Source organism: Labeo rohita, chromosome 2 (genome assembly GCF_022985175.1).
Source record: "Labeo rohita strain BAU-BD-2019 chromosome 2, IGBB_LRoh.1.0, whole genome shotgun sequence".
Classification (NCBI taxonomy): domain Eukaryota; kingdom Metazoa; phylum Chordata; class Actinopteri; order Cypriniformes; family Cyprinidae; genus Labeo; species Labeo rohita.
The window spans coordinates 12003799-12292156 of NC_066870.1; the positions used below are offsets into that span (position 1 = coordinate 12003799).

The 288358-nt window shown below is 37.2% G+C and overlaps 1 protein-coding gene across 14 annotated transcripts; it reads right to left on the bottom strand.

The window, feature by feature from the left end:
* Positions 1–6487: 6487 nt before the first annotated feature.
* Positions 6488–204177, bottom strand: ptprfb (protein tyrosine phosphatase receptor type Fb). Of its 14 annotated transcripts, none has more exons than XM_051133976.1 (37): positions 203865–204177; positions 128233–128402; positions 109234–109379; positions 107911–108052; positions 87634–87819; positions 85356–85373; positions 80682–80792; positions 77069–77080; positions 76285–76299; positions 75182–75193; positions 73074–73343; positions 70675–71256; positions 70238–70371; positions 68721–68865; positions 65663–65968; positions 62640–62833; positions 55731–55757; positions 49932–50049; positions 48394–48972; positions 46931–47028; positions 46156–46412; positions 43737–43815; positions 42367–42594; positions 36990–37150; positions 30227–30339; positions 26448–26545; positions 21041–21164; positions 20730–20905; positions 17327–17446; positions 17083–17237; positions 16401–16686; positions 14586–14764; positions 10669–10795; positions 10464–10589; positions 9939–10093; positions 8553–8688; positions 6488–8179 (listed from the first exon to the last, which is right to left on the bottom strand). In XM_051133976.1, the coding sequence occupies exons 2-37, from the start codon at positions 128327–128329 to the stop codon at positions 8111–8113; spliced, it is 5781 nt and encodes a 1926-aa protein (XP_050989933.1). In that variant the 5' UTR covers positions 128330–128402; positions 203865–204177; the 3' UTR covers positions 6488–8110. The 14 variants fall into 14 exon arrangements, with proteins under 14 accessions (XP_050989933.1, XP_050989924.1, XP_050989943.1 ...); XM_051133967.1 differs by lacking the exon at positions 203865–204177 and adding an exon at positions 144152–144556; XM_051133986.1 differs by lacking the exon at positions 203865–204177 and adding an exon at positions 144400–144549.
* Positions 204178–288358: the final 84181 nt, after the last annotated feature.

Consider the following 288358-nt stretch of genomic DNA (forward strand, 5'->3'; position numbering starts at 1 on the left):
TTACTTAACCCGTTTAATCCCAATTTTTTCCCAGACATGAAAATATCCAAATGATGTGTCATTAGTAACCCTTTGAAATAATCAATAATCATTTTTTGGTGTGTGAAAGTCTGTGAAAAATTGTGTTTTATGGTTGGTCGCTATTGTGACCGGTGGGATAATGTGTGTACTGAGTTAACATATTTCTGCAGTCATACAAATTGTTATATATCTTAACCCAGCTATTTTAAACTCTTTGATCACCTTCTAGGGTTACTATTATGCATTAAAAAAAACTAAATAAAACTTATACAACATTGATAGGAACACTGAGATAAAAAAAATAAAAATAAAAATACAGCCATCAACGTATTTCAAAATTGTTACTTTTTTGTAAAATATAACATCAAATTTTTATATTAGTGCTACCAGCATTACAATATCAATATTGTACATTTTTTGTAACATTTGATTTTTTAATTTAGTTTAATATTTTGTCAATGCAACATTCATATATTGATACTAGACACCTGAAAGATAATGTGTATCAAAAAAACTTTGCCATATCTTTATGTTAACATACTTTACTAGCCTTTAGTTTTGGAGCTTTGATGCAGCCATCATCTTCTCAAGGTACAAACAGTAAATAAACTGCTCTGGTCATGTTACAATTAGCACTAATCATGTGAAACTGCAGATGTTTAATTGAGACCCTCTTTTTCCCTTTTTGCAGGAAGTGCACTAAAACATTAGTCAGTAAGGTTTTTAGAGCTTTATAAAAGAAAAACTTATTTTACGGTTTTAAGTAGGAAACGCATCCTACTTACACAAAGGGGACATCATACACCTCAACCTGGCAACCTACAACCCAGTTGCGCTGTTTATATCTGCACAGGTAGGAGATGGGGGATGTAGAATCAAGCATCAGTAGTAGAAATGGGTGAAGACTCAGGTGGTGCTTTGGTGTAAAAACAAAATATTAATGTAAATTTAACAACAGCTGGACGGAAGAATTTAGGCTGAATTTTGGAGCCATATTGATGTTGCCCACGCCTTTTGCAAAGTCTGTTGCATTGATTTTTGTAGGAAAAAATTTGTTACTCAGCACACAGAGGTCTCACGGATTTGGTACCCAAATGTCAAAAGGTATCACTGCATGCACAGAAGTGGGATTTGAGGTACCTTGCCAGCTGTTATGTTGGCTCAGTTGAGTGAAGAGGCCATTTGTGTTTTATTCTGCCAAATGCACCCTAATTCAGGCTTGCAATGGTGGGGTTGATGTATGCATGTGTTTGTGGGCCCACGGTTTCATTCATGCTTCATGTCTGAACATTATTATTCAGAAGTATTTATTTTAATTGCCTTTTTTTTTGCACTTCTGATAACTTGTACATAGTCTGAGGTATGTCTTCCCTTACCAAAAAGTAGTATACATCAAGTTTATTTTATTAAGTATACTTAAGTAAAGTTCAAGTATTTTTTTAGTATACTTTATGTAGAAAGTATACAAATGTCAGTGTACTAGTAGTATACTTCTAAGGGTACTAATTTAATACTTCTTGGGACTAAATTGGCCCACTTTCTAGCATGTTAAAGTATACTTTCCTATTTTTAGTTTAAAAGAAGTATACTAATAGCACACTTGAATAAACTTCTTTTTCGTAAGGGTTTTAGTAACCACAGAGGAGGAGTGTCTAGTTTTGTTCCTGGAGGGCCACATTCCTGCAGCATTTAGCCATATAGAGCAGGGATCACCAGACCCGGTCCTGAAGGGCCGGTGTCCCTGCAGAGTTTAACTCCAACCCTAATCAAACACACCTGAACCAGCTAATCAAGGTCTTACTAGGTATATTTGAAACTTCCAGGCAGGTGTGTTGAGGAAAGCTGTAGGTAAACTCTGCAGGACACCGGCCCTCCAGGAACAAGTTTGGTGACCCCTGATATAGAGTTTCCTTTGCACTTTGCATTTTGAACTTATATTTAGTAGTGAGTGAATTCACATTATCCAAGTATTACAGATTACATTACAAAAAAGGGGTAAAATGTAGATCCGTTGACAGCATCAGTAGAATGCTGCACAAAGGAAGAAAAAACAAAAAAAAAGACAAAAAAGTTTGGATCTTAATAAATAATACCAGAGGGGAATAATAAGGTTAATTTTATTTTGTCGAGAGACACATTTCCCAAACTCGGTGGTATCTGGGATACCTCTAGTATTATTCTAGAGGTAAGCAAAATTGCAATTTTCTGTCATACTAACTTACCAGGGTATTATATCTGAACCTGGCTTTTCACAGTAACCCTTTCATCTGAGAAGAAAAAACCCGAAAAATGATAATTTCTGCAACAGGGGAGTCGTGACAAGGGAATTGGGGAGCCAAATGCAAGGCTTTATTTGCAAATGTGATCAAAACAAGGCAGGGTTGAACACCAGCAAACGGCCGCTTCCAGATGCTCCTAAACAAAACAACACCGTCCAGAAGGGTGGTGGAGCGGAGACAGAACAGGGGGAGGGAAGGAGGGCCAGGTCCATGAGCTGCAAAGCAGGGAGTCAGAGCGGAGCCAGCTGAGCAGGGAGGCAGGGTGGAGCTGAAGAGCACCAGGGCAAAGCAGAAGAGCACCAGGGCGGAGCAGGCAGAGCTGAAGAGCACCGGGACGAAGCCGAAGACCACCATGGTGGAGCAGACACGTCCGAAGATCCCCATGGTGGAGCAGACGATGACCAGGGTGGAGCTGATAGTGCAGGATCGGGTAGAAATGGAACAGAGAGCACAGAGAGGTTAACAATGACCTCTATGGCCATAAGGCAGGCAGAGAGTTCTCAGATGGCCTCCATAGCCGTGACTGGACAGTCAGAGAGTTAACAGACGGCCTCCTTGGCCATGACAGGACTGTCAGAGGAATCATAGACAGTCTGCTTGACCATAACAGGACAGGCAAAGAGTTCATAGGCAGCCTCCTTGGCTGGGCCAGGGCAGATGAAGAGCTCGAAGATGGCCTCCTTGGCCATGACAGGACAGGTAGAGAGTTCATAGACAATCTCCTTGACCATAACAGGACAGGTATAGAATTTAGAGGTGGACACCGCTGACTCAGGAGATTCTGCAGCAGAAGCCGCAACCTTGGGAGGAGCTGGAGTGTATGCCGCTGACTTGGGAAGTTCTGCAGCTGGAGCTGCCACCTCGGGAGAAACTGCAGCGAAAGCTAACAACTTTGGAGGTTCTGCAGCGGGAGCTACCATCTTGGGAGGAGCTAGAGTGGATTCATGGACTGGAGCGGAATCAATCCACCGCTCCAGAGTATCTTCCTAAGATGGCCACCATTCCAGATTCTCTTCCCAAAATTGCTAGTCCTGAGCCCCTTCACAAGACTGTCTCCACAGTGATAGACAGAGCTAGAGTGAAACGGCTGATACAAGGTAATGCTGAGTGGAATATCATGATTCTACAGCTGAAGAGACAGGAAAGAGTGACTACTGATGATGTCCTGGACTGCTTGTCTGTCAACAAATGGTAGTTTTGCTTTTATCTGTTGCTTTTGGATTCCATCAGTTTGAGCATATGGAGGCTTATGGAGAGAGTTATTGGTGGCATGCATCTTCCACAAGTAGTCGTTTAAGGTAAACATCATTGTGTTCGGATGAACTCTCAAAGAACATGAAGAACAACTGCTTAAAGTTCTCAGATGGATGAGAAAAGACAAGCTGGAAAGAAAGAAGTACTACAAAAAGACCAAACCATGCAGTGATTGATGGGACCAAACATGCACAGAGGCTTTGCCATAAAATCAGCTACAGCCTAACCAGATCTTTCCTTTGCTGACCCAACCAATCCTTATGTCCTCCATACAGCAATGATGAGTCTACTGAGAGCCAATGATGCTGCTTTCCGGTCAAGTCAAGGCAAGTCAAGTCATTGTTATTTATATAGCACTTATACAAAACAGATCAAAGCAGCTTTACAGTATCCCAAGCGGGTGATTAAACAGAAAAATAGTGTGCCGAAGGAAACAAAACTCCATCGTTCTCCTCTTAAGTTCCTAACTGATGACAAAGAATTGACAGAACAGCCATCAAGTGTTAGACAGTGTTCTAGGTTATTACATGCAGAGGTTTTTGGTCTGAAAATTAACACCTCTGTTTTATTTCCGGAATGTTTCCTATCTCCCAAGGGTAATATGTAAAGCATGAAAAGCAATGGTCCTACTACTGAGCCTTGAGGTATACTGCACTTGTCATTGGGATGACACCTTTTCATTCACTGCTATGAATTGATGGCGGTCAGATAAGTACGATTTTAACCATGCCAATGCATTTGGCTAATGCCAACACACTCTCTAATAAAACTGGCAAATTCCTATCTGATTGGCTGTAAAAAGTATGGACCCACCTCTTATACTGAAAGGAGGATTTTAATGGATTAGGGAGTAAGGGGATTAAGGAGAGTGATTTTGGAGGAGGACATTGTTGAAGGACAGATCCCCTCACAATGGAGGGTTCCTCTAGCACAGAGGGAAAGCAAAACACCCAGATAATGCTCTGAGCATTATAGTTTGCTCCAGTTCTGTTTTTTCTTGTGTACCCATTGCTATGTCAGGGGTTCGTGCAGTGAGCTTAAGAACACACAGCACAGCCATTAGACCCAGACACCAAGAACACACCTCCAATTCTTGAACTCGCCCTCTTAAACACACATACCATTCAACTGTTATACTACACCCATGTTTGTTTTACTTTATTTAGTTAATAAACAATATCTTCACATGGAAAGAAAGAAAGGTACAAATATGTACTTTTAAAGTACTAATATGTGCCACCCAGACAGCTGCTGCAACAATCTGTTTGCATAAACAATGAATTAAAAGTATTATTTCTGCTATGTTTTTTACCACCATGGGTGAGCTCCCCCAACTTTTAACCAAATAGTGGTGTAGCGACATCAAACACCATGCTTAGAATATCAAAAATTATTTACTCTTTGGAGTCACTTCTGGTAAGCAGAACGATCCAAATTCTCTTTTGAGATTCAGACTGAATAATTTAGAGAGTTTATTCAAGCACTGAACCATTTCGTGGGGTAAAACAAAAAATCTATTTGCTGAAATATCCACAACAAAACTGACAGAAGGTTATGCAGCTTTTCTTTTAATCAGATTTGTTCATTACTATAGCAACAGCAGTCCCTGTGCATTTTATTTCAAAATCATTAGTATTCCAATCATTAAGAACTTAAAACAAATAATGGACTGCAAAAACATGAATTTTATGTTTTTCTCCCCTTAATAGTTTTAAAAAATATCTAAAATAAAATATGTTTATTAGGGACTTTGCTGTTCTGTTTTTGTGTACGTGGAAAACTGTTTCTCAGCATCTCAGCGTGGATCAGAGAGAAATCCTAGACAGTACACAATTACCTGATAAAGCATTTTTAAATTTCTTTCAATACCAATTTCACAACAAATGCACAATACATATACATTATACACTGTCAGAAAAAAAGGTACAGTTGTCGCTGGGGCAGTACCCTAAAGTACAAAGTGAAAATGTACAAATATGTACTTTTAAAGTACTAATATGTACCTTTAATGTACCAATATGTACTTTCAAAGTACTAAAATGTACTATTCAGGGGTAGGTAAGGTACAAAGATGTACCTTTTCACTTTTGTACCTTAGGGTACTGCCCCAGCGACAGAACTGTACCTTTTTGTCTGAGAGTGTACGCTGTTATTTGCATTTTGGTGAAAGAACTATGCATAATAAATACTGTCTCTTCAGAGCTTCAGAGCAGCCACTTTTTCTTAGTAGTTTACATTGCAGCAAACTACTTTTTTAAAGGAGCAGCTTGTCTGTAGTTAAACTTGGAATGGTTAAGTTTTAAAGCAGCTTCCCCAACACTGCTCATTAACCCCATGTTTGTACACATTTACTTGCAGAATCAATTAATCAGTAAAGAAAATGTTAATAGAAAATTCCACTTCAGGGTGTATAAATTTATATGCTATAAACATATAGGCACATATATAACTTATAGGCACTATGCAGGGTTTAAAATGGTAACCCTTTAAAACGGTACTGTTCCAGTGACAACTTTCATACCTTTTTTCTGAGTGTATCAGTGAACATTACTGTATTTATAAATTAACATTAACTAAAATCAATGAATGCTGTAAAAATGCTATAGTTCACAATATCTTATGCTTTAACTAATGCTAATAAATAAAAAATGTAAACTTACTGTAAAGTGCTTCTAAATATCCATGCCTGGCTGTGAAGTCACATATTTAATTCACAGAGAATCTAGAGAATCTAGGTTTTCACAAAATGTTGTATGACAGAAATCCAAAGAACATGTTGTTCCCTGCTGGATAACTACAGCTAAAGCCATCAGATCTGAGATCTTAAGGGAGAGTTATTCAAGTGCTTTATGAAAGGGTTGGTTGGGTTGATTAAAGAAGTCACCGAGTATAGCACACCGAGTATAGTCCAGATAGCACACACAGAGACAATATTTTGTACAAAAACCAATTATTGAACTTTATTACATCGAGTTTTTTCCTGCAACATTTTTTTATTCCAGTTTTCTTATTAACAAATAGAAAACAGACTGTGTATACAACAGATCGAACCTCTACAGCACTAATCATTCACAAGGTAAAAATGAACTTGCCAACATATTCTGAACGTATGGCCAGGTCTCCCTTTAACATGCCGGTTGTAATTGAGCAGGCATGAAATGACGTCCTGTAGGAAGTGTTTTTAATTTGAATTGTGCTGCTCCACCCCACCAGAGGAGACCGCCAAATACCTGGGGTGCGTAGATAATACAGTAGATATAACTTTTGTACCATGAATAGATTCACACACAGCAGTCTCTCGTGTAATTTTCTCTATGTTGGTATATCAAGAAAAGTCCAGGATTACGTTTTGAGAGAATTATGGACAATAGAGCAGAAGCTGTTTATATACTGTATCTATAATAGTATTCATATTTATTCATAATTATAAATTTATGTATATATATATATTTCTGTATAAAAAGAAGAGTTGGATTAAACAGAGCTGACTCTCCCTTGGGGGAGTGGTTTATACTGTACAGGTGCCAATGGCGATTGGTCTCATTTCAATATCAGGTCTTCAAATGTCACAGAGAAGCAGGGTGCAAGGGGCACTGTTCGTTAGGGTTGCGTTCAGTTCCCGGAAACGTCCCTCACGGTGAATGCGCTCCAATCAGATGGTCGCAATTTATTCCTCACAAATCACTGAGTTCTGTACAGTGCCGATTTTACAAGTTAGTTGATTTGCTTTCCCCTACAAAAAGCTTTTCTTAATTTAGTACCACTAACCCAAACACATACGTCTCGCAGGTGGAGATTTTTCTTTTATCATTGAAAACATTAAAGGCTTCTCCAAAAATGAACCCGCTCATTTTAGCCCAATAAGACCAATTATACATAATGAAGAAAAGAAAAGAAAAAAATAACAGTAAAATCATGTTACAAAGTCAAACCATCAGCAGCTTAGAGAACAGCGGTTCTCTGGTATTAGTATCAGGAACATGTTAAAAATACATGTCCTTGTGCTAAAATAACCTATTATGAAGAAAATAAAAATAAAACTGTACCAATTAAGGAAAAGGTAGACCCACGGAAAAGGCCATTAAGACAAAAGATGTTAAACGATGATTAAAAAAAACACAAATATTCTAAATAAGAATAATAACAATATTGTCATACTGAATTTTTCAAATAATAACAAATGATAATCATGATTTTTGTTTAAAAAAAAAAAACAGCCAAACAGGAAGGAAAAAAAAAAAAAAAAAAAAAGAAACAAGAAGAATTAGTGCTACCAGTAGCCTTCGACTGTAGTGTGGGTTGGCGTACGCTAAAGAGAAGAATATAGTTTTTATTTTAGATGGTGCATCTTGAAAGAGAGTTGTCTATATTTCTTAAAGCAATCTCTTGGTGCCAGTCAATAACGGACTGCTGTGATTGGTTAACCAGCCACTGGATAGCCTGCCCTTCCCACCCCCCAGATCTCTGTACAGGATGGGGATGGGGAATGGTGGCTCAGAAGGAACACTTGGTGCACTCCTGAAGAGTTGTACCAGAGGGCTGTGGTCCAGGAGTGGTTACGTTGCATAGTGATCAAAGCTCCCCAGGTACTCCAAAGCGGCTCTGTAGCACAGCTGATACTGGTCCTGCAGGGGAAAAACCAGCGTGTGTCAGCGGGAGAAACAATCTCCTCCGTAACAGTGGTGACAAAGAGCTCATGCTCCATTTCAACTGCTGCTAAAGCTGCTGAAAATGACTTTTTGGGACAATAAACATGAAATGTCCCTGAAGACACCACTGAAATAAGTAAAAGGTAAGGTATCCTGAGAAATAACACTTTGTTGTCTCTGTGCCCCATCATTGAGTCTCAACATTGGCATTACAGGCAGTCAGGAAACTTGGAGGCTGTTGGATAAGTACTAATCATTAAACACTAATTCTAAGTCTTCTAAGTCTAAATCAGCAGCTTTAACCGCATATTGGAAGTGGTATTACAATTTTTGGGCAGAAGGACAGTACCTCTGTCTGCACCATGGCAGGTCTTTGCGTGCGCAGGGTCTTAACTGTCTGGAACAGATCCACCACACCCTCATATCTCATCCTCTCCAGGACAATACTGAGAGTGATGAAAACACCTGTTCTTCCCACTCCAGCACTGAAAAACAACAGCATATGTTAACTTAACACCTGTTACACATGGGTGAAGGATCTACTTGACGCTTAATACTGCAGTTTAACGTGATGCACTAAATCTGGGTATCTGGGGTTTGTGAAGCTGTGACAGAAATTAAATTAAATTAAATTAAATTAAATTAAACTGAATTAAATTAAATATTAAATTAAATTAAACAAAAAATTAATTTTACAGTTTTAAAATGTGTATGTTTAATCAGTTTGAAAAATAATAATAAATGTAAATTATTATTAACATCTATTCATTAATTCTTGACAATTTAAAACATTACAAAAAATTATAAAAATGTTTATGAAGTTGCTACAGATTATTAAAATAAAAAATGATACAATTGTAAAATGTGTACTTTTATTTTTAAATAAAAAAAAATATTAAAAATGATTAAATTAAAAGCAATTATAAATTAAAAAAATTTGAAATGTGCAAAAATAAAATAGTTTATTAGTGAATTTAAATAAATAAAATAATTACAATTTAAAACAAATGTAATTTAAAAAAGTGCAATAGTATATTGAATAATATAATGAACATTGCATGAACAATATTAAAAAGTGTACTTTTATTATTAAATAATAAAGACAAATTAAAAATTAATAAATAAAAAACAATTAGGGCTGTCAAAATAAATGTCTGTTTACATAAAATATGTGTGTGTACTGTGTATATTAATTATGTATATATAAATACACACATATTTATATGTATACATGTATTTATATTTACATATAATTTATATTATTTTATATCATTTATATTATTTATATTATTACATAAAAATATTTTCTATATAAATATAACATATTTTTCTATATACATGCATCTGTGTGTATTTATATATACATCATAAATATACACAGCACACACACACACATATTTTATGTAAAGACAAACTTTTATTTTGCATGCGATTAATCACGATTAATTGTTTGACAGTCCTAAAAAAAAAAAAAAAAAAATTCAAATAAATACAACTAATAACTATTTCAACTTAAAAATTATGTAATTAAAATAATAGTATATTGAATATTATAATGAACCCTGCTTAAACTATGTATACATCCACTTTTTATGTGTAAAATGTTTATTTGGTATGGTAATATGCAGTCATTTCATCATTATTACAAAATAAATAAACCTTAAGGAAGATCATCTGCTGATCAGCTGACAGTATATTATCCTTATTATCCCAGATCAATCACAGATCAGCGTACCTGCAGTGCACAGTGATTGGTCCATCCTGGCCAAACTGCTCCTTGGTTTTATGAACTTGGCCAATGAAGTCGATAAATCCCTCGCCAGTTTTTGGCACTCCCTGCTCTGGCCAATCAGTGAACTGGAACTGCCGAATGGTTCTAGATTGACCGTCCTGAAGGGAGTAAAGAATTAACGGTTTATTAGGCTGCTGGTTTCACTCTCACATACGTGCACAACAGCTGGACGCCTCCGCAGCAGGGAGCCTCTGTCCATATGCTCACTGTATGACCGTGTGTGTATGCGATTTAGCTACAAGCTTATTCATAACCTTGGTCCTATTTATAGTCGCCAGAAAGCTCTGAAGTCCAAAACGAGCCGCGGGATGTGAGAGCGCCGTGTTGGTGTGAAACATCTGCCGCCAGCAACAGATTGCTCACACACCCCAGCGGTGCCCTCAAGTACCATACTGAGTGACATTCATATGAAATAACAAACAAATAACACTCCTCTGGCAGATTCCTACAGGTGATAGATGCACATACCCTGGCATCTGTGACTTTAAACTCTCGCAGGATGTACTGGGGCATGTTGTATTCAGCCATGGGATCCACCACAAAGTACTGATAGCGGGCAGAGCGCTCAGCTGGCCAGTACTGATGACACTTCTCCTGCAGGATGTGGAAAAATATGAGTAAGTCTCTGATTAAAACATCAGGATGTGAGTTAAAGAGAGGAAGGTGCTCTTACCCGTCCCATCTCTCTGAGTTTGGTCAGCATCACTACAATAGTGGAATTGTGCTCCCATAACATCCTCCAGAAGTCCTCAGTGGTCTCCGCTAGAGGGCCCTGAGTGGCAATATAGGCCTTCTGCTGTCTGTGGACAGATAAAAATGTCTTTTGAGAAATTTATGTAAAACAAGCAAATTTTCCCAGAAGTGATCAGATGACAATGGCAGTGGCTAGAAAACAGCTGTGCCTTAAAGGAGAAGGTCACTTCCAGAACAAAAATTTACAGATAGTGTACTCACCCCGTTGTCATCCAAGATGTTCATGCCTTTCTTTCTTCAGTCATAAAGAAATTATGTTTTTTGAGGAAAAAATGTTGTCCATATAGTGGACTTCAATGGTGCCTGCAAGTTTGAACGTCCAAAACGCAGTTTAAATGCAGCTTCAAAGGCCTCTAAATGATCCCAGCTAAGTAATAAGGGTCTTATATAGCGAAACGATCGGCCAAGGTTTTTCTTTGTTTTTTTTTTTTTTTTTTTTTAAATGATTGATCGTTTCGCTAGATAAGATCCTTCTTCCTTGGCTGGGATCATTTAGAGGCCCTTGAAGCTGCATTTAAACCGCATTTTGGACGTTCAAACTCGCAGGCACCACTGAAGCCACTATATGGAGATAATTCCCTAAATATTTTCCTCAAAAAACATAATTTCTTTACAACTGAAGAAAGAAAGACATGAACATCTTGGATGACAATAGGGTGAGAGTACATTATCTGTAAATTTTTGTTCTGGAAGTAAACTCCTTTAACTATATCTGAAACTAGTCATCCAATGAAATAGTTGGATGGTAGTCAACTCGTTCTTTCTGTCTTAATTTTTTTTTCTAATTATTGTATTGTCCCAATTATTGTTTATTTAATATAATTTATTTGTTGAAATGATTTATTATTTAAATTTAGTAATATGCGTTTGCAATTTGTATTCATTTTTTAAACATTTCTATTTACTTTTTAACTGTGCTTTTTACATTTTTAATTTAGCTTTTATTTCTTCAGAAGTTTTAATCAGTTTAATACATAAACTTATTTCAGTTAGACAAACTTTCAAAAGTTAGACTTTTTCACTAAATATTTTTATTTCAGATTTTGTCTTTGTATTTGATCTATTTTCTTGTTGAATATCTGCCTACTAATGGCTGCTGAAATGTGTACATCAAATGAAAGCTGAATAAATAAGTTTTCCATAGATGTATGGTTTGTTAGGATAATACAATATTTGGCCGAGATAAATATAGTTAGTCCTTAGTGCGCTGCTTGGACACAAGTCGGGGTCTGATCATCCCCGGCTGGGTCGCCCAGGTGAGGGTGTCTGATGATCTAAGACCATCACTGAGGATGTGTCCAAGCTGCACCACTTAGGTGTTTCTTATAACAATTTAAAAAATTGCTTTGAAAGTTTTCCAAATGAAGTTCTTAGCAATGCATATTAGTAATCAAAAATTAATTTTTGATATATTTATGGTAGGAAATCTAAAAAAATATCTTCATGGAACATGATCTTTACTTAATATCCTAATATTTTGTGGCATTAAATAAAACGTGATAATTTTGACCCATAAAATGTATTGTTGGCTATTGCTACAAATGTACCCGTACTTATGACGTTATGGTTTTGTGGTCCAGGGTCACATATTACTAAGAAATTATAAGCATTTGTGGAAAAAAAGTCTCTATGACAGCTCTAAACTCAGAACAGTAAAATGTACTGTTTTAACCAATTTCTGATTGGTTAAAACAGTACCAAATCAATCTTTAACCAATCAGAAATGCTCTCTGCCTATCAATCATCTTCCACATTCACATTTGCCAATACGTCAATGTTGGAGGTCTAATTTAAAAGCTGGCAGAATCTGCCAAACAATCACTTGCATCATGTTTAAAACTGAGAAGTTGATTGTGAATTATATTCTATAATCTGCTGTTCTACCCATATACATACATAGAATTTGGGTGTTTTATTAACACAGCCACTGGGTGGCAGCAGCGTACTTTGCTACGGCAGCTTGGGCAATCAATGTGCACATGGCAAACACATCACTGTCTCATACAAACAGTGCCACGGGTTAGCAACTAATGAAGGTGCTGCAGGCGAGGCAATAACATGGAACTGGGAGATTAAAGTCTGCTCAGGGCCTTGTTCCGACAAATAAAGAGACGGCAGAGTAGAAGAGAGGAGAGATGGAGAGAGACGAGCCAGAATGAACAGCAAAGAAGAGCAAGAGACCCCTCCCTCCTTCGACCACTCATTCCAGAACATACACGTCGCTATGAAGAACACAAAGCAGACGTCAGGGACACACTGCCTTTGACAAAGCCAAATTACCTTTATATTAATCATGCAGTTCTTCCTTGGAGGTTATTTTCCACCAATCAAACAAAATTCAACACAAACACTAAAACGGTTATAAAGGCTGACACAAAAACAGCCCTAATGACGTATCCGCTCAGCTGGCGAAGCTCTTTGTAAACTAGTAAGAAGGTCAAGCGTGTTTTTGTGCTTATCGCATTAACATGCTGTTTAAAAGCGGCTTAATTGCTGTTTTTTGACAAGACAACAAGACTCAGAGCGGACAGACCCAGAGGCTCGGCTAAAGAGGGAGACGTGACCGTAGAAGCGCTTTTGAAGCTCATTTGGTTTTAGAAATAAGACTGGTGTCAATTACGCATTGGCACAGGTTGAGCTCCTCCGGAGTAGCTCTCATTAAGTTTTAATTCAAACGAGAGGGGCTGATGTATCAAGCCCCTAGACATTTCCTTCACAGACTCTGTGACATTTCGTGCCCACACTTCGTTTTATGGCAAACACGACTGGCCTTTTCTCTCTCGCTTTTCCTTCTCTGATTTTCTCAAGCGTTCACCCCATTGAGAGCGCCTCCTTTTGTAATTCAATAAACAGCTGTCAGACAGAATAAGGCAACGAAAAATGTGAAGGCTGAAAATGTGTAGACAAACTATGCTGTACTGCTCATTGTTTAGAGAGAATATTGCAGTTGAAGAAAAAAAAGAGAGTTATGGATCATCTCAATTACCACGTACGAGAACGAGTCTTGACGCCTGATGTAAACAGAACAGGAGGAACAAAAAGAAGTCAACAAATCTACTGATCAGAACCACCGGATTTATTTAGAGGCCTGAATTAACACTTGCCAAGTGCCATATGTGAGTAAAAATTGGTTTTGGTGGGTAAATAACACGTCAGTTGGCTGGTAACTATTAGGAACGTCAACATGTGACCTGAACAAATAGAATTACCCATTTTAACTCAATGAAGAAGATACAGTCAGAAGTACTCAAAGTGGCATAACTTTACAAACTCCATCTGCTGTCCTCATGCCACCCTGCAGCAAGACTGGCATGTTTATGCAGGTGAGCAAAAATTTGGACGTCTTTCATCTGGTGTTTTTCAGATTCAGGAGAAAGGTTTCCTAACTGTCCTAAGTTACTGTATCATCTTTCTCTCTGTCTCTCTCTCTCTATTAAAAAATAAATTATTTCAAAAATATATTATTAAAAATAATACAAAATACATTTCATGGTTGGTAAGAAATAGTGAATGTTCTCAATTCTGGGCCCTGGATCAATCTGTACCTGGAAACACAGAAGCCTGAAACCAACTCTATGTAAATAGATGCTTCTAGCTACACAAGCTCTGATTCATGATTTGTTGAAATGTGTCAGAGAGTGATTCATAATGCAACGCAACAACTTGTGCAGTCGGTTTTTTCTTTTTAGACCCACAGCTGACAGAATCCTGAATGGATCTTACAAATATGTTTATGTATAGCAGCTACTTGAATTAAAAAAGCATCTCATTTTAACCTTGAGAATTAAAGTGAACATGCTCTTTAATGTTTTGTAACGGTTTGGCACGAGCAGCTACCTGTATCCATCGATGCAGCTGGCATTGATGTAGTCAGACCCCTCCACTCCTCGGATTGGCTGCAGGCACACCCGTGTGGACTCGAAAGGCATGATATTGACCAGCCGGTTCTTGAACTTGTTGCAGGGCAGGTTGGCGCTGATAAATCGCGAGGTGTGGGCTTTGGAGTTGGCGAGTCTCTGTGGAAACAGTATTGGGTTCAGAAGGCTTGACTGTAAAACAAGCTGGCAGAAACATTATAGCGGAAGACACTCTGAAACAGAATATTTTTTAAACGTGGGGGAGCTGTGTCCTATAGAGCACAACGGCACTAAAAGCATGTCTGTTGTGATTGTAAATTGAAGGTGAGCTCTGCAGCAGTACAGAGGGGTGCGGGCGAAACAGCCTGACTGGGAAAGCGAGGGCGTGACTGGCAGCGGGGCAGAGAAAGCACAGATGGACATCAGCAGAGAGCGCGTAGAGACCATTGGCTCTACTACAAGCTCTGTCTGTACTGGGTACCCACTCCGGTCTTTGCGCCAGATGCTGTTTCTACTTCTAGAATCCGCTCTGAGTTGAGCATCCTAGTTATACCAGCAATCACTTATATCCCAACAGCACTATTAACAGATGGAACAGTAAAGCATTTTCAATAAAACATTTTACTGAGTCATTAGGTTTGTATTCTAATTCAAATATTCATGTGCATTACAGTTATATTACCGTTAACATAAAACGACAATAACAACAACAACAACAACAAAAATGTTGCACGAAATAAACATTAACTGAAATATCTAAAAAAAATTTTTTTATTTTAGCTAGCTACCAAGACAACATTTCTCATTTTAATTTACTGTAGCTTGATATACTATAATTAAAACTGAAATAAAAATAAATAAAACTATGTAGACACACACTACCAGTCAAAAGTTTTTGAACAGTAAGATATTTAATGTTTTTTAAAAAAGTATTTTCTGCTCACCAAACCTGCATTTATTTAATCCAAAGTACAGCAAAAACAGTAAAATTACTTTTAAAATGTAAAATAACTAAAAACTGTTTAAAATAACTATTTTCTATTTAAATATATTTAAGAATGTAATTTATTTCTGTAATTTCAAGCTGAATTTTTAGCATCATTACTCCGGTCACGTGATCCTTTAGAAATCATAAAAATATTCTGATTTGCTACTCAAATAATATTTATTGTTATTCTTATGTTGAAAACAGGTGAGTAGAATTTTTTCAGGTTTCTTTGATGAAAAGAAAGTTCAGAAGAACAGTATCTGCAGCATTCAATAAAGAATCCTGAAAAAAAATGTAATCAACTGCTATAAATATTAATAATTAAAATTGTTTCTTGAACAGAAAATCAGCGTATTAGAATGATTTCTAAAGGATCATGTGTCTTTGAGAACTGGGGTAATGATGCTGAAAATTTGAATAAATTACTTATTTTAAATATTAAAAATAATTTAAAATGTTACTGTTTTTACTGTACATTGGATCAAATAAATGCAGGCTTATATATATATATATATATATATATATATATATATATTTATTTTTTTTTTTTTTTTTTTTTTTTTTTTTTGCTAAATTACTGAAAACGACAAAAACATAATTTCATGTGATCAGAAATCATGTCTCAACTTGGCAGCCTCCATGAGGTGACCTACTCTATGCAAAATAAAACTTTATTAGGCTATTTATAGTCTTCGTCAAATTTACTATTCATTTTGCAATTTTTTTTTTTAAATAAGGAAAGTATGACTGAATGCACCTTTAATATGTCTGTTAATGAGCAAAATAGGTGCAGTGATGTGCAGTCACCTTAAACTCCAGCTCCATGGCTGTGACGGTCTCTCCCGGCGGTGGCTGGGTGAGCTTCTGGATGTGGGCGTAGAGGTTTCGGGCAGGGACCTCTGTGTTTCCACAGGTGGCGGCCTCCAGCAAGGCCTCGTGGATGAAGATGTACTGGTCCTCCGTCTGCACCATGTAGTTCCTTTGGGCTCTCATGCATGTGACGTGGCCATAAATGTCTACTGTCTTCTCATGTTTCATCCGCTCTAGCATGGCGTCAATAACTATGAAGCAGCCCGTGCGGCCCACTCCAGCACTGTGATAGAGAAACTGGTTACACTACGAACTAACTGGATAACACTGATAACACTTTTTAAATAAATTGATTAAATCATATACTGAATAATCAATCAAATTAATTGCATATAAAATACTTCCATAGAAATATTCTGGTCAATATTCATTTTAAATACATTTTAAATCAATAATTATTTAAATAAATATCATATAAATGTATCATTATAAATTAACTTGGTACCCTTAACTAAAACACGAAGATGCTAAATTACATTTGAAACCTAACCTTTTTTTTTTTTTTTTTACCAATTCCACAAGGCAAACCTACCACTGTTCACTTTACAAGAGAGTTTTATAAGATCTGAACAAAGTGAAAAGGTTAGCAGTAAATGAAAGACTGGAGACTGGCGCTAACCTGCAATGCACTACCATGGGTCCAGCATCAGGAGGGTTGCAGGCTTTGACCCTGCGCAAGAAGGCTAGGATGGGGGTGGGGTATTCAGGCACTCCGTGGTCTGGCCAGGCCATGAACTGGAACTGCCTGACCTCGCGTTTCTCGCTAGAGCCATTCTGTTTGACCAAAGTGGAAGATAGGAGGTTAAGTGGCTGAAAATGTGGAAACTTACTACATTGAGATTAAAAAGCAAGCAACTTTTTACCTTGTAAAGGGCAAAGGTGCGCACACTGTAGGTTGCCAACTCAACAGCATCAAGCATAGTCACTTGGATCATTCCGTAAGTCTCTGTGCCACGAACAGGCCAATACTGGTCACACTTGACCTGTTTAAGAGTAAAGAGTGAAACACAGTCAAATAGTGCAGGAATAAAGGCTTCAAATACCTTGAAATTACAGGCACCAGAGTTTTGTGATGTTTCAGTATTTTTGTATCAAGGTTTCCACAAAAATATTAAGCAGAACTGTTTTCAAAACGTCTAATAACCAATGTTTTAAAACACCAAAACAGCATATTCAAATGATTTCTGACTTTCATGTGATACTGAAGACTGGAGTAACGTCTGCTAATTCAGACTTTTTTCTCAAAATTGTGTGTCAGTATTTTGCAATTGTGACTTTTTTCTTAGAATTGCGAGTTTATAACACACAATTGCGAGTTAAGTCAGAAGATATAGAGATATAAACTCGCAATTCTGAGAACATAGTCTTTTTCCCCCCTCAAAACTAGACCTTTTTTTGCAAGATACAAACTCGCATTTGTGCAAAAATATTCTGAATTGTGAGTTATCTTGCAAGTCTCTCTTTTTCTTTCTTTCTTTCTTTCTTTCTTTCTTACAGGAACAGCCAGAGTCACTATAATTTCAATTAAGATACTGTTTAATACTTATTAATACCATTTTAATAATACTTAAATCATATAAAATAATTTCATTTATATGCACTAATACAATACCAGGTTGGACCGATTCACAGAACCAATTACAATAATGTAAATATAACTTAAATACATAAAAACGCATGAATAATATTGTTTATTTTTATTACCAGTGAAATTATTTTGAATACATTGTGAATATTCAATATATCAGCCAAGTGTACCGCTTTCTAATGGAAGTGTCCCTACTACCAGAGCTTGTATAAATACAGCTTTACACAAGCAAGCACCATTCACATTTAAATGGTGACTATTTACCTCATTTCATTGTTGCATTGAAATGAGTGAGTTATGGCAGAGTCGTGTGCCACTTGTACCCAACAATTCACAAAGGACAAAGCTTATTTTTGAATTGAGGGCAACTCCTATAAACAACAGAGTAGAATGCATCCAAATATTCTTTAAAATTAGACAAAAGCAGCAGAAATTGCCCTAAATGCCATGTTTTGTATAGCACTGATACATCTACTCCAGGCAAAGACCAGCTAAAAATGACGTAGAGTTCATTTCTTCTTCAAGGTAGGTCCTGTCAGCAGTGAAACTAGGCCAGTTGTTCTGTCTCTGCTGGAGGTTTTCATCACAGGGCTTGGGGACGCCCTTTACCTATGAAGTAATGCTTTATAGGTGCGCAGCCTTGCCAAAACCCACTCATTTACCACGCTAGCTCTGCCAGCACATGTCTCTTTCTCTATAAGCCTTTAGCTCCCATCTGACCTCCCATCCATCAACAAAAACCTGAGTGCACGCATTCTTCAGGGGGAGGAATTACAGGTTATCAACTGTCAGATATGACATTTGAGCTGAACAGAAGACTAGTCGGCGGACTTGCTCTCTCACCAACCCTGGGTGCCACTGGCCTGTTGCTGCACCTAGCACAACAGTGCACTAAAAGCCCACATAGTGATTGGACTCATAGAAACACAGGTCCCTTTAGTGCCAAGCACAGACGGATGTTTTATAGCACAAAGAGAGTTGTGAACCGTTGTACAGTGTCATCCAACAAAAAGGATGGCAATGGTATTTTGTCTTTTATTTTATTACTATATTTTGTGAGGTTGGAACTCATACTACTATTTTGGAGCGAACCTCAGACCAAAGAAAGCGTGCTCTTTTATATACTCTGTACTTACACTATCATTCAACTTTTTTTTTTTTTTTTTTTAAAGGGGAAAAAAAAAGGGCAAGGACTAATTTATTTTTATAAAAAGTGACAGAAACCTCATTTGTAAAATTAGGCCTTTACTATGTAAGAAAATGTTTTTAAATAAATGCTGTTCTCCTGAACTTTGTTCATCAAAGAATCATGAGTAATGGCTACTGAAAATTCAGCTCTGCCATCTCATAAAGGAATTACATTTTAAAGTACATTAAAACAGAAAGCAATTATTAGGGGCCAAGAACTGAAGGTGCGAAGGCACCTATTGTATCCGTTGGCGTTCTTCTTCTTCTTCTTTCGTTTTTTCCACTCGAGTCTTTGGCAGACCATAGAACCGCTTGTGGGAAAGTTGTGAAATTTGGCACACTGATAGAGAGTCAGTCCCATCATTAACCATAGCAAATTTCGAGTCTCTAAGTCAAACTCTCTAGCGCCACCACTTGTCCAAAGTTTCACTTATGTTTATGCTAAGAACTTTTGAACTGTAAGGTCTAGAAGGAAAATTCCTTGGCTCATGCAGAGTCAAATGAAGTCCAAAATTGAAAAAGTTATGGAATTCAAGTTGATCTGTCAAACCGCTGTCGAATAATGCGTGAACGAATTCTACGAAAAGCGCGCAAAAATGGATGTGAGGTTATATCTCCGCAACGGTTTGCCATATTGAGACCAAACTTGATGTGTTTTATAACAAGCATGACCTAAGGCTACCACGGCTACTACGCCGTGTTTCGGCACAGTGCCACCTAGTGGTCAGGTTTTTGCTTATAACTTCTGAATGGTTTGGCCAAAAATGCCACAAAACTGGTCTCTTTAGATTCGGTGCATCATGCCAAGTCAAACCATACCCAATTTTCCCATGTCAGCCATTTTGGGCGTCGGCCATTTAGAATTTTGTCAAAAATGCTATATATTACGAATCTTTATCTCTGCAAAGTTTTGACATATTGACACCAAACTTGTGTGTCATTGTCACCTCACACTGAACACACCACATTGATTTGATAACAGTGCCACCATTTTGGTCCAAAGGGATAACCCATTAAATCATATTACTAGTGTGTTTTTATGATTTTTTTTTTTTTAAACCATTTTAACTAGAATAATCTTAAAATGGCTTCAATTACTCATTGCTTCAGTTGCTCTGATGCTTGCTGCCTTGCTTGCCTAGTGCTTGGCCCTGTAATTGCTGCTTGCAGCTATATTTTTAAATTGTAATCATATTTTATAATATTACACTTTTAGTGTATTTTTAGACTTTGGGCATAAGACACTTTATTATAAAACATTACAAAAACCCCTACCAGCCCCTACCTTTTGAATGGTAGTGTATGTATGTCACTTCTGTATTTAGTAGTATCAAATATTAGAAATAAAAATAAATATTATATAAAAATAAAATAATACATTTATTGTAAACAGGTGAGCTAATTGAAAGTTAAATCACATAATTATTAGTTTTGAACCTTCCTGACAAGTTTAACATTGTGCCCTAACTTTTCAAAGCCCCGGTACTCACCCTGGACTTCTCTTCCAGTCTGGTCATCATGACGATGGTGCTGGCTCTCTGCTCCCAAACCATCCTCCAGAAGTCACTCAGAGTCTCAGGCAGAGGGCCCTGTGTGGCAATGTAGGCATTCTGCTTACGGTAGCCATCAATGTAGTTGGCATTGATGTAGTCGCTGCCTGGAACACCTATAGAAAAGGACAACAATTCACTGGTGGCCCAGTTACGCCAGTATTTGTGCTAATTGCATGCTTCCCCTAAACATACACACATCCGTCACCATAATGAAATGTTAAAGGTCAAAACATGTGTTTGACTTTTACCGTCCACGGGGGTGAGAACAACTCTCGAGTGGTCGTAAGCAATAACGTTGGCATAACGGTTCTTTGGCTTGTTGACCTCCAAGTTGGAGTTCTCCCATGTGAACTGCTGGCCTGGATCAATGGACTGCAGGGGAAAGATGAGAGGACAAAGAGAAGGAGGGGGAGAGAGAAAGAAATCTGTTCAGTCTTTTGAGGCACCTTGTTTGAAGCTTGATACCACAGAGTGCCGCAGGGGTAAATTTGAACTAGCATCACTTCAGCAAGAGAGGCTTTGTTTCTATAGCAACCCAACGTTTTGAATGGAGACCCGCAAGAACCAGAGCTGACTTTGCCACCAGGGGTTGTTAGAACTGATGGACTGGCAAAGCTCAAGAGTGGTAATTTGGATCCCTTTGTGGATATATTGCAGTTCTGTTCCCTTACTAGTGATCATATGCCCTGTAATAACAGCAAGTTCATCTGCTGTATTATCACAGGCAACCAACAGATGGCTTAGTGCTCACTGACACCATAATTCAAACATGATCACTGTAGGGGGCTCCGATAATAGTACCAATGACTCAGTATGCCCGTACCTGAGCTCACTGTGGCATATGGCTTTGATGCTAAAGATTATACTGAGAGGAGGGCACGTTTAGACACTCAGCCTGGACTAATGGATTACTTGTGTCCATGTGGACTTCATGCCTGTGCTTGATTTTGTGCCTGCTGACAGGAGCGAAGAGGGAAGAGCAATGGCTGAGGAATAGCAGACCCAACAGGGAGAGTGTGGATTTATGGAGACAGACAGGAAGCTCTAAAGAGAAAGGACAGATGAACACATCTGGATGAAAACCCTGAATATATCACTGGCTGCTCGCATGAGGTGATGCCCTGAATGGGTAACATGCGTTCCAGACAAGGCCTTTTTATTACAGATCAGTTGTCTGCAATATACAAATGTTTGAGAGGTCATGCCATACTACAGCCATTAAAATGTATTATTTGAGACATTATAAGGTGAGGAATGAATGGGATAAATCATTGTTGATTTAATAAACTATTGTTGGTAATGTTACAAACATTTAAAGGGAACCCAGGGTATTAAGACTTGTATGGCTTAATATAACATAAATTATGTCTTTTAATGAAAAAACGTAGTAGAAAACCCATGAAAGATTTACTTTTTTTTAAAATCCACATTGTTTTATGCATATTTTGGAGGCACCATTATTTTGATGATGTAAAATGGTTGCACTCTGTGAGCTACTGGTGCTATCTGTTGCTATTTCACTCAGAATACATAATTTGGAATATAAAATACTGATACAATGCCACGTGCAGCTTTTGGTTGTAATTTTCAAGGACAGCAAGAGAAGCAATGCAAATCTCCACTGCCTTCCTAGTGATAAGAAGAGGAGAAAACAATGGAAAGATGCTTGTGGATGAATAAAACTTTCTAAAGACCAGTGTCTTTATTCTCTCCACTTTAGCTCTGATGCCTTTAAGGCTTTTTGTACCACAGCTGCTGATAGAGCTTACAAACGGCAGAGACACAAAACGCTAGATGCCATCCTGGCAGGATGTAAGCATGCCGCAACAAAAAATAACCTTTATCAAGTAAATTGTGGTTAAAATTCAAATTGTATTTTCACACCAATGTCTATGGTGGTAACAAACAAATACATAAAATAAATAAAAGTACCTTTATCAAGTAATTTCTGGCTGGTTGTTTTGATTGCACAATCATTTACTGCATTTTTGGAGGTTTAGAATTGGAAATAAAACAAAGAATTTACTTTATTCACACTTTCTTCCTCTAGTGTGTTTTTATATCTCAAATTCACATAATACCAGCAATAAAAGCACTAAAAGCACACAAAAGGAAAGCAGAAATTGTTTCATATACAACTTATATATGAAAAGGTTAAGTTGATGTTCCTGTGGCTCCAATGAAGCATGGTGCTAGAAACACCAATAAGTCATGTGTTTAATACCCAGGGAGTACACATACTGACAAATATATGCCTGTACCTGAAAGTCACTGTGGATGAAAACATCAGTCAAATGAATAAAATGTAAATTTTCAGCAAGAAATGAAAGATGCACTCTGCATCTGCATTGAGCTGGATACTGGATCATTCTGACTTCAGAGGATTACACAAGGGGCTAGAGGTGGGGTAACACTCTCTCCCTTTCCTTCTCAAGTTACAGGTCTCCTCGGCTCAAATGACACCGGGTCGTATCTGAGCATTGATCGACGGCAATATGCAGCAGCTTGCTCGGCCAGTCAATAATGTCACGGGGTCTCTTGTTATTCAGCATTGATCTGCCTGTTCTGGACAAGGCTCTGCTTGACTCAGTGTCCATCAACCTCCACACCTTTCACCTGATTCGGGATAACGTCAGCCTCCTCGGATTCTATCAAACTTATGTGCTTGTTTTCGATGCCTTCTTAAGAGCCTCTGTAAACTGTCATAAAGCACTCTTCAAAACATAACTGGTTTTAAATGTCCACATATGAAGTAATGCTCAAAGGTAAACAGCAACTCAGAGGTCAATATAAATAAATTGCCATATTGAAGTATCTGACATGCTAAGGGTTTCTCTGCCAGTTTATCGGCAAGCTTCTTGGAGGAACATTTACTTTGCCGTAAGCTTTCGCAGGCAAGTACCAGGTAATGTGCGAATAAGACAGCTGGAATGCTGACTGGCAGTGCACGGCAAACAAGGGGAACAAATATGAGCTGTCACTACATGAGATGACAAGCTTGAGAGATGCGGATAATGATAGCGGTGGGAGGTGAGTGCCGGGTCCTATAAAAAGCTTCGGCTCTAGTGGGTTGACAAACATAAGCTTGTTACTGGTAAGAATCAGTGTCTTATGGGAGTATTAGCTATTGCTATTGCCACCAGTCAAGCTGAGGAGTGATCTACAGAGCACTTTAAAAGCCAAGGAGGAATTTTTTGGACAACCCTCTTCAAATTCTGGTTCATGTTTATGCAGTGCAAAAGCAACTGACTATTGGGTTAAATTAGTGTGCACATCTACAGGCTATAATTATAAAGCTGCCACCAGGGTGTCATAGCAGTGTGGTCACAGTTTTGTCAAACGCAAGTAGCAACTGATTACAAGGCAGAGGGAACAAGAAGTTGAGTATCTCTGGCAGATACGAGAAACACAGAGAGACAATGAAACTGAGCAACGGATGTATCGAGCAGAACACGGAGCCAATAAACGTGCTGGTTTCCCACTGACTTTCTCATGCTGGCAGAACTAGGCTACTCCCATTGGCCCAAGCGGAACCATCTGTCCCCTTGAGAGGGGGCCTTCCTTGACAGGAGGACATGACATCACGACATGCCAAGAGCAGGTTGTGAGCACCGCCTGGCTACAAAGGGCTTGTGTGGTGAAAACCACAAATACAATGGAGTGAGTAGAGATTTGTCACATATGGCTGGTGAAACAGCTCGACCTGTCCCTCAAAATGTCCTTAAACATCTGTAGAAAGGAATAGATAATAGGTGGTCTATAAAAAGAAAAAAAAAACCTTTTCGTCTTTTATATATATATATATATATATATATATATATTTTTTCCCACAGACAAGTGTAATTAAAGAAAAGTTACTGTAAATACAACTGTGACTGAAAAAAAAGGGCCGAAGTGAGACAAGAAGAGCAAAGAGATGTGTGATGCTGGCTAATCGGCAACTTCTTTGCTCGTAAACATCTCTAATGGGTCTCTTGCAATAGTTAAGACAAATCTGCTAATACATCCTCACCAAGTGTTTGTCAAAACCTCATTAGCAACTGGGTCGACACTAGGGGTGTGCGATATTGCCAAAAAATAATATCTTGATATTTTCTGGGATTTTATTGATAACAATAATTGGATGATATTTTGCTGTGTCTGTTATTGTGCTGGCATCTAAAGGACTACCATGGACAGCTGACTTCTACATTTTTTGATATTCTTCATATTCTGTGTGTTGGTCAGTTCACAGAAATGAATCTTTTCCAATAAGTTTAAATTGCTTTTTACCTTTTATGGGCATTTTAACCTTTTTTCCATTTTTTTTTCTAAAAGTGTGCATTATCTTTTGAGTCAAATTCTTACATTTAATCAGTGAATTGGAATAAGAAGACATTTGGGCTGTTACCAAGCAAATGAACTCTTTATCAACAAAACTGCATAAATATGAACAAATGCATAAATAATGTTTTGATATATTAAGCATAAAATGATGAATACTGATACTTGATATTATTTAAATAATAAAAAGATACTTTAAATGTGAAATTGAAACTACCAGTAGGTGACAGCAAGTCACTGTTAAGTGAGTCATTGTAATTGAACGAATCTTTTAAACAATTCATTCATTCAGGAATGAACAAAAACACTGCTGTGGCTGTGTTTGGAATTATTTTTGTTGGTGAAATAGAGCAAAAACAGGCAAAATTGTATCTAAAATGTAAGTCTATTGAACTGTTGTAAAAAAAACAAAACAAAACAAAAAAAAAACAATGAATTTGTGATCATTCTAAATGTATTTTAATAGACTGAATCGTGCAGTGAAAAAACACACTGTTAATGCGTACCGGCACTAGTTCACGTAATGTTCACTCTGTGGGTGTTTTGAATGTTTTTTGCAAAATACTTGATAATGTCAAATCGAACATTGAAACAACAATTACGATATTATCGCAGACAATATATATCGCACACCCCTAGTCAACACCATCTGATCTTTTAATGAAATGATTCCACACCTTTAAGGTGACGACTGACAGTCGTGTTAAATAACGCTCTTAGCAAAAGCTTTAACAGGCTTTCTCAACATCAGAAAAGGCGACATTTCTAGAGAGAGATCTTGGGAAAATTAACATCTGCCTATCTGGGAGAGATAAGCATGAACAGCTGTCAAAACACCAGATACGGGCACTCTAAGTGTTGATCGCAGGAGAATCTACTAGATAACACCAAAGTGAGAAAAGTATGTGAGAAAATGCTTTAAAAGACAGGCAAGACACAACAAATGAACAAAAGAAACAAAATAAAATTGCCAAATAAGACCAAAGAATGGAAACCCAGAAAAATCAATAGCTCAAGTTTAAAAAGTTCCTAAGAGCAAAACCGGCTGAAGAGTTTCTGCAGAGAATGAACTCTTTAAGGAAGTTCACTCTGGCAGTGACAAGCTTTGACACACACCGACAAAAAGAAAAACAAAAATTCAACAAGAGTTAGCGATTTCTGCCAACATGAGTGGAAGAGACTCATGAGAGACAGTGTATCACTGAAGCTAAACTTTTCAGGAAAGTGGTCACCCAGGAGCAGGATAAGCAACCCCTGTCCCAGAGAGTGTGTAACTATAAGATGCAAAATATTAGAGCTGCACCAGCCGAATAAGTTTAGCTATTGTCTTACCTCATACTCCTGAGAAAATCGGAGGGCATCGTTGGCCTTGAGTCGCTCAATATGGTCTGCCAGCTCGCAGACAGATATGGGAGGATGTTCCCTCATTCCTAAAAGAGAAAATAAGACAACAAGAAGTGGTGAGCAGAGCACATTGTATAGTGTCATACCTGATGCATTGTACCGTTACAGCAGGGAGCAAGACTGTCAGTTTTGAGATGAAGAGGGCACGACATCAAGAGGTTCTTCTTGCACCTTGATGTGACACGATCCCTCTGTGAGATTTGTGCTGACATATGTTGTGTCCGCTTATGTCTATCCCCCAAACAAGCTCTGGATTTCTTGTCTGGGGGGTCATCTTACTGCCAAAAACATTTCCCTGCCATTGTCAGCGCCTGTGAACATATCAAGGCTACATGCTCAGCTGGATCTGAGGAAATGTTCAGCCTGTGTGTTGTTTGATGAGAAAAGAAGGGGGGTTCGTAACAGAGAGGATCTGTCATTAGGATTCCAGTGGTTGAGGATGAATGAGCAGGACTGAGATGCTTAATGGGACATGGTTGGGTATGATTCCCCATTATGAGTTCATTATGCCCATAGTGAGCACAGTAATGTCTGGACGAGCCCCCTGCCAGCTGTTTCACGCAACCGTTACTGCGAGACAGTGGGCGGCAGGATCATGGGGCCACTCTCTTAATCAACCACACTGACGTGACGCCAAAAACTGGTAGACTGCTGACACATTTAATATTTCTTTGGTGGGATATGTGCTGCAACACATATGAGCTATATTTGCGACTTTCGCACATTTTATCTGAACAGGGCTAATGTCAATTTTAGAAGAAAAGTTTTACAGTAAATGTAAGAATACTGCGCATGTAACTGTAAAAGTTGAGAACTACTTTGAGAAATAGATGAATGAAGATATCCAGTCACCTTGTGTGACCTATCATACTCATTCGACAGTATTTTTTTTTCTTTTTTTACTTTGTAGCATAAATGTAGTACATATATTACGTATATTTCAGGAAATGCCGTCATAGTTTATACTATAAAAATGGCACTTGCCATTTATATATAATTACCACTGTTTCTAGCACACAAATGAGACGCATAGTATTCTGTATATTTAGAGGCTAATAGCGCAATAAGCTGCACCATGAGCACATTAAGTGAACACAGCACAGGCTACATCCATGTTAAACAGCAAGTTAATTAGGCAGTGAAGAGCTACAACCCAGCATGCAAAGCAGGGCAACAAGATTACAAGATGTCTGGAACTGAAATGAATGTCCAATGTCATTAAGGGACTGGAAATATGACCTTACTGCTACATTTAAGACAACGGCAGGAAATAAAGTTAGAATACGGGCATGTGTGTGCATGGTGTACATAACATACTCCCGCAGTTAATGCAGGTACAACACAAGCTATTCCTTGCTGAGATATGAGTGTTTCTTCAATTAGGGCACTAGAAAACAATTTTTTTTCCACATCAGCGTGTATATTTGTAACAGTGGGCATACATGCATTACAGGAGAATTATGTCATTTTTTATATCACACATCACGCTTATCCTACTGTTGATAGTATTAGCAAAATTGTTGGCTGTGAAGGAAATGATACTGCAACTAATGGACAGTCATAAATTATTAATTGCTGAAAGATTAAAATGGCTTATGTTTAATCAATTTTATTTAATTTTATAAGTGTAATAATTAATAATATTTTTATAATGGATTTTCATATTTTAAGTGTTAAAACAATCTTTACATAAGACATTTATAAGCCATTTTACAGAATTGGTGCAAACTGCTGTCCCACAAACAAAAAACACATTTAAAAAAGCATTTAAGTATTCAAATCTTAGATGTTTACTAAGATTCTTCTATTATCTATTGAAACCCACAATAATATTTAAAATATTAGTACGCTTAATATATTTAAAATCATCATTTATTGGGTAATTTCGATTGCGAGGTAGCTGTCCCAAACCATAACCCCTAAATTTCAATTTATGAAAATGATATTGAAATAATATTTTTGGACGATAATTTTTTTTTCCCCACTGTTGTTCTTAAAAGTATCTTTTTGATTCTTTTAAAAAGTTAATTTTATATTTTCTTTGTAAATTCATTTCATTACCGAAACAGTGTATGTTTTAGTCCATTAGCTGAGACAGATTTTAACTACACCCCTAAATTTAGGATCAGGAAGCATTCCTGTGTTCCTCCCTCTCATATACAAGGTGTGAGTAGATAGGTCTCATTATTTTGAGGTAAATGTGTTCAAAAGTCTGAAAAATCTGTGTGTAACTTTAAGGAACGTCACTACTGAACATCTTTTTTTCTGTAATAAAGCACACTTTTTTGGCCGTTATTCCATAACATTTAGTTTTTCATATGTGTACAGCTGTTCAGAACTGTGCTAGCTAACCATGTGCTAATTAGCATCTTTGAGCTATGTTTAAAAGTATATAAAATTGTCACTACCGAAAGAGTCAATTTTGTAGAACGGCCCTTAAAAAAAAAGTAGGCAAAATACGGGAAGGCATAATAAAAAACAAGAAAGTTTCCAAGACAGTTTTAATGTAACCTTCAAACAACCAAAAGAAGAAAAAAAGTTATAATAAAAAAACACCCCCAAGGCAAGTACCTGTAGCAGGAAAAAAACCCTATATTAATATACCCTCACATAATTTGTACTCATAAACAACACAAAAACAACTCAATCCAGTGTTTCAAAAATTAATCAAACGCTGAAATGTGAAGTGCGCTTGTCGCCACTCTGCTGCCATATGAAAACCGCTGGCTATGGCAGCGGGGATTCACGGTAAGAGAGCTGTATGGCTGTTTTGCCTGCGGTAATTATGTGCTCTTCAGGACTGAAAGGGTCTGTAATAACCTGGCTCGACTGCCACCTCTCAGCTATTAGAGGAGAGAGAGGCAGGCCTGACATTTTCTCTTAGCGTCACAGATCTGCCTCTCACTCACCTTGGGAATGGAAAGCAGGAAGGCTAATTAACAAAGAGGGGTTGAAAGAGTGCAAGAGGCCTTTGGGTGAATTGAGTCCATATAAGACACTCCAAGGAGATGAGACAGTAAATGGAGGAACTGGAAGGAACAGCTGAATTCAGAGCCACCAAAAGACAAATAGTAATGTGCAATATAAAGCAGAGTGCTTCATTACGCTTCCCCACAGCTACTGCTTATTTTGTATACTCACACTAACCAGTCATAAAACTTTCTTTTAAAAATGAAACAGCTATTTTACAAATATAATATATTTATTAAAAATGAAAATAAGTATTAAAATAACAGCCTTTCTGTAGAGCAGCTAATATCTGGTTTTCACATTCAGTGTTATGATTGAAAATGCCTCCTCTCCCATGTGCTCTGTTTTTACGGCTGCGGTGGGCAGGCAGTGATAGATCATTCTGATTACAAAGACGTGCTGTCACTTCAGTCACTGTGCGCCTGCAAGTGCTCACACACATCCTGTTTATGCTAAATGACACGTTCGGTGGCATATGCTGACGCATGTTTGTGTACTGAAAAAATAATATCAGGGGTACTGAACAAGACACAGATGATATATAGTACAATGGATGATGTGCATGCATTGTGTATGTAAGGATGAGGCTGAAATTGTGTTTGTGCATATGGTGATAAGCTCAAATATCAAACTCTGAGTCAGAGGAAGAGTGTACGTGTACATATGGTGCAGAACACATGGGGCTCTGGCAGGCTGGTAGTGTGTGTCTACAGTACATATGGTGTACGGTGTGGTACCTGGTGTCTGGTAGTTGAGTCTTCTCATTTCTACAGGATCAGACGAGTTGGCCAGAAGGCAATCCTTTACACCACCAGAGTGATCATCTTTCGGTAGGGGGGATGCCCTTTTCCTGTAAGAGCAAAATGGAGTCAGCGTGAGTGCTTCTGTTTGACACATTCAGACCATGTCAGACCCACCAACAGATTCGAAAGATGTGAAACAGACAACAAAAACTGACAACAAAGATAAATTAAATAGTTTTGAGGGATGGGACAGTGAAATGTGGACATCAGCATTTCAACAACAAATTAACATCTATTAAATACTCTTCTGACTACAATTTTGTGTCTTGTGTTGAACTCAATACAAGATTTGTGAAACAGAATTTGCTTAGACAAACCATTTAGTCCATTATATTATATTCATTCATTATATTCAAACTTTCTTTTTATATATATATTTTTGTTCAGCAAGGATGCATTAAATTGATAAAATAACAGTAATAACAGTAATTTCCATTAATAGAAAAGATTTCTTACTTTCTTTTGAACTTATATATATATATATATATATATATATAAAAAAAATAACATTTTTTTCTTAAATATATACATGCACGTTTGTGTACTTCTATATACACATAATAAATATACACAGTACTCACACATATATTATGTAAACACAAACTTTTATTTTGGATTATTTTACACTTTAAAAGTATTTCACAAATTACTGTTGTACTGTTTTATGATAACTTTTTTAATCTGATCAACCCCTAAATTAAATTATTATATTACCTAACATTAAATAGTATAATATAATATAATATAATATAATATAATATTTTTGGTTAGTTCTTCTGAAAAGGAAATGCATATTTATTATCTCTATACATGCATATAAAATTAGTTTTCAAAAACGTCTTGCAGAAGTCTGACTTTGTGTTTAAAGATGGTGATTTGAAAAGGGGAAATAAATAGGTACTTATATACAATGACTGACTGACAAAACCCTAGCCTTTATACCCTTTTATATATACAGTAAAATTTGCATTTCTTTCTGGCTACTTTGTATAGGTTTCTATGTAAGTACTGGTACTTCTGATTGGGCTGAGACTGGAATTCAGTGAGTTTGAAGTAAAAGTATTTGATGGACATATGTGTCAGGAGCATTCACTCAGTATCATTATCTCATTTTTGACCGAGATGGCTTTTAGCTGGTTTTGCATCTGAACTCTTCATATATCAGAACCATATTAGTTATCAACCAACCTTAGAGATTGTTTTTTTATTGTTTGTTATTGAGTTAAAAAACCTTTACAACAACCCTCTCTTTTAAATCAAGTTCATATAACATGACATATTGTCTCTACAGTATTCAACATTTGAAGGGGATTGAAAAAGTTGATCAAAGTTGTCCTAAGACAAGAACAGGTATTGTTTTGGTGAACTTTGATGAAAGGTTTTGATCCACTTCAAATGTTGACTAGTGTATACATGCATATATAAAAGTTATTTTTATCAGCATTCAAAAGTATACTAAAGTCTACAGAGGACCTCAAAGCTAATAGAGGGCGACAACAAGCCACAAAACTCCAAATTTGTTTTCATGGGGTGTTTAAGACAACAAATTAATCAGTCTAAAAGGCACGAGCTTCATTTCCTGTAAAGCTTCACTGCTATTAGAGAACATTAGGAATTCCCTTTGGGATGCGTTGGGGTCACACTGATCCGAAATAAAAGCCAAATAGCGTGTTTGTTCAGCGCTTCACTCGATTCTGTTAGCAAGCTCACTAAATATTCAGGGTGCAACGCTCCTTGTTTGTGGGGAAAACAAGGCGACTAGGTAATTAGCACATCAGCTGGATGGCACAACACCGGTAATTACGCCACTGTAGCACCTGCACTCCCGAGTGCGCTCTTCCAGCAGGTAAAGCTGTTGTGTGTGCGCACACACAGAGACGCAGAACATCTGTCAGTGGAAACCCATCCTCAGACGCACGGACACAAATCCCTAACCAAAATGGGAGAGCCAACTGCAAGGGAAATTTCACATCTCACTGCACTCAATTTGTAAGGTTCTGAGCACAGTTTTCTAGCTTTCATAAAGCCCGAAGAGCTCAAATGAGGCTGACACCAGCGAGGCGGGCCACACCGAAGGGTTTTCAGCATATGCCGTTTAACAGAGCTGGGCGTACTGCATCGCTAATCACTAGAGCGCTGGACACGTAGCCCCTCGCCTCTATTGTACGTACAGTAAGTCTCAGCACGCTTCAATTATTCAGTTTGGAGTTAATACATATACACCAGAGGCTAAAAGGATCCATTTGTACTGGGTTCAGAATAAAACGCAGAGATAAAAATAACAGAAAATGGGCATTTTGCTCTGTGGGAAAGAGCGTATGCACGTGAGAGAGATATTTAATACATTAGCCTGTAAGAAGGAAGGGAAAAAAAATGAAACAGAACAGTTCGGTGGAGGGAAATGTCAGCTTTGAAGACGAGAACATTTCTATTTCGGCAGCCGCCGGGCTGGCATTTCCTTTACAATGGGGCATTCAGGGCTCAGGTGAGACAGCAGAAAGGCTGACTACACACACTCAGTCTGAGTGACCTTCAGGAGGAGGTGAAGGATCAACACGAACAAAATCAACACAGCACGGCAAAAAAACCCAAACATCTCCAAAAATAAAACATCACGATCACAATAGCAAGCATGCACCACTGTAACGACGTAAACCCAAAGGACTGGAGCTTTTCAAGGACAGCAGGGTGTGAGGGTAAACTACTGTCAGTCTCTATTCAAAAAGGCAATTTCAGCCAACATCTTGTTTTGGATGAACCAAACAGCCAGTCATTCAAAACAACACGCTAATGAACAGTAACAGTGCGGCCACACCTGCACACCCTGCAGCCTGTGAAGAGTGAGATAGATGACACTTCTGAAATGAAAACTGTGACAGAAAGACACCTGGCCATGATCTGAAGGTACCTACCTCTCCTGTTTGCTGCATTTGTACGGAGCGGAGGAAGGAAGAGACACGTGATTAGTGGCTGTCAGACACCAAGAGACCCAAGTGAGTTATGCCGCTAACCTTGCGTTTCAAAAATGTCTCGCAGAAGTCTGACTTTGTGTTTGAAGAAAGTGATTTGAAAAGAGGAAATTAATAGGTACTTGTATAAAATGACTGACTGACAAAAGCCTTTGCTTCAGCTAACGAATATTAAATAGGTGATTTAACATATTTTCTGCCCACATTCAGGGACAAAAAAAATGTGTTGGAAACTCAGTTTAGTGTTGTCGCATTTAAAATAAGTTTTTGTTTACATAATATATGTGTGTGTACGGTGTATATTTATTATGCACACATAAACACACATACAGTATATATTTTGAAAATATTTATATTCATATAATTTATATTATATATTAAATATTTAATATATAAACAACATTTTTCTTAAATATATGCATGCATGTGTGTGTATTTATATATACATATTAAATATACACAGTTCTCAGACATAATGTAAACAAAAACTTTTATTTTGCATGCGATTAATCGCAATTAATCATTTGACAGCACTAATACGAACACATAATTATAGGTGTACTCAATATCTATCAGAACCATATTAGTTATCGACCAATCTTAGAGATTTTTTTTTGTTAATTTTTTCGTTATTTATTATTGAGTTAAAAAAAAAAAAAAAACCTTTACAACAAACCTCTCTTTTCAATCTTGTTCATATAACATGAAATATTATCCACTTCTTTAATTTATATACAAACACATAGGGATTACTGGTAGATATGATTTATTTAAGCCCTTATTTTTACATTTAGGTCACTTATGCCATCATCTAACACTCAACTTTTACATTTTTAAATGTGATGTTTAGCAAATCTCAAAATTAATATTTTCCATTCTGTACATTATAACGTTATGATGCCTAAATTTGCTTGTGGCATTTAAAATGACACATTTTAGTAGAGAATTCAGTATAGAATTTTAGTATCATCCGTTTAACATTTATCAGCAACAGCAAGAGATTATCTGCTGCAGCAGAAATATTAATATTACGCATCCCTACATATTTAAATATTAATTTAAGCAAAAAAAGAAGATTTTTTTGTAAAAAGCTAATACATCTTATTTGTGATCATATTTTGGAAAAAACATGAAACAAAAACTATTGGTTAGTTGTGTAGCATTACAGCATCCAGTTGTAGGAACGCCTTTTAGCAACAAACAATACAATACAGCTTCTTGAAACCTCCAGCGACATCATGACTGTCAGTGTGAATGGGAGAGTGAAAGTTAAGGCTGGCAGTGAAAGGCCAGTTATCAGTTCTGCAGGCGTACAATAGCAGAGCTACTTGCTGGACTATCTGGCTCACAGCGGTGGGCAGTGGAAGATGACAGCTTTTAGAATAGCATCAGCAGGGTGTGGCAGCACAGCCACATAACCGCTCGCCTGCCGAGACCGAAAGCTGACGCTGCCGTTTCGCTGCTGCATCTTCGTTCAGGAACAACCTCAATTTGAGTCACTGCAAAGCTAAAAGAGTCCTGTGCCATCAGGGGGGCTAAAATGGTGGATTTGTGTTGAATGCTGAGAAAATCAGAGAAAAACAAATGCAAGGTTTGCTCTGAGGTAAGGGATTTTACTAAGATGGGCTGGAGGGAGTATTAGTCAGTACTGTATCAGCGTTGTGAATGGGACCACCGGGTCATGCCGCGAGCTACATGTCTGTGCCTTATTCGGCTGAGTCAAAATGTCATTATGAATAATGTCCTCCTTTTGTTCTCTCCACAGAAAAGCTAGATAAAATTAGCCACATCTTGTTCCATGTACAAAGCAGCCCTGAATTCAGAGTCACGCTGACGATGATGTGTAGGGGTGCATTTCATCTGAACAGAGACCTTCAAAGAGGCTGATATGTACCTCCATAACTATTCAGAGAATTAAAAGAGGTGGCACACTTCACACCCAGATTAAAACTGAAAACTAGGGCCATTAATTAATATAATATAGAAATAATTACATGAAATGTTGATTAATTATTCTTACGAATTAGAACTGATTGAGAAACACCCCAAATAAAGATAATTCAAAAGACAATCAAACACAAACTGAAATATAGCTGAAAGTAGTGATTATTGGGGTTCGAGCACTTTAAGGCATTTAAGCACATAGAAAAAAATACATTTTTGGCAAATCCAGGTAATTTACTATAGATTAAGTTTTTTTGCTCATAACAGTTATAGCATCAGCTGTGTTCCATTTTCGTTAAAACATTGCATGCTTGTTCAGAATCCTGTTGCATGTGCTCAGCAGGTTTTGCTTTAGGTTTTATAGGATTTTGGGTAAATTTGGACAGGCCTCTTTTCCAAACGACCCCTTTTATAGCTTCCCAAAGGGTAAATTTCAACATTTTTGTTTGATAATTACTGACCTAGAGAGTCTAGAGAACTGTATTGCAGTGTTTTTTTTCCAGATTGAGCGAAAAACCTAGGACTAGTTCGTAAAAGTACTTGTTCTTTTTTTCTCAATCATTTAACAAACTATTTGATTGACAGCAGTGGTTCTAAAGTTGCTGAGAATGAGGGGTTCTATCATATGATACGAATATCGCATGTATGTGCAAAAAACGCGCAATGTACCATTATTTACGCTCTTGAAAAATCCGATATCGCCCCAGTGAATGATTTATTTTATATTTCTTGCAGACCTTTGTGGGCCGTGAGTTAAACAGGCCCACTGAGTTTCATTCCGTTTGGCCTCTGTTAACCTTGTCTAATAAGTGTTCAAACTTCATTGGCCAATGGCGGCCACGGTTTTTGAGATAAGCAAATGTAGACACTTGTGGCACTTTGGACCAAGACCGTGCACAGTGATTTTCATGTTGACAGGACAAATGTTTGCGTAAGTAAAGCCATTTTTATGTTTTTTTCCCCTCTTATAGCGCCACGAAGTGACCCGTGGTCTCAGATTGAGCTCTTACAAAAGTGTTCTGTGTTTGGCAAAGATATCTCATTCTGTTCAGGAGTTATAGGCATTTTACTAAAAGTGGCCCTGTCCTGTCTAATGCTTTGGCGTCCTTTTGTGATGGTGAGTCGAAAGAAAAAAGAGAATCTTTTTCACTGGTTTGCTTCTAATCGGGCAAAAAACCTAGGACTAGTTCGCAGAAGTAGGTTTTTCTAAAAATCCAAAATACCTCAAAATTTTGCCAGGCAGACACTGCGACTGACAGTTTAGGAGTTATGAGTGAATTTGTACTTTTGAACGCTGTAGCACCCCCGTCAGGCTGACTGGGGCAAAACTTGGTGATGTTGTTGGCAGTGTGAGTACTACCATACCTCCCAGTTTCAAGTCTCTACGACTTACGGGTTTGGTCTGCACAACCAGTTTTGTGTGGAAATTGCTGATCCTTGGCCATTCTAAAAATTACAATAAGGTTTCAGCGCTACATGCTTGAACCTCTAAATACCACATTATGAGGACGAATTACTATAAAGTCATATTCAGTGGACTTTCACGGGCGAAATCCAGTCATTGCAATAGGAATAAAACTTTTTAAATTCAATTAAATATAAAAATGTGCGCAGCATTAAGACCAGAAATGTAAAACTTGGATGAGACATCAGGAAAAAGGTGGATTGACAATGAATACATTACATCTTTCACACTGGCAGCTCTGTTGAATGGTAAAGCAACAGTGAACCTTTATCGATCACTGCTGCTGGCAGGAAGGAGTGATGGGAAAACTCTTGCTAACCTCTTGAAAAGCAGGATGGCGATGACTATGATGATGATGAGCACTACGGCAAGAACAGGGCCCATAACCCAAAGCATCTCAGGCTGGTCCACACTGGGCTGCATAACGCTTTTATCCTGCACGACGATGGGGTCCGAGTATGGGCTGGCCGAGAAGGTCCGCTATAGCAAGAGAGAGAGTTTGAGTTAGTCCAAAGAGTGTCTAACAAGTTACACAATAATTATGGCTGAAATTTTATTATACTTTTGATATTATATTATATTATATTATAAGGATATACAAATAACCCTTATTTCTATATCCACGATTTAAACAAAAATACTGTAAAAACAGTAATATTGTGAAATCTTATTACAATTACAATAACAGTTTCCTTTTTTAATTAAAAATGTTAACATTAAAAAATTACTGACCCAAATATTTAAACAATAGAATATATTATATTAATTATATTATGACATTTTCAGTTCTGAAAATCACAACTTTGAAATTCCCCCAATTTTCTCCTCTACGTTCAATTGATTAAACGAAAAAGAACATACTATTAAAATAAAAATTCAAAACTGCACAAAGCACATCCTCACATCTGTCTCCATGTCAGGCTAGGTTTCCTTTAACAAGGTTCCTCTTAACCCCTGCCACACACATATTCACCTTTGATTAGCATAAGTCACACCTCTGTGTACATGTGACCATGTAGAGGAAGATGCACACAAGAAAAAAGGATTTTTTTGTGAAAAGAACATAGCGGGAGAGGGTCTGTGCGCTCTCTCTTTCTCTCTCTGGCTTTGATAAATGGAAGCTGAGGAGAGGAATCATATCCTCTTCATTAGTGCTCAAACCATGGTGATAGTGAGCTGGCTGGAGGGAGGGAGGGAGTGACAGGAAGAAAAAAGAGCCAGTGTGAAGGGACATAAATGAGACATCTCCCCGCTGTGCCCTCTTCCATGCACGCACCATGGGACAGGTTCGAATTTTCCCTCACAAACTGCCTGCGCTAAAAAGAAACAAGGAAAAAGAACAGAAAGAAAGCAAGGTGAAGAAAGATGGGCCTGTCACTACCGCTCCCTTTGTCTGCGTTGGGAAAGGCCATCCACATGGACACTATTTCCCTGAGGGCCAAACCCCTTCGCCTCCCTTTCTTTCTCTATCTCTTTTCCTCCCGCTTCATCCCGTCACACAGAGCGGGGCGCCATAATCCGGATCACTTGCTCAGCTCAGCTTGACACGTCTAAGAGTGCACAGATATTAATTGAAGAGATAAGCAGGATATTAGCTGGAGGAGAGTCATGAAGTCGTGAAGACGTTGTGTTATCGCGACTACTCATATGACAATCTCACTGTTAACGTGGTGCTTTATTTGAGTGCGGGTGGTTATGCGTGTGCGATGTACTGGAAATATACATTTCACTCCATAATTATGGCTTTTCTTTAGCAACCCTGCTGAAAAAACCTGGTCAACAGCTTAAAGTCAAGCTAGTTGTTGGAACCTGTTTTTTTGCGGGTTAAAAGTTGGCTACCAGCTTTAGCTGACTTGATTTACCAAGTTTATTAGATTTGTCAACTATCACTCCAGTTGATCAACACATTTAAACCATGTAAAACCAGCCACCACCATTTGTATATAGTCATATGGAGCAGGATTCTGGACCAATGAGAGTTCTCTGTGGGTGTGGCTACACAGAAAAACAATGCAAAACAGAAACCAAGCAATCAACAAAATGCCCTATTACACGTTGATTGTCATGGTCGGTTAAGACAAAAATTTATATTATTATGGAATAAGAGATTTCAATGTGTCTTACTGCATCTAAATAAGTAATAAATGAATAACAGAAAACTTCTAACCAAACCACAAACATCCATTTTTCTCTTTTTTTGTCATATATTTCTGCTATGGCTTCCGTACTCTGTATTTCAAAACTCTGTACTGCAGTACTGTGAGTATTGTTGGTTTGCTTATGATAAATTGCTCGTGATTTTCCTCATTTGTGAGTCGCTTTGGATAAAAGCTTCTGTTGAATGATGAAATATAAATGTTAAATGTACAATTAGCCACATTACTGTATTACATTGATGAGAATGACATTTTTCACATCACAGTAATGAGAATTTGAACATAAATGCCAATTTTAATGGTTCTAAAAATAGGCTTCTTTTTGTGTAATAAAACATGAGCTAGACATTTCTTTGTGAGATTCACCCATCAAAGGGATTCAAAACTCTTGTTTTTATTCGCTGTACACCACGGTGCAATGCGTTTTCTACTGATGCTTTAGAGGGGAATAAAATTACAGCATTCTGTTTCCTCTGGCGTTTTAACACAATTTGAGTACGATGTGTTAAAGGCAGTTAACGTCACTAATGTGTTTCATATTTCCTACAGACAAGGAGGAAAAAAACTCACAAGAAAGCTGAATACTAACTAACGCGAAATCCATTGAGCGGATAAGGATAGGCGTGCGTCCTCAGGCAGAAGTGGAACGGTTAACGACATCATCTCAGCGCTGGGGTCTCAGTGCGGGCATTCTGCTAATGTAAACACTTTATCTGGCAGAAACAGCTCGGCCGCCACAGGCCCTCCTTCCTAACTTCACCAGCCAGCTGACGCTCTCTCTTTCTCTCTCTCTCTCTCTTTCTCCCTTCCTCTCAGTTCTGCTTTTTTCTTATGCTTCTTTCTTTAAAAGTTCAGTGTTCTCTAATGCTCCTTTTCCTCTGTACATCTCTCTTCTTTTTTAACCTGCCAACGTGTTGTCTCTTGCTCCTGTTTAACGTAACATCTTAAGCTTGCTTGTCCGCACTTGTTTAAACAGATTCTGTTTACACATTCGATCTATCATCCGATTTCACACTCCTCTGGGCTTGTGTATGTGCCACGAGTGATGCTTGCACAAAGCTAATATTAAGTGCTGAAGAAGAACAGAACATTTCTTTAGCTTCAGAATGAGGAACATATTAAAAGCTATTATCAACTCCTTATGCCTAATAAGTTCAGTTTGACATGCTAAAGGTTGATGGTTGGATATATATTGTTGTAATATTAAGCAAAGTAAAAGATATTCACTTTTTATGTATATATTTATTTTTAATAAATCGTATCCTAACATTCATTTAACATTCATTACAATTTTTTTAAGATCATTTATTATTATTATTTTTTTTTTAGATGAATAGCATTTGGTCACACTGTATTTTCCAGGTATTGTGATTAATTAGAAAAGCGTTACCTAGTCACAGTCTGTAGTTTCAGTCCCAAACCTATATACAGTTGAGGTCAAAAGTTTATATACACCTTGCACAATCTGCAAAATGTTAATTATTTTACCAAAATAAGAGGAATCATACAAAATCCGTGTTATTTTTTATTTAGCACTGACCTGCGTAAGATATTTCATATAAAAGACGTTTACATATAGTCCACAAGAGAAAATCACAGTTGCGTTTATAAAAATGACCACGTTCAAAAGTTTACATACACTTGATTCTTAATACTGTGTTGTTACCTGAATGATCCACAGCTGTTTTTTTTTTTTTCATCTAGTGATAGTTGTTTATGAGTCCCTTGTTTGTCCTGAACAGTTAAACTGCCCACTGTTCTTCAGAAAAATCCTTCATGTCTCACAAATTCTTTTTTTTTTTCAGTATTTTTGTGTATTTGAACCCTTTCCAACAATGACTGTATAATTTGGAGTCCCATTTTTTGACACTGAGGACAACTGAGGAGCTCATATCTAACTATTACAGAATGTTCAAATGCTCACCGATGCTCCAGAAAAAGAAAACTGATGCATTAAGAGCCAGGGGTGTAAACATTTGAACAGAATAAAGACTTTATTTTTATTTTTTTTTACTCATTTAGTACTGCCCTTCAGAAATTATACTTGTTACTTGTTTCCCAGAAGATGAAATAAGTCAAATTTACCCTGATCTTCAAATTTAAAAAGGTTTTCACCCCCCGCCTCTAAATGTATTGTGTTTCCTTCTGGAGCATCAGTGAGCATTTCTGTATTAGTTGCAAATGAGTCCCTCAGTTGTCCTCAGTGTGAAAAGATGGATCTCAAAAACATACAGTCATTGTTGGAAAGGGTTCAAATACACAAAAATGCTGAAAAACCAAAGAATTTGTGTGACCTGAAGGATTTTTCTTAAGAACAACAGAAAGTTTAACTGCTCAGGACAAACAAGGGACACATGAACAACTATCACTTCAACTGCTACAACTGACCTTAGTTGTAGTATATAATTATTTTAATGTATACATTTAATTTTTAAAGTTAAATTATGAGTATTATTATTAAATAGCATTTGGTCACATTTTATTTGATAAATTTTGTGCTTATCCAGTCCTATAGTTTTAATCCCAGTCCTACACTGTTTCTTCACTGCTTTTCAATGGACCTGTGCTTCTGTGCTGAGCTCCTGACTTCATATGCTCTAAAGGCCCCTGTGCTAGAGCTCAGCTCATATCCGAGCTGTTCATTCATTTCCTATGACAGCTCCGCAGCAGGAGAGCTACTGGAGAGCTAGATTCGAAGGGCACAGCTGCATTAGATGTGGGGCGTTGGCCATTCCTCTGAGATATTATTCTCTGGCCAAGGACAAACGGCTAGACTTGTTCTTTTGAACCTTACGCACTCATCTAATCATTCTCAAATCATCAGCATGCTTGTTTAATCTCCATTAGTTAAAGAGGATTCCAGGTACGGTCTCTGCAGATCAGAGTCGTCTTCTGGAAGTCTGAGGGAACGAGTGAGGCCGGAAAGGTTGACGGAGTTAAGGAAGGGGAAGCAGGGCCTTTGAAGTGCTGAGTGAGGAACTTGTCCTCCTCTTCTCATAAAACATGGCAGACAGATTAATGGCTAAGCTTTAGGGATACTTAAGAGTCAGCTTCAAGGGAATCAGGACAAGCCTCCGTGCTACCAAAGCCCTGCCACGCAAATCCATTCTCCTGCTCTTTCCACAGAGCTGAGATGGAGGAGCTCAGAGTGGCAAACAGTGCTGACGCTATCGTAAGAGGAAATTATGAATATTAATCCAACTGGTCCTCTGGAGGTCTGGGTTATAAATTTCATCGATGATGATTTTCAGGGCTGTGAGGGCGCCGAGTTCGAACCTTTGATTTGTTAGAGAAGCAGATGGAAAAACGGGGCTGAGGGAACTGGCGAGGCGTTTAAGCTAATGCTTGTTCGACAAACAAAGCTTATTGAGCTTTGCTGCTTATTAGGACAAAGCTTTGGTAAGACTCACAGCATAACTGCCTGTGTGCCTGCAACTCAAACTGAAATGTTCAGAGAAACTGAAAGGACGAAGATAAAAGACACCAAACATACAAATAAACATGTTCCACACAGTTCGACCAAATTACAAATCGTAGTACCTGCTTCTCATTGGCAGTAACGGGGTATTGGTCCTTGAGTTCGGCCATGACAAAGCACTGGTAGTGTTGGTTGTTAGGAAGGGGACGGTTGTAGAAGCCATTGTATGTCTTTTCGTCGCCCAGGGTGAAAGTGTCTGGAAGGGTGGGCAGCTTTGCGGCAATGTAAGGCCTAACAGTGTCTGCATGACGCCGTCTTCTGAGCAGAGCTCCCTCACTAGACTCTAGGAGCTGAGGTAGTGATCAGACAGAGATGAATTAGTGCAGGACAACACACTCAAAAAAATTATTTTTAATGCTTGTTCAAATTACTTGGTTAAAATGAGCAGTCCACTTACATGTGTAAAAATTAATTAAGCTTAATCATTTTGTGTTGGGACTACATGAATCATTTTTGTTGACACAACTAACTGAAAAGTGCATAAGGGTCGCATTAAAAGGGAAATATGTTGACAAAAATGGTTATTTTAAGTGTTTTTAATGAAAGAAAACTATGTTAGAGTTCTTATACATTTAATGGTAAGTTATTTTTGAGATTTAGAAGAGGTCTGGAGATTCTAAAAAGTTTTGAGGTTACCACTGTGCAGAAGAGTAGCGCTCATGCTTAGAGTGCTGGCAACTTCATTGACTTCCTGATTCATGCAATGAGCAATAACTGTACTAATGCCAGTTCTGAGATCAGTCTTCTTTGTTCAACTCTTATGGTATATTACAACTATGAATGAAATTATCGTTAACATGCCACCATGCGTTTTTGCTAATTATTTAAAAAATAGCTTGTCCAGTGAACTAAGTAAATACTTTTCCATGCAATTAGTTCAGATAGATTCAACTAAATCAAGTTCAATTAAACAAATAACATTTTGTTGAGCCAACTGCACATTACTTGTTTAATTGAACTTGTTTTAGTCCTGTTGTATGAACTTGAACTAATTGTATGGAAAAGTTTACTTTAATTTTATTAAGTTCATTGAACAAAGTATTTTTTTTGAGTGCAGACATGAACACTACATGTTGTGTGGAAAACTAATGCTAAATTTGTCAATACCTTTCATTTGAATCGCTTGGGAATATGAAAGTATTTAATGTATAGAAACTCTACAAATGATTATATGGTCTCTTATTAATAAATTTACAAGGATATAAGCCAGCAACAACAAAAACAAACTTTCAATCTTTTAATCAATGAATTTGAAATGAAATGAGGCTGGAATAATGGCTGCTACAAATTTAGCTTTGGCATCGCAGGAATAAATTTCTATTTTCAAAAGGTTTACAGGCCTAGACATCACATTTATAAAATTCCCTGGTATTCCCAGGTTTCCGATGACTCTGGTAATTATGGAAATGGGAAAAAAGCAGGAGTAACTCACCTCATCCAGCTCCATCTCATCAGGATTAACAGAATTACGAGATGAAAGAGACCCAGGCACAACCACAATGTAGTACCACCTATACAGAAAACAACAATATTAGCATACACATCTTTACTACTCTCATCTGCACTACAGCAACTTGAACAAGTCACTATTTATATCAGAAAAGGTTGCATATTTCAGCTGGTGGGAATTGAAAGCGGCGCATTCCAGGTGTGTGTGAGGGTGTAGAAAAACTGATGACTTGCTTTCTGGGTAATAGCTCCAGTTAATCATCTCAACACTACTGGTTTTAAATAATCAGCTCTATCTTCCAGAGCGTGAGTGAATGAAAAGAGAATGAGCTGTCAGGTGGTCCAGAGAAGCATAACTTTGGGAGAGTGGCATTCAGCTGCTCATAATAAGACTGGGGCCGAGGCTTTAATTTGGCCGGTGTCTGATACTAGAGGCATTTTCAAAATCAGCTCCAAGAAAAACTCTCTCTGTGCTTCAGAGCTCCGCCATTACTGGAGAATGAAGCGCTGTGTCTGACATGAAATCCCACATCAATCAGCGCTACTCCAAATGCCAATCTTCTCCAAGACTTTCTCATCCTCAACACTCTGGTAATCTTTTTACCAATCAAAAAAGGCACTCTGGAGCACAGTCCTGTTCTTCTCCTGGGATTGGCAACAAGTTTCTTTTTTTTTTTTTTTTTTTTTGGACCACAGTGCACCAGCTCTGATTTTGTCAACGGCCAAGACGTCAGAGAAGAAATCTCCCTGCTTGCGGTTCAGTCACAAATTAGTTTCATTTCTTTTTAGGGAACATAATTGGCTGAGGAAAAGCGTGACTCACAAACAACATGTTCCTCTCAAAGGACAAAAACAATCTCCACTTTTCTTCCATTACCTCCTCATTCATGAAAAATTAAGTGTTGAAAATTACATATAAACATAAGTGGCCTTTCTCATGCATAAATTATGATGACACATTTAAGTGGTACGATAACTGAAGGGCCTCCACCCATCACCAGGAGCTCCCGTGAAGAGCACTCAGCCGTAATTATGGGCTCTCTGTGGCAAGAACATCAGAAACAGGGCAGCTTGTCTGCTTTCTACGAGCAGGATGTGTTCATATCCTCCATCACGACAGGCTGCACTCTAAGTGGTCTCAAACCAAGACTTTCAGATATATCTTCCCCTCAGCTGAGATAGAAAACAGCCTGTCTGCCGGCACATTCTCCGCTATTGATTTCTATGCGTTCCATCACGACTCATCCTTCAGCGCACGGCTCGGAGGAGAATGAAGTGAAAATATGCCGATGTCACTTGAGCCTGACAAGGACCTTCTGGTAGTCTGAAAAACTCGGTGCTTTTCAGGAGAAGGTCAAATGTAAAGCTGAATACAGTAGGATGACGTTACTTTGGGTTTAAAAAGCAGCTAGAATCTGCAGCGTTGGCAGGATGGCTGTTTGCTGAGGTGGAGAGAATCAGTCTGAGCGTTCAGTTGGGGGGGAGAGAATAATTGCATGGTAATGGTGTGTGAGCTATGCTGCAGAACGGAAAGCATGCCGTCATTGACCCGAATGGGGCTGCAGGCATTACTTTGGGCAGCGTCACTGTATCCGTATGGATTTATGAGGTTTAAATTAAGGGGAAAGGAGTTGTGCACAACAGTAACTATATCAAATTTGCTTATTCTTTGACAAAAAAATAAACGTATGTGCGCATATTCAAATTCTGCTGAAAGCTATTTTTCAATTATGTTGTTTTATACAGATATTTATTTTAAATGAAATGTATTTTATCCATTTCTTCCTACATCAATGCATTATTTTACAATGTTAATTAAATATCTTTGCTACCCAGCTAAAAGGTTATTTCATTTTCCTTGCATGTTTATAGAAACTACACTAAAAATAAATACATTTATATCGTGACAACTGAAGACTTTAGCATGGTAATGGATATGAGAATGTTAATGTATTTGGTCTTGGCAGAATAGATCTGCTATGCTGGTGAATTGCTGCTGCTGTTGGTAATTGCTGTTGTTGTAGATTATACAGTGCTGTGAGTATTTAAGACATACTGCTGATGCACAAGTACCATATAAAATAGCTCATAGCAGATCTATGCAGGTGGAGCTGGGGAAGGTGGAGGGTTTCAGAGGAACTCTGAAATGCGCAGCAAAATGCTCAAGTGAAAGCTATCCAGACATTTAAATATAACGCAGCAAGATCCTTTGCTGCGTATGCAACACAAACCAATCAGTTTGTGCCAAGTATTTTAACGTTGTGAAAATCATCATTTTACTTTAATGAGCCATCAGCCTGCACCATCTAGAGGCTTATGACAGACATAACGTTTTATCATCTTATTTTCTCACCAACTAAAAGCATAACCCATTTCGTTTATCTGATTACTAGAGTACTAACCTGACAGGAGCTGTGGTGGGCACTTTGGGCAGGTTGATGGTGAGTTTACCATTGCTGGTCTGGTCTGCTGTGTACAGAACAGGCTTAGTTTTGAAAAGGTCGGGTGCGGTACGGATGGAGACCTGCTGCTGCAGGCCACCAGCGCTGTTCCCCCGGCTCATCAGCACGAAGGAGTAATTAGTATCCGGCTGCAGTCGTGTGATCAGCTTCCTCTTGAGGTTGCCCTGGACTTCCACACTCTGCTGGTTATAGAGGATCTACAGGAGAGAGAGGTTCAATTTCACTCAGTTGCATGGCTCACTAAATCTAATTTTTCATTCAGTTTCATTTAAACAAAGAACTTGATTGCATAAACAGACGCAGCTGCTTTTAGCGATGGAAACCGTGTGCTGTTTTCTGGGCTTGGCCCATCAGGACATTACTGTTATGGTTTTATACCAGTGGCTGGCATGCAGAGACGCCACACAGACTGTCTGTCAAGTTCACTGTAGGCCAAAGACCATTCTGACAGACTTTCCACAACGTTTTTGCATACTGACCAATAGTGTGACTTGCAATTTTGCTAAACCACATGTGAATTTACAGAATCAGCACTTAAAACCTAATAGGTAAGATTACATTTACATCTGTCGCAGTGTAATCATTCTGCATGGGAATTAGACAATTTTACAGTTAACTCCCAAGTGCAAGTCTATAAAACGGGTATAAAAATGGAAATAAATGCCTGTGAATAATAATACAAGGAAATTGTCTATGCACGTTAATGGGGTCTTACCTTAAAAGGCACTTGGGATTTATAATTTTCTGGCACCTCCCAGGTGAGAAGGACAGAGGTTTTCATCACAGCTTTGACACCAAAACTTGTGGCAAATGCTGTTGGACAGAGAACAGAAATTTCATAAACATATATAGAGAGCTCAGAGTTTGAATTATTAGGTAACATTTAAAACAAAACAGAGCTTCTGAAATTGTTTATATAGGGACTGTTTACTGATCCCTTGTTATGTGAAACTACTGAAACTTCAATAAAGTACTTATCTTGCACATACATCATTGTTTAATAAAGAATAAAAAATACAGCCCCTGTCTGAAAACTTCCTATAAAAGCTGTTCTGTACAATAGAAAATCAGCTTATTTGTGACCCTGGACCACAAAACCAGTCTTTAGTAGCACAGGTATATTTGTAGCAATAGCCAAAAATACACTGTATGGGTCAAAATGATCGATTTTTAATTTATACCGAAAAATCATTAGAATATTAAGTAAAGATCATGTTACATGAACATATTTTGTAAATTTCTGTTTCAAAAAATTGACCCTTACAAAAAAAAAAAAAAAAAAAAAAAAAAAAAAAAAAAGAAATAGTGATTCTAGCTAAACCTCTCTCTACAACAAGAAGCTTGAAACTATTCAGCTTAATGTTATTTTAGTACTATTTAGAATGTATTAATATTTTGAATTATCTCTTTGATATTTTCAGTTTTCTTTTTGATTTTATTATATTCTTTAGTTTCTTTTTTCAATATAACTTAAAAAATTGTTTTAACTTTAATAAAGTTTTAGTTTTAGTCATTTTAGTACTTCGACTTCCGCTTATTTCAGGTAGTTGCCACTTCTCTAATTTTAATCTAGTCCTTCCATCTTTATTTTATTTCAGTTATTGAAAACCATTTTTAAAAACTTTAGCTCTAGTTAATAATTCTAACAACAGTTACACAGTTCATTCTTTCATTTCAGTTCTTTTCAGAAGTTGAATGTTCACATAAAGTAAAAAACAAAAGCAGGATTTTTCCATTTGCCTTGAAAAACAGACCACCCAATGTGAAGATAATTGGATTTTTCATGGTGCACATTTATCACGGTGTTAGCACAGCAAAATGGCTATGTTATGTCAAGCGTGTGTTATTGCAGAAAAATAATAACATTTGTTGGTTATCTGATGATTTTTCTGTGACCAGAAATGGACAGTGAATTTCAGACAGAAAGGAACATGTTTTGGTGGACAAAATCTTTCTAGTAACATGAATAGGTGTGTAGTATGTGCACCTTCCTGCACCGTACACACTATATCATTAAATATAAAGTGTATAAGGTGCATTATAATTATGTTACGGTGCATTGTAATTATCTGAAGCTTGACAGAGCAATAAATTACACCTCCCACTACACAGAGGGATAAAAGGATTTCTCTATCTGTTTAAGTGATTTAACATAAGCCATGCAGTCTAAACACAAACCAGGTGATGTAGACATGGTCCTGCTCTGGATACTAGGACTTATGGGACCCCCTCCCTTGCTGGTGAAGGCTTGCACACGGATATCATAGGTGGTGTCTGGCCGAAGCCCCTGGATGGTCATCTGGGTGTCGGATGTGCGATTGGTGCCGTTCTGTATGTTGTTGATGTCGCGGTACATCACTAGATATTGCGTGATCCGGCCGTTGCGCTCTGACAGGGCCGGGGGGTCCCAGGCAAGGCGGGTGGTGGAGGTGGTCAGGCCCACGACGCGTAGGTTGAGGGGAAACCCACTTGGTACGTCCTCTGGGGTGCTGATCTCTTTTATATACTCCTCTCCGGCTCCCGCCCGGTTTCTAGCACTCAGGTGGAAGGTGTAGGTGGCACCCTTGTGCAGTTCTGTGGCGGTGTGGTGGTCGTCGGTGCGTGCAAACTCACGGACTTCATAGTTTTCTTCCTCCACACGCTTGTACCGCAGTCGGTAGCCAATCAGTTCACCCACCATGTCCTTAGGAGGCTGCCACTGGATGAGGGCTGTGTTGCCAATAGTGGTGCTGATGATCATGGTGGGTTTCCCAGGCACTGCAGGGGCAGAGTGAGAATAGGAATTGCATTGTTAAAAAGAGGGTTATTTGTGCATGCCACATGCTATCATTTGGTATATAAATAACCTGCCTGTTTGTATTTCCTCTTTTATTTGATTTGGGCAATTTTTTTTTTTTTAGCCAATATCCTCCTGAACATTTTAAATGTCTAAAACATCCTCTTATTTTGACATTAGTGACCATCTACATACTATGGAAGCCTGTTTCTGCCACAGAATAAAAAATAACTCAAGTTCACTGTGAAAATGACACTAAAAATGACACTAAAGACATAAAATGTTAAAAAAGATTAGCATTTCTGTTCTTTTGAACTAATCAAAGTATTTTATAATGACTATTAAGTAAATATTAAGCTTTCTGAAGGATCATGTAACACTGAAGACTGGAGTAATGGCTGCTAAAAAAATCTGCTTTGCATCACAGGAATAAATTACATTTTAAAATTTATTACAATACACTTTAAATCTGATCAACCACAAACTTTTAATAATATACTGTAAGTACAATGACTTGTAATGCGCTTTCATGCTAACCTTAAATCTATAATATTTATACTGTTTAATAATAATAAAAAAGTGAAGACCTTTCCATCTATTTTATCCTTTGAGTGAAGGAATGCCTTGGAAAAGCTGCTTTTAATTAAATGTCACCAGACATTCGAAAATGAATTGTCACTGAAAACCATTTAAGACACATTCAAGTCAAAGAAACTGAAAAAAATGTACTTTTGAGATATCTGTAAGCAAATCAACAATATAGCATTTTGTGCCAACAATTGAGAAAAGACGTACCAGAGGTGAAGCAGGTTATTAGATTTAAAATGCTTTTGGTTAGGAACAATGTGCATCAATGAATAAGGCCAGAAACATACATTGGAAATGAAACACGGTGAATTGAATGTGAAGTACTGTAAGTCAAGAGTGAGTGAGCTTCTACCTGCTCCGGTGGTGGTGACGACTTTGGCTTTGCTGCGTGCCCCATCACCCTTGGTTGTGTATGCTGCCACAGTAACGGAGTAAGAAGTCTCGGAGAGAAGTCCAGTGATCACAGCCTCCTGTTGAAAGGAAACAGCATGATCCCTGAGATGCCAAGAGAGCCTTATCTAGAGACGCCCTCATGCCATCCCCACTGGCAGACACTGATCATAAACCCTCCAATAAACCACACACACCCCAACCATTTATGCTTAACCATTTCCAACCTCCCTTTTAAAACCATCAGGCTTATTTTTCGTTTCATATTACACATACATAAGTACTCTGAAAGGCTTCAAAAAGCTTTTTTTCTATAGAAGCTCTTCCAAGCCACAAAGAGAAGAACCAAAGCAGCCCATGGGTGCCAATGTTCTTGCTTTACACCAGTGATGGCAAATCGTATTTCAACAAGTCAGCTGAAAAACTGTCAGTAAGTTTGTAATTTGATATATATAGTAAAGGTTCCCATAAAATGTTGGTCAAATTATTAGCAAACTAATGTATAATGTAATATTAACCAGTGTATAGCAGAACAATGACACATCTGGTGGACATCAACAGATGACCTGTGTGAGCATTTGAACAAACTCACAAACCAAAGGGGAAAAAAGAGCCAAACATAGCACACAAAGGCACATGTACAAACACATGCGAACACACAAACATATGTACACACAGTCTTGCCTAGGGTCAAAACACAATTTACGACTTCTCCCCCATAGTCTATAGTAATATTACATTTACTTTAACAATTCAGCATCCACACAGTGGGAATAAATGTGGCTGTCAGCAATCAAACACAGAAATGCAACAGAGCTAAATTAATTCAGTGATCAGAATTAACCTGCTAAAACGGTGCTTCGTTAATCTACTGTTACTTTCAACATGAGTTAGCTATAAGAATATAAAACTAATCTTATTAAAGAATCATCTTATGAGGAATAATGTCTATAAAACCTACAGTTACTCAGGTAATCTCTTCTTAGGTGTGGTAAAAAATCCTTACATACACGCAATGAAACCAAACTCGCACAAAAATGAAAGCATACAGGTTCAACCACACTTAAACACACACACATGGAAATAAACCAAGATCATAACATAGCACATGTTGTTCACCCACCACACACTTATAAAAAATACCAAGCTCCTATATTACACATGCCCACACATCCTCTGGTAAATTAAGTTCCTGAAAATGGCATTTTAAAAGCTTCTTGTTAGCCTTTTTAGCATGTCTTAACCGTGTTTCTTCTATAATTAAGGGTTTAATTATATTAATGCTTATACCAATATGTGCCCAGTGTTTCACAATTTTCTTTTAAAATGAAGATTGCTTGGTTTGGTTTGCTCTCCCGCTGAAGCCCTAAAGAGGGGGAACACAGGATAAAATGTAAATGATTGGATAAAATTTAAATGACCTTTTAAATTTGAGCGTTTATTCATTACTTTAATCACACAAAATTACTTTTTATAGACAAAGCAATTGCACTTTTGTCTCTCATTTTCTCCATCTTAAATAGGGCTCTTTTATCAGTTTTCAAGCAAAGGGAACAGCTTGCATTCCCAGAGTACAGAAGTTTAACCAAGTAGGAGGGGGTTAAAACAATTCTGTGAGTAGTACACTAGGGCATGTTCAGTTTTAGCAGCAATTTATTAAACATTAAGCATTGTGTGAGCAAACAGAGTTTTTAGTTAATTTTGCATTATCAGTGTTACCAAAAGGTGTCTGAACAAGATATATTGGTAACCATACTGTGTCTGTACTAGTCAATATTATTATTATTATTTATTATTATTGTTATTATTATTTTTTTAAGGACGTTTCTGCCATGGATTAAAAACAAAAAAGGTAACTGTGTCTTTTTCTCTCAACTTTTTTTTGTTTACATATTGCAATTTTGACTTTTTCCTCATCAGAATTAGCTCAAGACAAGCTTAAGAATCACAATTCTGAGAAAAAAGCCATAATCGTAAGATACAGTATGCATTTTTCATCACCCAAAAAAACTGTTAATGACTCAATATTCATATTTAAGCTAAATTTGATTCTCTGAAGCTTTTTTTGTTGGAACAAGGTGAGATTATTGATGTGGCATCTGCGGGGCTAATAGGTGTGTGTTTCCTCTATACACTGAGCACAGTCACACTTCATTAGTGAGCTAGCAGCTGACGCCAACCTTCAAAATGGCTGATTGCTAGAATAAATAACACAGAGGTGCACAGATGTCACTCGCTGACACCGGCGTGTCTCTCTGCTGTCAAGCCATAATCAATGCCATCAGTGAAAAGAGCAGCACAGTCCCATTACGTGTTGCGGGTACCTCTGAGTAGAGCCTGAGGTGAAAGAAATTAATAGAATTTCTCACCTTTGATTAAAAAAGAGGATCTAAAAATGACTTAAAGCCTGTCTATTTCTGTATCTTTAAGAGTTTAGAGAGGTTTCTTAACAATACAGATGTTGGGTGTTTATCTTAGATATGGGTGTGACAGTAAGAGAGTTGTTTATCCGGATGACAACATGGTGGAATCGAGTACTGTTCCTGTTACCTCACGTTTAATATTAAGCAGTGTCGCCCTTCCCTATTATATATGAAGTAACTTTTGTTCATTTTAAAAAGCCTAGAGAATAGAGATAGACTTTGTTACAGTTCAGTTTACTTTAATATAGTGATGTAACTACTGTCCCATTGTTTTATCTCTGTCTCACATGGTTGGTCATATTATTAGTATGTGAGGGATATTCAGTCCAAAACTGTGACAAAACTGTGCTACTGTAAATGATTGCAAAGTGCAGACCAATTATCCACTGAACAGGGCGGTGTGAATGTATAAGCGGGCACAAACCACTGCTCTGCACAGAACAGATTCTGAAGAGTACTAGGCAAGTCAACATTTTTCCTTTGCAACAGTGTAAAAAGAGTGTCGCAATGCATTTAAGTTCAAGCTAATGTTATCTGAGATAACAATAACTGCTGAAAATGAATTAATGTATTTGTTTGAGATACAATTAAGTATGCTATTTTATTTGTAGAATTTTCCCAACCATTATATTCTAACGGCTAAGGCTGACTGGATCAGCCATTAATCTGGGTGGATCAGTATCACCCTGGCCCTAATTTCCACCAAAATAACATAATTACTACCGTAATACCGCAATAAACAAATCTGGCACCTCCTTCAAACTGAAGAAAGTTCCCAGTCTACTTTGATGGTTGTACCTACAACACATCTGGAAAAAAGTGAATAACTGTTTTGTCACTATGATCCCAAGAAGCGGATGTGATAACTTGACATCTTACATGCAGATTATTCAATTAGAATCTGGCACCTCTTTCAAAGAGTGTAAAAAGAAAGTTACCAGTCTTTGATCGTTGTATCTAAACACATCTAGAAAAAAGTGAATGAGTGTTTTGCCACTGTGATCCCAAGATGTGAAAGTGATAACTTGACAGATTATTCAGTTAGCACTTTTAAAAAGTATCTCAAAGGATCAGCATTAGTCAATGTAATTATCTCGGGTACTTCTTTTGCATTTATTTTTATTTACTTTAATACTTTGTAATATTATTAATAATAACTTTCAGCATCATTACTCAAGTCTTCAGCCACATGAGGGCTGTTTAACCCCTAATTACATCCAAAATCGGTGAAAGTAAATTTGGAGGACAACCTCAATTTGTACACAAATTCACACACACCTAACTAGAGACCCCACTGACAGCTCAGGGTCACTAGGTCCGACGTGAGTCCCTGTTTTAACGTATGAATCTGAGATTCCACAAATCCACTTAACTGACAGGCTGCCAGACAGACCTGAATCATGGGAGAGGGAAAAGAGAGTGATTTGGCGGGAGCAAGCGATTGGCTCACGCTGAATGTTTTCCAGGCAGGTGGCAGCACGCAGTGGCAGCAGAGCAGGTGCGGTCGCTAACAGCAGGACTCCAGAGAGACGGCAGCCAGTCTGCTGGCACAGAGATGGGCGGACTGAGAAATGGGGTCAGGCTTCACTGGGAGGAAAACGACACTGGTAACTGAAGTGCGCCCATTTCTTTGGCTCTTTTTTAATGCTCCATATCTAGGCAGTAAGAGGATTTACTAGCGTAACGCAAGCCAGGCTCCGAACTGTAGTGGGCTGTCACGCAACTATAAGAACCTTTTGAGGAAACTCTGGAACAACGAGACACACACACACACACACATACAAAGGCATGCTCACAGACAACACACACCTACACACACAAAGAGCTGTGGTGTTGAAAGCCGACTGTTGTCTGCAGCTTTCTCTTTCCAGCCAGGCTTCACTGGTTTTCAACACTCACAGCACACATAACCCTGAACCCATCCCTCTGCTGAAAGCAGGTCACATCATTCAGTGCTTTACTTTCCCAACCCCTTCACTCATCACACAGGGGCCAAGCAGATTGTAAGTTGTTCATTAATATCCCCTTCTATGCTTCAATGTACTCCAAAAAAAAAAAAAAAAAAAGTTGTGGTGAGTACTGAAACGCAGTGATTATTAGTTTATTTTTGTGTAGCTGATGTGGTTTATTAATGAGCAAGCGTGGTTTATTCCATGCTCTCTGGAATACTTGATTCTGATTGGTCAGTCAAGGAATTTTAAGATCAAACATTATAGTGTACTGACTGATAAACTGCATAATTGGCCATTGTTTCTGACAACAGTTTTCCTCTCACATAACTGAAAGATTTAATCTTTATTTATTTATTTGGTAAGGAGTAGTGTATTAAGTGAGATAATGTACAGTTAGCTAAAAAATAATATATTTGACAACAACTGAATGGGTTTATTTTACAATAATGATATACATATATATTATTCTGCAAGGTGAATCAAATTGATCAAAAGTGACAGTAAAGACATTATTAAAAAATGCATTTTAAATTAAGGTTATTCTTTTAAATTATCTATTCATTACAGAATTGAAAAATATGTTAATGTGATTATAACCTTAAATCAATAATAAAGCTGATAAAGCTTTCATTCATACAACTACTTACTTCAGCCTATGCCATGTCTCTGGCTTTTCTATCTCTCTAGTTAAGTATTCTCATCTGTGTATCTTCAGTATTTCTCATTTTAGTGTGAGAGAGGTTTTATCATTCAGATAATGCTAAACTTGCTGGCTTTTCATGAAATTTTCAATAGTAGTGCTTTAGTAGTGAAGGTCTGTTCCATATTTGTTGTAAGTGCGCATGTGATTGTGTGTGCGTGTGAGTGAATAACGGGTACTTGCTATGCTAGAAGTCATTAGTGCAGTCATTACACTGTCAGTGAAATGTGCTCTCAGGGGCCAGACCTTTAGAGCATGCGGCATCATTACCATTAGTAAATACAGTGCATTAGTGGGTGACCTTCAGTATAATGCTGAAAATGCTGCAATTTATTCTGGTCTTTTCTGTGTGTATGTGTGTGTAAGAGTATGGAGTTGGGAATATGTTTGCAACAATGCTCAAAAGATGCTTAAAAAAAAAAAAATCAGCTTTCATGCTGATTGTGTATTTTTACCCCATTTCCCCTTTTTCAACAAGCTGCTTGGTCCAAATTCATATTAAGCACACAGAAGGGGTTTGAACAAACTGTTAATCCCTCTTTATAAGAATAAACAAAGGAGAACTGTTAGTTTTGAATGAAGAAAAGGCAAGCAACAGAAGAAAAAGCGATAGATGAACACACAAACTCAGAGCATCCCCGCAGGCCCAATGCCGCAAACCACCCGCTCACACTTGAGTTACTCACATATTCCGTGGACTCTTCAATTTTCCACTGATGGAAAACATATGACAGATGAGAGGTAGAAAATGAATCAGAGATGGCACTACTGGGGAGAAAAAAAAGCATCGCTACCTTTTTTTTCTCTCATCTACAGATGAACACATAGCGTTAACAGTGACATGCTACAGAGACAGAGGAGAAGGGTGGAGGAGGAGAGATGACAATATTTCAAATTCGACACAGTGCTGCATAATGTCAGGTAAAAGGAGCAGCGGTATACTGCTAACAAAGGCAAGGTGCTTCATTCCGTCGCTCTGTGGGAGAAAGAAATGACAACTATTGCACCACTTACACCTGGTGCAAGAACGGTTTAGTCTCAGCATGGTTGCAAACACTGCAATTCACAGATACTTACCTGGGCTGCATTCATAATAAACCTGATAAGTGAACTCCAAAAGTCGTACAGTTGTACAAATATTGTACAATCCAAAACATTTACCACATATGCACTGCCTGGTTACATGTGTATAATTGAAGACATGTAGTTACAATTTTATGTAAGGATGAACAAAATATTGGTGCCATTATCAGCTGGTTATTTAACTTATCAGTATATATATATATATATATATATATATATATATATTATATTATATTTAATGGTGCAGCTCATTTTTAGATTACCTTTGCAATTCAACTATTCATTAATTCATCTTTTACACTAATAACTCAATTTATTACTACCGTTAATCTTAAGAAATTCTCGAAACGAAAATCCATTTTTCATTGGATTATAATTATTAAATATACACAATATTATAATGCCTCAATTCACATTTAAAATTAGTGATTTGAATTTGCAATTGTTTGTTTTAATTTGCTGAGATTTAGGACTGAGATTTGATATCTTATCAATATGGACCAGATTTTTAATATTGTACATGAGTAATTTTACCACACTGACACAGTTACACACACACACACACACACACACACACACACACAAAAAAAGCCCCTGCTGGCAGATACTGGCATTGTGCTGTCAGTGTATTCTGACAGGACAACCGACATTTCTAAAAAGTTTTTAATCTAAATACAACATTTCTACATGAAAACTTTTTCCTTTAACTGTAAGCGAAACTCATTGGGATTGAAAGCCTATTTCTTGTTGCGAATCTCCTGGTGGTGTGGAGCATGAAATCCCATTACACCCATCGCATTGCTAGCTTGGTGACATCAAACTTTACCGACACAGAGCACCCACAACCGCTGCTTTTTCTTACCCATCCTCAACAAAAGGCGCTCACACATGTATCAAATCTTCCTTGGACCGAGAAGCCAGCATGGAGTCAACTCAACCGGAGTTGATATTCCTTTTCGGGAAGAAAGGGGAAATTGCTCTTTTCTAACTGAGAATCTGCAAAGTGCAGTGAAGCACATCACAATATCAGTGTGTGGACCCCCACACTGTAATTTCTATATTAGATCATTCTGCAAACATTCATCCATATCCTATAATTGCTTCTCATGATGGAGCTGATGTAGATCTGTGTGTATATTGCATAACAGCACCATTAGCAGACTAGATGGGGGCCAATATTTCTTACTGTTTCTCTAACACGCCACTTCCCACTCACAAACCTCATGCTGATCCTATAGGATAATGCCTGGCATGTGTGGCGCCTTGTTAGTCTGTCAGCTACTCAGAGGTGGGAGCCTCATGGACGTTTTTAAAAGCCCCTTACAGCACAAGAGAAACCAGCAGCTTTGCCCAGAGCATGCCTTCCTAAAAGTCCAGTAACAATAACTTGATCCAGGGCACGGCTGCCTGGAGGCCCAGCCACCCGTCATTACCTTTCACGGCGAGGAGCTGAAGTCATGCTGATAACTTGAGTGGAAAGCACAGAGGCTGAAACATTGATCAGATATAATGGGCCGGAGAGCGCTTCTAACCCTTCAGGTCTGCACTTAAGAGTTGTACTTCAATCATTTAGTCATCGCCGTTTCACTGCGTTTGCTTCCTCCTCAATGGACTCCCTCTAAACTGCTGCTTTTAACTCTCCTATTAATTGTGCACAGTGCTGCAGCGTGGACACCAACACGCACTTAGAACATACACAACGGCATCCAAAGCCAGCACTATTCCTTTAGGCCGGTCTACACTCAATCATTAACATAACCCACCACAGCACCGACATAAGAAACATACGCTTAAATAAACACAAACAACCTTTTTAAACTCAAGTTAATGAGACATTTTTTCCGCTTATCTGCGTTCTTAATGGGTTGTTGTTTTCCACATGGCACTTTAGCCTATGTTAAACATACAGGCTCTTTGCTTTCAGAAAATTATCTCCTCAAAATCATTCTCTTTGAATGCAAGATGAATAAATTAGCCTACTTTATTAAAAGGCTTCAGAGAGCAGAAAAACCAGGTCAGAACTGATAGGAATCTTCAGCCGGAGCCAAATGTGGCAATTTTCAGACAGGATATTAAAATAGTAATGGAAGTCTGTGTTTGTCAGATAGTGGCTGTTGGAGAACAAGAGATGAAAGGGAAAGATGGTGCTGATATTAATCAGGGGAAATAAAGGGCTCCCCCCTCTCTCATTCATCTGGCACTGGGGCCACCGAGGCCAGAGAGATTCCCTCAGAGTTGGTGCTGTATCTTACATTCACGTTTACCCAATAAACAGATGCCCTCAGGGTCTTAAAGAGACTCTGGTTGCATTAGCTGGAACTCATACCTACTACCAACTCACAACCCCAATTAAAACAACTGAACCAACTAATCGAGGTCTTTAGGTAAACTCGAAACTACAAGGCAAGTGTGTTAGAGTAAGGACTAGGACACTGGCCCTCAAGGAGCAGGTTTGGATACCCCTGACCTAATGGCAGGATAGTCGAAGTTTATGTATCCAATGTTTATGGGTTCGAACCTTCAATGTTTTGGCTACCAGCTCTGGTCCTTGACTACTAAAAACTGCACCACCCATAGCTCCGATCTCTCACTACGTCTGTCATTTGCTTGTTCCCTTTTCTATCGTACACCCACAACTAATGCAACAAGATCCTAACCAAACAGCACAGAAGAGTGACAGCTGTAATTGTAGGGGACTCTCATGCTGATTTATTGGAGATTCTTCATGGAAAGGTTGACAGGCTTCTCCAACGGCCACTTGCTCGGCTCTCGTGGCACACTGGAATGGATCAATTAACTCAATCTCTCGGTTAAATTTAGACCTAGAATGAGGGAGGTGTGTGGGTTCCCAGTCTGGCCTTTTTTGAAAAGAAAAATGCATTTATCCCACCCACAGACAAACAAGTGCTCGCTGGTTTTCTGGCTTTTCAGTTGAGGCCAGGGAGCTAGATGAGAGAGAGACTTCTCATGTTGCTCTAAGTGAGACAAATGATGGGTTCAAATTGTGACACCGATTCAATACAAACGTAAAATCAAAGTGAAATCAATATTACAAGTGTTCACTGTTTTTAATACATATTCCACATCCAACTGTGCATGGTATATCAGTGAACACTACCTTTTATGAGAATGTCATATCTTAGGCAGGCTATTAGTAAATGCTAATCAACAGCCAAACATTTTTAGGGTACTTTTGAAGATAATGCAGCCTTAATAAAAAAAAAAAAACTGCCTTTATAAAACTATATAGGCTGAATTCATCCATTGCATTGTTTTTTTTTTTTTGTTTTTTTTGACCTTGTAATTTTTAATTATAATATCATAACTTGATGTTCCGGTGAAACAACTTCTCTCCGGTGATGAATGCTGGATTTTAGCAATCATTTAGTCCGCTTAAACCCCTCCCTACAATCGACTGCAAGCTCGCATTTGGATTGCACTGCCTCTGTCCATTCAACAACCAATGGGCAGAACCAAGTTCTACATCTTTCTTTTCAAAAATTCTTTTATTTGGTTCCACATCACAATATGGGAGAACCATTTTATCCTGAGTTTAAAACCACGTTTTGAAACAAGACAATGAAACAAGACAAATGAGAGTTGCTGTTGTGTATGTAGCTAGTTAGTTTGTAACTCTTGTGTAATGTTAATTTGTAGTTTAGCTATTAGTGTTTAAATTGGTTCAGTAATGCATACTAAGAGCAATGAAAAACATTACACGTGCTTCTGCTCTCCTCAGAGATGTTTTAGGAGCCCATCCATGCAGAAGCCTATGCTCTTAGAGCCAGAGAGTCTCAGAAGGTGGTAGAGACACAGCACATATTAAAAATGAACAACTGGCAACCCCCAGAAGAACAAAAATGGATGTCTTGAGAAATTCGGGTCTTTTTGTCAAGACAAAAAGCACTACAAGCCATTTATCAAAGCAACTCTGCAACCACCCTGCCAAACCATTAGTGTTACACAATACACAATGGATTTTCATCACTTCTCCGACATGTTTTCTCCCTTCTTCACAAGCTCTCCCTGGCCAATTACATCCCAGAGAGCAAAGCAACAACACATTCTCTTTTTTTTCTAAGAGACAAAGAATGAAGAAAGATGTAGACATAAACGTAACCGGAGTCTTATGATACATCTTCAATGTCTGAGAGAAAATAGAGACACAAGGTGAAAATAAACAGGCTTGTATGGATCATTGTATCTGAGGAACCTGATATTTACAAATGCATCTCAGCAAGTCTTGCAAGTGTTTTCATGTTTTTTTTTTCTCCCTTATGACAATGACGGCAAATGAGTCACGTCCTGGGACAAACCATCACAGTTCGCGGTAAGTGACTCAACAACGCCTTAGATGTCATGGCGCATGAAGGGAATGTTGTTTGCCAAAGAGGGAGAGGCAGGCGCAGGTGCCCTTGGGTTGTGAGAGCAAAGAGGTCGACAGCAGTTCACCTGGCAGATACTGTAAACAAAACCTGTCTATTGTTTTTTATTTGTCACCGATGGAAACAAGATGAAAAAAAGTTGAAAAAAACTCACAACAAATGTGTCTTGTATGCTGTCAAAAACATTTAGAATTGCTGCCCTTGTGACATTAAACAAAGTTTACAGGTTATGACTTGTGGAGGTGTTGGACTAGAGGCTGAACAGACAAAACATCAGCTGCACCACAAATCAGAGTCGCAAAGAAAACTTCATGCTCTGAGCAAGGGATTTTAAAATGCCCCATGCATCATTATCGTATGTAATCAATGTGACCTGAACAACTCATGTCTGTCTATCAATCACAATAGCGATACTAATAACCAATATGGTATCAATATATGTATCCCTAATAAATTTGGCTGGAATCAATTAATGGCAGAAGAGAAAACTTGCTGGCTGGAGGAGGTTTGAGCACTGATGCATATGGTGACATATTTGCATTTTACATGCACTCCTTCGCTTGTGTATGTACTTATGCAAATGAGAAATAATCTTCTCAGTGCACCAGAAAACCCCTGTCACCTGCCCATTTACTAAAAACCATTAAAGCCCACAGTGGTCCATAAATGTCTCTTGTTACAGTCTTTTTTTTTTTTTTTTTAAGTCTAGCTCAGTGAGGGGAAATGCTTACACAGGTAAATGAGAAACTCTTGTTTGGGGGCAGGGAAAGTGCAGCAAAACACATGTCTTCGCAAGTTAATTCTCAGATAACAATTCAAGTGCAGAAACATTTAAATGCCCCCAGATTCTCTCTATTCCCGAAAAGTGTCTACTTTAAGATATTCATGGATATCTAAATCCCTTCTAAGGATTACTATCTTTCTTCCATCTCAGTGCACCCACGTTTCTTCAGGCAGTTTTAAATCTCCTTGTATTAGCGGACGATGAGCGAAACAGAAAAAATAAAAAATTAAATAATTAAAGAAATAAAAAATACAGAGTAACAAGGCAGTGCATATGTATAAATGTTAGGATTTAAAGAGAGCTAAATTCAGGCCACCAATAGTGTGCACCTATGAAATATTTAACAGCAATTTGCATAACACTGGAGACTCAGAAAAAGTTTTTGTGTAGAATTAGATGTGTAGACATGGATGCTGAAAATGCAAAAGACAGAAGTTTCTGTTCCAAACCCTGAATTGCCTACCAAGAGCATTTTTAGGCATTATAGACATACTAATTGACCCAAAAGCTGTTTAAAACAGACAATTATACTGCCAAAAACAAAGAAGTCGCTAAACTATTAATTCAGAAACAGCTTAAATAAAATATAATATTATATTAAAAAACTTAAAACCTAAACAAAACATTATAAATGTTGCCCTGGGAGCTAACTAAAATAAAATAAAATTAAGTTGAACAAAGTTGACACAACTAAAACTATAATAAATGTTAATTAAAGTTATCTACACATTTTATATATATATATAACCACAAAAACAAACTAATTTTTAAAATTAAAATGAAAACTGACAATATAACAAATCAAAGCTAATTCATAATATTAATAAATACAATATTAGAATGTAAATAATACTAAAACAACAACACCAAGAATGCACTGTACAAACAGTGTGGAGTCATGAAAAAGTTTTTTCTTTATACATTATTTTATATATCTTTTTGCAATTATTTATATGAATTAAGTATTGGTTTAAAAATACTGTTTCACCCAATATTTGTGTTATACCCAATATTGTATATTATAAGCATGCTTGCCTGCTTACTGCATTGGATCAATAGTTTAGCAACATGCTAACACCATAGTCCATTTTAATTAGCTGTGAGGTTTAGTTAAGTCTCTTGAGTGCTTTATATGAGGAGCACTATGTTTGTGGCACCCATGTAAAGCTTTTTAGTAAGTCAATTAAGAGGTCCGATTTCAGTTAGGATGCTGTCTTAAAAGGTAGTTGCCTACTTAAGACAGTGATGAAGGCACTAGGGTTTGGAACTCCAACTGAGCCATAACAATGGCATCCAGCTCAATGTACAGTCAAGTACTAAAATAAAGAATTAGTAGGTAGTACCTGTGCTTCTGGCAGAGCGACATCCATTATATATGGCTGGCTACGTGGCTCTCCGTTCTCCAGACGGGAATATATGACCTGGTATCCCCGGATCTGGCCGTGCTGCTTCCCAGAAAGAGGCGGCTTCCATGTCACACGAATAGCTGTTGAGTTCACAGCCTCTGCTTCGACCTTCCGAGGTGGGGCTCCGGGCACTAAAGTGGGACAATTAGATTTAAACTTCAGGATGGAAGCTTTCAGGGTAGCTTGAGAAAAAAACACTATAATACGTGGTAATGAGTTGTGGTTTGGCTAAGGAGAGGTATTTGTTTTAGAATATTTGTTGGTTAAAGAATATTTATCATGCTGGGAGGAAAGAAGATTATTCACAATAATTCAAGGAGGCAGTGCTAAAAATAAGAAGTGCTAAAAGACTAGGAGGTGATGAAGGACTTAAATTAATGTTCTGGAAGGATGTGCTTAAATGCTGATCAGCTGACATGCTACAGAATGAGTTTACTGAAGGTGACCGGATGGAGGAAACTCATGACACTATTTCTATGGAAGTAGATGAGACACTGGAACCAAGGTATGTTGGACAAACATGGCTGAAGGTGGTGAAGACAGGAGAGGAGAAGAATGAGAGGAATGGAGAATGAGAAAGAATGATTTGCGACAGAGAGAGATAAAGGGAAAGCGATAAATGAATACAGAAGCTAGTGGACCAAGATATACTGCTAGAAAAAAGTTTGGAATAATTATGTTTTTTTTTTTTTTTGTAGACATTTATTTGATGAAAAATATAGTAAAACAGTAATATTGTGAAAGCTGATTTGTTGCTCAAAAACCATTTCTTATTATAATCAATGTTGAAACATTTTTGTTGCTTCATATTTTTGTGGAAACCATGATATATTATCATTCAAAAACTTGGGGTAAGTATCACCTTAAATAAATAAATAAATTCAAATGCATTAAATTGATTAATATCGACACTAAAGACATTTATAAAATTACAAAAGATTTCTATTTCAAATAAATGCTGAAATTTCCATTTATCAAATAATCCAGAAAATAAGTATAACAGTATCTATAGAAATATTAAGTAGTTTTCTATATTGATAATATTAAGCCCTATTATTAATAAATGAGCACTAATAATAATTTAATTATAATATATTTAAAAAGTGTGTGTGTATATATATATATATATATATATATATATTTATTTATTTTTTCCATTCTAAAAAGCTGATCTTTTACTTATTTCTTATTATAATCAATCTTGAAACATTTTTGCTGCTTTATCTTAAATAAATAAATAAATTCAGCAAGGATGCATTAAACTGATCAATATAATAAAGACATTTATAAAACTACAAAAGATATCTATTTCAAATAAATGTTGAACTTGAGCACCAATAATAATTAGCTAATAATTGAGTTGCATATTCAAATGATTTCTGAAAGATCATGTAACACTGAAGACTGGAGTAATGGCTGCTGAAAATTCAGGGACACCAATAACAGAAATTACATTTTAAAATTTAGTAAAATAGAAAATAATTGTAATAATACTTCATTATATTAATGCAATATTAATGCAGCCTTGGTGAGCGTAAGAGGCTTCTTTCAAAAACATATAAAAAATGTAATTATTCCAAACTTTTGACTGGTAGTGTATCTGCACTTCTTAAGCACTATGGAAGGTGTGAAGGGCAAAATGTGGCCTGGGAGAAAGGAAGGTGTTTGTGTATGCGTGCAGGACAAGCCTCCCATGCTCCGGGGAGCAGAGCAAATCTTGTTATTTAGAGACAAAGCGCATGTTGTCTGGTAAAAGACCATGCAGTGAGCACATCCGGCCTTATACTGCTCTCCTACGCTTAATAAATTTCTCTCCTTAGCTTACACTTCTAGAAACCTTATCAAAGCACTCAGGGATTGCCTGGAGTCACATGTGTTACAGCCTGGCTATGAAACTTGGGCAAACACACACATAAAATTCGCTGTAGCACAACTGAGGAAGGACAGACACTGAGTAAGAGTGAGTAACTGCTTTGAGGGCTAATGTCTGTGACTACATGTCTAGGTGAGGGTTTTGAACTTTGTGAGGTTAAGGACCCCAAGAAATGATAATTTCCTTGCAGAGGAGTCTGAAATATTTTCATGTAGACTTATGTAGGTCATTTATACTATGTGAGAAAAATAGTAAGCCCCTGATATAATAGTATGCGCAATGTGTTATATGAGTTTGTATTTCTGATTAAAACTACATTTTGTAATATTCCTCTCAAATATCCTCTCAAATTTTCATCAGACGCCCTTGTAGCCCTTTGGGAGTCCCTAAACCCAAATTTGAAAACCCCTGGTCTAGGCAACATGGTTAATTGCTGGATTTTCTGGAAAGCTGTGTCTGTTGTTTGATTAAAGTACAGGACTGTCTTTCAATGATAAGATGAATTTGAGCTTTGAACCCATGATTAGTGGTCCACTGATTTTATGGAGCTTTTAGAGGATGTTTCTGTAATATTGCTCCCACCTTATTTATATAGCTGTTCCAAATATAATTAAAATTCAATGCTCCATCTACCAAGTTCAGTCACTGTTACTCTTAGGGAAAAGACACAGCTTTCAGGTCGAGATTCGATCAAGGACATGTTGGTTTCTTCAAATGCTTTATGAGCAAGTTCACATATATCAGTATGACCTTCTAGCCTTGAAATATTAAAAAAAAATATTTGACTTAATTACTGATCATACCAAACCATTTGATGAGAAAAGTTTGACAAACAAGGAAATGAAAGTCACAAACACTTCAGACTGTAGAATCTAAAGTAAATCTTTTAGAAACCAACTCAAAGAAGATAGTGTTCATTTCCATTTGTATCTTTTAATTCTGGTTGGAATCTATTCCAGTCATGAACAGGAACTGTTAGCCATGCTTAAAAGAAGTTATATAAAATTGTCAGAATAAAAGGAAAGAGAAAGATAGCAGCCAGCAGCACAACATTTTTAGCAGTCCACATAGGATACTTCAGACCTACCGTCCTCGTTGGTACGGACACGCACAGCTGTGCTCTCTGGGCCGGGGCCCACATCGGTGTGCGCTCTCACCCACACCTGATACTCCGTCCATTTCTCCAGCCCCTCCAGCACATAGCTGGTGGCATCCGCTCCAATGTCCGGTACCTCGTGGCGCTCAGTATCTTCGCCGTTCACCGCCTGGTAGCTGACTGTGTAGCGCACGATAGCGCCGTGCCGACTAGCGGCGGGCGGCGCCACCCAACTCACCTTGATGCTGGTGGAACTCAGACTGAGCAGGTGCACGTCTTGAGGGGGGGCAGAGGGGGCTGCAGGTGGGGGCAAGGCAATGGGGAGGGCATCAAGCAAAATTAAACAACTTAAAGCAAGCTTGCTTCTGGACTGAGAGGTTGGTGCAACAGTAAAGAACGTCATTCTTTATGTTGTATTGTTGTCTGATTTCAAATTAGAATTATAAACTGATTTCATGCCTTAGAAGCCATTTAAGTTATAAGGTTGAAGTCAAGCTTCTTCAAGCTTGGTTCACTAATTTTTTTTTTTTTTACTTTGCTGTGATTTTGAAAACTGAAAAAATCAGTACTGCACAGCACAACCATCTGCAAATGATGCTACGACACAGCCAGGGTGAGATACTAACTTTCCACCACATCAATTTTGACACTCAAAATTGAACTAATTAATTAATAATATTAATGGATAAGCTCTAAGGTTGATGTGGTGAGTTATTTTTTTTGAAAATACTGAAAAGAAATACACAAATATTAAAAGAAAAAAAAATGAATGAAAAAATGCACATAAGATAAAAAGGCACTTTAATGTTGTACACAGTACAGTACAGTACAGTACTCTATCACAACTCTGTTTAACTTTGGAGACAGTAAGAATTTTGTTAACATTTTAGTATAGGGAACAATCCTCACTATTAACTAGAAGCTTATTAGCATGCCTATTCATAACATAATGGCTATTTATTAGTGCTCATAAAGCACATATTCTGCATTACCATATTCAACATCCCTAATCCTACCCAATACCTAAACTTAACAACTACCTTACTAAGTACTAATAAGCAGAAAATTAGTAGTTTATTGAGACAAAAGTCACAGTTAATGGTTTGTTAAAAGCGAGAATTGGACCTTAAAATAAAGTGTGACCAGAATTATTAATTAAATATAATAATCAATTTATCTATTACAAAACATCCATTTTAAATAAATGTTGTTCTTTTAAAGAAGGAATTCTGTGAAAAAAAAAAAAAAAAAATACACAGGTTTCTTCAAAAATACTAAGCAGCACAATTTTTTTTTTTAAATTTTGGTAATAATCAGAAATGTTTCCTGAGCACCAAATCAGCATATTAGAATTATGTCGACACTGAAGACTGGAGTAAAGGCTGCTGAAAATTTACAGGAAAAAAAAGTACTTCTGTCTAATTGTATAAATTACAGATTGTACAATTTTAATATATTTTTAAATGTGTTTTATATTGTATTGTAATATTTCACTGTTCTTACTGTATTTTTGTTCAAATAGATGTAGCCTTGGTAAACATAAATTCACCAAAAACATTTTCAATAAATCATACTAACCCCAAACTTTTAAATAGTAGTATGTATAACAGCTAAGAGTGTGTTGTTATTACAACACAATCTAAGACCGATAAAATGACCTGCCATTGATAAAAAGTATTCTGATTTGGCTGGTGGTGTGTGTTAATTTCTCACCCTGGTCACAGCGATCAGTAAGTCACAGCCGTTTACTGCCTTTCTTTGTTTGGGTGTTGACAAGCAGGGGAAAGGCCATCGGTTTGTGTTTTAACAGGCGTTCACACATTCTCAGTCAGCCTATTGGCTGGGAGACAACATCCCCCCCATTTGTCAGAGATCCAAGTGTCAGTGAGTACGGCAGCTGACGCGTCCGAGAGCGTACTCGACCATCCTGCCTACGCTAAAGTGCGCTGCTAGCTTCTTTTGGCAGGCTTGGTGCCATTTCTGAGTGGCTGAGATAAGCGAAGCAACAGCAAGGCATATTTAATTAAGTATGCGACGGATGAAGATCAGGTGAGCTACCAAATTAAATGTTTCTGCACAACACAACACAGTCCAGAGGCATAAAAAAATTACGACAACAGCACAACAACAATTTACAATGATCAAAAAAAGCTAAAGGGCATTCGTTCATGCAGTTCTATATGATAAACATAAATGCATAACTAACAAAAAAATTACCAATAATTAACTGAGGAAGAAAGAAGAGATGGCTGAGAGGAATAAGAGGAACAACAAGAATGTGCACTGGGATATTTTAACATGCTCGCATTCCTTTGTTAACAACCAGAGCAGTTTGGTGACGTCGCACCGTTCTTGGCGCCCACGATGGGACTAAGCACGAGCGTCTCTCATCAGGCGGTCCTTAATCTGACAACTGTGGGAGAGCCACTACAAACGCCTGATGCTGCAGTAGGTGACAAAAATACTACAGCCTTAGCTGAACATGTCGACAGATTGTAAGGTTGTTTTTTTGGGGGGTCCTGACACAAAACTCAGAGATCAAAGGGTCTTTTTGAGTCCTGGAGGAGGTGATAGACAGGTCTCTAGGAGAACATGAGGCTCTGCGAGAGACTCAGGGGGAAAGGAAGTACTCTGATACTGTGATACGACTGTAAATTTTGTTATATATTCTGTGAACATTGTCTTTTGATACGTGGGTGCAAGTGAGGAAGGTTGGGTTATATGCAAGCAGAGCGTTAAATTTAGCACTAATGTAGTGCTTCAGCTCCTTTTCTTAAGTAGGCTTCACTCCTCTGGCTTTTAACATCGCAGCAATAACAAATCACATTGATAGCCTATAAACCAAAATAATGATGACAAAGGCACAAGCAGACACCGAACGTACCTTTCGCCCTTGTCAATGTATAAAGGTTTTCCCTGGCTTAGGGGTGTAAGAGAATTAATGGTGAAGATGGTAGACAATAGCTTGAGAAAGGAGAGGTCCTCAGGTTTGTCCACAGGGACAAGTTTAGGTTAGCTGACATGATGAAGAAAAAAAGAAGGCACTTACTGGACTGGGCAGTCTTGGCCTCAATGGGTTGAGTGAAGACCCCTAGCCCCATTTCAGAGCGGGCTGCCAAGGAGAATTTATACAGAGTGTCCGGCTTCAGACCTTCAACAGCATATGAGCCCGCAGGGTCAAAGGTGACATGGATCTGAAGAGGAAACATCAAAATCTCCATAACCAACTCTTTACTTGCCTTACAGACATGTTTATTTTCACCGTGTCTGTTTTATAAAAGCATGTTATTGAGCTTATTGTGAACAATTCATCCATGAATAAGCAATTTTTTTAACCTGTCATTTTTAATTAACTACTATTCTGGTGAAACAACAGGCTCTGGTGACGTATGTCAGACTTCTCGAATCATTTAGCCTGCTTAAACCTGACTGTTTCTTACAATCAGATCTGCCTCCATCCAATAAACAACCATTGGATAGAGCCCAACTCCGCTCTACATTTTTTTTTTTTTTTTTGTTTCAATCAGAATTGCGTCACAGTACAGATGAAAATATCTGTCATTCCTTGTTTCATCAAGACTTTAACCCAGTTGTTGTAGGGCTGTATTTTAAGTGGACAGTGGAAAATGTAGTTATCAAGTCTAAGGGTGTGTTCACACTTGTGTTTGGGTCGATTAAAACAAACTCTGGTGCGATTTCTCTGTTAGTGCGGTTCATTTGAGTAAGGGTGTATTAACATCAGGAACGTCCGCTAGTTCACTTGCTTTGGTTCAGACCAAATTGCTCGAGTGCAATTGCTGTATTCACACCCACCCAAAAGATCCGCACTAAGGGGAAAAATCATTTTCCATTTTCCACACACCAATCTACTGCAATGACAATAAATGCAAGAACTCTGCTCTGTTCTCCTTATATATTGTTAAACATGTCTACTGCACTGCACTTATGTGTGCACACTAGATTTGCTCATGGGAAGAGATACATTCTTAGTAAATAATAATTTTAGTCTGTTTTCACAAAATATTAATTTATATTTTTCAGCAATAAAGAACAGTATTAGTATTGCAGTATTATTTATCATAACACTTAACAGCTAATATTGTAGGCTGCTATTTTTTTCCCTGTAAGTATCAGCTAAATGAATAAATCTACATACATTATACTCATTATTCATTGTAAGATTATGGCGGGCGCAGAAGTTTTTCACTAAATATATGAGAAGTGTTGTATTAGCATACAGACACACTGATGGCTATCATGATGAGTATGCATAAGACATCTGATCTCAATCTGGATGAACTGCTATCAAGAAAACACATCCAAATAGCTCATTCGGCATCAGTTAGAAATGCTGTCAAACACTGAGCATTGATAAGTACATTCTGTTTTTGCACAGTCTAATTCTATCAACTGACTCCAGACTTTTTCCTCCAGTCATTTTGTGAAATGTCAATTTTGGCTATCTTCATTTGTATCCATGGCCCACAGCAACAGCTGCACACATTCAATATCTGGTCTGCTTGTAATTCTGAATGAATCAGGCAGAAACAAGTACTGGCATGATACCTTGTTCTCGGAGTCAGCCTCCCAATATAGCAGCTCATATTTGATGATGGGGTCCTGAACTGGCCAGAGCCAAGTTAGCTGAATCCGCGTATCCAGCTCTGCCTCAGCCTCAAAGTTGGAAGGCTGAGCAGGTACTTGAAGTTCAACAGATGAAGACAGGTTAGCAACAACAGATGCACAAGAATGGCTAAGCAGAGCTGGGTATTGATACACATTTCCTGATTCAATTTGATTCCAATTCAATTTCATTATAATTACGAATCATTAGAATTAACTGTTCACATTGTATGTTTTTCATTCACAAAAAAAATGATTTATATGAGTCAGATCAAGCAATATTTTATTGCATGTGGCTTCGTGATTAATCAGTAATTAATATATTTTACCCAGCCCTATGTAAAAGCATTGATATATTATTCATCAACACCAAATATTACCTCCTTGCTGTGTCTTGACCTGCAACACATCAGATGGGGGTCCATCCCCTACAGATGTAAAGCCCAGCACACGTAGGCTGTAGGTGATGTCGGGGGTCAGGCTCGAAATGGTGGTAAGACGACTGTCGTCCGTATTGTGTTTCTGCCAGGCGCTCAGAGGCGCGTCCAGGTCAGATGTGTAGTAGATGCGATAGCCTCTAATCTGACCATTAGGTTCCTCCGGCGGTTCCCACTGCACCAACATGGTGCTGGCACTCAGCATTCGTGCCTGGACATGCAGTGGTGGGGAGGACGGTGCCTGCTCACCCGTCCGCGTCTCAACTGGGTCGCTGGGTGGTCCACGGCCAATGTTGTTGACCGCCATGACGCGGAACTCATACTCGGAATAAGGGCTGAGACCACCGATGCTGTAACGTGTGGTGGCAACACCATCCACTTCCTGGAAGTTGGCGTCCGAGGTCTTGGCCCGGTACTGGATAATGTAGTAAGACACAGGTTCAGGGTTTCCAGAATCCCATGTCAGTGTAACACTGGTAGCTGTGGTTTCCGTCACAATTAGAGACGTAGGAGGCTTTGGGAGTGCTGAGGAGCAAACAATAAGAAAGGAAATTAAACACATGACAGCATATGTAGGCTAAGCTGCCTACACGGTACACTCCTAAAATAGAGAAAGACAGGCAATGTAAGACAGAAGGAGAAAGAAAAAAGGCTTGCATTTTGGTGATTCACAGAAAGGCAGACCGTGCCGCTTCGTCATTGTGTCTTTAAGATTTGTGGCTGGACTCCAGATAAATGTCAGTGACATTCTCCGAGTCCATATTGATTGGTGAAGTGCAAAGTGCAATCAATAGAGGCAGCCATGATGACGAGGAACGAAGTCTGGCAGGGCTCGGTGTTGTCTGGTGGGACCAGCCGCACTGATACAGCTCCAGACATCTGGTCTGGGTAAACACATGCTCAGAATAATCTAAAGCCTTTCATTTTCTCAGAGCCCACAGTAAAACGTGGGAAGTCCCTAAAGCTCAGTCAACAGAGCACAAGTGTCCATGTTTTTTCTTTGTGTGTATTTGCCAGACGTACCAAACAGCTGGTCAGAACCTTGGGATTGCAGTTAGAAAATAACTTTTTCTAGTCTCTGACAACCTGTTTATAGTCTTGGGTAAAATAAGAGTGCCTACAGAATCTTTAAGCCTACAGAACTGATCCGATTTATGTTCTTAATACACATACCTGGTCTAAAACCTAAAATGCACTTCTCTTGTATGCATTCCACTTCGGCTCGAGGTCAGTCCAATTGACTTAATTTTCATCATCAGCACAGTCTGCCAAGGTCCACCCTATTATTCTGAATTACCATATTTTAGATCCCTTAATCCTACCCTATACATAAACTCAACTACCTTACTAACTATTAAAGGGGTCCTATTATGCTTCTTTTTCACTTTTTGAATTTTAGTCAGTGTGTGGTGTGTATGTTTGGGCATAAAAAGGTCTACAAAGTTACAAATCTCAAAGTCCACTCCAAAGGGAGATATTTCATTTTCCTTTTCAAGAACTACAACGAACGGCTTCTTTGGGATACAACGCTTGTTTTCCAGGTGCTGTGATGTCACAATGCGGTCCATCAGAATATCATTAAAATAAATCCTGTCTACGGAAATTTGAATGGTTGGGGGTGGGTAGGGATGAGGTGGGGGTTTAGCCTAACTTTTTACTACGCGGTGCGGCAGGTATAAACACGACTAGAGTGGCCACGTTGGAGCCTTAACTCACCGTAGAAGTGTGCAGTGTGTGATAATATCATGCATCCACGATCTCGCAGGCTGTGGGGGTTCAATAAAGGCATCCTGTAGCGAGTCTAAGCGCTTTTGTAAGAAAAATATCCAAATTTAAAACGTTAGAATCTCTTTAATCTAATTTTAATCTAGCACAACACATTTCGTTTTTCGGAAGGTGGGCCTTTATCAAACCCGGAACTAATCGAGCTGTTTGTGCCAGGCTGGGGAGAATGGTATTGTAATAATGTAAATTATGTGAAAAATATGTTCTAGTACACCCCCAAAACAAAATCAAGACTTTGTAAAATAGCATAATAGGACCACTTTAATAAACAGCAAATAAAGTTTGAGAGAAAAGTTATTAATAGTTAATCAATAGTAATTAATAGTTAGTCACTAGTGAGAATTGGTCCCCAAACTAAAGTGTGGCCAAAAGATCAACTACTGTGGGTAGTACACATATGCTACATGTGTCGATTAACCTAAGTGTACTGTTATTGGTTTGCATACTCAATGCACTACATACAAGATGGTGCAGAACACAGAAATTTAAATGTACATGGGCTTATTTCATTTTTGTGCAGTTTACAAGCAGAGAGAGCACTCTTTTAGGAATCTTACCTTTGACAGAAACTTGCGCGGTTGCCTCAATCATACCAAGAGATGAGATAGCCACACAGGTGTAGTTAGTTGACTGACGGATGTTGGTAAGCTCCAGGACATTGCGTCCCACGGGCATCTCCTCATCCTTGGTGAGCTCCACCTCACCAGCCATCCATTTGACGTAGGGCATGGGGGCACCTACTGCCACACAGGTGAGATTGACACTGCCCCCTGGCATCACCTCGTGATTGGTAGGTGGGATGGAGAAGCGGGGCGGCACTCGCCGTACTACCAGAGAGAAGAACATTAAGTGTGAGTTACATAAACTGGTAATATTTTATAGTCTTATGTCAACTTTTGATACAAAAACAGTTTGGGAAAGACCATATACACTACAGGAAAATCTATTGTGGTCTCTAGTGTGAACACCAGGGCTATGTCACTAATATGAACAAACTAACATGAAGTTGAGCTGACAGGTCAAACAAATTTGCTTCAAGGGCCAAGCTGCCACTTTTTCCATCTGTTAAAGCCTGGAAGCTTAACAGCTGGAGGCAGGAAGTCAATACTGTGGCTCACACTTATGTGCAGAAGAGGGCAATAAACCAATACGTGCCGGGGAAAGGGTGAAGAAGGCATCGTAATGGTATTTCTTATAGAGTGAGACATTAAAATTCATGCCAAAGGGGAGCTTTATTGAATTGTGGATTTGAAGAAAAAAAAATCATCCTCGTTGAGGCACTGCAGGATGTGGAGTTTTCTCTGTCAGTTTATCGCCCGGTGGCACTGAGACCCCAGTCTGTTGTTGCTCAGTCCTGCCTGGATTCGGGAACCTGTCTGAGACCTTGTGGGAGATGCATTGTTCGCTGGGCCCTTCTCTTTGTGAGGCTCTGATATGCAGATAAACCTGACATTAAAAGAGGTTCCCATGGAGACGAAAAGGAGCCTGCTGACACTGTGCAGAGTTGGGGAGGAGAGAGAGAACTATCAATGCGGAGTCTGAACGGAATTCAAACCTGCCCTGACATAAACTGACTCGACTACATGAGGCCAAGCTCACGGTGTTCGAGGAACTAATCCACAAGGATCAGAGTGAGAGAAACATCAACGTTTTTAAAGGGTATTCTGTTATCAATGCAAATACTAGGATGCATTTCAGTCTCTATTGTGCAGTGCTCAGAATCGTAGCTGGTGGCCATCACTGGGGACGCTAATGCTGAGCTATTTACAAGAAGCGCAAGCTGGAGAGACTTTTCTCTCCTATTCTCCCAAAATAGGAGTATAAAACAGCAGCACATTAAACAGACTCTTCCAATTTGTGTTAATGACCCACTGCCTCATGTCTGTCTATGGAGAAATGGCATAGGCAATAATTGGTTTCTGCACAGGTCCTCTTGAAATTGGATTCTCGACTATGTTCTCTCATTTTATTTTCAGATAGACACCATGACCAAGCTTGTTATTCTCCTCATTATGTTTGCACTGTAAAGGCAAAACGATAGACTCTTGAGCATTTTTTCTTTGAATTAGGCAATGTGAAATTCAAAGTACTTCAAGACCGCTGTTGCAAAGAAATTACAGCAGCATTAGCATGTCTAAGAAATACAAATATTCACTTTATTGATTTCCAGGAAACTGTTACACTGGAAAACCATGACTATGGACATGAACAGACGGTGATGATGATTTGTAGTCCAAGAATGGAAATTCAGTGTGGGTAATACAACAGAACTAAAATAAACTGTGACGAAATTTCTATTATAAAGCTTCAGGTAACAGGAAAAGAGATTCTATTCACAAGCAAAACTATTCATGCACTGTGGGATAAAACCGAAAACGAGCATTTGAACCTGATAAAAAAGAGGTTTGAATTAAATTAAATTAAAACTAAATTAAATTAAATTATTTAAAAATATTAAAACTAGTTTGAATCGCTATCTCTTTGAATCGCAGCCCCTACATCATGGAACATCAGGCTCATGCAAATCACCTGACACAATACGTTCATTCAGAACACACAGGTGAGGGCGACAGCAGAGGGAGTGGGATTGATAACAAAGGTCTCTGATTAAAGAGGGATCCAGTTTGAGGTCTGCAAGAAGCAGTTAAGAGTGAAAAGAACCAACCTTCACGAGGGTCTAAGACATGAGGTGCGAGTTTGACCAAGTGATATGATGGAGATGAAATTGAAAGACAAATGGGAGACAAGAGAACATGAAAAAACATTTGTAAATAATTTCATGGCAGGTCGAAAAATGCAATGGGATGTCTATTAAAGATGGAGACACACAATCGAAGCATGACACTCCATTTGAAAAACAAAGCTTTGCATATATTCTGCTATATATAAATTGTTGTGTGTGTGTGTGTATATATATATATATATCTATATCATATGTGTGTGTGTGACCCTGGACCACAAAATCATCTGAAAGCTGAATAAATAAGCTTTCCATTGATGTATGGTTTGTTAAAATAGGACAATATTTGGCCAAGATACAACTATTTGAAAATCTCAAATCCAAGGGTGCAAAAGAAAATCTAAATATTGAGAAAATCGGCTGCAAAGTTCTCCAAATTAAGTTCTTAGCAATGCATATTACTAATGAAAAATGAAGTTTTGATATATTTATGGTAGGAAATTTACAAAATATCTTCATGGAACATGGATCTTTACTTGATATCCTAATGATTTCTGCCATAAAAGAAAAATCGATAATTTTGACCCATACAATGTATTCTTGGCTGTTGCTACAAATATACCCGTGCAACTTATGACTGGTTTTGTGGTCCGTGGTCACATATATATATACTTTATATTTATTATTGTATGTTTATACTTGAATATATACTTATTATAAGATAAATGTAAAGAAATGTATCACTGCATGTCCTTAGTGAATGCTGTTCTTTACCTAAAATCCAAAGAATTAGGCAGCATAAGCTTATTTTGTAACCGTAATAATAAGAAGAAATTTAAATTAAATTAAATTAAATTAAATTACATTCTAAATTAACTTATAAACAATTATTAACAAATATTCTAAATCAATGTGTGCAACATTCAAGGGGGATGTTTTACACAGATTAAAACTAGCTTGGACTAAGTAACACTGCTAACATTGCTATAGTAAGACTGATAGAAGTAAGATTGATAACAACGGTCTCTGATTAAAGAGGAATCCAGTTTGTGGTCTGCAAGAAGTGGCTAAGAGTGAAAACAACCAACCTCCTCGAGGAATTACTATATGAAGTGAGAGTTCGAGCAGGTTATATGATGGAGATGAAATTGAAAGACAGACAAATAAGAGACAAGAGAACATGATAAGACATTTGTGAAAAATTTCATGGCAGTTAAAAAAATGCAATGGAAACTCAAACAAAGACAGAGACGCACTCAAAACATAATAATCCATTTAAAAAAGATTTATGTGTATTCTAAAATACATCAAATAAACTGTAGGTTTACTATGTTAAGTTACATACATGCCTGTTATAAGATAAACGTACATTAAATTAATGCAATTTATTAATAAATGTCTGTAGGCAACACAATCACACTGATACAGGTTAATGGTACTAATTTAAAGGAGTCAGTTAGGTAGTAGGAGTCGCTTGCATACATGCATTGTAAGATTAAATAGAAACCTGTCACTTTAAAATAAAAAAAGGAGGTTTTAAATTAAATTAAATTAAATTAAATAATAATAAAACATTATTATAGATGATTGTTTGCAAATTTTAAGGTGTGTGTTTTTACACATATTAAAACTAGTTTGGATTAAGTAGCATTGCTATCCCTTTTAATCCAGCACCAGGTTTAATCTGTGAGAGCAGCCCCTATGTCATGGAGTATCAGGCTCATGCAAACCGCCTGACACAACACATTCAGCCTGAACAAACAGGTGAGGGGTGACATAGCAGAGGGAGTGGGATTAATAACAAAGGTCTCTGATTAAAGAGGGATCCAGTTTGAGGTCTGCAAGAAGCAGTTAAGAGTGAAAAGAACCAACCTCCTCGAGGGTCTAAGACATGAGGTGTGAGTTTGACCAAGTGATATGATGGAGACGAAATTTAAAGACAGAGACAGATGGGAGACAAGAGAACATGAAAACACATTTGTGAATAATTTCAAGGCGGTTAGAAAAATGCAATGGAAACACACTCTCAGAAACACACACAAATCATGACACTCCATTTAAAAAACATCAGATTTGTATATACTATACCATATATTTCATACATAATGCAGGTTTACAATGCTAAAGGTTCAAGTTCCATTGTCAAATTCGAGGATATTAATTTAAGGAAGTTAATTAGGTTATAGAAAGTGGTCGACCCTCTCGTTAATTTTTCTCTTAATAACACTTTTTTTGGAACAAATACTGTATGGGAGCCCGTTTATACCTTACAGTAAAAATATCAAACAATTCACTGAATAATTGTCGGAATGTTTAAATTAAAAAATTAAACATGAGTCCCTTTTGTGAGACTTAAAGTCAGAAATAAAGTTGTGATTAATCGCAATTAATCAAATCCAAAATAAAAGTTTTTGTTTACATGATATATGTGTGTATAGTGTGTATATTTATTATGTATATATAAACACACACATATACAATATATATATTTAAAATATTTATGTGTATTTACGTGTATATATTTATATTCATATAATTTATATTATATATAAATATTTTTAATATATAAACATATCATATTTTTGTTAAATATATCTGTGCATGTGTGTGTATTTATATATACACATAATAAATACACACAGTACACACACATATATTATGTAAACAAAAACTTTTATTTTGGATGCGATTAATCGCGATTAATTGTTTGACAGCACTATAGGAAATACTTAGATTTGAGCTAGTCACAATTAACTTTTATTTTTTGTTTTAACAGACTTTCACAAAAAGTCCAACAATCAGAACAGCATAGAATAACTGGCATTTTGTTAAAATTTTTTTAACATATGTTGGATGAGAAACATTACTGCTATATTATACAGACAACTCAGAATGATTGAACATTTTCTGACAGCCGTCTCGGTATGCATGTGAGCATACATAACCATATTTCCAGTAAGGCAGAGAAGGCCACTGAGATGACCTAAAAGTGCCCTGGGCCATATTCTGTCACACATTGACACATGAAAGTTGATGATGTCAGTTAAAAGCTTGTTAGCACTTTCAATGTAACTCTACAATACAACACTGAGTATTAGCGATATTAAAATTCATCTTCTTTAAATATTGAACAAAGTTAAACGGACCCCCATACACATTCACACAAGATATAACAAACAGACAGGCAGGTATAAAGTGTGCGCCCACTTCACTCTATTTGACTTCTTGTCAGTTTCAGGAGCAGAGGAAGGAGAGAAGACAGTGCTTGACAACTTTTCACTATGGAATAAGCGGCTGACAAATGAACATTCACATATACAGCCAGTATACATGACTGTGATTCTCCAGGTGATATAGTTCTCTGTCAGACAGACGGACAGAGTGGGAGAACGAGCGAGAGAGACAGTCATAGAGCATTTAGACAGCTCCCAGAAAAGTGCTGAGGCAAAGGAAAAAGGAAGTAGGTATTGAATACATAGATTCACTGACAGGCTGGCAGTCTTAGACACCCAACTCATCTAGCGTGAGCAGATAAATGAGCGGGGACGGGAGGCTGAGGGATGGTACCAGGACGCTGTGCTGAACGCCCTTGAAGAGAAAGCATGATTAGCTGTTTTACAGAGACACTTTGAAAAACAAGCACCCACACCCAGCTGGGATGGACAGATGGATAAAGGCGAACCATTATGCACCTGTCAACCCTGAGGAAGTTAGCTGTTGATATAGCTCCAAAAGTTCCTGTTTTTGTTATTGTTATTTTGGCTGTGCACATTGACTTTCTTTGTAGTGAAACGTGGGGTCATACAGACTGCAACTCCGTAGATTAATTTCATGAAACCTTGTGAACCTAGGTCATATTTTACCAAAAAATTGAAACGGAGAAAAAAAGTTACTATATTAGGATTTGAACTGTGATATAAATCTAAATAATGGGCTAGATTTATCATTTAAATTAAAAATGTTTATGAATCAGGCAGTATTTAATAAATAAAAACAATATGTAATTTAACCAGAAAATATTTTTAAATAAGGTAATATTTAATAAATATTTAATAAAAAAAAAAAAAAAAAAAAAAAAAAAGAATTTCTAAATCACATGGGAATTTAAATGGCTTTTAATTTAAAGGAGAAGTTCACAGCCATTGTCATCAAAGATGTTCATGCCTATCTTTCTTCAATCGTAAAGACATTATGTTTTTTGAGGAAAACATTTCAGAAATTATCTCCATATAGTGGACTTTAGTGGTGCCTGCGAGTTTGAACGTCTAAAATGCAGTTTAAATGATCCTAGCCAAGAAATAAGGGTCTTATCTAGTTAAACGATGATTCATTTAAAAAAAAAAAAAAAAAAAAAAAAAAAAAAAAGATATACTTTTTACCCCCCAAATACTCGTCAAAACTGTCCTACATCACTGTTTTACTTTTTTTTGTAAAGAGCGTTACTTTGTAAACACTGGGTTGGTACTTCTTGCAGCGATGTAGGATGATTTTAAAGTTGGAGGAGAAAATTAGATGGGAGTTGGGAAGAAAGAAAGGCATGAACATCTTGGATGACAATGGGGTGAGTACGTTATCTGTAAATTTTTATTCTGGAAGTGAACAAATCCTTTAAGCTGATTTAAATGAAGTACAAATGACATGACATGAGAATCTAATTAATGAGAATAATGTCATTGAGTAAATAAATAAATAAATAAATAAATAAACATCTGTATGAATTACCATAATGAGAGCTTTGGGGAAAATGTGTTTAATTTTAATAAAATAAATGCCAAAATGCAAAACATAATGTTCCTAAAAACAAGCTTCATTTTTAATTAAAATACCATTTAACTCTTTTATTAACTTGCAACGTTTTTAGACGCCACTCATAGCAACGTCTCGTGATTGAGTTGTACGATGACGTCTGCAGTTTAATCCCATTGTATGAAACATTTTTGGCCGTTTGTTTGACAGGAAGCATGAGAAGGCTTAGTCTTCACCTTGCGTGACAATTACTGGGTGGCACCGTAACGTCACTAGCTGGAGGCCATACTGGCAGCCTGCCATAAGCTCCCTGTTATTACCTGCATGGAAAGAGCTGAAGGGGTTGACACTCATAACAACAGCACTCCCAGAGTTCTGTTTCACAGACAATGCCTCAACACCATTATACCTTTAAATCCACGTATTAATACTGCAGGTGTCCCTGTGGCACTCACCTTTAGTTAACCCTTTTTGGCTTCTCACTCTCAAAACAAATAATGCGAGAAATAAGCATGTTTACCTTTGCTTCCGTTGCTATGAACTCAAAACAAAGCAGGGAACGTTTTGTTTCCGGCATGATTGGGACAACAACATTTGGTTTATCTTGGCTCCGAAATGTCAGACAAAGTTCAACATGCGTGGAAGTCAAAACAAAATTGCAACATGGTCAAAATAAAGGTGTGAAAGATTGTTAAGGAAGTTGTTTTGATAGGGGCGGCACCTGGAGCACATGTCTTACCTCGCACGTAGAGATTGGCGGGGGCTGAGTAGCGCGTCCCGGCGCTGTTCGTAGCCACACATTCGTACTTGCCCTGGTCTGATTCCTGGCTGTTTTCAATCTGCAGAGCTCCTGAAGAAGAAGAACAGAAAAGAAAACAAGGGTAAAAGTCACCTCTTTGATTTACGAACACGATTATGAATCCCCTGTCGCAACTTTCCCCACCAAAGCGCAAACTTTCACTGCAAACAATCAGTAAACACTCCCTGTTTAAATGTCAGACCTGTTCCACTGTGTATATAGTTTATTGGCTGAGAATGCTGCCTAAGACATATGCATAAAGCTGATTTTGCAGGTTGAGTGAGTCTATAGCTCAACATATTTGCCTTTCGCTGTCATTAGAAAAAGCTTTCGGGATATTAATGCCATTGAGTCAGAGCCAATTACGCTACAGCACATGACTTTATTACTGCTGTGGCATATTTATACATACCAAAAAGAATAAAATGTCAATACCGTACAAAACTATGCCTGTCTGGTAGCTAGAGATAAAAACTGTGTTTCATAAGGTCACATGAGAACAATGTTCAATTAGTCTTTTAACACATACACTGCCAGTCAAATGTTAATAATTAAGCTAATAATTAAGATGTTTTTTTAAAGAGGTTTTTATATACTCACTGAGGCTGGATTTATCTGATGAAAAGTACACTTATAAACAGTAATATTGAGAAAAATTGAAATTTAAAAGTACCCAATTTTTATTTCATATACACCGATGAGACATTATTATTATGACCACTTCCAGTCTAGAGCGATGAGGGCGCCTGGCAAGCGGATGGTGCCGCAGATGCAGTTCACAGAGCAGTATATATACCACCAAAAGACCAGTTTTTGGTCAGTATTGTGTTTGGTGTCAGAATAGGAAAAGCTGCCCATTTATTGAAGTCTGATAAAGGACACATTATGATGGCATGGCACCTCGAAACTTCGATCTCGAAAGTGGTTTATGTGCCACTGTTTTGAGTATGTATCAAAATTGGTGCATGGATGGCCAAACGATGAACCATTATCCAGCCGTGTTTTGTCTACAACCCAATGATGTAAGAGGGTAGTGAAGAATATTGTACATTGTTCACAGTGACTGCAAGGCCACAGTGCAACAAATCAACAGCAGCTACAACAGTGGTGACCAGGGCAATGTGTCACAGCACAGAGTTCATTGCAGCCTTCTGCATATGGGCCTACATAGCTGACCACCCAGCTGGGTGCCAATGCTAAGTGCATGGCATTGGCAACATGAAATGGGCCCAGGATCATCGAGATTGGACCGTGGATGATTGGAAGAAAGTGGTCTGGTCTGACGAATCAGGATTCCTGGTAAATCACGTCAATGTCCAAGCGCGGATACTCAGATTATCAACAGAGACTATGGCACCTGAACGCACTGTTGGGCAGACACAGGCCGGCGGTAGCAGTGTTATGCTGTGGGTGATGTTTTCTTGGGACTCTTTAGGCCCCATTATCGCAAAAGCAAAATCCCTGACAGCTGTCAAGTATTTGAATGCTGTTGCGGATCAAGTGCACCCATTCATGGCCATTGTGTTCCTTGCCAGTGATGGAAGCCATTACCAACAGGATAAAGCACCATATACCACGCTCCCAGAATCGTCAAGGAGTGGTTCGAGGAACATGATGGTGAATTTCTGTTAATGCCTTGGCCTCCAAATTCACCTGACATGAACCCAAATAAAAAGCAAGTTCACGCTACATCATCACCACTCCACAATGTATGGAAACTGTAGGATCTACTGTTGACATAATGGTAGGAGACTTATCGCCACCTCGTCAAATCAATGCCTCACCGTGTGGCTGCTGTTTTGTGGGCTAAAGGAAGTCCTACAGGTTTTTAAACAGGTGGTCATGATGTATGGCTCATCACATACAGTATATATATAAGCAGCAATAACCATTTTCGATATTATGATTATTAAAAATTGAGCACCAATAATACCTGATAATAATCAAGCACAAAATTAGCATATTAAAATTATTTCTAAAGGATCATGTGACACTAAAGACCCTACATTTTAAAATACATTAAAATAGAAAACAGTCATTTTAAATTGTAATAACATTTTACAAAATTACTGTTCTTATTGTATTGTTGATCAAATAAATGCAGCCTTGGTGAGTATATAAGACACTTTACTTATACTTTTACATTTACATGTAGACATTTAGCAGACACTTTTATCCAAAGCGACTTACAAAACTTTAAAAAATATATTAAAACATGTAATTATTTCATTTTTTTGACCGGTATTGTATTTATTTTTTTTAAGATATCACTTCAGTATGCAAAATCACTATAATCACTTCAGAGTCAAATCACTACTATGTGAAACAGCATTATATGCAGCAGATACTTTAGACCTACCCACTTTGACATAGGCAGTAACATCAAACGAAAAATCAATCCAGGTGTCCTAACTACAGATACAGCGTTTGATTTGACAAGACTGAGTCAGGCTCTTAATCTAGCAAAAACACACATATTTACCTCTGGCAGTGGTGTAACACCATAGCATAGGTTATCACCTGCAGTTTACCCCTGACTACTTCCCAGCATCCCAGTGCTGCAGGGAAGAAATAACATGCACCACTAACCTTGCCCAATCTCCAAGTTCAGGGAAAACTGATTGGTGGTGTTTCCTACCCTGACAAGCAGCAAATTACTAATCAATTCGGAGATTTCTCAGCGCTGATTGCCATCACCCCTCAGTCCTGACAACATCTGACTGATGGTGCCTTATTATAAAGTAAAGGGTCTACAATAAAGAAACATACAGTAATATAAAATTCCATCTAAACTAAATGAATAATGCGAAAATCACCACTTTTAAGTAAGCATTTAACATCTTTGACAGTTACAGACAAAAATGCATAATCCTTTTTAATCATCAGTGTATTTTTAAGTGTTTGATATGACATCATACATTCAGGAGTTAAAGAGTTCACCCCAAAATATAAATTTTGACATCATTTATTAACCCACAGGTCGTGTTAAACCTGTATGAGTTTCTTTCTTCTGCAAAACACAAAAGAAGAGATCTGTTTTTGTCCATAGAACAAATTTAGTTTTGGACCAGATATACTTTCAGTCTTCAGAATATCTTATTTTGTGTTCTGTTGATGAAAGAAACACATGAGGTTGAGTAAATGATGACAGTATTTTTATTTTTTGGTTAGCTATTCCTTTAACACTTCTAACCAAAGATGAAGTATGCCACCTCATGCATTTTCAAGAAAACACACAGGTACACACACTGTGGGACAAACTGTGTGTCTGGATGAGGACATAAAATTGTATGAAGATGATACATATTCCTGTGATACAGAGATATAAAACAATATGAGTTGGGGGAAATGAACTAAACAACAGGAATTTAACATCACACCCACGAACATTGAGAATTTAGCCAGTAAAATTCAGCAACCACTTGGGAACATAAGGCAGTGTCAGCTTTTTTCCCCCCTACCATGCCAGACGTACTTCCTGATTCATAAACCTGAGGTGAGTTGCCGTGCTACAACAGTCAGTGGTAACAAACAGACCTTTGTTATGTGCAATATACTTTTCCCTCTCTTTTTTTTACTTTTTTGACTTCGTTTTACAGTCAAACTCCAGGGGTTCTCAGACCACTGAAATTGCTAACCGTGCAACTGAAGTAGGGTAATGTCGGTTTTGTCAAGCACTTGCCTCTAGCAATCGTATTTCTGAAATCCAAGTTTCATTCAGAACTAAGAGTGACTGTGTGATTGATCGAACGCTCCATCTTAACAATCAGGGCTGTGCCCTCATTTCCCATACATACTCATTTTAGCATAAGTAGTATGCAAATTCAATCATTTCAATTTCATCACAGCCCAACTGGAATGTAAGAGACACTCTGGAGACTCTAAAGACGGCCTTCAGCCTGAAACCCAAACTCATTGCAAACTTCAATAAGCCTCGAGTCTCAGAAAATATCCACAACAAATGCATGTCACAATAACTAGCAAGAGTCAATTATTTTATTCCCCTCATCAAAGAGTTCATCTGGAAATAAAAATTCTGTAATTTTATTTTTTTTACTCACCCTCATATAATTCCAAATTTTTTCTTATGTGGTATATAAAATAATATATTCTGAAGAATATTTTGAACATACATTTTTACTGCTTGTAAAACAGCAACCAAGACATTCTTCAAAATATCTCATTTTGTGTTACACAGATTTGGAACAACAGAAGTTGTGTAAATGATCACAGAATTTGAAAGACACGCTCAAAAATAATGCATATCTTTTTTTATTAATATCCACACTACTGTTCAAAAGTTTGGAGTTGGTAAGATGTTTTACTAGGAAGTCTTTCTTTGATGAACAGAAAGTTCAGTTTAATTCATTCTAGCTGAATAAAAATAATAATTTATTTAAAAAAAATAATAATACAAAACTTACTAACCATAAACTTTTGAACAATAGTGTATTTCTGTTGTATTATTTCCCCCAGATATAGACGTCAGAACACAGACAGGTTGAATGCTGGGACAAAGGTTGTGTATGTACTGAACAAGCAGGAAATGACAGCGGTGGTGATGAGACGGGTAATGGAGGAGACGTTTCGTGAGACACATTTCAGCTGTCTTACCTCGTATCGGTGAACCCCCTAGGTGAAGTAAATTGAATGCAAACAAGATTGAAGAGAAGTGTTAGTAGACAAGAGAGATAGACAAAGAGAGATAAGGAAAACAAAAGGGAGGGAATCAAATGAAAGTAAGCTTAATTAAACAGAAAGGAATCAAGTTGAGCCAGACTACTGCTCTCCGAGGATTAGTTGAATGTTGGCTGTCTGGTGCAACGGAATTAGCTTGGAAAAAAAAAAGATACGAGGGCAAACGATTTTGAGATAGTCCTGCCAAACCTGACGCTTTAAGGAACATTTGCAAAGCTTAGTGAAACAATGTGTATTCAGGTTATTTTTGTTCACAGCATTCTTCAGAAAAGTACAGACCACGGCAAGTTAGGCAACACGTTTGGTGTGAAAATAGCAGAAACAGCTAGCAGCATGTCTGTACATGTCAATATGAAATTCATTCTACCTGTTTACTATACATATTTCAGTGTAAAAACAGAACATCAAAGACTACAGAAATACAAAGACCGTTCACTCCTATATTTATAAATGGGAAAAACTGCAACAAGCAATATGGTGGAATAGTCTCGCCTTCTAAATGAAAGAGCCAATCGCTGATTGGTAAAGTCATTGCGTCACTGCAGCGGCCATTAGAAGTGCCGGCTCCCATAAAAACCCAAGGCTGGACCGGCCAATGCGCACGCACAGTCATAAGCACGTTGTGGCTGTGTATGCGCATTGGCTGGTGTAGCTTGAAAAATAAGGTTTTTAAATACTATGTCAGCATATGAAACAATATTCATGGGGCGGTTCATTTCAGATTTTGTTGCTGATTTGAAATATGTAATTTAATTCAGAGTTCAGCGACCGTTTTTTTAGATTTCAGGATTCCCCCATTAATTTAGATAGGATTTGGTCTTGGATTAGCTGCCCGGAGGCGTTGCAAATATGGCTGCTGAGTGAACAGACTTTCCTTGAAAGGGACTTTGAGAATATTCAACCAGAAAAAAACATTAGCATTAGCTTCTAGAAAAACTAAAATATTTCTAACTTCAATAGCAGCCTAAAACAATAATGTAAACAGCTTTTTGTCTATTGGTAAACACTGTATAACACCTAAGATGGTTCACTCGTTATGCTATGAAAAGCTATGAATGGAAAAAACTTCATGTGCAAGTAATGAAATTACGGCCTTTTAAATAAAAGAGCCACTCATCAGGAGGTAAAGTCATTGCATCATTTTTAGACGCACTGGCTAATCAACTGGTAGTGCAGACTATGTGAAATCAAGATGAATAGCTATGAATCATGTACCTAAGAAAGTAAACACAGCTCATTTCATACTCACTTAAACTATCGGTCAAATCATAAGGTAAGGTTATGTCGCCATTACCAGTGTCTATCAGAAAACGCTTATCTGTCAGAAGTAAAACAGTTAACATGTAATTCACCATTCTCTTAAAGACTAAAACAGGCAGATACACCAGATTACACTAGCTTTATTATCATAATTGAATGTTATGACTATCCTAAAAGGGCCATAAAGCTTTGCGCCTCATGCCGTCCAGAGATAAAAATCTTTCAGGAAGCAATGTTTTGATCTTTGGTGAAACAGTATATCTTGTTCATTTGACTTTATGTATACCTAAGAAGCTCTTCGAAATAAGCAAGATGAAGGGATGATTCAAGATTCAAAGAGGCAGTCCAAACTTTCAACTGTGTATTTATGAGCTGTGTACTTAGTTGCTGATGCTAGTAGAGAATGAGCTCTGCTGTGGACTTGCCCTCTAAATGAAGTGGATTTAGTGGAGAGGGATAAACTCTGAGTCAGTCAGGAGCCATTAATCCAGCCTGGGCAAAGTCCTGTTCATCCGTCTGATCCTAGGTCAGACCTGAACGGTCTATCCATTAGGAAGGTCTACAATGTAAATAGAGTGGCTGATCCTCTCTGTGGCATTCTCACATTCCCATAAGGGTGCCTACAATTACCCAGACCATTTACACGTGGCTTAAGACTCATTTTACGTTATGGCCACGTCAATACATTTCTCCTTCCATAGTAAGCAAAGACAAATTGGCAGAGCAAAGACCTGACATTGCACAAAAACAAATAACGTTCCAGTTTTTATTACGTGGGAATACTGCATAGGCATTTATTAAACTGTAGTAAAACAATCATGGATAATATAAGCGGTAAGTGCAAACAGAATTGTGTCTATATTTGTGACTATAAGTTTAATACATTAGTTGTTGCTCTTGTGACTGTAAGTCTAAGTAAGTGTGTCATTCTTACCTGAACGAAGTTGTTTGATTCGTCCATTGCCGTTGATGTCTACAGGCAGGAAGTCTTTGAACCAAGTAATCTCTGGGTCAGGGTTCCCACTGGCAGCACAGAGCATCGTGGTTGTTCTTGTTCGCTCCACCACTTTCAGTTGAGGGCCCATGTCTATAGTGGGGAAGCCATGAGGAATCTGGTTTTCTGCAGCAAGAAAAAGAAAAAAATAACAGGTCAAGCCAGGAGCCAAAATGGGAATTATTTACAAAATAAGGATAATGATCTTGAAGAACTCTAATTGCTATGAATCAAGCGTTTGAGATGCGAGCCAGATGTAATTGTCCTGCAAAAGCAAATCCAGGACAAGTCTAATTAGTGCACTGAATCAATTCACTTGCCAGAAAAAGACCTTCCTGTGCATTAATGAGATGAAAGCACGGAGAGGCTAAGCCACAGGACATTTGTGTACTGTTACTCAAACAAGTAACACCATATGGATGAATTAACTTTAAGGTAAAGCTTTAAAGTTTTAGGTATTAAACTTTCAGTTTGCTCTAAATCTTTATAGGCATTTGAGTAAAGACAGAGAAAAAACAATGAGAAAATAAAATGCAAAATCTTTCAATGAAAGAGTGAATAACACTAGTTTTAGCAAGGCAAATCCTTGGATTTTTACATTATCTAAGGTTGTAATGAATTGTTCTTCCTTTTTAAAAAAAGATAAATTCTTCCTTGTTAGTTCATCACTGTTATTTTTATTAAAAATGTTTAACTGACCTTGACTCTATTTATTATATTTTCTGTCAACATTTCTTATTACTACCAACTTCTGTTGTTGTTAAATGTGCTTTACAGACAAATGACTCAACCTTAATCTTTAATGGTTATTTTTAAGAAATATTTACTTACATTGTTATAATTCAAAATATTAATAATAGCAATGACTTCATCATCACAATACTTATATTCTCAATTGCCACTCGTCTTCTTTCTCCTCATTTGTATATTAAATCTTTTCCTTCTTACATCTTTAACCATCTTTACACTGCAGAAATGGTCATGTGTTGATACTCAAGTGCCACAGACAGAAACCTAAATATACGTCAACTGATGCAGAACATAATTTATGCAAAACCACAGCCTAAAACCGCTTACCTAAACTTTAACATGTTTCTTTTGCTGTCTTGCAAACACTGCTGTTTTTTTCTGGAAATGCAAATCTAGCTGGCAAATAATGTTTTGTCCTTCAGTGGTTTGGAAAACATTGTTTGCACTCTGATACAGACCGTGACGCCTTTTGCTATTTCTACACAAGGAGTAACAGAGCAGATATCTCCAAGTATCAAACATTTGCATAATTAACACAAATTATATGTAAAATATGAAAATGAACAATTATATCAGAAAGCAAGTGGGCAAGGCTGTAAACATATGGTTTTTAAACACATGAAAACATGAGCAATTCTACGGCTGTGGCACGTATTAAAAAATGATAGTTTTTCTTCTCAAATATTCACACATATGTCTGGATGAAAGCCCAGCATGCGTAATATTCACACTTGCAATAGCAACAACGTTACGGCAACATCGCACTCTCTTTGATGCCAAGGTAAGCCAAAGGGCAAGGCTGAATTATTCAGTTTGAGACAATCCTCTGCACATGACAAACATTCCACTGCTTCTAAAGTCTACAGGGCACTACAGACAACTGTGATTTATCTTGTCTTCTTATTCTGGTGCGTTAAACATTAAATCACTGGTGTATCGATCCTTAAAGCATTAAGCAATGCTTCTCATATAGCTGAATCGAAAAGCTCTCACAAAAGACTATGACTTCAAATGTGAGGCTAGTGTTCCAGGACAATCGAACGCATGTATAACACAATGGGCAAACCTCAAAAGGGTTATTTCATGAATCGCTAGCTCTCTTATGAAAACACTGAAAAAAGGAATAATTTAAGAGACGGAAAATGTTGCGCTGAATCCACGCTGGAGGGAACTTTGGAGTACAAGGTAACTTGGAATATGAGGCTGTTCAAGTTATGCCTCATTAAGAAGCAAAAGCAGCAAGATTTTTTGTTCAAGTGTGACCTTCAGAAACCACAGGGAGGGTGCGCTGTCATGTATCGAGGCGTACATATCTACCTCGGTGTGCTCAGGAGAGGTCAACTACCTGTAGGAGTGTGGGTTGTATCACTATGCCGATCCTTTTCTCTGTGCGACTTCTGAATAAACAATTGAATACATTTTCTTGAGAAAGAACATACAAATAATACCTACCAAGTGTCACATAGTCAGCATGCGAGAGAGGAAACAGAGATCACTAGAACTTCTGAGAGAAAACCAACTGTGCTGTTTCTCCTGACTGAAATGTGTAGATGTATTTTTTAGAATTGTATATCAGTTTGGCAAAAGAAAAAAAAAAGTAGAAAAATGCAAGCTCCTGGTGTTTCAGGTGACAAAGTGAGGAAAAAAGTTTTGTAAGTGTCTTGGAGTGCAAAGTAAGTGATATACTTGTACTCATTAATTTTCCATTTACGTTTTTTTTTTTTTTTTTTTTTTAAATATAAAAGTTTGGTTATACTTATACTGACACCTAGTGGTGTGGATGAAGGATCATGCAGTAGAAAACATTCTTGTTTATGGATGCCACTGCAGATGGTTACTGCACTCTAAAAAATGCTGGGTTATTTTTTTTAACACAAATGTTGGGTTTAATATGTTGGGTCATTTTATTGTGTTATTTTTAATATTTATTACCCAGGTGCTGGGTACTTTTTCTGTAACTATGCTGCTGGGTAGTTTTTAATGGGTTATTAAATATTGTTTTTGTTCTACCCAACCGCTGGGTTGAGCCTTGTCTCCAATAAAACAACACAGTTGCTGAGTTACAGTCAGAGCGTGGGCGTTTTGAGTCCTCTAGGAGAGAGCAGTTCTCAGTGCCACTGATTTGGTGCACTTCTTCAGTGAAATAAAGGTTTGTATACATTTTATTTCATTTATAAAGTCTTTACTCTGCTGTAAATGATATTATTTACACAACACAATATAGAAGGATGAGATGTCAGTCAGCTAAATGCATCAGCACCAGTCGTTCGTTGCACATGATGGAAACGCCTTTTGCCTTGCATAACATACATTCATTTTATTCGTTATAATACTGAATATAACTTATTTTGATGTTAAAATATGTTCTCTAATCTCAGTACTGCTTGTATATGGGCAGGTTATGGAGTCGAGTGAAACGCAAGGCAGCGGTCTAAAGTTCGTGGTTCCCCCAACAAACTAAAGCCTACCAGATTTCGGTGACACACTGGCACGAGAATTAACATTTCGGTGAAAAGTGATTACAGAGTACGGTTGAACACACTTAAATTAAGTGTGTTCAACCATTTTTTATTTCGAAAATGCGTATTAAACGAGTTTAAATCTAATATTGTAAACTATGCTGTATTCACCCAAATAAATTCAATTTGTTTTATATTTTTGTCTGTGAGTGTTCTTGTTTAATAATAAATGTTCATCTTTTGATTATTGCTGTTGCCTCTATAATTCTGTGTGTGACTTTTAATTTCCAGCCAATTTTAAGCCAGCAATATAATAATTTTTAAACAATAGTTCACTTAAGTAAAACAACCCAGCATGTTGGATAAGAACATTTAAACCAACCAGCTGCGTCAAAATAACTTATCATGTGTTCTGTCCAATATTTACCCAGCGCTACCCCCTAACTTGGGTTGCCAAATAACCCAAGTTAGGTTGTTTTTAACTCCGCATTTTTTATAGTGCGAGATCAAATGAGAAGTATTCTCAACATAGCATAACCTGCACCTTGTAAAATAAAACAGCTTTTAGGCTACTAATGTGTCTGGAGCCTTCACCATATGTACATTGAACCATTTTGTTTACCTGTTCATCACTACATTAAACAATAGCTGATTGCACCTTTTTTTAATATTTTTGCTTTTTAGTAATGGTTATAATGACATCCTTCCAGGTATAGTGAGCTATAATAAAAGAAATAAATGGTATATGAAGGTAAAAACAAATAAGAAAAGGATAGATTTCCACAAAGTTCCACAAAAGCACGCTGGGAATCAAATTGATGGTTAGGCTTTTGCATTTCCTAAATAAAAGCTCCATTCTCCATCTCTGAAAGCACTTTTATCACTTACACCTCTTTACTATGCATGAGGATTTAAAAAACAGAAGACTCTTAAGCTCAGAAATTTGTTTTTAATACATTTCTTGTGTGCTTATATTGAGTCGAGCAAGGACTCAATTACTAAGATGAATAGGTAAGAGGAAAAACGTCTACAAAATGTCCCGCTCTGTTCTGAGTCTCTGCCGCATCATACATGTGGGCGCTGCAGCAGATGGCGGTTTGAATTTAAAAAGCCTGCCAACGCTAGTTTCATTGTTTCCCCGAAGCAGTTATGACAAGGTGTTTGGCTCCGACGGGGTGATACATTTGGTGGGTAATTGGGATGCCATCCTGTAAAGAGCAGAGAGAAACTTGAGAACGGACGGAATGAGGAGGAAGTAGGAGGAGGAACGGCGAGAAAGCTTTGCTGAAATGTTTCAAGCAAGCAGTCAATAGAGAGAATGTGAACTTTAATGACAGTGATGTCATGTTCTGAGATTCTCTGCTTGTGTTGCAGAGTTTTATTTTACCTTTGTCTGAAAGGTTACGCAACCGACTGAGGTCATGGTATATGAGAAGCAGCAATCCTGACAATTACAGACAAAAGAGTACAGGCTCAAGTTTTTATGCAACGTCAACACCTTATTTGTATCATGTTACTTTAAAAATGCGGTTGAGCCTACTGGCATTTCAAGCAAAACAAAGATAGCAGCTTGACTGTGAGGGAAAGCTTCATGACTACCATAACATCGTCTACCCTTCATGCATCATGTGTACTTTTACACTGGGTGCGGCTCTAGTGTTCATTGTTGATGAAGTTTGGGTTTTATTCACCTTAGAATGCCATGTTTTGGTAATGTTAACGACCCTTTCAAATGACTCAGCTGCATTTACATTTAATGAACCTTAGTAGCACACAAATGCTCTGCAATAATAAAAACAATTATAATGTTACTAAAGATTTCTGCTTTAAATAAAGTGTTCTTTTGAACTTTCTATTCATCAAAAAATGCTGAAAAAATATATCAGTTTTCACAAAAGATCATGTGACACTGACGACTGAAGTAATGGTTGCTGAAAATTCAGCTTTGCCATCACATGAATAAATTACATTGTAAAATATATTAAAATAGAAACAGCTATTGTTTTTACAGAACCTTTTTGACTAAATAAATGCAGCCTTAGTAAGCATGAGATATTTTGAACGGTAGTGTAGTTGCATGACAAGTTTAAGGCATATGAGATTTCAATGAGTAGTGTTTTTGTTTATTATTATTACTATTATTATTATTATGCAGTTTATCAAAGCAATCACTAGGCTTTCTCTTTTCTAAGCTGAAATATAACTGTAATTTTCTATTTTCACTATTTATAATACATAAAAGTTAACAAAATCACTTTGGTTACACTAAATGCTTTACTTATTTATGTTTTTTTTTTTTTTTTTTTTTTTTTTTTTTTTTTAAGAGAAGAATACAGTATCATACTTACCGGTATTGATTGATATTAGATTTTTAATTACTCACACTCCCCTGTACACTCAGTTAACCATTAAAAATATAAATAATTTAACAAAAAAAATACTTTAAATGTCATATTAGTACATTTTGTAAAATTATACTGCACATTACAGTGTTGTGACGTTCACCTGTAAAATTAAGTTTTTAGTGTTTCTTTCTTCTTTTTTTTTTTTCTTTTTTTTTTTAATTTAGACAAAACTTCTACCAAACTTTGTTATTTATTAAATAACTTTTTTTTTTTTTTTTTTTTTTTGGCCATGACATAAAAATAATCATTAGCTTCTGCAAGCTAATGATCTAGGTCCTTTCCGACTTTTAAAGCTTGTGGTTAGGACCTCGTGACAACCTCCATAAATAGGTGCCACAGTAACAATAGTCTCCGTAAATGTACCCAATCACATTTTCTTCCTCAATGGAAAATCTACTGTTGCCATCCAGAGAGCGGGTTTTTAATGAGACCTTACTAGAGCGATAAGACCGTGCAGGCCCTTGCAGATGGCAATCTATTGCATTATCTCCTTGGCTGTGGAACCAGTCCAGAAGCAGCCCAGCTTTATCGATGCACGTGACCACAAAAGGGAACTAACAGGGTAGCATACCACAAACCCATCTGTAATCAGTTTTGCGGAAACAGAAGGAACATTGTTCTCCGTGATGCAGTAAATTACGAGCCGAGACTTATATTCAATGCTACGAGCAATCAGATAAAGGTGAAACAAAGAAGAAAAGATCGAGGCTTGAAAGTAGGCGATAACTATCTGATATTTACAGAAGTTGAGTGTTGAATGAAGCCAACGAATGAAACTAATGGCATACAATGGGGAAGAACTAACTCTGCATCATTACGAAAACAAAGCAACGTGGTTGCCAAGAGAATAACAATGGCGTTTCAGGTGGTCGGGAGCAATCAGGACAAAACGTCCTAAAGGCAGAGAAAGGGAGTGGTGAGGCCAGCTAATGTGAACAACGAGGCTGCCGTAAATGTGGTTGAGACATGCATAGGCTTCATGTCCTCAATGCTGGGTCAGAGCAAAGAGGGACATAACACGCATTACAGTGGATCCGACATGAGGAGTAGTGGGTGGGGGAGGGTCACCGTGGGAGGATAAAGAGGGAAATGGAGGACAGGAGGGGTACATGCCAACCTCCTGCCAGCTCCAATTACCAGGGAGAATAGAGCATGGCATGCAGGGTGATGGGTCTAATCAGAACCCCGCTGAAGAGACAAGTCTCTGTCCTCAGACCCCACTGTGAAACAGCCCGAATGCTCTCCACGTCCACGTCAGCCAGAGTTATTCTCACCCTGCAAAAACACGTCGCCGCAGAAGAGGATGCTCAAATAGTGATGAAGCACCATGGGGCACTCACACCGAGAACAAACTGTTCTTCAAAGATGGATCACGCATGCTTGGATCCAATCTCATGAGTCTGCTGTAATGTCCAAGCTACAAGCTCATTATGTTTAAAGAGATAGTTCACCCTAAAATAAAAACTTTTTTATTCACCCCATCTTCATTCATGATGTCGATCCAAACCTGTATGACTTACTTTCTTCTTAAGAACACAACAGAAGAAAAAAAAGCATCAAATGGATGCAAAAGCACCATAAACCATAATGTCCAAAAAAATTGTAGTCCATATGATCTAAGAGTGAATTGCTGCAACTTTTGAAATAATATGTAGACTTGGTTAAGCAACAGAGTGAAATTCTATGAGTTTAAATTAAGAACAAGATCAAGATCTAAAGAACAATGTTTACGAATTGAAAATTACTATTTATCTCATCATCACACAAGCCGTACAGATGAAGTTTGCTTGTTACACAAAGCTAATGTAGAGTTCATAAGACTCAAATTTACGAATATTTGGAAAGACACTGCAATTTTTTTAGTAAAATATTTCTTTAAAGGTTGTACAACACTTTAATTTATCTTTGAAACAAAGATATTTTTAAAAGAGAAGAACTTCCAGAACAAAAATTTACAGATAATTTACTAACCCTTTTGCCATCCTAGATGTCCATGTCTTTTCTTTCTTCAGTCGTAAAGAAAGTATGTTTCTTGAGGAAAACATTTTAGGAATGTTCTCCATATAGTGGACTTCTATGGTGTCTGCGAGTTTAAATGCATCTTCAAAGAGCTCAAAATGATCCCAGCTGAGGAGGAAGGGTCTAATCTGGTGATCTGTTATTTTCTAAAAAAAATGCACAATTTATATGCTTTTTAACCTCAAATGCTCTTCTTGTCTAGCTCTGCGATCTGCATGCGTAGTCTGTGTAATCCGGGTCAATACAGTTAGGTTATGCTGAAAAATTCCCCATCTCGTTTTCTCCTCCAACTTCAAAATAGAAAACAACTGATCGTTTCGCTAGATAAGACCTTTCTTCCTCAGTTGGGATTGTTTAGAAACCTCTGAAGCTGCATTTAAAATGCATTTTGGAAGTTTAAACTTACAGGTACCATAGAAGTCCACTATAAGGAGAGAAATCCTGATTTTTTTTTCCTCAAGAAACATAATTGCTGTACAACGGAAGAAAGAAAGACATAAACATCTTGGATGACAAGGGGGTGAGTAAATTATCTGTAAATTTCTGTTTTGGTAAGTGAACTTCTGCTTTAATGAAAGAGCACAGCCTGAAGATATATTTTGTCCCTTAAATGAAAGTCCATATAACCAAAACTTGCTTGATGCGTCGAAACGTTCATAAAAAGCCTTTGATACGGTTTCATCCAAGTCTTATATGATGAACAGATTTAAATTTTATCCTTCTATTCACATATAAACATTGATCTACTCACAAACATAGGGCACAGAAAAGCTCAATTGTACTTGTTTGAAAAGCAAGTATTGTTGAACTTTCATTTACCATGTTACACAAAGCTAAGGTAGACTTCAAAAGGTTGGAAATACTGTATAGCATATAATGACCACTATTACAGTTGTACTTTTTAGTACTTTTTCATCCATTTCAAAACATCAGCTTTCTTCAGAATTCCTCATTTTGCATTCCACAGAAGAAAAAATGTAATACAGGAAAGACATTTTAATTTTTTAAGTGAACTATATCTTTAAGCATGCGAAGGTCTCCAGTGTTACAGAAGAACAAAGCTCCACAAACACACTTGGACAGCACATCCTTTGCAGTCAATCTTTCTACTCCGGTAAGGCAACTTTTGAACTAATAGTTTGTTTAAAAACAATGTAGTATTTCTGTAAAAGTCTTGACAGTTCTTGAGAAACAAATGTCCTTGTAGCTTCCAGAGAGTGTGTATGAGAGTGATGGATGACAGCAATTAAGGGTGACATCTCTTTTGATGGAGGGAGCAGAAGGGTTTCTGTAATGATATATGACAACAGAACACCATCCATTTTACTACATATCTTAATTTCCAGAGATCATTTCAAGTCCAGGTTTGTCCTCCTTTGGAGAAAACTGCTTTTTACATAATTCAGCTTGCCAAAAATCTGCTTCATTGGTGCATCTCTGAATACTTAAATACAACAAATTAGACAGATGTGTTGCCCATTAAGAATTCAAGTAAAATGAAAATCAACCTAGAAATGGCTTACTTATTTACCTTCAAATTTCCCAATATAGCCTCAATACTTACAAATAACACAATTCTAGAGAATCAGAGCAATTACGAGTGAAAGAGCAGGCACAGCATCCGAACAAAACAGCATTCATTCATGCAAGATGACATCACTGCTAGGTGATATCAGTGACAGTCTGATATCAGACGGCAGAACGCTGCTTTGCCTGCAGGCTGATGTACAAGATAACTTTTACATGCTATTATATTTGCATTTTTGGAGACAAGACTGAGTGCTTTTAAAATGAAGCCAGACAGCTAAAGCATTTAGCCGTTTAGAAAGGAGGAAGAAGTTGCATTACATAATCATCACATGGATAAACTGAATAAGCACTCCCAGGGATGAACTTACATGGCAGAGGTTCTGCAAAATATGTGTAAATACACTGCCGTTCAAAAGTTTGAGATCAGTATGACTTGTAATGTTTTTTAAAGAAGTCATCAAGGCTGCATTTATTTGATCAAAAATACAGAAGAAAAAAGGTAATATTGCGAAATGTTATTACAATATAAAATAACGGTTTCTATTTTATTATACTTTCAAATATGATTTATTCCCACGATGCAAAGATGAATTTTCATCAGCCATTACTCCAGTCTTAAGTGTCACCTGATCTTTCAGAAATCATTCTTTGATTAATAAAAAGTTAAGAACAATTCAAAATATAAATCTTTTCTAACAATTTAAGTCTTTGCTACCACTTTTTATCAATTTAACACAACCTTGCTGAATAAAAGCATTAATTTCTTTAATTAATTAATTAACTTTTGAACAGTAGTGTGAATATTGTTAGAAAAGATTTTTATTTTAAATAAATGCTGTTTTTTAAAACTTCTTATTCTTCAAAGAATCCTGAAAAAAAAAAAAATATATATATATATATATCACAGGTTCCAAAAAATATTATTTTACATTGTAATATTTAAAAAACGTCTTTAAAAAAAAATTACACATTTTACTGATTCCAAACTTTTGAATGGCATTGTATACATATACACGTTCAATGTTAGGGGCCAGTAAAATGTATTAATTAAAATTAATGAATTAATTTCAAATAAAAATTTAAATTAATCAAGAATCCTGATAAAAACGACCATGACAAATCTTGATTTTCAAGGTAGAAAAGAAAATATTAAGAAGCACAACTGTTTTAAACACTGACAAAGAGAAACAATGTATCTTGAGCAGCACATCAACATATTACAAAGATTTTTGTAGGATTATGTGACACTGAAGACTGGAATAATGGCTACTGGCTATTCAGCTTTGCCATGACAGAAATAAATGACATTTTAAAAAGTATTCAAAAAAGAACAGAAAAAAAGGTGAAAAGAATAATTTTAAATTCTAATAATACTTCATAATATTAATCTTAATTAATCTTAATATCAATCAAATAAATGCAGCCTTGGGAAACTTACATTTCAAACTTACATTAGATTTTTAAGATCTATAACAAGATCAACTTAAATGATATATCTTATTTATGTATTTATTTATTTATTTTTTGCTTGTTTGTGTATAATTAAAGGTAATGAGTACACTGTACTTGCAAGAGCTCATCACACTGCATTATGGGTCTGGCTTACACTGATTACCTTATGATGACGTACTTATGATGCTATCTATGTAGGCAGGTGCTTGTTTCTGGAAGAGAGTTTCAGCGTACAGTGATTATGTAGTCCGAATGGGTTTCACTAAGGTCAGATCTCCTGGTTCACTTTAATTGTGAGCACTGCTAGGAATTCATAAAGACCAAACTGCAGGTAGAAAACAGACCCAGCATAATCAATAGTTGCCCAAAACATCCTCATCTTTAAATGGAATAATTGGCCGGGCAGATCTGCAACCTCACAGACACATGTAGTAAATAAAGCAGCGTGTGTAAAGGTGAACCGCACCCTAGGAGTGGTGGAGTCCCGTCTGCAGTATTTCAGCGGCATGCTGTTTATCTAAGTCGGTAGCGAGGAAAGAGGTGTAATGCATGCCATGACCTTTGAAATAATACACTTTTTCTTGCTGGCCAGAATATTCAGGCTGACTTCCCTCCAACAGTCACTTAATCAATGTTGGGCAGGTGTGACGTTGGTCTCTACCTCTCTCTCTTTCCTTTATCCGCACGGGTCTGTTTCTCTGGTTTTTCCGTCTCGGCCTGCTTCCTATGCGTCCTCCAGTTTCTTGTGTCTCAGTATGATCTACAGCTCTGCCACAGGCACATAGCTGTTATTTATGCTACACCACACTGGTTTGTACATAACAGCACATGTGTGACCCATTACCAGAACCGAAGGGTGATCTGCTCACTCCACTCAAGCGCAACGGCCCGAGTCACCTTGAGCCATGAAAGCTGTGTGGAAATCACAAGATCTGCTATCTTTTAGAGCGCCTTATTTAGATGTAGAGAGTGTGCTTGGTGTTATATAAGACAGCAGCAATATAAAAAAAAAAAAAAAAAAATATATATATATATATATATATATATATATATATATATATATATATATATATATATATATATATATATATAAAATAAAAAAATATTATTGATATCCTATGGGTCAGAATCAGCATGATTGGTCTAATATAAGCCATCAAATCAGATTAATTAGCCATCAGATTAATATAATTTATATATTATTTTTATATGACGATTAAATAAATATAACATCAAATAAAATACTCTAATAAAATAGTATAAATATATAATTAATATAATAAATAAAATATTAATAAAGGATTATTATAATTATAATAAAACAGTAAATTCAATGTCCCGTGCCATTTGTGTTTTTTCCCCCACATTAAATACACTACTGTTCACCAATTTAGAGTTTAAACTGAAGTAGACAAAGAAGTATTTTATGCTCAGCAAGACTGCATTTATTTGATTAAAGCTAGAGAAGTATTAATATGAAATATAATTAAAATTATTATTATTAGGGCAGTCAGGTTAAAGCGTTACCTTAATTAATTCGTTATGAAAAATACTGTGATTAAAATATTTTAACAGTTCAGTAAAGTTGATAATGTGTTTTATTTTTTAAACACAAAATTATGTTTTTGCTTAATATTACCTTGAATATTATATAGGTAATATTACAATATATAACCTATATTGAAGCAATAGCAGGATTGTTGCGGGTCTCCGAGCAACACATTGTTTTTTATTTTCTGACTGAATCCACGTTTTGAACGAATTGTGTGAACCAATGATTCAAAACCCCATTCATAAAGAGAGCCATTTACTTCATTACTGAATGAATCAGCCCTTTAAATGAATCGAATGAATGAATGACTCATAAAGACATTTTTACCAAAACCTGCTGGCAGATTTAGTTTCTTAAGTATCATTTCATTAAAAAAAACAAAAAAACAAAAACAAGTAAATGATAAAAATAATAATAATAAAAATAAACACATTAAAAAGATATCTCACCCCCCAAAAATTAAATTCTGTCATCATTTATTTTCCCTCATGTCATTTCAAACCTTTCTTTTGTGGAACATAATAGAAGATATTTTGAAGACTGTTGTTTACAAAGCTGTTTTGGTTACCAATGACTTTCATTGTATGAACAAAACATACTGAGATGTTCCATAGTTTACGTTTGCAGCCTAAATGTTTATGTGTAATAAATTCTATGTTCAATCAAATAAAATATTTCTTTCTAAAGCTACAATCTGTAATGTCTACTTCATACTTTCTCATCTAACACACAAAAGTAGCTTTAAATAAACTTTTGTGGGTATTTTCACAGTCAAATTTATTTTGCGATTAATTCGATTAGTTAATCGAAACATCAAGTAGTTACTTAGATTAAAAATCGACTGACAGCCCTAATTATAAGACATTTTACAATGATGTTTATTCCTGTGAAGGCACAGCTGATAATAATGAATATTACAATTAGTAATTAGTAAATAAACAATAAACATTAAAAACTATTTAACTGTTTAAAATGTCCTCTTTAAAATATATGTATTCAAATGCATAATCTACAGAAACACAAGCAGTGCTGACACATTCAGCTGAACTGTTGCTGTAGAGTTCACTTTAAAGTGAATGAGTATAGTGTAAGTTTACAGTAGCTTTAAATGAAGCCCCCTCGACTCAGTGTATTTGACAGCCTTTACTTATTCTTTCATTCTGTTAGACAGAACAACACAGATCGAACTCACAAACCTCTCTATTAACACATCTTCTCTTCAGGCTGTGCTAGAGCTCTGACACTGAGCTAATCAAACTAAACATAAAACAAAACTTAGAGCTACCACTCCTACCTCATTTTGCCAAACCAACAACCTAACGACCTGAAATGCCACAGAAAACCACAAAACTTGAATGTATTTCATTTACAGCCTTGGAACATCCTGTTCCTGTAGCATTTTTGTTTTGTTTTTCCACCCCAGTTGCATCTTAAAAGAGTTTTGAATACATTTTGCTTAAGTAAAAGATTCGATTTGAATATTTTGGTTAGTTTGCAAATACTCTTGTTTACCAGTAAAAGTAAATGTATTATTGACATTAAATATATTACAAAAAAAAAAAAAAAAAACCACCAACAACAAAACTTTATCTTCTTTTTTTAAATATACAACCATTCAAAAGTTGTCAGTAAGACCTTTTAGTATTTGTGAAATATTATTACAATTTAAAAGAACTGTTTTCTAGTCAGATACTTTTTAAAATATGATTTATTCCTGTGATTGCAAAGCTGAATTCATTCCAACATACTGATTTGTACAATACAGTGACTAGTTTTTTTATGGATTATATGCCAGGCATATATTTGTGGAAGGATGGCATTTAGTGAATTTACCTAATAAAATGACATTATTAGGCAGTGAATTGCTTTATTATCCACATTTCTGTAACCTAAATAATGTCCACTATACAGCACAGCCTCACCTGATCACAGCATTTCACATATTTTCCCCTTCACTGTTACCTCTCCTGTTCACCGGACTACATTATTCAATTTATTTAGCTCTTGAAAGTGAAAGCCTGTGACCATTTCACCCTAAAGCTACACTGACCAGGCTGTCGGACATACGACGACTCAAAGTGTGAACTGCTCCAATTACGCGGCCTAGTGAGCATGGCTGTCAGAGCCACAGGGCTGCTTATTCACAATTACCAGAGCAACATCAGTCAGAGAATAGCCTCTATAGCACTACAGACAATATCAGCTCTAAAGATTTAAAGCCTGTGTCACACATCTGAGGTCATTTCCTTTGAACTAAACAGCATTGGAAAGAGCTTACTATATGGACAAGGGTTGTAAATGCATCTGGTGTAGTGAATCGCTAGTGACTTCAATGAGATCTGGCAGCTACAAACACGTTCTATCAGGATTAATTACTGATGTTAGTCAAAATTAGGGAAAACAAGCCTTTAATTTGGATTGGGCACCAAGCCGCAGGTTAAAGCCGCAACGTGAACTAGTCTTTATAAAAAATACAGCAATTAAAGTTAAACCGCGGAGCCCTCGAAAATGCGGCAGGGATGCCGATACGGACTCCAGGTGAGTGATTCCACCCAGCCATATTGTACGAGTCCTTGGGAGAGGCCGCCCTCGACAGACGCAGTTTGTAACTGTCAAACGCTCATGATCTACAGCGCTGGGCTTCAAGCCAGCAGATGGTGGGAGAAATTAAACTCGTGACACGGACCGTTGACTGGAGCCGGGGAAGCAGTTGGAGACCACACCTGTAAAGCAGAGGGGGTCTGCGTGCGTTGCGTGAGAGTGCTTCCCTGGAATGTGCATAAGCAAATGATGCCCTTCCAGGAAAACTAAAAGTTTTCATTCAGGAAAATGACCTGAAATGTCAAGAAAAAATTCAAAAGCTTAATGAAACACACAGTCGATGACAAATGGTGTCAGTAACATGGTGGGCGATACTGATCCAGGTCTTTGCCTTTACTTGACTAGGTGGAAAAATATTTACAACTAATATTGTGAGAGATTAGGAACTGAATCTTCATTAGAACTGGCTTCCTAGAAAAATACAAATGATAAACATACTAGAAACAATTGATTTTCATGGAATCCTGAATGGTGAAAACATTGCAAAGAAAACACTGTGATAAAATCAGAGCCTCCTTAAACTTTTAAAAGTGTGATTTGTTTTTTTTCTTGTGAATACTCTGCAGCGAAGATTTTTTAACCTTTTTTCCCCCCACATATGACATGCTTCACAAACTGAACTGATAAAAAACACAAAAACACAAAACTAAAAATAAGGTTTGAATGTGAACAAGTAATAACCTGTTTTATTTCCCCAAGAATTGTAAAATATAATCTGATCTGATAAGAACTAACTGTTCTGGTGTCTGAAATTTGAGTCAAAACAGGTTGCTTCTAGTGAATGCAATTTGAATAGTTTTCCCATGATTTTTTTTCCCTTAAAATGACAAAATAACTGTTAATGTTCTGAATCACTAAATGATATCTGAATCAAAGCAATCATTAAATTCCTCACAAATCCCATCCCTACTTATTTTAAAAGTGTAGTTTGCTCCAAATTGTTAGTTCAATATTCATTTACTGAGAATATGAGTAATGCTTATCTATTACACCGTCAGGTTGGAGCCACTTTGATAGACAAGAGCTCCAGGAGTTACCTGTAGCGCTCTTGAAAAAGGTACTTAATGAAGAAACCCCATCCTCAACGCATAGAAATATTCCAGTGGTACATGAATTAAAAGCATTCCTGTGGGTTCAAAAGATGTTGGGTGACTTTTTCCATTCCTCACTATGTGACACATGAAAGCATGTATATCACAACCTGGTCCCATGACAAAAACTTACCTGGGGAACTTTTTTTCACGAGACACGAAGGTACATATCACTGCAGTTTACAACAGAAATGCCCACTGAGTGGCGTTAAAAAAGTGTTCCGTTTTTCTTTCCCAGAACAGATGAACGTACACATGATACGTTTTATGGTAAAGACTAGATGGTATACAGATGAACTATACAATAATTACTGTTTTGCATTATTGTAAGGGGTAGGCTTAGGGTTGGGGTAGGTGTACTTGTTAATGAAACACAATTAATAGAGGTAGAAATTTTCATTTATTTGACAAAAAAAAACAAAAAAAAGTACCATCTGCACTACACCTAAGCGAATGTAAAAAGGAATCACAAGCATGCTGTTTTAGCTTGTTTTTTGATCTCTCATCTTTCATCTCTTTCATCATGTGTTTTCACCTAAGTCAAATTCTGTGCCGCCTGAGCTTCCGAGCAAGCTTGTTACCTCAGGTGTTGTGTCCATTTGTGCTTCCCTGTCGTGTACACCTACCCCAACCCTAAACCTAGGCTTACTGTATTAAAAATACAGTGATGGTAGCGTAATAGGTAGCATTATTTGTCAGAACACCAATAAGCACGAAAAAGATTTGTTTTACGCCTCTAGAGTTTATTTCTTTTGGACACTGCAGTGGTATGTACTTATTGGTACGTATTTCGCAGCTCGCAAAAAAGTCCCCCCAGGTACGTTTTTGTATGTGAGACAAGACAAGACCATGAAATGTATAGGCCAAAAATGAGAGGAACGGTAGAAAATGTTCTGAGGTGAATGCACCCAGAATTATACCTTCTGATTGTGATTTAGCAGATGGAATGAAAATGATTATACCGAGCAATGCAAAAGGTACATGTAACAAACTGCTCTGCATTCAGTCTTCGCTGCAGTCCTTGAGTGTCAGTAATGTCAAATCTCTCCGCTACAGAGAAATGAGGAGCACAAATGGGGTGCAGCTAGACGAAGTCATTATGAATTCACACAGAGGCCCATGTTGGCATCCGCACAATGTGATTACAACAGAGGCATGGCAAATTTTTATTCAACAGGCAACAGCTGTGAGCAACTAACGCCCACAACCTTGGTGCAAGAGCAGCCTGGAAGTTGAAATAAAACCTGCTGGTATTCCTCACGATACGTAGACTGTGGCGACATGCGAACCCTGAAGCCGTGTTAGGATGCATTAGCGACCCTCTAAGGAAAAGGACTTGTTCACGCTTCTAGAGCAACCATACAAATCATAATCACAGCAGAAATGCTCTCATAATTGCCATCTGTTTAAATTGGGTTCAATTATGTTAAGTTCACATTAATTGTTCAGCAATATGATTCAAGTAGCTAATTAGAAAGGCAGACGCAGTGACTCATATTTTCCTGAGCTGTGTATGACCAGCTAAACTCAGGTGGGAGTGATTCCTGTGACTCAAACAAGTTCTAGCACATTAACGCAAGACTGTAAACCAGGTCATTCAATATTAAGAAGTTCAACTCTCTTAAGAACATAATGGCTTGTTGTTAGAGAGTTACGGTCTTTTTTTCTCCTTCCACCTTGCAAAAATGAACCAAACCAAACTGAAACAAAAAAACAAAAGCAGGAAAATTCAAAAAACTTAACACAACAAGATACAAAACAAACAAAACTCTTTAAGGTTGCCTTTAACTTTCTTGTACACGGCTCTCTGAAATACTATTCTAATTGGTCAATCACGTGATAACCGCTTTCCTGTGCTCACTTCTCTCATATCACTTTACATATTGTTCTCTCAGTTTAATGTTAAATGTCAATCTAATTGTGTTTATGTTGCCATAATGACTGGCTGACTGTATAATTTCAAATCCACCTTGGTACTGAATGATTATCATATTTGCAAACTTTCCAAGAAAACTGATATGAAAGGCACCAAATGGCCAAAGAAACATGTACCTATTGGATTTAAAGCAGTGTAAGCACCACAGTTCCGCCCTGGTTGAACAGTGATCAAAATGAATGTGTTATATTTCAGCCTAATATAACTTCTATGAGCTTAAGATGAGGTGATTGCATTTCTGGCAGAGATTCCCAAGACCCTCCAAATGTGCCGCAGAGGACATCCTTTAGTAAGTCATTAGAGAACATCATTATCATTCAACTTCTCCTTTGTGCTGGTCTTTCAGCATTGCTGTAGGACACAAATGATGCATTGCTTGCTATGAACAATGAGCTATAAATAGAGTTCATTCTGTCCTGCAGGATCCTGTGGGCGTCCAGCTTATCCACTTCACTGTGGAAAGCAGCTAAAAGAGCCAAACTGCCTGCCTTCAATATGGCACCTCTCTCTTCCTCTTCCTCTCTGAACTGGGCCAGAGGACTCAACATTCATCAGATGATTTCTTCATTCGATGCTTCTAATTTCAACTAAATGGCCTTCGTCTGCTCATACACGGAGGTGAAAAATAAGATTAAAGGGGATTGCATTGGGGGCACGTGTGTAATACCAAACACATGCTGCTAGGGTGGGTCGGCCGTTACAACAAGGAATCCTGTGGGATATTTTAAGATATTTTTTTTAATAGTGGCTGAATTTTCGACATTTCATCACATGCTCATGTTCCAGTCTCCTGCTTCTTTTTTATTTCTCAGCACATGAATGTATTGATGACTTACATGCAATCCAGGCGCAATGGAAATATGGGTCAGGGGGTTATTTTTGAAATGAAGGTTCACAACCTAATACACTATTATATACATGTTCACGACAGAAATCTGTCAAGACAATCAATGTAGATGTAAAATCAATGCACATCCGCTCTGACTGACAATAAATCTTTATAAATATTTTTATAAAGGCAAAATGTGCTGGCAGTGTGTACTGGCAAAGTGTAAATGTGCATTTTTTACAATCCACTAGCCATTCCTATGATAAAACACTTAAAAATTATTCTAAAAATAGATTTTTTAAATGAATTATTAACTGTTAGGTAGTGTTCAATGTAGGGCTGGGCAATATGGCCAAATAAATAATCAAAATATTGTTTTTATCAGTCGATAATGATAATTATCACAATAAATGTTACATTTTTTTTACTTTTACTTTAAAGTTTAAAGGCAGTTTTTGCTACAATGTGAAAGTTGTAAAAATGGTTCATTGTGACTTTAAACTATTTTTAAGGTCAGAACATGACAAACACTTTTTTTTTTTTAACTCTTTACACTTTTTCCAGTCATTTTTCCTTAACAAAATAAATATCTTAATAGAAAAAAAAAAAAAATCTTAGTTTTGCATGTTTTAATGAGTAATATTGTTTTAAATCAAGAAACAGGTTTGTGTTGCCTGATAATATTAATGATATAAAAATTGTTTGTCTCTTATAAATACACATTTGATAGTAACCTCATTTTTATATGTTTGAGGTCCTTTTTTTTTTTTTGAACCATCGCTCCTTCATAGTAGCATACATTTAGATCATGATAATAACAGTTAAAACCACAAATATAGCACCTTAATACCATGCTAAAAATGTAATATGGTTACTAGTTATTTGTATGAAAAACAGTAGTCTAAATAAATTTAGTATAAATGCATAAACGCTACAGTTCAATGACATTGGATACATTTAATAAATTCAACACAAATATACCCACATTTCTGACACAACACCACTGTGCAGTTAGTGCCACTATGGTAAATCTATGGTAAATTATGGTGATTTGTAGATTTAAAGCTTTCTGACCGTATCGTTGCAAACAGTGTTTCTCCTGTTAGTCAGCGCTGTTTCATCTGGCTTTAAAGTGAGTCATTTGTGTTCTTTACTGAATTTAAGTGCTTCAAACTGGATCTCACAGCGCTGTTTAGAGACCGAGACCGATCAACGAGTGAACAATCTGCTCTAGTAAGTTCGCGGCGCGCCACAGTTTGAACTTTGATCCGAGCGGATAAATGGTTTAAAATACAATAAATTTTAATAACTAGTGCTCTTTCCTTCCATCTTTGCCGCATATACATTATATGGAACATTTAACGAAATCTTGTTATCGTTTATCGAGGAAATTTATATTGCGTGATAGTTATTGTTATAGATTTATCGCCCAGCCCTAGTTCAATGTCAGCTAGGGTAATGTCACACTCCCACCTCACCTTCTCCTGTCATACTTCACTATACTGTTTAATTAAAGACAAAAGCTCATGCGAAAAAGCAGGAATTTATGAAACGCTTGTCAAAGGCCATCAAATGCCAAAAGGGGCATCTTACCTTCCAGCACAGTAAGTTTGGCACTGGTGTTGATTTCTCCCACGCTGTTGGTGGCTGTGCACTCGTAGATGGCCTCGTCCCTGTGAGTACGCAGCGGCTGTATGCGGAGAACTGAGCCCGAGCCATCATCAAATTCAATCACCTGAGAAATAAAGACACACTGTCAAATATTTTTCTCTCTTCTCATCTTAAATTTACGACAAACCTTCAGACGGATCGTATGTCTTCAAAGAGCGGTGGGTCTTTAATCACCTCCCTCTGAACTTCCAGCCAAGTACTGTCTTGAGTTATTCTCCTAGAACTGCCACGTCTATCCATGGCGGATATTGTGACAACTATTGACGGGATGGGCTTTATTTCCTCATGTGTAAACTTTTTTTTTTTTTTTTTTTAAATCTATTTTACAATTTACACAAATTTCAGCCGTGGTGTGAAGACCTCAAATTAGCAAGGTGTGTATGGGGCAAGAACAGGACACTTACAGAATACTTAAGAGATGATACATTTGGTGTATTAAGACTATGTTCTCCTCCCATCTGGCCTGCCTTATTTTGGTAAAGAGCAGGGTTAGGCAAGTTATTTGGTTTAACATTGTTTGTTTTGGTGTTACTGTATTTATTTCTGAAATAAATATATAAAATATATAACTAAAATACACATTTATTTCTCAATAAATACTGTACAACCTGAATGAGATCTAAATCACATAAACCAAATGTAAATATTATTATTATTACTATTTTTGCTCCAATATGGGTCAACAAATCAATAAATAACCCGACAATTAAACATTTAACAATATTTATTCATTTAGTTTTTGCTCTGAAATGGGCCTGATGCTTTTTTTGGACAGTGTCCACATACTACACATACATTTTGTTTGTTTGTAAGCAGGCAAATAAGCAAGCTATAATAAAATCAAATGCAAAATGTATGCAAAATAAAATACAAAGTTTTATCCACAAATAAATAAATAAATACTTTTTTTTTTTTTTTTTTTGGCTGAGTTATCTTTCTTAGAGCAGCCTTGTTCTCTGTTGAAAAATAATGGTGCTCCAAGCCATCCTGAGGTTATCACACCCTTGGTACATTCACTTCAAATCTCAGTTCAAACCATAACACAGACAGAACAGGAAAGCGGGCATAGAGAACAGAGGGTTGTAAGGTAGCTGACGTCAACACAAAAGAATATATGCGCATAAGAAGAAAAACAAGAGTGTTGCGCAAACGACTGTTGATGGGAAAGAAGAAAGGCATCATGATGATGTGGCATGGGAGAGACACTGACATGCTAAGGAGAGGCAGGGAAAGACAGTTAGTCACCTCAAACCGCTGGGAGCTAACTTTCTTTCCTTTCTTCATCCATGTGATCCGAGGCTTGGGCTCACCCGCTGCTTGGCACACAAAGGATGCCACTCCTCCCGAAATCCCCGTCTGGTCCTCTGGAGATTTGATGAAATTTGGCAAGCCTTGAAAAGGGAGGTAGAAAGAAAAAAAAAAAAAAGAGAAAGAAAGCAGTCATTAGTTACCGAACTGTGGCCGTGCAAAACCGTGTTAAACTAGTTACGATCGGGGGTCCTTCACACTGGAACTGAGTTAACACCCGCAGCTGAGCCTGAGAGAAAGTTTCCCCCTCAAGTCACCTAATATTTGTCAGAATGGCACATTCTCTGTATAACAGCTTCTTATGGGGAAATGAGACATTGTAAGATTAATACAAATTACTAGAGCTGTCAACTGATAAACATTGTCAAATATTTGACAAATTTTTTGTCAAAATTTTAGAAAACACCAAAAAACAGCTTTAAAAGTCAACAAGGCAGTCATAAACAGCAATCAAAATATCTAAACTCTGCATTATGTTCTGATGCACTCATCTAGTTCTGTCAATTTAACACATTTGGTGCAATTAATTATGAAACACGAAACAAGATGAACTTTAATTATTCACATTTTGTCATATTTTTTATAATTAAATCACACTGAAGCTCTATAAAATAAACATTGATTGCAAAAAATATAATTGTCAATATTTTTCCAACTAATCACACATGAAGTGTTACATTTACAGAAGAACAAATAGACAAAATAGACATTAAATACTTCAGTTGTTTTTTTTTTTTTATTTTTGTACATAAATCACATTATTGTGACAACCTAGACTGATGACCCTAGGAAATATATACACTTCCAGTCAATATATATATATATATATATATATATTTTTTTTTTTTAGTAAGGAAGTCTCTTCTGCTCACCAAGCCTGCATTTATTTGATCCAAAATACAGCAAAAACCATAAAATTTAGAAATATGTTTACTATTGAAAATAACGGTTCTATTCTATTTGAATATATTTTAAAATTCATTTTATTTATCCCTGTGATTTAAAAGCTGAATTATTTAGTATTATTGCTCCAGTCACATGATCCTTCAGAAATCATTCTAATATTCTGATTTGCTGCTCAAAAACCTTTATTATTATTATGTTGAAAACAGCTGAGTGGAATTCTTTTCAGGTTATCTGAAATAGAAATCTTTCGTAACACTATAAATGTCTTTACCATCACTTCTGATCAATTTAAAGCATCCTTTCTAAATAAAAGTATTAATTTCTATAATTCTTTCCCCCCCAAAATATATACATAATGTTACAAATGTTGCATAATGTTACAAAAGCATTTTATTTCAGATAAATGCTGATCTTTGGATTTTCCTATTCATCAAAGAATCCTTAAAAAAAAAAAAAAAAAATCAACTGTATTAAATATTGATAATAATAATAATAATAATAATAATAATAATAATAATAATAACAATGTTAAAATAAAAATGTTTCTTTAAACAACAAATCAGCATATTAAAATGATTTCTGAAGGATCATGTGACACTGAAAATGTAGCTTTGATCACAGGAATAAATTCTATTTTAAAATATATTCAAATAGAGAGAAGTTATTTTAAACAGCAAAAAATATTTCACAGTATTACTGCTTTTTCTGTATTTTGGATCAAATAAATGCAGGTTTGGTGAGCAGAAATGAATTCTATAAAAACATTAAAAATCTAACTGTTCAAAAACTTTTTACTGGTAGTGTAGATAATTTACTTTATTTATTTATTTATTTTATTTTATTTTATTTTATTTTATTTTTTTTTTTTTTTTATAAAGACATTACATAAATGTTACAGTCCTGAAAAACAGAAAAGAAACAGTTACTATGACAGCCAAAAGTGGCCCCAAGAATTTACAAACACTCGCACGTGGACATAAAAAGGAATCAAAGCATTTCATTCCGTATTCAAAAGCAGGTACGTTGACAATAGTCAATAGTTCTGGCTAAGGACTTGTGGATAAACAACATTCAGGGTTGTTTTTAAACAGGCCAGTTGGAGCACGCTGCAGTACATGTTTTTTTTTTTTTTTTTTGGGGAGAGCAGCTCACACACCCTGCATCTTTGTCATGCATTTACAATACAAACAACAATGGGACGTTTCATCACTGCTCAAGCTAGGTAGGGCGGTGCGAAGATAAATCCCCACACATATCGCCTGACTCATTTCAAACACGTAATGGCTTGTTTCGAAGGGCATCGATGCCAGATCAAGACCAGTTGGCAGAATTGCAGCTACTGCGCAACATTCCACGGAAATAGTGGGTGATGCGGGTGAAAGGTGAATCTCACGGTAAAATCAGATATAAACATCATGGCATACAGATATCATCAAAAAAACACAAGCAACTCTTTGTAGTTGCTCTCACAAGGGTGGGAAATAATCTTCAAGGACAAACAGGCCAGCATTTGACCTTACAAGACGTGTGCTGGTCTGCAAGGATAGATTTTAACATTCTGTGTTTAGAAAGTCCACCAAGCAGTATTTTGTGTATTCATTTATTTATTTTGATGGACCTGTTTCCTAAAATATAAAAGAAACTACATAATTCAATTAATATACTTGATGTGATAATATAATATAAACATTAAATACTATAATACAAAAAATACAGGCCAAAGCAAACATTATTAATTTCATTGGTACACTTTACAAAAAGGTTCATTAGTTAAAATAAGTTAACTAGGCTACATTAGTTACCATGAACTAAGAATTAACAATACTTTCTGCATGCATTATTAAAATCACAAGTTTGTTAACATTAGTTAATTCACTGTGAACTAACATGAACAAACAATGAACAACGGTATTTTTATTAACTAACATTAACAGAGATTAATAAATAGTGTAATAAATGAATTGTTCATTGTTCAGTCATGTTAGTTAATATTAACTGACAAAGGTCACCTTATTGTAAAGTGTTATACCATTTTATTTACTAACCGTATTTCTACCTCCTAATGCAATTACAGTTGAAGTCAAAAGTTTACTGAAGAATCTGAAAAAAAAAGTTAATTATTATTACCAAAATAAAAGAGATTATACAAAATGCATGTTTATTTTGTTTTAGTACTGACCCGAATAAGATATTTCACATAAAAGATTCATACAGTCAACAAGAGAAAATAGTAGTTGAATTTATAAAAATGACCCTGTTCAAAAGTTTATATACACTTGATTATTGATACGGTTTTTTTTTTTGTTTGTTTTTTGTTTAGTGACAGTTGTTCATGAGTCCCTTGTTTGTCCTGAACAGTTAAACTGCCCAATGTTCTTTAGAAAAATCCTTCAGGTTCCACAAAAAACTGTCGTTTTTCAGCATTTTAGTGTATTTGAACCCTTTCCAACAATAACTGTATGATTCTGAGATCCTTCTTTTCAAACTGAGGACAACTGAGGGACTCAAATGCAACTATTACTGAAGGTTCAAATGCTCACTGATGCTCCAGAAGGAAAAACGATGCATTAGGAGCCAAAAAACACCCGCTATGGATCCCTCAGGTAACAACACAGTATTAAGAATTTGAACAGAGTCATTTTTATAAATTCAACTATTATTTTCTCTTGTAAACGTCTTTTATGTGAAATCTTATTCAGGTCAGTACTAACTAAAAAATAACATGCATTTTGTATGATCCCTCTTGTTTTGGTAAAATAATTAACATTTTGCAGATTCTGCAAGGTGCATGTAAACTTTTGACAACTTTGACAACTGTATATATAAACCCAAGAAACATTTCAATCAAATTTCAAATAAAAAAGCTTTTCACAATAAATATAGTTTAAAAAGCAGGGAATAAACAAGCAACCGTGATAAGAAACTTTGTAAAAAGATACAATTACTAAAACAAGCTACTCTCAAAAATATATATACAATGTTAAAAATTATTATTAATTTATTTTTTGGAAAATATTAATTTAAAACATGCTTTCACATTTATTTTAGGGGAAAAAAAGTGTCAAAAAAAGTGTTCACCTAGTAAATCATTAAATATTAAATATTAAACATTAAATATTATACTAGACATATCACTTGTATTTACAATACCCTAATACGATTCACTAATGTCATCAGATCAGAAACCCAACCTTTCTGAAACTAGCAGAATATGGACTCCCAGACTCCCATCTGTCCTCCATACCTCCATTAAATATAAAATTCACAAACTGGACCCTGAAAACCACCTTTAACCTGATTTAAGTTTATCACCCCCATGATTTCTGATAATCTTGTTCATAAGGAGGAGGACACAAAATCCATTATCACAGTGAAACATCTCCAGTGAACCACGGGACATGTTGGAATAGATCACAGTGTCCTAGCGGGCGGTCCACGGTGGGAATCTAATCCTCTCTTAGTCAAGGGGGAGATAAATTACAGCAGTGTGAAGACTACACGCGGTAGTACATATGATTCTCTTGGAGGGAACAAGCCGAGGGAATACGGTGCCACCGCAACCGTGTCCTTCCTCCTTTATACTTGGGGATCAGAGGCATAGTGCTGAAGAAAACAAAATCAATACCTAGTTAACATAACATAGCGCCTACGGGTAGGGCGGTGAAGTACTGACTAGCAGACATAGGGTGTTTGTTAAATCATCAGGATGGTGTGCCGGTCGGCTCGGGCTGCCCTTGCTCTAGGACATAACCCCCACTAGAGCTTTATCTGAGAAGAAGACGCCCACAACTGTGAGACTGTTTGTGTGTATGCACCTGCGTGTGTATCCATTGTAAAATCTAAGCCAATGTGTACCACACCAGCACCCCTATGACCCACAGGAGTATTGGCTGGCCTGACATTTAAATGACATTTACGTGCCGGTTCCTCTAGAGACCCGTTTGATTGGCACCGCAGAGCAATGCATACCCTCATAAAAGCCTTTCTGGCCACTTTTATCTCCGTTATACCCACACAAGAGAGTAGAAAGGTAGTTCTGAGAGCTTACGGTTTCCTTGTAGCAGCCATAAGGGTTAGCTGCTGGGAGTTTAATGGGTAAAACCCCAACAAGATTCTCCAGTTACCTTGCTGGGAGTTTCCCAAAACATGGATACTTGAGAGTGTGTGTATGATTTAAAGCTTGAGATTAGCGTCAGTTTGACATTCAAGAGAGCTTTAAAATCTGTCATGACAATTCTATTAGATGTACTCAGCGTGTGGGGGGTTTTCCCCCCATTGTTTACGACCAAGGATCAGTGGGCATTAACCCATCTGGGCACATGTTTCGAATTAGTGCATTTAAACTTCTGAGAGTTTAGGGAGATGACATTTATGAATGAACCACAGAGGTCCTAGGAAAAGGCAGATAAAAAGAATGTAGACAGACAGATAAGTGGACTGAACAATACTTTCAATTAACATTTACACATAGCCTGAAACTATGAGGAAAATACATCTCCAACCAGTTAGACTGCTCAAGAAAGAACTACAAACAACATTAATTATTATTATATACTAATATGTGACCCTGGGCCTCAAAACCAGTGGGGTCAATTTTAAGGTCATTTTTTTTTTCCAAATTGAGATTTATACTTTATCTAAAAGCTGATAGATAAGCTTTCCACTGATGTATGAAAACTGAGGTTGCAAAATATTTTTAATATAATATAATTTAATATAATAATAATAATAATAATAATAATAATAATAATAATAATAATAACAACAACAACAACAACAACAACAACAACAACAACAACAACAACAACAACAACAACAATTATTATTATTATTACTCTAATACTCAATTTTTTTTTAAATAATGATCAAGTAATTGTTTTAAAAAAGCAAAAATAAAACTAGTAAAATGATTCTGCATATTGGCTTTCAGACAATTGCATAAAAATAACTTGCATCATTCATAAAAAGGCAGTACCATGTGTGAAAACACATCTATAAGTAGGTAAATTAATAGATGCTTTTAGTTTTGACTGTGTGTGTGTGTTTGTATATATATACACATATATGAAGAGTTCATTTGCAAAAACAGATAACTCTGTTTTTATTAATTTTCATAAATCATGTTTTTTATTGTGTATATAGTTTTATTGTGTTAGTTAGCTGTATTTTTTGAATTATTGTTATTTAATCAAAACAACCCAACTGCAGTTTGATTGAATGCAGAATTAAAAAAATAAAAAAAAATTATTTCAGTTTAGTTAAAGTCATTTTAGTAAATCAAGTTAAAGTACATGAAAATGTAAAATTTTGCCTTCACAACTAGACCAAATGAGTTTGATTTATTGTGGTGTTTATTATGCATTCTGGTTGAGATAGCAGTCAAGAGGACCTTCGCATTGGCCAGTGACTTTATCTTCTAGGTGCTCTTGAAACATTTGTAGAGCTCTCAAAGTCTCAAAGCCAACAGATTGGCGTAGTGCAGTTGTGCCCTCAACATGTTTGCGAATTGACAGTGGAGAGGTTCAGGGCTCAGGGTTACTTGATGCTCAAAGAGACTCTGTTGAGAGCACAGGTCATAGGAGGAGATGAGAGGGACCAGGCCCTGACCTCCCAGGTGGCTGCGCTGTCGTCCCAGTCCTTTTGTATTAACCCACTCAATAAATCCACAGGCACCAGAACAGGTGGCCTTGGACACCTGTTGACATTCATTTCCTACAGACTAGAGTCATGCTTTAGACAGTGGCATGTGGCCAGCGTAAGAGGAGACAGACATTTGGGACACAAATTCCTGTCACGGTGAAAGAACTTTACTTTTTACTTGCGAACACGTTTTATTTGCGTTTCGAAGTTACGGCCATTTACAAAATGGGTAATTTAAGGGCTTCCCTTGAGGAAACTTGTGTTGCAAAATGCATCAGAATTTTAAGGGAATGTTTTAAGCATTTATACGGCTTTTAGGAAAAAGGCTTCAGAGTAGAGACGACAAATGGACACCCAGCAATTAGCAGCATTCCCGCTTCGCAGAAACACCCGATCTGGATTGAGTACGAGGATCAATACGCAAAGCAGGGAGCCAACCATTCATTCTCATTAATAATAGATTAGCAAGTTATCATTTTCACTCGCGCACTGAGCGGAAATGTGTCCGATGCTATCAGCTGCGGTTGTTTTACTGAAACTTGTCCATTAACTGGGTTTTAGACCTTTTACAGGATTTTGCTTTCAATTAACTCTACATCAAGCCAGTCATTTTGCTCTATCGGTTCAATATTTCCAGTTTCCTTCATTAACATGCACAATTCCCTCACTAAAACCCCAGGCATTGGCATCTGCGGCAATGGCAACGGCAACGGGTATGCTTTCAGACAAAGTGACGAATTGCTGTGAAAGTCGTCTGAAATGAAACTTATCAACAATTTGCTTTTGCAGGACTTGAGCGAGGGAGAGAGAAACACAGAATTCAATGGGCCGAAGAACGGAGATAAACAAATGATCGGATAAGTGGGGAACTAAAAAAAAAAAAGAAGGAAAAACAATTCCCAGTGGGAATTTGTTCACTAAGTGATCACGGTGTTAGGCTGCTGTTGAGTGCGCCACTTTCTAACGTTATTAAATTATTTAGGAGAATGTGCGGAACACAAATTCTGAGCACAATTATGCATTTCCCTCTGTGAGGAGCATTAAAGTAATGGCTTTCCTCCTAAGACACTGCTGGAGAATTATCTTAAAGGGATAGTTCAGCTAGAAATGAAAATTCATTTCACTCATATTGCTCCAAACCTTCTTCTGTGGAAAACAAAAAGATGAAGGATATCTTGGATGCTCAAGTAAATTAAACTCAAGTAAATGAGAACTGAGGCTGTCGTGTTTCACAATGCCAAAAAAGCACCACAAAAGGTCCCTACAAAGCAGTCACATAGTTCAAGTCCTCTGAAGTTATACAACAGTTTTATGTGAGAGACAGAAACATTTAAGTCATTATTCACAGACAATCTTAACATTCATTCATGAGAATTCATTAAATAGGTAGCATTGCCGTAATTAATCATTCTTTTTGAATTAGATCTTTAAACGTATTTAGATGATTCAGTTGTGGATTTGTCCACAAATTAGACTGATACAATTCTCCTGTCAATAATATGCTCACATAAGTTAACAGCTAGTTGGAGGGGACCAATTTCAATGAATAACAAATCAACCCAGGCTCATTGGAAAAACTTGCATTTGGAAACATTTCTGCAAAATTGTATTACATTGTGTCTTGCACATTTCGCATCACGTTCAAAGATGTCTAGTAAATGGTGCTTAAAGCACAGGTGAATGGAAATCTGGCAACATTTTATTATGTTGGTTGTTGCATGTATCACGGCTGTTCGGTAAGAAATGTCAGCTGAGTTGTGTGAAAAGGTTAATGTTTTACTGCATTTTTGAAAACAACCTACCACCTACTCAAAACCTCATACAAAACCGAACTGACAAACATGAGAAAAATGCATTTGCTAACGCAACTGTGCCATTTTAGCACGTTTCTACAAGCTTTTGAGCTCTTTTATCATGACTCATGTGTCACAGGATTTGACCAAACAAATGTTGCATCACAACTGCCATGATATACCAGGTGAGCTACCGAACACAATCCTTATGTCAGAAAAACCAAACATAAGGAGCTGGTTATGTGTTGCAAACATCAAAATGTATTCGTTTACAATACGTGACCCTGGACCACAAAAGCAATCAGGGGTCAATTTTTTTGAAAAATTGAGATTTAAAGCTGAATAAATAAGCTTTCTATTGATGTTTGTTAGATAGGCAATATTTAGCCGAGATGCAAAAAAATAAAAAAATAATAATAAAAATATTGAGGGACCCATACAATGTATTGTTGACTAATGCTACAAATATACCCGTGCTACTTACCACTGGTTTTGTGGTCCAGGGTCACATATAAGTGAGTTTTTAAGTCATAGCATAGTATTGTGCAAAGAACCATGTGAAAATAAATCTTTATTAATCTATAATATTGCCCTGTAATCATACCTGGTGTGAAAACAAATAAAAGTTACGGTTGTTTTACTGTCACTAGTGTTTATTTCATCTGGAAACTGCAGTAAAGGGTATCTGTAGGTACATTTGCTACCTACATTTCTGTAGAGAGAGAGACATTTTGCCAATGAGCCTATGTTGTTTGTTTTGGTCTGTTAATCAAGTTATTGTATGACATTAAAAGACTGAAAATGGCACACAAGTCTTACAGACTACTTTTATGGTGCCTTTTTTGATGGTTGAATTCATTAAAATATAATAAAAAAGTGACCAGCACATAATTCATAATATCCACTTTGTGTTCCACAGAAGAAAGAAAAAAATGTCAAAACTGACAGAAATGAAGATTAAATAAAGTTCTTACACTGCATGGGAGTAGAGTACACATGTAGCCACTGAGGAAAAAAATAATTTACTAAAAGAATTAGCTCAATGTTTTCTCATGCGTTTTTGACAAGTTGATGAAAATGGTAATAGAGGTAAGCTGTATCATATGACCACGCGGTTTAGGGGAGGTTTAGCATTACTTCAGTCTTTAAACCGGTGCCCATCCTGAAGTCTTCAAAGCCTTGACTCATTATCTGTCTTTCCCACTGTCGACATGATATTGGATCAAAGACAGAGACGGGCAATCATGAGGGAATATCGTTACTACCTCATTACTCGGCCCTCATGATAGAACAATAGAGTTATTCTGCCTCGCGGAGAAAACCTTCCTGTTTAGACAGAGCCATCAATATTAAAACACACACCGGCGCTAGATGCAAGTACATTCCAGCTGGCTTCTCATAGGGCTATTGTTATGTGGAGCACAGAACATCGAAAGCATGTGCACAATAGCCTGGTCCCTCACTATTGGCGAAGGGACAAGAGAAACGCTTGGATGAGAACACAGATAAGTGAGCATAACGGTTGGTTTGCAGGTGGCACCAGGCTGAGAACTGTACTAAAGAGAAGGTACAGAAAGTTCTGGGTGGCTCTAAACGCTTAGGGCAGCCAGGCAATATGAAAGATTAAGGAGCCATGAAATATCACCAGATTGGAATTATTTTGAAAGGTTAACCCAAAGTGATCGCCCGAGACCGTTGTAGAGAGCCTCAGGAGTCTGCGCACCACAGGTATGGTGTTACCAAAGGCCGCAATTATGACACAAATATAAACGGTCATAAATCTGGCTAAATGACCTGCAAGTAATCCAAGTTAACCCGACGTTTTACTCAGAGGACTTATCTAGTGGATGACGACTTGTAGGAGAAATTTAGCATTTTAGCTTCAGCTACAGTGGAAGTGAGTAATAGGAATTCTGCCTGAGGTTTACTTTGATTTTTTTAACAAGCTTTAAAACTTTTTTGAGTCTTTTTTGAACTGTACAATCAATCAATCAATCAATCAATGTTTAATGCCAAAAATAAATGGCAAGTTTCATATATATTTAAATATTTAACAGTGTCATTATATTCATAATGTTTTAAGAATTTAATTAGATTACAACAAATGGGCATAAATGAGAATGCACACTTGCATAACCAATCTAAATCTAAATCTAAATCTAAATCTAAATTAAAAAAAAATCCACTAATACTGGCCAATAACCAATATATAATCCAAGCACCCATTGTTCTTTCCAAATAAAGAATATTTCATATTTCAGTACCACATGTTTAAGCAACACAGTCCTGCTGCTGTATATTAAATGAGTGTGCACATGTACTGATTTTGAAAGTCTTTTTCATCTTCATGCATAAACAGCTCCGGGAGAGCTCAGAGGAGGGAGGCAGTGCGCTGTTAAAGCTGTTAGTTAAAGGGCACCCGTCACCTTGGCACAGCCTGTGCCATTGACTGGCGGGTGGGCAGAGAAAAGCTTAAGTGCCCCCCGGGGGATGGACGCGAAACGCCGATGTAGGATTGGAGAGGAGATCAGTGGCTAGATGCTGGATCAATGGGGACCCCGTTATGGGTTACGTCATCCATCACAGTCAAAGCCCCTCTGACCCACACTAACCAAATTAATGCAGCTTCCCAAGATAAAGGCCCCCTTCAAGCCCACCCATTCACGGCTTACACATCTTTACCTATGCCCTTTTCTACAAGTCTGGAGCATTTAAACTTTCACACCATGTGTCAGGAGAAAATTTAATTACAGTCCCTTTGGAATCTAAACACAAATGAGCCTGGACTTGACCGGGACGTTCATTAAAATGAATTCACCACGGCAGATCCACAACTTCAACACACTCCATGAGACTAGCACACACATACACACACACACACAAAAACATGTTTTCCACAGAGCAACTTCTGGATGTTCTGCAAAAATATATGCAAACAATGACAGAAAAGTAATTTTTGGCTGAACTATCCCTCTATCTTTAAAAATAGTAATGTGTGCTTATAGTCAATCCAAAATATAGGCAGCAAAAGCATCTAACCTATAAACAGTCTGGCCAAGGTTACCCAAACAGGTAACCTAATATAAATGCTCTTCAAGTTTCGGGAAGCAGCGTCCCACAACGATGAGGGGAAAAAAATGCTTCACTCGAGGGAGATACAAAATATTCTACTCCCGGCACCATGAACTGAACATGTGGTGCATATTTCTGCAAGAATGTTACAACAGAGCTGTTTAGAAGAGCAACTCACGAAATTCAGAAGAGGATCAACATGAAATGCGGTTCATATTGCCACGCTGCCCAATCCTGGAGGCCTGTGCAAGCCAAGTGTGTGGGTCACATTGTACAAGAACAAAGAACATTAGTCATTGACAATTATGGGGTCAGTACAAAAGGGACAGAAAAAAAAAGTTATGATGGGAGTCAGTGGAGGATGAGGAGAAGCCAGCTTTAATGCAGATGAGAAGCAGGGGACGTGAATTCCCCACAACAAAATGTCATAAGCTCTCAGACGCAAGTCTGTACTAATGTGATTAGCTGCTCATGTCTGTGATTACATAAAAACGCTTTATGGATATTAACAAGCCGAAGTGCCCCCACAACCCTCATCTCAAATGCTGTACAGAGGCTCTTGGTGAAGATTCTTGACAATGCAGCAACTTCTTGAAAATGTGCACTGTGCATGTTTTCTCACTGCATGGTACAGATTTGTTCTGACATGGTGTGCACATAGAGATACAGAAAAAAATCTTGTTAAGTAGAACAACATACAGTAAGATCCAAAAGTCTAAGACCACTACAAAAAATAAGAAATACACTAATATTACAAGTCTGGTCAACAGATATTAAATTCTGCACTATTTTGTCAAAATAAATAAAAATAAAAAAAAAAATTACATATTAAAAACTAAAATCAATCATGCTATACCTGAATTTAGGCATAACAAAGTGAATATCATAATAAATATTACAATGCTGAGATCTGCTAAACATTACATTTAAAAGTGTTATTAAATTAGTGTTAAAGAAAATAAATTAATTTTAAATATTAACTTCCAGTGAGCCTAAGATGACTATAAAGTCTAAACGTTTTTTTAATGCACAAAACAATCCTTTCTTTTCTGCATTTCTCTTTTTTTTTTTTTTTTAATCTAGCTTTCTAATAGACCTAACTTTGTATATTACAAAATTGTTGGCTTTGTGAAAAATTGCTCTTGTTCCTCTATTCTCACCTATTATCCAATTTGCCTATTCTTCATTCTTTAAAATAAATAAATAAATAAATAAATTAATTAATTAATTAATAAAACTAAAATAAAATACAATTTTTTGAGGTTTAAATTAGATTTGAAATCTTCTGGACCACACTATATGTGACCCTGGACCACAAAACCAGTCATCTGGGTAAATTTTGAGATTTATACATCGTCTCTATAAATATGAAAGCTGAATAAATACGCTTTCAACTGATGTATGGTTTGTTAGGATAGGAAAATATTTAGTCGAGACACTATTTCAAAATCTACTGAAAATCTGTAATCTGAGGGTGCAAAAAAATCTAAATATTGAGAAAATTCTCTTTAAATTTGTTCGAATTAAGTTTTTATCAATGCATATTACTAATAAAAAAATTTACATCTTCATGGAACATGATCTTTACTTAATATCCTAATGATTTTTGGTATAAAAGAAAAATTGCAAATTTTGACCCATACAATGTATTGTTCGCTATTTCTACAAATATACCTGTGCGACTTACAACTGGTTTTGTGGTCCAGGGTCACATATGACATCGAAATGCACCGGTGATCATGTGATGCATGCTGGTACTGCAGGCTTTAATCTTGCCTTGACGATGAGGTCGTTCTCACAGCAGCGATATTATAAGGTGTAAGTGGCGTGGGAGGATGACATCCTCACACATATGATGATGGTACAAATGACTGCCCTTCAGTCAAGGACACTGGATGATCTTGTCATCAGATGACAGCGCTGTATCCTGGCCATGGCTGAGAGTTTGGGGACCTGCCTCCAGCCCTGCGATCGACCGCCATAATTAAGCTATTAATCTCACATCATTAACCTCCGCTGACCAGTCCTTTAATTCATTGCTGTGATATTGCCGTTCTGTCTTATGCAAACCTTTTGCTCTCTCCGTTTCTCCTTTTCGCCGTCTCTCCTCTGGTGTCTGTCATTGAAGGATCACAGCTGGGGACTAACAAAATTACCTTGCAAGTGCCACTCGATTGAGGATACGGTTACTTTTAATTAAAAAGAATCAATTTCTATTCCTGTCAATTTCACTCAGTGACCATATGGACACTTGAAAACACAATCCAATTTGCTGCCGACCACCCAGTCGGCCCTGCCCAGCCCGCCGGGAAAACAATAGCTTGCTTAATTGATTTATAGAGGTGGTTTTCTACATTGTGCTCCAAGATAAAATGTAAAGGGTCCTCATTTGCAAGCATTTCACAATACCTATGTGCTCCTCTAACAGTAGCCCATATGTGTGGGTTGTCATTTAAACACAGACAGGATTTTATTTTGTACCGAATATAAAGAATTAGCTCGACTAGGAGAAAAATTAAAGCTTTCCCTTTGACTTTCAGATGGGATTTTAAGGCACCTTGAGTTTTTGCTCAAAGAACTGAATTATCACAAACCTTCTTGCCATTAGAGAGCAGGGAGTGATAGGACGGAAAGAGGATCAATATATGGACAGATGGCTGCAAACTGCCTCTCGCAACATATAGAGACAAATAGCATCAGAAAAATTCCACTGCAAATGAAAAAAAAAAAAAAAAAAAAAAAAAGTTTGACAAGTTCAGCTAAATCAGATAAATGCAACAAGACCTTGAAGAAACCTTGTACTTGCACATTTTTAGCAGCATCCTTTAGAAATGCTGTATGAAGGCCTGTAGGTCCAGTAAGACATTAAACAACATTAAAGGTAGGCCTGTAGTTTTCAAAAGTGTGTGCGACTAAAAGTTGTGATGAACTGCTAACTTAACTACATTTTTCAATAGTATGACCGTAAGCTGTTTTAAACAAATTAGCTTTCATGCAACATGAATGCTATTTTTCTTAAAACAACATCAACAACAAAAAACCCACAACTTGGTTTGTAACACTGTAGTGCATGTACAAGTTTACAGTCAAGAGATTCAAGTTAATGCTCAAACATCTACTCTGTCTATGCTCTCATATGAAGCATTGGGAGGTCCAATTAATTTGTGTATGGTTCTGTTCAGGTGGTTCATTTAAATGAAGCAGTTCAGAAAAACGATACACAATTTGTTTCAGTTCAACCTCTGTAGCAATTTATGTCTTCTTTTTTGTTCTGTTATAAAAATAATGCTCCTTTTCAACACATAAATTGTGCTGTTTTCAGAGGTTGCAAGATAAACACTAATGTCATTTTATAATAATTTGACAATGTGAAGAAAAAAGTTTTCCTGTTTCCCAAACATGACCTTTCATAGCTGCTTTGAAACAACCTATATTGTATAAAGTGCTATATAAATACAGGTGATCTGTAGGAATATGTGCATAAAATACCATCTATGCCTTTACTGGGTAACACAATTGACAGGTAACTGAGCATATGGTATGTTTAGAAATATATTTTCATAAACAAAAGATAAGTTTCAGTTAAATTGTCTTGCTAAAAGTTGCATTTGTGTAACACTGTTGAGAATCAATTAATCCACCCTTAACACAGGTTTGCCAGTTTAACCAATATTAGGGAAAAGAGAGAGAACATAACTTCTAGTGTTTCATCCATGTGCTTCTAGAGGAAATATTATCATACTGTGCAAATTGTACGAGAATGGGACAAACCATTCCTTTTTGAGGGGGTGGTTTTCTAGTGGGTAACTTAGTTGACAATGGTTTTTCGAACACAAATAAATATACGATACTCTAATCTAACTGAAGGTAAAACTATGAAATTAATTTATATTTGAGGTCATTTTCTTGCTTAAACGCAGAATAGAATGAGCCACTTTACAAAATCGGACAGCTGAATACCAGGTTTGTATGTGATATGAACATCATGTTCACACATCTATATTCCCAATCACACTACTATATGTTGAAAAAGCCATATGGCTTTTTCAACATATAGTAGTTCAACATATAGTCCCAATCACACTACTATATGTTGAAAAAGCCATATGGCTTTTTCAACATATAGTAGTGTGATTGGGAAAAAATATAATTGTGTACTATAAAAAATGAAGCATCAGGGCTTTATATTGATGAAAATACATAAAAAATATACTACACAGACATGAGATGTACCCACAATTATAGAATGACCCACTAGCTGACTAGCTATCTAGCTATATAAAAATCTGTCACTCTGAATTTCAGCTTGTTTCTTACAATTAGAGGCAAAACTTAGCATCTCCAATTTATCATTTTAGACAGTTACTAATTAGTTTACTTCGTTCAGCTGAGAGAAAGCCCACTTCTTAAAGACCAAAATGACTTTGAAAAGCCTGTTATATAAACCCTAGACACCACGTCTGGAGGAAGCAGTTATGAAGAAGACCCCAATCAAGCAATCTGGGTGGCTTTAAATCACACAAATGAGACATAACCACCTAAACAAGACTTGAGGAACAGCCCTCGGTCTCCTCGCAGGAGCTCCTGTGCAATCTGAGTAATCTTGACTTCTTTGAGCATTCAGAATAAGAAAGTGCCTTAATTTTTCATCCGTCTGATTTAGGTAGGATCTGTTACCATGGTGATCAACGTTCGCAACGCCCCACCCTGTAGTTCTGGCTCCACTGCCCTATAATTCAGAGCGTTGCAAAGCCAGTTCTTTCATGTTTAGCAACTCAGCCCTCTCTGATTACAGACAACAACACAAAAAAGAGCATTCGTGGTAGTCAATATTTAACCTCCCCTCTATTTTTAAAGTTTTATTTGTTTGAACCATCTTTACAAAGTATTTATACCAAAGACACATCACTGTGAAGCACAATCACACTAGGATTTAGGTGTCTGAAACCTTAAGTATAGTCAAACCTAGAGCAAAGCTCTTGGAGACTCGTTCTCAAACCATCAACAGCACCTACAGCAGTTGGTCTACAGCAGCATGTGATGACACTAATGTGGGTGCTGTGTTAATGCACTAGACATGAACAACACTCAAGAAAAAACACAAAACTCATGACAGGAATAAGCAAAAAGGTTGTGACAACAGTGTGACAAGGACTGTCTTTATTCAGGTTAGGCGTGAAGTCAAAATAAAATGTGTTTGTAACCTGTTTTACTTCCATAATGTGATGTTTTTCATTGGGATGCACTGATATTAAAATCCAAACCAATAATTATTTTCATGTTATTAGCTACAACTAATAAATAGTCCATATAAAAATAAAAATCTACACTATTTTAGTCTAAATAAATTTAAGGATAAAACCCTAAAATCAAACATTTTACGTTTACTTTAAATACTTAAATCTTTACTGAATTCAGGCACCAAAACATTATAAGGTATAGTATGAAAAACAGATTTGCATCTTCCGATGATCCATTATCAATGTTTTTAAAGGTTAACTTCAGACGAATGTTAGATGATAGCAAAGGTAATTTAACATTACAAAAACAAATGAGCACAAACAATTAAAGCAGAAGTTCATTTCCAGAACAAAAATGTACAGGATTGTCAAATTGTGGCTTGTTGGATTGTCATCCAAGATGTTCATGTCTTTCTTTCTTCAGTCATAAAGAAAATATGTTTTTTGAGGCAAACATTTCAGGATTTTTCTCCATATAGTGGACTTCAATGGTGCCTGCGAGTTTGAACTTCCAAAATGCAGAATTGTAAATTTTAAACGCAGCTTCAAAGGGCTATAAACGCAGAAGGGTCTTATCTAGTGAAACGATCGGTTATTTTCTTAAAAAATAAAAAAATAAAAAAAATAAAATAAAAAAAAAGGATTTATATATTTTTTTCACCTCAAATGCTTGTCTAGCTCTGCGTGACCTCTTTGCATTCCGGGTCATACAGTTAGGATATGTCGAAAAACCAGCATCTCATTTTCTTCTCCAACTAAAACCGTCTTACATCGCTGCAGAAGTACCGACCCAGTGTTTACAAAGTGAACACGCAAGGAGGGTCAAAAACCCTTACAAAAAAAAAAAAAAAAAAAAAAAGTTAAAACAGAGATGTAAGATTATTTTGAAGTTGGAGGAAAAAATGAGATGGGAGTTTTGACATACCCTAACTGTCATGAACCAGAATGCACAGTTCACGCAGAGCTAGACAAGACAATCATTTGAGGTTAAAAAGTATATAAACTGTCAATTTTTTTTTTTTTTAGAAAAATAATCTGATCATTTCAATAGATAAGACCCTTGACTGGTATCGATTAGAGCCCTTTGAAGCTGCATTTAAACTGCATTTTGGAAGTTCAAACTTGCAAGCACCATAGACGTCCACTACATAGATAACATTCCTGAATTTCTTTACGACTGAAGAAAGAAAGTCATGAACATCTTGGATGACAAGGCGGTGAGTAAATTATCTGTAAATTTTTGTTATGGAAGTGAACTTCTCCTTTAAATATCCAATGTCAGCCAATACAATAAACATACTGAACAATAATGAGATATACTGTGCAACTGTATCCACCTTCTTTTTATTTCTTTTTAAAGATTTATTTTTGGACTTTTTACCTTTATTGTGATTGGACAGTACTGCTACTTGTCACAGCACTTACTGTACATATAACTTAATTTGCTGATTTAACTGCTTCTATTGTCCTCATTTGTAAGCCAGTTTGGAAAAAAAGTGTGCTAAATAATTAAATGTAAATGCAGATTTAATTGACAATTTTCCATCAAATGTTTCATTTGCAAAAGAAAGACTGATTTGATGGTGTTTCAGATTCGAAACACTTGAAATACTTAAGTGATACTTTACATTTTTTTGAAATGTAGTCAGAGTTTCTTTGCATCAGAGATCATTTGGAAAAAAGGAGAGGCAAGATTTTCAATCACAAAGGCTTTGCGACTTTGAAAGTGGCAAAAGGAGTCAAGAGAAGAAGCTTCAAGGTTACTCTTATGCTAGCGCCGCCTCTGAACAGCTGAAAGATTTAAAGGTTAAACGAAGCAAGTGAAAAAGAAAGACAGCGAGCGAGCCCATGCGAGAGAGAGAGGCCTAATGGAATTACAACAGCCTTGTGACAGCGGTGCAGACGGGTCACATGGCGAATTAAATGGCTCTCTGACCCATGCCAGAACTGAGCCTTGACCCCCGCTCGACCCGTGGCACCCACAACATTGCCATGTCACTCACGGTGCATCTCAGCGATCCACACGCTCATTCACAAGGACAATACAGCAGAGAACTGCTTTCTGATCAACGGCTACATTGAAATGCATCGCTCATCCAAAAGTAAGGGAAAGCTCAGGTGAACGGTTTGTTTGAATTTCAGGTTCATATCGTGCTACGCGAGTGAAGCATTAGTGTGTTCGCTCATGCCTGCAAACAATTCCACAATGCGATGCACTTCCAATTTCACAAAGCACAGGAAAAGGCACAGGAAAAATGACTAGTCAGCTGAAGTGCTGTACTTACTGTCTGCCTGAGAGGAGAATTGCACGCAGCTCAGCAGTAGCAGAAGAGGAAGCCCAACGGGCAGGAGGGGCACGGACGTGCAAATATTAGGCACCATGTTCCAGGTTGGCACTGCTCCCCCTTGGTCCCCGCTCTGCTCTCGCAGCTCTCACGCAATCATAGACTAAATCCTGAAGAAACAGAGAAAAATACATGTTAGCATTTGATTCAAGGAAGGACAACCAGGCATGTACACTATCGGGTGCGGGCGTGATAAATTGAGTGGTCTGTCTAGGGGCAACAGGGTTAATGAGGTAAGCAAATGCTCTTTTATCAAAGTAAACTAAACCCATAATCTGCTGCCGGATAGCTAAATATCAAAAGGACAGGAGAGGATTGGGAATTCCCAATAACCGGCCGGCACTAAAGGTGCCCATTAAGATTGTAAAGTAGCTCTGTACAGATGGCTCTGGATCTCCTGAAGTGTGGCGGTAATACAGTATAGCCACACATACACGCACACAGTTCCCTAAGGATGAATGCTGGTTTAAATCAGCGCTCACAACATCCGAAGACTATGAAACTGCCAGGATAAAGGGGAAGTTATGTCGAAACTGCAGCTTGTCGAGCTAAGCTGCTAATTAAACTTGTCACGCTAACTTTTCTCTAGGAGTTACTGACAAAAAGTCAGAAAATACACTGAAGGACAATGTGTTATGGGTAAAACCATATACAGCTAAAGGCTTTGAATGTAGTGTTACTTCACTCTTTTTGTAATGTCTTATTAAATGTTTAAGGCATTTTTTTTTTTTTTTTTTTTTTATCTTGTCATGCTTTAAAGAAGTATGCTTATTTTGATATGTTGACTAACATAATAAAGCACATCAAGTATGATTATAATTTGAACTTTAGTTTGTTTTCAATATTACATTTAAAATTAATATACACTGCCATTCACAATCTTGGGATCAGAAAGAAGTTTCATTTATTTAATCAAAAATACAGAAAAAAGTAATATTATGAAATATTATTGAAATTTAAAATAACAGTTTTTAATCAACCATTACTCCAGTCTTTAGTGTCACAAGACCCTTCATAAATCATTCTAATATGTTAATTTATTATCAATGTTAGAAACAATTGTGCTGCTAATTTTTTTTTTTCAGAATTCTTTAAAATTAAAATTGAAAAAGAACAGCATTTATTGAAAATAGAAATCCTTTCTACCAATATAAGCCTTTACCTCCACTATTTATCAATTTAACAAATCCTTGCTGAATAAAAGTATTAATTTCCTTCAAAAAAAGAAAGAAAGAAATCATTTACTGACCCCAAACTTTGAACGGTAGTGTATATTGTTACAAAAAGATTTTTATTGTAAGTAAATGCTGTTCTTTTTAATGTTTTATTCATCAAAGAATCCTGAAAAAGTATCACAGGTTAAAAATAAATAAATAAATAAATAAATAAATATTAAGCAGCACAACTGTGTTCAACAGTGATAATAAATCACCATATTAGAATGATTTCTGAAGGATCATTTGACTCTGAAGACTGGAGTAGTGACGCTGAAAATTTAGCTTTGCATCAAAGGAATAAATTCTATTTTAAAGTATATTAAACAAAAAAAAACACTATTTTAAATTGTAATAAAAACATTTAATCACATAAATGCAGCCTTGATGAGCAGAAAAGACTTTTATAAGGCAGTGAATTTTAAATGTACTAAACTGCACCTTCATCATTACAAATATGTAATTCCAAAATATTTCTCACATCACATACAGGTTTCAACAGGCATGACATTAAAATATTTTTTGTTTACCAAAAATGCTTGTCAGTACAATCAGCAGAACACTTTTAGCATACATCAAAGACAATAGAAGGAATTATCACATTATATATTGATATTCTTAGGTGGGTCAAAAAGCACTCTAATGTTCAGATAATTGGAGGTATTACAGGTTTAAACTATAATATATTTTAATTTAACAGCAATTAACATGTAATTAGCTCTCCGAAAACATTACGTCTACCACTCTGACATCAATGCTTTCACTTGTCTGATCTTATCCGTTTTAATTTCAACTGTGTGAGTGGCCAGTTATTCCAACAAGCAAGAATGTAAATGGGACAGAAACAAAGGCTCAAGTATCTCGCAAGGTGAGAAATACTCAATTCACCTGAGGAGGTGTTGACTAGCCAATTATTAACACGTTGATTTCGGATGCACGTTGGATGCGTGCTGATATGCTTGGCTGCCGTGTTTGTAAGATGGTGCCAAACGAAACAACGAACAAACAGATCCTAACAGGGAGGTGTTTAAAGAGTGTTTATTTTTTCAAGCAAAAGGCTTTTTGTTAATCTTTCTTGACAAGAGGGTTTGTGTTCTAAAATAACAAGAGACGACATACATGTTGAGTCATAGCTCAGTTATACCAAAACACCTGGAGGGGTTTCAGCACCGCAGCAATCATTCTAGTAATACGTCTTTACTACCTTTGGAGCCATATCAAAAAAGAGCAGTTGATTAGGTCACCAATAGAGAGGAAAAAGCGAGACGAGCATTACGCTTCGAGCATGACCTACATTTGGAAAACACTGGCAGGATTAGCCAACTGATCCACTTTTTTAATACATACCTCTAAGTCAAAAACCAATCATTTAAAACCTGCCTCCCAATCACAAAGCACTTGCACCATGCCTGACTTGTTTGTTCGTAACAGGGTTATGAAGAGTACGAGTAAATAAACCGATAACAGCACAATAGCAGAGAGAGCTTGCACACCAAGTGAGATTTACCCAAGGAGCAGCGCTATTGCGCAATAAACCTAAATCAAACAGCCATCAATCTCACGACGCTGTTGAAAAGTCACGGTTTCGTTTTAGAAAACTAGGCTACTAGAGTACATTACTCAAATTTACTGTGCTTTTAGCATGAATCCAGTGGATTATTAAGGATTAGGATCTGAATAAGGATCATCATTAAACAAATGCCACTTGCAGTTATTCATGTGCATCGTGTATCACGTGAGGTCACATGAATACTGACGTCTGTGTTTAAATGCTTATACTTACAGATAGCTTTAGCAAAAATGTGAATTGGACATAAGTAGCAGGAGCACAAGGACAAAAAAAAATGTACACAAGAGACAATTCATATTTCACCCCAAAATAAAATAAAATAAAATAAAATAAAATAAAATAAAATAAAATAACGCATTTTAGGATCTATAATAGTATTATTATTATTATTATTATTATTATTATTATTATAATTATTGCCATAAAAAGTAAATCACATTTTCCTTTTGAAGTTCTCATTTATATAATAGACAAATATTAATTAAAAAAAAAAATCCAATTCTCATTAATGTAACACGAAAATACTGAAAATCATGAAAATACATAAAATACATGGAAAATTTCCTGTAAAGACAAAAAGATTTATTTAATTAAAATTTTCATAATGTACACTTCCTAATTTAAGTTTTAAAATATTCTGTTTTTATTTATTTATTTATTATGGAATTACTGCCAAAAAAATTAAGCTCATTTTCCTTTTCAAGTTCTAATTTAAAAACATTAACAAAATCCAATTCTCATTAATGTAATGCAAAAATCATGAAACTACATAAAATACATGCTAATTATCCTATCCAGACCAAAAAAAAAAAAATAATTTAATTAAAAAGTACAAAACATGCACAATGTACACTTCTTAATTTAAAATTCTGTTTATTTATTTATTTATTTAGTTTTACAATTTATTCCTGTGGTGGCAAAGTAGTATTTTGTCATTCTAATATGCTGATTTGGTGCTCAAGAAACATTTATTGAGAATTAGTTGAATGTAGTTGCAAAGTTGCTTATAGTTAGTAGAATGTGATTATCAAAATAAAGTATAACCAAATCTTTTACTGACCTTTAACTTGTAGGTAATACAAACTCAGACATTACACTACAGATCAATCCGTGGCTAGCAATTTTGCACTATGACATGCTAATATGGCTTCGTAACTAAGCAAAGGTTCATTACTCCTGCCTCTGCTGACAATCTCATCAACGTGAACGTCCCAGGAATCTCGTCTTAGGTCCGCTGTGTTCCTATCATCGAGGATAAATAAACACTTCTCTCCTTGTCACTCTTTAGGCACATCTCCTTCCAACCGCTCCGACACCAGTGATTGCTTTTCCCTTAATGGCTCATCCAGAGATAAAGACAACAGGAGATCTATGGCAGAGCCTTGTGTAGACAACCTTATTGACGTCTTTAGTGAAGATAAAGCTGAGTCCTTACGACAAGACCTGTGTTGAAGAAAATTGCACGACACCATAAATGGCACGGGCCATGGCTCCTGGTTTAGCCTGGTTTAAAATTCTGACTACAGCACTGATGTGTAAGTTTAATCTTTCACACTTTGACAAGTTTATAAAACACATGACCCAAGAGAAAGTCCTAGATAACTTTGAGAGCAAACAGGAGACGGTAAATCTGATGAAATCAAATAAAAGTGAAAGGTAAGCAAATTACTTGGTGCTACGCTTCATGTGGGAGACGGTTTCGCTTGACATAGACATCTGCACTGCAAAGCAACAACAACATGCTCGAGTTCATCTTATAACAAGCTTTTGCGCTCACAAGCTTTCCGATAAGCGATTCTTTCAGAGTGGCAACATCAAGCAAATGTAAATCAGCAAAATAATGTAAAAAAAGTAATTCAAAACAAACTAGCATTTATGAAGAAAATGCTTGTGCCAAAACATGCCACCATAATACCAGGATGGTTGCCAGGGTACTATGCTGTTGCTATTGTGTTCTGGATGGATGCTCACTGGCCCAAGGGAAAGTAACTTATTTTCACATTTTTAGACAAAACAGTACAATTTTTATATCTTTACATTCAAAATAGTGATTCTTTCTAAGCAAGGCCAAGACCACTAGAATATTTCTAGATCCACTGGTGTATCATGCTTGACATTTAAACTCTTTCACTGCGTGTTTATATATCTCCATGAAAAGTTCTTTGTTTACATTAAAGTAATACATTAAGCCCTCAAGTACAGTGTGATGGAAAGTAATATGACTCATATAAAAAAACGCATATGCCTGGAGTATTGACACGCCAACAGTACACGTGAGACGCAAATAGAAGAGCCACCTTTAAGGTCTCTTTTGTGAGCGAATGACCAAACGCTCCCTCAAGTCCTTTCCTTCGTGAAGCGAACCTGCAATCACATTTGACACTTAGATAGATGGCATCAGATGTGGTGACAGCTCACTCATTTATTCAGTATAAACGCCAATAAAAAGGAGCAAAAGCTCTCTGAATAAGACATAACCAAGAGATTTACTGTCATATTTTGAAGATTACCAAAAGGCTTCTCATTCCTTCCTGCAGCCACAAATCAATCGCAAAGTAATTCAACAGAAATGAGATGTACTACACACACAGAGAAACACACACTGATGTGGAATTCGCTGTTGAGTTATTATTGATGTCACAGCATGAAGCAAAGGTGTAAATGTATTGTGCAAAGAGGTTTTGTGAACAAAAAATCATTTATCTAATGACAATGCCAAATATGACCCAAGATACACAACCTCACAGTGGGGCTTCAATAGATGTAACAGTGGATAAGTACTAAGACTGCTGTAAGCAAAAGCTACCTAAAATTGGGCTCTGAAGTTGGAAGTTAGCTGAATGTATCTAAAGGTTCTCGCCAGCACTTCAACCTTCAATTACTTCTTAAACTTAAAAGCAAACAAACACAAAAGTATACCAAGAGATAATGAGTCAACATTGCTTGATGTACAGCAGGTTATTTTTGCTGAACACTGCAAAGAACCTCAGCTGATTATAAACCTGAAGTTGAACACAAAACAAGCTCAATCAAAGCACTACATACACGACAAAGAAACACAATGCCTCTGAATCCCCCACAGCCTGCTAAGTTTACCCTCAACATCGGCACCGGCGCTCAATCCACACACAAACAAACAGAAGGCATGTCAACAGAGACCTGTGACACCTGAATCAATACCGGCAGAGACTAGATAAGCACATCTTGACAATGAAACACTTCATTAGAACCAAATATCTCTTAAATATGGAATCTGACATTTTTTAAGTAGTTTTCATTTGTGAAAGTGATTTCCAATCCTCAAAAAATCTGTCAAAAATATATTCCCATATTGTTTGGTCATCTGCAATACGTCTATAGGACATTTCCTATCAGATGTCAAATAGATGTCTATTAGATGTCTTAAAGATGTTTATAATTTAGAATGTATGTAAAACTGACGTCTGCCAGATGTTTCTACACAGCAGATGCTTTCGAGATCAAGTGATCTTTAACAGACACCTTGCAGACGTACGTGTGCTTGTCTGGGTTTTGACTCATAATTTTACCCTAAATCAACAGAAAGGAGAAATAAGCTTGTTTTTAAGATCTATTTTTTTTTTTAAATTGTGACTTTTTTTTTCCTTTGGCTATGTTTACACTAGTGTGTTTTCATTTTAAAATGGCATTTTAAAATTAAAACGATCCTCGTCTGCATTGGCATTTTCACTGTGTTTCAAAAACAATCTCCGTCTACACTATACAACTGAAAACACACATCACATGACCAATCACGCAGGTACAATCATAGATATGTATAGGTAGATGCCTTATTATTTAGATTGCGTCTATGTGCTTGAAGTGGTTGAATGGGGAATCTACCTATACATATCTATGGGTACAACAATGAACATGATGTTATTGTTTACACGGTCGTCAAGGATATGCAGAGCGGATGTAGGCAGTCACACCAACGTTTTCAAAAGTCTCAGTTTTGGTCCGTTTACACTGAAATGCAAACCACAGAGTTTTCAAACTAAAACGGGGTCTGCAGCGTTTTCAAAAGTCTCCGTTTTTGAGAGTCGAAAACACCGGAGTAGTGTAAACGATAGGCGTAACCTTTGCAAAAGTTATGCGTTTTAAAACTAAAATGCACTAGTGTAAACGTAGCCTTATTCTTTGTTTGATATTGTGAAGTAATGTGACTCACCCAACTGTCTGTCATTGGTCAAGCTGCATGGTCAGTGACTTCCAATGACTCCTGAGTCATTGTAGGAGTTTAAAAACTCCTTTAAGAAGAAATGTTGCCAGTAGAAAGATATTTCACTTGTGTAGAATCATCAACACCACATCCTCCATCACTGTTGAGGACACAGCATGAGAGCGAGAGCTGCAAAGTCGAACAGCTATCTGAAAACTTAGACCTAATCAATCTTCAGACAAGTGACTAAAGAGAGCAGCAGAGTCTGGCATAAAGCCTGATGTTAGCAACTACAAATGCAGGTGGCTTTCTTCAAGCCTCGAGTCCAGCCCTGAAACACAATCCTATGTAGAAACTCAGGTGGGGCAAGAATTTGGTTTACAATACTGGTTTTCTGGTCACGGTTTGTGACAAAATGCTCTTGATAATATGTGAACTTCCTCTGCTTGACTGGAAAGGAATGCAAGACCCATTGTTTTCTATAGGCGTAAGTCCTTCGCTGTGTTAAGACAAAGATGGGATTAACCGTAGGAGGCCTGTTAGCATACACTGCGCCGATTTTTAGTTGGGGGAACATTCTAAAGGATGAAAACAGGAGGATTGCCATGGGAAAACAGGTTAACCTGGGAGTCATTATCTCCTCTAATTACGCAGTAAATAAGGCAAATGAGATTTCACAGGTACAACTCATCCATTTACACAGTTGGATATGAAGATCAGACAGTGAAGAAACACCTTATCAGGTTTTAGGTTGCCTCAAGGACTCGCAAACAAGCAAACCTCATAATCAAACCACCATTCATTCCGCAAACCGCGCCAAACTTCTGCTTCCTGCTGTGCAGGTCCTACAGGTGTCGGTAAGCGTCGGACTCATCTCGCTGTGGGGTCCGTTGCCTCGCTCTGTTTCTGTCTCTCGGCTCAACAACAGACAGCTGTGGCAGATGGAGCCATATCCCCATCGGTCTCGTGAGGCACCGGATTTAAAATGTAAAAGAGCAAGCAGCAATTGGGAGGAGGAAGAGGCGATGTCACAGGGCAGCAGACATCAGGGACGGCTGCCATGAGAGCACAAGGCTAATTCAAGCACTAACAGACTTCCTGTCCAAGACAAACCAACAAACCGCAGACCGGCGAGGTGGCAAGTGGCTGCTTCTTGAACACGCCTGTAACCAGGGGACAGAATTTAAATGAGGCCCGGCTTCCAAGACGCTGGCAGATCAGACTCGATATGGGTTATTAGCTGCCTTTTTGAAGAGAAACCAACATGGAGGCAAGCTGGGCAGCTCCATTAGCATTCAGGGGTGAATCATACAAACCTGTAGCGCTGCTACCCACCAGTGAGAGCGACAGGTAAGGGAACATGTTCTGTTCTTATATTTCGCACGGATGAAGTCATTAGTTTCTTTCACTCCAACTTGGCAATGATTTTAACTAAAAGGGCAGTGCATAGAAGCTGAGAGGAAGAAGAGAGGGATTAGCCTGATAGTTGCTTTTCACTGAAACTCTCCACAGCATAAAGGGTTTCTCTGACAGCTTGTGACTCACTTTGACCGCGACAGGCAAATTACCCAGGGTTTCACTTGAAAGGAACGAGATCAAAAGAGCCACCATGGCCTCCGTCTCCAAAGCAGAGTCAATGTGCTTTTCTGCAAAATGGGTTTATACTGCCACACGGTTTCCCTCCCCATCAGTGCTATATAAGAATTGAAGGACCGCTTTGAGACAAAAGGCAAAACCTCTCACTTAAATTATAATAACAAGATACCAAAAGAACAATCTGCCAATTGAATTTGAGCTGCTGTACTCCAAACAAGTCAAAAGCGATTGAGGAACAAGAGTACAGGACAAGATCAATCACTAAAATGTGCACTTGGTTGACAAGACGAGCCACTGAACCACAAACACACCTGCTAACTTTGAGGTGCACATCATGTGCATTAGGGATGGCACACAAAGGCTGACTACTGATAACCCTAACCCTAGACCTTTTTTGAGCGCCCCGCCACTGTTCCTCAAGTTAAAAATAATTCTAAAAATGTCCCCTTGTCATCCAAGATGTTCATGTCTTTCTTTCTTCAGTCGATAAGAAATGATGTTTCTTGAGGAAAACATTTCAGGATTTATCTCCACATAGTGGACTTCAATGGTGCCCCCAAGTTTGAACTTCCAAAATGCAGTTTAAATGCAGCTTTAAATGGCTTTAAATGATCTCAGCCGAGGAAGAAGGGTCGAAACGATTGGTAATTTTTGAAACAAATTGATAATTTATTTATTTTTTAACCTCAAACGCTCGTCTTGTCTACTTCTGCGTGAACTTTTTCCGGTTCAAAACAGGGTATGTCGAAAAACTCTCATCTCATTTTCCCCTCCAACTTCAAAGTCATCCTACATTGCTCCAGAAGAACCGACCCAGTATTTACAAAGTAAACATGCAAAGAAGATCAAACGCCCTTCCCCCCAAAAAAACTAAAACAGCAATGTAGTAATGATTTTAAAGTTGAAGAAGAAAACGAGATGGGAGTTTAACATACCCTAACTGTATTGACCTGGATTATACATAGTACGTATTTGAGTTTAAAAAGTATATAAATTGTCAGTTTGTTTTGAAAATGACTGATCGTTTCGCTAGATAAGACCCTTATTCTTCAGCTGGGATCGTTTAGAGCCATTTGAAGCTGCATTTAAACTGCATTTTGGAAGTTCAAACTTGGGGGCACCATTACAGTCCACTATACGGAAATAATTCCTGAAATGTTTTCCTCAAAAAACAATTTCTTTACGACTGTAGAAAGAAAGACATGAACATCTTGGATGACAAGGGGGTGAGTGAATTATCTGTAAATTTTTCTCCTTTTTCTCCTTTAAGACCCTAAATTAAGCCCTGTTCCACAGCTTAAAAAAAAAAAGAGTTTAGTTCCAATCCAAATTAAACACACCTAAATCAGGTTCTTCAGGCATATGAGAAACGTCCAGGCAAGTGTGTTTGGGCAGGTTGGAGGAAACTTCAGCAGGACTTTGACCCTCCATGACCACTGGTCTAGCTGTTTTTGAAAATAAAAATGCACAAAAACTTCTGGTTGGGGTCACATAAACCCAAACAATCCACAGTGATTATACCAGACAGACAAATTCGAAAGATATATAGTTGTTCATTAGTACCTCAAAGACAGACTCTGCTTAATATTTCACCTTGAAAACCTCAGTGTTGTCGGTAAAGGGACGACCGTCTGTTTAGCTGACAGCCGACATCTGACAACATCCTCCCTATTTTCAGTTTGAGATGCTGTGAATCTTGAGGGTAAAGACTATTTCACATCTCAACCATTACCTGGCAAAAATAGAAATCCTTCCATCTGCTTGGCCGAGACATGTCGGCACTGTAATGTGTCGCATGAAATAGATTGTCCGGAACCTGACATAAAATCCATCTTGTTTAGGTCATCCATCTACTGCTTCGCTATCTATCTCCCGCCTCTTCCACACTGTCTAGACCTCCTTTTCCCACTCGGTCCTTTTCGATTTTCATCCTTCTGCACTACATGCACCCACCCCCTCACCCCCCCGCTGTGGCTGCAGGGTGGATGTACCTGCTGTAAAAACAGTTCTCAGACTATCAATTACCTTTTCAACAGACACGCAATGTTGGCCCCCGTCTCAAAACAGGTTCTGTAGCTCTGCCAGCAGAACAACATGCACAGACTCATGCTGAAGCAAACAGTTCATGAGAAACACCCACATGTACTTATGAACACCAGGCTGTATGCATCACTGCACTATGTACATATACCGTATGTTAAAAAAAAAAAAAAAAAAAAAAAGTCAAGGTATGACACTCCACATTGTATAAAATGAACGAAAACACAGATATGTGAGCTGAAGCAAATAAATGTGTCATCGGACACTCTTTGTTTGGGGCTGCCCAATGGACCTAACATGAGACAAAGAAAAAATCTCCTGTTCGATCATAAAATGTCTGAGATGTCTTTGTGTCACACTAAGCTGATTTTAGCTCTCAGAGACAGGGAGTTGTCCGCATCCCAGCTATGGTGTTCACATGGTTTAGTGTCTTGTAGCCCAAAATGTCAATGTTAATTAGAATCTGATTATCCAGTTTTGTTTGAGGAAGCCTCATGTCAGTAAGTGACAGAATCCCACCCATCAACATAAAGGACATCTTGTCTCATCGTTATCCAGTCCAAAATGGAATAATGAATTTAAATAAGGAACACAGAATTAAATGTAAATATGATACCCAAAAATATTTAACTATAAAATAAAAGCAGTACTAAGAAGTCTACTTCATTGGTAAACAGATCAATGGCACATCACTTGTTTTTGTCTGGATACATTTACTTAAAAAATACATTTAAAAAAACGCAGTTCATACAACAATATTCTTCTTCTTTGATCCTTCTCCTTTTTTAAATTTATCCTTTATCTTAGACACTCACATCTGTCACAAACAGAATTCAAGGAATACTGTAAAGACAACTAATGGTCAGCAAATGTCATCTTAAAGTTTAAGATTACCTCTAAAGTCCAGATAGACCTCCAAAGCACTTATTTAAGCATAAGATACCGCTTTCAGTGCTAAGTCTAGCTGAAGACTCTTGAGATTTAGATATTTGCTCTCTCTTTTAATATGATAGTTGCGTTCCTCACAATCCCCATCTAGTCTCTAACAGCTTGCCAGGAAAACTAGCTAAATCACGTTTATTTACTAACACAGGGGCATCTCCATCAGCAAGAAGATTTACATGGAAACAAACTAAGGATTAGCAATCCCATTAGTAAGCCGAGTCCGTCCACTGGTTTTTGAGTGCAGGATGTTTTAGCTAAGATAAGATTCATTGAGGGCACTGAGCTGAAAACACAACAATACTGTTCATGAATTGCATTGTGGGAGAATCCAGTTATTAATCCTCTCCAGTACATTCATCCAGTGCACGCCATCTGTCGGGTATGGCACCTTTGCACAAAATGCTCTCCCAAATTCTAAAACAATATTGCGTACCTAGAAGCGCAAAGTGTTTGTTAAGGTAAATGTTGCGAGGTTTTTGTTGTTGGATGTCGTTGCCTCAAAATATAATTCATACCCAGAGATATCGAAAACGGAAGATAAAGACATCATGCTAACGAAATGAATTTGTTTTCATTCCCATATCCAAAACAAGTCATCACATTCCAGGGATCTTGCTGTGCAAAGCATTGTGGGGAGGGGAGGAGGATGACTAAAGCAGAGAAAAGAGCCACTCATCATGAAAACTAATGCTGTTGATACCTAATGACATTGCGGTTGCACGGCGGGGTTGGGGGTGAATTCAATTGTCTAGCAAAGAAATGAAATGTTTTCTCGTTCACAAACAGAGCGTCATATACCCTAAAGGGAATATAAAGCAAATGAACAAACAGCTCTGACAGGTATTATCCTCTCACTATTATTAGTTGTGACTCCCGAGGTGTGTGCGCTTTGGCCGGTATTGTCTACACCTGAAATAATGGCGCTGGGTTTAAAAAAAGTTCGGAAAATTTTGTTCAGCATACCTCCTAAAGGCTTTGCCTTATACAAAGACAAGACTCTTTGCATCACTTTGTGACAGCTGTAATTTTTCAAAACAGAGATCAAATAAAATCTACCAAAAGTATAGCAAGAAGATTTCTATTAATAAAACCCCTGACAAAAGGCACAGGACAGGATATTTACATATGATCCCTTTCTGACGCACTTTTTTTTTTTTAACATTTGCGTCTGCCATGACGTAATTGCAAAGTACTACAATTTGAATTTTAACATGCAGAGTCTAGAGGTCCACTCAAACCACTCATTTAAAGTCTTTAGTCATGCAAAGATCTGGGAATATCACCCATGGACCACTCACTGTCCGTCTGCCAAATAGAGATTGTTTCAATCAGCACGTCCATAACAGGATGATTTAGGAGCAAAATGAGTTCCTGTGTACGCAGGGTAATGTCCTCTTTAATAAAGAGGATTTGTGTGGTTATTTCAGATCCATCTCTCATAATATTAAATGTGTCATAAAATTTAATTTGTACCCTTAATAGCGGATTTGACTTTTGCTGTTTGGATGAATATTAACAGGCGTAAAATGCGGATATTTGAGTGCTGAGCTTGGAGTTAGAGACGCATGTTTGAATGCTAATTACCGCAAGGCTCTCAAAGAGAAATTATTTGAACAATAGAGGCAATCACACCCTATTCAATGAAGTGCCGATGACAAAAAGAGAAGCTTTACTCAAACAAAAGACGCAATCTTTATACAAAACATTTTTTGAAAGATCGATACCAACTTGTATTGCTTTCCATTTAAGAGCGTGTGGCTAATCACCAAACTATGAGGTCAGTGTTACTACAGCTGTGATGTTTCTCAAATCCAAACATAGCCCTCAGATCACACATGCGCCATTCCAGCCCTGTCTGAGCACATCAGTCGAACAAAACTGCAACGTCTCACGGTGTCTGCCAGGGACACTAACCAATAATGTACGACAGGGCTCAATAGTAAGGACAGCCTGCTGGCCCGGGACCAGTGAGAAAGCGTGAGAGGCACTTGGCTCTATTGGATCACTATTTTACAAAAAAGGTTTGAAATAACAACAACAATAATAATACAATTTTGGACTGTGTGCTAAAAGTATTTATAAATATGGTTTTCAAGAATACATTATAGCTGTATCATTTCCAGCTGTTGGAAAATAAATTATTTACTGTTTATTTATGAAAAATACAACCAGTTTTTCTGGCGTAAAAGAGGGTGAAAATAAAATGTGCAATTTGTTGGGCCCAAGTGGAAATGTTGGCAGGTCAAGTAAGATCTGAACTACTGGCTCGACCAGGCTAACAGAAAATACATTGCCAAGCCCTGTTTGGGGACTCAGTGCCTCAGTTCCCCATATCCCAGAGATTCACTGAATGACTATGACGATACTGTCATATCACCCACTAGACTTTCTCCCAACAGACAAACCATGAAAGAAAATGTGGAAGGCTGAAAAAAAAGAAACTCTTAAATGAATATTAATGACATGGGACAGATAAATTTCAAGGAATTTCTTTAAAATTCTGCTAGATATTACACAGCACACATGTTTATATAAACCAGTTAAATGAGGAAGAAAATCTATTCCACTGTCATTTCAATGTCACTCAACTGGGAAAACCAGTTTATATTATTTGTTTTAGGTTACAGTCATAGTAAAGATAAATTCATTTAATTATACAAAATTACCATTCGAATAACGCTTAAATTACACTTATTCAACGACAGTTTGCTCATGAATACCTATGTCAAAGTAGCACTGCACCATTTTCAAAATAATCTGACATTCCAGTTGGACTAGCAAATTAATTAATTCTGATAAATAAATAAAATAATGATGTTTCTACACCCTGAACTTAAACTGCCACCTTCAACAACTGAAAAAATGTCACCACAAGAGCATTATTTGTCATGTTGTTTGTTGAGGCCTTTGCTCTTTGGTGTGATCCCACACTTTACTGAGAAGAGCAGCTGGCGACACGACTGTGACGGAGTTGTAAAAGAAGAATTTCAGGTCACCAGCCTGTATGTGGGAGGTCAAGAGTGACAGACGAGGGGGTTGGCCACTACCGATAAGACCAAAAACTCCTGTTGGGCTCCTGTTTGCTCATTTTTATGCAGAGGTGGGCAAGTAGATGCAAAGATTAGAGTGGTTTTGATTCATGAAACTTTTCCTTTAAAAAGCATTTATCAGGCTCTGTTCTCCACTCCCTGCCCCGTTTAAGAGTTGCAAGTCTGAGCCGGTGAATGATTAACAAGCGAGAGAGAGAGTAATGGTTCAAATTTTGCACAACTTTGAGAGAGCAACTCTCGGTTCTCTGAGGCACAGCCCCAGGAGGTCTCAGCTTTTCATGCTAAACAAAGCGAGACAGACGTGCTATCTTTACACTCTGTTCCCTTCCCAACTTTCCACCTTCAGAAAATGAAGAGAGAAAAAGCCACTGGAAGCACCTTTTTCCCAGATAAAGCAGCACCCAAAGTTGAGCAAGGAACCTATTGTGCAACCCTCACTTTGCTTGTATTGAGCTACTGCACGTAGGTGAAGAGCCAAACGCACATTGATTTCACAGGGATGTTTTTAAAATGGCCACGGGCTTCATAAAATATATCTCAAGCAGACACGAGCCAATTTTCATCCGTCTCCAATAACATCTGGAGTTATGAGGGAGACAGCCATTTCAACAACGTTACAACTTACAACAAAGCCTATAATTTTCTTCTGTCACCTTTAATCAATGGTGTAGTCCCCTGAGACTGGAAAAAAAAAAAAAAAAAAAAAAAAAAAAAAAAAAAAACTTGCCAGGCCAGAAACCATCCAGAAAGCTAAGACAGGATCAGGCAAGAAGATAAAGACAACGAAGACAACTGGAAAAACGGGTTGTTTGGCCTGAGACTTCATGTGGTCTCTCAGCAGGATGTCTCACGTTATATCAGTGGTAGCTAGGGGACACTCGATGGCTCTCTATTCAAAGTCTCCTGAAAAAAAGAAACCCAAAGAAGGGCTCTTACCAGACAGGGGCAATGTGCCAAAGAGGTAGCCAATAGAGCCAAAGTAAAAGTATTGTTTTGGTTTAACAAGTGACAATAAAAGGACAAAAGAGACAGAAAAAAAAGTGCTCTGGGAGGAGCAGAAGAAAACCTCAGCAATAGCGGAACAAAGTTAAGACAAAGTTAAGGGATTACTTACTCACTTTAGGCAAGTACAATTTAAAAAATGACCAGAGTTAGAAAAGAAAAGTGATCCATGGACTTTTCATTCAATATATTATAGTTTTTTTTGGTAACGGAAAAAGAGACAATATAACTTAAGATTACCGCAAGCGTTGATCTAACTTACCCATTACAAAACAAAATCAAGAAAATATCCAGAGGAAATGTGAGAAAAGTAATCCTTTACTTAAATCCTGAATGTTTTCTTCTTCCCTTGACTGTTATTTCCAAGAGCGATCGCCACAATATTCAAATCCTTACGCACGTATCATCCAGGTGGGGAGATCCTTGTTAACGGCTTCAAGTGGAACAGACGGCACAGAGCTTTTTCTCTTTTTTTTTCTTGATATTCAATCCAGTAAATGTATAACTCACATCAAACGAGTCCTGTCTTTATCCACAGTTCATAAATGTTAACTTGTTTCAGTAGTTTCCCCAGTGGAGTGGTAAACTCTTGTTGATTGTAGAGAGAGTTGATTGTAGCCCTTCCTGAGGGAAGCTTCTTCACACTGAGCCGTAAGTGGGCGTCAGTCTGGGAGGAGCCAGTGTGATGTCAGAACGGGGGCTCTCTGAGTGCTTTTCTGACAAATGGACTGGAAGGGTTGTTTTCACTTACCTGTGTGCAAAGGTTGTACGTGCCTTCCCGTGTGTTCACTGACTCATCAGGAACCTTGCCGGGACTTAAATGTTAATGATTAATCATGTTACAAGGGAATCATGATTTGATATGTCACGTGGTGAGAATTTGGATATAAAATGCTATCGCTGAACTCTAAATATAAACTGGAAGATAAAGAATACTGATACAATACGATAAAGACAAACTAAAAAAAAAAAAAAAAAAAAAAAAAAAAACACTATAAATAATAAATACATATATAAAGAAACATGACTACAAAAGTAATGCACTTAAAAACTGATTTAAATGCTAGGAAAGAAAGAAAGACAGAAAGAAAGAAAGACAAAGAAAGAAAGAAAGAAAGAAAGAAAAAAAAGACGGAAAGAAAGAAAGAAAGAAAGAAAGAAAGAAAGAAAGAAAGAAAGAAAGAAAGAAAAAAAAGAAAAACGAAAGTGGAACTAAAAATTTATATAATAAAAAAAAAACTGATAAAGAAGCAATAACGAAAGAAAGAGTGAAACAGCAAAAGAAAATGACAAACAGACAGGCAAACTAACAAACAAATAACTCAAAATAAAGGTTGCTTACACTTCATTCTTGTAAGTGTAAGGTTATAGTATCAACCATTTCCAGGACAGGAAACATTGCTAGACAGGCTAACCAGTGATTCCCACCCAGAATTCTCTTTAATGTCCTAATCCGACACAGCGATGCTTATAAGATTACAGTGAGCCTCAATGGAACATTTCTACCCCTGCTTGGGTAATGCAGCACTGAAATGCCATATACAAATGATGAAACACATGAGAAACATCTTATGCATTCTATTGAATTTACCAAATAATGTTTACAAATGACACAGAGGTTAGGCTACAAATAATCCTTATCCATCATTGTAGGGACTAGGTTATAATATCCTAACTCTATCACAGTCTATTTTTATCTGAGATATTTGTTTTCATTTCACGGATAATTATGCATTACATTCCATTTGTGCATGTAGACTAAACATCAACATGATTTAATCAATAACATAATCTCCGTTGATTCAAAATGTATCTACTGTAACATAGAGTTGCAGTCAAAAGTTTACATACACCTTGCAGAATCTGCAAAATGTTCATTATTTCACCAAACTAGGAGGAGTTATTGTTTGTTACTGACCTGAATAAGATATTTCACATAAAAACTGTTTACATATAGTCCACAAGAAAAAATAATAATTGAATTTATATAAAAAATGACCTTTTCAAAAGTTTACATATACTTGATTCTTAATACTGTGTTGTTACCTCAAAGATCCACAGCTTTTTTTTTTTTTTTTTTTAAGTGTCCCTTGTTTGTCCTGAACAATTAAACTGCCTCCTGTTCTTCAGAAAAATCTTTCAGATCCCACAAATTATTTGGTTTTTCAGCACTGTAGTGTATTTGAACTCTTTCCAGCAATGACTGTATGATTTTGAGATCCATCCTTTCACACTGTGGACAACTGATGGACTTGTATGCAACTATTACAAAAGGTATTAAATGCTCACTGATGCTTCAGAAGGAAATACAATGCATTAAGAGCTGGGGGTTAAAAACTTTTTGAATTTAATAATCAGGGTAAATGTAACTTATTTTTTTCTTCTGGGAAACATGTAAGTATCTTCTGTAGCTTCTAAAGGGCAGTACTAAAATTTTTTAAAAAATATGATATTTAGGCAAAATAAGAAGAATGTACACATCTTCATTCTATTCAAAAGTTTACACCCCCGGTTCATAATGCATTGTTTTTCCTTCTGGAGCATCAGTCAGTGTTTTAACCTATTGTAATAGTTGCTTATGAGTTTGCATATGAATTTGTGGGACCTGAAGGATTTTTCTGAAGAGCAGCAGTCAGTTTAACTGTTCAGGATAAGCAAGGGACTCATGAACAGCCATTACAAAAAAATAACAGTAATAAGAATCAAGTGTATGTAAACTTTTGAACGGGGTAATTTTTTTGTACAAATTCAACTATTATTTTCTCTTGTGGACTATATGTAAACATATTTTATGTTAAATATCTCTAAAAAAAAAAAAAAAAAAAAATTGTATGGTCCAACTCATTTTGGTAAAATAATAAACATTTTGCAGATTATGCAATGCGTATGTAAACTTTTGACCTCAACTGTGTTACACCTCTGACTAGCTTAAAGCGATAGTTCATCCTTTTGGATGATTTCTGTCATAATTTACTCACCCTCATGTCATTCCAAACCTGCATAACTGACTTTCTTCTGCGGAACACAAAAGAAGATACTTTGAAGAATGTTTTAGCTGCTTTTGGATCCCATTGACTTTCATTGTATGGTCAAAAAACATATTTGAAATATTTAAATACGTATTTGTTTAAATTTCCATAAATTATGTAAATCTGTATTCAGACTAATTGAAACATCCTAAAGAAGACATTAAACCAATTCACATTTCTCACTTCTGCCTCTTGTCACATGAACAATGTCTGTGGATGAGAAACCAGGCCAAGATATCGCTCTGAGAGTTTCAGGCTCCTCTGGAGGAGAGACGTTGTGAACATTAGAGACTGCTTTCTAGGGCATAATTACACTTATATCCACAATGGTCCCTGCGCTGCACCACCCCCAGAGAAAACCCAGGCACACTATAGCTGTGTGGCGTCTTCACTACAGCAAACCACCACAATGTCGGAGGGAAAGCGCTGTCTATTCATCCTCCATACGTGCTGTGGAAGCAGCTAGAGGGCGAATCGTGGGGTGACCGAAGAAAAAGGTTAAGAATGCCTCGCCACACCTGTTGCCCTTCCTGCTCCACTTTCTCCGGGGGCTTTTCAGCCATCACATGGCAAGATAAAAGAACGACTGAAATAGCCCGCGGGCTACAGCCTGGCCCTGTGAGCCGTTAATTTCGGCGGACGACCGTTTGAAACAGCTTTAGCTTTTACGATGAAGTCGTTAGCGCAGACGGAGAGCCCAGCACAGCTGTCAATTACTTAATACCCACTAGCGCCCTCCCTGTAATTTAAATCAATTTACTGACACCTTACCCACAATTCAAGCGTTTAGATGGGTTACTCTACCAACAGGGCAACACAATTCTGCTTTCTAAGAGAGCTCACATGAGACACAATAGAGCTGGGCAATGGATCACTGGAAAAGTTCCCAAAGCTTTGTATGTAACGTTAATAGTTCTGACCAAATGAAGTACTGAACAATAAAACAAACCACGGATTCATGGAGATTCATGAACTGCACTGAATAATAATCAGGGTTGCCAGGTTTTCACAACAAAACCTGCCCAACTGCCACTCAAAACTAGCCCAATCACGTTTCGAGGGGGTCCCCGTCTGAAAAACGTGTGCCGGGGGGGTTTAAATACACATTTTCTGGCGGGGTTGCCCTGGTAAAATTTGCATTCAAAAAAATTTGCATTCCACAGCAAAAAAACAAAAAACAAAAAAAAACACGGACTTGGCAACACTGATAATAATTATCTAAGCTTTCCTCCAAACCTTACATCACATGGGAGACGTGCTCGGTTAAAAAAATCTAATTTTAAGTCAGCATTACATGTTTACTTTGTGGAAACAGCAAGACCAGAATGCACCGTGACAAGCTCAGTGAATAAATATAAATTCAAAAATTGGAAATGTCTGATGGTAGAGAAACGGAAATAACAATTGGCTCATAAAATACTATCAATAAAAACAGTTCAGTATAATTAGAACTTGGTCATTTTACTTCATATCAGTATATACTATGCACTTTGTTCCTTTTAGAGCATCTTTCTCAGCAAAATGTTATCATCAAACTCTACAGAAATTAATATAGAGGTAAGCCTCACATGCAAAGTGCCGTTTGATGTCAATATATGTTCCATAAAATGAAAAGTATCAATAAAATACTTCATATCTGTATGTGCTGTATTCAATAGCCAATGCTGAAATCAATAGCCAGTCAAATCTGCCATGTAAAGCACTATTTGAGAGCCATGAAAAATATCAATAAAACACTTCAACATAATTTGACTATTTCACCTCATATATGTCTGTGTTATGCACTTTAATTAATTTTAGATCACCACACTCAAACCCTACTGGAAATCGGTAGCAAGATGAGTCTGACATGCAAAATGCTGTGTGATGTGGAGTTGCTGCCTATGTGGAGCATTTCAAATCAGTCACATATAAGGTTACATGATGTTTAGAATGAATTTTTAATGTATTGGATGAAGTGTGAGGCAGAACGCAGTAGATAGTGAGGCAGTTCACTAGCTTTGGAAACGGCTGTTGTGAAGCAGTGATGAAAAACAAAGATGAAAGAAAGAGTTATTTTAAATGTGCTCATCAAAGCCACATTTATACTGGATCATTATTCCTTAAATCACAGCATTAGCATCATCTGTTGTAGACTGATTGTATACCGTTATGTTGTACACTGTAAAGTATAACGTAACAATCCCTAACAAAATTTGCATGTGCGTGTCCTATTTGTGCATGCATAATTTGTGTGAATGATGAAATCAAAGGCAATTGCAAGTCATGTAATTTGCATTTACGTGTACAAGAATATGCGACGTCTGCCAAATTTAAAATGGAAAAGTGAGTTCAATTTGACATTACATTTTTAATGTCCCAACAGGTATGACCCTGCTGTACTGAAAGAAAAGCAAAGCTTCTGTTAGCCATTTCATTTCCTTATCACCACACTCCCACCCTGCCAAAACTCAAATGAAAATGCAAGCCTGTCAATTGGTTGTTGTAAGTGGGATTTTTTGGAGTGGGGGGGAAGTGAAAATCTAGAATAATGCACAATAAGTATTTTATAAATCATTCTGTTTACAGTGAATCAACACCTAAATAACAAATATTAGATAGATAGATAGATAGATAGATAGATAGATAAAAAATAGAGTAATGACATTAAAGGGTTAGTTCACACAAAAATGAAAATTCTGTCATTAATTACTCACCCTCATAGGGGCTTTCACACCACGTACTTTTAGGAACTCAGTTCTAAGAACTAGTCAGCATTTGTGATTCCTAGAGAACCAATTTCCCTCTCAGGCCATTTTTCTGGTTGCAGTTTGCACCGGCAGGCTCAACTCTGAAGCGGCTGACAGTGACATCTTTATGTGTGGCATTTACAAACGTCAACAACTGGTGAATGGAGGACGCTAAGGCTGGGCGATATGGCAAAAAAAAATTACATCTCGATTTTCTCAGAACGTTTGACTGATTCTCAATTTTTTACGATTTTTAACTAGCCAACCTGAAAATGTAACTACACCATGATTCAAGTAACTTTTTCTTTATTAACCCTCTTGTTATAGAAAATCCTATTCCAAATGTACCAAATGTATTGTGTACCAAAAGTTATCATGTAAATGTAGTTACAAGTTATCAAGATGATGTAAATGTGAAACAAATCAATGGTTAAATACATTTGCAGAAAAGATGCATGAACTACAACTACATATTGTACAAAATTGTCTTATACATATTATATGTTAAGAAATAATATGAGGAAAGTGGTTTAAAAAAAAAAAAAAAAAAATCTCAAGTCAAGGCAATTTAAATTCAAAATGACTTGGTATAACACCAGCAGAGTATTTTTAACTATAAATCTCCTATAAAAACAATGACAGCAACTTTTAGCCTGTCACCATGATGCAAGCATAAAATATCAGACATACAGTAGTTCTTCACAGGTTTTTTATTTGATTGCGCTGCTCTTTCATTGGGTTTTTTTCTATGTAAACATTTGACTGTTGCACTCGTCTTTTGCAGCGCCTAGTGATATGAGCGCGTCACGTGAACGGTTAATCATGTGCGCCGACATGCGGTTGGATCATTCTTTTCTCTTTACTGTTATCATTGGCATATTGTCAAAGTGTCTAATTCTAATGTCTGGTAATATTTCTATTCAAAATCGTGTTTCCTCAATTTCTAAAAAATAAAATCGTGGCAAAATTGTTAAGTTCGAATTAATCGATAAAATTTGAAAAATCTGAAAATCTGACTAAATCTCCTATAACTACTTGCAGTGTTACACATCATCGAGACTAAGAAAAGAACACAATGCTGCAGACAAGTAAATGCCATAATCGCTGTTTTCCATCGTTCGTGGAGTCAATATTTTTACATGGCTTTTTAAAAATGTTAGATAGCCATTGTTTTGTATGTGTTTGGCCAATCAGCATGCATTAAATCACTGGTAGTTCCTGTAGAACTGTTTAAGACTATTCTAAAGTAGTTAATTTAGGTTTAATTAAAATAAGTTAAATTAAAGGAGTTAATTTAGTTCCCCAAACAGAGTTCCTAGAACCAAAAACATTCCTAGTTCCTCCAGTGCAAACACACCATAAAGTGGAAACTTCCGCCAATAGTTCTAGGAACTATGAAAAGGTTCCTTTGGAGCAAAAGCCCCTCATGTCATTCCAAACCCGTAAGACCTTCGTTCATCTTTGGAACTCAAATGAAGATATTTTCGATGAAATCCAAGAGCTTTCTGACCCTGCATAGACAGCAACGCAACTACCACATTTAAGGCCCAGAAAGGTAAGACATTGTTAAAATAGTCCATGTGACATCAGTGGCTAAACCTTAATTTTATGAAACAAGAATACTTTTTTGTGCGCAAAGAAAAAAATAACGACTTTATTTAACTATTTACTCTCTTTCGCGTTCATGAGAGTACTACTCATTATGAGTTCTTGAGTATTGAGAAAATGACATTTCTGCAAAGCATTTTAAAGACGAATTTCCAGGAAAAAAATAAATAAATAAAAAACTACATTGTGATATATTGTATACAATTTTATATTGACATAAAATTAATCTTTTTTTTTCTCCCTATACCACCCCACCCTTTATTAACACTACATTTTTTCACAATGGTGAAGCTTCAGTAATCATTAGGAAACAAGTCTAACAGGTTGCAGGTGAGAATTACCTTCTTTTTTAAATTCTTCATCTTTCTCAATGCCTCAGGTGTGTCACTGTAAACAACAGTTGGGAAGCACCTGTGTAAGCACGTGCAGCTGTGAAATGGCTACATACGCACATACAGCGACTGAATCCACAGAGGTTCAGTCTGGTGAGGAGACTAAAACCACAGTAACAACACACCTCCTCCACTTTGTATGCAAAGCGCTCCATCAATATTGAACACCACCACACAGTCCTATTACATCTGAATGTAGATACAGGGTCTTAGGGAAGGAACGGCACTCACTCGCTGGGCGGTTAAAGATAATGGAGCTTCAAGCCGAGTGAAAGGGGCTGACGCACTCAGTGACAAGAGCTGAGAAAAAAAACAGCACACAGGAGATAAGACTCTGTGCTTGGTAAACTGACCTTGTGCGTGTTTGTGTGTGTCCGAGTAAAGTTCGAGAGACACACAGAGTTCACCAAGGCCACCGTCAGTACTTCCAATTCTGTGTACTTGCGATGCGGCATGATTGCGGCTTTGAGGCTGATGTTAAAAAAAGAGACAGACTCTGCGTCTGGATGTGCAGGCCAACAAAACCCATGCTGTATCTGCTCACATTCTGAAGTGCGCCATCTTTGCTCACGGCACCACTGTACTTTTTGAGCCAATTACCTGAGCCATAAATGTCATGTGCAAGGTAAACGATATTATGATTCTGTTTGGTTAATAATATCATCATTCTGATGGTTAATGACACCACAAGAATGAGTACAGTTCCTGAAATGTGGCATTAAAAGCATCAGGAAAAAATGTAAACAATTAAAATATATTAAAACTAGGACGGTCAAATGATTAATCGCGAATAAATCGCATACAAAAAAGTTTGAGTTTGCCCAATATATGTGTGTGCACTGTGTGCAATTATTATGAATATATAAATACAAACACATTCATGTAAATATTTCTTAAATATATACAAGTATATGTATTAACTGTCACTCCCATTTTGAACACAGGCATAAAAATGCACTATCCAGACTTACATTTGTATAATTCATTAATGAATTGTACATTTTGTAGTATGATTTTAATGTACATTTTCCATGGTAATGCAATGTCTGATTTTAAAATGCCTTTCAAAGGATGAATTTTGAGATTTTAAGTTTTGAACTGATATATAATTTCTTATGATTTCTAAAACGTGATGGGAAAAAGGCAACGAAGAAAGTCTTTTGTGACAAAGGTCAGAACTCATGTTATGATGTAGATTTTTTTAAGTTGCACTCTTGACATATATTAATCTATTACTTTTCCTACATAATTTGTAACACAAAAATATATTTATTTAGGAGTTTTAGACCTTTCCAACGATGTATAGTTTGTCATGATTAGATTAGGATTTATTTGTAATATGATGAAGTAAACTTAGGCGTCCCACAGAGGGGGCGGTGACAGTTAAAGGGTTAAGATAAAATTAGGACACTGGTCAAACATCTGCTGTATCATAATAAAATATTAGTAAGATATATGTTATTGTATAAGAAGTTTTTTTTATTTATTTATTTATTTTTATTTTATACAATATTATCATGTATGAAAATAAATATGAAAAAATTATATGAAAGTACGAAAACATTTTACATTTAATAGTATTTTTCAAAAATGTTTATGTTTTTAAAAGATTAACTTTAAGTGAGTGTTATATGACAGCAAAAGTAATGTAAATGTAAAAAAAAAAATAAATTAGGAAATAAACATGTCCGATTAATTTTAAAAACAAGATTTTATTATGATACCATAACTAAATGTAGGCAAGACTGTGGAGAATCTCATATTATTGTGAGTAATTTCATCGTTCTATATGATTTGTCTCTGCTCACATACAGCAAAATAATAAATGAATAAGAAGTCATTCTATGTTCATTTTATATTGGTAATTATCGTTTTCATGATATAAACATTATCATGTTGTAAACTGTTGCAAATCTACCAGCAATACATCTCATTAATGATCATTTTTTCAAATGTTACAGCTCACCAATCACATTAGGGCATCCTACGGCACTACTAGGCCTACTAGCGATACAACTCCAGTTTGTGCGATGTAATAGCAGCCCTAGAACGCTGTTCTCTGTTGCTATTAAAAATTATAAACAACACACATTCTTTATTACATTAATCCGTACATCTCGCGGGCCGCATTCTCTGAGGGGAGAGGCAGAGCGTGTCGCTGAATGTGGCAGACAAATCATTTTTATCTGGGACCCCGGCGGGTATTGACAAACCAGGGATGCATTTAGATAGCCCAATTAAAATGGGGAAATGAACCGACATCAGGCACTTTGAAAACGCTGCAGCCCTCTCGTCCTCTGACTCTTCAAAGGCCAGACTCACCACGAAGAGCAATGAGGGGGGAGAGAGAGGTGGTGCGGGGGGCTTCAAAGGGAAGAAATTCTCCTCCACGGGCGAGCAACTGGAGGCAGAGGCAAACCAAAGAGCAGAAACCCGAGGCGGCTGAGGCAAGGCAGAGCGCGGCTTTCAGACCGACTTCACAGCAGGGCTCTACACTAACATTTATTTATTTATTTATTTTCCAGAAAATCTCACAGCTCTGAGTTAAAATAAGTTCATTTAACTGTAACATTAATGTCATTACAGCATGCATATGCATAATCTAGCATTTAAAACTGAATATACAATTACTACAGAATTTAGAAACATAAGATCGACTTGATGTAGTGATACAGGGGTGGGCGATATAAACAACAGTAATTTCACACCACTGCAATGGTATGAATCAAAATATAGTTATTTCTGCCAGAGATTCAATATTTGATCATCTGTGATTCAAACACTAGAATGAAAAGTTAATATTTTCAAGGTGCCTTACAAAAATCTAAAACATCAAAAATATATTGGTAATACTTTATAACAATTTCCATTAGTCACTAACAAACATTATATATCAGTAGTAGCTCTTAAAAATATTAGCATGTTAATAACTTTTATAAGTATGACATGTCATGTTTTTAATTTATAATATAGTACAATTATAATATGAAAATAATACTGTTTTTGTGTTTATTTGGTCAAAAATACCTTCAAACAGTAATATTGTGAAGTATTACTGCAATTTAACTTAAAGATAAATTATTCCTGTGATTGCTAGTAGCCATTATGGGAGTGGTTAGTGCAGCATGGTTTTTCAGAAACTTTTTCAAGATTCTTTGAGAAATAGAAAGTTCAAAATAACAGCATTTATTTTAATTATAATGATGCTGAATAAAATAAAAAATAAAAAAAAATGTAAAAACACACACACACACATCTTATAGATCCCAGGCTTTTAAATGCAATTACCAATCATACAAAATATTTGTTCTGAAAAGTTTGTTATATATATGGATGTGGATGTGGATGAACAAATACCTTGATTTACACACAGGACATGTTGTTCATTCAAAAACATATACTGTAGACAACAGAATGGAACAAAACGTCTATGCTGAGATCTGCTAAAAAGCTGAAATTTTACACATTACACACATTTCTCCTTAGATTCCAGTGTAAGGGCAGGAGTGATGACAGAGGATGGAGATTTCTCTCAGAAAAACACACCTCTCAAGACTATTTGTCTTAATTTAAAGCTTTGATGCTTCAACAAAGCCTGTAATTGGACACATTTATGTAGCGCCATGTATTGGTGAGATGGATGCAATAGATATTGTTTTGAAATAATCAGGTATATTTTTGAAATGCGTGTAATCAGTAGTTAAATATTCTGGACATATTATTGTCAAGTTGTTTGAGAATATTTTTATGGACTGTGTGACTCATTAGACTCTGTTTATAAAACCATCTTCCATGTCCTGTTCTTCAGCCACCATTTAGATTAAAAGGGTAAATCATCTCCGAAATTAAAACTGTGCCATCATTTCTGACTAGAATTTTCATTTTTGGGTAAAATAGCCGTTTAATTGAATGAACAGCCAATTTAGACACTAAGTGCTTTTCTGCGAGAATCCCAGTCTAGAGGGTCAGTTGGTCTCAGATGTATCGGAACGGCTCCCACGAATAGGCTGTGCCAGGCCTAAAGAGAGGACACTTTGTTCTTACTGAGAGTCACTCCATTCCCTCTCTGCTCTGATTCTCCTCCACAATACAATACTGCAAACCCTATAGAGCAACAGGCACTCTAACAAAACACATGCAGACCAAGATCGTTACTTATTTAGCATAATAATATTTCTCAATTCATGACCCCTTTAACTTTCGTAGATGAGTGGGTCGTTTCGATCTTCAGTATAACTGCCCGAAGCTGTTGGTTAACTTGAAAAACATGGGGACTTCACTATCTACCCACCTTTCTTGCTATATGAACTACTCTTGCTCTAGAAGCCGAAGACTTTGTAAACAGTTTCAATACTTCTTGTACAGCAAGTTTCTCCTTCAAGTCCCCATGAAATCTAAATTGCAATGTTTGTTTTTTAGTATGAATATGTTAGCCTTGAGGTTAACTATAAGCTTGTATGCTCCAAAACAATGACAACATTTGCATTTAGAAGATATAAGCATTCAAAACTTACAGTCTCTAACTTCTGTCAGTATGGATCAACGATTTTGATGACATCACCCTGAACTCATCAAACTTTGGCCAATCAAATGCTCTCTAGAATCTGAAGCGTCCTGCCCCCTACAGTATAAATAGATACTGAAATTTTGTTCACAGAGTTAGTGTTTTCTATACAGCGAATGGCACTTACTGCACTATATAGGGGATAGGGAATGATTCAGACTGTGTAATGCTTTCCACTGGGGCAAAATAACTCTGGTTTTGTGCTGTTTCACACAAACCGCCGCAACGCGCACAGTCTGCTACGGTCCAGAAACATGACAGCATGGAGCGGATCATAAGCACGAATCGGCTCAAACCACAAAACGCATCAGATCCATTTGAATTCTACACAGAATGCTATATTTTATAGCGATATGGATGAGATTAGAAGAAGAAGCGGTGAGAAGACAGCACTGATCAGTAAAAGGAGTCTATTAGACTGAGGCTGTCAAAAGTTGTCAAATGCAGCTTTACTGAGCTCAATGACTCTGTCCCAAGCTGTGATATAAACAAAACGCTACATTTTAAAAAGGGGGCGGGACTGCTTGATACGTCCCTGTCTTCCTGTTTCAGTTAAAATTATGTCAACACATAGAATAACGCTGTGTGTTTCAAAGCACTTTAGTGGACCTTTAAAGCAAAGGCAATATGGCTGTCCAGGGATGTACTGGAAGCACCTAGTGTACTCCCTATCATTAATACCTGTTAACAAAAGCTCTGTTTCATTCTGCCTTAAACATGCTATTGTCAAGCCACTGCTTAAAAACACAAACCTTGACCTTACTGATCCCATCAATTACAGACCTATTTCAAAGTTAAATAGACCTATTTTCCTTACTTAATTTGCAATAATATTTTGGACCCTTTTTAATCTGGGTTTAGAGTAAAACATAGCACAGAGTCTGCTCTGGTGCTCTAGCACATTACTTTTTGCTGTTTGTAGATTCTGTTTGTTGTGCCATCCTTGTATTGCAGGACTTTTGGCTTTTGACACCATTGATAATCGCATTCTCCTAAATGGATGAAAACTTGACGTTGGCATATGTGGTCCTGCACTAAACTGATTTTTGTCTTTACTAATAGGAGTTTTGTGGTGGAAACTGGAGCATTCTCATCAGCTACAGTTCCCATCCCCTGTGGTGTGCCTCAAGGCTCCATCCTGGGGTACAATCCTTTTCTCCTTATGTATTCTCCTGCTGCTTCGTGACACTCTTGAGGTGTCCTATCATGTTTTTGCAGATGAAAACTAACTTTACCTCACTTTATAATCTGGTACAGACTCGTTGCCTCCTCTGTCAGCATGTTTAAGTGATATTAAAAGTTGGACAGATGAAAGCTTCCCTCAGCTAAATGAGAATAAGACTGAGGTTATGCTGTTTGGCCCTTTCCAAAACCCACCCTTGTTAGTTACTGTTGCTATGTCCAACAAACAATGCAGCTCTCACACTACACTGTCTAACACTAACACAGAGAAAAATACATTGCGGAGCAAAGAGGAAAATCACAACACGCAGACAGAGGAGAGCAGGTTACTTCTGGTATGAAGCAAGGTCTCAGCTTTAAAATGTCATTTTTTAAAGAAATTCAAATTGAATGTGTTGTGACAGATCAGTGTATTGCCTTATTAGATCAATGACATTGTCTTTTCTTCTTTACTTAAAGCACGGAAATAAACATTAATGAACATCACAACGTATTTTATTTCAACTGTGGAAAGAGGTTAATACACACAATGTTTCAAGTTTAAGTCCACTGAACCTAATCTACTGTCCTGTCTGATTTGTTTGTGATTGGTCAGATCACCTGTCAATCAAGCTGTTTGCAAAGGGTCAATTGTCAGACAGTTTTTGCTGTAACTTTGGCCCCTTTAAGCAAACATTAGTTCACCAGATTAAACCTGGGTGTCATTTTAGATCCAGAATTTATATCTGACAAATAAATTCATTGTGCAGTTTAGAAAGCTTGACTGATTATTATGTAACATTGTGAGATTGTGATGAACTAAGATGAGTGATGGCTTTTAATGATTATAAAGGGAGTACTCTTTGTGTGCTTTCTAGGCTATAATCCATTGAGGATTTTGTGAGGATTTTTGAGGAACTTTTACCCCCAGGCTTATTCTTAACTTTGTTGTATTTCTGTATTATTTCTTTTTATTTCATTGTATGCTTATGTTTTGTATTATGTCTGATGTGCAGCACTTCATTTCTGGCAAAATGTTATTTTTGTTTGCACAGATACTATTTGAACTGAACTGAGCTGGGTGATGACATCACTGAATCAATGATGAACTGACTTTAACTGGAACATTGAGTGTTTACCATCGTCCTCTTGAATTATTGACACATTATTTTCCTGTTCAATACTGTAAAGCTGCTTTGACACAATCTGTATTGCATAAAGCACTATTTAAATAACGGCGACTTGACTTTAGTCAATATTCATGTTGTTTTCAAGGTGCTATATAAAATAATCCTTGACATTAACTTTAGTATTTCTGAAAGTACAAACAGAAATTAAGACAAACTATCGTTGATCGAAAGTTTATAAATCTATTGTGAATTGGTTCGATCTTAAGAATTGGTCTCTATAAAATAAAAAAATAAATAATTAATTAATTAAAAAAATAAACGATTTAATGCAAAAAATTTTCTTTGGAGCAACAAGTATCAATCAATCATTTAAAAGACCAGGAATGTGTATTAAAAAGTAAATAGTCATGTTGATTTTTTTTGTTGACTTTAATAGCACATTTTCATCAATTAAAACACAAAAACCACAGAGGAGCTGGAGGAACGTGAAGCAGATCACCTCATTAGCACAGCTCTGGGCTTGTTCTGTCAGTATGAAGAAAATCAAAGATCAAAACTTCAAATGTAGCACTTTAAAGAGCTGCTCTGCTAAGTGCTGGTGCCATAAAGAAGGTGAAAGAACAATCTTACAGCCCGTTTCAAAAACCAAAACAGAAGACCTCACCGTCAAGAAGGTAATATTACACTGTGTTGCACAGTCAGGAGTGTCATCTTCTTTTAATCACACAATAAATGGATACGCTCACCCCTCAGGGAGACAACACACACAGTCAGTGGCCTGAAGAGAACAAGATAAGCATCAGAAATAGTTATCTATTGACGCAAATGAAGAATTTACTGATGACCAAGGGGTGAGGCGAGAAAAAAAAAAAGTGGTCTACACCTGAATCTAAGCTCTAAAGCTCTGCTTTTTGTACACTATATGATGGACATTTGTTTCTCATTTCAAAAAAATAATCTTTTACTTTGGGAAATTAGTTTACATATTGGTGTTTCCATTGGTTTCCAAAAAAAAATAAATAAAGTAAAAACAAAACTGACCAAACACATTTTAAAAATGAAAGCTTAATAATAGCCGTCATTGTGTACAACTGTTACTAAAATAGAATCGGAGTAAATAGACAAAAACAACACATAATGTTGTTGTGCAAAGGAAATCAACTTCAGTCATTTTCCCATCTCTGTTGCTCTTGCACGTACACGCTCAGACACACACAAATGAGAGAGCTGCCAAATGAGTGAGTAATCCATCATGGCTGCCATTTACCAGCCCTTCTTTTTAACAAAGCCTTGACGGATGGGAGGAGATAAGGGTCTGTGTGTGTTAGTGGAACTGTGAGCACAGTTCTTTCAGGCAGACACACACACCTGCACAAGTAGCAGTGGAAGCTGTGAAAGTCACGTTCACTCATCAGTCTTCTGATGCCCTGTGAACGGTGGGGGGGTGTGAACTCATGCATAACCTATTCATACCCCTCCTCCCCTTCAACATCCCCCCAAGGTCTCCCTCTCAAAGCAGTGCAAACACACAGACAGACAGGGTGTGTGAGTGTGTGTGTGTGTGTGTGTGTGTGTGTGAGTGAGGGCGTGTGCGAGACAGAGTATGTGAGCTGACCACTGCTCAACACAACTGAGCACTCAAAAACCAGTGCAAACCTGTAAAAAAAAAAAAAAAAAAAAAAAGGCAAGTCAGGTCACTCAGCGGCCATCTTGGTAACGTTCCTGGGAAGTCGTTTTCTAAGTATGTAATAGGTAAACAAGTACAGTTGTTATCTACAACTGCTTTAAAGTTTGAGGTCAGTAAGATTTAGTTTTTAGGAAAGAAAAAAAACTTCTACTGAGCAAATGGTCAGTATAGTAAATTAGGGCTGGGCGATATCAGTCGATAATTATCACAATAAATGTCAAATTTTTATTTCTTTTTAAGTTTATAGGCAAAAAAGTTGAGAAATGAATGAGAAACCAGACAGGTAATTGTGGCTTTAAACTATTCTTTATGGTCAGAACATGACAAACACTTCATGTTTTGTTTAATTCTTTGCACTTTTTCCAGTCATTTTTCCTTAACAAAATAAATATCTTAAAAAAATAAAATATTTCTTTTTCTGCATGTTTTAATGAGTAATATTGTTTCAAATCAAGAAACAGGTTTGTGTTGCCTGATAATATTAATAATAATATAACTTTTTTTTTTGTCTCTTAGAAATGCACATTTGATAGTAGCTTGAGTTAGGATGCAGATGTAGATTTATGTTCCTTATCAAAATCCGTAATATTTGTAAAAATTGTAGCAACCTAATTTTTATAAGGTGAAATGTAATTATTCTGACCGCTTGAGTCTTAAAACATTTCCACATTAATAACATAATAAAATTCGACACAAATACACCCACATTTCTGACATAATACCACAGTGCAGTTAGTGCTACTACAATAAATCTATGGTAAATGATGGCGATTTGTAGATTAAAAAGCCTTCTGACTGTATCGTTTGCGCACAGTGTTTGTGAGTGCTGTATCATCTGGTTTTAAACCAAGTCATTTGTGTTCTTCTCTAAATTCAAACGCTTCAAACTGGATCTCCCAGTGCTGTTTTGTGACCAAGACTCATCAGCGATTAAACGCACCTGCTCTAGTAAGTTCGCGCGGTTTGAACTTTGATCCGAGTGGACAAACGGTTCGAGTAGTAGTGCGTTTTAAATGAGTAGCACTCTTTTGTTCCACCTTTGCTGCATAAACATTATACTGAACATTTATCCAACTCTTGTTATTGTTTATCAAGGAAATTTATATTGCGTGATAATTAACGTTATCGATTTAATCACTCATCCCTACAGTAAATACATTTCTGTCACAAAAGATTTATATTTCAAATAAATGCTATTCTTTGAATTTTAAATTCATTAAAGATTCCAAAACAAAAATAGTTTAAAAAAAACTGACAATACTAAAATACTAACACTGATAATAATAATAAAAAAAACTGTTCTAGAACAGCAATAAGCATGTTAAAACAATTTCTGAAGGAACATGTGAAGTGAGTAATGGCTGCTAAAAATCAGCTAATCCAAGGAATAAAATGCATTTTTAAATATATTTAAATAGAAAACAGTTATGCTAAATGGTAATATTTTGCAATATTACTGTATTTTTGATCAAATAAATAACATTTTAAATAACCAGCAAAATTTAACAAAATTGCCATTATAATAGTCATATGTCAAGGGTCAGTTTTTTGAAATTGAGATTTATACATCATCAAATATATATATATATATATATATATATATATTTTTTTTTTTTTTTTTTTACGGTGGGAAATTTGCAAAATATCTTCATGGAACATGATCTTAATATCCTAATGATTTTTGGCATAAAATAAAAATTGATCATTTTGACCCAGACAATGTATTTTTGGCTATTGCTACAAACATACCCATGCTACTTATGACTGGTTTTGTGGTCCAGGGCACATATTTCTTTAGCTGGACCAACCTGAAATGAGCATGTGCATTCTAGACTAAACAAACAGGTGATGCCTCTATTAAAAAAGGCAATTGGCTCTTTTTATTAAAGGTTGGAACATTGCCTCCCTAAGACCAAATGCCACAAAATATAATCAAGGCATTTGAAGTGTTTTCATCAACTGTTTGATATTGAAATATGAGTGTTACGTCACTATTTTTCAGAGCCCTGTCAACCTTATGTATCCTGCACTACCATTTCTGTGTCTTTAGGGGGCGACGCAAAGATCCTGAACAGGTGCCTTCATGTATACCTTCTGCAAATATGAGTTTCAAGTTCAAACAGATTTACTTAAAAATTACAGCCAAGTTTGTTAGAGACAGAATGGATTCACATATTTGCCCAACATTTTAATGCCCCATCTGTAACTGATAAAGTGAGATGATGGAAAGAACAAACAAAAATAGCACAAAAACAGACTAGCACATAAAGCATGTCATTTGAAATGGAGGAAACAGAACAGGTCTGGCTGCTGGACATTATTCGCTCAGTCATGCCACAGGCTGCATGTTACAGCAACACCATCACTTCTGTAGAGTAGCTGCTATTAGAAATTCATGAATGACTCCCTCAGACTTATACAGCCCCTGGTGACAGAGGTAAAATACAAAACAGCACAATAAAGTTTTTTTTTTTTTTTTTTTTTTTTTTTTTTAATACTGCTACTTCAGTGTCATAATGTCATTACAGCAAACAGTGTGTTATAAATATGAAGTGAACTTTAGGTCACATTGCACATATACAGTATTTGCTGAGTGATTTGGTTACTATGGACACTGCAGTCTGTATAGAAATAGTGTTTCAATATTTATAAAAACAAAAAGTATTTTATGTGTGCACTATGATCCAATTTGAGCTCCTGATGTATTCAAGAAAAGTGAACAATGGAGTTAAAAGTGAAAGCATGTCATTTCTGCAGCACATTTTCAAACACTCCCAATATTATTGCCACTATTAAACTGGGAAAGGATAAGTCTTTTCATCATAGAAAAAAATAAGACTGTAACTTCATGTCACACTGTATTTTCATGTTTTTGGGCACAGAGAAAACCTGACCTTGGTTAAACATTTTAATGACTCCCTTGGCAATGAAGACCCTGTTAACAGAAATGAACATGGAATGGTGTTCTGTAGTTCAGAATTTAATAATTCAGGTTTAAGTAAGCATCAACCCAACTGTGAAAATGAACTCCCAAACCTTACAGACCACACAGATTCTAAAATTATTAGCATAATTAGTCATAGTTACATGTTCCTCCTACAAAACAGCAGTAGGATGAACCAACCTATTTTTTTTTTTCTACTTAATGACTTATCACTTATACAATATTAAGTCCACCAGTAAATACACTTATTTTTAAATTATATTTTATATTATTTTAAAAATATATTATAATGTAATATAATATATTTTTATTTAATTATTTTGGTCGGTCTCTAAAAATTAGCTTCATTAAAGGTATAGTTCATTCCAAAATGAAAATTCGGCCATCATTTACTCACACTCAAGTTGTTCTAAACCTGTTTTAGTTTGATCTTCTGCAGAACTAATATTATACAAAATTTTGATATTGTATGTTTTGTTTTTTTATTTGTTTGTTCTGATTGACTTTTTCATATTTGTATGTTATTTACCTTTTTAATCCATACAAGGGCAGTCACCGATCACCCAAACTGTTTGGTAAATGTTGACACAATTTCCATTTTTGAGTAAATTATCTTTTAATGTTAAATTCAATGTATTGCATGACCAACTTTCTACATAAAATCCAATCAGATAATAATGCTAATACTAATAATAATAATAATAATAATAATAATAATAATAATGTGTCAAAACACTTAAAAAATAGTTCTATTCATACAAATAAATAACTTATTAATAACACATTATATATTTATGTGTGTGTGTGTGTGTGTGTGTGTTTGTTGTTGTTGTTTTCCAGCACATAAACAAGCAACTGTGTTCAATTTGTGTATTTTATCCAAAATTGCAGACAGGCCTGAACATTTCCTAACATCAGACCATGGACTCACCTTAGCAACTATGTATTTTTTCTTCATCAGAGGAACACAAAGTGCTGGACAGCTTGAGACCATGTCCATTCTCTTCTAACATTGAGGGATTAGCGAAGCCAAATGCAGCTGCATTCTTGTGTCCACTTTCCCTCTCCCAATGTAGAAACATATACTAGCCAGCTTGTCCTGAGAGGGTATGGCAGATGGATGAAATAGCACACAGGACTGGCATGCCACTGAGACCCACTTTGTCCCAATGATATTTTTTCTTTTTTTCTTATTTCTTAACAAGGATTTCTAAGGTAGTCATCTGTGCTGATACTAATCACACTTATTTCAGAAAATAAAAACCCACTGTACCTTTCCTCCATCCCTGCTGTTGATCCATGTGGCTCTGCAATAGCTGATCCCATCAGACAGGCTGGGTGAAATGGGAGACGAACCGTAATGCAATTTACCCTGTGTCTCCCTACGCGCCTAGGCTGCTGCGCCACTCAGAAGGGCCTTCCCACTAGGAAAACGCTCAGATCAATTCACATCTTTGTAATGAGTTTTGCCATGCTGGTTATATTAGCTATAATATTAGAACAGTGGCCCCGTGAACAAATCCAGCATTTCAAAGCCCACAGTTTCCAGTTTTCCAACTGATCTACTATCACAAATGACCACAGAACTGGCCGCACCTAGACAACGACATTAATAAAGACCCCATGAATTCAAAATAGGATTTTTTGTGGCTTTTAGTCCATGTCTATTGAATTTGAGGTCATCTCTATGCTAACGCAAGGGTTTCCAAACTTTATATACTTTATAATAAATACTGTTCTTTTGAACTTTCCTTTTATAAAAGAATCCTGAAAAACTGTATCACGCTTTCCCCAAAAATATTAAGCAGCACAAATGTTTTCAACATTGATAATAAGTAATGTTTCTTAAGCACCAAATCAGCATATTAGTATGATTTCTGAAGGATCATTTGAGAGTAAGTTTGGGCGATTATTTCGAATGTAGTGTTGTGCCACTACTTTTTTATTTATTTATTTAAATTAAGGAATCATGGTTTTGAATAAAATATTAGCAAATGTTACAATTTGCTAATATTTGAAACAGCACACCTGATTAACCTCTCACACATGAATGAGAAAAAAATGAAACTGTAATGAGATTTTCAGAATGCTGTTTCATGTACAAGATGCTGCAAAAGATGCAAATGCGTCAAACACGTTCATCAAGCACATATTTACATGGAAAAGCAACATAATGGAAAACCAACGTTAAAGCAGCGTAGTGGAGTGCAAAAACCTGTTTAAAAAAAAAAATATATATATATATATATATATATATATCCAAACGAATATTTGTTATTTTGTTTACATGATGTTGACAGGCTGAAAGGTATTATTTTCTTTTAATAAAACATTTACCGTTAACAACAGCCTACTGTATAACAGCCTGCATCATAATACTACAGTTATACTTTATCATTTTGAGTTTGAATTCTCTTAAACCAGATGATTTAAGTTTTTAAGCAGAAGATCATCATGCAGTAGTTAAGTTAAATCTGACTTGTGAAATATTTAAAACAAGAAAAAAAAAATTGTAATCCTGAATCGGTCAAATGTTCTGAAAATAGATAAATAGATAAATAAATAAATACCTTAATTTATTAATTCCTTCATAAAAAAAAACAAAACAAAAAAAAAAAAAACACGATTTTCTGGCCATATTACTCATAGACTGTAAAAAAGATGGGCGACACGCCTTCACTCTCTTCCATTGAAAAAAAGTAAAGCTACCAGCTCCCCAATAGGACGCGCATAAATTGTGCTGATTTGGAATCAGAGTCTGCGCAGTATAGAACTCGGTACATGAGTCTGAGCAGTAGCAAGCAAAGTGGTGCCTTGTCCCGCCCACACTACCACAGAGTCGATCGCAAGCACACGCCCCTAATTAGCCTGACTTCTCCAAATTTTGTCTGCTTACTGACGTACTAGAGATCTGCCAGTCTCAGCTGTCAATCATGATGTCACGCTCCTGTTTCTATAGCATCACATAACTATCTAAAACCAAACATATTTAAAAATGAACACTTGAACTTACATCAGTGTCATAAAAACTACATAACATTACAAACAACATCTTTGGAACACAATTATTTGAAGTAAAATTTAATTCTTTAGTTTGCCTCACATCTCATTAGATTACATGGAAAGGGCGGGGCTTATGACCTATACTGGAACCAGCCACCTGGGGGCGATCAAAATGTTTTGGCTACACTTTTCAAGACTTGTGCGGCACACTTGATATCACCCAACCATACACTGAACTGACTGAAGACTGGTGTAATGGTGGCTGAAATTTCAATTTAATTAATCACATAGAAACTGAATAGAAATAGAAACTGTCATTTTAAATATATTTTACAATATTACTGTTACTGTACAGTTTATTTTGATGAGGGTAATACCATGGGAAGTCCCTGGGAAGTATGGCACAGACGTCCTCTGTGAATAAATACCATGATGTATGAACATTTATTTATTCAGTACTACGGCATTTACCATTTGATACATCCGAAAGCACTAATTTTAACATTGGCTAAAGAATGCTGCATCAGAATTATCTTCAGCTTACAGCATGTAGGCAACAAAGCCAAAAGTCTCCTATCAAAGTTGTACATGGTAATGTTGTAAACGGCAAATGTAACTTGGCACTTCCGTGTGGTACATGGTCATCGCCAACACTGATATTTAATTGGCGAAAGCTTGGAATTTATGTAACGCACCTGCGGTCTCTTGGCCAGCGGCCACAGCAGGATTCCCAACAGCTCAGCTTCTCACAAAACTGGGATTAAAAAACGGAGAGCTGGCGAGTTGGATACCGCGCACTTCCCATCTGGTCCTGAACTGGACAATAGAGACATTCATGTGGTAAAGGGATAAGTCTGGGAACCGGACCAGCGTAGACTGTAACACACCGCCTCACGATTGAGAGAACTGCTGACTCCCTCCATTTTGAGGACCCGGGGTTCTTTCACCTTGAGGCGGTAAGGGTCTAAGCAATTTACTTCCTTAACAGAGAGCTTCAGGGCAGCTCAGCAGGAACCTCAAAGCCCCATGAAGGAAAGTCATTGCCGTTATCCTGAATGATCATCTTACTGAAAAGTACGAGAATTGGACTGTGGGTCTGAACGAATCCTAAATGCGTCTGGCTGCTAAAATATATTACTTTAAAATCTTAATGATGGTGTGTGATGGGCTTCAAGTAGAGTCAGAAATACCATAATTAGAAATTATGTGCACATGAATGATCAAGCGAAGTCATATTGGCAGGTGGGAAATTAGATTTTCTTTTAATTTCCATTTCATTTAAACAAATGAATTAATTAATTGCCTGTTTATTTGTTTTGGTTTGACTACTTGTGCATTTTGCCCCTGACCTGAATGCGCGACAAGTTACGACGGTGTGACTTTAAGATTCTAAGCCTCCCAGGTGTATTCAAAGGCAACAACTCCTCTGGGAACAAAGTGGAGCAAGGTGTCACATGAGGCAGTTTTTCCAACCTCTTCAAGTCAAATCTGCCGAAACTCACTTTGAGATTTTACCTCACCGACCTCGGCTGTCTGTCATCCTAGACTAGGAAGCGGCATACAGTACTGTCACAAAGGGCAAGAGAGGGTAAGACAGCCAGCTCAGCTCACACCACTGAATCGGAGAGATGTTTGTGCACTCCAAACTATCCCCACTCCCTGCAGGATTGCTGAACTTTGGCCTTGTGTAGATCGCGACTAATGGAAAGTCAACTCCCTTCACAGATGGAAAGGTCCACTGAGAAGAAAAGAACAACGGAGGTCTCTGGGGCCAAACATACATACTTTGTTAGGCAAACTCTGGACCATGGCAAAACACTAAGGGTCGACATGCTGAAGGATCCAAAAAACTCAGGTTTTGGGCACAAAAAGCCACATTTTCCTCTGCTGCCTTCAAAGCTAGCATGCACTCGATATAGTGCATAACCATCCTGACAAGCTGTCATTGAGAAAGCACTTACCAACTAGTTTTGTTCTATTCGTTCTGCAAGTATACCTAAAGAGTGTGGCTGATGCTTGAGTGATGGCACAACATCGAGCCTCACAATTATGCGCAGGCTGTAACAGCCATACCTCAAGTATCTGACTGCAACAAGAGCCGTTAGTTACAGTGTCTGACCTCATACACACATTTAGACAGGCCTATATCTGGGAAAATTTTATAGCACAGAACACACAATTTTAGGTCTGTGCCTGTTTTTTTTTTTTATAGGCAGTCCGTCAACTGTATGGACGGAATTCAGTGACTGGTATAAACCAAATTAATCAAACATTCCTGCTTTTATTAAGCAGTAGTAAGATGTTAAATGGGTCAATGACAAATAATTATTGCCCACAATAAAGAAAAAAAAAAAAAAATTATAGAAATGTACTCATTGGGACAGTTTTACTAACAGCTTGCGCCAGTGCAAACCGTCTTTTGGCATTCAAATATTACTGTCAGGTTTTACTAAGACGTGCAGTGAAGAATTAGCGCTAAAAAAGCATGGACACAAGTATTTTTGTGCCTGATCTTACTGAATATGCATTTGTAGGAGTTTCTCTTTCAGACGTTCTCTTTCAGATGGGGACCCAAAAATGGTTCTTCTATGGCATCACTGCAAAAACACCCTTTTAGAACCTTTATTTTTAAAAGCGTAACGTTTGCGCTTGTCAAATTACTGATATTTGAACCATTACTTAACACCCAAAAAAAGTAATGTTTTAAACTATTTTGTGCTTGAAATGGCTGCCAATGTTGTTGGAGGCACCAGAGAGAACATAGAGCGCATGGTAGACTGTGTTGCCATGTCTGCAGGTTGAAGCAACCCCAATAACATCATATTTAGGTCCTGGAATGTGAATATACCAGCACAACCCTGACAACCCTGGTGATTTTTAACGGGGTACCCCCCTTGAAAACGCGATTGGGCTAGTTTAGGGCTAGTTTTGAGTAGCAATTGGGCGGGTTTTGTTGTAAAAACCTGGCAACCCTGGTGGTAGAAGGGAGAGGATTTTTTTCCATATTAGTTTATTTGGAATGCCAGAATAACACATTATCCGAACATATCATTTGCCAATCCATGTTATTTTTAATTTGCTTCAGGAAATAAAAGACAACCTGGAATCCTGAACTAGGAGTCACACAATACCAGGTCTATCAAAACTTCTTGCAACCCTTCATATTTTTATTTTTACTTTTCAACGTACTATGGCTTCTTTATTTGCGACTTCACTAATTTGGACTGTGCTTGGCTTATTGCGTTGGTCGATATGTAAATGAGATGTCGCACCTGTGTTCTTTAATTTGCGTGCTGTGAATATATCAGCCGCAGAAATTTCCACGCCATCAAGTGCTGTTTTGGAATTGTGCTCTGTAATTTTGTACTGTTTAGTAAAACTGGCCTTTTCATGGATTCATGAAAAACTTTTATGCTATTTTGAGAATAACAACTCCAAAAATGTTAAAAAGCTTTTTAATGTACACTAATACACTTTCTTGTTATTTTTAATGTTGAAAACGGTGCTGCTACTTTTTTTTTTTTTTTTGTGGAAACAATGATAGATTTTCTGAATTATTTAATAAACTTATTTGATTTGATTATTGTAACAGTTTCTGGACCTCACTGACTTCCACAGTAAATGGGGATCAGAGACATTCTTAAAAAATATATATTTGTATATGTTCAACAGAAGAAAAAGAGACCCATACAGGTTTGAAATAACTTTTCTTTTTTTTTACGTTTCTTTTTTAACTGAATTCTTTTAATGAGGCTTTTAACACCCTGGCATTTTCCCTTAATGCCCACCAAAAACATCATCATTAAAATCATCATCATTTTAATTAACAACATCAAAATGAATTTGAATTCAGAAATTAAGAACACTCACAGAAGAGTATTTAAGTCATTATATGTATGAATCGCATTTTTAATTAACTTCTGAACAAAATGAATAGATCCAGATAAAAGGATGAGTGCCATGCTATTGACCCAATTATCTAACGAAGAAAAAAAAAAAACAGTTAGAAGAGAAAGTATATATTTCCTGAAATTACTGAGGTATTAGCAAGGAATGTAACCTAATCTCCGACCAGACAAGTTTCCACAGCCATCTGCAGACAGACGGCACAGTTCAGAGCATCCAAAGTGTTCAGAAAAGGGAGCACCTGTGCACAGGACGAGTGACGACCTAGCTGGCACCGTCATTTGTTACGTTTGGACTCCCATTACATCATCAGCTTAGATAGCTGGGAAATCCATCTCCTGGTGTCAGATTCCCTTACCACAAGAAGGTCACAGTCGAAACAGGAAGTCCCCGGCTGGAGTGTGCCAGCGTTCCACTTCTGCAAAGAGCTGATCTGAGTTAGCAGGGACCTTGGGTCTCACCATACAAGTTACTTTTTCAAAGTGATGGAGATTGAGGCTTTCTCCTTGAGTTCTATCCATTTGCATTTAGCACTGTACATTAATTATACGGCCTGACGCAAACAGGATACGTTCAAGGATGGGGACTTATATCACCTTGTGACAAAGTGCTTACCATGAAAAATACAAATGAGAACTGACAATCCCTGTGATAGTTCATATATCCTCATGAATAAACTCCATCACAGCCCCAACACAGACAGAATATTTTATACAAACGCATAATTCATCAGCAGACCAGTTTTAATACAAATACAAAAGTTTGTGCTAAGCTAAATACCGCAGGTATCATAAATATCCCAGCAGGAGACATGTTCTAATGAATGAGAAATGAGCATTTCAGAGCTTTGTCAGAGTATCACAATTTCAGTCTGCTCGAAGTAAAATACAAAGCACACACTTGCGTATTCGTGTGTGCTTCTCTTGGGAAATTATTCATGCTAAGCTCAGGCTATGTTGTAGTTGTACATAAGATATAACAGACGCTACAGTGTACTTAGTTTCAGGAGAGAGATCTAAATGTCTTACAGTCAACAAAAACATAGCTTTTTTTTCCAATTTCTAAAATAGGAAACCATCAGTTCCTTCTGGCACATTCCTATGATTCTACACATAACTACTACAGTATACAGCTATGTCAGCTTTGACTAATAAACATGATTCAGGCATCGTCTAGTGGTGGGAATCAGCAGGTAACTGGTGATATCAGTATCTAGGTCAAGATACAATAACATGGGTCCTGGCGACCCACCACTCAGCATATTTTGCATGTCTCTCTTGTTTAACACCTGATTCAGGTCATCGGCTCATTAGAAGAGAGCTGCATGCATGGACTGTGTTCCGATTGACAGGGTCCCTACAGTGTTCATTGCTCCATACTCCCTGAGCACAGGAAATCCATGAAAGTTTACTTCAGAACATTCATTTACAGATTTGCACTACTCCATGTCTAAATATGTTTAAATAAACAATTTAAATTCACATCTCACACACTTTAATGCCCTTTTAATGGAACATAATATGCTCCCTTTGAACTGGAATCATGGCGGAATATATCTTGTGAAGTAAAACTCGCAGGGCATTTACAATCAAATAGAACAAACATTTGAAGTGATAAGAGATACATACAAAACATGTGGAGCAGTAGGTCGCGAGGACTAGGGATGGGTGATATGGGCTTAAAAATTTATCCCGATATTATTGCGATAACGATATCAATGATGATCATTCAGGGAATCTTCTTTCCTTAGAGAAAAGTATTATCTTTCCTACTTTTCCCCAAAATAGAGCATAACTTGGTACACACATAAAACGTAATGATTGTTTTATTCAATGGAAGCCAGAGGGCGCATTTGTGCAGAAACTCCACACATGCTTTCAAGCAGAAATAACAGTACTGACAACACTCCAGGAAATCTCTAATCCAGGTATCACTGTAGATGAATAGAACACAGATGGAGAAATTTTAACTGAGGAAACTTGAATAAACATACAATTACTACAATATATGGTTTGTCTGTGTTCTTCAAGCAATCTTGGGTATTTTTATAAGGATAAAGTATGTTTATATTCATAATGCAATGCTAATCGACATAATACTATAAAACAGTATGATTTCTGCCTCATTCTGTAATATGAAGCCACGTCTGATCACAAAAGGTTATTTCAAACACTCGACTATGTTATGAAGTTAATTTAGAGAAAAAGCATGTCAGTAAATGATATCTTTGTTGGACAACAGGTCTGTAAACGGGCTCATACACATGCAAAACTGTATCGCACAAATGCTACTGTGAACTTTATCGTTATTATCACGGGACGACTAATTCTTATCGTGGGGGAAATTTTTACCAGTATAATCGCAAACGATAAGATATCACCCATCCCTGGCAAGGATTGGAATTGAGAACTGCTGATTAAAGTCATTGGACTTTTTACTTGTTTTTACTTTACTTTACTTTACTTTACTTTACATGAAAATATGTTCTGCTTGTGTTTGACAATTTGGGCAAACAAGTCTGCCTACTAGGAGCCAAAACATCCAAGTACCGAATCCTGTTGTGTGCTGGAACATCAGAGAACATGCAGAGAACATCTCTATGCCTTCAGGTTTTTCTGATGTTCTTGCAATGTCATGCCTTCAACTTGGCTCAAAATACTTTTTTAATATTCCCATGGTTGCTCAGATCACAGAACAAGGCCAAACCCTTCTCGTTCCATATGCTAAAACAGTTAACATCTTTTAATTAAATCAAGCAACCACTTTGCTTGCTCTAAACTGGAGCTTAAGGAAACAATGATCTCTCCAGCTGTGAGATGGTGATGCCGGTTAATGCTGAGACAAACACATTTGATGGATTATATTATGGGATGTAAAGAGATACACACAACATTTCCTCCCGTTTATGAGGAGAGATCAAAGCAGAACCGGGGGCCGCGAGAGCATGAGGAACAATGTCAATTCAGCAGAGCTGAAACAGGCTGAGACCCCGACTAGAAGAACGCGCCCTAAGGACGTTCCTTTTATCTGCCAGTCAAACAGCATGGTCAAACGCGGTCACAAGAGTGCAGGCAATCTTTAGATATAACATATTACAGGTCTAGTTCTGAATGAAGGCATCTGCGTATTCCAGTTGACCTAGATAGCAATCCGCTCCGGTATTCCTGATGAAACAACAAAGCAGCAATAGTCTGACAAAGAACCACAAGGGATCTGAGTCACCTTTAGGAAAATGTGGGGGACTGAAGGTGTGAGTTAAGTATGTAATGCTTTGAAAGCTAAAAATTGACGATAAAGCTTTCAACGGAAAGAAATTTGCCTCAGATGGGATTCCAGACTAACATAGTTCCAAAAAGTCACCTGATTTGATGGCACCGTCACTCCCTTAATACAGTTAATTTCATATAATTGTACCAATAATATAACATTATACAGTATTCATGTATTTAGCATTTATATTACCGTTTAAAGCTCTGGGGTCAGTAAGATATTTTAATTTTTCTGAAAGACGTCTCTTATTTATTTGATCAAAATACAGAAGAACGGTAATGTTGTTGAATATTACAATTTAAAATAACTGTTTCGTATTTTAATATAAAATTTAAAGCAGCCATGACTCCAGTCTACAGTGTAACATAATCCTTCATCATTCATGCTGAATAAGCAACATTTCTTACTATTACTGTTAAAAACAACTGTGCTGTTTAATATTTTTGTTGAAACTATTATACATTTCCAGGGTTCTTTGATGAACACAGTTCAAAAAGAACAGCATTTATTTGAAATGTATTTATTTACTGTCACATTTTATCAATTTAATGCATCCTCTCTAAATAAAGGGGCTTTCGCAGCACATAGTTCTAGGAACTCAGTTCTAGGAACTAGCCTGGTGGTTCCTAAAGAACTAATTTCTCCCTCAGGCCGTTTTCCTGGTTGCATTTGCACCGGCAGCAGAAACTCTGAAGTGGCCGACAGCAACATCTTTATGCCCTGCATTTTCAAATGTCAACAACTGGTGAATGGAGAATGCTGTGATCAGAGATATTTTTGTTGTGTGACCCTACTCTGAAGTAGGAGCTAGTTTAGTTCCCCCAAATGGAGTTCCTAGATCTAAATACGTTCTTGGTTTCTGCAATGCGAACACGTTAAATAGCAGGTATTTCCGCCAATAGTCCTAGGAACCACAAAAAGGTTCTTCTGGTGTGACAGTCGTTTAAAAGTATATATATATATATATATATATTTTTTTTTTTTTTTTTTTTTTTTTTCATAAATAGAAATTGTACTGACCCCCAAATCTTTGAACAGTGGTGTGTATACACAGGCACACATCTACACATAACGAAGGCTAATGGGGTCCAAAACAACACTGGGCTTCACATAAAATGAAGAGATATGCAGATCTCACTTATTTTGATTGTTTGGCTTTTGTTTTTTTTATCACGTGCAAAATAAAAGAAAGGGATGATTTTGGTACCAGTACTAGTGGTGTAATTTACTCGACAACATCTGCAACCCTAATGGGAAGTAAAAATAGGCATGAAACGTAACCATTTAGTTGTGGTGTGGAGGCCTGTCAGATATTTCCGTTGTCATGGGATGGTGCTTGACATGAATACCTGCTGACTGACAGGCTGACAGTGCTGGTAGCAAGAGACTGGCAGACCTGCTGAGGAGGCCCTTTCACGCTAACACAGGGGCTATTGAGTCTCCACACATAGTGTGGCCCTCTAAACACAATCCCCTTGCCTTGAGTGAGTAATAACTTCAGTAAGCGCAGGGAAAAGTGTTGAGGCTGCGGTTAAATTGGTCGGTGGCAAGATCCTCAGGCCGCGGGGTGACGGCAGTGGTGAGGCCAAATAGTGGAACGGCTAAACACTTGATATGCTGTATAAACCGCTTAATGTGTCCACATCAAGATGGGAATGCGTGACGCTAAGCTGGAGAAAACTATAGCCTGATATGGAGTCGTATTTTGGACATGAGAGGACTTGTTACTGTTGCGCATCGAATCGATCAGCCTTGGCTAGATAATGTGAAGAGGTGCAACAATGCAGCATCTGCTGAATTCAGCAAGAGTTATTTCCTCAAACGGGATGTTGAGACACATGAGAGCCGCTTCTCACGCACCGCTGCACAGAGGAGGTGGAGTTTTCCATGTTTCTCACGGGTGAGCTGGAAACAGCCTGCCACCGTCCAAAAACGCAAAAAAGAGCCAATAGTGCCTGACTAGTGATAAAACATTTGCCTGCCTAGCCATGCAAAAAACAACCGCATACCATGGCATTCATAACTAGATTTTTACAGAAAATGTGAATGGCACTTGCCCATGCAAACCTCACTGGCACAATGCTGTGTTGTGGGTGGTTCCAGGTCATCATCGGGAGTGGGGGAGGACAACAAGAAACGTAAAACTCCCAGGACCTGTGATGACAGGGGGCCCATTTACAAGTTCAGGCTGCTGAGTGTAAGGGCCCCTGGGTGATTTTAGCTGGTTTCTAAGGTGGTTACTAGGGCTACACGGTTGCTTTCTGGTTCAAGAGATTCTATCATGTAAATCTCAAGTCCTTTAATGCAAATCTATGCATTTTTTTTTTTTAATGGCAAGTTAAAGGCATGGCAGTGAATAGGGCCAATCAAATACCTGCTGTTTCAATAGTATAACCACAAGATGCAAACAACAAGTTTGTTGACATGATTTTAGCGTGAAAAAAATAAATAAATTTAAAAAAATCACTAAATAATAAGGTATATTCAATTTGACAACTTCGTTGATATGATAATGTAGCACCTAAAACATCCTAAAAATGACAAGAACAACTGTACAGCTCAAAAAGTTCTATTAACACTAGTTGTTTTACACTGTTTTACAATGGAAGTTAACATTTTTCTAAACCACCTCGTGAGCAACCATCTTCAAAATATCTTTTTGTTTGTTTGTTTGTTTTGTTTGTTTGTCTTTTTTGAAACTACATGAGAATTACGAAACAGTGGCAGAATTTTCATTTTTGATTGAACTCTCCCTTTAATAGCACTTACACGTTCACTTTTAAAATGTCCAAAAACTGGCCCCATTCACTTTCATTGTCCTCACAGTTACCTTTTGCGTTACCACATTTGCTTTTTTTTTTTGTTTGTTTGTTTTTTTCTTTTATAAAGAAAATGGTCATGTAAAAAGATAAAATGCTAAGTGGTAATCAACATTATGGCACAAATGCAGTTTTGCATTGAACCAGGAATATTCCTTTAATTGTTCATCAGGTGAAAACATGGTAACTTGTTCAAACCCTACTGTAAATGAGAGCAACAGTAGTGATGATTACCTTAGTAACACAGGTAACCAAATCAAAAAGACACGTCTAACTGGGTAAAAAAAAAAAAAAAATTGGACACATGCAGCCTGTAAATCTTCCAAAATAGCAGTAATTTTTGTCAAAAACCACAAAGACGCAAGAACTAGATGGTTTGGCCTAAGTGTGCGCAGCAGTTTGGTTAACATTATGAACAGTGGCACTTGTCTCCACACTGGTAATCATGGTTGAGGCGAGCTCTTTTATAGACACTGCTGTCATTGCTTTAATGCCTCCTGTTCTCTTTTGAGACTTTCAATCCCTCAGTCTAGACGCTCAGCTGGTCCCACACCAAACCCTACACACCAATGACACAGACACTGGCTCTATTTTCAGCGTGAGGAATGAAGATGAATGGAGGCCCGGAGAACCACAACATCAGCCCAGACCCGTACAAACACTGATTCTGAGAAAAACATCCATATACCACTTTACTTTATGGCTCTATATTGTCGATAATGACAAGCCTGGATCTGGAACCTGCTATATACTAATAAACCCACTCGGAGGCGTTAAAAATAAACCAAAATAGACCTGAAAAGCTTTTTGTCAATGCACTCTATGGACGACAGCAGCTAGTATGTTGATGCTGGTCATAGAACAAGAACAATACCTTGCATTGCCTGAAGGATACTCTCAGCGAGAGAGGGCCCCTTACTCCTCTCAGGCTTTCTGAAGACCACATCACAATGAGCTGAGTCCAAGGCTTTTTGTTGAGCTTGAGGGGGGGAGGAGAGAAGTGCTAGACTCTTTCCTTTCTCCTTAGGGTGATGGGCTCCTTTAAAAAAATCGTTGTTTATGGCAGTTTTTCAGTCCTTTTTCTAACTATGTCCCAGGCTTCCCATCCACTGAAAACATTGCTTCACTCCTACTTCATGCAAGATGAGGTCAATCCACACTGCAGGAAGTAAACTTCTTTTAAACACAGGATGGAGGACTGAATTAAGAAGACCAAAATATGACGCCTAACATTATAACCATCTGTGGTCTCCCAGTGGTTTACATTATGGACAGTTTATCCTTATGTGAACATTACAGCGGTGACTCATTTTACACCAGTTCTTTCTTTTGAATTGGAATGTGTGCAACTGTGGGGGATTGAAGGATAAGTGGTGCATCCTTTAAAATGCACCAAATGTGAAAGCAAGGCTGCCAGAATTCTTTAAACTGAGATGGCCTTACTGGAATTGAGTGATTTGAAAGTTTTTGAACCCTCTAATAGAAAAATTGGACACCCCTTGCGTTTACAATAACATATCAACAAGGAGTGTGGACTCAAGGAGGACCAAAAAGGCATAGAATGCCATTTTAGGATAGGATTTAATATTTTTTTTCCTCAAAGGTTAGAATCTATGATTTAGGCATGCACAGGAGTATATAATCTGAGGAATTCTAAGTAACTTTTTTTTTGTTTTTTTTTTGTTTTGTTTTTTGTTTTCCAGGGACGGAAATTAACGGGGGCTTGTGGCAAAAATGCCACCAAAATGAACAAAAATGCTCCATATATTCAAGACGAAAGGGCAAAAAATGTCCCTGCAAAACTAAACAACGTATTATGGCTGTCACAATTAAAAGTTAATGTGAAAATGAATGAAAAGTGTCAATTTGCGGAATTACATTTAGATTCACACTGCATCGGACTGCTTTTACACGCTGTTTTGTACAGTGTTAAGCCTTATAACCAATCAGACGCGTTTCTGTTGAAATTAGGACCACTGAAACGCCTCGTGAATTCTCTCATAATGAACAACAAAGTGCAGATACAATGTAAATAAATATTAATTTCAGTGATTATAATGGGAGCTTTTGCCTAACTGTTGTTTTCTATATCGATATTAATAATCATTATTACCACATAAAAAGCAATAATCTACAATAATGATTTTTGTCAAAATATTGCAGCCCTGAGCTCCTGTTTGCTACATAATTTACATAGTCTATTATTGACAACAGTTTAAAATATTGATTAAAGCAATTGGGTAAATTTAAGTATTTGACATTAAAGACAACATATGGTCATTGTAAATATTGCTCTCACAAATGTAAAAAATGCCTCTGGAAATCAATTATAGAGGGCGAATATTGCCTTTTAATGAAAAAAATAATTCATAACCCTGGTGGTTTCTCTACACAAGATGGTGATTTGCTTTGCATTTTACCATTTTCAAAGCACAGATGCTCTTCAGAACAAAGGGAGATTTATTCCCGATGCTTGAACACTCAAAGTGGACTGAGGTTGGACAGAAATGGTAGGTCTTGTCTATCTGGCCAGTTCTGCTCTGGATATTCGCAGTCTGAAGCCAAACCACCTGTTCTACTGGCTGTCCTACTCTGTAGCCATTAGAAACATCAGATTCTCGGGCCAGAGTTTTCCTGGAGTAATGCTGCCCGTAGAGATGAGGCAAGAGACGCTTGAACAGTCTGGCAGAGCTCTGCTGCCCACATCAGCCCAATGTTGTCACAGTGTGACGGTAAAGCTTGCCCTCACTGTTGCTATTCAAATCTATGGTTTAGTGAGGCTTACTGGTTAAAAACCTGGGTGGGTAAACAAAAGGTTTTAGGTCCAAATCCCACATTTATTACCATGATACAACTGAGCAAGGCAACTTAGACTGAGCAAGGCAACCCAGACTGCCTCAGGGGGAATGTCTTCATAGAAGAAAGAGCCGGAAAGTTGCTCACAAATGTTAAAAAACAAATAAAATTAAACCTGTATAGTAAAAGACTCAAACACACCTTAACATTTGCCCTGAACATGACAAAGGAAAAAAGAAATCACCAATTTAAATCAGTTCAAACAGATCAAGCACAAGGCTCAATATTTCAAGGCCTTGCTGTGTTACGCACTAAACCGACACTGATACTTAACACTTAAAAAACACAAATAATCATCTCATCTATCATCATTAGGAGTATAAGACACCTGCAGAAAAGCGAACACATCAAAAGTGCTCTCGTTTATTCACTTCAAATCCATTCATCCAGGAAACAGCAGGTTTTAGATGTCAGGTTTTTAGATTCCCATGTCACTGAAATAACAGGCTCAACATGAAAGTACATAGTGTTCAAAAACGTAAAAAGTACACACTTTACAACAAAGTAAATACTTTTTAAAAGTGTAAACAGGGACAAGACATTTATTTTTCCATTTCCACTATGACAGCATTTCCAAGAAGTCTACAGACTGACATATTCATTATCAGCAAACACTTGTTGGTAATTAACATTCATGACAGAAGCTAAATTAAAACATAACAGATAATGAACAAGCACATGCTGATAATGACAGGAAAAGGATTTAGAGGAAGTTTAACAGTGTACTAAAACTAGAATTTCAACACGGTACATAGGATACAATTAGCACATTGTTTAAAAATAATGTGAAGTGTTAATTCCCCACATTCGTATTTGGTGCCATTACACAGAAGGCAATAATTTGATTTCTTCCTCGTTGTTGGGCTGCTGCCATAAATGCTTTTGTTGAACTTTCAAACTATTAGATCAACATTTACTCCAGCAAAGAGTTGATCATTTAAAGATGGACATACAAAGGCATACGGCCTTAGAACAACATGAGGATGAGTAAATGACTTAAATTTGTATTTTTTGCTTAATTATTCCTTTAAACTACCATGGCGTTTTATTGTCACGTTACAAAATAAAAAAATAAAAAAAATAAATAAAAATTACAAGATTAAAGTCATAATATTTTGAAAATAAAATCTAAATATTTCGAGAATAAAGTCAAAATATTTCGAGAATACAGTATGCTTGGAAATAATTAATTTCACATCTTTGATTTCATTCATTAGGCCTATTTGTAGTGTGCCAGCCACCCAATAATAGCAATAAGCTTTGTGCTAATGGTACTTTTAATATTAAACAAAGTCTCAGCTTTCAAAATCGGTCAGTTTTACAGAGAAATACAATGTCTTGCAATAATGTGTTTTTCACACTCTTAAATGTGGCAGGACACATCGCCGTATTCATATGAATCAATTGTCCTTTTGATTACAATGAGACTTTTTTTCTTAATTAAATTATGCTGTTTTCTTTGTGAAAATTCCACCACCTACTCCCCAAAAACATTTGTGGCATCCAATCTTTCATTCCTCACATGTAGCCTAGCTGAGACTTTGTTTAATATTAAAAGTACCAAAAGTACAAAGCTTATTGCTATTATTGGGTGGCTGGCACACTATAAATAGGCCTAATGAACGAAATCAAAGATGTGAAATATTATTTCCAAGCATACTGTATTCTCGAAATATTTTGACTTTATTCTAGTAATTTTGACTTTATTCTCAAAATATTTAGACTTTATTCTCAAAATATTATGACTTTAATCTATAATTATAACTTTTTATTTTTTTTATTTTGTAATGTCGCACTAAAACACCTTCGTAGTTTCAAGGAATAATTAAGCAAAAAATACAAATTTAAGTCATTTACTCATATAGGAAAGGAAAGGAAAGGAAAGGAAAGGACGTGACGTGTGGCCAAGTATGGTGACCCATACTCAGAATTTGTGCTCTGCATTTAACCCATCCAAGTGCACACACACAGTAGTGAGTAGTGAACAAACACGCACGCTCAATCTACACACACACACACACATATATATATATAAATATATCCGTGACTTCACGTGCTGAAATGAGGAATCACTTCCCCGCTTATATTTGAAAAAGCAACACATGCAGAGTATCTTCCCTTCAAAAGACATGCAATGGTAAGCCTTTCTAAATCTGTTGTCCAACAAAAGTTATATAAAAAAAGTTATACTTTTTTTTTTTCTAACAAAAGTTATAAAAAAAACATTAAAACCTTTTTTTAATTCACAACATCAGTCGAGTGTTTGAAAAAATACCTTCCTTATGTGATCTGATGTGGCTTCGTATCACAGCATGAGGCAAACAATATATTCTATACTCATATTCTTTGTATGTCAATTAGCAATGGCTTACAGATATACTTAATCATTATGAAAATACACAAGATGGCTTGAAGTACACAGATAAACCATATATTATTGCAGGCGAGTGTTTATTGTCCTTACATTTTATCATTCAAAACGTTTTACGTTATATTTTGTTTTTATTCAGTTACATCCCTTTATCCATGCCTTTATCTATATTAGAGATTTCCTGGCAGGAACAGAACGTAATCAGTGCTACTTCTTTGACACATATGTGGATTTTCTGTACGAGGGCGCCCTCTGGCGTCCAGTATGAATGAAACCCATCCTGTTTTGCGTAAAAATAAAAAAAATAATACTTATAATATATAAAATAATCCACGCAAGCTATTAGTTTAAAATAAGTCTAATTTAATGAAACAAATGTCTCATTACAATTGCCGATTAAACTGAGGCGAATACAGCGATCTGTCACGCCACATTAAAGAGCGTGATAAACACATTATTGTAATAGACATTGTTTGTATTTCACTATAAAATGACAGATTTTGAAAGCTGAGACTTTTGAATGTCTTCTGGAGCTCCCAATCCGAGCCATTTGCATGTGAAATAGGCTAGAATATACTGTCAAAATATTATAACTTTAATCTCGTAATTGCTATTATTTAATTTTCGGAATTTTATTCTCGCAACACTTCGACTTTATTCTCGCAACACTTTGACTTTATTCTCGTAATTTCGAATTTATTCTTGTAATACTAAAACACTACTGTATTAAACCTATATGTATTTTTATGCAAAAAGAAAAGGCTAGTTAATGATATATTTTCATACTAATATTATGTTAAAGTGCATAATTCTTATGTTTTGTGGCTATACTATTGAAACAATTAAATGTAACTTTTAGAAATTGGCCCCATTCACTTCCATTGTGGGATCTTATTTTATTTATTTATTATTATTAAAGGAATAAGTGGAAATATTATATTGTGTATGTGTGTGTGGTGGTGTGGTGTGGTATTTTCCACAAGTGCTGTTGCTTGAGCTCAATCTGCATTGAACATATTCCCTTAAACATGTTACTACTGTGGAATTGATCTGTGTCTTCAACCATCCTGTTTACTTCACCATTTCACTTGAAGTGTCCCTGCGTGCATTGCAAATTGTCTACGGCTTGGTTTAATTCACTACTGCTCTGAAAGTTGAGCCATGATGTTAGCGTAGTGTTCACTTAAGGTCTTTAAGAGGTAGTACTGATACAGATCATGTGATTTGGTCAATAAAGCAGAGAGCCATTTTAACTGCTGAAGCAAAAAGACAGTTAATCAAACTCTGGATTGTTCATTAACTGACAACTCAATGCAGAGTGCAACTTTGAATGAACAACTAAAAAATGGAAAGTTTGATTGATAATCATTTTGTGTGTGTAATTTTTCTGATTATTGCTCTGTGTACATGCCTATATCCTTTGCTTTCATCAAGTAGCTGTTTTCTTTCCAACACAAATGTTATTTGCATGGGCGGAGTGATGAGTTTTCCATAGATGGAGAATTCAATATTTCTTCTGTCCGATAAGCGTGGTGCCTTCAAGAGTTTCACTTCAGAAGACATTAATTAAAATTCCAATTAATTTTTCAATTATAATTATCTCACTTCTTATATTTACTAGAACATATTCTGATGTTGATTTGTTTAGTCTTTTTTTTTTTTCTCTAGGAAACCGGGGAACTCCTTTCATTCAAAGCACAAGGGCTTTATGCACAAGGTAAACAGGATAAGACTTATCGCCAAAGAAAGGCGAGACGCGTCAAATGTTTGCATGCAGGTCTGTTGCTGATGCAGTATCATCATCGCAAAAAAAAAAAAAAAAAAAAGAAAGCAATGAATCTAGCTCAACTTTATTGGAAACTAATTAGCTTAATAATAAAAAAAAAATGAAAAAAAAAGAAAACTAGACCTGACCTAACACTTGCCCTACACAGAGACAACTCCATATTTTTTTTAGATCCCTCTGGCTTCATTTAGTTGTTAAATTGCTTCTTTTGTTACTTGCTGAAAAGTAATTTCCACTACACACCACATGCAATTATTCAAAAGAAACCTAGTATCTGGCAAGAAAATACATTTAAATGTCTATAAAACAGGTCACGTTTGGAGTGCATGTGAGAAAGCATCTTTGACCCATCAAATAAAGGAAAATTTAGAGGTGGAAACAATGTCAATACTTATTCAAGGTATTCATTTTAACAAAACTGTTCATCAGATATTCAATTCAATTTGCTTAGCCACTGTATTTTTGTGTTGCAATGCAGTGTTTTTGAGTTACTGCAAAGCACAATGTATTTGAGTAACTTGGCCTGTACTGTATTTCCACAACAACAATGCATTGAGATTGATAACTGATAATTGTGAATCTCACATCGAATTTCTAAAACTTCAGACGAGAGCCATGAGCCATGCAATGAGAGCCACCTCAAATATTCAGTGTTTTAAATATAACATTTATTATTCCAGCAATATTCAGTGCTGCATATTTTAACAGGATTTTTTAAACTTAATGAACCAATACATATCTGTGAAAACCACAAGAACAAGCACCTTCTAAGAATAAAAATGAATGTCAGTGAGTGGCTGAAACTATTCAAAATGAATAATGAGGAGTGACACCTGTTCGGAGTGATAGTACACTGACAGCAACTGTCAGAAACAGCGAAAAACACCATGAGATAAAGACAGAAAGACTGGAGTCCAGAAACATGTCCGCTGCCTGCAAGAAAAAAAAAAAAAAAAAAAAAAAAAAAAAAAAAAAAAAAAAAAAAAAAAAAAAAAAAAACATAGATGCTTTAAACTTCATATTGTAAAAGCACCGAAAACGGAAAGCCCAGACCAAAAACTAGCTCTTTTCAGCACACCGACACTCTTTTCATGATGTGAGTAACAAAAGCTTGACATTCCCCTCAAAGCAGGTCTCATCTTTCCATTGAAATTAAAAGCAGCGATTTTATTCAACAGCCAATTCTGATTACGTTCAGCATGACATTCAGTTTCAACCAAAAACTGCACCGTGCATTTCTGTTGTAGAGGTTAGGCTGTGACATTTCCTCACGCTTCTTTTCCACCTACAGCGTTAAGGCTAACTGAACTATCACTGTCAGCGCGCAGCCATTTTTATTCAGAAATTTTAGTTCGAAAATTGGATGAAATGCCAAGGATTCCTGCTCTGTGATGGCGACAGGACCAAACAAAAATGCTAACTGCCTTGAGATCACTGCAGCTGGGAAAAAAAACAAATAATAATAATTATTGGGGCCATATTAAAATCGCAGTTTTAAAAATGACTTGGTGACTGATTTCAGTATAACGCTGTGATATTCACAATAAATGATTCACTTCCAGAATTGTTGTCTATTAAAAGATGCACCGATATTGAAAACATTATAATTTATTTTATTAGATAGTTTATTAGATGCTATATTATTAGAAATAAAATAAAATAAAATAAAATAAAATGAAAATGAAAATGAAAGTTATTTCAGAGTATGAGCAGTGTATTCCTGAATTATGGTTTATTTCTAACTGCACTGATATTAAAAATTTGGCTATTAATGTCTTTTGAATTTGCATCAGAACATTATAATATTATAATATTATTATATTAGACTGTTAGCTATATTAAAATAAAATAAAATAAAATTCCTTAATGCTGCATACAAAATTCACTAGGCCCGAAAATCAGAGGGGGCAAATCATGGCCATTTTCAACTAAATGTGCCTGATGTCTCTGGAGTCAAGTAGATCTCATTACCTCATGTACTCACATATTGTGCACTACTGAACAGGAAGGAACACAGGAACTGTGTAAAGGGTAACTTGGGTGAATACCCCACAGTTTGATCCATACCAAGAATGATTTCAGCACACAAATCAAAGGGTGAGCCACATCCTGCTGTGATGTAAGTTGGCGGGACTATCAAGCCATAACGTAAGCTTTGAGTCAATACAGGGCAACAAATTCTTATTACACAACATATTTACTAATTACACGTCACTGGAGGATTAAACAATCTAGAAGAATGTTTTTACTATCACTTTAGCATTCTAACTCACTCTCACTCCCTTATTTTATTTTTAAATCACATTCAGTCCCCTCATGTGGTCCTAATGTACAACAGCTTACATGCTTTTAGCGTGCCATTCAGTCGACAGGAGCGAGAGGGAAAGGCAATCTAATCAGCATTCAAAGACGCCATGCCGAGTCCCTCCGACTCAAGCTGCTAAGTCACCAGATAAAGATCTGCCTGACACGCTGCCTTTTAAATAATCCACTTGCAAGTATGCCATTTAAAAATATTAACACCCTCCTCCGAGAAAGGCAGAGCTCTAACATGGATAGGGCCGAGGGGCTGAAGGAATAAAAAAAAACTATACAAAATACAAAAATATTTATGCGTTCCATTTATACAAAGAAATATGTACGCAAAGAGTGTGAATGTCACTAATTACAACCTAAATGGCATACGAGTCTTGAAGTCTACACCACCAGCAGCAACATAATAATGAGGCTTTCACTCAGAGTTGCAGCTGGATTGCAGTGGTGGAGAGTTCAGGCACTGATGGCAGGTGATGTTGAAAAAGCATCCTCTGTCAGTTAGCATTTGAGATGCTCCATGAATTCAGTCAGAAGAACTTAACGTTACCATGTTCCCTTTCTAAATTCCTCTGTGTACAGCTGGCCGTGCATTCAAACTTACTGGTGTAAACAAAATAAAAGAAAGAAGCTTGAAAACATACTGTACTTCATGATAACCATGGCAATATTCTAAGAATTCTGGTATTATAAAACCTGGGACTGGGCTGGGGTTAGCTAGGGCTGGGCGATATGGCCAAAAAAAAAAAAGATAAAATTTCGCACAGCAGTCGATATCGATTAACAACACAATACATTTCAAACCTTTATTATTTTCAAGTTTAATGGCAGTTTTTGCTCCTACGTCAGAGTAGAAATCATACTGTTAATTGTGGTTTTATACTACTCTTTATTAGACGGGTTTCCATCCAAAGTTGCGAATTTGACTTATCCACAAAAATTGGAATAATCACATAAAACATTTGCGAATAAGCACTGTTTCCATCCAACAAGTCAATGAGAACAAAATCGTCACTTCCTGACAAACTGACACTATATATTACCAATGATAACCACAGTTACAACCACACATATATCACCTCAACAACATGGTTTAGTAGTTGCAAGTAAACACATTTGCTCTAGTAAGCTTGCACTGCGCTGCCATTTGAACTTTGAACCAAGCGGAAAATGGTCCTTGTGGTACAGTTTAAATAAGTACAGCAGTTTTGTTTTGCTTTTGGTTATCGTTTTATCAACTGTTTTATTGCCCAGCCCTAGTTGAAGTAAATAATTTCTGTACCACAAGCAGCACCAACAGCAAAAATTAATTATTTCAAATGATTTCTTGAATGTTCCTCTTACCTGTCATTGGTCAGTCAAACCGATACAGACTGAATTAATATTTTCTTGTAAAACATACACCTATAAACTTTATTTATTTATTTATTTATTTACTTTATTTATTTAAAAAAAATCTTTGTACACTTTTTACGGTGTACAAATAAAAGTAAATCAATAAAAAAAATTCTGAATTATAATTTATTTCTGATTAAATTATATCTTTTGGTATTAAATATTTCAATATTATTTTGATGAAAGACAACTATCAACTGAACGACAAATATCTATGTGACAACTTATTCACAATTTGCACATATATCTCATGCACAATATGAGCACAGAGGTGACTTCAAGTCCGCATGAGGGGTTGTTTGTTGTATGGGCAAGACTCAACCCACATGACTAATCACACACCACATGGTTTAATACCAGGTGTTAAAAATTTCATTATATGAATGGTCTGTGTGGATCTTGTGTTACTTGTAAGTGCAAATTAAGCTTTAGTCGTTTGAGGCTAAAATATTGAGAGCAAACTCAGAGACTCACTGCCTGCTGTCTTTCCTTTGAAGCTATTGTGGCAACATTCCTCTCATTCATTAAGAACAGCTGTGAGGTTTCATAGGCTGTTTAAATTCATTTTAATTAAAATGGAGATTATTGATAGCCTCAGATGGAGACCGTGTGACGGTTTTCAAATGCCTGTTTATTATTTGAAGCTCACTACGTTGAAAACATGAATGTACTAATTTGACAGGCCCAATCAGTATTAAAACAGCATTTTAAAATAAACAGAATTCAAAATTTTCTTTATAGCCCAGCAATCATTTTTTCTATGTAGTGCTTGTACAGTTTCCACTTTGAGTGTTTCAACAAACACAGTTTCATAAAGATACTCCAGCTGAACTCTGAAGTGACCTGACATTTTCCATGTAGTGCAGCGAACAAACTTCTCTTCTCTCATCTGCGCTTTCTAAAGGGGGAACCTTCTTTCAGAAGACAGGTCATCATTTTTACATAATTGCCTGATTAATTAGGGATTGTGATTATTTTAAATTATTGTGCACTTCAAATCACACATTACCATATGAATAGAACTAAAAAAAAAGGGAAATGCGAATACTATTTCATAATAAGTATATTACTGTAAAACAGCATTCAAGGTGGCTTGGTTCTGAAAAACAACATAGAATGATGGAAAGTCTACCATAATGCAAACGTTTTAAACAATTAAGAATATTTAGTACTTAAAATATTATTTTTAATGTCATTCTACCCCATGTGTAATATTTCACAAAGAATAAATGATACTATTGAAGTTCAAGATCAAAAAGACTGGTCCATGGTGGTACTGCAGGGGGTATGTCTATTATTTCCCCCAAAAAAAATTATTCCCAAAAAAATTCAACAAAATTTAAAATAAATAAAAACTACATTGAAAGTCTTTGGCCAAGAAACATGCATCTGGCCTGTGTATTAAGCATACTACGTGCCATGATTAAAGCAGACAATTAAATGAATTTGTTTATCGTAATTATTACTTTAATTAATTGGTAATGATTTAATGAGAAAAAGAACAATTCCTTGAAGCACTGAGAATGACATAATTGAATCAAAAACTGAGACATAAAACTATTCATTTAAAGTTGTTGATTGTATATATCAAAACAGAACATTTTAAGTTTACTTTAAGGTTACAAAATATGCATACTACAAATATTTAAGTATTCTGAAAGCATAGGAAGACGACTCAATTATGTCATTCGACGTTCTTCACTGGAGTGAACAGAGCCCTTTTAGCGTGCTCACATCAGGTCTGTCTCTGAAGGTTAAAGGGGCCATGACATGAGAAATCAAATTTGCCTTGATCTTTTGGCATATAAGAGGTCTTTGTACCATTAAAACATCCTGCAAGTTTCATAGCTTAAAATATCCTCCTCATTATAAACAAAGAATTTATTTAATCAAGCTCCAAAAATGGTCCATTGGATCTGAGGTGCCAGGGTGACGTCACCAGGGCACAAACATTTGCATAAACACATCGACAAATAGCCATCTTCTCACTGTAAGCCCCGCCCATTGGCATTCAGTACCTTAATTTCTAATCACTTGAATATGCTGATACTAGGGAGGCAACAATACAGTTAGTCCACGGTTCAATACGTACCTCGGTTTTTGGTTTGGTTCAGTTCTGATATGTTGCCACTTCAGTGTTTTTTTTTTTTTTGCAACAAATCAACAAAATACTCCTGCAAACCTCTGTACGCTGGAAAGCGTGGTTTAGTATATGTCTGCTTAATTTTTCTTTTGAGAGAGGTATTATTTTTTCGATTTTTCTGCGAAATAGACTGGGTTTTATTCATACTGGACACCACAGGGTGCCCTCGTGCAGAAAATCCACATATGCGTCAAAAAAGGATCACCGATGACGTTCCATTCCAGCTTCTCTAATATGGATAAAGGCATCGCTATTGCTGTAACTGAATAAAAACAAGATATATAACGTTAAACGTTTTGACTGATGAAATGTAAGGACAATAAACAATAATATGTTTTATCTGTGTTCTTCAAGCCATCTCGTGTATGTTTTATAAGCCATTGCTAATCGACATACATAGAATATGAGTACAGAATTTATTGTCTGCCTCATTCTGTGATAAGAATCCACATCAGATCACACAAGGAAGTTATTTCAAACATTCAACTGATGTTATGAATAAAAAGTTATAGTGTAATTTATAACTTTTGTTTTTATAACTCTTTTGTTGGACAACAGATTTAGAAAGGCTTATCATTGCATGTCATTAGAATGGAAGATGGTCTGCGTGCGTTGCTTTTTCAAATGCAAGTAGGGAAGCGTTTCCTCATTTCAGCACATCAAATCGTGGGCACAAATTCTGAGAAAAATAAAACAAGGAAGTTATTTAAATGCAAAACCGAAAAACTGCAATTCACAAGTGCATATTGAACCGTGGCCGATTACTCAGAAGGACATGCCCCTTAAAAACAGGTCATTTCTGACAGAGGGTCAGAATGAGGGTTCAAATTATTCATTTTTTTACTTTTTTTTTTTTTTCGTGCAAAAAAAAAAAAAAAAACTTTTTATAACCCTCAAGAAACACATTAAAATAATCTTAAAAATCCATGTCATGACCCCTTTAACAAGTCATCATTAAAGGGGTCATCGGATGCTAAGTTCACTTTTACATGTTGTTTGAACATTAATGTGTATTGGCAGTGCATGTACAAATCTATCCTGTAATGGTAAAAATCCATGCAGTGTTTTTTAATTAATCTGTAAAAATAATATCCCATTTTTCAAATCGAGCCATTCTCAGATGCCTGTCGTTGTTGTGTCACACCCACAGAGGCCGCTCCCATGATAGTTGATTGACATTAGCATCTTACCTCCGATCAGTTGTAACAGTACGACCTCCATGTTTTGATGCCGGAGCAGGGATGCAAGTTAGACAAGATTTGAACGATTGAGGTGTTGTGTTGCTGTATGTAATAATGAACGTAGTGGTCGTCATTTACTCCCATCATCTGAACTGCTGAAGATGCAGTGAATTACTTTTGTTTGTGAAGGGAATCGGGAGCCTCCCGATCTACATCCATCTATGTTTGCGCAAATCATTTGTGATCCAGCTTCACTTATAGCAGAAGTGAGTATAAGTGCTTTTTTCATGAATCTTTGCGATCGCCTTTCCTAATAATGTGCTAGTTAGCAAGTTTAGCGGCTAAATGCGGCTAAAGTAAACCGGCTTATCAATCCACAGAGAGAAAAGAGGGGCGGAGCGAGCAGAGCTCATTTGCATTTAAAGCAGCCACGACCAGAATGGGACGATTTTTGCAGAGCTGATTTTGGCAAGGGAAAAAGGGTGTTGTTTTACACAACCATTGAGAATTTTTAACCAAAGTATATTATAGACTTTTCATTAAGACCCTAAAGAATCATATCAACTTGTGGAAAATGGGCATCCGATGACCCCTTTAAAATCCTTTTCCATATGGAGACAATGGGATTTTTACCTGCACAACGCAAATGTTTTACTCTATTTTCTGAACTCACCCCAAACTCATACCAGAAACTGACATGTCAGGTTGCTCAAACAGAGTGATACTGTAAGTACCACAGTGTTTAAACTTGTCTTGGAAACCAAGTTACGAGCGATTTACTCATAGCTGTCTCTTCACATTACACTGGGGTAGCAGAAAGTAATCTACCAGCATCCACCATTGCAGCAAATTTAACTTTTAACGTTTCCCTCTTCAGTTCATTACTGTGCAGTTTCTCAGTATAAAACTAAAAACATCTGAAAATAGTAGTATAACTTTTCCAGCGTGACTAAAAATGTTTAATAGTCTGCTATGAATGCCGCCTATATGCAAGCAAAATACTGACCACCCTATTGATATTCCTTCTGTTCTCATTATAGGAGCCGATTTCATTTCCATAAGAATGATTATGAAGTGCAGTTTCCTATAGCAAAGGAGAGATAAAGTGAGTAGAGAAGAAAGGAAAGATTTGGATTAGTGTATGCATGACAGCAGAGGATTTAATAGCAAAGATGGAGGGGGAGAGGTGACTAATAAAACCGAGATGTGCAATAAAAAGGTCACGAATGTGAGAGACACGCTGAGAAAAAAGCAAATGGCTACTTCCTATAAAGTACAGTTTCAACTGAAACAATTATGCAGAAATGAATTTCTATGATAAAGCAGGGCAAAACAATTATGTTTACTTGTGATTTTAGATGCAGGGCTTGAGGGCTGGAAGGGGAAAAAAAATAAAAAAATAAAAGTACACGCATGCAAGAGATTGGAGCTAACGACTTACAATATCTCAGGTAATAAATCAGAGTTTCTTTGTGGCCTAAAGCATTTTCAAACCTATTTGCAAGAGATAATGCCACCAATTTCTTTCAGCCTCAGAGACCCACAAGCCCGGTTCATCTATCACAAACCTTTTAGGAGAGTGGCCGAATTGCCCTCATCTCTACCTACTAAGTAAGTATATCATCCCCTCTGTTAGTGCTTATTTAATCATTTACATTTCCAAATATATGCCACTCAAAAGTCTGGGTTTCTTTTTTAATATTTTTATTCAACAAAAATGCATTAATTTCGATCAAAAGTGGCAGTAAAGACATTTGCAATGAAAATCATTAAAAATCATGTTCTGTTGAACGTTATATTCAAGAAATATTCTAAAAAAATGTATCATGGTTTTCACAAAAATATTAAGCAGCACAATGTTTTCTGAGCACCAAATCAGCATATTAGAACACTTTCTAAAGGATCATGTGACACTAAAGCCTGGCTGCTGAAAATTAATTACATTTTAAAATATATTCACATACAGTTTGAATTGTATTTAAACTGTAAATATTTTAATGATGATTTTTTTTTTACTGTACTGATGAGTTTTTACTGTATTTTGATCAAATAAATGCAGCCTGGTGAGTAAAAGAGACTTTACAAAAAATTTTAAAAATCTCACAGACCCCACTTTTGAACAGTGGTGTATTTCTGTTAAATTTAATATTTTCACAGTATGTAACATTACAGAGGCATAACTGATTTGAAAGCTACAGCAGGGGGCATCATGTACAGGTATGAGTCATATTTACTACATTTTCATGAGGTTTCTTAGTTCTTCTTTTTGGAGTTTTACAGACATCATTATGAACGTTGCCATATTAAAAACAGCATGAAGATTCCTCAAAATTTTTCCTGTTGCGCTCCACAGCCTACAGGTATGGAATGACATTAAGGTGAGAATTTGAAATAACATCATTTAGAAGTGAACTGCCCTTTTAACATTCATTTTTGGCCTCACATATTGGTAGGCTGTCAGGTTCACGCTGAACGGTCATTAATAAAAGTGCTAATGATTTCTGACACCTCTTTCGGTTATAATTTTAACCTGATAATCAACTAATCAACTTATTGCAGCCTTTCAAACTAGTAGAAGGTATCTGTCACATTCAAATTCTTGTGCTTTAGTCTGATTTGGGCCATGGCTTGAGCACATTAGGTGGTCAGCTGTGACTAATACTCCCCATGCTGAGGTGACAATTTCTGTCACAGTGTCTGCATTTATTTGTTGTTTCCTGGTAGGTGGTGGCACTGCACTCCTTACAGCCTCTCCCTTTTGTCCTCTGCTGGGCTGATAGGATTCTCTTTACTTTTCTTATGTTGTTGTCTGAGAACTCATCTACATCTGGTCAGGTACCTTCCACTGTATATTAAAATCCAGAGCACTCTCTAAATGTATTCGTGCAATGCATCTGTAGACTTCAAAATAGCCATAGAAGAGATCTTGGGGTCCATTTAATATGCAGATTATCAGAAATATATTATATTTCTGACATAACGTTACAGATAACTCTCGAATGGTCTGCGGGTAAAACATTCTGGCAGACAGACATCCCAGCAACAAGATTCTGACAGAGTCTTTATGAGTTTCTTATTGCTTTACCTTGGTTAATTTTATGAGAGTCATTTGCTTTCTGTTAACGTCTGGATTAAATCCAATCATGGCTTTCTGAGAAACAGACCAGTCCTTCAGTATGAGCGAGAGACATCCGGCATAGAGTTTCCAGACATACAGTTTGACCACAACATCACTTGCGGTTTATAAAATGATTATGACAGTAGCTCAAAAGTATTCAATCAGTAGAATCCAGAAAGTCTCAAAGTTTGGTTGTCTGTAAGTGCATTACAGTAATTACAGAGCAAAAGACGATGCAAAGCATTATAATCAAGTCTTGGCTTGAAACATGCTTCCACTAAAGTAAGTTGCGGTTTCTTTATCTGCTCTAAACCAGTTATAGTAACAAACATACTAATTACAGATCAACAAAAATGATTTTACTTGCTCACCCAGCTGGACCAATAATTACTAGCTTTGAGTAGGGCTGGGCGATATGGGCAAAAAAATTATCACGATATTTTTTTCCCTATCAGTCCATATCGATAATTATCACGATAAATGTCAAATCTTTATTTCTTTAAAGTTTAAAGTCAGATTTTTGCTCACCATTAAACCACACCATTAATTTTCCCTAACAAAATAAATATCTAAATAGAAAAATTAATTTCTGCATGTTCTAATGAGTTAAATTGTTCCAAATCAAGAAACAGGTTTAGACTGTCACAGCGCTGTTTAGTGCTTGTGGGATGAAGTAAATGCATCCTTTCTAGTGAGCTCACGCAGCGCGGCAGTTTGAACTTTGGTCCGAGTGGATAAACGGTCCGTGTGGCGTGATTCAAATGAGTCGTACTGTTTCGTTATGCTTTTGGCACATAAAACTTATGTTGAACATTTATCGAACTTTTGAACATATCGTTTTATTGAGGAAAATTATATCGCAATAATTATTGTTATCGAATTATTTCCCAGCCCCAGCTTTGAGGCAAAGAAATAATATTTTTCATTTATTCATAAATCAATATTTAATAAAACTGTATTGAAATAATATATTTAATAATCTCTACTGCTGCATTTTTAGGACTAACACAAGGTCATCTTTATTTTGAGTCCTAAAAAATTAGATAGAAACAATAGTCAGATTTATATATAGTACTCATTCAAACCAAATGCGTTTCTGCAGAGCTTAGTCTTTCAATACAAATTTCACGTATGTAAAAAAAAACATCCATCGTTGTGCCACGGTTGCTTTTTTAAATGGTCTCTTCTTGTCTTTGTCCAGAGGACAGACACAGTTGGAAAGAGGGGGGGAGCCCTTCTGTGATGGTTGGGCAGTCACCAGCACCCCCTCTATGCCAGGACTCCCTCAGTCTTCTCCATCTGGCACACCAGTGGGAAGATGAAGCGCCAGAACTGCATCTTCCCGTTCTCCTGCATGCTGCTTCCTCTTGTCCTCGTGATACAGTCTGGAGACTGCACTCAGTGGGACTCACAAAAATAAATAAATAAATAAACCCCAACCATTTCCATCAAAAACTACAAACCTTGTCGGTACCCTTTAAAAACAGCACCTAGCTCCCTTCAACACTGCTGAAGCAGTTGCCGTATGCTTTGTGGAAGATTTTTGTCTATAATGGCTGACAGAAAACTGACTTGTTTTCTGCATTCAGTCATGATGAAGTGCGAATATTCCACGGTTCACTCCAGAGGTGACCATCCAGTGAGAGGAGAAAGTGCTGGTGGAGGTATTTTTGCTGAGCAAAAAACACAATGTTTGCTCAAATAAAACAAACACGGATTTGTTTCAGAGCAGCTGGTCAGTGCTGACCTTTTGATTTGATGCTGGACTGTAATTATCCCCAATTACTTTATCCCCACATTGTGAATACCAATTGATTAAGGAAACCAAAGCAAATAAGAAAAAAATCTTTATTTTGAAGACTTGCATTGGGGAAACTGACCTGAGTCAGAAACCAGAATATCATAAACTTGAGGCCGGATACTTCTGACATTTGACAGTAACCAGCCTAGCAACCAATTACCAATGCTCTAGCAACACACAACGTCTTAGCAACTGCAAGACACATCAACTCTCCAAGAGTATTTCATGTCACTAAACAAAATCTAAACAGGGTTTCAAAAACATGTTTTAATAACATTGTTAAATCAGCAATAAAATATTTTGACAATGTTATCATAAATGTTTACTGAGCTCCAATTATGCTAAAAACTGTTTTTCAGACATTAAGGAATAGTTAATCCAAAAATAAAAATTATTCACCAGTGTTCATTTTGACAGCAAATTTCCATTTATTTATGTCTTAATCATAGTCTTTTGACTAAAACGGCATTTAGTTTTAGTCATATTTTAGTCATCTGAATTGTTTTAGTCTAGTTTTAGTAGACTAAATATCATTAAGATTCGGCTAAAATCTAATGGGTTTAGTTACAGTGTAATGCATTTATTAAGCATTTCTCTAAAATTTCCAAACTCATTATATAGGTTTGATATTAAGGTTTTATCATGATAGATACAGATTTAACTGTTGTGACACGCAACACGCCTTTTTCTTAAAATTAAATAAAACCACTTCTCATAAAGAAACAAGAACATGGTCTTCTTTTCAATGAAATATCAATGGTTATATAATTCTTTCGACAACTTGTTCATCACATTCTGCTTTCTAGCAGACATACTTATTTAAATAAATAATTTTTAATTAACCTTTATTAGGGTTACTAAAGTAATTTGGTAAAGAGTGATTCTCTTCTAAACCTGATTTATTTGCTTTCGAATAATGTAATTCACTAAAATGTACACTCTACTAGATCAAATTATTTAGGAAAAACGTGAACCCATCAAGTATCTAAAAAATTTTTTTCCAAGGCTACGTTTACATTACAAGGCTACTGGGTTACATTTGAAAACAGAGTTTTCGTTTTAAAATGCTCTCCGTCCACACTAGCATTTTCAAGAGTTTTTCAAAAGTTTCTCATCCACACTGAAACGTAGGAAAAGTTTAATTCGCCTTACTGCCCATGCGTAAAAACCCACTGAGACGATACAGACGGAACAGACATAATAAGCTTTCACGCAATTCTTGGCAGTATCATTTTATTTAGGGAAATATCTCAGCATTCACTGACGCGTCCATGGTGCGCTCACTCATGTTTGATCTAAAAAGTAGCTGCCCTCACGTTTTGCCGCAGGAGTCAGGACAGCAACTGTGAGTACATTTTCTGTCATCTTTTTAGGACTGTAATATGGAGAGTGTACAAGGTAAATATCTTTAGCAGCAGTGTAAACACAAATAGCACATAACAGGCACAATTACCAGTATAAACATAGATATCTATTGGTGCAATATGCGTCGCATGACAAAACATGCGTCATCATTTTCAAAAGCCTCCATTTTCACAGTCCACACTGCAACGCGAAAACGGCGTTTTCAAATTTATCCACTTTGGAAACACTGCTCGGTGTGGACAGAAGGCTAAAACAGAGAGAAAAAGATGCAAAATGAAAACGTTTTAGTGTGGACATTGCCTAAAACTGTAGTTGCCAGCATGCTTTTCTTGGGACATAATGACGAGAGCAACAAATTATACAATTAAGCATCAGTTTAAAAAGCCTCCAAAAGCCTCCATTTTCACAGTCCACACTGCAACGCGAAAACGGCGTTTTCAAATTTATCCACTTTGGAAACACTGCTCAGTGTGGACAGAAGGCTAAAACGGAGAGAAAAAGATGCAAAATGAAAACGTTTTAGTGTGGACATTGCCTAAAACTGTAGTTGCCAGCATGCTTTTCTTGGGACATAATGACGAGAGCAACAAATTATACAATTAAGCATCAGTTTATGTGTGTTTTATGTGTAGGCTAGTAGGTTTTGCTGTGATTTTAAAAACTGGAATCTAGAACTGTACAGTAGCTGTTCAGGTGAGAAATCACACCTCTCTTAGGAGTGAGTTGTGAACAGAAGTGAGTTGTTTTGTGCAATACAGTAGGTTTGTCTTAGTATCCATCTTTAAATGCACGTAAAATGTTTTACATCACACAACATAACTGAACGAATGCGTGTACGGCAGTTGGCAGGATATTTTTTAATATAACTCCGATTGTGATTGTCTAAAAGATGAAAGACATTTACACCTAGGATGGCTTGAGAGTGAGTAAATTATGGGACAATTTTCATTTTTGGGTAAACTGTTCCTTTAAGTATTTAAATTAATAAGTTACTAATATATTAATAAACCAACTCTAATTTTACTTAAACACTAAAAACACAAAATCAAGATGCAAACTGCAATCAAAAACTACTGTTTTTTATTGAAGAACAAACAGTTCTTTTAAGTCAATCAATAAATAATCGTGGTTAATTTATCAATACTCCCAGTTTCTGTTTGAAGTTTGAAAACAAGCAGATTTGTCATAATTACAGCAGAAATCATGGAAATATTGTAGCCGTTATTTGGGGGACTTTAGATAGGGGACTTTTGAGTCTGAAAGGTAAAGAACCACTGATTCTGAGTAACCAAACAATCAACAGAATAAGTAACACTTTTTAAAGAGGGGACTTCCACTTCCACAGCCAACATATGTTTTCTCCAGTTCATATTTTCACAAGTAGGACGTCTCCTCCCACGTATACTGATCTGACTTGTTTAACAGAATTGGCCTCTATATAATGTGTTCTACAGACTATTATTGGATTTATGAATTCCTTAACTGTAATGTCACAATAATGTTTAAAAACAAGCACTGCAATCCAAATCACTGTTTGACAGTCAACATACACCACAACAATTGCATGTCACAGTAATCTAAACAGAGCTGCATAAGAGCCTCCCTTATTAATATTCAAAGGAGCCCACAGCAAATTTTTTAATTGTTAAACACACATGGCCATTAATGCTGCATAAACGTTAAAGAATCTCTATCAGTACTGCTACTCGCAACTCCCTCTACATTCATCTTCCTGAGTGACAGCGCACAGGACCACATGCATGTCAATATGACAAGTGACTGCTTGAGTTTATTGGATTATTGAAAATCGCGGTGACAGAAAAGAGTAGCAAGAAGTGAATCAACAAAGACAGCGAGGGAAACTGTGTACGTGTGTCTGCGTGTTTGGATTAGAGTATGGAGGGGGAGGTCACCTTCACACGACTCTCTGGCAGTAATCGTACCTTGGACACGTCTTTTTGCCTAATGGAGCCACCACAATGGTGACGGGGCCCGGTGACTAATGCACTAATCTAATAAGTCACACGCAAAACCACAAACTGGACATGGCCTGTGGCGTCACTGGCACACTACAAGAGCTAGGGGTGGGCGGTATGATAGAATCTTATATAATGGTAGGAGTAATACCTAAAAATATTAAAGTTCTAGAAAATACAATACGTTGCCAATTATTTTTATGTTAAGGCAGATTATTGATAAATCAACAAAGTGAAATTCTACTACAGTTGAGGTTAAACATTTACATACACCTTGCAGAATCTGTAAAATGTATTTTACTGAAATAAGAGGGATCATGAGTTCATGAGCCCCTTGATTTTCCTGAACAGTTAAACTGCCCGCTGTTCATCAGAAAAATCCTTCAGATCCCAAAAATTCTGTTTTTTTTAGCATTTCTGTGTATTTTAACCCTTTCCAACAATGACTGTATGAGATTCTGTTGAGATCCATCTTTTCACACTGAGGACAACTGAGGGACTCATATGCAACTATTACAAAAGGTTCAATGCTCACTGATGCTCCAGAAAAAAAAAAAAAACAAAAAAAAAAACATGTATTAAGAGCCAGGGGTGTAAACTTTTGAACAGAATGTGATGTAAAATTGAAAGACGTGTACATTTTTCTTGCTTTGTCTAAATATCATATTTTTTTCATTTAGTACTGCTCTTCAGAAGATACTGACATGTTTTCCAGAGGACAAAATAACTTAAATTTACCCTAATCTTCAAATTACAAAAGTTTTCACCCCCCCGGCTCGTAATGCGTTGTGCTTCCTTCTGAACCTTCTCTAATAGTTGCACACGAGTCCCTCAGTTGTCCTCAGTGTGGAAAGATGGCTCTCAAAATCATAGTCATTGTTGGAAATGGTTCAAATACACAAAAACACTGAAAAACCAAAGAATTTCTGGGACATGAAAGATTTTTCTAAAGAACAACAGGCAGTTTAACTGTTTAGGACTTACAAGGGACTCATGAACAACTATCACTAAAAAAAAAAACCCACACAGCTGTGGATCATTCCGGTAACAACACAGTCTTAAAAATCAAGTGTATAAAAACTTTTGAACAGGGTCATTTTTATAAATTCAGCTATTATTTTCTCTTATGGTCTATATGTAAATGTCTTTAATGTGAAATATCTTATTCAGGTCAGTACTAAATAAAAAATAACATGCAGTTTGTATGATGGTGTATGTAAACATTCGACTTCAACTGTATTTTGTCTACGTAAATAAAGAATTAAACTCTAAAAATGTAAATTTATAATTTGAAATGCTACAAGTAAATTAAGCATCATGTCATTATAATATACAGTATTTTTTAAAAGAAGTGGATTTTGTGGTTAGGTTGAAGGAACAGAAAATCTGCTTAGCGCAGTATAAAAACCATCACATCTAGGGTCCCCATAAACCACATATACGTGTGTGTGTATTCAATTTCCAGCCAAAATAACTACATTGTGATATGTTGTTTTAAAAAAAAAGCAATGGGATCTTCATCTCATCTAACTGGTGTTTAGATGAAGGCCTAGCCTCAGTGCAAAAACAGCTGCTTCACATTATGCAGTAACTACAAGCAGTGATGCATTCTAAATATGGCTGATCAAGCCAGGAATAAAGCTGCAAACAGTCAATAAATGCACATTCGCAAACCTATGACCACAAATCAGCTACATTGTTTAATAACATGCAACTTCTTTTTATGAACGTGGCAACCAAAAACGACATCAGTTGATATGACTTTTTATACTGTTATACTGTTCAGCCATAGCAAGAGCCATAAAAGAGGTCATGTTTTATTTTGGTGTCAAACACTGAATTATGATCAAATATCAAACACGCATATAAAAAAATGTAAGCACCAATGTTAACAAGCGTCAGAAGAACAGGCTTTCACTCGTGGACAAGCTGGAAACAATACCAGAGTTGGCTTTCAAAAGTACAACTTGCAGAGTAAGGCCTATTTCTTTGCTCAGATACTCTCCAAATAAATCAGGGCAGGGTCTATCCAATGACCTCTTGGCATAAACCATCAAAGCTATAACTTAAGCAAATAATGCAGATCCTAAAACATGAGGGGCTCTTCAAAAAACCTCAGCTACTGTTCTTATAAAGGGTCTGGGCCGTTTCTGGGCCAGAGTCTGTTTCCACTTTTCGTTAAATGGAGATGTCCCATAAAACTGTGGTGTAAATGGTTTATAATGCCACCATCAGGCCCACTAATGGAGAACCTGTTTTCAATCAGCAGCCAAATTACTACAGAATTAGCTTCCAGACACTTAACTTCTTCACTGGCCTCTAAACACTGAAGAGCCTAAGAAATATGAAAACTTTGTAATTTCAAAATGACAGCAACTTGGGTAGAGAAAACACAATGGGTAACTTCCAACTGGCATCCGTAGGGTCGTAGGGTTCCAAATGAAAGTGAGCAAGTGAACCTTTACACAAAAGTCCAAGTAACAAGGCCATAAGTGAAGTGTACAAATGGTCACTTTAAAAGAATAGTTCACTGGTATTCCTCTTTAAGTAGGTTCATTTTTAAGCATTTATGGTCAACTCCTTGTAATTCATTCATAAAAGTAAAATATTCGTGTGGCTTTTGGTAACAGTCAACAAACAAACATGGAGAGACAGCAATTTTTATATATTACAGGGTCCTGCAAGTGAAGCAGTAAAGAAACCCCTTCGTTCAAGGGCAAAGCAATCAAATGCAGACTTTCAAAGCTTTGTCTTTTATTGCGGTGCTTGTGACCTTCTTGGAGTGAACAGAACTACAGCAATCAACAAATTTGCAACAGATCTTGCCTGAAGTGAAACTTTCAGAGCACTGAAAATATTTCGACCACACTGACCGTGCCACATGACTCCTAAAAAAAGTGTTGACTACGCTGAATTGTTTAAATAAAAATCGTGTATTCCCATGCCAGAGCCCAATGTGCCACTGAGAAGTCCAAAAGGCTCTCAGTTCCCAGATATGAGTCCTATAAATGTTGATCCCCGACACCACAACCGATGCATTACAGAAATAAAATCTCTCATTAGAGCCCAGGCCCTGAAATTACCCGAATTCTGCGCATATGGAAACCATAAGACAGCGTCAGCAAGGGGGAAGTTTGCACCAAGTGGCTTTTCAGCATGTGGCAACAGAGGGCCGAACATCTTGAATGTGCCAATTAGTTCCCTCTGCCAGAATAAAATAGGTAAGAGGGTGGAAGATACCAAATTGTATTGACACAAACAAAATTGCTAAAAAAAACTCAAAGATCTGTTAGAAACAACTGTGTGTCTTGCTTACAGGGCATCTGCTATGGTTTCATGCTCTTTACTGACAGCTGCCATGAGACTTACGTTATTAATGAGAAACATGCTGACCCACAGTTAATGTATCCACAAGATTTTTTGTGCTATATTTTATTTCAGCAGGACACAGTGATTGACTGTATTGTTCAGTCATTCACCAAAGCAACAAATACAATGACATAAATGTGCCTGTGATCTAATCACACGTGTGCTACTGGGGGCGATATTGTCAGTTCATCTTAATGCCCGTCAAAATACAGACCAGAGATTTTCTCCAGCCAGCCTTTAGCCTCAGGAGCCATTCTGTCTTTATGAACAAATCCAGACCTGACAGAATAATAAACTAATTACACAGCCCAAACGAACAGTAGTACCAGAAGACTGCACAGGATCAAGAAAACGATGTTGATTCTGGCCAAATTATTTTAGACTTCTGATGCAATTGCCCGAAAGTTGCTCTAGAGCTTTTCCAGATCATTTTATACTGTTGACATGCTTCATGAGCACTCTGAAGGTCTTCATACATGCTTGTTTATTTGTTGCTAATCAATAAAAATTCTGGACTGTTGAAAGCCTTGCCCACAGTGTTCACGTATGGTCATGTATATTATAGGCTCCCTTCTTAAAATAACTCCTGACGGAGAGAATTGCTGTGTAGAAGGACCTGGGAAAGGGCAACAAAACCAGCATAACAAATAATGCATAATGTCTATAGCATAACAAGAGTGGCATTGTTCTGCTGCATGAGCGATGTTAAAGGGACAGTTCACTCACAAATTAACAGCCTGTCATTATTTATTCACTATCATGTTTTTATAAACCTGTATGTCTGGGAGCTGTTAGGCAGAATATAAGGGACTAACAGCCTCAGTCACCATTCACAATTTCTGGAAAAAAGATGCTGATGAAAGTGAATGGTATAAGACTGGCATTCTGCCGAAAATCCCCTTTTGTGGTACAAGGGAAAAATAAAGTCGTACAGGAACAACGTAAGCGTGAATAAACAGTGACAGGATTGTGATTTTCGGGTGAACTAGCGTTTTAACACTCATTTCTCATTTAAATCTCAGTGACACATTTCTGTGAACCCCCACCAAAATATCTAAAAATCACGTCAAATAATACTTTCTAACAGAACGGTATGAATATAAGAGTTGGTTTAAACTGCTCCGTAAAATATTTCGATTTGGAAACATGCAAAAACTCATTATGCGCTGTAGCGATGTTTGATTTTAATGCGATTAGAAATACTGAACTCAGCAGACATCGTCTTTAAAAGCAGCCTACGGCTACATTTTGGATAAAACTGCAAAAAAAGACCAATATGTTTGTATAATACATCTATGTGGGAGTGTGCGTTTTAAAATATGCACGCTCATCCACAGACGGTGGCATCTTGAAAAAATGCACTAAATCTTGTCCACGTACGTGTTTGGAATTAATTTCTACACGCCTTTTTCATAATCACAGTAGACTGAATCAGTTCAAATGTATGCGCAAGTAAACAAAACACTGACACGATTGCACGAGACTAATATGTGGCATATTTTACATGAGATGAAGCATCTTTGGAGAAGTGAGCTTTCGCACAGGCACAGTGTCCCGCGACACTTGTTCTGTATGTTTGTCTTTTATCCGAGAAAACATGCGGCAGGTATTATAGATTACATGTGGTCAATAGTTCAACTTCTTCTCTAATCATTAGCTAGTTCATTTGCATGACAGAACTACGTTGCGCCCTGCACTTGCTCTTAGACCACGAGGCACTAAAACGAGAGTCACAGCAGGAAAATATAGTCAGTCTTGCTTATAACTTGCTATTCTGGCAGAGGAACTCATCTGCAATGGTCTTGTGTGTAAATCACCCTAAACTAACGATCTGTAAGTTTTGAAATCGCTCGCTTAGCTAGTACGTTACACTAGCTTAGCCGACGTCAACTCGCCCGTTAGTTGCTCTAAGAAATACTAGAATTTCGCGATCACTCCAAACCTCGTGGCTGAGAAGCTTGTTCATTAATGCAAATAATAATCACCTTAAAAGTACTGCTTTATGCAAAGCAAGTGTCCTGAGCAAGACCGAATGAAGAAGGAAACGCACTGAACTCACCGTCTCTCCGTTCCGCCGCGGTTTGCATTTCTTTCCGTGCACGGCAACCGCTCGTTTCACCCGGTTTCAGTTGGCCACGTACAAATCCACTTTTAAAATCGACTGGAAAATTCTTTGATTCCACAGAGTAACGACTCTTCCTCTACTAATGTGCCACGCGGCCGTTATAATCCCGTTATTGAGACTGGTTGCTATAACTACGGCAGAGTGGAAAAGCTTCTATTGTTGTGAATCCAGAGTTTGTGTCTCACAGACTTCTGCTCCAGAGCGGTCGGAGACTCTCTGCTGGTCTGCCTGCCTACAGTCCCCTCGATCACGCTGTCTCCCTCCCTGGCTGGCTTACAGGTTGCTCGCGCGCATTTTCGGAAGTATTCGTGACCATTCGGCCGTTCACGAATCGATTAGATTAGTCCCAGCTTAGATTAGTGTGCTTGCTTTATGAGACGTAGGTATTTAGTGGGGTTTAACCTAAACCAATCCAGATATTCAGTTACATTTAACCTAAATAAAATACATTTAATCAAAGATAGTTTGTATGTTATAATTTTAATGTATTATATTACAATATCCATCATACCAGTCCATTTAGACACACCAAACATGTTGAGTTCCCATGTTTTATGGGGACATTCCATAGGCATAATAGTTTTTATACAATACAAACTTTATTTTCTATCCCCTTACCCTAACCCTACACCTACATTTGGGGTTAAATTTTACATACACCTACATACAGAATCTGCAAAATGTTAATTATTTTAACAAAATAAGCGGGATCATAGAAAATGCATGTTATTTTTTTTTATTTAGTGCTGACCTAAATAAGATATTATATATTAAATCATCTTATTATTATTATTTATAAAAGTGTAAACTTTTGAACGGAATAACTTTTATAAATTCAACTATTATTTTCTCTTGTGGACTGCTACGTAAATGTCTTTTATGTGAAATATCTTATAAGGGTCAGTACTAAACAAAACAATAACATGCATTTTGTTAGAAAACAAAAGGAATGCATGTTGTTACAAAAAATGTCTCCACAAGGCAGGGTTGCCAGGTTTTCACAACAAAACCCACCCAATTGTTACTCAAAACTAGCCCAATCGCATTTCGAGGGGGATCCCCCGTAAAAAAAATGCGTTCCGGAGGATAAATTACACGTTTTTTGCCGGGGTTCCTCTAGTAAATTCGCATTTCAGGGGCTAAATATGACATTATTGGGGTCGCTTCATCCCACAGACATCAAAATCTACCCGCAGCAACAGCGTAAAAGTAGCCCAATTCCACAGGAAAACCACAGACTTGGCAATACTGCCACAAGGACAAGGATTTTGGATATATCCATATTTCTATATTTAACATAATGTTGTGTATACCTGAACACACACACAACTTAACATGATTCATGGGTAAATTATTTGAATATTATAACTTTATTATTAACTTTAACTACTTGAAATCATGTCCAACAGACTATGCATTTGTCAGAATTTTGGCCAGATAGATTTAGTCCTGTTAGATATTAATATGTGATGTAGAAACACTTTTCAACATTTGTACTTTTTTTTTTTTTTGGTTCTCATTTGTCGAGTTCCAAATTCTGAAGCAAGATAAAGTGAATAATGGATTGACATTAGAGTAGTCAGACACACTTCTGAAAGGAATCTATTACATCTTCTTTTAATTTAAGACAGAGTCCTTTTAGTGAGTTTTGTAGTATTTATTTGTTGAAAATGGGGTGCAAAAATATGCCCAGTAAAATGATAATGTAGTTTGGAAGAAATTGGAAGGAAACATTTACTTATTGGCTGCTGAATTTTGCACAGTAACTATCTTGGCTAGACATACAATTCTAGATGAAAATACATCCAAGGTCAAGTCTCAAAGAAGGGACTTGTATGTTGTGTCATATGCAGGTAGCATATCTTACAATATCGTGGCATCATAATATATATATATATCTGTGCATAAATATCTGGCCAGACCTACCATATACCATAATGGCATCAAAATAACAAAGGTGCATTTGTGTTTCAGCACTCCGGTCAAGCTATGAGTGTTTTGGTGACCTCCCAGAGATCCCCCAGCAGCAGCTAAACCCGTAAGCTCACTTAAAGGCTGGCTATGAAATGGAAAGCAGAATACTCTTGAGAGGTAAGGGCTGCCACACCTCAGGATTAAGATGTACTGTTGGTGATTTTGAAATGTGAAATATTAATCAATTCCATCTAGTGGGATTTGCTCCCCTGAGAAAGCTGTCCGTGTGATGGAGGATCCTTTTATTTAATAGTTTGGGACATTTTAAAAATGAAAACTATGTTACTAGAGCCATGACAGGACTCACAGTTGGTGTTTTTAGGCTCTTTGCTGCAAATGTTCTTGTTGTAAGTTTTGTTTTCAACTATATTGTAAATGTTGTCACTGTGTACCAATTCAATCAATCAAATCTGCTGACTCACTGTCCCACTTGTTGCATAGCTACTTATCTAGAAAATGCACATGAAAAATGCATTTAATGTAAAATTATTTTAAAATGTGAGAAGAAAGAGACCAAGGATTGATATGGGAAGTTCACCCAAAATTGAAGATATGCCAGAAGTTTACGCAGCCTCAGGCCATTCAAGATGTAGATAAGCTTATTTCTTCCTCAGAACAGATTTGAAGAAATTTAGCATGACATCACTTGCTCACCAAGTGAATGGGTGCCATCAGAATGAGAGTTCAAACAGCTGGAAAAAAAAAAAAATCCACAATAATACACATGATTCCACTCCATCAGTTAACGTCTTTTTTTTATTAAAATTATTTATTATGGGATCTTAACTTTAAATCATCACTTCTGGCCAAAATAAAGCAAATTAAAGCAACAAAACCAGAAGAACATGCCAAGAACTGAGTGAATAATATTTATATTAATTTATATATAATTATACATGTAAATATGCATTTATATAAATAATAATTTACAATTTTTAAATGGAATGCTAGAGAGGTTGGCTGGAAGAAATTGAAAAATAGGGACTATGATGTTATTGAAAAATCAAAGCTAGAATGTTCCAGCAGTGAGATGAGCAGTACTGATGTGAGAAGGAAGATGTCAGAAGAAGAAGAATGTAAGACTTCTAGAGTATGGTAGAGGTGCAGAGGTGCAAGATGACAGTGGAGTGGGTGAGGATCATCTTTAATTGGCTGATTTAAATGGCATAAAATGGAATCAAATCTAGTGCATATAAAAGCATTTCATTCAAAATATGGTACAGCTGTCATTTTGATTTGCTTTGATATCTTCTGTTAATACAGTATATACAGTACCTTGCGAAAGTATTCATACTCCTTCATTTTTTTCACATTTTGTTATATTGCAGCCTTATGTCAAACTGCTTTATATGACTTTTTTCCACATCAATTTACACTGCATACACCGTAATGACAAAGTTCAAAACATGTTTGTAACAAATTTGCAAATTTATTAGAAATAAAAACCTGAAATTATTCCATTGCATAAGTATTCATACCCTTTTGTGAGACACTTGAAATTTAGCTCAGGAGCACTCATATCGCTTGTAGATCTTACTATACTTCGAGTGAAGTTAAACTGTGGCTAATTCATTTGAATGAGTATGATCTGGAAAGGCACACACCTCTCATAAAAGGTCTAACAGCTGAAAATGCATATCAGAGCAAAAACCAAGCCCTGAGGTCAAAATAGCTGCCTGTAGAGCTAAGAAACAGGCTTGCAAAAAGGCACAGATCTGGGGAAGAGTCAGAAAAAAAATTCTGCTGCATTGTAGCCTCCATTATTCATAATAGAAGAAGGTTGGAACAACTAGGGTTCTTCCTAGAGCTGGCCTCATGGCCAAACTGAGCAATTGATGGAGAAGGGGTTTGGTTATACTGGTGACCAAGAAGCTGATGAAAAACCCAAATTAAATTTTTTTGCAAAAAAGCACCTAAATGACCCTCAGACAATGAGAAACAAGATTCTCTGGTCTAATGAACCTCAATTTCAAGCATCATGTTTAAATAATAAAAAAAACAAGCACTGCTCATCACCTGCAGAGCACAATCCCAAAAGTAAAGTGTGATGGTAGCAGCCTCATGCTGTGGGTCTGTTTTTTCAGCGGCAGAGACTCAGGAATGTATAAGAGTAGAAGGAAAGCTCAATGCAACAAAATATTGAGATAGCCTTAAGGGGTCATCGGATGCCCATTTTCCACAAGTTGATATGATTCTTTAGGGTCTTAATGAAAAGTCTATAATATACTTTGAATAAAAATTCTCAGTGGTTGTGTAAAACAACACCCTTTTTACCTTGCCAAAATCAGCTCTGCAAAAATCATCTTGTTCTGGTCGAGGCTGCTTTAAATATTAATGAGCTCTGCTCGCCCCACCCCTCTCTTCTCTCTGTGGAGTGACGAACCTGTTTACTTTAGCCACATTTAGCTGCGTTTAGCTGCTAAACTTGCTAACTAGCATGTTATTAGGAAAGGTGATTGCAGAGATTCTTTAAAAAAACTTATACTCGCTTCTGCTGTAGGTGAAGCTGGATCACGAATGATTTGCAGGACCATAGACGCATTTATGTAGATCGGGAGGTGCATTCCTTTCACAAACTTAATCCACTGCATCTTCAGCGGCTCAGATGTTTGGAGTAAATGAGGACCACTGTGTTCATTATTACATCCAGCAACACAACACCTCAATTGCTCAATTGGAGATATTCTTGTCTAACTTACATCCCTGCTCCGGCATCGAAACAATGGAGGTCTGACTGTGACAGCTGATCTCATGTCAATCAGCTACCATGGGAGCGGCCTCTGAGAATGGCTCGATTTGAAAAAGAGGATATTATTTTTACCAACATTTATATACATTTATACCAATATTTTATTTTGCCAACGCACATTAATGTTCAAACAACATGAAAAAGTGAACTTTGCATCCGATGACGCCTTTAATAAAAACCCAGTCCAGAGCATTCAAAACTTCAGACTGGGCAGAAGGTTCACCTTTCAACAGAACAATGACCCTAAGCAAACAGCAAGAGTGGATTATAGACAACTCTGTGAATGTCCTTGAGTGGCCCAGCCACAGCCTTGGCTTGAATGCAATCAAATATTTCAGGAGAAACCTGAAAATGTCTGCCAGCCCCCATCCAAGCTGACAGACCTTGAGAAGTGAAAAGGTGAGGTGAAGAATGGCAGATAACTGCCAAATGCAGATGTGCAAAGCTTGTCGCGTCATACCCAAAAAGACTTGAGGCCGCAAAGGTGGTTTAACAAAGTAGAGTTAAGGGTATGAATACTTATGCAATGTACTTATTTCAGAGTTTTATTTTTAATAAATTTACAAAGTTGTCACAAATTTGTTTTTGCTTTGTCATTATGGTGTATGGAGTGTAAACTGATGTTGAAAAAAGTCATTTAAAGCAGTTTAACATAAGGCTGCAACATAAAATGTAAAAAAAAATTAGGAGGTATGAATACTTTCGTAAGGCACTGTATAAAGGAACAAGTATACTGTATGTAACTGTATATTGTATATAACGAGAACCTCACTTGGCACAATTAACATTGCTAAGTTAGTCTTACTCGTAGTTACTCAATTCTTTTATTTGACAGCTGTTACACAAAGTCCTAGTTGAGTACCATGGTAACTTCATCCGTTCTGTTCCTGTTATCAGTGTCAGACTTTCCTCCATATATAGGGTTGCAGGAGTTATTCCCTCTTCAGAAAGCCTTGAGGGAATCTGCTTTTTCATTTTCTTTTGTGGGAGCCGTCAGCAAATGGATATAAGATGGTTAATTTTTAATTCTGCATTCGTGAAGTCATGTTTTTGATGGGTGGAGAGAGCGCTAATGGGGCCAGATTGGGTATCGTTGCGGATATCTGGAAACGACCCCTGGGACTGCTCTGTGGGTCTTGGCTGAGCTCCATTAACGTCTTGAAAAAGAGAAGGCACTTGGAGACACGCTGTCCAGCTATTGACCCTCATTGGCAAAACGAAAGCCCATGTTGGCGGTTTATTGAGTGGACACTGCACAAGGTTCATTAGAGAGGAAAGAATTTGGTGAAAATCTTCACTGTGAAGGACAGAGATCATGAAAGCACATTCCAACTGTACAGAGCAACTTTTAACCACAGAGCCACAAATAACATTAGGCGTCTAAAACCAAGCCTCAACACATACTTGACCAGAATAGCAAAGAGAAGTGCTCATTTCTGAAGCGATAGATTATGCACCGTGGGCTTGCTTTCTTTGAGTAGCTAAAATGATTTCCTGGCTTTCAGTGGCAATGAGTGTGATGATTGTTTTTATTGACTCAGATGTTCCATTAAGGGAGAGTGAGCATTTGCAAAGAGAAGCTGACAGCAGCTCTGTTGTTGTGATGTTCTGGTGCTGGACCTTACACCAGGGTCATTAGCGAGCCTTTATTACAGCTCCACGCTCACTGTCCCACCACACGCACTGCTGCAAACAGAAAACTCATTGCAGAAAAGAAATCTGTTCAGTTCTCACACTGCCTGAAACAACACCGGACTGCAACAAAGTCCAACAAACTCCATCTTCCAATGGGGTCCAACAGCAAACAACATTGGACCCTACTGGCTTTATTATCCCTTCAGTTATCAAATGGATTTTGCTGGTTTGGTGGGGATTACAATCATACTTGAAATTATTTATTGTCTTAAGGACAGAAAATGCAGAACAGGCTTAGCGCAAAGTAATAAAATGTGAAGTAAAGTGGTCAGGTCTGTAATTTTCAGCACCACAATGAAATGCAATTAAGGCCAATACCATTCCTGATATGGCCAGGAGACAATAATTGCTTTTTGTTTGTCAAATTTGCTTTGCCTGCAAGCCTCAGATACACATAAAGTGAAAATTGATTTTGCCAAATCAAGTTAAGAATTATTATTGGTTGTTGTTTATACTGCTGCACCAGAAATACAAGGGTGGCCTGATGACTCAGGGCCAGTGTGAGAGAGCTTAAAGTTTTGTCACTATGCTGTATCTTACATTCTTTAATTATGTCTTTAAATGCTTTTCAAAAGTAAACATTTAAAATTTTGTGATGTACTGTTACTGCCTTATAACATGTCAACCTCCCAGAAATGTACTTTTGAACTGAATGGCTCTAAAAATGTCATGTGGCGTAACCATTGATTAATTCTCCTTGAATTAATTTGAGTGTACACATCATAATACTTAAAATATGTTTTAAAAATATTTTAACTAATGATAATTAGGGCTGTCAAAAGATTAATCGCGATTAATCGCATACAAAAAAAAGGTCTGAGTTTGTCTAACAAACGTGTGTGTACTGTGTGTAATTATTATGTATATATAAATGCACACAAATTAATGTATATATTTAACAGAAATATGTCATTTATGTACAAAATATTTTTATTTATATATAATATAAATGATATAAAATTTATAATAAATACACATACTTGTAAATATTTCTTAAATATATACACGAATGTGCTTGTATTTATATAAACATAATAATTACACACAGTACACACACATATATTAGGCAAACTCAAGCTTTTATTTTGTATGCGATTAATCGTGATTAATCGTTTGACAGCCCTAATGATAATATAATAATACAATACAATTAAAAAAAAAATAAAAGTGTTATGTTTTATTTATTTATTTTTTAATTACTTTTTGGGGAGTTGAACCACATGGCATTTAGCTAACTATGCCTTGTCATAAAAAGGTTTAATTATCTGATATTTTATTTGACTTATTAATCTTGACATAAAGTCATGAGGGTCTGCAGGATCCTCTCTGTGATATAATTTCCTATTTTATGTTTTTGTTGTTGTTGTTGTTGTTGTTGTTTTTCTCAATGTTTCTGTATAGTTAACCAGCCAGAATAAGTAAGTAAAGGCCAATTGCTTTTAAACTTTTTGTAATATATTTTGCTAAAGTTGTAATTTATTTTTAAGTGAAAATGCTGGCAGGGTAAATTCAGAGCTACTGGCCAGCAAATAATAAGTATCTTTATTATTGAGGCCTGACATAACAACAAAGTATAGAGAAATCATCACAGACACAAGCGCTAATCAGATTCCACCTGTTCTTGATGCTCATCGGCTCACTAGGGGCTTACACAGCTTGTCCAGCTTTCACCCGTATGAGCATATGATTAGTATCCCTTTCAGATCTCCATCCCATGTTCCTCGTCCTCTCTCCACAGATCATTACAGTAATAGGGCAGGCTCTATTACCCCAGCACGATCCAAGGCAGGTCCCAGAGAGGTGGGACCTTACTGCTGTACGATGGCTTTAATTTCACGCTTTGTTAATGTCCTCCATTTCCTCATGTCCTGCTCCATGCCCTCTGCGAGTAAAGCAAGGATCACATCCTGTGCACAGTTGCTGATTTGACCATGCCTTGGGGAACACTCCCCCTCGCTCTCACACCACTGTCTGCTGGGCCAAATTGCTCCTGCAGAAGCAAAGAGATAAGTTTGGCACACACAAGTTCTCATGTGATGCCAGGGAATGTGAGTTTTATTTGATTTAAGGCAAGACGCTACAGGCAAAAAAACATTGTTTTTTATGCATTGGTCAAGTTTGAGATTTTGGCCTTTCACAAAGTGTAGTTTCAGACTAGTTTAAAAATCTCAGATTTTTATTTTATTGCAGATATTTAAAAAAGATTTCAGCTATAATATCCCAACAAAATGAAACAGAAATTGTGAACCTGGCTGTATCTGTCTTTAGTTTTGGAAATGTGTGCATACATAACTGTATGCATTACATATTTAATAAGATTCTGTATTTGCATATAATGTTTCAGGAAACTTGTAATACAAAAATGTTTGAAATTTTTAATGTAATCAGTCAACTGAATAAGTTTATGATATCTGTTTGCTTTTTTTTTTAATGCTATTCATCTGGGGTGTCTTGCCTTAAAGGCCATCAGGTCACAGGAGAAAGCAATATTTTACGCAGAAGCAATGGTTTAAAGTTAAAATGCCTTGATCAATTTGTTTATTACAAACACTCAGCTTTTCACATCACAAGATATTAACTAATGGACTGAAGTCACGTGGGTTACTTGTGGATTATTGTGATGTTTTTATCAGCTGTTTAAATTCTCAATCTGATGGCACCCATTCACTGCAGAGGATCCATTGGTGAGCAAGTGATAATGCTGAATTTTTCCAGATCTGTTCCAATGAAGAAACAAACTCATCTGCATCTTGCATGGCCTGAGGGTAAGTAAAGTTTCATCAATTTTTCATTTTTTTTTTTTTTTTTTTTTTGCCGGAAAGCACGTTCATTTGTGAATAAATGATTGGTCTCAATATTAAGGAGCACATCAGTGAGGTTAGTATCTCACACCCACACCGGCCTTCACAACGGTCTAGAGCAAACACTGTATGTGAAACAATGTGTGCTCTTCTCTGCAGTCAAAGCAACGTCCACGTAGTTCTGACCTTTCCATGTAACCATGGTTGCTAGAGGAACAAAGAATCCTTGATAGAAAAATCTTAACACCCCATCTCACTCTCCATTTGAGAGGCAAATGTCTTATTTCTCTTTCGGCTTCTTTCTCTGCTCCTTGCCAAACTGTTTAGGGACTATTGTAACATTTCGGGCCTCCAGACCAAATATGTGAGGAAAAAATGTAGAACAAAAGGCTGGGAAATGGAATAGAGGCCCTCTGACAAGAGAAGAAAAGAAGTCTTCGTGGTGTGCTGGGGGTCTTGTTTCCCAGACAAGTAAACGGGTAACCAAATCTCTTTGTGGGTGAAGTCAGGGGGTCTCCAGTGTGACTGCATTGATCTGCAATCTGCAAGACAGAAAGAAGAGAACAGAAGCCTGGCCCCGCCACACATGGGAGACTTATCACAGGCCTGCAGATGGTCCATTTCCAAATCAACCAGTCGATGCCTTTACACACTTCGATTTTTTTCATTTCTCAAGAACACAAATGTTAATGGAGGCGTTGCCAGTAATTATCACAATGCCAGACTTAAAGACACGAGTGACGATGATATAAAAAAGTGATATAAAAAGTGACCTTAAAGATCAAACACAAATTACATTTTCAAGTAGTTTGAATTTACATGATTTAATTATGTACGTCAGTTCAACATAATCCAATTAAGTAAACATAATTTTTAGTTCAATAGTTCTTTGTCAGAAAACAGTTCGTTCACAGCATAATAGAATAAAGTTATTTTAAGCGCCTGAAGTAAGTAGTGGTTTTATACGTGTCCCCAACATGTTTCATTTCTTAAACTGTTTATGTCAAACTACTAGTTATATAGGTCTAAAAATTCTATGCTTGATATATCATACTTTCTACACACTTACAACAAAACAGCAATTGCTCATTGATTAACATAGCAAAAAATATACTCTTAATGTAACTGGCCATAGCTCTACCAGTGTTTCTATAGACCAGGGTTGGCGAATGTCAGTCCTGGAGAGCCTCAGCCCTGCAGAGCTTTGCTTCAAACCTAATCAAACACACCTGAACAAGCTAATGGTCTGAATGGTTACTAGAAAGCTACAGCCAGGTGAGTTTTTATTAGGGTTGGAGCTGAACTCTGCAGGGCTGCGGCTCTCCAGGACCGGAGTTCGCCACCCCTGCTATAGACTAATTATAGGTTGGATTATTAGATGTAATTTTGAAAATGTTCTCCGCATATTACAAGAGCTTTTCACCCAGCAATAAGCACTGTTATTCAGCAAAATTGACGTTAGATAGTGGGATAGTCTTACAGATCCAAAACAGGGATGATGTTTTTTTGTGGGCGGAGTCTATCTGGTGACAGAAAATGAGGGTTTTCAAGTGGCAGTGTATGGAGCCATGGAATGAAAGAATAAATTGTGTGTGTTTTTTTATTTATTTATTTATTTTTTATATTTCAAAATGACTAAATAAATGTTATGTAAAAATGTTAATAGTAATAGGATTAAATAATATTTCATTCTGTAACTGTAGGGCTAATACAATATGTGCCCTATGAACAGCATATGTGAATATTATGTAGACATATTGTTTAAATCAAATTTATGCTTTAAAAGTAAAGTAATTAAAGCAGTTTTCATCCATAGTATGCACATTTTAACGTATGCGTTAGCTTCAAATGGTGTCTTTGACGACAGTATTCTATAAAAATTATTTGCATTCTGATTCTGGCATCAAAAGGCACAAAATTTATTTATTTTTTTCTCTTGTTCCATGGATTTTACCCATTTACCTCCATTTGTTACCACTGTTTTTCTGCAACCACTGTGTGCGCGCAACTGCAGGTGACGTTAACTGTGACGTCTACTCCAAATTGTTCTATAGCTCAAAAAATATAGCATGGCACTAGCAACACCAAGCTAGTGGGTTTGATTCCCAGGGAATCCATGAAATGATAAAATCTGTACCTTGTGTGGAAAGCATGTTGCTCTAGATAAAAGTGTCTACCAAAGCAAAAGTTTCACTCTTTGCCAAAATGGTAAGCCAGCATTACAAAAACTGTTCTACATCCCAACATAACTGGACATAAAGCACTACCAAGGCTCACCCGGATCTAAAAAACATACAGAATAAAGACACCTAATTTTAATTTTTATTCTACCCATGAAGTCTCATGCAAAGCATGCTTGGAACTACAACTCTGGTGAAAAAAAAACAGCGTATGCTGGTAGGTATGTTTTGATGCTGGGATGCTGTTTAGGTAGGTTTTGATGCTGGTTTAAGCTGGTGCTTAGATGGTCATGTTGCTTTTTACAAATTTTAAACCAGAGACTTTTTACATTTTTAAACACTTTTTAAAATGTATATATATATATGCATGTGTGTGTGTGTATGTCAGGGTTTTCACAAGTATGTTAATAAAAAATGATGATAATGATGATAATAAAAAATGGGTAACACTTTATAATAAGGTCCCATTAGTTAATGTTATAATGCAGGGGTTGCGAACTCCGGTCCTGGAGAACCGCAGCCCTGCAGAGTTCAACTAAAACCCTAATTAAAACTCACCTGCCTGTAGCTTTCTAGTAACCCTTCAGACCTTGATTAGCTTGTTCAGGTGCGTTTGATTAGGGTTGAAGCAAAACTCTGCAGGGCTGTGGCTCTCCAGGACTGACGTTCGCCACCCCTGTTATAATGTGTTAACCAATACAAATAAACAATGGACAATACATTTATTACAGTATTTATTATTTTTTTTATTAATGTTAGTTAATCAAAATACAGTCATTCACTGTTCATGTTAGTTCCCAGTGCATTAACTAATGTTAACAAGCACAACTTGTGATTTTAATACTGTATTAGTAAATGTTGAAATTAACATTACCTAAGATTAATAAATGCTGTAGAATTTCATTCTCAGTTCATGTTAACTAAAGTAGTTAACTAATATTAACCAATGAACCTGTAAAATGTCACCAAAGAATGTTTCTTGATCACCAAATTATGATATTCAATTGACTTCTGAAGGGTCATGTGAAACTGAAGACATAAATTACGTGTTAAATTGTATTAAAACAGAAAGCAGTTATATTAAATTGTCATAATATTTGAAAATATACTGTTTCATTTGAATGGTAAATGTATAAAAATGAAATAAGTTGAACATCATTCTAATGTAACTTGAAAAATATTAATTCATTGTCATACTATAAACGTAGGAGTGGATGTTGGTATTTACACAGCTGACTGGAAAATCATAAATTTTCCCTTTTGGGATAGTTCTTGTTTTTATAGAAATATGTGGTTTGCCAAAATAAGAAGGTTATAAATTCTAGACCAATAACCAAAATTATGCATGTAGTCCCACAGATTTCATCTTAATTATGATAAATGAATGAGTAGATTGTGATTACATGTGACCACTTAAATAGGCAATTCTTCAATGTGTCACACATTAACCCATAAAACCAAATAACGTTTGCCATGATAAATGTGAAGTTTTCAATCCAACTGTCCTATTGTGGTATGTTTATGGAAGAATTAATGAACCTTGGATTAAATCTCAAGGCTGTTCGATTTTCTCAGCCAACAATGACCCAGTTATTAATGAATGTTTGATTAACACTGAGTTACGCCTTTAATTATCACGTCTATGTAAAACGTGTGCCGTATCAACCTTGCATACGAAATCACAGTGTCAGCTGAAGTCAACTGTTTCTGAATTTCTCCTCTTTTATAGCATTTATTCTTGACAAATGTTGTGACATGCCAACAGAGGATGGAGCCTGGCTATTGTTTGAGATCCCAGCATGCTTCTGGTTGCTTAGGAACCAGCAATAATGACCCGTTTTCCCCCTGCTGCCCTAAGTTTTTGAAATCCTCTCTATCCTACTTTTCAAAATTGGTGCCACATTCTCCTTATGACACTTCGTTTCAATTCACTGCAGAGCTTTCAGTGGCAAAATATTCTTGCAGATAAAGTCATATCAGTTTCACTCCATAAACAACAATAACAGAAATACATGATAAAAAAAAGAAAAAGAAAAATGTACATAAGCATGATTATGACTTAAGCAAAGTTCTTATTTTACATAGAAAAGGGTGTGACAGCACAGTGAAACTCTGGCAAGGTGACCCTTTTGCTGATTTATGGGTTGTGGTTTGCCAAGCCCCCACAGGAAGAGATTTGTCATCAGTGTCCCACCAGTGTAGGGTTACTGGCTTCAAGTCATCTAGCCCTCCTTTTTGGGCATCAGTGGCATCATAACACAGATTATAAACATGTTGCATCTCTATTTCATACCAGTGGGCAGTATTGGATGCTACAGTAAATGTATATCGACTTATAGTGCACTATTCCCAGCATTCCTTCCACATACTTCTGGATTGATTGTGTCATGCGCCCTGTGTGGACCTGAATCACAAGTATTCAGGCTATTGTTTTTTTTGGTTTTGGGTCAATGACAAGTAAAAGTGTCCACAACAACAACATCAATAATAATAATAATAATAATAATAATAATAATAATAATAAATGAAACTACATTTTAAAAACCTTTTAAGAATCTATTGTTTAAAACAGTGGTTTATTAATCTTTCGACTCTAAAGGAACTCTGTTGTTGTAACGGGACTCCAGTGAAGCGTGTTAGATCCAGATGCGAGCTTTATTAAACACAGCGTAGTCAGCACAGGCAGGGTCGATATCCAAACAAACAGTAATACATAGGCAAGACAAAAGCAAAATCCAAATAAGCAGGCAGAAGTTCAAAATCCAAGAGAGAGCAGTCCAAAGTGACAAATGAACAAGGCTAAACTATGACAATGAAACAAAACCGTGGAAATAGCAAAAACAAGGCAATGAAATCAGGAAAAACACTTGGTAGAGTCCGCACAGGCAAAACAATACTTCGCAAAGGCCTGTTTGGTATAAGCCTCCTTAAATGGCCACCAAACAGGAAGTAACCAGAGAAGCAGCAGAGGGAGCGGTAACAGTCAGTCAGTGGGTAAGGGCTCCCTCTGCTGGCGTGGCGTTACAGAATCCCCCCCCTCTAGGAGCGACTCCTGGCGCTCAAAACAACAACAGTCCAGGAGGGTGGGGGAACAGAGGCAAAACGGGGTGGGACAGAGGGCCAGGTCCGTGCAGAGGAGGTGGGCGTTGATCGTTGAGCAGGGACAGACAGTGAAGCACTGGAGGACCTGGGTCATGGAACAGTAGCAGACAGTGAAGCACTGGAGGACCTGGGCCATGGAGCAGTGGCAGACAGTGAAGCACTGGAGGACCTGGACCGTGGAGCTGTGGCAGACAGTGGAACACTGGAGGGCCTGGGCTGTAGAGCAGTAGCAGACAGTGGAACCTTGGAGGACCTGGGCCGTGGAACAGTGGCAGACAGTGGAACACTGGAGGGCCTGGGCCGTGGAGCAGTAGCAGACAGTGGAACCTTGGAGGACCTGGGCCGTGGAACAGTGGCAGACAGTGGCAGACAGTGGAACATTGGAGGGCCTGGGCCGTGGAGCAGTAGCAGACAGTGGAACCTTGGAGGACCTGGGCCGTGAAGCAATGGCAGACAGTGTAACACTGGAGGGCCTGGGCCGTGGAGCAGTAGCAGACAGTGGAACCTTGGAGGACCTGGGCCGTGGAGAAATGGCAGACAGTGTAACACTGGAGCAGAAGTCCACCATGTTTGATTCGGAGGAGCCTGGAGCCATGGTGGAGCAGGGAGAGCAGGCAGCCATGGCGGGGCAGGCAGAGCAGGGTGCCATGGCAGGGCAGGCAGAGCAGGCAGAGCAGGGAACCATGGCGGGGCAGACAGAGCAGGCAGAGCAGGGAGCCATGGCGGGGCAGACAGAGCAAACAGGAGCAAAGATACCCATAGTGGAACTAATGACATCCATAGCAGAGCAAAGAGTCCACGATTGGCCTCCTTGGCCGTGACATGACAGGCAGAGAGTTCACGATAGGCCTCCTTGGCCGTGACATGATGGGCAGAGAGTTCATGATAGGCCTCCTTGGCCGTGACATGATGGGTCGAGAGTTCATAGTAGGACGCCGCCCCCATAGGAGGTTCTGCAGCCGGAGCCGCCACCTCCAGGGGCATTGGAGCAGACTCGTGGTCAGATGTGGCAGTGAGTTCATGGGTGGACGCCGCCTCCTTTGGAGGATCTACAGCATAAGCTGACACCTCTGGAGGCATAGGCGCAAATTCTTGGACAGAAGAGGCCTCTGGAGCAGACTTGCGGTCAGAAGAGGCCTCTGGAGCAGACTCGTGGTCAGATGAGGCCTCTGGAGAGCAGTGTGTAGCCCACATGCTCAAAATGGCAACAGCCATTACAGGCAGCACAGTAGATAGTGGGATGCCTGCCGGTCTTGAGGGTGTGGACGCTGTGGATATGTGGCTTGGGAGTGTGGGCTCTGCGTGGCTTGGGAGCGTGGGCCCTGCGTGGCTTGGGAGTGTGGGCCCTGCGTGGCTTGGGAGCTGAGACAAGACCTGGCAAGGCTTTGGGATGTCAGCTGATACGTGACGAGGCTCTGGGGGGTCAGCTGATATGTGACGAGGTTCTGGGGGGTCAGTTGAGACGTGACGAGGTTCTGGGGGGTCAGCTGAGATGTGACGAGGCTCTGTTAGGAGCGCAGCTGTTTCTTGACTTGATTCAGGAAGGTCTGTTGTGACTTGACTTGACTCAGGGAGGTCTGCTGTGACTTGATTTGACTCAGGGGGGTCTGCCATGACTTGACTTGACTCATGAAGAACAGCTGTGTCTTGACCTGGCTCGTGAAGACCAGCAGTAACTTGACTTGGCTCAAGAAGATCTGCTGTAACTTGGCTTGGCTCATGAAGATCAACTATGGCTTGGCTTGGCTTGGGGACAACAGCAGCAACTTGACTTCGCTCATAAACATCTACTGTAACTTGGCTTGGCTCATGGGGATCAGCTGTGGTTTGGCTTAACATAGACAATCCAGCTGTAACTTGACTTGACTCAGGAACAACAGCTGTATCATGGCTTGACTCAGGAACTACAGCTGTAACTTGGCTTGACTCATGGGGAACAGCTGTGACTTGGCTTGACTAATGGGGAACAGCTGTGACTTGGCTTGACTCATGGGGAACAACAGCTGTAACTTGGCTTGACTCATGGGGAACAACAGCTGTAACTTGACTTGACTCATGGAGAACAACAACTGTGTCTTGGTTTGACTCATGGAGAACAGCTGTGACTTGGCTTGACTCATGGAGAACAGCTGTGACTTGACTTGATTCAAAAACTACAGCTGTAGCTTGACTTGATTCCGAAGCAACAGCTGTAACTTGACGTGGCTCAGAAATCACAGCTGTCACTTGACTTGGCACTGAAAGTGCAGCCCTGACTTGACACCGGAGGATCAGGCATCACCTGATTTGTTTTGTGTGTGGCAGACATGGTGAGATGAGATTTGGATGAGATAGTGTTGGACTGATGAGGCTTCGGGCGTGGCAGCCATCTTGGCCGGGGACTAAGATGGGGCAGCCATCTTGTGAACAGGCTTGGGGATGGCGGCCATCTTGTGAACAGACTTGGGGATGGCGGCCATCTTGTGAGCTGGCTGTGGGGGGGCGGCCATGACAGGTGCAGACTCTGGACGGGCAGGCATGGCGTGAGTAGGCCCTGGAGCGGCAGGCGTGGTGTGAGCAGGCCCTGGAGTGGCAGGCGTGGCGTAAACTGGTATGATGTGAGTGGCAGGCGTGGCATGAGCAGACTTTGAAGCGGCAGACATGGCGTGAGCAGGCTTTAGAGCAAAAGGCGTGACATGAGCAGGCTTTGAAGTAGCAGACATGACGTAAGCAAGGTTTGGTGTGGTGGGGACTGTAGGATTGCATTCTTCCTCTGCAATTCCCACAGTAAAAGGTGAACCAGCTAGCAGCATTGCAAAGTCAATGTATTGTTCTAGTGTAGCTGAACATCTATTGTCTGGTATGAGGTTGTACAAATTGTCCTTAAGTCCATTGCAAAAAAATTCCTTTCAGGGCCACATCATTAAAGTCCACCAAATGGCACAAATGACAAAAATCCTGCACATACTCCTCTATAGCCCGATTACCTTGACGCAGGCAGAGGAGGCATGATGCTGGGTTCATGGTGATTGTTGGTCGTGTGTTCTGAAAGCTGCTGGATCTTTGGTAGGCGAAGTATTCTGTAACAGGACTCCAGTGAAGCGTTAGATCCAGATGCGAGCTTTATTAAACACAGCGTAGTCAAGACAGGCAGGGTCGATATCCAAACAAACAGTAATACGTAGGCAAGACAAAAGCAAAATCCAAATAAGCAGGCAGAAGGTCAAAATCCAAGAGAGAGCAGTCCAAAGTGACAAATGAACAAGCCTATGAAACAAGGCAAAACTATGACAATGAAACAAAACCATGGAAATAGCAAAAACAAGGCAATGAAATCAGGAAAAACGCTTGGTAGAGTCCGCACAGGCAAAACAATACTTCGCAAAGGCCTGTTTGGTATAGGCCTCATTAAATGGCCACCAAACAGGAAGTAACCAGAGAAGCAGCAGAGGGAGCGGTAACAGTCAGTCAATGGGTGAGGGCTCCCTCTGCTGGCGTGGTGTTACAGTTGTCCAACAAAATATTCAAAAGGCTCTCTGATAGAACCTATTTCCAGTATTTACTGGAATTTCAATTATGACAATACTGTTTCTTTTTTTTTCAACCTTTTTGTTATTAAGAGAAACTAGGTGTATTTAGATTAAACTAAAAACACTGGTAGCGTAACTAGTCAAAAGATTTTTAAAGGTTTTTATTTACTTTTATTTTTTTTAAGAATTCTCTTTTGCTCATCAAACCTGCGTTTATTTGATCCAAAATACAGCAAAAGCAGTTATATTGTGACATATTTTTACTATTTAAAATAACTGCTTTCTATTTTAATATATTTTAAAATATAAGTTATTCCTGTGATCAAAGCTAAATTTTTTGCATCATTACTCTAGTCTTACGTTGTCAGACCCCTTGGACTGTTTGTGTTGGTTTTGCCCTTTGTCACACCCCCGTTGGACTGTTTTGTTGGTTTCTCCCTCTTGTGTCCATATATGGTCTTTCCTGTTCCGTTCCTTGTTAAGTCATTATTGGTTAATCACCCACACCTGTCTTTGTATCGTTAGCACTCCTTTATAAGTTGGATTCTGTTCATTGTTTGTTGTTGGACCTTAACATTATGTCGGTGTGTGTTCTCCTGTCTTACCTGTCTAGATGTACCCTTTTGTGGTGTTATTATAGACTTTTCGTCATATTACGTCTAAGTTCGTCTCATTCCCACGCAACCGTGACAGATGGTCTGACCAAAACTAACAGATTAGAGACAAGATTTCCCTGTGTCTTATTTTCGTTTTCACCAGTCTTTTTTTTTCTTTTGCCACATGAACCTCGCCTCAATCAACATGGTCCCAAGGAGGGGTAACACCACTCTGGAAGGTATTACCATCTTCATCTTCCAGAATGGCAGGGACCTGGAGGACTACGTGGAGGAGTTTGTCAGCACCTGCCACCGTGCCAGTTGCAATGACGTCTGCCTGATGGAGGAATTTAGGTGTGGACTGGACGATGACCTCCGCTTCGTCATGCCCTGCGGAGATCCCTGCTGGACCCAGCGAAGTTACCACAACTTCGCATTGTGGACGAACGGATCGACGTTCACATTGGGCGAAGCGGAGGAGGACCGCGCACTCGTTCAGCCACACCTCGCAGACGTCTCGCAACATGACCCAGAGCCCAGCCCACCACCCCAACTCGCTGAGCCTGAGCCCGAGCCCACCGCGGATGGAGAGTCTGAGCCGAGAGTGACAGAGCCATCACCACTGGGAGTGACAGCGCGAGAGATCGCTACGGAGCCGGAGCCTATCGAGTCCGACCAGGTGCGAGAGCCGGCCACAATGCCCACAACGGTGGATGTTCCAGTGGAGCATGAGGGTGCTGAGGACAGCACCGCCCACTGCACTGCTGAGGGTGAGCGACGTCTGGAACTGGGACTTTTAGAAATTGAACTGGACTTAACTGATTTCACTGAGGATATACATGTGGAACGTCCTGCCTGCTCTGAACAATATACCTGCCTGGATTTCCCACCCACCCTCCCTGTGTTACCACCTCTTATTGGTCCTGCTGCATCAGCCTCACCACCGTTGTCTCCTGACAGCCTCGCTGCTCACCCTCAGCCCACCATCTGTGCGGTGGGTTCGCCGCGGGTCTGCCAGTCTCCATCGGTGTCATGGCTGGAGGGATCCCTCATCTCCGCCTCCAGCCTCTGAGTCCTGGACTCCGCCTCGGCCCTTCGACCCAGCGGCTCCACCCCGGCTCTCAGCTCCCTTGTCTCCACCATTGCCCGTCTTTCCACCAGCTCCACCGGGCTCCATCGTCCCTCCAGCTCCACCTTGGTCGGTCATCGCCCCGCCATCGCCTCTTCGGCTCTCCGTCTCCGCCTCGGGCTCCACCTCCACCTGCTCCGCCACCGTCGGTCGGCCCCCCTGAAATCTATGCAGCTGTTTTCAACATATTAAATGTTTTTGAGCCGCAAATCAGAATATTAGCATGATTTCTGAAGGATCATGTGACTGGAGTAATAATGCTAAAATTCAGCTTTAACCTAAAATTTAAAAAAAAAAAAGTTAAATATTCAAATCAAACTTTTTTTTAAATATTTCAAAATTGTACTGTTTTTGCTGTACTTTGGACCAAATAAATGCAGGCTTAGTGAGCAGAAGAGACTTATTTCTATTTTTTACATTAAAAACTTTACTGTTCATAAACCTTTAACTGGTAGTCTATTTTTATTTTATTAGTTTTATTATATAAGAAAAAAAAAAATCAGTTTACATATTAATTTAGCATGTTTTACATAATTATAAATTTAACTTTTTTTTTTTTTTTTTTAATAATGAATATAATCTATTATAGAGGCGATTTATTTTAATATTACAAATAATATAATTTAAATATTTATGTCATCTTGAGCTACCCTTGGAAGTTTGGTGAGGCCCTTTATTGGGCCCCAGTCCCTTGGTTGCAAACTACTGTTTTGAAGCACAAGTTCTTAAAAAAAAAAAAAAAAAACACTTTGTATGTATGAAGTAAGTATTTTGTCTGGACAAATATCATTAAACTATTATTTCATTATTATTAAAATAAATACATTTTTGGAGTCTCAATACATGAGGTTTTGCAACTTGAACCAACTTTTAATTAGCAATGATTATATAATTATATAATAATTAAAATATATTATATAAAATAATTATTATTATATAATTATTTTATGATTTATTGACCTTGATACACATTCATGAGGGTCTGTAGGGGTCTTCTCTGTAATGTAATTTGCTAGATCATAGAGACATATTAATGAACTACCTATTAATTTTCTTTGTCAAAGAATTTCATTCTTTTTTTTCTTCATGTTATTAAGAGTTGTATCACTCTAATATTGATTGTATGCCTACCATAAATAACACAATACATTTTTAATTCAGAAATTAAAAACATGCTCATCATAAATAAGTATTTTTGACTAACTTAGCATCTCATCATTGATCCTCTTGCTAGTATTGACCCCAAGTAGCACCTCCAATGCATTTATGGGCCATAATAAGATAAGCTCATGAAACTGAAAGTGTGTTAGCCTCCAATAAAGGCCTCTGTTGACATTAATAGCAACACTACAAAACTAATTATGTTTTCAGGAAATAACCATGTTCCCTCGAACAATACAACCCATGCAGGTTAATGGAGGGTCATTTGAATGAAAGAAGCAGAGATATTACATAAGCACTGCCATCAGCGCACCAAAACTAGCATTACATAAATGATGAGAGAGGTGGAGGCTCACTGCACTGACTGAAGCTTGTCAGATGCCCTCGTCCTCATGGGAAAACCTGTGTGCTGAGAGCTCACCTCAGAGTCGGCAGATCTGAGCCATCACTGGGTAAAGAAGCTAAATAAAGACAGGCCTATCAGCCGCACTCCCCGAGGACAAGCTGAGGAAAGGTGGGAGAGCTGATCTGAATATGCGACTGGGCGGGAGCCGCACTGAGCGACGTAAGGAAGAGGATTAGTTGCTGATCTCTTGTTGTTGTTTTGCATGGCTGTCTTACAGGAGCTCGAGGATGAGGATGATGGCTCTGGGCTCGCCTGTCCACACCCCCACAAACACTCAGCTGACACACAATGCCTACGCTCGCCAGGTTTTTCCAGGAACCGCGGAAATAGAGTGAGTGGCTTGGAGTGGGTGTCGTCTGTAACTTATTTGCATCCGCACTGAGTCGGCTTTCTGTGGTTGAGGTATAGACATCAGTAGGCATATGGAAATGAGAGAAGTTCTACTTCAGGACCAAATGACCCAGATGAAAATCCACATGACCTTTCTTTCAGATGTTCTTCCTATCCTTTTAGAAGTATTCACACCTAATGCTCAGGGGTGTCTGGTAAAGAAAACAGAAATACTTTAAAAATAAGGCATTTTTAAATATCAAAAAAATTCAAAACTATTTATTTTGACTTTCCCCTACACTTTTTTTTTCATTTGTTTGATCAAAAATACTGTTAAAACAGAACTATTATTATGTGAAATTAATTATTATTATTATTATTATTACTGTTATTTAAAATAACAGTTTTCTGTTGTAATATCTTGTCAAATGCAATTTATTCTTGTGATTTTTCAGCTGAATTTTCAGTAACTGACTTCAACCTCTTATTTGAGTCTTTTGGCTCAATTTTGTGATATTGTAATATGTCTATTTTGCACTCTTGATATTCAGTGTCACCCCTTTACTGTACACCTTTATTTGCATTGTGAATTATTTGTAGATTGTACACACAAAAAAATTATCTGTATTTTACTATTTTTGCATATTTCCCATCGATTTCCAATGGTGGCCATTTTTGACCGCGAACAATACAAGTGTGACTATTTTATTTAATGTCCATTTAGCTTTTTTAAATCAAGTCCACATTTTTTTTTTTTTGTGGTCACGTAGCGACTGGCATAAAAGTCATTGAGTTTCATACCATTCTGATGAGTAACAATTTTTAAACATTCAAAACATTTTTTTTTTTTGGTCTAAAATGACCGAACAATACCAGAGGGTTATATTTATATTATATGATATAAAACTCACTTTAACACTCTTTCATCCACTTTCATCCCATCAGATTTCTATAATACAAAATATAATTTCTCAGACAGCTTCAGGCAGCTGCTTGATGAGTTTTTTACACACAGTATTGACGTCTTTTATATTGAATGTGAGTTATTGTAATAATGGGCCTTTTTCAATCAAATTAATAATATGAAATGATATCCAGTATAATGAAAGTGTTAAAATGAACAAATTTCTGATTTAGTATCAATGAAGGGGTTTTTACTGGGACTTTGAGGCTGCCTAACCAAAAAACTGGGAGGCTGGGAAACACTGTCCTAGAAGATCTGAAGTGGTGGGATGAATTTCAGTACCGTTCAAAGAAAGAGAGTGTATCAAAGGGCCGCGGTCTGCTTATTTTGCTTTCAGGAAAGTAGGTTGGCATAGTGCTTCAGTCATGGAGCATCCTTAAGAGGCTTGGTGCGATCCAATTAAAGAGAGCTTCCTGGTGGCTGTCATTGCAGCCAGCTTTGCTTCTCAGTTAAACAGGAAAGTCCTATTCTCTAGCCACCCACTAAGACACCTCAAAGACCGCCAAATCTGTTTTCATCACCCAGCATCACGATCTGTCATGTTAATATAAAACGTGTGAAGGTTATCAGCTTAATTAAATATCCACAAAAGAACTGAAGGAATTAAAATACAGATGTAAACACACAAACATGCACAAATATTATGCAAAAAGGCAATTTCATAGCTGGCACATGAAAGTAAAGTTTACATTATTTTGCATAAAAATTATGAGTATGCCTATGTTTTATTTAGGCCCGAGAACCGATGGTGTGAGTACCCTACTGGAATTGCTCAGATTCTTCTTCTTCTCCAAAATGAATCGCAGTTTTGAGGGCCTAAACATGCTTGAAAACTCATGAAACTTTGCACACATACCAAAAGTGGTGAAAATTTACATCTGATATGGAGTTCAGAAGTGGCTGTGGCAAAATGGCTCGATAGCAGCATCTATAATATTTCAACAAACTCCTCCTAGAGATTTAAACAGTTTTCGTTGAAGGGCGTGTTAATGGAGGTTTGACAAACTGCGATGTTTCGCCATGAGAAAGGAAGTTGTTATAATTCAAGCATACAATGTCCGATCTGCACCAAAATCCTGTGCTGAACACATGCCCATGACCACATTCAGTTATAGCTGTAGCGCTACCTGCTGGCAAAAGGAAGTGACATGTTTTATGCTGTAACAAACTCCTCATAGAGATTTAATGACATCAACATTTGGTCAGTCTACTCTAAAGGCCTTTGCGATGTTAAATTGCGAAGATCTTGAGTTTTCATTAAAGGGTATGTTTCGTCATGTGAATAGGATCTGTAGCACAGTCATACACACAGTCATGTCCAATCTGCCTCAAACTTCACATGTTCAATAAGAGTCCTGGCCTGAACACATCTAAAGACCAATATTCTGTTAGAATCATAACATCACTGAAATGACTTGTTTTACACTAACTTAAACATGCAATGTCCAATCTGCACCAAACTTCATATGCTTGGTAAGAGTCCTGGCCTAAACACACGTAAGGGCCACTATTTAGTTATAATTATAGCGCCACCTGTTGGCAACAGGACACGTCATGTTTTACACTAACTCAAACATACCATGTTCAATCTGCACTAAACTTTATATGTGTAGCCAAGTGGAAAAAAATTAACAAAACTAAATGTTAAGCATAAATGGGTTGTGGCTCCTTTAAGAAACGGTGTTGCGACACTTGCTTTGCGCCGCGCTCCAGCACGTAACGCAGGTGTACCGATCTTAGTTTGAGGGGAGCAGTGAATGCAACTAGTGTTCCGGGTTTTGCACCACTAATCTGAATATCGCAAGGTAAATGTACGTCTTTTTATGGAAGTTATGAACGAATCTCATTGAATATGTACTTGAGCATAGTGTGCTAATAAGAAATGTTTCGTAGATTGTCTTTTACGGACGTTTATGGATTGCATGTGTGAGATGGATCGGGCTTGATCACGTTTTGAACACGTGCAAGGACTGGGTATGTGCAAAGAATGTTTAATTTAGTCTATTTAAAGCCCAGTGTATTTTCCATTTTAATGTGATTGAAATATGCATGTTAAAAACCGTTATGAGTGTTCCTAAAACATTTAATACCCTGATAAAGTTGTTAGAATGTACTAAACATGTTTCTTTGTACTTAACATGCAATTTCATGAAAACCGTGGAGTCTAATGGTAGGCTAATGTATTGTTTTCATTTTATTCAAATATCAGCCTCTACCGTATTTCACTGTTATTTTATTTTACTTCATTTAATTTCATTCTAATTCAACTCAGAAAGGCTGAATTTTCCTGTAGCTGAACCTTGAAGTTTTTGAAGGTTGTGAATATTCCTGGACTGTTTCTTGGATTTTTGAATTCACTGTTTGATCTCTTGGTTTTGTCAAATAACCACAACAGAGACATAAGACATTTAATTTTTTATTAAAAATTTTACATTATCTATTTCTCCCATTGATCGCTGTCCTTCTCAAAGACAGCTGTCAGAATAAAGCCCCCTGAAAGTTATTTTTTGTATCCTGTGCTGCTTCCTTACAACCCACAGGCCACATATGTTTTATAAAAGTGCTGACTTATTCCTTCTATATTTACCACTTTAATAAAGAATTTGTTTCTTGTAGACACACAGCTGGTGTCATGTACATTACTTGTTTATTATTGAGATGGTTTTATTGGCTGTTTGGACTCTCATTCTGACGGCACCCATTCACTGCCAAGGGTCTATTGGTGAGCAAGTGATGTAATGCTAAGTTTCTCCAAATCTGTTCAGATAAAGAAGCAAACTCATTTATATATTAAATGTCCTGATTACATTTTCAGCAAATTTTTTATTTTTCAGGTGAACTATTATTTTAAAACATCATTTATTTACTTAAAAAGCTATTTTGTCTTGTTTTTACTGGAGCACAAGATAAAAACTACTGGTTATCAAATTATTTTTCCCCCTAAAAGAAGTGTGTCATCTACAGTGGAAAACAAGCGTCTTCAACCATTCTCTGCTTCTTCCCGGCTTTAAAGATCCCATCTGGTGGGTAGCAGGCTGAGCGATGAACTGTGTTTGTTTTAAATACATTCTGAAAGCCCTCTGGCCGTCTGGTAAAATCAGATGAGTCACAGAGAGGTGAACGAGGCGATAAGAGAGGAATGAAACCGCATCTTTCAATCCTCTCTCCGCTAGCATCACGTTGAGAGTCACCCCCCATTAACCTGAGAGATATTGCCTGGATCCTCTCTGGCCACTTTAGGGCCAGTACAATAGAAACAGGATCAAATAACCCTTAACGCCCAAAGTAGGTGCTGCAGGCACCTCTCCTTGTCGGTATAGGCGTCACTTTAGCGGTACATGTTAGAAAAACTACAAAAAACGCCCATGCCGGTCACATTTCAGCTTCGTTTGCGCTGATACGATGACACATCTCTGAAAATGCAGTGAATTATTAATAAGGTGGTGTAGAGATTTACACTCTCGCTGGCCTTTCACTAAAGACTCTTTTAGAGGTCCAACAGACTGTGTTGACTGGGTAGAGTGGTGGGTGAGAAGTGATATCCAGTTCAGACGATAAAAAATTCATGAGATCAGGCTGATCTATTGCACTCTCAGGTGAGATTGCTGTGAGGAAAGGATACATCACAGAGTGGGAGATACAGTACTGCTGGAAAGTAATCAGCAAGACTTCTATTTTGAAGTGCAAGAGCCTGAGATGGTGTATATGGTGCCTTATGTCCTGTGCATAGTGGGAACAAAGTAACGTATTACAATAAACAAAACCTTAAGACTACTCCACTCAGTCACATACTGACAAAAATCCATATACTTTTCCTTTGAGGTCTTATTGTAAATTCAGTTCTAAGAAGCCTGTACTTGGGCACCTGAAGCCTACCTTTATGTATTCTTAGTTCTCTACACCTGCATCTGATACATACAATGTAGCTTATTAAAAAAAAAGCTTTATTTTTATTTTTTTGATGCAGTCGTCAGTTGATTGGTAATTGTAGGCACATGTACATTGTTACAACATAAAAACAGCATAATTTGCACTAAATATGGTTCTAAAGCTCGGAAATACTTTCATCTAACGCTCCTTTTTTTATGTAGATATTCCTGATATCATTTTAAAAAAAGCTCAATAGTATCTAAATCATATTTTTATGTAAATATTATGAATATAAAGTACTTTGGGAGTATTTACAGAGCTTGTGCTCGAATCCATCATGGATGGCAAGAATACTGTTTACATTCATTTCACACTAGGATTATTTTAACATTGTGAACTTGTGAACTTTTATGCATGACAATTAGGAAACAAAACACTGCAAAGTTGAGTATTACATCAGTCTGCAGACGCATGGTAATTCAGCAAGCAGTGCAAAGGGATAACCATGGCCCATGGCCTGACACTATTCTAAAACAAGTGGATGATGAAATTAATTCTTGCTAGACTAGTTTTGGTCTGCTAGTTCTAAGCCATCTGGGACATTGTCATTTGACAACCTGAAGGCAAGAAGAAGAGGCGCTCGAGATGCAGTCCATTGCATCTTATTTAAATGGGCACGTTTTGTCACTCTATGCAGATGTGAGAATATAATGTGTGTGCAAAGAAACGAGGGCAGAGAGTAAAAGCTAACATTTCTGTCTGAACAGCCATAACATAACATAAAAAACCTCATTTTGATTCTCAATATTCTACTGTGACAGTCATGTAAATCAAATTATACTCTCTGTTTGCAAAGGCCACAATGCTTCTTCAACAATATTACCTCAAAGATTTTTCAATTGCTGGCTGTCGCTGTGGATTATATTTGAATGACTAAAGCAATGCATTGTATTTAGTCAGGTACACATCTGTGAACATAGAAGCAATGTGTTGAGTATGAATATTGACCTTTCATGAATAGAACAAAGAGGCAAGACCTTTGTGACTGAGCACAGCTCATAAATCTAACAGTTGGTTTGATGTAGGGACTGTTTATTTTACTATGGCAGTAAAAGCAATCCATTTTTTTTCACACTGTGGACAACTGAGGGACTCATATGCAACTATTACAGAAGGTTCAAATGCATACTGATGCTCCAGAAGGAAACACAATGTATTAAGAGCCAAGCGTGCAAACTTTTTGAATTTAAAGTTCAGGGTAAATTTAACTTACTTTGTCTTCTGGGAAACATGTAAGTACAGATGCATTTCAATAATTTAGAATGTCATGGAAAAGTTCATTTATTTCAGTAATTCAACTCAAATTGTGAAACTTGTGTATTAAATAAATTCAGTGCACTCAGACTGCAGTAGTTTAAGTCTTTGGTTTTTTTTAATTGTGGTGATTTTGGCTCACATTTAACAAAAACCCACCAATTCGCTATCTCAACAAATTAGAATATGGTGACATGCCAATCAACTTAAAACAGCTGCAAATGTTTCCTGAGCCTTCAAAATGGTCTCTCAGTTTGGTTCACTAGACTACACAATCATGGGGAAGACTGCTGATCTGACAGTTGTCCAGAAGACAATCATTGACACCCTTCACAAGGAGGGTAAGCCACAAACATTCATTGCCAAAGAAGCTGGCTGTTCACAGAGTGCTGTATCCAAGCATGTTAACAGAAAGTTGAGTGGAAGGGAAAAGTGTGGAGGAAAAAGATGTGCAACCAACCGAGAGAACCGCAGCCTTGAGAGGCTTGTCAAGCAAAATCGATTCAAGAATTTGGGTGAACTTCACAAGGAATGGACTGAGGCTGGGGTCAAGGCATCAAGAGCCACCACACACAGACGTGTCAAGGAATTTGGCTACAGTTGTCGTATTCCTCTTGCTAAGCCACTCCTGAACTACAGACAACGTCAGAGGTGTCTTACCTGGGCTAAGGAGAAGAAGAAATGGACTGTTGCCCGGTGGTCCAAAGTCCTCTTTTCAGATTAGAGCAAGTTTTGTATTTCATTTGGAAACCAAGGTCCTAGAGTCTGGAGGAAGGGTGGAGAAGCTCATAGCCCAAGTTGCTTGAAGTCCAGTGTTAAGTTTCCACAGTCTGTGATGATTTGGGGTGCAATGTCATCTGCTGGTGTTGGTCCACTGTGTTTTTTGAAAACCAAAGTCACCCGTTTTTAGAGCACTTCATGCTTCCTTCTGCTGACCAGCTTTTTAAAGATACTGATTTAATTTTCCAGTAGGATTTGGCACAAACAATTAACTAAAAATGTTTTTTTTTATTGGTCTTATGAAATATTCTAATTTGTTGAATTACCAATTCACTTTCTCAACAAATTATAATACTTCATAAGAAGGGTTTTTGTTAAATGTGAGCCAAAATCATCACAATTAAAAGAACCAAAGACTTAAACTACTTCAGTCTGTGTGCATTGAATTTATTTAATACACAAGTTTCACAATTTGAGTTGAATTACTGAAATAAATGAACTTTTCCGCGACATTCTAATTTATTGAGATGCACCTGTATCTTCTGTAGATTCTGAAGGGCAGTACTTAATGAAAATAAATGACATTTAGGCAAAAGAAAAAAAATGTACACATCTTCATCCTGTTCAAAAGTTTACAGCCCTGGATCTTAATGTATCGTTTTTTTTTTGTTCTGGAGCATCAGGGAGCATTTGAACCTTCTGTAATAGCTGCATATGAGTCCCTCAGTTGTTCTCAGTGTGAAAAATGGATATCAAAGTCTTACAATCATTCTTGAAAAGGGTTCAAATGCATAAAAATGCTGAAAAACCAAATCTGTGGGACCTGAACAGCAGGATGTTTAACTTTTGAACTGGGTCATTTTAATAAATTCAACTATTATTTTCTCTTGTGGACTTTATGCAAATATCTTTTGTGAAATATCTTTTTCAGGTCAGTACTAAATAAAACAGATAACATGCATTTTGTAGGTAAAATAATTAACATTTTGACCTCAACTGTAGGTTTAAATATGATAGCTACAGGATGAAAAATGTGGATTGTCCTGGATTTGTCCATGAACTTGTCCATGTCTTAAAATTAGATCTGAATTCGACTAAATAACATGTTTTTGTGTCTTACCACACCACAACATTCAGTGCAGGATACAGTATGTGAATCCATAAACTAAGGATTTTAAACAAGTGGAGTGAGGTAAGATAACCTGCATATATCTCCTGGTTACATTTCCTGGAATATGCAGTGGGAAGCTAAAACCAAGTTTGACTTTTTTCTTCTTTAAATTCACACAGCAAAAAACTAATCCAGACCACGATGTAAGGTAGAGAGATCTTTATGGTTCAGCTTCAATCCTGTCTGGGGACCTGGACAGCTTTCTACAGTATATCATTGACGGAAAAATGATTTCCCAAGTTTATCAAGGCATTTTGCAGGATAATATAAGACCATCTGTTAGTTGAAGCTCAACAGAAGTAAATATAGAAGATGTTGCAATAACAACTGCAGTAAATAAACAAAAGAATGACTTCAACAGAAAAAGTTTTGTGAAAAGAAGATTCTTTCTGACCATTGTGCATGTCTGAGTCTATTACTGCCAAAAAAGCGTCAATCAGTTATTAAATCCAAGGATTTATGTACTTTTTCACTCTGTACTCTAAATGAATACATGGTGTTTTCAAAAAACAAACAAACAACAAAAGCTTATCATTGTTTGTATATATTTGTTTAGTCAGTGTTTGTTGCAGATCAAATGACAATCAAATCAAATTTTATGACCAATTCAAGGGTTCACATACTTTTCCCTGCAACAATAAACAATTATTTAATGTAAAGATGCTAATAATTGACATGCACATGACTATGTAACTCCCTGACTAATTTTGCATGCTTTTCTGCTGGAAAAGAATATCTCAATGTGTACTAAAACAACAAAACAATCTCCTAGAGCAAGCTGTCTACGATTGATGATCTCCCGTAATGTAACAGTCACTTCTATAACGTAGTGGAGAAGAGCTCCACAACACCTCTTACACACTAGACTGTGGAAAGCAAAACATAAGAACACGTTGAACTCTACAGTTATTGCCTGAGTAATTTATGTAAAGTAATACTGTGGGGGAAGAGAGAGAATCTGCAATCATTTGAGCTTAGGGATTTGCAAGTGTTTTAGAAGTTTAGGGAAGAATGCGTAATGCTCATTCAACCATTTCGTTTTTTGCTCTTTTTTTTTTTTCCCCCTCTCTGTCTGCACCAAATGTTTCCTTTTCACCTCCATCTGCATCCAACGCTTTGGCAGATGTATGACTGTGTTTCAAGCATGAAGTCGCAAATAGAAAAATGGGAGAGCTAAATCTACTGACAACCGTAGTATATACCAAGTCATCCTCTCAGAATTTCCCCCTGACATCAGATCAGCCAAGACATTCTTCTATTCCAAAACCTGCACTGACATCTCCACCCGCACATTCTGCGTTTTTCTCGTCTTTTTCTGCCATCATCGTTCACTTTAATACTACTTTAGGAAAGTGGGTAACATCACTGGTACTTTGTCTCTCTACCTTGACACAACTCATTGCCCACCTCCTCTTCCACTGATCCACCACAACCAGCACTCCTGAGTGCTTCAACACTACCCTAATGAGAAAACACTACACTCTTTTTACCCGTTGTGAAACCACTTGTCTTCTCTACCCCATATCACCTTTCCTCCATAGTTCAAAATGTATTTCACTGTAAAATGAATATTCTTCAGTCTGCCACTCTGGCAGAACCCTATGGAGGATCTCTGTGCACCTTTTGAAGGTTTTTCAAATATCCTTTTTTTTTTTTTTTTTTTTTCTTGTGTATTTTGGTGAAGTATCATATTTGATACATTAAGATTTTTGGCTCATGTACAGTAGTATGATATAGGAGAATATGGAGCGCATACGCAAGGAGAAAAAAACACACTTAGTTTAATGCAGAAACCCAAAACTGAGCAAAATATGCAATTTGGTGTAGTTGCTGATATTTATATGACAGAAAAGTATGATTGCAATGCAAATCAATAAGATATTTACAGTTGAGGTCAAAAGTTTACATACACCTTGCAGAACCTGCAAAATGTTAATTATTTTACCAAAATAAGAGGGATCATACAAAATGCATGTTTGTTTTTTAATTTAGTACTTACCTGAATAAGATATTTCACATAAAATATGTTTACATAAAGTCCACAAGAGAAAATAATAGCTGAATTTATAAAGATGACCCTTTTGCAAAAGTTTACATACGCCTGATTCTTAATACTGTGTTTTTACCTGAATGATCCACAGCTTGTGGTGTTTTTTGTGTAGTGATAGTTGTTCATGAGTCTCTTGTTTGTTCTGGACAGTTAAACTGCCTGCTGTTTTTCAGAAAAAATCCTTCATGTCCCACAAAGTCCACACAAAGGTTTTTCAGCATGTTTGTGTATTTGAAGCCTTTCCAACAATGACTGTATAATTTTGAGGTCCATCTTTTCACACTGAGGACAACTGAGGGACTCATATGCAACTACTACAGAAGATTCAAACACTCACTGATGCTCCAGAAGGAAAAACTATGCATTAAGAGCCAGGGGTGTAAACTTTTGAACAGAATGGAGCTGTGTACATATTTCTTCAGAATAAAGATGTGTACATTTATTTTTAGAATTTTTGCCTAAATATATATATAAAGAGTTCAGATGCAAAAGCTTCTAAATCCATCTGACATATTTCTTTAAAATTAGCATTTATTTCTGGCTACTTTGTATAGGTTTCTGTGTAAGTACTGGTACTTCTGATTGGGCTGAGGCTGGAATTTAGTGAGTTTGAAGTAAAAGTATTTGATGGATGGATTATCTCATTTTTGACTGAGATGGCTTTTAGCTGGTTTTGCATCTGAACTCTTCATATATTTTTTTCATTTAGTACTTCAAAAGCTACAGAAGATACTTACATATTTCCCAGAAGACAAAATTAGTTACATTTACCCTGAAAGTTTTCAGTGTGAAAAGATGGACCTCAAAATCATACAGTCATTGTTGGAAAAGGTTCAAATACACAAAAATGCTGAAAAACATTTTCAGATTTTTCTGAAGAACAGTTCAGGACAAACAAGGGACTCTAAACAAACAAACAAACAAAAACAGTATTAGGAATCAAGAGTATGTAAACTTTTGAACAAGGTCATATTTATAAATTTAACTATTATTTTCAATTGTGGTTTATATGTAAATGTCTTTTATGTGAAATACCTTATTCAGGTCAGTAATTGCATGCATTTTGTATGATTCCTCCTATTTTGGTAAAATAATTAACATTTTGCAGATTCTGCAAGGTGTATGTAAACTTTTGACCTCAACTGAATAGCAGTATAGCAGGCTACTTACAATGCATAATAAATAAATACATACATAACTAAATATAAGTCTCTCTCTATATCTCTAAATAATGTCTTAGCAAGATAATATTTGAATGCTAAGTTTTATGATCAAAGCTCCGTAGTTTTTAACGTGAAGGCAAAATATATAATGCAATGCAATACAATAATGACTGAAAGATTTACAAATAAACGTTCCCCAAAATCCTGATGTATCTTATTTGACACAAACATTTTAACACGATTTTTCTAAAACATGGTGTATGGATCAAGCAAATGTAAGCTGCTTCAGTCCAGTAAATGTTAATCTTGAAATACTACAGACTATATCAAATTTATTCTTACATTTACTTTAGAAAAATCAGAAAAGATTTCACAGCAAAAAGACACATGTAAAACAACCTGATGGGGGACGAAGTTTTGATCATGTAGATAATTTAGAGTCCTTAGACATTTGCTTATCAGTTATGAAACGCTAGGCTTTTAATTGGACAGTTCACCTAAAAAAGAAAACGTTGTCATTAATTACTCATCCTCATGTTGTTCCAAACCCGTATGACCTTCGTTCATCTTCTGGACACAAATTAAGATATTTTTGATGAAATCCAAGAGCTTTCTGAACCTACATAGACAGCAATGCAACTACCACGTTCAAGGCCTAGAAACGTAGGGCATCACTAAAATAGTTGATGTGACATCAGTGGTTCAACAGTAATTTTATGAAGCTACGAGGAAAAAAAAATTGCGCAAAGAAAACAAACAACCACTTTATTCAACAATTCTTCTCTTCTGTGTCTGTCTCCGCTGCCATTCACAAGAGTACCACATCATGGTACTCTAGTGAATGGCTGAATTGTTGATTAAAGTTGTTATTTTTGTTTTCTTTGTGCACAAAAAGTATTATTATAGCTTACTACCTTTTTGGAGTTGAACGTGGTAGTTGTGTTGCTATCTATGCAGTGTCAGAAAGCTCTTGGATTTTATCAGAAATATCTTAATTTGTGTTCTGTAGATGAACAAAGGTCTTACAGGTTTGGAGTGGCATTAGGGTGAGTAATTAATGACAGAATTTACATTTTTGGGTGAACCATTTGTGTAAGAAGCTATAAACTGAAGCATGCACTGTACAGGTTGGACATTTTTGGCAATCATTTTGATTCTACTTGACTAATGCAATGCATTTGACACTTGTTTGGCTTTGTATCCAGACAAAGTTAAGATGCAATGATCACTATTAACACTGTAAGACACTTTTTCACAAAACAAAAAAATATGGAATACAGGCTAGATTATGAAATGTAGAGGAATACTAACACAACTAAGCTAAGTATAGTCAAAATTCTACTGACAGCTCAGTATTAGACAGACAAATTGTAAAGGAAAACTGTTTGTCCAAATTACATGCATAAACTCAGGCTCTTGGGAAGGCACAATGAGAAATGTGAAAACATATATGATGCTGTATCAGATAACAAAGAGACATTGATTCTTTGTTGATGCTATCTGGGGCGCTCCCCCCTGCTGAATCTTCAGCACTACGGCAAAAGAAATCATATTTTATGAGTCGTGAATGTGAAGTTGCAGTCTGTATTGAATGTAATACCATATTACTAGGAAATAATGTCAGGTAACAACTTTTTTCAAAAAAGTATGTAGTCTGATTAACAAACAATGACACTTAGAATAAATTTCTTGAAGAAATTATCTATTTATTTATTTATTTATTTATTTATTTTCAGCAAGGTTGCATCAAATGGATCAAAAGTGATAAAAATATGGATAGGTATAGGTATCAGGTAAGAAGTAATAATAAAATATAATTAAAACTATCGTTTGCACTTAAGTTTGGGGACTAATTCTCATTATTAACTATGACTTTTGCCCTCGATTAACACCTAATTTTCTGCTTATTAAAGGGGTGCTATTATGCTTTTTCACTTTTAGAATTTTAGTCAGTGTGTGGCGTGTATCTTTGGGCATAAATAAGATCTACAAAGTTACATAGTCCACTCCAAAGGGAGATATTTCGTTTTTAAAAAATCTCTTTTAAAGAACTACAACGAATGGCTCCTTTGGACTACAGCATTTGTTTTCCGCGTGCAATGATGTCACAACGCGGTCAATTAGAATATCATTACATTAAATCCTGCCTACAGAAATTCTAATTGTTTCTCTTCATCAGTCCAAAACAAGTCCGATAATGGGCATCCATCCATAATAAAACGTGCCTCACACGGCTCCGGGGGTCAGTAAAAGCCACCTGTAGCGAATTCGATGTTTTTGTAAGAAAAATATCCATATTTAAAACGTAAGAATCACTTTAATCAAGTTTGTACTAACAGTTGTACACAGAACTTGCTTCTTTGACAAGGGGCGTGGCAGTACTGAAAAACCATCTAAGCTGTTCGCCAATCGCAGCTCAGTGGGAGAGCTAACCAATCACAACACATTTAATTTTTCAGAAGGCAGGCCTTCATTAAACTCAGAACTAATCGAGCCATTTGTGCCAGGCTGGGAGAAATGTATTGTAATAATGTAAATTATGTTAAAAATAATGTGTTTTTCGAACCACCAAGCATGAAAGCATGTTCTAGTACACCCTCAAAACAAAATCAAGACTTTGTAAAAGAGCATAATAGGTAGACTAGAAAAAAACTAGTAAAGAAAGCAGAAAGGAAGCAATGAACACAAATGGAACAGATGTGTAGAACGGAATTACGCAAATGACAAGCATTCAAAGTGTTTAAACCTTCCTGCTTTATTCTGCAAGCACATAATCTATGCAGGTTTGGCAATCAGTAATCACACTCTAGCCTCTTCACTTCAGTTATTGTAGGACGTTTATTAGTATTAGTTGGACACTTTGAAAAACTGCTTGCCTGGCACCCACACATACATTATGAGCCCTCAGGTTTAATCGTTCTGCATGATATAAATTCCTGCACATATTGTCACAGGCATCCTTTCTGCCCTGCGTCTGTGAGAGAGAAAGACTCTCTATGTGCTTGGCAAATCTCTAGGTAGAATGGGCCATGCAATGGCTTTTCTCCCCATGCCAAGCCCCAGAGCTCGCCAGGATCCACAGCTTTTTCCAGTATCTGTGGTAAAGCCAGACTGAGACAGGCAACAGAAGGAGGGAGAGAGAGAGAGAGATGTGGGGTTGAGAAAGAGGGCAGCTTCCAAAATTCACCCACATCCAATCATTCTGGCCTGAACATCTCAATATAAAAACAAACCAATTACAACTGACCTCCACGCCTGTTTCTAGACAGCAGCAGGAACTAATTAAAATGAAAAGTTTCCCTCTCTCTCCTCCCAGGGTTCTGCATTACCCCAATGACATGTTGGTGTGCCAGGTGGGTTGGAAGCCAGTTCATCTCACTGGACCAACTTCAGCCACCTCTGACACTACCCTCAATATCCTACTATGCTAAAGCACTAAATATTCCATTTATAATAAATTATACTGCTAATAATCACTTATCCATCCTCATGCCTTTTGAAACCTGTATGACCAAGTTGAAAAAACATGAAACTCTCTAGATGGTGCAGGCTGATGGGTCCTTAACGCAAACTGTTATTCACATATTCACAGTGTTTTTGACTCTTCTTAAGCCAAAAAAAAATAAATAACACAATATGTTTATAGATCTTTGGGGAACTCTCTGAAAAATAATGCTATAGCCAGTAATTCTACTCTGAAATGTGAGTTCAGGGAGATTCCGGGAAGAAATTGCAGTACCCATTTCAACCTGTAGCTGGCAATATTACGTACTGCACAATGCTCTATGAGGAGAGGAACATTAAAACACAGTAAATCAACTTATCAAATTACAGTGCAAGGCTTGTCGCATGTCCTCAATCTGGCAAACCCGCGTGAGCCGGAGGAAAGCGAGAGAAACGGCTCTCTCTAAAATTTTGAATTTTGACTGCAGTAGCCATTTCAACCGCTAGCTGTCAATCTTACATACTGCACCTGATTGGTTCATGTTACATATGTAGCCAATGAGCTTGCTGCTTTACATTTAAATTGCTGGTTAGAATTCACTAGAGCATCTCTTTCGGAGTTCATCTGAAAACCCCCATCTTCCCCAGCTCCACCTATATAGCTCTGCTATGAGTTATTTTATATGCTATTTGTGCAGCAGCATGTCTTAAATACTCAGTAGCAATTTCCTGTACTTGCTTTGCAGCAGCAGGAGCAATAATGTACAACAACAGCAATAACAAACAGTAGCAGCAATTTAACAGCATAGCACATCTATTCTGCCAAGACCAAATACATTAACATTGTCATATGTATTAACATGCTAAAATCTTCAGAGTTGTCATGATAGAAATGTAGTTTTTAGAGCACAATATTCAAGCTTTTCTTTTCCATACATTGAGAGTGAATGGTGAACTCAATGGTGAGATATTCAAGGCAGAATTTCAGTGAATAGCAATTCAAATTTTAGCTTAGTTCCTCACAAAAATCTTCTGAAGACAGTATACATTATATTTAATGTATGACTTTCAAGGCCTCTACATCATTAACATGATCAATATTTTCCACAAAAAGCTTTTGGATGTAATGAGCTACAAAAATTCTGCCCCCTGGTTAATTATGCATGATCTTCAGTAAGTAGAAAGACTTTTTATATTGGGCTCCTCCTAATACCTGCAATTGCGGTCTTGGTCAATTTCGAGTGTGTGAATGGGACAGGAAGTCAGCGTGCAAGACTGTATAAAGTCTGAAAAATGCCAAAGCTCAGCAATTAGATAATGAACATCATCTGGTAGTAAAACACAAAGTGGGTCACACTTTAAAGTCCAATTCTTGCTATAAACAAGCCATTCATTACAACTTTTGCCTCAATAAACTCCTAATTTGCTCCTTATTAAAGGGTTAGTTTACCCAAAAATGAAAATTAGCATATTATTCACTCACCCTCAAGGCATCCTAGGTACATATGACTTCCTTTTCTCAGATGAATGCAATTGGAGTTATATTAAAAATTGTTCTGGCGCATGCGCAACATGAACATCCTACATCGTCCGCCTGCAGCAGCTTCCGTGTACAACTGTTAGCACAAGCTAGAGAAAAGTGATTATTACGTTTTAAATATGGATATTTTTCTTACAAAAAGGTATCGATTTGCTACAGGAGGCCTTTATTCACCCCCCAAGAGCCATGTGAGGCACTTTTTTATAATGGATGGATGCACTTTATTGGACTTGTTTTAGACTGATGAAGAGAAACACCTGCCCATTGCATTATAAAGCTTGGAAGCACCAGAACAATTTTTAATATAACTCTGATTGCATTTGTCTGAATGAAGGAAGTCAGGTCACACTTTATTTTAAGGTCAGTTCTCGCTATTAACAAACCATTAACTATGACTTTTGCCTCAATAAACTCCTAATTTGCTGTTTATTAATAGTTAGTAAGGTAGTTGTTAAGTTTAGGTATTGGGAAGGATTCGAAATTTAGAATATATGCAGAATAGATGCTTTATAAGTACTAATAAACAGACGGTATGTTAATAATAGTCATGCTAATGAGTAACCAGTTAATAGTGAGAATTGTTCCTTATACTAAAGTGTTACCAGAATGGGCTAATTATAATGGGCTAATTTTCATTTTTGGGTGAACTAACCCTTTAATAGTTAGTAAGGTAGCTGTTAAGTTTAGGTATTGGGTAGGATTAGGGATGCTTTTTAAGTACTGAAAAACAGCCAATATGCAAATAATAGGCATGATAGACAAATACAGGAAATATGCATTGTAAGTAGACAAGTAGTCCAGTGCAAAGACCTCAAGTGTGGGTATTGGGAAAGGCCCTTAATTTCCAAAATGTTCAACATGCGATATTGTGTCAAAAATATAAGTCACTAAATATTGACTTCTTGTTTATTGAACTCAAAACAATATCACAGTCATGCTGCCTCCTTTTTACCTCTGTAACGTTTTTAGAAACAGCCAATTTGCTATTTTAATGTGCCGTTTTCTAATTGCTGTAGTAGTGGAAGCTTGGACACATTTTGAACAAGCAATGACACATTTGAATCTGTGGGTGTAAATCTGTGGTTTACTTTTTTACACATGCTTGTTCATTGAACTGTTGTATAAAAACTTGTCTTGATTAACCGACGATCAGTCATGTTTATATATACGCCCATTAAACACTCTTTCTTGCTTTAATAACCTGGTCTCATCCTTTGCTGGCATAGGTACTCTATTTATGGCTACCACAAAGTAAAATTAGACGATTCCTTTATTAACAAAATTCAACAGATATACTTCAAACAAAAATGCAATGAAAAAGGATATCGTTATTGCTTCAGCTGTTTCAAATTCTGTTTTACGTTTCATTCTGGAGTTCATCCTTTGTGAGGAACCACTGTTAGTATTCTGCTACTCTAATGTACTAAATAAAAGAGCTTCATGTGAAGTAAAGTAGTTTTGGAGGAGCAGTCTTGACCTGGCATGAGTTGCTCCTGTGAGTCAGAGCTTCTGCACTTTCACCATTGCTCTTTTTTTGTGGTCATTTGATCTTGAGTGTGAATCCTCTGAATCATCTAAATGGTTCTCACAAGGGACCTCTGAGTCTGTCGTTCCTTAACCAGCTGGCAAGGTCAAGCGTTTAGCTCCTGGAATCAGCAACCCATCTGAAACATATGCTAGAATAGATCTGTTTCTGCCTTTGACTTATGGGAAATATTTATCTTTAAGAGACCATATGCTAGGTGGTTCATTTCCATAACAGAAGTCATAAAAACTAGAAGGACATCTGTGATGGGATATTTTGGGTTATTGCAACAAACATTCCTTACCTAAGAAATTACCATGAGGTCAATAGTTTACCTCACTTTTCCACTCAAGCAGTAAGTACTGTCTCATGTAACACATCAAAAGCATGTAAGCCATACTGTTACCATCCTCATACGTCATGATGTGTTGCCTTGCAAGTTATTGGTAATGTCGGCAACATCGGGAGGTGGTCTTCGTTCCATCACATATGTGAATGTGCAAACTGAAAATTCCATTAATTATGGCTCAGTGTGCAAACCTCCACTAATGAGCACCACATTCCCATATCTGTCCAAATCCCTCTATGGAATAAATGATATAAGGACCTCATACTGCTAAAAGAAGACATGTTTATCAGAAGACTGCCTCATTTCCTGCTCTTGGGCTTCTCCTGAGAGCTTCTAACATACAATTCCTCATGAAGAACAATTGTGAACATGTTCAGGGGGTATATGTGAGATAACAAGGCTGTAATGTAAAGGCTAGAGACAGCTGGCTCTCCTATGGAAGCCTATTTTCCCTCTCAGAGTACAAATATTAAAGGGTAATTGTGAAGTTATATGATGCAATTTGACTTTATATCTTACAATCGCAATGCAATTTCTCACTGTATGAGAAAATATGACTCATATTTGAGATTTAAATACAACTTGAGACTTAATTTCTCATTATTCTGACTTTTTATCTCTCATTTATGACATTATATCTCACATTATACCTTGATACACATAACATTATACATGATTTTGTGTCTCTCTGTTAGGGCTGGGCGATATGGCCAAAAAATATTATCACAATATTTTTAAATATTTCATTCAGTATCAATATTTATCACAGTGTTCATTTTGTACCTTTAATGGGGAAGGAAATGCATTCCACATGTCTGTCGGACCTTGAGAATCAGTGCAAACATAATTTGTTTGTGTACAAGTAAACTGCACATAATTCAATACCCCATGAAATCAGTTTTCCCCCCTCCCAAATTCAGTATGATTTAATACAAATTTATCATCAAAATGGTGTCTAATGAAATTAATTCCTAAAACTTAACTTAATTAAACAATATTTTATAATGCAATCACCTGAAAATATAACTTATAATTAATTTGCAACATTTTTTTTTTTTTTTTTTTGTCAAATAAGTAACACATATTTTGGTTGTATGCTATTTTTTATATAATATTACTTTTTTATATAATTTTATATAATATTATAGTGAAAGTATATTTCACTATACAGTATACAGTAATACATTTACTGTCATAATTTCTTTAAGTGAAACTGCACATTTTTTTGTGTATTTAAGTATTTGTTTCTTTCAAGTGAAAGAGACCATGCAGAGCAGCTCTGGAGATGAAATTCACTTGTGTCCTCATATAGTGTGATGGAAGACAGTGAAAAAACCATGAGCATCACATTAGTGCTTGAGTAACTTAAATAAGCCTAACCTGGCTGATTAAACTAGACAAATCTAAACATCAGCATAACCCGACTGTGAGAGCAAGACCCTTTAAAGGGGTCCTGTTATGCTCTTTTACAAAGTCTTGATTTTGTTTTGGGGGTGTACAAGAACATGCTTTCATGCTTGGTGATTATTTTTCACATAATTTACTTTATTACAATGGCTCGATTAGTTCCGGGATTGAATGCCCGCCTTCCGAAAAACTAAATGTGTTGTGATTGGTTAGCTGTCCCACTGCGTTTCGATTGGCGAACAGCTTAGATAATGTTTAAGTACTGCCACGCCCCTTACCAAAGTAGCAAGTTTCGCAAGTTAGTAACTGTTAGTGCAAGCTAGATTAAAGTGATTCTTACGTTTTAAATATTTAAATATGTTTTAAATAAACAGGAGGCCTTTGTTGACTCCCTGGAGCCATGTGAGGCACTTTTTATTATGGATGGATGCACTTTATTGGATTTGTTTTCGACTGATGAAGAGTAACACTTGTCTATGCTGTTCTAAAGCTTGGGAATACCAGGATAATTTTTAATATAACTCCGATTGCATTTGTCTGAAAGGATAGGAAGTCATATACACCTAGGATGCATGGAGAGTGAGTAACATAATACGCTACAGTAGCGTTGAGTCCTATCGTCAGCCTGCCAGCTCGCCAATACATTTATATTATCGTGCTCATTTATTTAATTATTTACATATTTAGTTTCATTCATTACGGTTCTGACGCAGCCAACGGAGTAGATTGCGGCCACTCTAGTCAATGCTTGTGTTTATACCAGCGCCGTCTCTGAAGCGTGTTGCGGCTCTGACGTGGCCACCGGAGTAGATCGCAGCCACTCTAGTCAATGCTTGTGTTTATGCCCACCACGCTGTGATTTGTTAAAGCGTCTCAAAAGCTGCTCTCCGCACTGCATCACTAAAGGTAGGCTAATCCCCCACCTTGTCCCTACCCACCCCCCAACCATTTATTTTAATATTCTAATGGGCCACCTTTTTTTCTTTTTTTTTTTTTTTTAAACGAAATATCTCCTTTTGGAGTGGACTTTGAGATTTGTAACTTTGTAGATCTTTTGTATGCCCAAACATACACAACACACACTATCTAAAATTCAAAAGGCGAAAAAGCATACGCTGTAAAAAAAAAAAAAAAAAAACAATTTGTTGAGTCAGCTTAAAATAATTTGTTACCCTGCTGCCTTAAAATTTTAAGTTGAATCAACTCAAGTATCTAAGTTGTCACTTAGTATAATTTAACATTTCAAGCTGAATAAACTGTTTTTGAGTTGACTGAACTTAAAATTTAAAGGCAGCCAGGTAACAAATTATTTTAAGTTGACTCAACAAATTGTTTTTTACAGTGTAACAGGCCCCTTTTAAACTAGCTAAATGTGTGCAAACAAGCTTACGCTTTTTTTACTTCAGCAGGCATGTTGGCCATAGTGCTAAAATGCTGGAACTGGAGTGCATCCCAGTTCTCAGCTCCGTGCCCTCATGATCCAGCTGGGCTCAGTGAAATTTCAGCAGCTTTAAAAGACCTTGCCATGGACAGACCGTTGTGAATATAGGTTAGGAGAGGGAAAAGGAGGGGCAAACCCCAGGTGATGAAAGCAGTTTAATTTATCATGGCATGTGAAATTATGTGAGAGCAAAAACACAGTCAAAACACAGCCCAAAAAAAAAGTTAGGAATCAGCCAGGAAATTCTCAATGACACGTCTGCAACACTTCTGTTTGTCATGACTTGTAACTTCATGTTAGCTATAAAACTGACAGCTGAATCTTTTCGCTATCTTAACAAGGATCATGATTCGGTTCCATTTGATTCAGTACACCTCGCCTCCCACGTACATGTAATGTCCCCGGGCTCAGCCGCGGAGCTGGGGGGTATAATAGCTTGTTAAACATAGAGCAAGGCTGACTGACTGGAAAAATAGGCTCGACTTGTAGAGAATTGGAAGCAGTGCCGGACCAATTACCCTACGGTGATGGCAATACATGGCAGAGGCCATAGGCACAACTTTTGTAATTGATGTTGCTAGGTACCTGCCAGGGCCGCTTGGAGGCATGCACAGGGCACAGGCAGGTTCAATAATGTATCCTGCTAGGGGTCACATGACACAAGACATCTCAGATCTTTGGGGACCTGCACTACCTACTGCTGTCCTCCCCATTCATACTTCCTAAAATGGACCAGAATCGCTGTTCTTTGAGTAATGAGGTGTGATATTTTTGGCATACTGATGAAGCTGGTGATAAATAGAGCATAATGATGGAATATGAATGTAAATACACCTTTTACAGTTAACTGAGAGTCTACAAATGCATATGATGTGAAATAAATATCACAACTGATGTTTGTGTCCATGGCAACAGTAATTCATTGGAGATACCATAGTAAGCAAGATCATTTGATTTTGAAACAGATGGAGAGTTAATGATAGATGAATAAACTGGGTTTTAGTTTGTCAAGGGCACATCATTTGTAAGAAATAGCCATGAAGTTATATAAAAAAAATTAATAAATAAATAAAAGATTTCTGGAGGAGAAATGACACATTATTACTTAATGGCTTTAATATGCGCATCTTAATAGAATGTTCTGTGAACAGGAAGGATTAGATATTATCTGACTTTATTGGTCATTCTCAAAGGCTTCATGACAACTAATAGGTTTGAATAATAGTTTGGATGTGCGACATGGGAGAAGGGTGCACTGAAGCACATGATTTACATCCATAACATAAAATAACATTTTTAACAAATGAGATCACTATAATATCTCAATTATTTCTTAGGCATCAATGAGATGTTACATCAGATGTCGAGCAAATGGACAGTTTTGCTTATTTTTTTCGTGAGAAAACATGTTTCCTCTACAATTTCAGAAAAAAAATCTAAACCAGGGGTTTTCAAAGCTGCTCCTGGAGGACTACTGTCCTATAGGATTTAGCTCCAACCCCAATTAAACACATCTGAACAAACTAATCAAGGTCTTAAACTAGGCTTAATAGAAACTTCCAGGAAGGTGTGTTGAGGCAAGTTGGAGCTAAACTCTGCAGGACAGTAGCCCTATAGGACCAGATTTTTGACAACCCTGATCTAAAAAGAGTCTCAAACAGCACTTAGGTTAGTACCAGAATATGGAAACTCAAACATTCTCATCAAATTCTTAAAGCCAAATTATCTGAGCTATGTTATCCACATACATTTTATGGGTCTGAACTCTTATTGCATGTCAAAAATTGTATAATTTATTTATATTTCACTTCTAAATAGCATTAGAAGTAACATCTGATAAATGAATACTTTAAACACAGCTGAATAAAGACCTGCTCACACCAAGAATCGTCTGCTGCTTTAAATGTTCAAGTCAGGTGGATTCTGATTGGCTGTCAATGTTTTAGCATTCATCAGTTGGAAAAAACAAATCATTCTGACAGTGATTCCATAGATATTGCTCCTCTTTGTTGTTATCTTAATAGTTTGCTATTCTCATAGAATTAGAACAAATACTGAAACTCTAATTATTGTTATTGGTGTGAATGAGCCTTAACTCCATCAAATGAGCTATGAGATGAGAGCAATTTCAGAGAAATAAAATATCCTTTGGGCAGTGTGAAACATCAATGCCTGTCACAGACACTGCTCTGTCACCAGCACCCAGTAAACACACTCACCAGAGTTCGTCATGATCCTCATCACCACCGCAATCACCACCCTCATTGTCTGGCCTCAATGTGGAAAACAGACTCAATACCTGAGATACTCACCTTGTGAATCTCCCGTGCATTTCTCCTGCAATCTCTCCTGTGATTTCCAAAGATCTTAGTTTTCTCTCCAAGTCTCCTGTTATCTCCAGTGTATATGTCCTATGTAGTCTCCACATCTCCTGTGATCTCTTCCTTGTCTCCTTCACTAAGTAAGAAGGATATTCATCACCTCATTTAACTGTTAGCTGTGTGCTCCCACTCATCCAACCTGGTCATCCTCCTGTCACCACTCCATCTCCTAGCAAGGAATGTTATATCATCACCACCATCATCATCATCATCATCATCATCATCATCAAACTGCTATAATTATCATTTGTCTTACCTGTTTGCCATTTTCCACAAACCTGCAAATAAATATACCTTTTCGGGTTTCATTAACATCATGTCTCTGACTCTGGTGTTCCCTTACAATGCCACACATACTGATAATTTTAGGTCAGTCAAAAATGCCAGTCTCTTAAAGGGATAGTTCACCCCAAAATGAAAATTACCCCATGATTTACTCACCCTCAAGCCATCCTACACTCTAAAAAATGCTGGGTTATTTTTTTTTAACCCAAATGCTGGGTTCAGCATGTTGGGTCATTTTATTGGGTTAATTTTAAAATCTTAAAATCTTTAAAATCTAATTTTAAAATGTTAATATTTTTTACCCAGGTCCTGGGTAGTTTTTCTGTAACTCAGCTGCTGGGTCATTTAACGTTGGGTTAATTTTTTCTACCCAACGACTGGGTTGAGCCTGTCTCCAATGAAAAAACCCAGCTGCTGAGTTACAGTCAGAGTGCGGCTGTTTGAGTCCTCTACAGATGAGAGCAGTTCTCAGTGCGGTCGATTTGGTGCACAGTGAAATAAAGGTTTGTATATATTTTATTTCATTTATAAAGTCTTCACTGTTGTAAATTGTATTAGTTTACGCAACATAATGACGAGATGTCAGTCAGCTGCGTCATCAGCGGTTGTTTCGCAGAGTGGAAACGCCTTTTGCCTTGCATAAAATAAATGGATTTTATTTGCCATTGTTTAATGTAGTTTGATTTTAAATGTAGTTTAAAATATGGTCTCTAATCTCAGTACTGTTTGTTTATGGGCAGGTTTTGGAGTCAGTCATGGAATCTTTCAGCTACGAGTGAAACATAGGGCCATGGTCTGGATTTCGCGGTTACCCCACCAAACAGCAGCCATTCACCGGCTCAGATTTTGGCAACACACCGGCATGAGAATTAGCGATATTTCAATAAAAGCGATTACAGAGAACGCTCGAATACACTAAAATTAAAATGTTACATTTTAATGTCTTAAATGCTTGTTAAATGAGTATGTAATGTTGTAAACTATGCTCTATTCACCCAACTAAATTCAGTTTGTCTTGTAATTTGTCCATGTGTTCTTGCTTAATAATAAATGTCCATCTTTTGATTATTGCTGTTACCTCTAGTAATTCTGTGTGCTTTTTATAAATTCCAGTCAATTTTAAGCCAGCAATATAATGATTTTTAAACAATAGTTGAATAACTCAGCAAGTTTGGTAAAAACATTTAACCCAACCAGCTGGGTTAAAATAACCCAGCATGTGTTCTGTCCAACGTTTACCCAGTGCTGGGTTGCCAAATAACCCAAGTTGGGTTCTTTTTATCCCAGCATATTTTAGTGTAGGTGTATATGACCATCTTCCTTCAGACAAATACAATCATAGTTATATTTAAAAAATGTCCTGGATCTTTTAAGCTTTATAATAGCAGTGGATGGTGGTCGAGATTTTAAAGCAAAATAAATAATGCCTTTTAAAGTGAAGAAATGCGTTTGTGAAAGAAAAAAAATATCTATATTTAAATCTCTAGCTTCCAGTAAATGTCGTACTCGCATACACGTGAGAGTGGCATTCCAGCGGATGATGTAGGATGTAAACATAGCTAAGCCGTAAGCTACGGTGAGAACTGAGAAGTGAAAAACAAGTAAGCAGAGCAAAACAAAACACTGGTTAGGAATTTGAAGTACAAAATGTAAAGTTTTAAATATGGATATTTTTCTTACACAAATGCATTGCTTCCTCTCAGACAGCCTTTATTAACCCCCGGAGCTGTGTGGTGTATACTTTATGATAGATGGATGCTCTTTATTTTGCTTTAAAATCTATACCACCATTCACTGCCATTATAAAGCTTGGCAAAGCCACAACATTTTTTTCAATAACTCTGATTGTATTCATGTGAAAAAAGGTGGTCATATACACCTAGGATGGCTTGAGGATGGGATAATCATGGGGTGATTTTCATTTTTGGGTGAACTACACTCTTAAAAATAAAGGTGTTTCACAATGCCATAGAAGAACATTTTTGTGTCTAAATTGTCCCATAAAGAACCTTTGATATCTGAAGAACCTTTCTTTTTTACAAAAGGTTCTTTGTGGCGAAAGAAGGTTCTCTGGATTATAAAAAGGTAAGAAAGAGATGGTTCTTTAAAGAACCTTTGACTGAATGGTTCTTTGTGGAACCAAAAATTGTTCTTCTATGACACTGCTGTGAGGAACCTTTTAAAGCACCTTTATTTTTAAGAGTGTATCCCTTTAATATCTTGTTCACTTTGCATGTGTACTTTGATTTTTAGTTCTAAACAAAGTGATTACTAGTATGCCACAAAAAATATCAAAAGCACATAAGCAGAAGTGCTTGAAAATATTGTAGCTTTTTAAGTGAAACCATTGGCATCTACCTAAGTACTTCTATTAGAGCTGAATTATTGAATTTTTTTTGTCCTTTACTATTAGTGCCACAGTATGCTAATGCTAATGAAGCATGTCAACAATGATTAGATTATATTAAGTGTCATGAATTAAGTCCCAACTTCTCTTTGAGCAATAATTCGAAAGAGCGTGAATTTTTTTAATTAGTGTTAAGTATCTGCAAAAAGCCCCTTTCCTAAGGCAGTATTATCCATCTTGTTACATAAACATGAACACACTAGCTTCTGTTTCATCCTTAACAATCTCATTCACAAAAGGAAATATCGCGTGTCAACGTAATCTGTCAAGAGACCTTTTTTTTTCTCTCTTAATGATTTCATTTGTAGTCAAACAAGATGTGGTATTTGTTATTTCCTGTGGCCTAGCATTCAGTTGTACGTTAAATGAAACGATAATGGATCTATAATGCAGCATGTGGACCTCTCCTCTATTTCTGCAGTGAGAACGCACAGGAAAAAAACACCATCCCTCATTAAGATTTCACCGTGGTAGGTAACCCTGCCACTCATTACAGCCAGTAGCTTCCTGACAATGTTTTCTTCCCTCTTGAGGCAGAATGACAGTGTCTCTGTAGAATCTTAATATGGCTGGTAAACCTCAGGACATATATGCGTATATGGTGCTATGGGGGGATATATAGTGAAAAAATAGAGCAAGAGCAAGGACAGCAGGTGGAAACTTAGCTCTGTTGTTTTTTAATGACGAAATGTACTTAAATTGGCAGTAAAATTGCGGTAGGTCTTCACAAGCTGTTTAGAGCTTTCAGCCCGTACTTGCTCTCCTTTTGTATTATTAACATATGCGGACGTCTGACTTTCACATTCCCTCAAAAAAATCAATTTTTTTAATCAATGGCCATTGATTTTGGAAGACGGACTGTAGTAAATTGAGCCAGTGTTCGATAAAAATGATGGCATAAACATTTAGATGAAATTACGAAGCAGTTTATCAGTCCAGTGCCATGTGGTCATTGGGAGATGGTGCCGACGATTCACCTCAGCAAAATACTTGGCATCGGCCATGCCAGTTGCTACAACCCCACAGAGCCTGGGACATGAGTGCCAAGGCTTTGACTGGCCCACCCTTCCCTTCTTTTTCTCTCAGACTACCTGCAACGCAGAGTCAAACAAGTTCAGCGCCTGCTAATCGATCATACCTTTGTACTGTTTTCATACAACAGATCAATACTGAGGGCTAGTAAACACTTTTGCAGAGCCCCTGCTCCTGTACTAAAGCACTCTTACCCCCCATGTGAGCGCAGAGAACTCCTATACGCCGGTGCGACATGCTGGGTGCGTGATGGCCTCATTGTGTGGATTAAACCCAAGGGGCCAGGAGGAGTCAGTGAGATAAACAAGAGACTTTGTAATCTGTGAAACATTTCCCAGGTCATGTTGAGCACATTGTCCGAGAAATGTTAGCTACGTCGGACCATCACTGAAATGTACCTCCTATCTAGATGTGAAACACATGTTACACAATCAAGTTCAGCCCAATGAAATAAGCTTAGCCTCGGCAATGGTTTGTTTGTATTTACAAGGATAGTTCACCAGGAAAGAAAAATCTGTTATCATTTATTCACCCTCATGTTGTTCCAAACCTGTATGACTGACTTTCTTCTACTTTTATTCATTTTGGTGAAATGACAGACTTTTCTCTGGTCTTGTATGCCAGGCAAGTTTTCTTTTAAACAAGTTAAAATTGTTTGTTAAGCACTCTTTTTTTTTTTTTGTGACACAGCCATGATTTTCTACATTGATAGTTGTGCTATCACAAATTTCTTACTTCCTATTTCTCAAGTCATAATTACAAATTCTGTGTGCACAAGTGGTTTGTTGTTGGAAAGAATAGGAACTATTTATTGGCTCTGTAAAATACAAACGATATGCATCAAATACTTATTTATATACGTAAATCTAAACATACTGTATTGACTGTAATGGCAAGAAAAAGCAATGTAGATATTCTGCGAAAGGAAAAATTTAAAGGAAAAATCAATCTCAAATCTCTACAGTAATAGTTCTCTCCTCTGCCATGTTTAAAGTTTAAGATACTCTTAGTTTCCCAATCGTGAATATGACTTGAGAAGCCGTTCATGTCTGGTTTCTGACTAGGAAACTTGTATTTTCGATAATTCCGATATCATCTAATGGCAACATTGGGGAGAGACATTCTTATTTTAGAAAGAATCTGATTGGGCACAAATATGTGTAGTGTAGGGTGAGTTAACAAATCAATATTTTTGGTTTGTTTTTCCAGGGGAAAAAAACAAACTGATTATTATTATTTTTTTTTTTTTTTGTGTGTGTGTATTTTTGCTGAAATAAAATTTGTCAGTGATTAAGAGTACACTACCATACTATGGAAGCCCGTGCCACTAAACAATAATAAAAGGTTGCAACATTTTATCTTACAATTCTCACTCATTTTGAGATATAAAATTAAGGTTATATTTTATAAAGTCAGAATTGCATGATATAAACTTGCAACTGTGACTTATACAGTCAGAATTGTGAGATATAAACTCACAATTCTGATTTTTTCTAAGAAATAATTTTTTTTTTTCTCGTAAATGCAAGTTTATATCTTGCAATTCTAATTTTTTTTTTTTCTCAGAATTGTGAGATATAAACTTGCAATGTCAAAGTTACAAAGTCCAGTTTTGAGGGGGAAAAAAATGATGATATGTTCTCAGAATTGCAAGTTTAAATCTCGCAGTTCTGACTTCATAACTCACAACTGCAAGTTTATATCAAAAAAAGAAAAGTCAAAATTGCGAGTTTATATCTTATTTCCTTAAAGCTCTCATTTTCTCATATTTTATGTAATCAAAAATATTATTTTTAGCTCCTGCCAAACAGTAAAACAAGTAGCGTCAGTAACTAAATGTTATTATGCACTAGCATGTCAGCAACACTTGATACCCTAAATGTCACCCTGAAGAACAGATTGGTTTTGGATTTGGTCTGAAAAAGTAGGCTGAGGTACACAACTAGTAGGTAGGATTTGTCACGTCTGATCTCAAATGTCTCTGAATAGGGCTAAGTGTTGAAGAGGCTCATTGAAATGCAGTAGGACTAATGATAGCTCCCTCTTTTTCAGGTGAGGATGGCAGTTTACATGTTCTAGCTCCATGCCAAACGTGTTTTACAAGCCCTTTTCAGAGATGTCCTTGAAATGTAACACAACACAATATATAGGACAACGTCTGCTGAGACCCTGTCACCTTTTGAGGAGCAGCAAACTGCAGAAAACAAACAAATCAGGTTTTATCTCACCTGAGGTATGCAGTGAAAGAAAATACAATGACAAAAGGTGAGACTTGGTATTTTCAAGCTTTCACATCATGCCATGAACTTGCTGGGTCATTCATAATGTGCAGCACATTTTCACAACCCTATTATATATCTTATGTATTGTAGAAAAAAAAATATATATACACTACTGTTAAAAAGTTTGGGGTCAATACAATTTTTTACATTTTTTTTTTTACATTTAATAAGGTATTCATACTTTTATTCAGCAAGGATGTATTGAGTTGATCAAAATTGACAGTAAAGGAAAATTAGTATTTCACACATCTTTGCAATTGTAAAATCTTACACTTGTTTATGCGTGTTCAGATCTTGAATTCAAATTGAATCACATCACATACAGTTACACACAATGGAAGCACACTGACCTCTTTGGCAGTTTTTCAGATGAGAGTCTCTTCACACTTTCTATAAATGATAGAAATACTTCGAGCACTTTCAGTGAAATTCAGTCAGTACCAATGCAAAGCTTCAGAGAGCTGTTAATATTGAAAGCGTTTCCACCAGTTTAACTATTGAACTTTGACTGGATTTATTTCTGTCCATTAAAATCCAAATCAATTAAACTTGAGCTTTTCCAACCCATAAAGCACTAAGAAACAGAAAATAGGCCTTTCTTTTCTGTCATTCTTTTATATGTGGCAGTGCTGTCTGAGGCTGAACTCAATCTCGTTCTTTCTCTCTCTTTGCTTTTTTTAAGCCACTTACATATTCGTTCTCCTAGCAGACACCTAGAAAGCACAAAAGCTGTACATTTCAATCACAAAACCTGCATTTCATCTCCAGCTCTGCAGTTTATACCTGCCAGCTGCCCTGTCTTTTTCTCCACCTCTCCTTCTATCTTCCTGCGTGATGTTTGGGCATGTGCTGTGGGCTGTCATTACTGCTGACTGTGTTTAATGCCAGTGGTGTTTTCCTCTCCCTAGTGGAGGGCTGGAACAGGGCACACGAGAGCTGGATCTGGTGGCATGTTGTCATTACGGTTGACTCAGCTCTGTCTCTTGCCCTGCTGTTCGGGAACAAGAAAGGTCATCTCTACCTGAGGTGAACCCAAACATCAGACAAGCTCTAATATACTCATCCATAGCTTGCTTCCCTACTTCACAGCCTGCAGCCCGAGGCACGGACTGCTTAGTGTGGACTGATTGGCATTGTAATGATGCTTTATAGTGCAACATTAGCATTCAGGTCTCGTGAAACTGTCATAATGACCTTGAAGCACGGCCCGACAACACAGTGAAGACAGAAATCGCAGTGGACTGAGAGGACCATTCCCTTAGGTCTTTTGGTTAAGGGCAATAAAGCTCAGCACTGACTTAATATCCTATCAAGAAGGCAGATATTCTGGATGATTTCCATGTGGAATGGGAAGAGGAGGCATGGTCCTGTGCAAGAAATATGCTACAATGAGAAAAGAGGCTAAGTGTGTGTGTGTGTGTGTGTGTGTGTGTGTGTGTATATATATATATATATATATATATACATACATACAAACTGTACAACAACCTGTCCTACTGCACGTTTATGTTATTATGCATTCTGTTTTGCACATTCCTTTGCATTTCTACCTCATAATGCAATTTGCTTTATATATCATGCATACATAGTATTCTTATACTTATTCTGTATAATGCACCTTGTATTTACAACCACTTGCATTGAGCTGGTCTCTGCTTCTGTACCTATTATATATGCACTTGCTTTGAGCTGGTCTCTGCTTCTGCATAATATTATATATGTAAAGTGCAGTATATGGTACACACTATACACACTAATGGTGAAGAGAGCAATTGAAATGAATTACTTTAAGCAATAATCTGGAAAGTCAGTTATTCTGTGCACACTTTTTTCTAGCATGTTGTTTGTTTAGTACAGAAGCAATGGGCCAGTGTATATGAGGCTCCTTGCAAAGGCTATTTTTGTGTCAGAAAGTTTTAGTTTTGATAGTTCTGCTGCTTTTCTAGGAAGGCAGCAGCTGAGAAATGCGAACAGGGTGTGAGGGGTCTCTGAAGATCTTGTCAGCCTGAAACCTGGATCATGGTTCGTACAGGTCTCAATGATTTTCTCAGCTGAGTTGGAAATGTGCTAGATTCTGCTCCTGTAACATGCTGTGAACTTTTTAACTTGTACCTGTTCTGTTGGTGGTGAAATCGGTAATCCACCTGCAGTTAGCATTAGGGATGGTTAGCCTGGTTTGGCAAATAAAGCTCTGGTATTATTGTGTTAAACGCAGAGCTTAGAAAGAACCACTAATTAAAAACAACATCCCTGGACGGGTGTTTATTGAAATCCTCGGAAAGAAACAATGGTTAAAAATGAAAAAATGTGCCCTCACGAGCGGTTCTGCTCCACAAAAGGGCTCAATCTTTATGTATGTATGTATGTATGTATGTATGTATTTATTTATGTATTTATACATGTATTTATACATTTATTTTTATTTTTTTTTTTTCAATTTTTGCCCACTCTATACTAGTAGCTATCAGCCTAGTTTACTCAAAGGATCCCCATTGCCCAAAACACTACCCCATATGTTTTCAGTATTTCTGCTGTAATTATGATGCAGTTATCTTTATTTTAAGCTCCAGTTCTCACTATTCTCACTAATAAATAGCCAATATGCTAGTAATATGCATGCTAGTTGGTCATTAAAATAAAGAACCAGTTCTCGCTATTAACCAAACCATTAACTATGGATTTTGCCTCAAACAACTCCTAATTTGCTGCTTAGTTAGTAAGATAGTTGTTAAGTTTAGGTATTGGGTAGGATTAGGGATGTAGAATATGGTCATGGAGAATAGGTGCTTTATAAGTACTAAAAAACAGCCAGTATGTTAATAATAGGCATGCTAATAAGTAACTAGTTAGCAGTGAGACTTTTTCCCTATACAAAAGTGTTAACAAATAGTGTTACCAATGTGACAAATTAATTAATGTGGTTAACTGATTTGATAAATTAATTAACCATGGATTATTTTGAAGTTTCAGAAGTATACTGTATTCCAAAACAGTATACTCTCCAATTAAATACACTGAAAATGAAATCATGAAAATTACATTTAGATTTTAAAAAAGTAAATAATAATATATTAATTATTTAAATTATTAAAGGTGACCTATGCCCTTTTTTACAAGATGTAATATAAGTCTCAGGTGTCCCCAGAATGTGTCTGTGAAGTTTCAGATCAAAATACCCCAGATCATTTATTATATCATTTTGAAAATGCCTATTTTGAGTAGAAGCAGAAACAAGCTGTTTTCATGCCTCTTCAAGTGCAAATGAGCTGCTGCTCCCCACCCCTTTTTCCAGAATAGGGCTGTGCTTTTACAGCATGTACACCAGATACTGTGCCAAAAAATGTTTGGTTTTGATTATCATGTCTATCATGCTGAAATCATGCATTTTAAAGCCATATTAGCTCTAAACTTCTTTTCCGAGCACACACAGCCGAAGCAAACGCACAGAAAGTGGCTGTCACAAGGCATGTGAGTACTAAGCTAAACTTCTCTTTCATGTCTTATTGCGCTTAAACTCTCAAATACATACAAGCTTATGTTAAAAACACCCAAATTACAAAAACAGTCGGTTATGTCTGTGAAGGTAAACGGCTTGGAAAGAAATCGCTTGTTTATATTAGTGGCAGCAGCGTAATATACAGTAAATAAATCAACTTAATCACGAACCTTACTCCATGTTTCGTGGCAGTTTCAAAGTGAAATGTCCAGAGAGTGGCGCTAAAACACATGTTCAATACGTGACCTTGCCACGCAGGCATGTATTGCTGCATTTTTATTATGTTGCTTGAGTTACGTATTGCAGTTGTTCAGATGGTGTCGCTAAAGGGTAATGCTCTGTCTTGTTGGAAATATCCCCTACACCAACCAACCCTAAATCTAACCGATAGTGTTAACAAATGTAAAACTGATTAAAAAAAGCATTTTGCGATGCGCCCGTGCTATTTTTACTTCCTCATTCAGATTTTAGCTGTTTTGCCAAACCATAGTTTCACAGGATTCAAACCAGAGCTCTTCATTGCCCAAGTGCAACGCCACATCGCGTGAACTACCGAGCGAGCTGACTGCGTTAGAAAACTCATGTATATGAAGCTGTGTATGTGAGGACAATGTAAAAAAAAGTTTTACAGCCTCTAGCGTTCATTTTAACTGGAAACTGCAGTGATTCGTACATATAGGTACATTTTTTCACGTTTGCAGAAAAGTATATAGAGGCACATATTTTGTTGAAATAAATAAATCCACTGCTCTCTTGTCTCCTCTGAGGCTGGGACTCTAAATAGTGTTCTGTGCTCGTCAGTGCAGCCAACGACAGAACACTTAACATGCTTTGCTTTAACTTTTGCCATGGCGTTAGAACCAGTACAAGAACGTCTCTGACTGAGTGACTGAAGTGTTTTGTTGTTGGATGTAATAAAGATCATAGCAGTCATCATTTACTCTAGACATCTGAGCCACTGAAGACGCAGAGGATTAACGTTACTTTTTTTTTAAGGGAATGCGCCAGGCGATCTACCTAAATGTGTCTATGTTTGCGCAAATCGTTCGTGATCAAGCTTCACCTAAGAAGGAAGAAGTGAGTATAAGGGTTTTTTAATGAATCTTTGCAAATCGCCTTTCCTAATAATGTGCTAGTTAGCAAGTTTCGTGGTTAAATGCAGCTGAAGTTTACAGTCTGCTTGTCATCCCACGGAAGAGAGGAGCTGGGTGAGCAGAGCTCATTAGCATTTAAAGAAACATGCAACAAAAGGGTTCGTTCTGAACAGGGCTGATTTTGACACGGAAAAAAAGAATGTTGTTTTACACTACCATTGAGAAATTTTAACCAAAGTATGTTATAGATTTTTCATTAAGACCCTAAAGAATCATGTCAGCTTGTGGAAAATGGGCATCCGATGATCCCTTTAAGTCACCATACTTAGAAGTTTGATGAGGTCACCGGGTTGAAAACCAAGGCTAAACACAAAGCCAAACATCACTGCCATTTTATTTTGAATTTTAATGTCACCTTTATGGTGTAGTAGCAACATTTATTTTAGTTATTGAAACTGATTTGATAGCTAAAACTTACATTAAACACAGTCTTTTCTGATAAATTTACTTCTAATTGTTTTACTGTCTTAATAAAAACAAACAAGAAAATAAATAACAATATGTAAATATTGTTATAGATATTTTACACTAAAGGTCTTTGGATGCATGTGAGCAACATTTTAAAAATCTATTGAAATTCCCTCAGGTGTCAAAAAGAATCACAAGGCCACTTATGCGTTTATAAATGGCTATGATTAAAACAATTTCCTAGAAGTGACCATGTCATGTATACTTTCTTGTGGAAGGGCCCTTTATAAAGTAATTCAGCTGTAGAGTTTCCTTGGATCAGCCTCATGATTACTGCAGTGCCCTTCAAATGTGCAAAAATGTATTTCTTTTTCCCTCACTCTCTGTCAGAATGATGGACAAACCAGTATTCACCAGTTTTATTTTCCCAGGTGTTTTGTCAGGTGTATAGAGGTCCTGCTCTCACAAATGTACATCAGTGCTTCTACTGCATAATTCAAACAATAGTGTGTCTGTTTTATCTGCTGTAAAATAATATACACTAAGTGCAAACCTGAGATTGCCTTGTTGTTAATGGCTTGATTTCAGCAAAATAAAAAGCAAAAATCTAATTCTATTTAAAGAAATCTGATCTTTTAAATCTTTCTCTGCTGAGGTGTTAAATGTAGCTGCTGACAAAGATCACCCAGGATGAACTGTGGAGGAAATTTGATTTGAACTGATTGTGGCAAAGGCTGTAGTTATGGTACTTATACAGGAATAGTAACTCACACATCCAAATGTGCGCACACACAGAAACTCAAGTAAGGAAACAGCAACATGTTTAAAGAAATAGTTCAGCCGAAAATGTTTGAAAAATGTGTTGAAAATGTACACAACCTCAGGCCATCCAAGATGTAAATATTTTTATTTCTTTCTCAAAACAGATTTGGAGAAATTTAGCATTATATCATTTGCTCAGCATTGGATAAATGCCATCAGAATAAGAGTTTGAATGGTCAGTATGATAAGACAATATGAATGTGAAGCCTTTGATTTAGCACATTTAAAGACTCTCTAGACATTAGAATTTTACAAACCACATGCTATATATTCATTGTAATTATGTAAATAAAGCGAGAGGAATAAGCATTCATCCACTGTATAATTAACATGTTTATATTGATTACTTACATTTATTTAACCTTAAAACGAAAAGGGGTTACACATGCTGTTTTGCCATCCATAGAATTATTGGTCACTCACACATAATTACTAGACAATTGTTCACTTAAACTGATGTTTCTTTAATTAATGAAATGTCTGCAGAACCATTTCACTTCCTCTGAGAACTTATGCAACATCCCACTATATATAATTTGCTGTTCACAAGTTGAATTATAGAGCCTTTATTTGCTGTTTAACTTGCTTGACATAAAACCCCTGCCACAAAGCCACTATGTCACCACTCCACAAGCAGACAGGTCACATAATCTGTGATTTCACAGAGGACACTGTGTTCGCCCCTCTCGACCTGACTAAAGAATCCAACGGCAGCGTCCTGGAGAAGGTCTTGTGAAGTCCACGGACTGTAATGAATTATTAATGGAATAAATCTCCAACAGAAGGACAAGAAAAAGACAAATGTCTCTTGGCATGAGTAGCAAGGAAATTAATATAGTCTCAAGGCTAAACAGGTAGACAAAAGCAAGATATATCAGTAAAACAGCAGGATCGCTTTATAGGATAGCAGCGCCGTTCTCCACATATTTCAGTCCCACTGAGAAAAACGCATATCCACGTCATTAGTGACGCTGTGCTGTCTGTGGGCTGTACAGTACATTCTGATGAACACAGATTTAATAAACAGTGTGGGGAGTTCATGTGAATAAGACTGCAGAGAGTATTAGGTGTAATGGAACACAGTATGCTGAAATATGGTTTGTAATTATAAAAAAATGCCATGCTCAAACCCAACATCTGAAAAACACCTCACAAAAAACCCATAAAGCAAAAATATGCAGGGGTCATTAGAGAAGGAATGAGGAATATTAGTCAAAACAGGCTTATCTGTTTCTTTTCGCCCCCAAGGCCATTGTGACAGACTCAAAGGCAGCTAGTCATAAATGAACTGCCTGTCATCTGTAAATAAGGCCTCTGCATGAGAAAGAGAGAGATGTTATGATGAGAATCTTGTCGTAATGAAGGGAACGATTGCTTTCTGGCTGATGTCTGTCAGAATGGAGTTAAAAAATGCAATCAGCAGATGACACACTTCATTTTTTTGATTCTAATAAGAAGAGAGACAGCATTTGATAGTGCTATATCCCCCCTCCCCTCTCTTTGTCCTTCTGACTATTTTTTTACTGGCGATGTACATACACAGGTCATATTAAAAACATAGATGTCATTATGAGTATTAATCAGTTGATATTGATTTTTTGTTCTAATGCCAGTACCTTAAGAGAGCAGGGTGGATGACGGTTTGTGGTCAAAGTTTGGAAATTAAATGTTTAGTAGATATTCAAATACCTGTTGAAATTACATAAATACATATTTTCTGAATGCTAATGAAAGAATAGAAAGTATTATAGTGCTTACCGTTCTATTACTAATAATATAAGCAAATACCATAATACTTATTTGTATATTTTGTATTGGACGAAACTGTGAAACAGATAAGTAATGAAGTTAGATGCTGGCTTTCTCAGAGCTGTCAAAAGACTTGCTTTTGACACATTGGCCAAAACAGAGAAACGTATGATTTTTGATTTACATAACCAACTCATTTTTATATATTTGTATATATACACTCCCAGAAGGCGCGATCTCACGCCGCAGGAAACAACAAAGGGCGGGATGGAGGGGGACTTAAGGAGGAGGATAAAGGAGTGGATGTGGCATGGAAACAGGTGGAGGTTCAGGAGAAGGACGGACAACCGGGAGGAGGATGACAAACAGAGTCCAGGGTGGAGATGACGGAGAGAAGAGCCAGGCGGCACCCAGGTCGTAGCCATGAAGGCAACCCACGGTGGAGCTGGCGGAGGGAGGAGCCATGGTGGAGGAAAATTTTTCAGCTTTTCAAGCTGGGATCTGGAAGGCTGCAGTGGAGCCGGAGGAGTGGGGTCCCGAGGGTCAAAGGGCCGAGGCGGAGGCCGGGACTCAGAGACTGGTGGCGGAGACAAAGGATATTCCAGCCACGATGCAGATGGAGACTAGCAGACTATAAACTAATCAGGCCAGCAGCTCTCCAGTACTGTAGTTCGGCACCCCTGGTCTAGTATATGCTCCTCGAGAGTTGTTCCCCCTACGCCAGCAGGAGGAGGAAGACAGTGGGGGAATCCATAAAAATAAAATAAATCTTTCAAAAAATGAAAAACAATACATGGGAGAACTCACCGCTTTTACTTTTTGTAGGTCTGGTCTTCTGTCATGTACTTTGTTAGTAAACACGCTCACATACAATGAAGATGGTGGTAAACATGAATCCACATAGAGGTAATCCACACACAGAAGGCTTGACACACATGTACACATCGACATTTAGACTGGACAAAGACACTATGAACAGACTTGAATTTAAGTGGTTACGCAAATGAGGATAATTAATATGACCAATAATAATATCAACCAAATGACACAATCAAGGGGAGACAGAAACTAGATCAGGGTAAACGTGGGAAAACAAACTCAAAGTCCATGATGTGTGACATTTTAACATGTATTAAAACAGAAGACAGTTATTTTAAAGGGGTCATCGGATGCCCGTTTTCCACAAGCTGATATGATTCTTTAGGGTCTTAATGAGAAGACTATAACATACTTTGGTTAAAATTTCTCAGTGGTAGTGTAAAAATACCCTTTTTACCTGGTCAAAATCAGCCCTGTTCAGAGCGAGCCATTTTATTGCATGTTCCTTTAAATGCTAATGAGCTCTGCTCACCCCACCACTCTCTTCTGTGGGGTGAGGAGCCAGTTTACTTTATCCGCGAAACTTGCTAACTAGCAGTTTATTAAGAAAGGCGATTTGCAAAGATGCATAAAACCCATATACTCACTTCTGCTGTAGGTGAAACTGCATCACGAATGATTCGCACAAGCATAGACGCATTTATATAGATGCCTGGTCGCATTTCCTTCAAAAAACAAAAGTAACGTTAGTCCTCTGCGATTTCAGTGGCTCAGATATCAGGAGTAAATGATGACTGCTATGATCATTCTTACATCCAACAACAGAACACCTCAATCACTCAAGACATTCTTGTCTTCCCCTGCACCGGAGTAGACCCAATGGCGGTCAGAGTTGGACTGTTAGAGCTCAGTCAAGGCGGGTCCAGACGGTTATGTCAATTAACTACTGTGGCAGCAGCAAGAAGCTGAGAATGGCTTGATTTGAAAAAGGGGATAATTTTTTATAAAGACTGCTAAAAATGCAGTCTTATGCAAATTTCATAATAGGGTGGTTTTGTATGCACACTGCCAAAACACATTTATGGTTCTAATATTACTGTTTTACTGTACATTTGATGACATAAATCAAGCACTGGTAAGCATAAAATACTTTATTCAAACATTTTATATTTTGACTAAAGGACAAACTTATGAAACACTGAAATACATACATTTATTCATTTATCGAAGCGACAAATGTATGATAATGGTGAATGTGGTAAACACTGAGAAGCACTCTTTAATCCACACATCACTGCAATTGTAAACAATTTCTTTTAAACGCACTTCTCTGGTGAGAAAAACACCTAGTCCTTGACAGGAAATGCCATATTGTCAGAGGATGACCGACTATTGAGTGTGACAGGCAGCGCACACACACACCCTCACACTCATCCCCTTGAGTCTGCCCTTCCAATCTACTCAAAACTAGCCCCAAAACTGCACATCAAAGGCAGGTGAAAGTGACAAACATCCATCAATACATAGCCAGAGAAACGCAACAGAGAATATGAAGGCTTCACGTCGCCTCCTGGGGAGTCCCACCGCAGAGCAAAAATCCATTCTCACCAAATGCCCACGTGCCCCAGTGGATCTCCTGCAGGAAAAGCAGGATATGAAATTGATGTCTGGAATGGTTTCTCTTGATCCCTTTAACGCAGATGTGGGAGTCTCACAAGATTCTATTTTTATCCTGTCATTTTTCATGGAAAATACACCACCTATTCCAAACACTCAGATGATATATTTAGCCCAAAGGAGGGAAGGTAATTCTTAGCCTCGAAGCAGAGAAATTTCAAAATTTGAAAGAAAATTGAAATGATTCCATCATTAAAATCAATTATACTTTTTATTCAGTTCACACTTACCTTATATTGGCTGCATACAGCAAAACCTCAAATGAAAGCAATATGTTTGGATCTATTTTCACTTCACGCTCACCAGTGTTATTTTAGTATCATTAATATACTATTATGAATATTTGTATATATATATATATATATATATGTGTGTGTGTGTGTGTGTGTGTGTGTGTGTATGTATATATGTAGATATGTATATGTATACATATATCTTTTTTTCCCCAAGTAATAAAAATGTATTTGTATATTTTAAAAATTCTATTTTTATGTTTTTAGTTTTAGGTTTAGTTAAGTATAATAACCCTGACTTGCATGCTTAATAAGACCACTGAAGCTATAAAGCGCTTGCACAGACTGATTATTGATGTCTGAATGGACTCAAAGTTCACCTCCACTGCACCCACACCTGCTCACTCTGACTGTGGTAAAGGTAATGAAGCAAACTCAATTCAGCACAGAGGAAAAAAAGCAGCCCTGGCCATTTGTATAATTGGCTTTAAAAGAAAAAAAAATGACTTGTCTGAGCTTTAATGAAAGCCAGGGGTGTAAAGACATGCAACATAGTATTTCAGTCTCTTTCAGTCAATCTCTGTGGACAAAAACAACACACTGTTAGAAGACAGTAGCTCTGTTTCAAAACAAAGTGACCTGCCCATCTTCCTACTTTAAAGAAGCAACCCTTTTGCAGCCTCGTAAGTCACTGATTGGAAATGTTCTACATAGGCTGCATTCTACAAATAGTGCTCTCTATAAGAGATTTGAAATGATTTGCAAATAAAATGGAATGTACAAAATGTACACCTCAGAATTACAGTGTCTGCTAAATACAAACAAACAAACCAACAAATAACCCCAAACATTTGTGTACATTTCTGAAATCCATCAGTAGTGAACATTTTTCAAATCATCTTAGATCTCGTCACAATGCATTCTGGGATTCCCTTTTCAATTCAGTTCATGTTTATTTGTATAGCGCTTTTCAGAATACATATTGTTGCAAAGCAACTTCACAGAAAATCTGGTACTGTAGTTCTGTATGTTGGTTCATGGCATCATCTGCAGTCCTCTGAGAGGTTGGTATTGTCTCTTTTTCATTAGATGTTGCCTTAAAATTGAGCTAAAATAAGTATTTGAGAAGGCTGCTTAAATATATTAGATACCTTTCTGAACATCTTTTACATCAGGAACGTACTACAGGGGGATATGCCATCACAAAGGAAGTTTGAAAATGTATCAGTGTTTTTTATCAATGGGGTCCATTCAGTATTGTTTGTGGATTATCTTTGTTTATCTTTAAAATGTCTTTCTCAGCTGAATCTGAAACAGAGCGAATATGCTGATAGTAAACCATATTCCATTCAGGAGCATCTCACACAGACATCGTAGTGCTTGTGTAAGGCTTGTGTCCTTTTCATAATGAATATGTCCTTTCACTTTTTTCCTCCTTGCTTATTCTTCTATGCAACAATATGATCACTTCTGACCTCCATTTTTTTTCTTTCTTTTTTTACATGACTGACTCTTGTAACCGGGAGTCTTAAACAGCTGACCTCAATCTGCCTAACCGCTATTTAAAAATGAGACTTGGTGAAATGGCACAATTGGTTTGTCACGCCTTTAAACCACTTGATTTGCTGGCCTTCTGCCTAGACCAGGCCATTACTATTCAAATTAAAGCGTTTCATGATGGTTTCGTTTGCATTCCTTGCTTTGGTTTCTCACATGAATTCCTCTGATTAAAAATCTCTAGAAGCACTTTAGAAAATGACTGCAAGACCGGACATGAACATAATATATTCTCACACTGGAAAAAAAAAAAAAAAAAAAAAGGTTTTGTACAGTTTCATATTATTTAGAAATAGTTACTTTAGCCTCTATACTTTATAGTACATGCATTATATGCTATGGTGATTTCAGACTATATCTGGGACCTTTATATGACAACACTAAAATAAAAATACCTGGACTATGAAATGATCTTTCTTTCTAGCAACATGACTTGCAATTAACTTTTTAAATGAGTTTGCTTTTTTTGAGCAATGTTTTTTTGAAAGGTATGATGACTGATTTATTCTTACAGCCATTTACTGCCTTATAAAGTAATGAAATAATTTAGCACAAAAGGAGTCAAGTGTTTAAAAAAATGTTAAAAAGATGCACATTAAGTCTAATTAACTACAGAAACTTACACCATTTTATAAAAAGCTTTCAAAAAACAGCCAAATTCAGATTAAATTGACACTGTGTGTTAACACTACATCTAAAAACTATATATTAAGCTTATTAATATCTTCTGTATATTGCACATCCCAGCACAAATTAAAAACCTTTCTGTATAGACCAATTTGGAGTAGACGTCACAGTTATGTCACCTGCAGCTGAGCGCACATTGTGGTAGATGGAAATGGGTAAAATCCAATAAGAGAAAAAAATGTATTGTTGTGTCTTTGGATGTCAGAATCGGACTGCAAATCTTTTTTTATAGAAAACTTTAGTCAAAAACTCCATTTGAAGCTAAATATAGACATTTAAATGGACAGACTATAAATGAAACCTGCTAAAATTTCTCTACTTTGCGTTTATCAATTCTGAGGGGGAAAAAAAACACCAGAAGTCTGGGATATAAACTCATGATTCAGAGCCGAGGGGAAAAAAGAGAATGACAAGTTGATTTTTCTCTTCAGAATTGTGAGATATAATCTAGGAATTGCAGGAATAAAGTCAGAATTTTGAAATATAAACTCTAAATTTATTCTTGTGCCACACTCAATCGCCATTTACGGATACGATGAATGAAAATTACCGTAATCCCACCTGTCACAAAAAGTCAGTGACTTCTCTCATAAAACAGCATTTTTTTTTTTGTAAAGTATTGTTTAGTGTAAAACATGTTGAAGATTACCAGAAAGGCTGTTGATTCATTAAATAATAAGCTGTTTCTTTTTAAAAGCTGTTTTTCAGCATAGTAAAGCCTCTTCTTCATTGACATCCATTCAAAAAACAAACATATACGGCCTCTGGTCTCCTTTCTCACGTACTGCCAGACTGGAAGCATTAGCTTTAGCCGTTACGCTTTTTTGGCTAATGATTGCAGGCTTGCCTTCTAGTGACTTCATCAATTTTCAGCACTGTGCTTGTTGTCTGTGTTCTGTTGTGTTTCCACAGTGAAGGTAATGTCATATGAATTTATGAATAAACCACTAGTTTTAAAAAACATTACAATGCTTATGATAACTTTTGCTAACTCAACAAGTAAAACCGCTTCACCATCTAATTACTCTTCAACGTAAAGGCGGAAGTTCAAAGACACAGTTCTAAGGATGGCCGCGCCGTTGATGCATAAGGTCTATAGTAAGGTAAAATATGCCGCATTAAACAAGTGTATTTCACTTAAAGGTGTAGTTGATCCCCCAAAATCTAAATTTACTGAACATTTAAAATGCCTTGATGGATTTGTTACTTGCATGCAGTTTTTCACTTAACAATAAATTAATTTGTGGAATGAAGTTGTGTGGATTACTTATGGATTATTGAGATGTTTTTCTCAGCTGTTTGGACTCTCGATCTGATGGCACCCATTCACCACAAAGGATCCAATGGTGACTAAGTGATGTAATGCTAAATTTCTCAAATCTGTCCAGATGAAGAAACTCATCTACATCTTGGACTGCCTAAGGGTGAGTAAATTCACAGCAAATTTTTATTTTTGTGTGAACTATTTCTTAAAGGATATGCTACACAAAACTTGTAATTTCTTATGCTGTAGAAATGGACAATATTTAGCAGTCCCTTTGTGGACACCTTTCATCCAAAGACAATGCTCTGTAAGGCCTCAGCCTCCCTGCAGACAGTGTGCTGAAACGCAGTGTTTTTTAGCAGCAGAGTCCTTCATCTCTGATTAGCAGGAAAACACCACCGTCAGGAAAAGTCCCTGAATGATGCTGATGCGGCAGGTGATGCACCCTGACTCTGCACACGGGCCTGAAAGATGATCTTTCTTCTGTGACAATAATATTTGCCGCCTTGCTCCCTTCTAAACAGTTATTCTGCTCTGCACTATATCTCCACTACTGCAATGCCCACATCATACTCCATAATAGACTATAACATTAAGTGGCCAGCAGGTCTAAATGGCAGATAATAGCTGTTGAGAGTCTATTCAATAGCCTCTTAGAGAGTGCTCAAGTCTATTCAAACTAATACATAGTGTTGCACAAAATAACTCATCCAAAAAAACAAAAACAACAACAACAACAACAAAAAACAAAAAACAAAAAAACAAACAACGACAACAAAAAAATGGGAATGTACCAGTGACATCCCATGAATGCCACAATACTAAACCATTTGAGGAAAGAAAAGAGTTGCAAGGACAATTACAGTATAAACTTCATTGATTATTATTATTTTTTTTTTGTAAAACTCAGTGTGGCATGAAGAAAAAGGTTCAGAGCAAAATTAAAAGCCAGCTTGTGACAAAGAATATGTTAACCTAAACCGATATCCTTGGCACTCAACCTGTGGCTCACTGGCCTCATGTGGCTTTTGAATGAAATTGCTGTTGCTTTCTTTTTCCGAAATTATGGTCTGATGCTTCTCAGTTATTATAAGTTTTTGTATCATTTAAAGTCACATTACTACAAGCAAATGACTATAATACATAAATAAAATGATTTTGTTAGTATTTTAGTTGTTTGGCTAATAGCCATGTCAAGCCATATAGCCAGAATTTGTAATAGCATAAAAGCATGCATGCTATTCAGCTATAGTTTTTTAGTAACTAGAAAACCTATTTTGATAGATATTGCAGGCAAAATTTGATTTCAGTTTAGGGTCAAAAAAAAAAGTAGTCTTAAGAAAGTAACTTAAAGTCCCAAAGAAATCGAAATTCACACACACACACACACACACACACACACATATATATATATATATATATTTTTTTTTTAAATGGAATGTTGCAGTATTTACAGTATTATGTTAAATTATTTGTTGGTGCCCATTATTATTATTATTATTATTATTATTATTATTATTTTAATTCATCAATCATGTGTCACTCATTTTTACTTACAATTTTCACAGTTATGATGAAAAAAATCAAGTCTTGCCCTAATTTTTTTTTCCCACATTCGAGAGCCTTTGCACTTAGATATATGTCACAAGAGGGAAGAAAAGATGATCAAGACCGAGACTTGCTACTGGCAATACATCCATGCTGCTGTGAGCAATACTGCTGCTGCACATATAATATATGTGACCCTGGACAACAAAATCAGTCTTAAGTCGCTGGTGTATATTTGTAGCAATAGCCAAAAATACATTGTATGGGTCAAAATTATTGATTTTTCTTTTATGCCAAAAATCATTAGAAAATTAAGTAAAGATCATGTTCCATGAAGTTCTTTTGTAAAATTCCTACTGTAAATATATCAAAACTTAATTTTTGATTAGTAATATGCATTTTTATTAACTTAATTTGGACAAATTTCTCAATATTTAGATTTTTTTTTTTTATCTCTCAGATTCTATATATTGAAATAGTTGTATTTCGGCCAAATATTGTTCTATGTATAAATCTCAATTTAAAAAAAAATTGACCCCTATGACTGGTTTTGTGGTCCAGAATGAATGAAATCACATGAAATCACCCCGTAGCAGATTTATACACTGTAAAAAAAAAAAAAAAAAACAAAACAAACAAACAAACAAAAAAAAACTGTTGCTACCCTTTAGTTTTTAAGTCATTTCAACAATTACATTAAACTGGCTTAAAATTGAGTTGAACCACCTACAACTTATAAATTAAAGCGAAATTTGCTTCAAACTTATTTTGATGAGTTAAAGTAATGTAAAAATATGTCTTTTTTTTTTTTAACAGTGGAGCTGGGGAAGGTGGAGGGTTCTTGAAGCGTACTGCAACTGCTAAAGCTAGCACTAGCAGAAAGCTCACTGGCTGCTGATGCGAAAGAAACCAATTAGCTGTGCCATGTAAATAATGATGTGACAGCCTGTGCCATCTAGAGTTTCATGACAAATCTTTGTATTAACTACAATAATGATCCACCAACATTTGACAGCTAGCAATGTGAAGGTCATGGTTTCGATTCCAGGGAAAGCAAGAACTGATAAAAAATGTGGTAACACTTTAGAATAGGCACCATTCTTCACTATTAACTAGTTGCTTATTAGCATGCTATTATTAACATATTGGCTATTTATTAGTACTTATAAAGCACATATTCTCAGTGACTATATTCTACATCTCTAATCCTGCCAATACCTAAATTTAACAATTACCTTACTAATTATTAATAAGCATGGAAATTAGGAGTTTATTGAAGCAAAAGTCATAGTTAATGGTTTGTTAATCGCGGGAATTGGACCTTAAAATGAAGTGTGACCAAAAATGTAAATGTGAATGCAATGCAAGTTGCTTGAGATTGCCAGTGTCTGCCAAATGCATAAATGTAGCATAAGAGTAATTTTATAATCTAGTAATTTAAAAAACAAACTTCTTTGAATGAAATCTTTTGCTCAAAAAGCGTGGTTGTGTTGTTTTTCACACGCATGTTTTTTATTGCTCTCTTTTTTATTAAAATGTCCTATTATGCTTTTTCACTTTTTAAATTTTAGTCAGTGTGTGGTGTGTATGTTTGGGCATAAAAAAGAGATATTTCATTTAAAAAAAAAAAAAAAAAAAAAACCTTTTTCAAGAACTACAACAAACGGCTCATTTGGACTACAGCATTGTTTTCCGGGTGTTGTGATGTCACAAAGCTCATTAGAATATCATTAAATTAAATCCTGCCTACGGAAATTTGAATGGTTGGGGGGTGGTTCGAAACAAGGTGGGGGATTAGCCTAACATTTGTGATGCAGCGTGGAGAGCTACTTTTGAGACGCCGTGGCTGGTATAAACAGAAACACTGACTACTAGCATGGCCGCGATCTGCTGTGTCAGAGCCGTAACACGCTGCAGATGTGTGCAGTGTGTGGTAAGAGATTTTTTTCGTCATACAGTGTGGACAGCTTCACTTACAACGCAAGTGTTTTTTTAAAATGCATAAACTTGCACTAGACTAAGCTAGGCTAATCAGTGATGATGTTCTTTGATAATGTTAATGTTCTTTGCTAGGTTTCTGTAGCTGCTTTTTGAATAACTAAGGAAATGTAAGCATTATAATTAGTAACTCACAATGCTTTTATTCAACTGTTGTCATGTTAAATACAAATTAAGTCATATTAAAAAACATTAGGCTGCTTTTAGCCTTATGCTGGAGCTGATTTTGGGCAATGAAACTAAATATGTAAATAATTCAGTAAATTAGCACTTAATATCATGTATCAACGATCTCGCAGGCTGACGATAGGACCCAACACTACTGTAGTGTCAACTATACCTTTATATATCCCTAACTATAACGGAGCATATGGAACTTGTTGCTTTGGCAAGGGGTGTGGCAATACTGAAACACTGTCTAAGCTGTTTGCCAATCACAATGCACTGGGACAGCTAACCAATCACAACACATTTCGTTTTTCGGAAGGCGGGCCTTCATCAAACCCGGAACAAATCGAGCCATTTGTGCCAGGCTGGGGAGAAAGGTATTGTAATAATGTAAATTATGTACAAAAAAAACGAACCACCAAGCATGAGAGCATGTTCTAGTACACCCCCAAAATAAAATCAAGACTTTATAAAAGAGCATAATAGGACCCCTTTAGTGTTACATTTATACAGTTCATTGTTGTATGTTGATTAAGTGTCCAATAACAATAAACAAATGCTATATTTTTTAGAGCTACATAACTTATATGTCAGTTAATGCCATTTAATTCCTCAAATGTTTATGACACACTCCTTTTCACGCATTAGCTTTCTTCTGTCTTACCCTGACCCTAACCACAAAGAAAGACACAAGCCAGGCGTCTGCAAAGCAGTGGGTAGGGAGGGGGGACCTCATATATCTAAGCTTCTATAGTTACAGAGGTGAAAATGTCTAACTTTCTCTCTGTCCAGCCTATAATAAGAAACATTACTCAGAAATTCACCAGAGCACAAGAGTATGGTCAAAACTTGAGCCGCTCTGAGATAGCAGAATACGGGGGGAAAAAAAGTCGATTTAGAAGCACTTGCAGCTGGTTGGATCATTTTCCAGGTCAGAATCAGTAGGCTCTTGTTTATTGACAATAGGGGCAAATACACACAAGTTGCAGAATTGAACATTTCCATCCCACAAATTGACAAATATTTGATATCATCACAGGTGTTGCAAGGCAACAATGAACACACTGAATCAGAAAGATATGCACACTAGATGACTGTGTCATTTGATGCTGACAGACAACCAAACAAATTGTGAAATGCCTAAAATGGTTAAAGAATGTGCAGTGGATTTTCATAATAAGCAGATTGGAAACTAAATTGGTGGGGGGAAAAAACAGCAGCAATTTTAAATCACTAACTGCAGTTACTTTTGTATCTTTAACTTATTTTGTGTGTGTGGTCCTGTCTCTCTCATCAGTGTCCTTGAGGTTTGACTCTAAGGTCAACACCGGCATCCTCAAGGGAATGACCTCATCAGTGTACAACACAAAGAGACACAAATGACAGCCTTTTCAATGCCCTGCTTTTGTGCCATTGAGGGAATCAATTATAAAAACGCATTTAATAGAAGCAGTAAAAGTGGTGTCCTGCATTGTGTGGGCCAGAGCCCAATTCTAAGGGGTCTCGATCCATTCCACCATCACTTCTCCCAGCCGTAATTTCCTCTTCGTCTGAGATCCCATTGCTTTTTGGAATTGGATTTACCTGACTCATTCAGACGGTGAATAGACTCCCCTTACAGAAGCAAAAAAAAACAAGGAATACACTGTAAAATTGCCTGGCTGAATCCGGGGTCTCTTTTCGACAGGCACACTGTCAGAATGTCATTAAGCCTCAATGAGAAAAAATGTCCTCATTACACGGGGCACGCGAGGGGGGCGCGGCAGCAAGAACAATGGCATGGAGCGGGAGGGAGGTGTGAGGTCATCGGCTCTGTTTACGGCATCCTGCGAGTCCTTGTCCCCCATTGCTTGCCTTGACCCAGTTTGCTTACGGCTGTGAAGCGCAATCCGTTTTTCTGAGCCGGTGGCACAGGATGGCAAATGTTGACACAATTCTCTTCTGAGGCATTTCATCTTTGTCTCCACGGCTCCACAGCTTGCTTCATCAAATTCCATTTTAGAGAAAGAACATTTGTTGACAGTATGTTTTAGCTGAAACATTAATTGCCATATCAAAAGCTAATGTCCTATCATTCCAGAGGAAAACTTTAGATGCTCTTGGGGGAATGAAAAAGCTGTGCCGGCAACCTCAGTGTTCTGGGACTAAACTGTAAGGCTGAAATGAGTAAACAAACATTAACAGCATCATGGTTTAAACCTGTGAATTTCTTGTCTATTATCACTCTCTGCACTCTCTTATCTAAACAAAAGAATATGTGCCGTTAAAATAGTAAATTGTACAGGAGAAAACTGCTATAATGGATGTAATTGTTAATGTAATCTTGTTAATAGGAAACAAGACTGTTTAAGCTACGTTTAGAATGAGAGAGAGTGAGAGAGAGAGAGAACAGCATTTTTATTTTTTCTTATTATTACAGGCACATACCTTTACGTAATTCCATAATATCATTAGAATATAAATTAATATTAAATATTTCTGTTCATTTGGGCAGCGTTATTATGTCATTAACTTTAAATCTAAAACCATAAAGAACATTTAATTTCTTGTAATTTCTTGTATAAAATGAAATAAAATAAACATTAATTGAAATAAAATATGCACAAACAGCAATGACAGAACACAAAATAAATTACAGAAACAGAACTTTATTATAACTTAAGTAAAATTAAAAAGAAAACATAGAAGGAAATAATAGATATAATTCTAAATATGATCAAAAACTATAATAGTATATCAATGGTACTGAAATAAATCCTTAGGTTATGGTCATTGAGTTACTGAAAAAGTAATCAGAATCATTAGAGTTGACCACTGGAACTACTGCATGTGTTGGTATTTACACTTTATTTTCTGGACTGAATTTGGATATATTTGGATACTACAAGGAAAATGTTTATGTTAACAGATGGCAGTAGAATCAGAAGTCCAATATACTACAGTAAACACAAATAAAACCTAATAGAAAGGTAGTGTACTAAGCAGATCCTATATTTGTTAATTTATTGATATCCTTCAGGCAACAAACCTCATCCTCAGTGCTGTGATCTACAGAGACCTGCAGTATATCATCAAACTGCTCCAGTATATTAAACATCAGGCACATTCTGATGCAGAGGTGAGATAATCATGCTTGTTCACACAACAAAACAGGGCACTGAAGGATGACATGCGGCGAGTAAATGACAGCGGAAATGGGTTCAGCGCAATCTGGAAACAGATAAATGGATTTAATCTTGTTCTGGGGACCTTCAGTGGGAAATGGCCGCTGACACCTGAGACCCTGCAACATGTCAGGCTTCAGTCGAGGCCACACAGCTGGGTTATATATCTCAATCAGAGCAGACAAGAAATGAATCTCAGCCTGGTGTAATAGTCAGAGCATTGTCAAGAGAAGATACAAAAAACCTGGAGGATGTCTGGATGTTCCTAACTGGGTGCTGTGTTCCTGAGACTAACTATAGGTCATTTAAAATATTATTAGGATAATCAGGATAAAAGAAATGATCTGGGACTAAAACACCAATCCGCAAGATGCTGAATAAAACTGGGGTAGCATCAAGGACAGAGCCAATTTTAACAAATATTTTTGAATAATTTAGTTACTGAGTAATTTGTCACATGAGCTGTGCACTCATTAAACGAACAGTTCACCCAAAAATGAAAATTCTCTCATTAATTACTCACCCTCATGTCTTTCCACAAACCTGTAAGACCTTCGTAAGATATTTTTAATGAAATCCAAGCACTCGTAACGTCATAAAATTACGGTTGAACCACTGATGTCACATGGACTATTTAGTCGATGTTCTTGGTACCTTTCTGGATCTTGAATGCAGCAGGACCCTTGCTGTCTGTGGAGGGTCAGAGAACTCTTGGATTTCATCAAAAATATCTTAATTTGGGTTCCGAAGACCAACAAAGGATTTGAGTGAGAAGGTGAGTAATTAATGACAGAATTTTCATTTTTGGGTAAACTATCCCTTTAAAGCAGAAAATTACTGAACATTTATAATAGGGACAACAACAGACGTTCTACAGACGTTCTACAGAACATAAATACTAATAAAATAATAATAACATATTTATATTTATTTGATCATAAAATACTTCTCATCACTTCAAATCTTTCAAAAAAAGGAAATAAATGTTGGAGTGTCTATAGAGGGTATGCATTGACGTCATGTCACGTATATATATATATATATATATATATATATATATGTATATATATATATATATATATATATATATATATATACACACTGACCAAAATTATGAAAGCCACACTTTTGTTTTTGCCCCCATTTTTCATGAGCTGAACTCAAAGATCTAAGACTTTTTCTATGTACACAAAAGGCCTGTTTCTCTCAAATATTCTTCACAAATCTGTCTAAATCTGTGTTAGTGAGCACTTCTCCCTTCCTGAGATAATCCATCCACCTCAAAGGTGTGGCATATCAAGATGCTGATTAGACAGCATGATTATTGCACAGGTGTGCCTTAGGCTGGCCACAATAAAAGACCACTCTAAAATGTGCACCAGAGCTGTTGCCTGTGAATTTAATGTTCATTTCTCTACCATAAGCCATCTCCAAAGGCGTTCCAGAGAATTTGGCAGTACATCCAACTGGCCTCATAACCGCAGACCACATGTAACCACACCAGCCCAGGACCTCCACATCCAGCATCTTCACCTCCAAGATCGTCTGAGACCATCCAGACGGGGTCTCGACCTGACTGCAGTTTGTCATCGTAACCGACTTGAGTGGGAAAATGCTCACATTTGATGGCATCTGGCACTTTGGAGAGGTGTTCTCTTCACGGATGAATCCCCCACACAGCGTGTATGGCATTGTGTGGGTGAACGGTTTGCTGATGTCAACGTTGTGGATCGAGTGGCCCATGGTGGCGGTGGGGTTATGGTATGGGCAGGCGTATATTATGGACAACGAACACACATTTATTGATGGCATTTTGAATGCACAGAGATACCATGACGAGATCCTGAGGCCCATTGCTGTGCCATTCATCAACGACCATCACCTTGTGTAGCAGAATGATAATGCATGGCCCCATGTTGCAAGGATCTGTACACAATTCCTGGAAGCTGAAAACATCCCAGTTCTTGCATGGCCAGCATACTCACTGGACATGTCACCCACTGAACATGTTTGGGATGCTCTGGATCGGCGTATACGATAGCGTGTTCCAGTTCCTGCCAATATCCAGCAACTTTGCACAGCCATTGAAGAGGAGTGGACCAACATTCCACAGGCCACAATCAACAACCTGATCAACTCTATGCGAAGGAGATGTGTTGCACTGCATGAGGCAAATGGCGGTCACACCAGATACTGACTGGTTTTTGTACAGGATGAAGTGAATAGAGAAGAACTTGGGGTCTTGAAGATTGGAGGGATGCTGAAAAAATGGTGCTTAAGTGGGTCATTAACTGCTTCTTGTGTATGACTGTGATTTTGATTGGACATGACCAAATGATCAGGTTCCTCCTAAACATCAAGTTTAGAACTTCATTAAAAGCAATGGCTGTTAACTCAAACTAAAATAAAACTATTAAAAGCATTTTTGAAGCTAAAAGATATTATAAGTATTAGAAAAAACACTTAAGCTTAAATAGAAGGGAAATTAGAAATGTTTCTTTGGCAACTAACTGAAATAATCTGATGTACTAAAATAACACAGATGAACTCTTATGACAATAATAAGCCTTGCAATATTTAATATTATTATGTGCACAAACAGAATGGACAACTTTCATGATGATGAAGTAGATTTTTTATAGAGCAGCTTGGGAAAAAAATCATTCTTTGGTGACCCACAGAAAATGTAAATGATAAAACGATAAGTAATTAATTGATAACCCCCCAACTTATCCTTCTGGTTCTATTACAAAATAACCATTGTGCTCTCTAAATACTTGTTGGGTTATCTCAAGATCTCTTTTGAATTTGGTCTAGATCATTAGACATGACATTATGGTGCCTTGGAAGCCTGTCTGAAGCCAGTTTCATAGACAAAAGACTGCTTATTTAGTCATTGACTGACTCTTCAGTTTCAGACACCATTATGATGCAATCTGGCTGATGTCTGATATCAAAAGTCAGAGGCCCGAAAAGTTAAAGTGACTGTGACTAAATGTAAGTCCTAGTTCTCAAACAGTGTATAAAGAAATGAGTGTTCAGTTTCAGATGTAAGAGTAGTAGGGTGTGAATGAGTCTAATTAATGAGCCCACAAATAGATCTCCCTGCTTTGTATGATAAGATGATGATGTGAGAGAAAATGGCAAAGATCTATTATATTCACCCAGTGAAGCCTATATTTTCATTCTTTGTGGACTTTAATGAAGGAGACATGTAGCCTAAAGCTTTTTCTAATAAAATACTGTACCTAGGACAGAAATCTTCATTCGTGACCTTCAAGTTGCTTGTGAACAAATTGCATCCCTATACTGCACAAGCTCGACTGTGCCCCATACTGAAAGTATGCCACATTTACTAAATGTTTGGTCTCAGAGTCCCTATTTAGAAAACAGTATTGTAGGACACATCAACGTTCAAGAGACTGCTGTACTCTGAAGTTTAACAGCAAAGCGCAGTTTTAAATTCGGCAAAAAAAGCTCACTTATATATGCAAGATGTTTGTAGCAGCCCTCGGGCTCGGTTAGATAATGGCCAATATCAGCAGAGAGCAATTGGTGCTTGAAGCACACCTGCCTGATTGCTGAGTGAAGGGCTTAAGATTGTACCTGAACACAGCACATGGAGAATAATGATAATGGGGACATACTGCCTTTACCAGAGGCTATTCACAGCGGCGCACCTCTGGTGTCAAGCACAAAAAAACTAAACGGCGCGGCTGTCCAACATCATTGCATGCTAACATGGCAGGAACTAAGTAAATGACAGAAGGGTTTCCAAATCTGCAAGCTGCATTCAGCCCTTTTTATGCAAATCCTAGGATGAAAGTGAGTCTGAACTGAAAGGAGGGACTTGTATCAAACAGTGCCTGTAGATATACAGTGGCCCTAAAATATTTGGACACTTATGTAACACTCAAAAAATATCAATGTCACCATATTATTTAAGCAATATCACTTGAGCATGAATGCTATACTGTACCCAAATAGCAGCATGGATAAAAGCTGAAAAATGAAAATAGTATTAGTAAGAAAATGAACAAAAAAGTTAAGTTGCCTAATTGGATTTTTTTTCATTTGATACAGTATTTTGGCTTCACCAATGAAAATAGTTTCGAACAAAGCAACAACAGAACTGCCCACTCAAAAAGTTGCTAAATATCGTTAGCGCTAAGTAGCATATATATCTCAGCACTGTGTTGTATTTGCACTCTGCCTCATGTCAGCTCTTTCCATCTGTCTGCTTTTCTATTCTAAATATAAGATGGAAACATCCTATATGTTATTGTATCATATTTTATCTAAGAAATTAAGTGTCATAACAGGCAGTTTAGCAAAGGCCCATTTAATATGCAAGACAGAGATGCTAGCATTTTTAGCAGAAGCCAACACAAATTCGCTCCTATGTCAAGGCCAAAAAACCTTTTCTGGTGTATAAAAATATTTTTAAACAACATATTGACTGCACTCTGGCTTTATGACAGTGGTGTTGGAAGAGTTTTATCTGAGGGAAATTACAGAGAAAAAAACAGTGGGAAAATGATTAACATCACGTTCAAAAATCAATTGCTTTTGTCCCATGTAATCGGATGCATTCTAATGAAACATTGAACTTAATGTTGCGCTAATTTATCAAGTCTAATTATACTTCTCTCTACCATGAATAACACAAATTCCCTGCCCTCTCATTAAGAGAGGTCTTGACACCTAAAGTGTGTTGTGTTACACAGAAATAGCACACTGGAGCCAGTTGGAATTATTTAATCTCCCCAAAAGGAAGACGTTTAATGGTCCGCTTCCAAATCTAAACGACATGCTTCGTCATGCTAGCCTCACTCTTGATGTTGTAGCTGCCTGAGGCCTTTAAATTCCTTGCTGGGATCTGACCAAATCGGGACACCGTAGCATGATGGAGATGAGAAGAAAATTCACATGATTTCTCATCTCTTCATTTGACCGTAATATGACAATGTGCCCTGTGCCATTGCACATTAGGCGAAAGATGAAAACCACAGGCTTGTTTTTCTATCTAAGATGTAATTGGCAGGGTGATTGGCTGTCTGTTCACACAATATGTGTATCTCAATTCATGAAAGACCCTATTGTTCGCAGCTTAATCCAAAATCTCTGCAATATGACTCGGATCAAAGCCCTATTCATAAAGTGGCTCACTGTTGGGCCTTGCTCCCTCCCTGTCACTGCTTCATACAGCGGTGAGCCTATAAAACAGTCTGCCAAAGTAAAGGATGGTTGAGGATGTGGCCAGTCTGCAAGAATTTCGAAATGTCTTAAATTTACTGCCAAATATAATGGTTTGGTCCTATAATTATATAGTAGTTCAAGGCAGTTTTTTGAAAATACATACATAAAGGTTTCAGAGTGGCAGCTGCAAAGCCATGCATACATAATGTAATTTACTTTGGCAAAAATGTTCGACTACTTAGACATAGACTAACTGATGAGAGCCGCAGTAGACCGCATGAGAAATTTTAGTGAAGGATCCTTTGTAATATGTATTCTTAACACAATATTGACATAAACATGGCTCATTCTTAACCCATTTTTACTTTTGAGGAGCTTCTGTGTAACTATAGGGAGAGTTATACATGCACTGCTCAGTATGAGTCATTGTGACGATGTCAGCTTGAATTATTGTCATTTCAATACATTGTTGTTATGCACTCAATTATTACTGCATTCCACTGAGTGCAGTTGTCAAAGCTCCATTGTGTGATAATTTAGATGATGTCTTATGGAGGAAGCAAGGCTGATTAATGGAAGACATCACTGCCTCAAATGCTAGTGTAAATACATGGGTCAAATTCTTCAGAAGCTATTATGAACTCCACAGCGCCAGTAAAAGAGTCAGTAAAGTGTAAAATATAACACAGGGATAGTTTCTCACCTTTGACCTCTACAGTGGAAGTGACTACTTATAAGAAGAGCTGATAGTATTTGCACTGACACCCAGGGTAATGTTCTCTCTGTGACTGTCCCAACATGGGAGCGTATCCATCTTTGTAGTGAGGGGATGAACCCCACACGCCCCCATTCTGCAGATCTGGACAGACACTTTAATGTAAGGTCAGAGTTTAATTGCTGCCCAGAAGTGCCGAGATAAGATGACATATGGACTTTTCACACTTGATATTGTCGTTCTTAATCCTGGGTAAACATAACCCCAGGTTATCTTGTGCCATATTTCACACATACATTACCCTGAGATAGTAAGGGATAGTGGTGTTCTGAAATATGGATGCCAAAGACTTTTTTTTAATCAAATGTAAATTCATGTCTCTATCACATTTTCTTGGTTAAATAAACATGGAAAAAAGGAAGGGGGGGGAGTTCTATTTTATATTTTTACATTAACAATGTTATCAATATTCTGCTTGTTAAAGCAAAGTATAAATCTCATAAAATTTGTAAGCATTTTACATTTATCCCAAGATAACTCAAGCAGTAACAATTTAAACAATATATTTTATTTGTTAACTTATATTCAGTTGCTCTTTTTAATAGTTAACTTTTAACTATTTAGAAGTTTTTGGATCATCAGTCATCAAAGCTTGATAAATATTGGTCACAGGCATGGAAATTTACTTTACATTTCACCAAGCTGATCACTCACTAAAAACTCCCACAGATGATGTTTTCATGCCATTTTAAGTCTTACGGTATTTTGACATAACAAAGTGGTTATATCTAAGTGTGTGTTGTTTACTTACTTTTTTAAATTAGTCTTCCCATTAATACCATTATATTGTTTATTCAGAATGATTCGCAAACACGGAACATGCACACAAGAGGCGGGATTTATCGCATGAAGCAATCTCAGCCAAACATTTCCACTCTTATCCAATCATATTGCAATGAAGGCATGCCTCCTCTCACACAACTTTCCCCCATTCATTCTCAATTACCCCCCACCAAACCCACCACATGCTCTTTTTTTTCTCATCCATAATTTTGAGGAGACACTGCCTCTCTTGCCTCCTCAGGAAACTCTGCTTATTTCTGGGTTGTCAGGTTGTGAGATTTCACTCTGTACTTTTGTGTTTTGGGTAACACTTTAGATTAGGCAACACATATTTACTACAAACTAAGAGTTCCCCTTCAGGAAATCGAGCCGCACCGAAAACGCTATGGGAACGCCTGCAGCGAGACCACGCTCTGAACACATGTGTAATCTGGCCAATTGAAGGGCGAGACGTCACGGGCAGGTGATGTAAGCGACCAGGAAGCATAAAAGCATGTGCGGCGGAGCCGACGTCACCTTCTGTCTTTCAGCAAAGCGCTCTGTGTGTGTCTTGTCACCCTGCTTTTTCGTGCCAGTTTTAGCACAACATTTATTTGAGGATAATGTCTGGTAAATCTCACAACAATACTGTAAAAAACAATTTGTTGAGTCAACTTAAAATAATTTGTAACCTGGCTGCCTTAAAATTTTAAGTTAAGTCAACTCAAAAAAAGTTTATTCAACTTTTAGCAAACACAAATATATAAGTTGTTACTTAGTACAACTTAACATTTCAAGTTGACTAAACTTATTTTAGTTGACTGAACTTAAAACTGTACAGGCTGTGTGGTCCTCTCTGCAAACGCTACATCACTAGCGGGGATACACACAGCATGTGCGTGGTCTGCCTGGGAGTGGAGCATGCTGTGTCGGCTCTTGAGGGAGCCAACTGTCCGCATTGTGAGCTTCTGCATTCATGGGGTTCGCAGTTGGATCTGCTAGAGGGAATGGAGATGGGTGACCTCCTATCTCCTTCCTCACCCGCCAGATCCACGGCCTATTCTGCAGGATCGGAAGCCCGCTCTGCAGTTACTTCCCCCCTTGAAATGGGCTTTTTCCTCGTACAGGAAGGTTCAAAAACTGAGCGTCGCAACTCCAGTTACCCCGTCCCGGAACCTAGACCAGCGGCGCTCTAGGCCGGGGGCTTCTAAGGCTAGGCCCGACCTGCGGGTTGTGCTTCAGTCACGGAAGCCTCCGACCAAGCGGTCCTGATGCCATCTTAGGACCGCTGAGGGCAGCCCCTACCGGGGAAGAGCGGGTTGCATTGCATTACACGGTGTCTGTCTCTCCTTGGTGCCCTCAGGAGGTCAGTCTGCTACCCCTGCCAGGGTTACAGAGCGCAGCGGCCTCCGGCGAGCACATATCTCGGGTTCCTCCGCCCGAGGACATAGCGGAATCGAGAATCGCTTGTCGTGTGGATGCAAACCAAATCTCCATTACAGAGCATCTGCATACTCATCTGGGCATCGTGGTGGATTTTAGCTCAGTCAGAGCAGATGGCGGCTCAACATCGAGATGTTGTTCTCGCTCACATGAAAGAGCTGGGGTTGAGACTGAACACCAATGAAAAGTGTGCTTCAAATCAAACCAAATCTCCATTACAGAGGACCACTTATCTGGGCATCGTGTGGGAGTGAAAGAAGGGATCGGTCACTCACTGTAAAAGGCCGGTCACTCACTGTAAAGCAGTTCCATTGCTGGGTCTGATGGCAGCAGCGTCCATGTGATACTGTTTGGCTGTACATCAGACCCCTACAGTGGTGGCTCAAAACCAAGGGTGGCCGAGGCTACTTCTGTACGCATTTCCCCCGATCGCTCTGCTCCCGGGAGTCTTCTTGTAGTAGCCCCGTACTGGCCGGGCCGAGTATGGTTCTCGGACCTGATTTCTCTCCTCGATGGCTTTCCATGGGAGATTCCCGTCAGGAGCGATCTTCTCTCACAGGCGGGGGGCACCATCTTCCACCCTGTGGAAGCTGTGGGTGTGGCCCCTGAGGGGGCACAGCTCATAGCTTCCGGTCTCTCAACTGAGGTTGTTGAGACTATCCTCCAATCCAGAGCTCCTCTACGAGGAAACTGTACGCTCTGAAGTGGAAACTTTTCACTTCATGGTGTGGAGCCAGCAGGACCCAGTTAACTGCCCAGTTGGTACAGTGCTGGAGTTTCTGCAGGCTTGTTTCTCCACAGGGTTAACCCACTCCACCGTGAAGGTTTACGTGGGGGCAATTTCGGCCTACCATGCCCCTCTTGGTGGCACGTCAGTGGGTAAGAACCCTCTGGTTACACGTTTCCTCCGTGGTGTGTTGAGGCTGAGGCCTCCAGTATGACTCCGTGTCCCTACGGGGGACCTTGCTGTGGTGCTTGAGGCCCTCTGTAGGCCACCCTTTGAGCCTATAGAGGAGATTTCGAATTGGTTTCTTACCATCAAGACTACATTGCTCTTAGCACTAACTTCCCTCAAGTGGGTTGGGGACCTGCAGGCCCTTTCAGTGGCCCCTTCGTATTTAGACTTCGCTCCTGGTATGGCCAAAGCATTTCTTTACCCCATAGCAGGGTATGTTCCCAAGGTCCATACCGCTGCACCACAGCTGGTTGTTCTCCAGGCTTTCTGTCCTCCTCCCTTCAGGGAGCCTGACCAGCAGAAGCTTAATTGTAAGTGTCCAGTTCGAGCGCTGGACACATACAACCACAGAGCTGCCCTGTGGCGTAAGGCGGACCAACTACTCGTGTGCTATGGTCCCCCTAAAAAAGGGTCTTCCTGCCTCTAAGCAGAACCTCAGCAGGTGGATTGTGGATGCCATCTCTACTGCTTACGAGTTCTCTGATCTCCTCTCGCCTCTGGGGGTCAAGGCTCACTCGACCCGTGGTATGGTGGCCTTCAAGGCACTTTTGGCAGGTGTCCCCATGCAGGACATCTGTAATGCTGCGGGATAGTCCATGCCCCTCACCTTTGTTAGGTTTTATAACCTAGATGTCCGAGCCACTCCGGGCTCTTCTGTCCTCCTGCCCTAGCTGTTTCCTAGGCAGGGATTTGGAAGTCTGCTGGCATGGGCATCTCGTTCCCATAGCGTTTTCGGACGCAGCGTCTCGTTCCTGAAAGGGAACATCCCAGGTTACGTATGTAACCCTGGTTCCCCGAGACGCTGCGTCTCGAGCCATACACCGGCTCCGCCGCACATGCTTTTATGCTTCCTGGTTGCTTACGTCACAAAAAAAAAAATCAAAATCTTGTTCAACCCTGCTATCTTTATGTGAAGGAAACTGTCAAACAGCAATGGCAAATGTGTCAACTTGACTGACAATGTGGAGACATTAGACTATACTAGCTTTGTTTTCTGAAAACATTTAAAATAAAAAAATAAAAAATAAAAAAATAACAGTAGTGTCTCTAGTTTTGCCATTTTTCGATTTGCCATTTTTAACTGTTTCCCTCACTTGAAGACTAAACAGTGTGAAAGTTTCTGCATCTGGATCAAGATCATAAATATGTAATTGAGGCTGAGGCTGTTTATGATTGGTTGACTGTTGCTAAGAAACTCAGCCTTACCATAACATTCTAGCACCACATTGTTTCATATATACCATTTGCCCCACAATTCAGGGTTAACTGCACAAAAGTGGAGCTGGATAACCAGGGTTAAAAACTCCCTTTCAAAAACATAAGTAAAAAATGTTTCTTAACCCATGGTTAAAACTAGATTAAAAAGCTGTTAACCCAACATTCAGTGTAAAGTGAAACTCCCTTTATAGTCTCTGTGCAGCTTTAAAAGCAGTAGCCACGAACTTCCTCCACCAGTGTAATTTTCAGTCACTTCCACCCTCATCTTCTCAGTGGATTCAGCAAATGCTCATTAGAACTGTTACTTTTCATCTTATTTGAATAAACTTTCAGCATTACAACTGTGAGTTGATTCCAGAGCTACAGGAAACAGGCGGTGAGTGGTTACACAGTACAACAAGCTCTCTGTGTATGTGAAAGTAAGATTAAGTCATTTTTTTATTCCATTACTGTGGTAATGCGGCATTAAGCGTGAACGCTCAGCTTGGATGAAAGAGGAGAGCAGAAAAAGGGAATGCATATACATGAAAAATGAAAGTACTGTGCTTCATAATGTGACTGGAGAGATGTTTAATAAATCAAATATCGCCTTACACACGGGGACCTTGCACTCTTACAATAAATTAGGGGACAAAACTAGGTGCCAGGCTATGGTAATTGGCTTCGCCGTCCATTGTTATATTTTTCCTATCCAGAGAGTTGTTATTCCAATCATAAAATACAATGACTGCACATAATGATATTGTCAGGGAGGAGAGACGGGAGCCATTTGAATATATTTGAGGAAGATTTAGCTGGTCTGCCTGCCAAGCCATAACACACAGCATTCTTTATAGCTTTATTAAATGCTGTACCTCCAGTTGCTGTGCTGTTTCCGTGGGCGGAGCATCCTAAATACAGAGCAGCTGCTGCATGGATTTTCTCCAGAAGAAATTTGCACAGTCATATATATTCACAGCAGTCAGACATTGCTATGCCCCCCCTTTTTTTTTTAATCTCACAGGAGGATACAATGAAACCGAAATACATCAAAACTACGGAAATTTGTTTGTTTCACGTCATAATCAATATTTTTATTTATTTATTTAAATTTCAGTCATAGTTGAAATGATGAGGGCCAATGTATATTATATATAATTCTTCTAAAGGACACAATGAAATGGAAATGACAAACACAAATCAAAACTATGGAAATTAATTAGTTGTGCCTCATAAGAATTTTTATTTATTTATTTATTTATTTTCCAGTCACAGTTGAAATGAAGAGAAACAATGTGTATTCATTATTTAGTACCAGGGGGCCATCACAGTGGTCAGTTTTTTTTTTTTTTTTGATGCCAACAGTCCCTAAATATGATGATTTTGAGGGACCTCTTACTAAAATATACTGACAGATATTCACAGCTATTTTGCAGACCCATATATATGCAGACCCATATGCATATAAAGTTTATATTACATGTATAAGAAAAATATTAGGTTTAATATTATTAAGACAACATGTTGTTTACTGGCTTTAATATTTAGTACTAAGAATTTATTGCCTTAATATTTAGTACTAAGAATTGCAGTTGTATCTGTAAAACAATAAATAGGCCTGTAGTTAAAAAACAATACAAAACAAACCAAACAAACTAGGAAATATATCTTCTAATGAAACAATAAAATTAATATTTTGCTAATAGTATGGTAATGGTATGGTATTATTATTATTATTATTATTATTATTATTACACCCTTGTTTTGATAAAATTTTTTATACCTTTCCTCTCTTTTTATTCTCCATTTACCCCAGTTTCAACAGACCTGACATCGACTACAAGATACACTCATACACTTATTATGCATATTATTATACATACCAGTCATTTTTCCATATTCCTTCTTTTTACAATTATTTACTTTGTAAAAATACAAGTTTATTATCACCTTATGTTATCTACTTTGTTTTTATCCACTCACTTTTTCACTTCATTGAGATGCAAACGCGTAGCAACTGGCTATACAGTGAGGTTTAATTTTCTATTAAACACATATTTCTATTTATAGCTGTCTGTTTCAAGTTTGCCATGTACTTTGTAGTGTAACTAGTATAGCTTGTGTTCAGTTGATTCAGTGCCATCGAAACTTAGCTTCTCCCCCACTGTGTTGCCTTATCCTTTCTAAGTTTTGAACCCAGAGTTCAGAGACAGCTTAATGGAAAGTCCTGGAGCTGCATAGCATACACGAGTAGGAGTAGAACCGAGGAACCACACAAAAGCTCTTAACAGCCGTCTCCTAACACCCCAGCTGCAGGATGATGACAGTCCTTGCTCAGAGGGATTCCCCATGTTCCTGACAAGTGTAATTTTTCTG

Bases quoted from the DNA above. Each gene is read 5' to 3' on its own strand.
- ptprfb (XM_051133976.1), bottom strand. From the start codon at position 128,329: ATGGTGCCTAATATTTGCACGTCCGTGCCCCTCCTGCCCGTTGGGCTT. The intron at 109,380-128,232 runs GTAAGTACAGCA...TCCCTTTTCAAG, and splicing joins ATTCTCCTCTCAGGCAGACA to GCTTGCCAAATTTCATCAAA. The intron at 17,238-17,326 runs GTAAAAAGTTGC...TTGGTCAAACAG, and splicing joins GCACCTTTGCCCTTTACAAG to AATGGCTCTAGCGAGAAACG.